At 56.0% G+C, this 288,358-nt stretch overlaps 1 protein-coding gene across 1 annotated transcript; it reads right to left on the bottom strand.

Moving 5' to 3' along the window:
- Nucleotides 1-36,356: 36,356 nt before the first annotated feature.
- On the bottom strand, nucleotides 36,357-235,379 carry LOC140398878 (neural cell adhesion molecule L1-like). The gene is made up of 13 exons (XM_072487822.1): nucleotides 235,263-235,379; nucleotides 234,106-234,303; nucleotides 232,112-232,182; nucleotides 212,215-212,437; nucleotides 168,359-168,474; nucleotides 138,223-138,406; nucleotides 136,604-136,726; nucleotides 125,236-125,409; nucleotides 116,765-116,884; nucleotides 108,190-108,351; nucleotides 72,881-73,012; nucleotides 69,948-70,020; nucleotides 36,357-37,153 (listed from the first exon to the last, which is right to left on the bottom strand). The coding sequence occupies exons 1-13, from the start codon at nucleotides 235,315-235,317 to the stop codon at nucleotides 36,913-36,915; spliced, it is 1,872 nt and encodes a 623-aa protein (XP_072343923.1). The 5' UTR covers nucleotides 235,318-235,379; the 3' UTR covers nucleotides 36,357-36,912.
- Between the last annotated feature and the right edge of the window lie 52,979 nt (nucleotides 235,380-288,358).

Below are 288,358 nucleotides of genomic sequence, written 5' to 3' on the forward strand. Positions count from 1 at the left end.
CTGCCCTGTCCCCAGTGTCACACTGAGGGAGTGCTGCACTGTCACACTGAGGGAGTGCTGCCCTGTCCCCAGTGTCACACTGAGGGAGTGCTGCACTGTCTCCCACACCAGTGTCACACTGAGGGAGTACTGCACTGTCTCCAGTGTCACACTGAGGGAGTGCTGCACTGTCCCCAGTGTCACACTGAGGGAGTGCTGCACTGTCTCCAGTGTCACACTGAGGGAGTGCTGCCCTGTCCCCAGTGTCACACTGAGGGAGTGCTGCACTGTCTCCCACACCAGTGTCACACTGAGGGAGTGCTGCCCTGTCCCCAGTGTCACACTGAGGGAGTGCTGCACTGTCTCCAGTGTCACACTGAGGGAGTGCTGCACTGTCTCCAGTGTCACACTGAGGGAGAGCTGCCCTGTCCCCAGTGTCACACTGAGGGAGTGCTGCCCTGTCCCCAGTGTCACACTGAGGGAGTGCTGCCCTGTCCCCAGTGTCACACTGAGGGAGTGCTGCACTGTCACCAGTGTCACACTGAGGGAGTGCTGCCCTGTCCCCAGTGTCACACTGAGGGAGTGCTGCCCTGTCCCCAGTGTCACACTGAGGGAGTGCTGCCCTGTCCCCAGTGTCACACTGAGGGAGTGCTGCCCTGTCCCCAGTGTCACACTGAGGGAGTGCTGCCCTGTCCCCAATGTCACACTGAGGGAGTGCTGCCCTGTCCCCAATGTCACACTGAGGGAGAGCTGCCCTGTCCCCAGTGTCACACTGAGGGAGTGCTGCACTGTCTGCAGTGTCACTCTGAGGGAGTGCTGCTCTGTCTCCCACACCAGTGTCACACTGAGGGAGTACTGCCCTGTCTCCAGTGTCACACTGAGGGAGTGCTGCACTATCTCCCACACCAGTGTCACACTGAGGGAGTGCTGCACTGTCTCCCACACCAGTGTCACACTGAGGGAGTACTGCACTGTCTCCAGTGTCACACTGAGGGAGTGCTGCCCTGTCCCCAATGTCACACTGAGGGAGAGCTGCCCTGTCCCCAGTGTCACACTGAGGGAGTGCTGCCCTGTCCCCAGTGTCACACTGAGGGAGTGCTGCACTGTCTGCAGTGTCACTCTGAGGGAGTGCTGCCCTGTCCCCAGTGTCACACTGAGGGAGTGCTGCACTGTCTCCCACACCAGTGTCACACTGAGGGAGTGCTGCTCTGTCTCCCACACCAGTGTCACACTGAGGGAGTACTGCCCTGTCTCCAGTGTCACACTGAGGGAGTGCTGCCCTGTCCCCAGTGTCACACTGAGGGAGTGCTGCCCTGTCCCCAGTGTCACACTGAGGGAGTGCTGCCCTGTCCCCAGTGTCACACTGAGGGAGTGCTGCCCTGTCCCCAGTGTCACTCTGAGGGAGTGCTGCCCTGTCCCCAGTGTCACACTGAGGGAGTGCTGCCCTGTCCCCAGTGTCACACTGAGGGAGTGCTGCCCTGTCCCCAATGTCACACTGAGGGAGTGCTGCCCTGTCCCCAGTGTCACACTGAGGGAGTGCTGCACTGTCTCCAGTGTCACTCTGAGGGAGTGCTGCACTGTCCCCAGTGTCACACTGAGGGAGTGCTGCCCTGTCCCCAATGTCACACTGAGGGAGTGCTGCACTGTCTGCAGTGTCACACTGAGGGAGTGCTGCCCTGTCCCCAGTGTCACACTGAGGGAGTGCTGCACTGTCTCCCACACCAGTGTCACACTGAGGGAGTGCTGCACTGTCACCAGTGTCACACTGAGGGAGTGCTGCACTGTCTCCCACACCAGTGTCACACTGAGGGAGTGCTGCACTGTCACCAGTGTCACACTGAGGGAGTGCTGCCCTGTCCCCAATGTCACACTGAGGGAGTGCTGCACTGTCTGCAGTGTCACACTGAGGGAGTGCTGCCCTGTCCCCAGTGTCACACTGAGGGAGTGCTGCACTGTCTCCCACACCAGTGTCACACTGAGGGAGTGCTGCACTGTCACCAGTGTCACACTGAGGGAGTGCTGCCCTGTCCCCAATGTCACACTGAGGGAGTTCTGCACTGTCTCCAGTGTCACACTGAGGGAGTGCTGCACTGTCCCCAGTGTCACACTGAGGGAGTGCTGCACTGTCTCCAGTGTCACTCTGAGGGAGTGCTGCACTGTCTCCAGTGTCACACTGAGGGAGTGCTGCCCTGTCTCCAGTGTCACTCTGAGGGAGTGCTGCCCTGTCCCCAGTGTCACACTGAGGGAGTGCTGCCCTGTCCCCAGTGTCACACTGAGGGAGTGCTGCCCTGTCCCCAGTGTCACACTGAGGGAGTGCTGCCCTGTCCCCAGTGTCACACTGAGGGAGTGCTGCACTGTCTGCAGTGTCACACTGAGGGAGTGCTGCACTGTCCCCAGTGTCACACTGAGGGAGTGCTGCACTGTCTGCAGTGTCACACTGAGGGAGTGCTGCACTGTCCCCAGTGTCACACTGAGGGAGTGCTGCCCTGTCCCCAGTGTCACTCTGAGGGAGTGCTGCCCTGTTCCCAGTGTCACACTGAGGGAGTGCTGCCCTGTTCCCAGTGTCACACTGAGGGAGTGCTGCCCTGTCTCCAGTGTCACAATGAGGGAGTGCTGCACTGTCTGCAGTGTCACACTGAGGGAGTGCTGCCCTGTCCCCAGTGTCACACTGAGGGAGTGCTGCCCTGTCCCTAGTGTCACACTGAGGGAGTGCTGCCCTGTCTGCAGTGTCACACTGAGGGAGTGCTGCCCTGTCCCCAGTGTCACACTGAGGGAGTGCTGCACTGTCCCCAGTGTCACACTGAGGGAGTGCTGCCCTGTCCCCAATGTCACACTGAGGGAGTGCTGCACTGTCTCCCACACCAGTGTCTCACTGAGGGAGTGCTGCCCTGTCCCCAATGTCACACTGAGGGAGTGCTGCCCTGTCCCCAATGTCACACTGAGGGAGTGCTGCACTGTCTCCCACACCAGTGTCACACTGAGGGAGTGCTGCACTGTCCCCAGTGTCACACTGAGGGAGTGCTGCACTGTCTCCAGTGTCACACTGAGGGAGTGCTGCCCTGTCTCCAGTGTCACACTGAGGGAGTGCTGCCCTGTCTCCAGTGTCACACTGAGGGAGTGCTGCCCTGTCCCCAATGTCACACTGAGGGAGTGCTGCACTGTCTCCAGTGTCACACTGAGGGAGTGCTGCACTGTCTCCAGTGTCACACTGAGGGAGTGCTGCACTGTCTCCAGTGTCACACTGAGGGAGTGCTGCCCTGTCCCCAGTGTCACACTGAGGGAGTGCTGCACTGTCTGCAGTGTCACAGTGAGGGAGTGCTGCCCTGTCCCCAGTGTCACACTGAGGGAGTGCTGCCCTCTCCCCAGTGTCACACTGAGGGAGTGCTGCACTGTCTCCAGTGTCACACTGAGGGAGTGCTGCCCTGTCCCCAGTGTCACACTGAGGGAGTGCTGCACTGTCTCCAGTGTCACACTGAGGGAGTGCTGCCCTGTCCCCAGTGTCACACTGAGGGAGTGCTGCACTGTCTCCAGTGTCACACTGAGGGAGTGCTGCATTGTCTCCCACACCAGTGTCACACTGAGGGAGTGCTGCACTGTCTCCAGTGTCACACTGAGGGAGTGCTGCCCTGTCCCCAGTGTCACACTGAGGGAGTGCTGCACTGTCCCCAGTGTCACACTGAGGGAGTGCTGCCCTGTCCCCAGTGTCACACTGAGGGAGTGCTGCACTGTCCCCAGTGTCACACTGAGGGAGTACTGCACTGTCTCCAGTGTCACACTGAGGGAGTGCTGCCCTGTCCCCAGTGTCACACTGAGGGAGTGCTGCACTGTCTGCAGTGTCACACTGAGGGAGTGCTGCCCTGTCCCCAGTGTCACACTGAGGGAGTGCTGCACTGTCTGCAGTGTCACGGTGAGGGAGTGCTGCACTGTCTCCCACACCAGTGTCACACTGAGGGAGTGCTGCACTGTCTCCAGTGTCACACTGAGGGAGTGCTGCCCTGTCCCCAGTGTCACACTGAGGGAGTGCTGCACTGTCTCCAGTGTCACACTGAGGGAGTGCTGCCCTGTCCCCAGTGTCACACTGAGGGAGTGCTGCACTGTCCCCAGTGTCACACTGAGGGAGTGCTGCACTGTCCCCAGTGTCACACTGAGGGAGTGCTGCACTATCTCCAGTGTCACACTGAGGGAGTGCTGCACTGTCTCCAGTGTCACACTGAGGGAGTGCTGCCCTGTCCCCAGTGTCACACTGAGGGAGTGCTGCCCTGTCCCCAGTGTCACACTGAGGGAGTGCTGCACTGTCACACTGAGGGAGTGCTGCCCTGTCCCCAGTGTCACACTGAGGGAGTGCTGCACTGTCTCCCACACCAGTGTCACACTGAGGGAGTACTGCACTGTCTCCAGTGTCACACTGAGGGAGTGCTGCACTGTCCCCAGTGTCACACTGAGGGAGTGCTGCACTGTCTCCAGTGTCACACTGAGGGAGTGCTGCCCTGTCCCCAGTGTCACACTGAGGGAGTGCTGCACTGTCTCCCACACCAGTGTCACACTGAGGGAGTGCTGCCCTGTCCCCAGTGTCACACTGAGGGAGTGCTGCACTGTCTCCAGTGTCACACTGAGGGAGTGCTGCACTGTCTCCAGTGTCACACTGAGGGAGAGCTGCCCTGTCCCCAGTGTCACACTGAGGGAGTGCTGCCCTGTCCCCAGTGTCACACTGAGGGAGTGCTGCCCTGTCCCCAGTGTCACACTGAGGGAGTGCTGCACTGTCACCAGTGTCACACTGAGGGAGTGCTGCCCTGTCCCCAGTGTCACACTGAGGGAGTGCTGCCCTGTCCCCAGTGTCACACTGAGGGAGTGCTGCCCTGTCCCCAGTGTCACACTGAGGGAGTGCTGCCCTGTCCCCAGTGTCACACTGAGGGAGTGCTGCCCTGTCCCCAGTGTCACACTGAGGGAGTGCTGCCCTGTCCCCAATGTCACACTGAGGGAGTGCTGCCCTGTCCCCAATGTCACACTGAGGGAGAGCTGCCCTGTCCCCAGTGTCACACTGAGGGAGTGCTGCACTGTCTGCAGTGTCACTCTGAGGGAGTGCTGCTCTGTCTCCCACACCAGTGTCACACTGAGGGAGTACTGCCCTGTCTCCAGTGTCACACTGAGGGAGTGCTGCACTATCTCCCACACCAGTGTCACACTGAGGGAGTGCTGCACTGTCTCCCACACCAGTGTCACACTGAGGGAGTACTGCACTGTCTCCAGTGTCACACTGAGGGAGTGCTGCCCTGTCCCCAATGTCACACTGAGGGAGTGCTGCCCTGTCCCCAGTGTCACACTGAGGGAGTGCTGCACTATCTCCCACACCAGTGTCACACTGAGGGAGTGCTGCACTGTCTCCCACACCAGTGTCACACTGAGGGAGTACTGCACTGTCTCCAGTGTCACACTGAGGGAGTGCTGCCCTGTCCCCAATGTCACACTGAGGGAGAGCTGCCCTGTCCCCAGTGTCACACTGAGGGAGTGCTGCCCTGTCCCCAGTGTCACACTGAGGGAGTGCTGCACTGTCTGCAGTGTCACTCTGAGGGAGTGCTGCCCTGTCCCCAGTGTCACACTGAGGGAGTGCTGCACTGTCTCCCACACCAGTGTCACACTGAGGGAGTGCTGCTCTGTCTCCCACACCAGTGTCACACTGAGGGAGTACTGCCCTGTCTCCAGTGTCACACTGAGGGAGTGCTGCCCTGTCCCCAGTGTCACACTGAGGGAGTGCTGCCCTGTCCCCAGTGTCACACTGAGGGAGTGCTGCCCTGTCCCCAGTGTCACACTGAGGGAGTGCTGCCCTGTCCCCAGTGTCACTCTGAGGGAGTGCTGCCCTGTCCCCAGTGTCACACTGAGGGAGTGCTGCCCTGTCCCCAGTGTCACACTGAGGGAGTGCTGCCCTGTCCCCAATGTCACACTGAGGGAGTGCTGCCCTGTCCCCAGTGTCACACTGAGGGAGTGCTGCACTGTCTCCAGTGTCACTCTGAGGGAGTGCTGCACTGTCCCCAGTGTCACACTGAGGGAGTGCTGCCCTGTCCCCAATGTCACACTGAGGGAGTGCTGCACTGTCTGCAGTGTCACACTGAGGGAGTGCTGCCCTGTCCCCAGTGTCACACTGAGGGAGTGCTGCACTGTCTCCCACACCAGTGTCACACTGAGGGAGTGCTGCACTGTCACCAGTGTCACACTGAGGGAGTGCTGCACTGTCTCCCACACCAGTGTCACACTGAGGGAGTGCTGCACTGTCACCAGTGTCACACTGAGGGAGTGCTGCCCTGTCCCCAATGTCACACTGAGGGAGTGCTGCACTGTCTGCAGTGTCACACTGAGGGAGTGCTGCCCTGTCCCCAGTGTCACACTGAGGGAGTGCTGCACTGTCTCCCACACCAGTGTCACACTGAGGGAGTGCTGCACTGTCACCAGTGTCACACTGAGGGAGTGCTGCCCTGTCCCCAATGTCACACTGAGGGAGTTCTGCACTGTCTCCAGTGTCACACTGAGGGAGTGCTGCACTGTCTCCAGTGTCACACTGAGGGAGTGCTGCACTGTCCCCAGTGTCACTCTGAGGGAGTGCTGCACTGTCTCCAGTGTCACACTGAGGGAGTGCTGCCCTGTCTCCAGTGTCACTCTGAGGGAGTGCTGCCCTGTCCCCAGTGTCACACTGAGGGAGTGCTGCCCTGTCCCCAGTGTCACACTGAGGGAGTGCTGCCCTGTCCCCAGTGTCACACTGAGGGAGTGCTGCCCTGTCCCCAGTGTCACACTGAGGGAGTGCTGCACTGTCTGCAGTGTCACACTGAGGGAGTGCTGCACTGTCCCCAGTGTCACACTGAGGGAGTGCTGCACTGTCTGCAGTGTCACACTGAGGGAGTGCTGCACTGTCCCCAGTGTCACACTGAGGGAGTGCTGCCCTGTCCCCAGTGTCACTCTGAGGGAGTGCTGCCCTGTTCCCAGTGTCACACTGAGGGAGTGCTGCCCTGTTCCCAGTGTCACACTGAGGGAGTGCTGCCCTGTCTCCAGTGTCACAATGAGGGAGTGCTGCACTGTCTGCAGTGTCACACTGAGGGAGTGCTGCCCTGTCCCCAGTGTCACACTGAGGGAGTGCTGCCCTGTCCCTAGTGTCACACTGAGGGAGTGCTGCCCTGTCTGCAGTGTCACACTGAGGGAGTGCTGCCCTGTCCCCAGTGTCACACTGAGGGAGTGCTGCACTGTCCCCAGTGTCACACTGAGGGAGTGCTGCCCTGTCCCCAATGTCACACTGAGGGAGTGCTGCACTGTCTCCCACACCAGTGTCTCACTGAGGGAGTGCTGCCCTGTCCCCAATGTCACACTGAGGGAGTGCTGCCCTGTCCCCAATGTCACACTGAGGGAGTGCTGCACTGTCTCCCACACCAGTGTCACACTGAGGGAGTGCTGCACTGTCCCCAGTGTCACACTGAGGGAGTGCTGCACTGTCTCCAGTGTCACACTGAGGGAGTGCTGCCCTGTCTCCAGTGTCACACTGAGGGAGTGCTGCCCTGTCTCCAGTGTCACACTGAGGGAGTGCTGCCCTGTCCCCAATGTCACACTGAGGGAGTGCTGCCCTGTCCCCAATGTCACACTGAGGGAGTGCTGCCCTGTTCCCAGTGTCACACTGAGGGAGTGCTGCCCTGTCCCCAGTGTCACACTGAGGGAGTGCTGCCCTGTCCCCAGTGTCACACTGAGGGAGTGCTGCCCTGTCCCCAGTGTCACACTGAGGGAGTGCTGCACTGTCTCCCACACCAGTGTCTCACTGAGGGAGTGCTGCCCTGTCCCCAATGTCACACTGAGGGAGTGCTGCCCTGTCCCCAATGTCACACTGAGGGAGTGCTGCCCTGTCCCCAGTGTCACACTGAGGGAGTGCTGCCCTGTCCCCAGTGTCACACTGAGGGAGTGCTGCCCTGTCCCCAGTGTCACACTGAGGGAGTGCTGCCCTGTTCCCAGTGTCACACTGAGGGAGTGCTGCCCTGTCCCCAGTGTCACACTGAGGGAGTGCTGCACTGTCCCCAATGTCACACTTAGGGAGTGCTGCCCTGTCCCCAGTGTCACACTGAGGGAGTGCTGCCCTTTCCCCAGTGTCACACTGAGGGAGTGCTGCACTGTCACACTGAGGGAGTGCTGCCCTGTCCCCAGTGTCACACTGAGGGAGTGCTGCCCTGTCCCCAGTGTCACACTGAGGGAGTGCTGCACTGTCTCCCACACCAGTGTCACACTGAGGGAGTACTGCACTGTCTCCAGTGTCACACTGAGGGAGTGCTGCACTGTCCCCAGTGTCACACTGAGGGAGTGCTGCACTGTCTCCAGTGTCACACTGAGCGAGTGCTGCCCTGTCTCCAGTGTCACACTGAGGGAGTGCTGCCCTGTCCCCAGTGTCACACTGAGGGAGTACTGCACTGTCTCCAGTGTCACACTGAGGGAGTGCTGCACTGTCCCCAGTGTCACACTGAGGGAGTGCTGCACTGTCTCCAGTGTCACACTGAGGGAGTGCTGCACTGTCTCCAGTGTCACACTGAGGGAGTGCTGCCCTGTCTCCAGTGTCACACTGAGGGAGTGCTGCACTGTCTCCCACACCAGTGTCACACTGAGGGAGTGCTGCACTGTCCCCAGTGTCACACTGAGGGAGTGCTGCACTGTCTCCAGTGTCACACTGAGCGAGTGCTGCCCTGTCTCCAGTGTCACACTGAGGGAGTGCTGCCCTGTCCCCAGTGTCACACTGAGGGAGTACTGCACTGTCTCCAGTGTCACACTGAGGGAGTGCTGCACTGTCCCCAGTGTCACACTGAGGGAGTGCTGCACTGTCTCCAGTGTCACACTGAGGGAGTGCTGCACTGTCTCCAGTGTCACACTGAGGGAGTGCTGCCCTGTCTCCAGTGTCACACTGAGGGAGTGCTGCACTGTCTCCCACACCAGTGTCACACTGAGGGAGTGCTGCACTGTCTCCAGTGTCACACTGAGGGAGTGCTGCACTGTCCCCAGTGTCACACTGAGGGAGTGCTGCCCTGTCCCCAATGTCACACTGAGGGAGTGCTGCCCTGTCCCCAGTGTTACACTGAGGGAGTTCTCCACTGTCACACTGAGGGAGTGCTGCACTGTCTCCAGTGTCACACTGAGGGAGTACTGCACTGTCTGCAGTGTCACACTGAGGGAGTGCTGCACTGTCTCCAGTGTCACACTGAGGGAGTGCTGCACTGTCCCCAGTGTCACACTGAGGGAGTGCTGCACTGTCTCCAGTGTCACACTGAGGGAGTGCTGCACTGTCTCCAGTGTCACACTGAGGGAGTGCTGCACTGTCCCCAGTGTCACACTGAGGGAGTGCTGCACTGTCTCCAGTGTCACACTGAGGGAGTGCTGCCCTGTCTCCAGTGTCACACTGAGGGAGTGCTGCACTGTCCCCAGTGTCACACTGAGGGAGTGCTGGCCTGTCCCCAGTGTCACACTGAGGGAGTGCTGCACTGTCTCCAGTGTCACACTGAGGGAGTGCTGCCCTGTCCCCAGTGTCACACTGAGGGAGTGCTGCACTGTCCCCAGTGTCACACTGAGGGAGTGCTGCACTGTCTCCCACACCAGTGTCACACTGAGGGAGTACTGCACTGTCTCCAGTGTCACACTGAGGGAGTGCTGCACTGTCCCCAGTGTCACACTGAGGGAGTGCTGCACTGTCTCCAGTGTCACACTGAGGGAGTGCTGCCCTGTCTCCAGTGTCACACTGAGGGAGTGCTGCCCTGTCCCCAGTGTCACACTGAGGGAGTGCTGCACTGTCCCCAGTGTCACACTGAGGGAGTGCTGCACTGTCTCCAGTGTCACACTGAGGGAGTGCTGCACTGTCTCCAGTGTCACACTGAGGGAGTGCTGCACTGTCCCCAGTGTCACACTGAGGGAGTGCTGCACTGTCTCCAGTGTCACACTGAGGGAGTGCTGCCCTGTCTCCAGTGTCACACTGAGGGAGTGCTGCCCTGTCCCCAGTGTCACACTGAGGGAGTGCTGCACTGTCTCCAGTGTCACACTGAGGGAGTGCTGCACTGTCCCCAGTGTCACACTGAGGGAGTGCTGCCCTTTCCCCAGTGTCACACTGAGGGAGTGCTGCCCTTTCCCCAGTGTCACACTGAGGGAGTGCTGCACTGTCTCCCACACCAGTGTCACACTGAGGGAGAGCTGCCCTGTCCCCAGTGACACACTGAGGGAGTGCTGCCCTGTCCCCAGTGTCACACTGAGGGAGTGCTGCCCTGTCCCCAGTGTCACACTGAGGGAGTGCTGCACTGTCTCCAGTGTCACACTGAGGGAGTGCTGCACTGTCCCCAGTGTCACACTGAGGGAGTGCTGCACTGTCTCCAGTGTCACACTGAGGGAGTGCTGCACTGTCTGCAGTGTCACACTGAGGGAGTGCTGCCCTGTCCCCAGTGTCACACTGAGGGAGTGCTGCCCTGTCCCTAGTGTCACACTGAGGGAGTGCTGCCCTGTCTGCAGTGTCACACTGAGGGAGTGCTGCCCTGTCCCCAGTGTCACACTGAGGGAGTGCTGCACTGTCCCCAGTGTCACACTGAGGGAGTGCTGCCCTGTCCCCAATGTCACACTGAGGGAGTGCTGCACTGTCTCCCACACCAGTGTCTCACTGAGGGAGTGCTGCCCTGTCCCCAATGTCACACTGAGGGAGTGCTGCCCTGTCCCCAATGTCACACTGAGGGAGTGCTGCACTGTCTCCCACACCAGTGTCACACTGAGGGAGTGCTGCACTGTCCCCAGTGTCACACTGAGGGAGTGCTGCACTGTCTCCAGTGTCACACTGAGGGAGTGCTGCCCTGTCTCCAGTGTCACACTGAGGGAGTGCTGCCCTGTCTCCAGTGTCACACTGAGGGAGTGCTGCCCTGTCCCCAATGTCACACTGAGGGAGTGCTGCACTGTCTCCAGTGTCACACTGAGGGAGTGCTGCACTGTCTCCAGTGTCACACTGAGGGAGTGCTGCACTGTCTCCAGTGTCACACTGAGGGAGTGCTGCCCTGTCCCCAGTGTCACACTGAGGGAGTGCTGCACTGTCTGCAGTGTCACAGTGAGGGAGTGCTGCCCTGTCCCCAGTGTCACACTGAGGGAGTGCTGCCCTCTCCCCAGTGTCACACTGAGGGAGTGCTGCACTGTCTCCAGTGTCACACTGAGGGAGTGCTGCCCTGTCCCCAGTGTCACACTGAGGGAGTGCTGCACTGTCTCCAGTGTCACACTGAGGGAGTGCTGCCCTGTCCCCAGTGTCACACTGAGGGAGTGCTGCACTGTCTCCAGTGTCACACTGAGGGAGTGCTGCATTGTCTCCCACACCAGTGTCACACTGAGGGAGTGCTGCACTGTCTCCAGTGTCACACTGAGGGAGTGCTGCCCTGTCCCCAGTGTCACACTGAGGGAGTGCTGCACTGTCCCCAGTGTCACACTGAGGGAGTGCTGCCCTGTCCCCAGTGTCACACTGAGGGAGTGCTGCACTGTCCCCAGTGTCACACTGAGGGAGTACTGCACTGTCTCCAGTGTCACACTGAGGGAGTGCTGCCCTGTCCCCAGTGTCACACTGAGGGAGTGCTGCACTGTCTGCAGTGTCACACTGAGGGAGTGCTGCCCTGTCCCCAGTGTCACACTGAGGGAGTGCTGCACTGCCTGCAGTGTCACGGTGAGGGAGTGCTGCACTGTCTCCCACACCAGTGTCACACTGAGGGAGTGCTGCACTGTCTCCAGTGTCACACTGAGGGAGTGCTGCCCTGTCCCCAGTGTCACACTGAGGGAGTGCTGCACTGTCTCCAGTGTCACACTGAGGGAGTGCTGCCCTGTCCCCAGTGTCACACTGAGGGAGTGCTGCACTGTCCCCAGTGTCACACTGAGGGAGTGCTGCACTGTCCCCAGTGTCACACTGAGGGAGTGCTGCACTATCTCCAGTGTCACACTGAGGGAGTGCTGCACTGTCTCCAGTGTCACACTGAGGGAGTGCTGCCCTGTCCCCAGTGTCACACTGAGGGAGTGCTGCCCTGTCCCCAGTGTCACACTGAGGGAGTGCTGCACTGTCACACTGAGGGAGTGCTGCCCTGTCCCCAGTGTCACACTGAGGGAGTGCTGCACTGTCTCCCACACCAGTGTCACACTGAGGGAGTACTGCACTGTCTCCAGTGTCACACTGAGGGAGTGCTGCACTGTCCCCAGTGTCACACTGAGGGAGTGCTGCACTGTCTCCAGTGTCACACTGAGGGAGTGCTGCCCTGTCCCCAGTGTCACACTGAGGGAGTGCTGCACTGTCTCCCACACCAGTGTCACACTGAGGGAGTGCTGCCCTGTCCCCAGTGTCACACTGAGGGAGTGCTGCACTGTCTCCAGTGTCACACTGAGGGAGTGCTGCACTGTCTCCAGTGTCACACTGAGGGAGAGCTGCCCTGTCCCCAGTGTCACACTGAGGGAGTGCTGCCCTGTCCCCAGTGTCACACTGAGGGAGTGCTGCCCTGTCCCCAGTGTCACACTGAGGGAGTGCTGCACTGTCACCAGTGTCACACTGAGGGAGTGCTGCCCTGTCCCCAGTGTCACACTGAGGGAGTGCTGCCCTGTCCCCAGTGTCACACTGAGGGAGTGCTGCCCTGTCCCCAGTGTCACACTGAGGGAGTGCTGCCCTGTCCCCAGTGTCACACTGAGGGAGTGCTGCCCTGTCCCCAGTGTCACACTGAGGGAGTGCTGCCCTGTCCCCAATGTCACACTGAGGGAGTGCTGCCCTGTCCCCAATGTCACACTGAGGGAGAGCTGCCCTGTCCCCAGTGTCACACTGAGGGAGTGCTGCACTGTCTGCAGTGTCACTCTGAGGGAGTGCTGCTCTGTCTCCCACACCAGTGTCACACTGAGGGAGTACTGCCCTGTCTCCAGTGTCACACTGAGGGAGTGCTGCACTATCTCCCACACCAGTGTCACACTGAGGGAGTGCTGCACTGTCTCCCACACCAGTGTCACACTGAGGGAGTACTGCACTGTCTCCAGTGTCACACTGAGGGAGTGCTGCCCTGTCCCCAATGTCACACTGAGGGAGAGCTGCCCTGTCCCCAGTGTCACACTGAGGGAGTGCTGCCCTGTCCCCAGTGTCACACTGAGGGAGTGCTGCACTGTCTGCAGTGTCACTCTGAGGGAGTGCTGCCCTGTCCCCAGTGTCACACTGAGGGAGTGCTGCACTGTCTCCCACACCAGTGTCACACTGAGGGAGTGCTGCTCTGTCTCCCACACCAGTGTCACACTGAGGGAGTACTGCCCTGTCTCCAGTGTCACACTGAGGGAGTGCTGCCCTGTCCCCAGTGTCACACTGAGGGAGTGCTGCCCTGTCCCCAGTGTCACACTGAGGGAGTGCTGCCCTGTCCCCAGTGTCACACTGAGGGAGTGCTGCCCTGTCCCCAGTGTCACTCTGAGGGAGTGCTGCCCTGTCCCCAGTGTCACACTGAGGGAGTGCTGCCCTGTCCCCAGTGTCACACTGAGGGAGTGCTGCCCTGTCCCCAATGTCACACTGAGGGAGTGCTGCCCTGTCCCCAGTGTCACACTGAGGGAGTGCTGCACTGTCTCCAGTGTCACTCTGAGGGAGTGCTGCACTGTCCCCAGTGTCACACTGAGGGAGTGCTGCCCTGTCCCCAATGTCACACTGAGGGAGTGCTGCACTGTCTGCAGTGTCACACTGAGGGAGTGCTGCCCTGTCCCCAGTGTCACACTGAGGGAGTGCTGCACTGTCTCCCACACCAGTGTCACACTGAGGGAGTGCTGCACTGTCACCAGTGTCACACTGAGGGAGTGCTGCACTGTCTCCCACACCAGTGTCACACTGAGGGAGTGCTGCACTGTCACCAGTGTCACACTGAGGGAGTGCTGCCCTGTCCCCAATGTCACACTGAGGGAGTGCTGCACTGTCTGCAGTGTCACACTGAGGGAGTGCTGCCCTGTCCCCAGTGTCACACTGAGGGAGTGCTGCACTGTCTCCCACACCAGTGTCACACTGAGGGAGTGCTGCACTGTCACCAGTGTCACACTGAGGGAGTGCTGCCCTGTCCCCAATGTCACACTGAGGGAGTTCTGCACTGTCTCCAGTGTCACACTGAGGGAGTGCTGCACTGTCCCCAGTGTCACACTGAGGGAGTGCTGCCCTGTCCCCAGTGTCACACTGAGGGAGTTCTGCACTGTCTCCAGTGTCACACTGAGGGAGTGCTGCACTGTCCCCAGTGTCACACTGAGGGAGTGCTGCACTGTCTCCAGTGTCACTCTGAGGGAGTGCTGCACTGTCTCCAGTGTCACACTGAGGGAGTGCTGCCCTGTCTCCAGTGTCACTCTGAGGGAGTGCTGCCCTGTCCCCAGTGTCTCACTGAGGGAGTGCTGCCCTGTCCCCAGTGTCACACTGAGGGAGTGCTGCCCTGTCCCCAGTGTCACACTGAGGGAGTGCTGCCCTGTCCCCAGTGTCACACTGAGGGAGTGCTGCACTGTCTGCAGTGTCACACTGAGGGAGTGCTGCACTGTCCCCAGTGTCACACTGAGGGAGTGCTGCACTGTCTGCAGTGTCACACTGAGGGAGTGCTGCACTGTCCCCAGTGTCACACTGAGGGAGTGCTGCCCTGTCCCCAGTGTCACTCTGAGGGAGTGCTGCCCTGTTCCCAGTGTCACACTGAGGGAGTGCTGCCCTGTTCCCAGTGTCACACTGAGGGAGTGCTGCCCTGTCTCCAGTGTCACAATGAGGGAGTGCTGCACTGTCTGCAGTGTCACACTGAGGGAGTGCTGCCCTGTCCCCAGTGTCACACTGAGGGAGTGCTGCCCTGTCCCTAGTGTCACACTGAGGGAGTGCTGCCCTGTCTGCAGTGTCACACTGAGGGAGTGCTGCCCTGTCCCCAGTGTCACACTGAGGGAGTGCTGCACTGTCCCCAGTGTCACACTGAGGGAGTGCTGCCCTGTCCCCAATGTCACACTGAGGGAGTGCTGCACTGTCTCCCACACCAGTGTCTCACTGAGGGAGTGCTGCCCTGTCCCCAATGTCACACTGAGGGAGTGCTGCCCTGTCCCCAATGTCACACTGAGGGAGTGCTGCACTGTCTCCCACACCAGTGTCACACTGAGGGAGTGCTGCACTGTCCCCAGTGTCACACTGAGGGAGTGCTGCACTGTCTCCAGTGTCACACTGAGGGAGTGCTGCCCTGTCTCCAGTGTCACACTGAGGGAGTGCTGCCCTGTCTCCAGTGTCACACTGAGGGAGTGCTGCCCTGTCCCCAATGTCACACTGAGGGAGTGCTGCCCTGTCCCCAATGTCACACTGAGGGAGTGCTGCCCTGTTCCCAGTGTCACACTGAGGGAGTGCTGCCCTGTCCCCAGTGTCACACTGAGGGAGTGCTGCCCTGTCCCCAGTGTCACACTGAGGGAGTGCTGCCCTGTCCCCAGTGTCACACTGAGGGAGTGCTGCACTGTCTCCCACACCAGTGTCTCACTGAGGGAGTGCTGCCCTGTCCCCAATGTCACACTGAGGGAGTGCTGCCCTGTCCCCAATGTCACACTGAGGGAGTGCTGCCCTGTCCCCAGTGTCACACTGAGGGAGTGCTGCCCTGTCCCCAGTGTCACACTGAGGGAGTGCTGCCCTGTCCCCAGTGTCACACTGAGGGAGTGCTGCCCTGTTCCCAGTGTCACACTGAGGGAGTGCTGCCCTGTCCCCAGTGTCACACTGAGGGAGTGCTGCACTGTCCCCAATGTCACACTTAGGGAGTGCTGCCCTGTCCCCAGTGTCACACTGAGGGAGTGCTGCCCTTTCCCCAGTGTCACACTGAGGGAGTGCTGCACTGTCACACTGAGGGAGTGCTGCCCTGTCCCCAGTGTCACACTGAGGGAGTGCTGCCCTGTCCCCAGTGTCACACTGAGGGAGTGCTGCACTGTCTCCCACACCAGTGTCACACTGAGGGAGTACTGCACTGTCTCCAGTGTCACACTGAGGGAGTGCTGCACTGTCCCCAGTGTCACACTGAGGGAGTGCTGCACTGTCTCCAGTGTCACACTGAGCGAGTGCTGCCCTGTCTCCAGTGTCACACTGAGGGAGTGCTGCCCTGTCCCCAGTGTCACACTGAGGGAGTACTGCACTGTCTCCAGTGTCACACTGAGGGAGTGCTGCACTGTCCCCAGTGTCACACTGAGGGAGTGCTGCACTGTCTCCAGTGTCACACTGAGGGAGTGCTGCACTGTCTCCAGTGTCACACTGAGGGAGTGCTGCCCTGTCTCCAGTGTCACACTGAGGGAGTGCTGCACTGTCTCCCACACCAGTGTCACACTGAGGGAGTGCTGCACTGTCCCCAGTGTCACACTGAGGGAGTGCTGCACTGTCTCCAGTGTCACACTGAGCGAGTGCTGCCCTGTCTCCAGTGTCACACTGAGGGAGTGCTGCCCTGTCCCCAGTGTCACACTGAGGGAGTACTGCACTGTCTCCAGTGTCACACTGAGGGAGTGCTGCACTGTCCCCAGTGTCACACTGAGGGAGTGCTGCACTGTCTCCAGTGTCACACTGAGGGAGTGCTGCACTGTCTCCAGTGTCACACTGAGGGAGTGCTGCCCTGTCTCCAGTGTCACACTGAGGGAGTGCTGCACTGTCTCCCACACCAGTGTCACACTGAGGGAGTGCTGCACTGTCTCCAGTGTCACACTGAGGGAGTGCTGCACTGTCCCCAGTGTCACACTGAGGGAGTGCTGCCCTGTCCCCAATGTCACACTGAGGGAGTGCTGCCCTGTCCCCAGTGTTACACTGAGGGAGTTCTCCACTGTCACACTGAGGGAGTGCTGCACTGTCTCCAGTGTCACACTGAGGGAGTACTGCACTGTCTGCAGTGTCACACTGAGGGAGTGCTGCACTGTCTCCAGTGTCACACTGAGGGAGTGCTGCACTGTCCCCAGTGTCACACTGAGGGAGTGCTGCACTGTCTCCAGTGTCACACTGAGGGAGTGCTGCACTGTCTCCAGTGTCACACTGAGGGAGTGCTGCACTGTCCCCAGTGTCACACTGAGGGAGTGCTGCACTGTCTCCAGTGTCACACTGAGGGAGTGCTGCCCTGTCTCCAGTGTCACACTGAGGGAGTGCTGCACTGTCCCCAGTGTCACACTGAGGGAGTGCTGGCCTGTCCCCAGTGTCACACTGAGGGAGTGCTGCACTGTCTCCAGTGTCACACTGAGGGAGTGCTGCCCTGTCCCCAGTGTCACACTGAGGGAGTGCTGCACTGTCCCCAGTGTCACACTGAGGGAGTGCTGCACTGTCTCCCACACCAGTGTCACACTGAGGGAGTACTGCACTGTCTCCAGTGTCACACTGAGGGAGTGCTGCACTGTCCCCAGTGTCACACTGAGGGAGTGCTGCACTGTCTCCAGTGTCACACTGAGGGAGTGCTGCCCTGTCTCCAGTGTCACACTGAGGGAGTGCTGCCCTGTCCCCAGTGTCACACTGAGGGAGTGCTGCACTGTCCCCAGTGTCACACTGAGGGAGTGCTGCACTGTCTCCAGTGTCACACTGAGGGAGTGCTGCACTGTCTCCAGTGTCACACTGAGGGAGTGCTGCACTGTCCCCAGTGTCACACTGAGGGAGTGCTGCACTGTCTCCAGTGTCACACTGAGGGAGTGCTGCCCTGTCTCCAGTGTCACACTGAGGGAGTGCTGCCCTGTCCCCAGTGTCACACTGAGGGAGTGCTGCACTGTCTCCAGTGTCACACTGAGGGAGTGCTGCACTGTCCCCAGTGTCACACTGAGGGAGTGCTGCCCTTTCCCCAGTGTCACACTGAGGGAGTGCTGCCCTTTCCCCAGTGTCACACTGAGGGAGTGCTGCACTGTCTCCCACACCAGTGTCACACTGAGGGAGAGCTGCCCTGTCCCCAGTGACACACTGAGGGAGTGCTGCCCTGTCCCCAGTGTCACACTGAGGGAGTGCTGCCCTGTCCCCAGTGTCACACTGAGGGAGTGCTGCCCTGTCCCCAGTGTCACACTGAGGGAGTGCTGCACTGTCTCCAGTGTCACACTGAGGGAGTGCTGCACTGTCCCCAGTGTCACACTGAGGGAGTGCTGCACTGTCTCCAGTGTCACACTGAGGGAGTGCTGCCCTGTCTCCAGTGTCACACTGAGGGAGTGCTGCACTGTCCCCAGTGTCACACTGAGGGAGTGCTGCACTGTCTCCCAGTGTCACACTGAGGGAGTGCTGCCCTGTCCCCAGTGTCACACTGAGGGAGTGCTGCACTGTCTCCAGTGTCACACTGAGGGAGTGCTGCACTGTCCCCAGTGTCACACTGAGGGAGTGCTGCCCTGTCCCCAGTGTCACACTGAGGGAGTGCTGCACTGTCTCCAGTGTCACACTGAGGGAGTGCTGCCCTGTCTCCAGTGTCACACTGAGGGAGTGCTGCCCTGTCCCCAGTGTCACACTGAGGGAGTGCTGCACTGTCTGCACTGTCACACTGAGGGAGTGCTGCCCTGTCCCCAGTGTCACACTGAGGGAGTGCTGCACTGTCTCCAGTGTCACACTGAGGGAGTGCTGCACTGTCTCCAGTGTCACACTGAGGGAGTGCTGCACTGTCCCCAGTGTCACACTGAGGGAGTGCTGCACTGTCTCCAGTGTCACACTGAGGGAGTGCTGCCCTGTCTCCAGTGTCACACTGAGGGAGTGCTGCCCTGTCCCCAGTGTCACACTGAGGGAGTGCTGCACTGTCTCCAGTGTCACACTGAGGGAGTGCTGCACTGTCCCCAGTGTCACACTGAGGGAGTGCTGCCCTTTCCCCAGTGTCACACTGAGGGAGTGCTGCCCTTTCCCCAGTGTCACACTGAGGGAGTGCTGCACTGTCTCCCACACCAGTGTCACACTGAGGGAGAGCTGCCCTGTCCCCAGTGACACACTGAGGGAGTGCTGCCCTGTCCCCAGTGTCACACTGAGGGAGTGCTGCCCTGTCCCCAGTGTCACACTGAGGGAATGCTGCCCTGTCCCCAGTGTCACACTGAGGGAGTGCTGCCCTGTCACACTGAGGGAGTGCTGCCCTGTCCCCAGTGTCACACTGAGGGAGTGCTGCCCTGTCACACTGAGGGAGTGCTGCCCTGTCCCCAGTGTCACACTGAGGGAGTGCTGCCCTGTCCCCAGTGTCACACTGAGGGAGTGCTGCCCTGTCCCCAGTGTCACACTGAGGGAGTGCTGCACTGTCCCCAGTGTCACACTGAGGGAGTGCTGCCCTGTCCCCAGCGTCACACTGAGGGAGTGCTGCATTGTCACCAGTGTCACACTGAGGGAGTGCTGCCCTGTCCCCAGTGTCACACTGAGGGAGTGCTGCCCTGTCCCCAGTGTCACACTGAGGGAGAGCTGCACTGTCTCCAGTGTCACACTGAGGGAGTGCTGCACTGTCTCCAGTGTCACACTGAGGGAGTGCTGCCCTGTCCCCAGTGTCACACTGAGGGAGTGCTGCCCTGTCCCCAGTGTCACACTGAGGGAGTGCTGCCCTGTCCCCAGTGTCACACTGAGGGAGTGCTGCACTGTCTGCAGTGTCACACTGAGGGAGTGCTGCACTGTCTCCCACACCAGTGTCACACTGAGGGAGTGCTGCCCTGTCCCCAGTGTCACACTGAGGGAGTGCTGCCCTGTCCCCAGTGTCACACTGAGGGAGTGCTGCACTGTCTCCAGTGTCACACTGAGGGAGTGCTGCCCTGTCCCCAGTGTCACACTGAGGGAGTGCTGCACTGTCTCCCACACCAGTGTCACACTGAGGGAGTGCTGCCCTGTCCCCAGTGTCACACTGAGGGAGTGCTGCACTGTCTGCAGTGTCACACTGAGGGAGTGCTGCACTGTCTCCCACACCAGTGTCACACTGAGGGAGTGCTGCCCTGTCCCCAGTGTCACACTGAGGGAGTGCTGCACTGTCTCCCACACCAGTGTCACACTGAGGGAGTGCTGCCCTGTCCCCAGTGTCACACTGAGGGAGTGCTGCACTGTCTCCCACACCAGTGTCACACTGAGGGAGTGCTGCCCTGTCCCCAGTGTCACACTGAGGGAGTGCTGCACTGTCTGCAGTGTCACACTGAGGGAGTGCTGCCCTGTCCCCAGTGTCACACTGAGTGAGTGCAACACTGTCTCCCTCACCAGTGTCACACTGAGGGAGTGCTGCCCTGTCCCCAGTGTCACACTGAGGGAGTGCTGCCCTGTCCCCAGTGTCACACTGAGGGAGTGCTGCACTGTCTCCAGTGTCACACTGAGGGAGTGCTGCACTGTCACCAGTGTCACACTGAGGGAGTGCTGCCCTGTCCCCAGTGTCACACTGAGGGAGTGCTGCACTGTCCCCAGTGTCACTCTGAGGGAGTGCTGCCCTGTCCCCAGTGTCACACTGAGGGAGTGCTGCCCTGTCTCCAGTGTCACACTGAGGGAGTGCTGCCCTGTCCCCAGTGTCTCACTGAGGGAGTGCTGCACTGTCTCCAGTGTCACACTGAGGGAGTGCTGCACTGTCACCAGTGTCACAGTGAGGGAGTGCTGCACTGTCCCCAGTGTCACACTGAGGGAGTGCTGCCCTGTCCCCAGTGTCTCACTGAGGGAGTGCTGCACTGTCTCCAGTGTCACACTGAGGGAGTGCTGCACTGTCACCAGTGTCACACTGAGGGAGTGCTGCCCTGTCCCCAGTGTCACACTGAGGGAGTGCTGCACTGTCTGCAGTGTCACACTGAGGGAGTGCTGCCCTGTCCCCAGTGTCACACTGAGGGAGTGCTGCCCTGTCTGCAGTGTCACACTGAGGGAGTGCTGCCCTGTCCCCAGTGTCACACTGAGTGAGTGCAACACTGTCTCCCTCACCAGTGTCACACTGAGGGAGTGCTGCCCTGTCCCCAGTGTCACACTGAGGGAGTGCTGCCCTGTCCCCAGTGTCACACTGAGGGAGTGCTGCACTGTCCCCAGTGTCACACTGAGGGAGAGCTGCCCTGTCCCCAGTGTCACACTGAGGGAGTGCTGCACTGTCTGCAGTGTCACACTGAGGGAGTGCTGCCCTGTCCCCAGTGTCACACTGAGGGAGTGCTGCACTGTCCCCAGTGTCACACTGAGTGAGTGCTGCCCTGTCCCCAGTGTCACACTGAGGGAGTGCTGCACTGTCTGCAGTGTCACACTGAGGGAGTGCTGCACTGTCTCCCACACCAGTGTCACACTGAGGGAGTGCTGCACTGTCTGCAGTGTCACACTGAGGGAGTGCTGCCCTGTCCCCAGTGTCACACTGAGGGAGGGCTGCACTGTCTGCAGTGTCACACTGAGGGAGTGCTGCCCTGTCCCCAGTGTCACACTGAGGGAGAGCTGCCCTGTCCCCAGTGTCACACTGAGGGAGTGCTGCACTGTCTGCAGTGTCACACTGAGGGAGTGCTGCACTGTCTCCAGTGTCACACTGAGGGAGTGCTGCACTGTCTGCAGTGTCACACTGAGGGAGTGCTGCCCTGTCCCCAGTGTCACACTGAGGGAGTGCTGCACTGTCTCCAGTGTCACACTGAGGGAGTGCTGCACTGTCTCCAGTGTCACACTGAGGGAGTGCTGCCCTGTCCCTAGTGTCACACTGAGGGAGTGCTGCCCTGTCCCCAGTGTCACACTGAGGGAGTGCTGCCCTGTCCCCAGTGTCACACTGAGGGAGTGCTGCACTGTCTCAACAGTTGCTCTCCCGGTGTTTCCTTGTCAAGTCTCTCGTGCATCCACTGAGTTGCCATCACTGCAGCATCGGTGCCTGTGCCTTCGGCTGCCTGGGTCCCGACTTCCTGATCCGCTCCCTAAATCTCTCCGCACATTTCCCGACCTTGATAATCCTTTTTTAACTCCTGTTCTTTCACCCAGTCTGTGCCTCCTGTCTTGTTATGTTGTGGGTGTAACAAAAGCGGCTTCCTTGTGGCGCTCTGTACAAAGGAAGGTTCAGACGTGGAGATAACTTCAACACATTTATTAAACTATTTACACTTCTATTACTCGGGTTCGACACTACTACTAATCCTACTATAGCTGCCCAGGCTGACTAACCAGTTGCTGCAATCCACGTGGTGGGTGTAATATTGAACCAACCCTGTGTCTGTTCTCACTGACTGTCTCCACTGGAAAGAGGCAGATCATGTGTGTGGTGTCCTTTATATATGGGTTGGTGTAATGCCCCCCTGTGGTCGTGTCACCTCTGTGTGTATCGCGAATGTCTATTGGTCGTGTCCTATCTACCTGATCTATTGGTTGAGTGTGTGTGTGATGTTTCTGGTCCTCCCTCTAGTGTCTAGCTAGCCTACATGCATTTACATTAACCCCCCGTGTACCCACAGTGATGCACATCACCACATCCCCCACTTTTTTTCCAAGTTACATATTTTCTGTGCACTTAAAGAAAATTGAACAAAAAACAGGTAGATAAGTTATGGTATTGTCATGTGAAGAATCTGCGGATTCTGGGCCTCCCGGAGGGGCCGGACGTGGGGGCCTATGTGGTCACCATGTTGAACTCGCTGATGGGAGCGAGGTCCTTCCAGGGGCCCCTGGAGCTGAAGGGGCCCCATAGAGTGTTGGCGAGGAGGCCCAAGGCTAACGAGTCTCCGCGGGCGGTGCTGGTGCGGTTTCATCGGTTCGTCGATCGGGAGTGTGTGCTCAGGTGGGCCAAGAAGGAGAGGAGCAGCAGGTGGGAGAACGCGGAGGTACGGATATATCAGGACTGGAGTGCGGAGGTGGCGAAGAGGAGGGCCGGGTACAATCGAGCGAAGGCGGTGCTGCACAGGAAGGGGGTGAAGTTTGGCATGTTGCAGCCGGCGCGACTGTGGGTCACCTACAAGGACCGGCACCATTATTCTGAGTCTCCGGAGGAGGCGTGGGCCTTTGTTCAGGCCGAGAAGCTGGACACAGACTGAGGGTCGGGATGGGCGATTGGGGACTGCGGTGGATATGTTATGCCTATTTTTGGTTCGGGTGGGGGGGGGCCTTTGCATTGTTTTGGGTTTCTTTTTCTCTGTGTTTTTTCTCTTTCGGGTTGGGGAGGGTGGATGGGGCGGGTTGGGCATTGTTTTGGTTGGTGGCGGGGCCTGGTAGGTGGAGAGCGCAGGATTTTTTCCCACGCCGAAGACTGGGGGGGGGGGGGGGGGGCGGGACCGGGGCGGAGAAGCGAGGATTGTTTCCCGCGCTTAGAACGGAGGGGGGGAGGGGGAGAGCCTGTGAATGGGGAGCGGGAGAGGAGGGTGTGTCACACAATGGGAGGAGTCGAAGGGGAGGCGGGAGTGGCCGGGGTCAGCAGGAGTCAGCTGACTCGCGGAAGTGCAATGGGGGGAGAAAAGCAGCTAGGAGGGGTCCTAGCCGGGGCCGGGGGGGGGGGGGGGGGGGGGGGGGGAATCGAGTTGCTGCTGCTAAGATCAAGGAGCAGCTGGAGCGAGTGGGGCGGGTTGAGACGGGGGTTTGCCGCTGTGGGGAACGGGCCAGGTGTGGGGTGCGGGCGCGTGGCTGGCCGAGGAGGGGTCATGGCTAGTCGGCGGGGAGGGGGGCGGGTAGCCCCCTGATCCGGCTGACAACCTGGAATGTAAGGGGACTGAATGGGCCGGTTAAGCGGGCCCGAGTGTTCGCGCACCTGAAGGGGCTCAAGGCGGATGTGGTTATGCTCCAGGAGACACACCTGAAGGTGGCAGACCAGGTAAGACTGAGGAAAGGGTGGGTAGGTCAGGTGTTTCACTCGGGGCTAGATGCCAAAAACCGAGGGGTGGCGATCTTGGTGGGAAAGAAGGTGTTATTCGAGGCGTCGAGCATTGTGGCAGATAATGTCGGGAGGTACGTAATGGTAAGTGGTAAGTTGCAGGGAGAGAGGGTGGTACTGGTCAATGTGTATGCTCCGAACTGGGACGATGCGGGTTTTATGCGGCGTGTGTTGGGTCGGATCCCAGACTTGGAAGTGGGGGCCTGATAATGGGGGGAGACTTTAACACGGTGCTGGATCCGGCACTGGATCGCTCCAGCTCTAGGACGGGTAGGAAGCCGGCGGAGGCTAGAGTGCTGAGGGGATTTATGGACCAGATGGGAGGGGTGGATCCTTGGAGATTTGGGGCTAGGGAATTTTCATTCTTCTCACATGTCCATAAGGCTTATTCTCGAATCGACTTTTTCATTTTGAGCAGGGCACTGATAGCGAGAGTAGAGGATACCGAGTATTCGGCAATAGCCATTTCGGAACACGCCCCGCATTGGGTGGTCTTGGAGATGGGGGAGGAGAGGGACCAGCGCCCGCTGTGGCGCTTGGAGGTGGGGCTGTTGGCGGACAAGGGGGTGAGTGAGCGGGTCCGAGGAAGTATAGAGAGATACTTGGAGACCAACGACAACAGGGAGGTCCGAGTGGGGATGGTGTGGGAGGCGCTGAAGGCGGTGGTGAGGGGAGAGCTGATCTCCATTAGGGCCCACAAGGAGCGGAGGGAGCGGGGGGAGAGGCTGGTGGGGGAGATGGTGAGGGTAGACAGGAGGTATGCGGAGGTGCCCGAGGAAGGATTGTTGAGGAAGAGGCGCAGCCTCCAGGCCGAATTCGACCTGGTGACCACCAGGAAGGCGGAGGTGCAGTGGAGGAAGGCCCAGGGGGCGGTCTACGAGTATGGGGGAGAAGCAAGCCGGATGCTGACGCATCAGCTTTGGAAGCGGGACGCAGCTAGGGAGATCGGGGGAGTTACGGACAGGGGAGGGAGTGTGGTGCAGAGTGGGGTTGGCATCAATGGGGTCTTCAGGGACTTCTACGAGGAATTGTACCGATCCGAGCCCCCATGGGAGGAGGGAGGGATGGGCCGCTTCCTGGACCAATTGATGTTTCCAAAGGTGGAAGAGGGACTGGTGGCAGGATTGGGGGCCCCGATTGGGCTGGAGGAGCTGATCAAAGGGATCGGGAGCATGCAGGCGGGGAAGGCACCGGGGCCGGACGGTTTCCCGGTCGAGTTCTATAAAAAATATATGGACCTGTTGGGCCCGTTGCTGGTTAGGACCTTTAATGAGGCAAGGGAGGGGGGGGCTTTGCCCCCGATGATGTCCCGGGGCACTGATTTCGCCTTGATCCTGAAGCGGGACAAGGATCCCTGCAATGTGGGTCTTACAGACCAATTTCCTTGCTACATGTAGATGCCAAGGTGCTGGCGAAGGTCTTAGCCACGAGGATTGAGGATTGTGTGCTGCAGATCATCCACGAAGACCAGACGGGGTTTGTGAAGGGAGATGTTTGAATGCGAATGTGCGGAGGCTTTTGAACGTTATCATGATGCCGGCGAGGGAGGGGGAGGCGGAGATAGTGGTGGCGATGGACGCTGAGAAAGACTTCGATAGGGTAGAGTGGGGGTACCTGTGGGAGGTGCTGAAGAGGTTCGGGTTTGTGGAGGGGTTGTCAGGTGGGTTAGGCTGTTGTATGAGGTCCCGATGGCGAGTGTGGCCACAAATAGGAGGAGGTCCGAGTACTTTTGGTTGCACCGAGGGACGAGACATGGGTGTCCCCTGTCCCCCTGCTCTTCGCACTGGCGATTGAACTCTGGCTATGGCACTGAGAGAGTCAAGAACTGGAGGGGGTTGGTGCGCGGTGGGGAGGAGCATAGGGTGTCACTTTATGCGGACAACCTGCTGCTGTATGTGGCGCACCCGGTGGGAGGAATGCCAGAGGTAATGAGGATCCTTAGGGAATTCGGGGACTTTTCGGGGTACACGCTCAATATGGGGAAGAGCGAGCTGTTCGTAGTTCATCCAGGGGACCAGGAGAGGGGGATTGGCGAGCTCCCACTAAAAAGGGCGGAGAGGAGCTTCAGGTATCTGGGAGTCCAGGTGGCCAGGAGCTGGGGGGGCCCTGCATAGGCTTAACTTTACAAGGCTGGTAGAGCAAATGGTGGAGGAGTTCAAGAGGTGGACGCGTTGCCGCTGTCCCTGGCGGGTAGGGTGCAGTCAATCAAAATGACGGTGCTCCCAAGGTTTTTGTTCCTGTTCCAGTGCTCCCGTGTTTATCCCGAAGGCTTTTTTCAGGCGGGTTAACAGGAGTATAATGGGGTTTGTGTGGGCGCGAGGGACCTCCGAGGGTGAGAAGGGTGTTCCTGGAGCGGAGTAGAGATAGGGGGGGGCTGGCACTGCCAACCTCTGTGGGTACTACTGGGCCGCCAATGCGACAATGGTGCGCACGTGGGTGATGGAGGGGCTGCATGGAAGAGGCTGGAGACGGCGTCCTGTGTGGGTACGAGTCTGGGGGCGCTGGCAACGGCGCCGCTGCTGCTCCCTCCAAGGAGGTATACCACGAGCCCGGTGGCGGGTGGCGGCCCTCAAAATTTGGGGCAGTGGAGGTGGCATAGGGGCGAAGTTGGGTGCCTCGGCGTGGACCCCATTACGGGGGAACCACCGGTTCGCCCCAGGAAGAACAGGTGGAGGTTTTTCGGGGTGGCACAGGGCAGGGATACGAAAGTTGGGGGACCTGTTTGTGGACGGGAAGTTCGCGAGCTTGGGTGAGCTGGAGGAGAAGTACGGGCGCCCCCGGGAAACACCTTCAGGTACTTACAGGTAAGGGTGTTTGCCAGACGGAAGGTGGTGGAATTCCCGCGGCTACGGCCACACACAGTACAGGACAGGGTGCTCTCAGGGGGGTGGGTGGGAGTGGGGAAGATCTCGGAAACTTACCGGGTGATGCAGGAGGAGGAGGAGGCCTCGGTGGTAGAGTTGAAAGGTAAGTGGGAGGAGTTGGGAGAGGAGATCGAAGAGGGGACGTGGGCAGATGGCCCTAGGGAGGGTGAACTCTTCCTCTTCGTGCGCAAGGCTCAGCCTCATACAGTTTAAGGTGCTGCACAGGGCACACATGACCGGGACAAGGATGAGCCGGTTCTTTGGGGGTGAGGACAGGTGTGTTAGGTGCTCAGGGAGCCCAGCAAATCACACCCATATGTTCTGGCATGCCCAGCGCTGGAGGAATTTTGGAAGGGCGTAGCGAGGACGGTGTCGAGGGTGGTAGGATCCAGGGTCAGACCGGGCTGGGGGCTCGCAATATTTGGGGTAGCAGAGGAGCCCGGGAGTGCAGGAGGAGAAAGAGGCCGGAATTCTGGCCTTTGCGTCCCTGGTAGCCCGGCGAAGGATCTCCTTCAGTGGAAGAACGCGAGGCCCCCAAGCGTGGAATCCTGGATCAACGATGTGGTGGGGTTCATTAAATTGGAGAGGGTGAAATTCGCCTTGAGAGGGTCGGTACAAGGGTTCTTTAGGCGGTGGCAACCGTTCTTAGACTTCCTGGCGGAACGATAGACATTGGTCAGCGGCAGCAGCAGCTCGGTGGGGGAAGGGGGGGTTTACTTTATTTTGTTTATGTTATTTACACTGGAGGGTCTGAGGGGGTGTATACACCTGTTGTCTTAAGTCGGGGTGTTAATGTTAATTTATTATTTAGGTACGGGGGGGGAGGGGTTTGGGGGGTTGATTTTTTCGATTGTGTTTGTACTTACCCCTGTTGGGTTCTTTTTTCTTTCTCATTTTGTTATATTTTATGAAAACCTTTAATAAAAATTTTTACATTTTTTAAATGGTATTGTCATGTGAGAGTGCCTTAAGAAATGGATGTGTAAGCAATGTACCTTTAAGAAAACAGTGATGTCAGAGAGTGGGTGGAGCTCAGCTCAGGTCAGCCATTTTGGCAGGTTTTTAGTTTCAGTTTAAAAAGCAGTGTGGTGTGTTCCCAGAGAGCTGCAAGTTTTGCAGTGAGCTCGAGTTCATAGAATCATCATAGAATTTACAGTGCAGAAGGAGGCCATTCGGCCCATCGAGTCTGCACCGGCTCTTGGAAAGAGCACTCGACCCAAGGCCCACACCGCCACCCTATCCCACAACCCAGTAACCCCACCCAACACTAAGGGCAATTTTGGACACTATGGGCAATTTTAGCATGGCCAATCCACCTAACCCGCACATCTTTGGACTGTGGGAGGAAACCGGAGCACCCGGAGGAAACCCACGCAGACACGGGGAGGATGTGCAGACTCCGCACAGACAGTGACCCAAGCCGGAATCGAACCTGGACCCTGGAGCTGTGAAGCATTTGTGCTATCCACAATGCTACCGTGCTGCCCCTGAGTTGCTGTGATGTCTGCCATAAAAGACTATCTCTGGATCATTTGGGTGATTTAAAATAAAACCTTTAACCTGGTGTATTTTGTTTAAAGGTGTTAAGTCTCTTGGAAGTTTGAAGGAACATTTTGAGGAATTATTTACTGTTGCAATATTTTTCTGAGTTATCTTTGAAGTAAGGGGTGTTAAGAGATCCAATGTTTATTGAAGATGTTAAGTTGAGTTCATGGAATAAACATTGTTTTGTGTTTAAAAATCCACATATCCATAATTGTAATCCCACACCTGGGGAACAAGCCGTGTGCTCGGAAAAGCAACAAATACATTAAAGGGGTTACATTTTGGGGTTCTGAAAACACTTCGCCCATAACAGTATGTGCAAGTCACGAGAACAGTGATTAAACAATCAGTTCAAATCAAACGTGCGAGTCCAAAACCCTTCAATCATCATGGTCGAATGTCTCTCTTGGTGGGGTGGTGAGTTTGATGGCGGCATGTCCTTGTGAACGCCATCGGTGTCCCTGTGCCACAGGAACCAAGAAGCGGTCGAATCACTTTGCTGTCTGATTTGGAGTCCCTTTCTTTTTTCGATGTTTTGTGATGGGTGCTGTCGGATGGCAATCTTGTAGCTGATGAGGTGTTGATGTTGAAGAGTGCCATCAACAGTATCATTCGAGGTCATGGATGTGCCATATGGTGAAGTTGGATAATACTGTGCATACTGGTTCTGGCCACGTGCTGTGCTGGAAGGGTGATCCTGCTGAGAAGCGTTGAAGCTTGTCCAATTGGAAACAGAAATTGCTGCTCGCAATTGCTGGTGTCAGGCCGCAGCATCACCCCGCACTCACGGGTCGGGATGTCGTATCTGCCGGGCTGAAGATCCTCAACTCCGAAGAACGAATCCTCGTCTGCGTCGGATTCAACACGGGGGTCGCCATTTCGAATGAAAATACCTTTGTCCGAGTCGTAGTCTTCTAGGACCATATCATCACTGTTTGTGCCGGAGCTGGCATTGGGCTCGCGAGGTCCAGAGAAAAAGTAGAGGTCGGTGTCGTAGTATCAAGGTCGGTGTCATCGCTTTGGGCGGTGCTAACTGCTTGTTGCAGGGTTTTGCGGAGGTTACCGTCAGTTCCTGATTGAATTTGAGGCATTGTCATTCCAGGTGAAAGAGCTTGTTTTGTGGCTTTAAGAGATTTTTTTCGTGATTTGAGGACATTTCCCCTTTAAATGGGCGTGGTCGGGGCCTCTGACATCATGATGCATGTGACATCATACGTAGGAAGCATTTGCGCCTTCCTGTTCTGCGCGCTTCTCGCCCCAACTGCGCAAGCGCAGTCCCTTTAGAAAGATGGCCGCCGATCAAAATTGTTCTGTGCTCCGGGATCTCGGCCTCGAGGTGAGTACTGGCGCTTCTCTTACCTTTTCTTGCTGGTTGGAGTGTGTTTTCCTCACAGTATTTGCCGAATTTGTCCAGGATTGCCTGGAAGTCGCTCCTGTTTTGCGTTTTGGAGAAGTTGAATTTTTTAAAGATTTCTCCGGCTCCGGCACCGGCGATGGTGAGGGGAAGCTCTGTCTTTTCAGCATCGACCACGTCTTCTAGTTCGGCTGCTACCAGGAAGATTTCAGACCTTTGCCGGAATACCCGCCAGCCCTCGCGGAGATCGCCGTGGCACTGGAACTGCTGCGGAACCCGGATCTCGAACACCTTGCCTGGGTATCGTTGCTGGTTGTCACCGTACGCTGAGGTATGGCTATCTGGATTGAAACAGTTCAGTCCTGGTACCATGTCTTGTTATGTTATGGGTGTAACATAAGCGGCTTCCTTGTGGCGCACTTCACAAAGGAAGGTTCAGACGTGGAGATAACTTCAACACGTTTATTAAACTATTTACACTTCTATTACTCAGGTTCGACACTACTGCTAATCCTACTATAGCTACCCAGACTGACTAACCAGTTGCTGCAATCCACGTGGTGGGTGTAATATTGAATCAACCCTGTGTCTGTACTCACTGACTGTCCCCACTGGAAAGAGGCAGATCATGTGTGTGGTGCCCTTTATATATGGGTTGGTGTAATGCCCCCCTGTGGTCGTGTCACCTCTGTGTGTATCGCGAATGTCCATTGGTCGTGTCCTATCTAACCGATCTATTGGTTGTGTGTGTGTGTGTGTGTGTGTGTGATGTCACTGGTGCTCCCTCTAGTGTCTAGCTAGACTACATGCATTTACATTAACCCCTTGTGTCTTTACAGTGATGCACATCACCACACCTCCCAGGGTTAGGCCTTGTCCAGAAGCACTCTTGCCAGCCGCAATGGGTTCTCTGACTCTGCGAGTCGTGCGGTTAGGGTGATGTAAGTGATTGCCATTGGCTCTGCTGTCTGATCCTGCACTGCGGCAGATTACCCTGACTGGGCCTACACGGAGTCGGTCCGCCTCCTTTCCAGTAACCCATGTCCGGACAGTCCGCGGACTGACCCCTGCGCCACATCCTGTCGCGAAAGGGAGAGAGAGAAAGAAATAGATAGAGACGGAGTAATCTTTCAGTTTAATTGTGACCGTGTATATTATTTAACATTCCTGGAATTTACATTGTCTGTAAACCAGTTTACACGATGGGGTAAAAAACGCATCGGGAATCAAACAAAGACTGGAGGTACAGCTTGGGACAGAGTTTGCCATGCAGTCACTCCCACCGACAGGCTCTACCGGCTACACATCGCGCCTCTCGGTGAGCGGCTCACCATCGACAAAACATCAGCCAGACTTCCCTGTCTGGATCTGACTGAACCCCGTGTCTCGCCTCAGCCCACTGTGGCCCCAGGCCCGACGCAGCGGCCAGTCGCAAAACACCACAGGACTCACCGAGGGGACGGGGTGTGCTTGGACTGTGGGACCCCAACCCACCTCACAGTGATGGGACGGGGGTCTGTGATTCCCCCACACGGTGACGGGACGGGGGTCTGTGTCTGTGATTCCCCCACACGGTGATGGGACGGGGGTCTGCGACTCCCCCACACGGTGATGGGACGGGGGTCTGTGATTCCCCCACACGGTGACGGGACGGGGGTCTGTGTCTGTGATTCCCCCACACGGTGATGGGACGGGGGTCTGTGATTCCCCCACACGGTGACGGGACGGGGGTCTGTGATTCCCCCACACGGTGATGGGACGGGGGTCTGTGAATCCCCCACACGGTGATGGGACGGGGGTCTGTGATTCCCCCACACGGTGAGGGGGTCTGTGATTCCCCCACACGGTGATGGGACGGGGGTCTGTGATTCCCCCACACGGTGATGGGACGGGGGTCTGTGATTCCCCCACACGGTGATGGGACGGGGGTCTGTGTCTGTGATTCCCCCACACGGTGATGGGACGGGGGGTCTGTGTCTGTGATTCCCCCACACAGTGATGGGACGGGGGTCTGTGATTCCCCCACACGGTGACGGGATGGGGGTCTGTGATTCCCCCACACGGTGATGGGACGGGGGTCTGTGATTCCCCACACGGTGATGGGACGGGGGTCTGTGATTCCCCACACGGTGATGGGACGGGGGTCTGTGATTCCCCCACACGGTGACAGGTCGGGGGTCTGTGATTCCCCCACACGGTGATGGGTCGGGGGTCTGTGATTCCCCCACACGGTGATGGGACGGGGTCTGTGATTGCCCCACACGGTGATGGGACAGGGGTCTGTGATTCCCCAACACGGTGATGGGACGGGGGTCTGTGATTCCCCCACACGGTGACGGGACGGGGGTCCGTGTCTGAAACTGCTGCGGATTCCGTTACCCCATATGGGAAATGCCTGTGTGGCTGGGCCTAGCGTTTGGGATTGGTTAGAGGCTGGTGTGTAGACCCAGCTCAGGCACCACATGTCCTTGTTGGAGTTTCCGAATTCCTTGAAGGTCGGTTTTTCTCTGTAATCCATCGCCTGGCTCCGCGATACAGCTGCAGTTTGCCACAGGATACTGAAGGAGGCTAGCTTGCTAACACTTTTAAAACAGGGACACAAGATCTAGACTAACTGCTGTCCACAACACGGAGTCTCTAAGGCAGAGGGTAAACAATCCAGTAGACAAAATGCACAGAGTATTTACAGGTATAACTGTACACTGCAGTATAGCTCCACACAAACAAGAGACCAACAATAATAGAGATCAGACATCAGTTGTGTTCGATATGTACATTGGAGCATTTAACACATGCGCAAAGACACAGAGAATCCTGACGCATGCACCCCCCCCCCACCCCAACACCCCCCCCCCCACCACCACCCCCCCCCAGACCCCCCAGCCCACCCCCCCCAGCCCCCCCCCCCCCCACCACCACCACATCCAGGCCCCTCAATCCTCAGCCCCGAGTTACATCACATTCTGATAACATTTTGTGTCAGTCAAGAGGCACTGGAGATTCGTCGCTGACCCCATCAAACACTCCCAGGACAGGTACAGCACGGGGTTAGATACAGAGTAAAGCTCCCTCTACACTGTCCCCATCAAACACTCCCGGGACAGGTACAGCACGGGGTTAGATACAGAGTAAAGCTCCCTCTGCACTGTCCCCATCAAACACTCCCAGGACAGGTACAGCACGGGGTTAGATACAGAGTAAAGCTCCCTCTACACTGTCCCCATCCAACACTCCCAGGACAGGTACAGCACGGGGTTAGATACAGAGTAAAGCTCCCTCTACACTGTCCACATCAAACACTCCCAGGACAGGCACAGCACGGGGTTAGATACAGAGTAAAGCTCCCTCTACACTGTCCCCATCAAACACTCCCAGGACAGGTACAGCACGGGGTTAGATACAGAGTAAAGCTCCCTCCACACTGTCCGCATCAAACACTCCCAGGACAGGTATAGCACGGGGTTAGATACAGAGTAAAGCTCCCTCTACACTGTCCCCATCAAACACTCCCAGGACAGGTACAGCACGGGGTTAGATACAGAGTAAAGCTCCCTCTACACTGTCCCCATCAAACACTCCCAGGGCAGGTACAGCACGGGGTTAGATACAGAGTAAAGCTCCCTCTACACTGTCCCCATCCAACACTCCCAGGACAGGTACAGCACGGGGTCAGATACAGAGTAAAGCTCCCTCTACACTGTCCGCATCAAACACTCCCAGGACAGGTACAGCACGGGGTTAGATACAGAGTAAAGCTCCCTCTACACTGTCCCCATCAAACAATCCGAGGACAGGTACAGCACGGGGTTAGATACAGAGTAAAGCTTCCTCTACACTGTCCCCATCAAACACTCCCAGGACAGGTCCAGCACGGGGTTAGATACAGAGTAAAGCTCCCTCTACACTGTCCCCATCAAACACTCCCAGGACAGGTACAGCACGGGGTTAGATACAGAGTAAAGCTCCCCCTACACTGTCCCCATCAAACACTCCCAGGACTGGTATAGCACGGGGTTAGATACAGAGTAAAGCTCCCTCTACACTGTCCCCATCAAACACTCCCAGGACAGGTACAGCACGGGGTTAGATACAGAGTAAAGCTCCCTCTGCACTGTCCCCATCAAACACTCCCAGGACAGGTACAGCACGGGGTTAGATACAGAGTAAAGCTCCCTCTACACTGTCCCCATCAAACACTCCCAGGACAGGTACAGCACGGGGTCAGATACAGAGTAAAGCTCCCTCCACACTGTCCGCATCAAACACTCCCAGGACAGGTATAGCACGGGGTTAGATACAGAGTAAAGCTCTCTCTACACTGTTCCCATCAAACACTCCCAGGACAGGTAATTCACGGAGTTTGATACAGAGTAAAGCTCCCTCTACACTGTCCCCATCAAACACTCCCAGGGCAGGTACAGCACGGGGTTAGATACAGAGTAAAGCTCCCTCTACACTGTCCCCATCCAACACTCCCAGGACAGGTACAGCACGGGGTCAGATACAGAGTAAAGCTCCCTCTACACTGTCCGCATCAAACACTCCCAGGACAGGTACAGCACGGGGTTAGATACAGAGTAAAGCTCCCTCTACACTGTCCCCATCAAACAATCCGAGGACAGGTACAGCACGGGGTTAGATACAGAGTAAAGCTCCATCTACACTGTCCCCATCAAACACTCCCAGGACAGGTACAGCACGGGGTTAGATACAGAGTAAAGCTCCCTCTACACTGTCCGCATCAAACACTCCCAGGACAGGTACAGCACGGGGTGAGATACAGATGAAAGCTTCCTCTACACTGTCCCCATCAAACACTCCCAGGACAGGTCCAGCACGGGGTTAGATACAGAGTAAAGCTCCCTCTACACTGTCCCCATCAAACACTCCCAGGACAGGTACAGCACGGGGTTAGATACAGAGTAAAGCTCCCCCTACACTGTCCCCATCAAACACTCCCAGGACTGGTATAGCACGGGGTTAGATACAGAGTAAAGCTCCCTCTACACTGTCCCCATCAAACACTCCCAGGACAGGTACAGCACGGGGTTAGATACAGAGTAAAGCTCCCTCTGCACTGTCCCCATCAAACACTCCCAGGACAGGTACAGCACGGGGTTAGATACAGAGTAAAGCTCCCTCTACACTGTCCCCATCAAACACTCCCAGGACAGGTACAGCACGGGGTTAGATACAGAGTAAAGCTCCCGCTACACTGTCCCCATCAAACACTCCCAGGACAGGTACAGCACGGGGTTAGATACAGAGTAAAGCTCCCTCTACACTGTCCCCATCAAACACTCCCAGGACAGGTACAGCACGGGGTTAGGTACAGAGTAAAGCTCCCTCTACACTGTCCCCATCAAACACTCCCAGGACAGGTACAGCACGGGGTTAGATACAGAGTAAAGCTCCCTCTGCACTGTCCCCATCAAACACTCCCAGGACAGGTACAGCACGGGGTTAGATACAGAGTAAAGCTCCCTCTACACTGTCCCCATCAAACACTCCCAGGACAGGTACAGCACGGGGTTAGATACAGAGTAAAGCTCCCTCTACACTGTCCCCATCAAACACTCCCAGGACAGGTACAGCACGGGGTTAGATACAGAGTAAAGCTCCCTCTACACTGTCCCCATCCAACACTCCCAGGACAGGTACAGCACGGGGTCAGATACAGAGTAAAGCTCCCTCCACACTGTCCGCATCAAACACTCCCAGGACAGGTATAGCACGGGGTTAGATACAGAGTAAAGCTCTCTCTACACTGTTCCCATCAAACACTCCCAGGACAGGTACATCACGGAGTTTGATACAGAGTAAAGCTCCCTCTACACTGTCCCCATCAAACACTCCCAGGGCAGGTACAGCACGGGGTTAGATACAGAGTAAAGCTCCCTCTACACTGTCCCCATCCAACACTCCCAGGACAGGTACAGCACGGGGTCAGATACAGAGTAAAGCTCCCTCTACACTGTCCCCATCAAACACTCCCAGGACAGGTACAGCACGGGGTCAGATACAGAGTAAAGCTCCCTCTACACTGTCCGCATCAAACACTCCCAGGACAGGTACAGCACGGGGTTAGATACAGAGTAAAGCTCCCTCTACACTGTCCCCATCAAACAATCCGAGGACAGGTACAGCACGGGGTTAGATACAGAGTAAAGCTCCCTCTACACTGTCCGCATCAAACACTCCCAGGACAGGTACAGCACGGGGTGAGATACAGATGAAAGCTTCCTCTACACTGTCCCCATCAAACACTCCCAGGACAGGTCCAGCACGGGGTTAGATACAGAGTAAAGCTCCCTCTACACTGTCCCCATCAAACACTCCCAGGACAGGTACAACACGGGGTTAGATACAGAGTAAAGCTCCCTCTACACTGTCCCCATCAAACACTCCCAGGACAGGTACAGCACGGGGTTAGATACAGAGTAAAGCTCCCCCTACACTGTCACCATCAAACACTCCCAGGACTGGTATAGCACGGGGTTAGATACAGAGTAAAGCTCCCTCTACACTGTCCCCATCAAACACTCCCAGGACAGGTACAGCACGGGGTTAGATACAGAGTAAAGCTCCCTCTGCACTGTCCCCATCAAACACTCCCAGGACAGGTACAGCACGGGGTTAGATACAGAGTAAAGCTCCCTCTACACTGTCCCCATCAAACACTCCCAGGACAGGTACAGCACGGGGTTAGATACAGAGTAAAGCTCCCTCTACACTGTCCCCATCAAACACTCCCAGGACAGGTACAGCACGGGGTTAGATACAGAGTAAAGCTCCCTCTACACTGTCCCCATCAAACACTCCCAGGACAGGTACAGCACGGGGTTAGATACAGAGTAAAGCTCCCTCTACACTGTCCCCATCAAACACTCCCAGGACAGGTACAGCACGGGGTTAGATACAGAGTAAAGCTCCCTCTACACTGTCCCCATCAAACACTCCCAGGACAGGTACAGCACGGGGTTAGATACAGAGTAAAGCTCCCGCTACACTGTCCCCATCAAACACTCCCAGGACAGGTACAGCACGGGGTTAGATACAGAGTAAAGCTCCCTCTACACTGTCCCCATCAAACACTCCCAGGACAGGTACAGGTACACTGCACTGATTAAATGCGTGAGTAGTGTGTGGTGGGCGGGTTGAGGGAGGGACGGGTCTGTCCCCCGCAGGTTGACTGACTGTACCATGGGCTGGTGAATGTTTCTGCACCGTTCACTGACAGCCGTTATCGCTGGTTGGTTTTGCTTTGAACATTTGTAACCGCGTCCCAGTTTCCTTGCATTGAAAAAAGCGACAGATGAGATTCGAAGGTGAGGAAGTTGGGAACAAGACTACGAAAAGAAAATTTGGCAAATACATATTTATAGATAGCACCCAGAGAGATTGGCGTGGACTGCGTTGGAGTGTTTGGCGCCAGCCACGCAGGCCCACCCCTCTAATCCAAAGTGATGTCCACGTTGACGGGTGAGTTTGCCCCCGAGCTGCCATTGGCTCCTCCGGCCTCCTTGCCCTCCTTCTTGCCGCTGTACTGCCCGATGAATGAGCCGTCCTCGTTGAACTGCACATCCACGCTGCCCCCATACTCCACCAGACTGTCATCGCTGCCCAGGGGCTTGATCGGCTGGCCCAGCGAAGGCTGGCTGCCCTCGAACGGCTTCTCCTCCTGGTCGTTGTCACTGTAGAGGAACGTCGGGAATGTTAGCGAGCAGGAGAGGGTGAGATTCGACAAACCCGCCCCGAACACCCACCCCTTACACAGCACCAGGCCCATTCGGCCCCTCTCCAGCCTGTTACACAGGAAGAGGAGGAGGCCCATTCGGCCCCTCTCCAGCCTGTTACACAGGAACAGGAGCCCATTCAGCCCCTCTCCAGCCTGTTACCCAGGAACAGGAGGAGGCCCATTCAGCCCCTCTCCAGCCTGTTACACAGGAACAGGGGGTGGCCCATTCAGCCCCTCTCCAGCCTGTTACACAGGAACAGGAGGAGGCCCATTCAGCCCCTCTCCAGCCTGTTACACAGGAACAGGAGGAGGCCCATTCGGCCCCTCTCCAGCCTGTTACACAGGAACAGGAGCCCATTCAGCCCCTCTCCAGCCTGTTACCCAGGAACAGGAGGAGGCCCATTCAGCCCCTCTCCAGCCTGTTACACAGGAACAGGAGGAGGCCCATTCAGCCCCTCTCCAGCCTGTTACACAGGAACAGGAGGAGGCCCATTCAGCCCCTCTCCAGCCTGTTACACTGGAACAGGAGGTGCCCATTCAGCCCCTCTCCAGCCTGTTACACTGGAACAGGAGGAGGCCCATTCAGCCCCTCTCCAGCCTGTTACACAGGAACAGGAGGAGGCTCATTCAGCCCCTCTCCAGCCTGTTACACAGGAACAGGAGGAGGCCCATTCAGCCCCTCTCCAGCCTGTTACACTGGAACAGGAGGTGCCCATTCAGCCCCTCTCCAGCCTGTTACACTGGAACAGGAGGAGGCCCATTCAGCCCCTCTCCAGCCTGTTACACAGGAACAGGAGGTGCCCATTCAGCCCCTCTCCAGCCTGTTACACTGGAACAGGAGGAGGCCCATTCAGTCCCTCTCCAGCCTGTTACACAGGAACAGGAGGTGCCCATTCAGCCCCTCTCCAGCCTGTTACACAGGAACAGGAGGAGGCTCATTCAGCCCCTCTTCAGCCTGTTACACAGGAACAGGAGGAGGCCCATTCAGCCCCTCTCCAGCCTGTTACACAGGAACAGGAGGAGGCCCATTCGGCCCCTCTCTAGCCTGTTACACAGGAAAAGAAGGCCCATTCAGCCCCTCTCCAGCCTGTTACACAGGAACAGGAGGAGGCCCATTCAGCCCCTCTCCAGTCTGTTACACAGGAACAGGAGGAGGCCCATTCAGCCCCTCTCCAGCCTGTTACACAGGAACAGGAGGAGGCCCATTCAGCCCCTCTCCAGCCTGTTACACAGGAACAGGAGGAGGCCCATTCGGCCCCTCTCCAGCCTGTTACACAGGAACAGGAGGAAGCCCATTCAGCCCCTCTACAGCCTGTTACCCAGGAACAGGAGGGGGCCCATTCAGCCCCTCTCCAGCCTGTTACACAGGAGCAGGAGGAGGCCCATTCAGCCCCTCTCCAGCCTGTTACACAGGAACAGGAGGAGGCCCATTCAGCCCCTCTCCAGTCTGTTACACAGGAACAGGAGGAGGCCCATTCAGCCCCTCTCCAGTCTGTTACACAGGAACAGGAGGAGGCCCATTCAGCCCCTCTCCAACATGTTACACAGGAACAGGAGGGGGCCCATTCAGCCCCTCTCCAGCCTGTTACACAGGAACAGGAGGCCCATTCAGCCCCTCTCCAGCCTGTTACACAGGAACAGGAGGAGGCCCATTCGGCCCCTCTCCAGCCTGTTACACAGGAACAGGAGGTGCCCATTCAGCCTCTCTCCAGCCTGTTACCCAGGAACAGGAGGGGGCCCATTCGGCCCCTCTCCAGCCTGTTACACAGGAACAGGAGGAAGCCCATTCAGCCCCTCTACAGCCTGTTACCCAGGAACAGGAGGGGGCCCATTCGGCCCCTCTCCAGCCTGTTACACAGGAACAGGAGGAAGCCCATTCAGCCCCTCTACAGCCTGTTACCCAGGAACAGGAGGGGGCCCATTCAGCCCCTCTCCAGCCTGTTACACAGGAACAGGAGGAGGCCCATTCAGCCCCTCTCCAGCGTGTTACACAGGAACAGGAGGAGGGCCATTCAGCCCCTCTCCAGCCTGTTACACAGGAACAGGAGGGGGGGCATTCAGCCCCTCTCCAGCCTGTTACACAGGAACAGGAGGAGCCCATTCAGCCCCTCTCCAGCCTGTTACACAGGAACAGGAGGAGGCCCAATCAGCCCCTCTCCAGCCTGTTACACAGGAACAGGAGGAGGCCCCATTCAGCCCCTCTCCAGCCTGTTACACAGGAACAGGAGGAGGCCCATTCAGCCCCCCTCCAGCCTGTTACACAGGAACAGGAGGGAGCCCATTCAGCCCCTCTCCAACCTGTTACCCAGGAACAGGAGGAGGCCCATTCAGCCCCTCTCCAGCCTGTTACACAGTAATAGGAGGAGGCCCATTCAGCACCTCTCCAGCCTGTTACACAGGAACAGGAGGAGGTCCATTCAGCCCCTCTCCAGCCTGTTACACAGGAACAGGAGGAGGCCCATTCAGCCCCTCTCCAGCCTGTTACACAGGAACAGGAGGAGGCCCATTCGGCCCCTCTCCAGCCTGTTACACAGGAACAGGAGGAAGCCCATTCAGCCCCTCTACAGCCTGTTACCCAGGAACAGGAGGGGGCCCATTCAGCCCCTCTCCAGCCTGTTACACAGGAACAGGAGGAGGCCCATTCAGCCCCTCTCCAGCCTGTTACACAGCAACAGGAGGAGGGCCATTCAGCCCCTCTCCAGCCTGTTACACAGGAACAGGAGGGGGCCCATTCAGCCCCTCTCCAGCCTGTTACACAGGAACAGGAGGAGCCCATTCAGCCCCTCTCCAGCCTGTTACACAGGAACAGGAGGAGGCCCATTCAGCCCCTCTCCAGCCTGTTACACAGGAACAGGAGGAGCCCATTCAGCCCCTCTCCAGCCTGTTTCACAGGAACAGGGGGAGCCCATTCAGCCCCACTCCAGCCTGTTACACAGGAACAGGAGGAGGCCCATTCAGCCCCTCTCCAGCCTGTTACACAGGAACAGGAGGAGGCCCATTCAGCCCCTCTCCAGCCTGTTACACAGGAACAGGAGGAGGCCCATTCAGCCCCTCTCCAGCCTGTTACACAGGAACAGTAGGAGGCACATTCAGCCCCTCTCCAGCCTGTTACACAGGAACAGGAGGAGGCCCATTCAGCCCCTCTCCAGCCTGTTACACAGGAACAGGAGGAGGCACATTCAGCCCCTCTCCAGCCTGTTATACAGGAACAGGAGGAGGCCCATTCAGCCCCTCTCCAGCCTGTTACACAGGAACAGTAGGAGGCACATTCAGCCCCTCTCCAGCCTGTTACACAGGAACAGGAGGAGGCCCATTCAGCCCCTCTCCAGCCTGTTACACAGGAACAGGAGGAGGCCCATTCAGCCCCTCTCCAGCCTGTTTCACAGGAACAGGAGGAGCCCATTCAGCCCCACTCCAGCCTGTTACACAGGAACAGGAGGAGGCTCATTCAGCCCCTCTCCAGCCTGTTACACAGGAACAGGAGGAGGCCCATTCAGCCCCTCTCCAGCCTGTTACACAGGAACAGGAGGAGGCCCATTCAGCCCCTCTCCAGCCTGTTACACAGGAACAGTAGGAGGCACATTCAGCCCCTCTCCAACCTGTTACACAGGAACAGGAGGAGGCCCATTCAGCCCCTCTCCAGCCTGTTACACAGGAACAGGAGGAGGCCCATTCAGCCCCTCTCCAGCCTGTTACACAGGAACAGGAGGAGGCCCATTCAGCCCCTCTCCAGCCTGTTACACAGGAACAGGAGGAGGCCCATTCAGCCCTCTCCAGCCTGTTACACAGGAACAGTAGGAGGCACATTCAGCCCCTCTCCAGCCTGTGACACAGGAACAGGAGGAGGCCCATTCAGCCCCTCTCCAACCTGTTACACAGGAACAGGAGGAGGCCCATTCAGCCCCTCTCCAGCCTGTTACACAGGAACAGGAGGAGGCCCATTCAGCCCCTCTCCAGCCTGTTACACAGGAACAGGAGGAGGCCCATTCAGCCCTCTCCAGCCTGTTACACAGGAACAGTAGGAGGCACATTCAGCCCCTCTCCAGCCTGTGACACAGGAACAGGAGGAGGCCCATTCAGCCCCTCTCCAGCCTGTTACACAGGAACAGGAGGAGGCCCATTCAGCCCCTCTCCAGCCTGTTACACAGGAACAGTAGGAGGCACATTCAGCCCCTCTGCAGCCTGTTACACGGGAACAGGAGGAGGCCCATTCAGCCCCTCTCCAGCCTGTTACACAGGAACAGGAGGAGGCCCATTCAGCCCCTCTCCAGCCTGTTACACAGGAACAGGAGGAGGCCCATTCAGCCCCTCTCCAGCCTGTTACACAGGAACAGGAGGAGGCCCATTCAGCCCCTCCGTCTAGGGTGAAGCATTGGGTAATTTGATGCTAGCGCGAGGCTGCAGAAGGAAAGGTCAGGCACTCCCCAGACATTCCACCATCACAAAAAAATCTCAAAGTGCATCGTAATCAATGAAGTAAAATATCGAAGTCTTGTGAGTTAATAAAACAGCGAACGAGACAGTCAATGACAGGGTAACAGTCTCCCGGCAACAACATTGTCACAACAAGCAGACCATCCAATCAGAGACATCGTAGCTGGGACATAAATACTGACCCCAGGACAACGGGAGAATCCCCCCCCCCACCCCACCCTACCCCTCCCACCCCACCCTACCCCCTCCCCACCCCACCCTACCCCCCCCACCCCACCCTACCCCCCGCCTCGCCCCCCCTTTCCCCCGCCCCCTTCCTCGCCCCTCCGCCCTTTCCCCTGCCCCCTTCCTATCTCCCCCCCCCCCCACGCCCTACCCCCCTACCCCTCCATTCTTTCAATTGTGGCCACTGCTGTTTTTTACATGCAAATCACATTGTACATCCAACAGTGCAGCACTCCCTCAGTACTGACCCTCTGACAGTGCGGTGCTCCCTCAGTACTGACCCTCTGACAGTGCGACACTCCCTCAGTACTGACCCTCTGACAGTGCGGCGCTCCCTCAGTACTGACCCTCTGACAGTGCGGCACTCCCTCAGTACTGACCCTCTGACAGTGCGGCACTCCCTCAGTACTGACCCTCTGACAGTGCGACACTCCCTCAGTACTGACCCTCTGACAGTGCGACACTCCCTCAGTACTGACCCTCTGACAGTGCGGCGCTCCCTCAGTACTGACCCTCTGAGTGTGCGGCACTCCCTCAGTACTGACCCTCTGACAGTGCGGCGCTCCCTCAGTACTGACCCTCTGACAGTGCAGCGCTCCCTCAGTACTGACCCTCTGACAGTGCGGCACTCCCTCAGTACTGACCCTCTGAGTGTGCGGCACTCCCTCAGTACTGACCCTCTGACAGTGCGGCACTCCCTCAGTACTGACCCTCTGACAGTGCGGCACTCCCTCAGTACTGACCCTCTGAGTGTGCGGCACTCCCTCAGTACTGACCCTCTGACAGTGCGGCACTCCCTCAGTACTGACCCTCTGACAGTGCAGCACTCCCTCAGCACTGACCCTCTGACAGTGCGGCACTCCCTCAGTACTGACCCTCTGACAGTGCGGCACTCCCTCAGTACTGACCCTCTGACAGTGCTGCACTCCCTCAGTACTGACCCTCTGACAGTGCGGCGCTCCCTCAGTACTGACCCACTGACTGTGCGACAGTCCCTCAGTACTGACCCTCTGACAGTGCAGCACTCCCTCAGTACTGACCCTCTGACAGTGCGGCACTCCCTCAGCGCTGACCCTCTGACAGCGCAGCACTCCCTCAGTACTGACCCTCTGACAGTGCAGCACTCCCTCAGTACTGACCCTCTGACAGTGCAGCACTCCCTCAGTACTGACCCTCTTACAGTGCGGCACTCCCTCAGTACTGACCCTCTGACAGTGCAGCACTCCCTCAGCGCTGACCCTCTGACAGTGCGGCACTCCCTCAGTACTGACCCTCTGACAGTGCAGCACTCCCTCAGTACTGACCCTCTGACAGTGCAGCACTCCCTCAGTACTGACCCTCTGACAGTGCGGCACTCCCTCAGCGCTGACCCTCTGACAGTGCAGCTCCCTCAGTACTGACCCACTGACAGTGCGGCACTCCCTCAGTACTGACCCTCTGACAGTGCAGCACTCCCTCAGTACTGACCCTCTGACAGTGCGGCACTCCCTCAGTACTGACCCTCTGACAGTGCGGCGCTCCCTCAGTACTGACCCTCTGACAGTGCGGCACTCCCTCAGTACTGACCCTCTGACAGTGCGGCACTCCCTCAGTACTGACTCTCCGACAGTGCAGCACTCCCTCAGTACTGACCCTCTGACAGTGCGGCACTCCCTCAGTACTGACCCTCTGACAGTGCGGCGCTCCCTCAGTACTGACCCTCTGACAGTGCAGCACTCCCTCAGTACTGACCCTCTGACAGGGCGGCACTCCCTCAGCACTGACCCTCTGACAGTGCAGCACTCCCTCAGTACTGACCCTCTGACAGTGCGGCACTCCCTCAGTACTGACCCTCTGACAGTGCGGCACTCCCTCAGTACTGACCCTCTGACAGTGCAGCACTCCCTCAGTACTGACCCTCTGACAGGGCGGCACTCCCTCAGCACTGACCCTCTGACAGTGCAGCACTCACTCAGTACTGACCCTCTGACAGTGCGGCACTCCCTCAGCACTGACACTCTGACAGTGCAGCACTCCCTCAGCACTGACCCTCTGACAGTGCAGCACTCCCTCAGTACTGACCCTCTGACAGTGCGGCACTCCCTCAGTACTGACCCTGTGAGAGCAGCACGGTGGCGCAGTGGTTAGCATTGTTGCCTCATGGCACCGAGGTCCCAAGTTCGATCCCGGCTCTGGGTCACTGCCCGTGCGGAGTTTGCACATTCTCCCCGTGCTTGCGTGGGTTTCACCCCCACAACCCGAGCTAGGTGGTTAAGATGTGTCTGAGAGTGTGTGTGTGCCTGAGTGTGTGTGACACTCTCAGACACACACACACACACTGGCAGACACACGCGCACACACTCAGGCGCGCACACTCTCAGGCGCGCACACTCTCAGGCGCGCACACTCTCAGGCGCGCACACTCTCAGGCGCGCACACTCTCAGGCGCGCACACTCTCAGGCGCGCACACTCTCAGGCGCGCACACTCTCAGGCGCGCACACTCTCAGGCGCGCACACTCTCAGGCGCGCACACTCTCAGGCGCGCACACTCTCAGGCGCGCACACTCTCAGGCGCGCACACTCTCAGACGCGCACACTCTCAGACGCGCACACTCTCAGACGCGCACACTCTCAGACGCGCACACTCTCAGACGCGCACACTCTCAGACGCGCACACTCTCAGGCGCGCACACTCTCAGGCGCGCACACTCTCAGGCGCGCACACTCTCAGACGCGCACACTCTCAGACGCGCACACTCTCAGACGCGCACACTCTCAGACGCGCACACTCTCAGACGCGCACACTCTCAGGCGCGCACACTCTCAGGCGCGCACACTCTCAGGCGCGCACACTCTCAGGCGCGCACACTCTCAGGCGCGCACACTCTCAGGCGCGCACACTCTCAGGCGCGCACACTCTCAGACGCGCACACTCTCAGACGTACACACAGACACACAAACTGGCTGACACACACACTAATTCATACATTGTCTTACCTCTCCAGTGATCTGATTGCAGCAGGAATGCATGAGAAAGGAAACAGAAAGAAACAGTAACTTACTGACCCTCTGACAGTGCGGCACTCCCTCAGTACTGACCCTCTGACAGTGCAGCACTCCCTCAGTACTGAGCCTCTGACAGTGCGGCGCTCCCTCAGTCCTGACCCTCTGACAGTGCAGCACTCCCTCAGTACTGACCCTCTGACAGTGCGGCGCTCCCTCAGTACTGACCCTCTGACAGTGCGGCACTCCCTCAGTACTGACCCTCTGACAATGCGGCGCTCCCTCAGTCCTGACCCTCTGACAGTGCAACACTCCCTCAGTACTGACCCTCTGACAGTGCGGCACTCCCTCAGTACTGACCCTCTGACAGTGCGGCACTCCCTCAGTACTGACCCACTGACAGTGCGGCACTCCCTCAGTGCTGACCCTCTGACAGTGCAGCACTCCCTCAGTACTGACCCTCTGACAGTGCGGCGCTCCCTCAGTACTGACCCTCTGACAGTGCGGCACTCCCTCAGTACTGACCCTCTGACAATGCGGCGCTCCCTCAGTCCTGACCCTCTGACAGTGCGGCACTCCCTCAGTACTGACCCTCTGACAGTGCGGCACTCCCTCAGTACTGACCCTCTGACAGTGCGGCACTCCCTCAGTACTGACCCTCTGACAGTGCGGCACTCCCTCAGTACTGACCCACTGACAGTGCGGCACTCCCTCAGTGCTGACCCTCTGACAGTGCAGCACTCCCTCAGTACTGACCCTCTGACAGTGCGGCACTCCCTCAGTACTGACCCTCTGACAGTGCGGCACTCCCTCAGTACTGACCCTCTGACAGTGCAGCACTCCCTCAGTACTGACCCTCTGACAGTGCGGCGCTCCCTCAGTACTGACTCTCTGACAGTGCAACACTCCCTCAGTACTGACCCTCTGACAGTGCGGCACTCCCTCAGTACTGACCCTCTGACAGTGCGGCACACCCTCAGTACTGACCCACTGACAGTGCGGCACTCCCTCAGTACTGACCCTCTGACAGTGCGGCACTCCCTCAGTACTGACCCTCTGACAGTGCGGCACTCCCTCAGTACTGACCCTCTGACAGTGCGGCACTCCCTCAGTACTGACCCTCTGACAGTGCGGCACTCCCTCAGTACTGACCTTCTAACAGTGCAGCACTCCCTCAGTACTGACCCTCTGACAGTGCGGCACTCCCTCAGTACTGACCCACTGACAGTGCGGCACTCCCTCAGTACTGACCCTCTGACAGTGCGGCACTCCCTCAGTACTGACCCTCTGACAGTGCAGCACTCCCTCAGTACTGACCCTCTGACAGTGCAGCACTCCCTCAGTACTGACCCTCTGACAGTGCAGCACTCCCTCAGTACTGACCCTCTGACAGTGCAGCGCTCCCTCAATACTGACCCTCTGACAGTACGGCACTCCCTCAGTACTGACCCTCTGACAGTGCAGCACTCCCTCAGTACTGACCCTCTGACAGTGCAGCACTCCCTCAGTACTGACCCTCTGACAGTCCAGCACTCCCTCAGTACTGACCCTTTGACAGTGCGGCGCTCCCTCAGTACTGACCCTCTGACAGTGCGGCACTCCCTCAGTACTGACCCTCTGACAGTGCAGCACTCCCTCAGTACTGACCCTCTGACAGTGCGGCGCTCCCTCAGTACTGACCCTCTGACAGTGCGGCACTCCCTCAGTACTGCCCTCTGACAGTGCAGCGCTCCCTCAGTACTGACCCTCTGACAGTACGGCACTCCCTCAGTACTGACCCTCTGACAGTGCGGCACTCCCTCAGTACTGACCCTCTGACAGTGCGGCACTCCCTCAGCACTGACCCTCTGACAGTACGGCACTCCCTCAGTACTGACCCTCTGACAGTGCAGCGCTCCCTCAGTACTGACCCACTGACAGTGCGGCACTCCCTCAGTACTGACCCTCTGACAGTGCGGCAGTCCCTCAGTACTGACCCTCTGACAGTGCGGTACTCCCTCAGTACTGACCCTCTGACAGTGCGGCACTCCCTCAGTACTGACCTTCTAACAGTGCAGCACTCCTTCAGTACTGACCCTCTGACAGTGCAGCACTCCCTCAGTACTGACAGTGCGGCACTCCCTCAGTACTGACCCACTGACAGTGCGGCACTCCCTCAGTTCTGACCCTCTGACAGTGCGGCACTCCCTCAGTACTGACCCTCTGACATTGCGGCACTCCCTCAGTACTGACCTTCTAACAGTGCAGCACTCCCTCAGTACTGACCCTCTGACAGTGCAGCACTCCCTCAGTACTGACCCTTTAACAGTGCGGCACTCCCTCAGTACTGACCCACTGACAGTGCGGCACTCCCTCAGTACTGACCCTCTGACAGTGCGGCACTCCCTCAGTACTGACCCTCTGACAGTGCGGCACTCCCTCAGTACTGACCCTCTGACAGTGCAGCACTCCCTCAGTACTGACCCTCTGACAGTGCGGCACTCCCTCAGTACTGACCCTCTGACAGTGCAGCACTCCCTCAGTACTGACCCTCTGACAGTGCGGCACTCCCTCAGTACTGATCCTCTGACAGTGCGGCACTCCCTCAGTACTGACCCTCTGACAGTGCGGCAGTCCCTCAGTACTGACCCTCTGACAGTGCCGCACTCCCTCAGCACTGACCCTCTGACAGTGCGGCACTCCCTCAGTACTGACCCTCTGACAGTGCGGCACTCCCTCAGCACTGACCCTCTGACAGTGCGGCACTCCCTCAGTACTGACCCTCTGACAGTGCAACACTCCCTCAGCACTGACCCTCTGACAGTGCGGCACTCCCTCAGTACTGACCCTCTGACAGTGCGGCGCTCCCTCAGTACTGACCCTCTGACAGTGCGGCACTCCCTCAGTACTGACCCTCTGACAGTGCGGCACTCCCTCAGTACTGACCCTCTGACAGTGCGGCACTCCCTCAGTACTGACCCTCTGACAGTGCGGCACTCCCTCAGTACTGCCCCTCTGACAGTGCGGCACTCCCTCAGTACTGACCCTCTGACAGTGCGGCACTCCCTCAGGACTGACCCTCTGACAGTGCAGCACTCCCTCAGTACTGACCCTCTGACAGTGCAGCACTCCCTCAGTACTGACCCTCTGACAGTGCGGCTCTCCCTCAGTACTGACCCTCTGACAGTGCGGCACTCCCTCAGTACTGACCCTCAGACAGTGCGGCACTCCCTCAGCACTGACCCTCTGACAGTGTGGCACTCCCTCAGTACCGTCCCTCTGACAGTGTAGCACTCCCTCAGTACTGACCCTCTGACAGTGCGGCACTCCCTCAGTACTGACCCTCTGACAGTGCAGCACTCCCTCAGTACTGACTCTCTGACAGTGCAGCACTCCCTCAGTACTGAGCCTCTGACAGTGCGGCACTCCCTCAGTACTGACCCTCTGACAGTGCGGCACTCCCTCAGGACTGACCCTCTGACAGTGCAGCACTCCCTCAGTACTGACCCTCTGACAGTGCGGCACTCCCTCAGTACTGACCCTCTGACAGTGCGGCACTCCATTAGTACTGACTCTCTGACAGTGCGACACTCCCTCAGTACTGACCCTCTGACAGTGCGGCACTCCCTCAGTACTGACCCTCTGACAGTGCGGCTCTCCCTCAGTACTGACCCTCTGACAGTGCGGCACTCCCTCAGTACTGACCCTCTGACAGTGCGGCGCTCCCTCAGTACTGACCCTCTGACAGTGCAGCACTCCCTCAGTACTGACCCTCTGACAGTGCGGCTCTCCCTCAGTACTGACCCTCTGACAGTGCGGCACTCCCTCAGTACTGACCCTCTGACAGTGCGGCACTCCCTCAGCACTGACCCTCTGACAGTGCGGCACTCCCTCAGTACCGACCCTCTGACAGTGTAGCACTCCCTCAGTACTGACCCTCTGACAGTGCGGCACTCCCTCAGTACTGACCCTCTGACAGTGCAGCACTCCCTCAGTACTTACCCTCTGACAGTGCGGCACTCCCTCAGTACTGACCCTCTGACAGTGCGGCACTCCCTCAGTACTGACCCTCTGACAGTGCAACACTCCCTCAGTACTGACCCTCTGACAGTGCGGCACTCCCTCAGTACTGACCCTCTGACAGTGCGGCACTCCCTCAGTACTGACCCTCTGACAGTGCGGCTCTCCCTCAGTACTGACCCTCTGACAGTGCGGCACTCCCTCAGTACTGACCTTCTAACAGTGCAGCACTCCCTCAGTACTGACCCTCTGACAGTGCAGCAATCCCTCAGTACTGACCCTCTGACAGTGCGGCACTCCCTCAGTACTGACCCACTGACAGTGCGGCACTCCCTCAGTACTGACCCTCTGACAGTGCGGCACTCCCTCAGTACTGACCCTCTGACAGTGCAGCACTCCCTCAGTACTGACCTTCTGACAGTGCGGCACTCCCTCAGTACTGACCCTCTGACTGTGCGGCACTCCCTCAGTACTGACCCTCTGACTGTGCGGCACTCCCTCAGTACTGCCTCTCTGACAGTGCAGCACTCCCTCAGTACTGACCCTCTGACAGTGCGGCACTCCCTCAGTACTGACCCTCTGACAGTTCCGTGCTCCCTCAGTACTGACCCTCTGACAGTGCGACACTCCCTCAGTACTGACCCTCTGACAGTGCGGCACTCCCTCAGTACTGACCCTCTGACAGTGCGGCACTCCCTCAGTACTGACCCTCTGACAGTGCGGCACTCCCTCAGTACTGACCCTCTGACAGTGCGGCACTCCCTCAGTACTGACCCTCTGACAGTGCGGCACTCCCTCAGTACTGACCCTCTGACAGTGCGACACTCCCTCAGTACTGACCCTCTGACAGTGCGGCACTCCCTCAGTACTGACCCTCTGACAGTGCGGCACTCCCTCAGTACTGACCCTCTGACAGTGCGGCACTCCCTCAGTACTGACCCTCTGACAGTGCGGCGCTCCCTCAGTACTGGCCCTCTGACAGTGCAGCACTCCCTCAGTACTGACCCTCTGACAGTGCGGCTCTCACTCAGTACTGACCCTCTGACAGTGCGGCACGCCCTCAGTACTGACCCTCTGACAGTGCGGCACTCCCTCAGCACTGACCCTCTGACAGTGCGGCACACCCTCAGTACCGACCCTCTCACAGTGCGGCACTCCCTCAGTACTGACCCTCTGACAGTGCGGCACTCCCTCAGTACTGACCCTCTGACAGTGCAGCACTCCCTCAGTACTGACCCTCTGACAGTGCGGCACTCCCTCAGTACTGACCCTCTGACAGTGCAGCACTCCCTCAGTACTGACCCTCTGACAGTGCGGCACTCCCTCAGTACTGATCCTCTGACAGTGCGGCACTCCCTCAGTACTGACCCTCTGACAGTGCGGCAGTCCCTCAGTACTGACCCTCTGACAGTGCCGCACTCCCTCAGCACTGACCCTCTGACAGTGCGGCACTCCCTCAGTACTGACCCTCTGACAGTGCGGCACTCCCTCAGCACTGACCCTCTGACAGTGCGGCACTCCCTCAGTACTGACCCTCTGACAGTGCAACACTCCCTCAGCACTGACCCTCTGACAGTGCGGCACTCCCTCAGTACTGACCCTCTGACAGTGCGGCGCTCCCTCAGTACTGACCCTCTGACAGTGCGGCACTCCCTCAGTACTGACCCTCTGACAGTGCGGCACTCCCTCAGTACTGACCCTCTGACAGTGCGGCACTCCCTCAGTACTGACCCTCTGACAGTGCGGCACTCCCTCAGTACTGCCCCTCTGACAGTGCGGCACTCCCTCAGTACTGACCCTCTGACAGTGCGGCACTCCCTCAGGACTGACCCTCTGACAGTGCAGCACTCCCTCAGTACTGACCCTCTGACAGTGCAGCACTCCCTCAGTACTGACCCTCTGACAGTGCGGCTCTCCCTCAGTACTGACCCTCTGACAGTGCGGCACTCCCTCAGTACTGACCCTCAGACAGTGCGGCACTCCCTCAGCACTGACCCTCTGACAGTGTGGCACTCCCTCAGTACCGTCCCTCTGACAGTGTAGCACTCCCTCAGTACTGACCCTCTGACAGTGCGGCACTCCCTCAGTACTGACCCTCTGACAGTGCAGCACTCCCTCAGTACTGACTCTCTGACAGTGCAGCACTCCCTCAGTACTGAGCCTCTGACAGTGCGGCACTCCCTCAGTACTGACCCTCTGACAGTGCGGCACTCCCTCAGGACTGACCCTCTGACAGTGCAGCACTCCCTCAGTACTGACCCTCTGACAGTGCGGCACTCCCTCAGTACTGACCCTCTGACAGTGCGGCACTCCATTAGTACTGACTCTCTGACAGTGCGACACTCCCTCAGTACTGACCCTCTGACAGTGCGGCACTCCCTCAGTACTGACCCTCTGACAGTGCGGCTCTCCCTCAGTACTGACCCTCTGACAGTGCGGCACTCCCTCAGTACTGACCCTCTGACAGTGCGGCGCTCCCTCAGTACTGACCCTCTGACAGTGCAGCACTCCCTCAGTACTGACCCTCTGACAGTGCGGCTCTCCCTCAGTACTGACCCTCTGACAGTGCGGCACTCCCTCAGTACTGACCCTCTGACAGTGCGGCACTCCCTCAGCACTGACCCTCTGACAGTGCGGCACTCCCTCAGTACCGACCCTCTGACAGTGTAGCACTCCCTCAGTACTGACCCTCTGACAGTGCGGCACTCCCTCAGTACTGACCCTCTGACAGTGCAGCACTCCCTCAGTACTTACCCTCTGACAGTGCGGCACTCCCTCAGTACTGACCCTCTGACAGTGCGGCACTCCCTCAGTACTGACCCTCTGACAGTGCAACACTCCCTCAGTACTGACCCTCTGACAGTGCGGCACTCCCTCAGTACTGACCCTCTGACAGTGCGGCACTCCCTCAGTACTGACCCTCTGACAGTGCGGCTCTCCCTCAGTACTGACCCTCTGACAGTGCGGCACTCCCTCAGTACTGACCTTCTAACAGTGCAGCACTCCCTCAGTACTGACCCTCTGACAGTGCAGCAATCCCTCAGTACTGACCCTCTGACAGTGCGGCACTCCCTCAGTACTGACCCACTGACAGTGCGGCACTCCCTCAGTACTGACCCTCTGACAGTGCGGCACTCCCTCAGTACTGACCCTCTGACAGTGCAGCACTCCCTCAGTACTGACCTTCTGACAGTGCGGCACTCCCTCAGTACTGACCCTCTGACTGTGCGGCACTCCCTCAGTACTGACCCTCTGACTGTGCGGCACTCCCTCAGTACTGCCTCTCTGACAGTGCAGCACTCCCTCAGTACTGACCCTCTGACAGTGCGGCACTCCCTCAGTACTGACCCTCTGACAGTTCCGTGCTCCCTCAGTACTGACCCTCTGACAGTGCGACACTCCCTCAGTACTGACCCTCTGACAGTGCGGCACTCCCTCAGTACTGACCCTCTGACAGTGCGGCACTCCCTCAGTACTGACCCTCTGACAGTGCGGCACTCCCTCAGTACTGACCCTCTGACAGTGCGGCACTCCCTCAGTACTGACCCTCTGACAGTGCGGCACTCCCTCAGTACTGACCCTCTGACAGTGCGACACTCCCTCAGTACTGACCCTCTGACAGTGCGGCACTCCCTCAGTACTGACCCTCTGACAGTGCGGCACTCCCTCAGTACTGACCCTCTGACAGTGCGGCACTCCCTCAGTACTGACCCTCTGACAGTGCGGCGCTCCCTCAGTACTGGCCCTCTGACAGTGCAGCACTCCCTCAGTACTGACCCTCTGACAGTGCGGCTCTCACTCAGTACTGACCCTCTGACAGTGCGGCACGCCCTCAGTACTGACCCTCTGACAGTGCGGCACTCCCTCAGCACTGACCCTCTGACAGTGCGGCACACCCTCAGTACCGACCCTCTCACAGTGTAGCACTCCCTCAGTACTGACCCTCTGACAGTGCGGCACTCCCTCAGTACTGGCACTCTGACAGTGCAGCACTCCCTCAGTACTGACTCTCTGACAATGCGGCACTCCCTCAGTACTGACCCTCTGACAGTGCCGTGCTCCCTCAGTACTGACCCTCTGACAGTGCGACACTCCCTCAGTACTGACCCTCTGACAGTGCGGCACTCCCTCAGTACTGACCCTCTGACAGTGCGACACTCCCTCAGTACTGACCCTCTGACAGTGCGGCGCTCCCTCAGTACTGACACTCTGACAGTGCAGCACTCCCTCAGTACTGAACCTCTGACAGTGTAGCGCTCCCTCAGTACTGACCCTCTGACAGTACGGCACTCCCTCAGTACTGACCCTCTGACAGTGCAGCAATCCCTCAGTACTGACCCTCTGACAGTGCAGCACTCCCTCAGTACTGACCCTCTGACAGTGCAGCGCTCCCTCAGTACTGACCCTCTGACAGTGCGGCACTCCCTCAGTACTGACCCTCTGACAGTGCAGCACTCCCTCAGTACTGACCCTCTGACAGTGCGACACTCCCTCAGTACTGACCCTCTGACAGTGCAGCACTCCCTCAGTACTGACCCTCTGACAGTCCAGCACTCCCTCAGTCCTGACCCTCTGACAGTCCAGCACTCCCTCAGTACTGACCCTCTGACAGTGCGGCACTCCCTCAGTACTGACCATCTGACAGTACGGCACTCCCTCAGTACTGACCCTCTGACAGTGCAGCACTCCCTCAGTACTGATCCTCTGACAGTGCAGCACTCCCTCAGTACTGACCCTCTGACAGACCAGCACTCCCTCAGTACTGACCCTCTGAAGTCCAGCACTCCCTCAGTACTGACTCTCTGACAGTGCAGCACTCCCTCAGTACTGACCCTCTGACAGTGCGGCACTCCCTCAGCACTGACCCTGTGACAGTGCGGCACTCCCTCAGTACTGACCCTCTGACAGTGCGGCACTCCCTCAGTACTGACCCTCTGACAGTGCGGCACTCCCTCAGTACTGACCCTCTGACAGTGCGGCACTCCCTCAGTACTGACCCTCTGACAGTGCGGCACTCCCTCAGGACTGACCCTCTGACAGTGCAGCACTCCCTCAGTACTGACCCTCTGACAGTGCAGCACTCCCTCAGTACTGACCCTCTGACAGTGCGGCTCTCCCTCAGTACTGACCCTCTGACAGTGCGGCACTCCCTCAGTACTGACCCTCAGACAGTGCGGCACTCCCTCAGCACTGACCCTCTGACTGTGCGGCACTCCCTCAGTACTGACCCTCTGACAGTGCGGCACTCCCTCAGTACTGACCCTCTGACAGTGCGGCACTCTATTAGTACTGACTCTCTGACAGTGCGACACTCCCTCAGTACTGACCCTCTGACAGTGCGGCACTCCCTCAGTACTGACCCTCTGACAGTGCGACACTCCCTCAGTACTGACCCTCTGACAGTGCGGCACTCCCTCAGTACTGACCCTCTGACAGTGCGGCACTCCCTCAGTACTGACCCTCTGACAGTGCGGCACTCCCTCAGTACTGACCCTCTGACAGTGCGGCACTCCCTCAGTACTGACCCTCTGACAGTGCGGCACTCCCTCAGTACTGACCCTCTGACAGTGCGACACTCCCTCAGTACTGACCCTCTGACAGTGCGGCACTCCCTCAGTACTGACCCTCTGACAGTGCGGCACTCCCTCAGTACTGACCCTCTGACAGTGCGGCACTCCCTCAGTACTGACCCTCTGACAGTGCGGCGCTCCCTCAGTACTGGCCCTCTGACAGTGCAGCACTCCCTCAGTACTGACCCTCTGACAGTGCGGCTCTCCCTCAGTACTGACCCTCTGACAGTGCGGCACGCCCTCAGTACTGACCCTCTGACAGTGCGGCACTCCCTCAGCACTGACCCTCTGACAGTGCGGCACTCCCTCAGTACCGACCCTCTGACAGTGTAGCACTCCCTCAGTACTGACCCTCTGACAGTGCGGCACTCCCTCAGTACTGACCCTCTGACAGTGCGGCACTCCCTCAGTACTGACCCTCTGACAGTGCGGCACTCCCTCAGTACTGACCCTCTGACAGTGCAACACTCACTCAGTACTGACCCTCTGACAGTGCAACACTCCCTCAGTACTGACCCTCTGACAGTGCGGCACTCCCTCAATACTGACCCTCTGACAGTGCGGCACTCCCTCAGTACTGACCTTCTAACAGTGCAGCACTCCCTCAGTACTGACCCTCTGACAGTGCAGCAATCCCTCAGTACTGACCCTCTGACAGTGCGGCACTCCCTCAATACTGACCCACTGACAGTGCGGCACTCCCTCAGTACTGACCCTCTGACAGTGCGGCACTCCCTCAGTACTGACCCTCTGACAGTGCGGCACTCCCTCAGTACTGACCCTCTGACAGTGCGGCACTCCCTCAGTACTGACCCTCTGACAGTGCAGCACTCCCTCAGTACTGACCCTCTGACAGTGCGGCACTCCCTCAGTACTGACCCTCTGACTGTGCGGCACTCCCTCAGTACTGACCCTCTGACTGTGCGGCACTCCCTCAGTACTGCCTCTCTGACAGTGCAGCACTCCCTCAGCACTGACCCTCTGACAGTGCGGCACTCCCTCAGTACTGACCCTCTGACAGTGCCGTGCTCCCTCAGTACTGACCCTCTGACAGTGCGGCACTCCCTCAGTACTGACCCTCTGACAGTGCGGCACTCCCTCAGTACTGACCCTCTGACAGTGCGGCACTCCCTCAGTACTGACCCTCTGACAGTGCGGCACTCCCTCAGTACTGACCCTCTGACAGTGCGGCACTCCCTCAGTACTGACCCTCTGACAGTGCGACACTCCCTCAGTACTGACCCTCTGACAGTGCGGCACTCCCTCAGTACTGACCCTCTGACAGTGCGGCACTCCCTCAGTACTGACCCTCTGACAGTCCGGCACTCCCTCAGCACTGACCCTCTGACAGTGCGGCACTCCCTCAGTACCGACCCTCTGACAGTGTAGCACTCCCTCAGTACTGACCCTCTGACAGTGCGGCACTCCCTCAGTACTGACACTCTGACAGTGCAGCACTCTCTCAGTACTGACTCTCTGACAGTGCAGCACTCCCTCAGTACTGACCCTCTGACAATGCGGCACTCCCTCAGTACTGACCCTCTGACAGTGCCGTGCTCCCTCAGTACTGACCCTCTGACAGTGCGACACTCCCTCAGTACTGACCCTCTGACAGTGCGGCACTCCCTCAGTACTGACCCTCTGACAGTGCGACACTCCCTCAGTACTGACCCTCTGACAGTGCGGCGCTCCCTCAGTACTGACCCTCTGACAGTGCGGCACTCCCTCAGTACTGACCCTCTGACAGTGCAGCACTCCCTCAGTACTGACCCTCTGACAGTGCAGCGCTCCCTCAGTACTGACACTCTGACAGTACGGCACTCCCTCAGTACTGACCCTCTGACAGTGCAGCACTCCCTCAGTACTGACCCTCTGACAGTGCAGCACTCCCTCAGTACTGACCCTCTGACAGTCCAGCACTCCCTCAGTCCTGACCCTCTGACAGTCCAGCACTCCCTCAGTACTGACCCTCTGACAGTGCGGCACTCCCTCAGTACTGACCCTCTGACAGTACGGCACTCCCTCAGTACTGACCCTCTGTCAGTGCAGCACTCCCTCAGTACTGATCCTCTGACAGTGCAGCACTCCCTCAGTACTGACCCTCTGACAGTACGGCACTCCCTCAGTACTGACCCTCTGACAGTGCAGCGCTCCCTCAGTACTGACCCTCTGACAGTGCGGCACTCCCTCAGTACTGACCCTCTGACAGTGCGGTGCTCCCTCAGTACTGACCCTCTGACAGTGCGGCACTCCCTCAGTACTGAGCCTCTGACAGTGCGGCACTCCCTCAGTACTGACCCTCTGACAGTGCGGCACTCCCTCAGTACTGACCCTCTGACAGTGCAGCACTCCCTCAGTACTGACCCTCTGACAGTGCGGCACTCCCTCAGTACTGACCCTCTGACAGTGCGGCACTCCCTCAGCACTGACCCTCTGACAGTGCAGCACTCCCTCAGTACTGACCCTCTGACAGTGCGGCGCTCCCTCAGTACTGACCCTCTGACAGTGCAGCGCTCCCTCAGTACTGACCCTCTGACAGTGCGGCACTCCCTCAGTACTGACCCTCTGACAGTGCGGCGCTCCCTCAGTACTGACCCTCTGACAGTGCGGCACTCCCTCAGTACTGAGCCTCTGACAGTGCGGCACTCCCTCAGTACTGACCCTCTGACAGTGCGGCACTCCCTCAGTACTGACCCTCTGACAGTGCAGCACTCCCTCAGTACTGACCCTCTGACAGTGCGGCGCTCCCTCAGCACTGACCCTCTGACAGTGCGGCACTCCCCCAGTACTGACCCTCTGACAGTGCGGCACTCCCTCAGTACTGACCCTCTGACAGTGCGGCACTCCCTCAGTACTGACCCTCTGACAGTGCGGTACTCCCTCAGTACTGACACTCTGACAGTGCGGCACTCCCTCAGTACTGACCCTCTGACAGTGCGGCACTCCCTCAGTACTGACCCTCTGACAGTGCGGTGCTCCCTCAGTACTGGAAGGGTAAAATGCTGAAAATTTCAAACCCGCCTGTCATAATACACACCAGTATATCATGGTGCACACACCCACACACTGATGGACATGCAGTAGGACCAATCAGCATACACAACACCGCAGCCAATCACCAGTGAGAGCACACGCACTATAAAACTGGGGACAGGAGAGTTCCCGCTCATTCTAGTAGCAGCCAGCTCGGAGCACAGAGCTCACAGCCTGCAACACAGACATTCACCATGTGCTGAGTGCCTCACCTAGATAGTGATAGGAACGGGTCCACAGTTAAGCTGGTATTGCTTCTACCCACGTTTACAGTATGTTAACATAGTTGAACAGTTAATAAAATAGCGTTACACCACTTCCAGCATTGCTGGACCAGAACATCCAACACGACATGGTACAAGGAGTGGCCGCAATCTAGCTCTTGTGAGACCCACCTGCGACTTCTCAGCATTCCGGCATCCTACAGCATGGAGAACATCAACCCGCCACCACCGCTCCGCATCGCCGGCAATCTCGGGGTAAATTGGAAGATATTTAAACAGCGCTTCCAGCTCTTCCTCGAGGCCACGGACAGGGAGAAGGCCTCGGACACCAGGAAGATAGCTCTGCTCCTCTCCACGGCCGGGCAACACGCCATCCACATCTTCAACTCCCTCACATTCGCGGACGACGAGGACAAGACAAAGTACAAGACGGTTCTCCTCAAATTCGACACACACTTCAGCGTCAAAGTTAACGAAGGTTTCGCGAGGTACCTGTTCCAGCCGCGCTTGCAGGGTAAGGACGAGCCTTTCCAATCCTATTTAACGCACCTCCGCATCCTCGCGCAGTCCTGCGGCTACGGGCCCACCTCCGACTCCATGATACGCGACCTGATTGTTTTTGGGGTCATGTCGGACACCCTGCGTCAGCAGCTCCTTAAAGTTAAGCAACAACCCTAGCGACTGCCAACCGGTACTCCCACATACAGGCAGCGGCAAGGTCCCCACGAGGCGGAACGGGTCCAAACGATCGGACACCCCCCGGACCGCAGTCTGGAGGAGGGCGGCCATTTCGCGCAACGAACGCACTGACGCCACGACGTGTGGCAACTGTGGCTCCGTCCACTTAAAGCGGCAATGTCCTGCAAAATGGCGACAGTGCCTACGCTGTGGCAGGCTTGGCCACGATGCTGCCTGCTGTCGAGCAGCTCAGCCTGCCAACTCACAACGGTTTAACCAGCCTCGCAGGAATGTTCGGGCAATTCAACCCACCTCCACCGAGTCCGATTCGGACTTCATTCAGGCCAGTGACACCGAGGACCCGAGGGAGCCTTTTCCAGTCGCTGTCATAACCAAGAACAATCTGTCCCCGGGTCGAATGCACCAGCCGCCGTCGGTGCACAGCACTGATCCGGACAACGAGTGGTCTGCCACCCTGACGGTCAACCGACCCCAGATCACATTCCGCCTGGACACTGGTGCTTCCGCCAATCTCCTCGCATGGTCAGCATTTCAAACCCCGAGGGTCAAACCAACAATTCTTCCATCCAATTGCCAACTGGTCGACTATAATTGGATTGGATTGGATTTGTTTATTGTCACGTGTACCGAGGTACAGTGAAAAGTACTTTTCTGCGAGTAGCTCAACAGATCATTAAGTACATGGGAAGAAAAGGAAATAAAAGAAAATACGTAATAGGGCAACACAACATATCCAATGTAACTACATAAACACCGGCATCGGATGAAGCATACAGGGTGTAGTGTTAATGAGGTCAGTCCATAAGAGGGTCATTTAGGAGTCTGGTGACAGAGGGGAAGAAGCTGTTTTTGAGTCTGTCCGTGCGTGTTCTCAGACTTCTGTATCTCCTGCCCGATGGAAGAAGTTGGAAGAGTGAGTAAGCCGGGTGTGAGGGGTCTTTGATTATGCTGCCCGCTTTCCCCAGGCAGCGGGAGGTGTAGATGGAGTCAATGGATGGGAGGCAGGTTTGTGTGATGGACTCGGCTGTGTTCACGACTCTCTGAAGTTTCTTGCGGTCCTGGGCCGAGCAGTTGCCATACCAGGCTGTGATGCAGCCCGATAGGATGCTTTCTATGGTGCATCTGTAAAAGTTGGTAAGAGTTAATGTGGACATGCCGAATTTCCTTAGTTTCCTGAGGAAGTATAGGCGCTGTTGTGCTTTCTTGGTGGTAGCGTCGACGTGGGTGGACCAGGACAGAATTTTGGAGATGTGCACCCCTAGGAATTTGAAACTGCTAACCATCTCCACCTCAGCCCCGTTGATGCTGACAGGGGTGTGTACAGTACTTTGCTTCCTGAAGTCAGTGACCAGCTCTTTAGTTTTGCTGGCATTGAGGGAGAGATTGTTGTCGCTACACCACTCCACTAGGTTCTCTATCTCCCGCCTGTATTCGGACTCGTCGTTATTCGAGATCCGCCCACTATGGTCGTAGCGTCAGCAAACTTGTAGATGGAGTTGGAACCAAGTTTTGCCACGCAGTCATGTGTGTACAGGGAGTAGAGTAGGGGGCTAAGTACGCAGCCTTGCGGGGCGCCGGTGTTGAGGACTATTGTGGAGGAGGTGTTGTTGTTCATTCTTACTGATTGTGGTCTGTTGGTCAGAAAATCGAGGATCCAGTTGCAGAGGGAGGAGCCAAGTCCTAGGTTTTGGAGCTTTGATATGAGCTTGGCTGGGATTATGGTGTTGAAGGCGGAGCTGTAGTCAATAAATAGGAGTCTAATGTAGGAGTCCTTGTTTTCGAGATGCTCTCGGGATGAGTGTAGGGCCAGGGAAATGGTGTCTGATGTGGACCGGTTGCAGCGGTATGCGAAGTGCAGTGGATCGAGGCGTTCTGGGAGTATGAAGGTGATGCGCTTCATGATCAACCTCTCGAAGCACTTCATTACGACTGAAGTCAGGGCCACTGGTCGGTAGTCATTGAGGCACGTTGCCTGGTTCTTCTTTGGCACCGGTATGATGGTGGTCTTCTTGAAGCAGGTGGGGACCTCGGAGTGGAGTAGGGACAGGTTAAAGATGTCCGTGAATACCTCTGCCAGCTGATCCGCGCAGGCTCTCAGTGCACGACCAGGGATCCCGTCTGGGCCCGTCGCCTTCCGAGGGTTCACTTTCAGGAAGGCCAATTTGTGATGGTGGGTGTGGGTGAATTCTGGGCTGCTGGGGCACTCGACAGCGGATTGTTGGTTACCTGCTCGGACCGAGCATAGAATGCACTGAGTTCATCGGGGAGGGGTGCGCTGCTGCCAGAGATACAGTTCGGCTTCGCTGTGTAGCCCGTTATGTTGTTTAGTCCTTGCCACAACCGCCGAGAGTCTGTCTGGTAACGTCATCCCCGCCACCGGGTCATGCCAACTTGAGGTGACGCACAACTCGCGAAAAGTCACCCTACCCTTCGAGATCGTGGGCTCCTCAAAGGACTCCCTGCTAGGCGCACAGGCGTGCAAGCTCCTCAACCTCGTGCAGCGTGTACATTCCCTCTCTCCAGAGGACACGTCTGACTTCCAAGATGCGGACCTCAGGGCGCAACTAAGTGCCATCATCACTCAACACCGAGATGTCTTCGAAAGCTTGGCACACTTCCCAACACATACAAAACCCTGCTCAAACAGGACGCCACGTTTGTGGTGCACGCCCCTCGCAGAGTCCCGGCACCCCTCAAGGACGCCTCAAGCAGCAGCTGCAGGACCTCCAGGACCAAGGAGTGCTTTCCAGAGTGACGGAACCAACCGACTGGGTCAGTTCCATGGTGTGCGTCAAGAAGCCTTCCGGCGACTTCCGGGTGCGGCGATGACCAGCTAAGTCGCACGTTTCGGCACCTCCCGTTGAAACGGACTTTTGGGCTCCTATTAAGAGCCCCAACGGCAATTTTTAACGGCCAAAATCATTGTGTGGTGAAATAGGAGGGAATCCCCCCGGATAAATATGGATAAAGGAGAGGATAGCGGCCGGATTGCGGAGGATCCACTGGAGCAGCGGCAAGGAAGGGAAGCTCAAAGCAAGATGGCGTCGGAAGGTGGCCGTTTGTTATGGGGCCCGGAGCAACAAGAGTTCCTGCGGCGCTGTGTGGAAGAGCTGAAGAAGGTGGTGTTGGCCCCGATGCTACAGGCGATTAAAGGGCTAAAGGAGGCGCAGAGGACCCAGGAGTTGGAGCTTCGGGTCGTGAAGGCAAAGGCTGCGGAGAATGAGGATGAAATACAGGGCCTGGTGGTAAGGACAGAGACGCACGAGGCACAGCACAAAAAGTGTGTGGAGAGGTTGGAAGCCCTGGAGAATAACTCGAGGAGGAAGAATTTAAGAGTCTTGGGTCTTCCCGAAGGCACAGCGGGGGCGGACGTCGGGGCATATGTGAGCACGATGCTTCACTCGCTAATGGGATCGGAGGCCCCGACGGGCCCTTTGGAGGTGGAGGGAGCTTACCGAGTTCTGGCGCGAAGACCAAAGGCTGGAGAAATACCTCGAGCTATAGTGGTGAGGTTTCTCCGCTACAATGACAGAGAGACGGTCCTCAGATGGACGAAGAAACCTCGGAGCTGTAGGTGGGAGAACGCGGTGATCCGCGTATACCAGGATTGGAGTGTGGAGGTGGCGAGAAGGAGGGCAAGTTTCAACCGGGCCAAGGCGGTGCTTCACAAAAAGAAGGTTCAATTTGGAATGTTGCAACCGGCGAGACTGTGGGTCACACACCAAGGGAAGCACCACTACTTTGAGACGGCAGAAGAGGCGTGGACATTCATTGTGGACGAGAAGCTGGAATAGTCTGGCGAGAGAAAGCGCTTCTGTAATAAAGTGGTGGGGTGATTATGTGGGACGAGGAAGGGGAAGGGGGGGGGGGGGAATTTTTTCAATTTTGTAACTTTTCTCTTTTCCCCTCATGGGGGGGGGGGGGGGGGGGAGGAGTATGGGGAACTGTGGGCGCCGGTGGGAAGGAGAAGGGAAATGCGGCATCAGGGGCGGGGCCGAGTGGGAAACGCGGGCTTTGCTCCCGCACTATGGGAATTATGGCAGGAACAGGGACGCAGGAAGGAGGGGGCCTCGCACAGTGGGGGCCGAGGGCAAGGGGGGGAAGCCGAGGTCAGCCAGAGTTCGCTGACTTCTGGTAGCAACACGGGGGGTGCAACTACGCTAGAGGGGGCGGAGGGGGGGGGGTTAACTGGGTTGCTGCTGCTAAGGAGAAGGGGGAGCTGTTATGGGGTGGGGTGGTCGGGGCGGGAGGGCGTCGTCGGGGGGATATATGGGTACGTGGGAAGCGGGTGAGGAGCTGGGTTAAAAAAGGGGATGGTTAGTCGACAAGGGGGGGGGGGGTAAAGAGCCCCCCCAATCCGGCTGATCACGTGGAACGTGAGAGGGCTGAACGGGCCGATTAAAAGGGCACGGGTACTCGCACGCCTAAAGAAATTAAAGGCAGATGTGGTTTTGTTGCAGGAGACGCATCTGAAACTGATAGACCAGGTCAGACTACGTAAAGGATGGGTGGGGCAGGTGTTCCATTCGGGTTTAGATGCGAAGAACAGGGGGGTGGCTATTTTGGTGGGGAAACGGGTACTGTTTGAGGCAAAGACCATAGTGGCGGATAGTGGGGGTAGATATGTGATGGTGAGTGGCAGATTGCAAGGGGAGGCGGTGGTTCTGGTGAACGTATACGCCCCGGACTGGGATGATGCAAACTTTATGAGGCGTATGTTGGGACGTATCCCGGACCTGGAGGCGGGAAAGTTGGTAATGGGGGGAGACTTCAATACGGTGCTTGATCCAGGGCTGGACCAGTCGAGGTCCAGGACCGGGAGGAGGCCGGCAGCGGCCAGGGTGCTCAAGGACTTCATGGAGCAGATGGGAGGAGTAGACCCCTGGAGATTTATTAGGCCTAGGAGTAAGGAGTTTTCAATTTTCTCCCATGTTCACAAGGTGTATTCACGGATAGACTTTTTTGTTCTGGGAAGGGCACTGATTCCGAAGGTGACAGGGACGGAGTACATGGCCATAGCCATTTCGGACCACGCTCCACATTGGGTAGATCTGGAGGTAGGAGAGGAAAAGGAGCAGCACCCACTCTGGAGATTGGATATGGGGTTGTTGGCGGATGAGGGGGTATGTTTAAGGGTGAGGGGGTGCATCGAAAGGTACCTGGAGCTTAATGATAACGGAGAGGTCCAGGTGGGAGTGGTCTGGGAGGCGCTGAAGGCGGTGGTCAGAGGGGAACTGATATCCATAAGGGCCCATAAAGGGAAGCAAGAGAGCAAAGAAAGGGAGCGACTGTTGAGAGAACTTCTGAGGGTGGACAGGCAATATGCGGAGGCACCGGAGGAGGGACTGTACAGGGAAAGACCAAGGCTGCATGTGGAATTTGACCTGCTGACCACGGGTAAGGCAGAGGCACAGTGGAGGAGGGCACAGGGTGTACAGTATGAGTATGGAGAGAAGGCGAGTCGGTTACTGGCCCAACAATTGAGGAAGAGGGGAGCGGCGAGGGAGATAGGTGGGGTGAGGGATGAGGAAGGTGAGATGGAACGGGGAGCGGAGAGGGTGAACGGGGTGTTTAAGGCATTCTACGAGAGGCTGTATAAGGCTCAGCCCCTGGAAGGGAAGGAGGGAATGATGCATTTCCTAGATCGGCTGGAATTCCCGAAGGTGGAGGAGCAGGAGAGGGCGGGACTGGGAGCACGGATTGAGGTGGAGGAGGTGGTAAAGGGGATTGGGAGCATGCAGGCGGGGAAGGCCCCGGGACCGGATGGGTTCCCGGTGGAATTTTATAGGAAATACATGGACCTACTGGCCCCGCTTTTGACGAGAACCTTTAATGAGGCCAGGGAAAGGGGGCAAATCGGAGGCGACGATATCGTTACTCTTAAAGAAGGAAAAAGACCCGCTGCAGTGTGGGTCCTACAGGCCCATTTCCCTTTTAAACGTAGATGCTAAGCTCCTGGCCAAGGTGATGGCGACGAGGATAGAGGACTGTGTCCCGGGGGTGGTCCACGAGGATCAAACTGGGTTCGTTAAGGGGAGACAGCTGAACACGAACATACGGAGGTTGCTAGGGGTGATGATGATGCCCCCACCAGAGGGGGAGGCGGAGATAGTGGTGGCGATGGACGCCGAGAAAGCATTCGACAGAGTGGAGTGGGATTATCTGTGGGAGGTGCTGAGGAGATTTGGTTTTGGAGAAGGGTATATTGGATGGGTACAGCTGCTGTATAGGGCCCCGGTGGCGAGCGTGGTCACGAACAGACAGAGGTCTGATTACTTCCGTCTTCATAGAGGGACGAGGCAGGGGTGTCCCCTGTCTCCGTTACGGTTTGCATTGGCGATCGAGCCCCTGACCATAGCACTGAGGGGCTCCAGGAAGTGGAGGGGAGTACTCGGGGGAGGAGAAGAACACCGGGTATCATTGTATGCAGATGATTTATTGCTGTATGTTGCGGAGCCAGTGGAGGGGATGCCTGAGATAATGCAGACACTCAGGGAGTTTGGGGAATTTTCGGGGTACAAATTGAATATGGGGAAGAGTGAGCTGTTTGTGGTGCATCCGGAGGAGCAGAGCAGGGGAATAGATGACTTACCGCTGAGGAAGGTAACAAGAGATTTCCGGTACTTAGGGATTCAGATAGCCAGGAACTGGGAACCTTACACCGGCTTAATTTAACAAGATTGGTGGAACAGATGGAGGAGGATTTTACGAGATGGGACATGGTGTCCCTGTCACTGGTGGGGAGGGTGTAGGCGGTCAAAATGGTAGTCCTCCCGAGATTCCTCTTTGTGTTTCAGTGCCTTCCGGTGATGGTCACGAAGGCTTTTTTCAAGAGAATTGAGAAAAGTGTCATGAGTTTTGTGTGGGCCGGGAAGACCCCGCGAGTGAGGAGGGGGTTCTTGCAGCGTAGCAGGGAGAGGGGGGGGACTGGCACTACCGAGCTTAAGCGAGTACTACTGGGCCGCCAATATCTCAATGGTGTGTAAGTGGATGGGAGAAGGGGAGGAAGCGGCGTGGAAGAGATTGGAGATGGTGTCCTGCAAAGGAACCAGCCTACAAGCACTGGCGACGGCGCCGTTGCCGTTCTCCCCGAAGAAATACACCACAAGTCCAGTGGTGGTGGCAACACTGAAAATTTGGGGGCAGTGGAGATGGCATAGGGGAAGGACGGGAGCCTCGGTGCGGTCCCCGATAAGAAATAACCATAGGTTTGTCCCGGGGAGAATAGATGGGGGATTTAGAACATGGCAGAGAGCAGGGATTGTGCAACTGAGGGATCTGTTCCTAGACGGGACGTTTGCGAGTCTGGGAGCGCTGACGGAAAAATACGGGTTGCCCCAGGGGAATGCATTTCGGTACATGCAACTGAGGGCTTTTGCGAGGCAACAGGTGAGGGAATTCCCGCAGCTCCCGACGCAGGAGATTCAGGATAGAGTGATCTCAGGGACATGGGTGGGGGATGGTAGGGTGTCGGATATATACAGGGAAATGAGGGACGAGGGGGAGATCATGGTGGATGAGCTGAAGGGAAAATGGGAAGAAGAGCTGGGGGAAGAGATTGAAGAGGGGCTGTGGGCAGATGCCCTACGTAGGGTAAACTCTTCGTCCTCGTGCGCCAGGCTTAGCCTGATACAATTCAAGGTTTTACACAGGGCGCACATGACCGGAGCAAGGCTCAGTAAATTCTTCGGGGTAGAGGATAGGTGTGGGAGGTGCTCGAGAAGCCCAGCGAACCACACCCACATGTTTTGGTCATGCTCGACACTGCATGGGCTCTGGGTGGGGGTGGCAAATGTGCTTTCGAAGGTGGTGGGGGTCCGGGTCGAGCCAAGCTGGGGGTTGGCTATATTCGGGGTTGCAGAAGAGCCGGGAGTGCAGGAGGCGAAAGAGGCTGATGTCTTGGCCTTTGCGTCCCTAGTAGCCCGGCGAAGGATATTGTTAATGTGGAAGGAAGCTAAACCCCCGGGCGTGGAGGCCTGGATAAACGACATGGCAGGGTTTATAAAGCTGGAACGGATAAAGTTCGCACTAAGGGGTTCGGCTCAGGGGTTCACCAGGCGGTGGCAACCGTTCACTGACTGTCTCGCAGAGCGATAAGGGAACTGGGAAAGTAGCAGCAGCAACCCAGGGGGAAGGGCCGGGCGGGTCCTCAGGGGTGTTTTGGTCTGGATATTTTTACTTGGATATATATATTGGATTGTTTGATTTTATTATTTGGGAGAGTTAATATTTTGTTATGGCAGTTGCCATTTAGTTTATATATTACTTATTTATTTGTTAAAAAACGGTCACTATTATTTATATTGTTTGATTGTTGTAAAAAGGGAAACATTTTTGTGCTGTTTTGTTTGGCCGAAAAAACTTTGAATAAAAAATATATTTTTTTTAAAAAGAAGCCTTCCGGCGAGCTCCGGATCTGTATCGACCCGAAGGATTTAAATGGTAACATCATGCGGGAGCGTTACCCTATCCCCAAGCGTGAGGAGATCACGTGCGAGATGGCTCGAGCCAACATATTCACCAAGCTGGATGCATCAAAGGGCTTCTGGCTGATTCACTTGGACAAGTCCAGCAGGAAGCTGTGCACCTTCAACACCCCATTCGGCAGGTTCTGCTACAACAGGATGCCATTTGGAATCACATCAGCCTCTGAAGTGTTCCACCGCATCATGGAGCAGATGGTGGAGGGCATTGAGGGTGTGCGCGTCTATGTGGACGACATCATCATCTGGTCCACCACCCCGCAGGAGCATATCAGTCGCCTCCAGCGCGTTTTTAAGCGAATACGGGAGCAGGGCCTTCGCCTCAACAGGGCCAAATGTTCCTTCGGCCAGACCGAACTCAAGTTCCTCGGGGACCACATCTCCCGGTTGGGTGTGCGGCCGGATGCGGACAAGGTGGCAGCTATCACGGCCACGCAGAAGCCGGCGGATAAGAAGGCGGTGCTCCGGTTCTTAGGAATGGTCAACTTCCCAGGAAAGTTCATCCCGAACCTCGCTTCCCACACCACGGCTCTCCGCAACCTAGTCAGGAAGACGACGGACTTCCAGCGGCTTCCCGCCCACCAGCGTGAATGGGAGGAGCTCAAGGTCAAGCTGACCACCGCCCCGGTGTTGGCGTTTCCCGATCCTGCAAGGGAGACGAAAATATCAACGGACGCCAGCCAGTCTGGCATAGGGGCGGTGCTCCTGCAACGAGATGTCGCCTCGTCATGGGCCCCTGTTGCCTCTCCCCCACAGAGCAGCGCTATGCGCAAATCGAGAAGGAGTGCCTAGGCCTGTTGACCAGTGTCGACAAGTTCCATGACTATGTGTATGGCCTTCCCCAGTTCACTGTGGAGACCGACCATCGCCCGCTGGTCAGCATCATCCAAAAAAACCTCAATGACATGACCCCTCGCCTACAACGCATTCTGCTCAAGCTCCGGAGATACGATTTCCAGCTCGTGTACACACCGGGTAAGGACCTGATCATAGCCGACGCTCTGTCCAGGGCAGTCAACACCCCGTGTGATCCAGAGGGGTTCGTTTGCCAAGTCGACGCCCATGTGGCCTTTACGGCCTCCAATCTGCCGGCCACGGATGAACGCCTAACCCACATTCGCCGTGAGACTGCGGCTGACCCCCTGCTACAACGTGTGATGCGCCACATGACTGACGGATGGCTCAAGGGACAATGCCCACAGTTCTATAATATTCAAGACGATCTGGCAGTCGTCGATGGTGTCCTCCTGAAGCTGGACCGCATCGTGATCCCGCACAGCATGCGCCAGCTCGTTTTGGAACAGCTGCACGAAGGCCATCTCGGCGTAGAGAAGTGTCGACGGAGGGCCCGAGAGGCTGTGTACTGGCCCGGCATCAATGAGGACATCGCCAACACAGTGCTCAACTGCCCCACCTGTCAGGGGTTCCATTCGGCCCAACCACGTGAGACCCTACAGCCCCATGAATTGGTCACGTCCCCTTGGTCTAAGGTAGGCGTTGACCTGTTTCATGCGCTCGGCAGGGACTATGTTCTGATTGTAGACTATTTTTCGAACTACCCGGAGGCCGTACGCCTGCTCGACATCACATCATCGGCGGTCATCCGTGCCTGCGAGGAGACCTTTGCTCGTCACGGCATCCCACTCACTGTGATGTCGGACAATGGCCCCTGCTTCGCGAGCCAGGAATGGTCCAACTTTGCCAGGAGGTACAACTTTGTGCATGTGACATCCAGTCCCCTGTACCCCCAATCCAATGGCAAAGTGGAAAAGGGCGCCCACATCGTCAAACGGCTCCTCTGCAAGGCTGCCGATGCAGGATCCGACTTCTACCTCGCCCTGCTGGCCTATCGTTCGACCCCACTCTCCACGGGCCTGTCGCCAGCCCAGCTGCTCATGGGTCGCACCCTCAGGACCACGGTGCCGTCCATTCACGTCCCAGACCTCGACCACGTTCCGGTCCTTCAGCGGATGGAACAGTCTCGTGCACAACACAAGGCGGCGCATGGCGCTCGGGCGACTGATCTCCCTGCTCTGGCGCCGATGACAACGTCGGCATCCATCTTCCGGAGGGTGGCTGGTCTGTGACTGCTGAGATTCTTCGGCTGGTGTCTCCCCGCTCGTTCCTGGTACGTCTGCCAGATGGCTCCATTCGCCGCCGCAATCGGCGTGCCCTTCGTCTCGTTCCACGCTCGCTACGTGATCCTCCACCGGTGCCACGCCCTCCTGTTGTCCCCAACCTGGACTATGCGGAGATTCCGAATACTCTGCATCCTCCTCACTCTGCCGTGGCCCAGCCCGATCCTCAGCCGGTGGCTCCTGACCCACCCTTGAGGCGGTCAACCAGAATTCGTCGCCCACCTAATAGACTTGACTTATGAGCCTTACAATGTTGGACTCAATGCTTTGTTCTTTCGCCCTGTTTCAGCATTTCATTAGTTTGTTTAGAGCATTCGTTATTAGTTTTGTTGTTGGTGTAACACCTTGTTTTCTTTTCTCTGCACCAGGCACCTTCCCGTGTATACAGACTAGCCTCATGTACATAGTTATGTAAATACTGCACACACATGGTCAGATACACTCATTACACATTATTTATTCCCACATAGGCACAGGTTCTTTGTAAAAAAAAGGGGGGGATGTCATAACATACACCAGTATATCATGGTGCAGACACACACACACACACTGATGGACATGCAGTGGGACCAATCAGCATACACAACACCGCAGCCAATCACCAGTGCGAGCACACGCACTATAAAGTCAGGGGACAGGAGAGTTCCCGCTCATTGTAGTAGCAGCCAGCTCGGAGCACAGAGCTCACAGCCTGCAACACAGACATTTACCATGTACTGAGTGCCTCACCATAGCTAGTGATAGGACAGGGTCCCCAGTTAAGCTGGTAATGCTATACCCACGTTTACATAGTTGAACAGTTAATAAAATAGCATTACACCACTTCCAGCATTGCTGGACCAGAACCCCCAACACGACACAGCCCATCGAGCTCACTGAGTTCGTTATTGTTCCTGGTCTCCAAGACGGGAAGTGAAAACATTTGGTGATGTTCCCAGTCCAGCATCTTTCATTTGCTCACCTGTATTCGCCAAAGGTTTCATCCTTCATGGGCCTGGCTTCCGAATCCACGTGGGAATCTTCCTTGTCCTTCACTGAGGACAAGAAATCGGAAAATAAACAAAGGCAGCAAAGTACACAGCCCATCAGAGAGCAGGAGGGAGAGCGGGGGGAGAGCGGGGGAGGGGAGAGGGAGGGAGGGGAGGGAGAGCGGGGGGAGAGAGCGGGGGGAGAGGGGAGAGAGAGCGGGAGGGAGGAGGGGAGAGCGGGGGAGGAGGGGAGAGTGAGCGGGAGGGAGGAGGGGAGAGCGGGGCAGGGGAGAGAAAGCGGGGGAGGGGAGAGAGAGCGGGAGGGAGGAGGGGAGAGCGGGGGGGAGAGGGGAGAGAGAGCGGGAGGGAGGAGGGGAGAGCGGGGTGGGGAGGGGAGAGAGAGTGGGGGGGGGGAGGGGAGAGAGAGCGGGAGGGAGGAGGGGAGAGCGGGGGGAGGGGAGAGAGAGCGGGAGGGAGGAGGGGGGGAGCGGGGGGGAGGGGAGAGAGAGAGGGAGGAGTAGAGAGCGGGGCAGGGGAGAGAGAGTGGGGGAGGGGACAGAGAGCGGGAGGGAGGAGGGGAGAGCAGGGGGGAAGGGAGAGAGAGCGGGAGGGAGGAGGGGAGAGCAGGGGGAGGGGAGAGAGAGCGGGAGGGAGGAGGGGAGAGTGGGGGGGGAGAGAGAGTGGGGTAGGGGAAAGAGAGCGGGGAGGGGAGAGAGAGCGGGGACGGGAGAGAGAGCGGGGGAGGGGAGAGAGGGCGGGGGAGGGGAAAGAGAGCGGGGTAGGGGGAGAGAGCGGGGAGGGGAGAGAGAGCGGGGGTAGGGGAGAGAGAGCGGGGTAGGGGAGAGAGAGCGGGGGAGGGGAGAGAGAGCGGGGGAGGGGAGAGAGAGCGGGGGAGGGGAGAGAGAGCGGGGGAGGGGAGAGAGAGCGGGGTAGGGGAGGGAGGGAGGGGAGAGAGAGGGAGGGAAGAGAGAGGGTGGGAGGGATCAGGGTGCAGGGTGCTGGGTGCTGGGTGCCGGGTGCAGGGTGTTGGGTGCAGGGTGCAGGGTGCTGGGTGCAGGGTGCTGGGTGCTGGGTGCAGGGTGCTGGGTGCTGGGTGCTGGGTGCTGGGTGCAGGGTGCTGGGTGCTGGGTGCAGGGTGCTGGGTGCAGGGTGCTGGGTGCTGGGTGCTGGGTGCAGGGTGCTGGGTGCAGGGTGCTGGGTGCAGGGTGCTGGGTGCTGGGTGCAGGGTGTTGGGTGCCGGGTGCAGGGTGTTGGGAGCCGGGTGCAGGGTGCTGGGTGCTGGGTGCAGGGTGCAGGGTGGTGGGTGCTGGGTGCAGGGTGCTGGGTGCTGGGTGCAGGGTGCTGGGTGCAGGGTGCTGGGTGCAGGGTGCTGGGTGCAGGGTGCTGGGTGCAGGGTGCTGGGTGCAGGGTGCTGAGTGTAGGGTGCTGAGTGCAGGGTGCTGAGTGCAGGGTGCTGAGTGCAGGGTGCTGAGTGCAGGGTGCAGGGTGCTGGGTGCTGGGTGCAGGGTGCTGGGTGGTGGGTGGTGGGTGCAGGGTGCTGGGTGTTGGGTGCAGGGTGCTGGATACTGGATGGTGGGTGCAGGCTGCTGGATGTTGGGTGCAGGGTGCTGGATGCTGGGTGCAGGGTGCTGGGTGCTGGGTACAGGGTGCTGGGTGCAGTGTGCTGGGTGCAGGATGGTGGGTGCAGGATGGTGGGTGCTGGGTGCATGGTGCTGGGTGCAGGGTGCTGGGTGCAGGGTGCTGGGTGCAGGGTGCTGGGTGCTGGGTGCAGGGTGCCGGGTGCAGGGTGGTGGGTGCAGGGTGCTGGGTGGTGGGTGCAGGGTGCTTGGTGCAGGGTGGTGGGTGCTGGGTGCAGGTTGCTGGGTGCAGTGTGCTGGGTGCAGGGTGGTGGGTGCAGGGTGCTGGGTGCTGGGTGCTGGGTGCAGGGTGCTGGGTGCAGGGTGCTGGGTGCTGGGTGGTGGGTGCAGGGTGCTTGGTGCAGGGTGGTGGGTGCTGGGTGCAGGTTGCTGGGTGCTGGGTGCAGTGTGCTGGGTGCAGGGTGGTGGGTGCAGGGTGCTGGGTGCTGGGTGCTGGGTGCAGGGTGCCGGGTGCTGGGTGCCGGGTGCAGGGTGCTTGGTGCAGGGTGCTTGGTGCAGGGTGCTGGGTGCAGGGTGCCGGGTGCTGGGTGCTTGGTGCAGGGTGCTGGGTGCAGGTTGCTGGGTGCAGGGTGTTTGGTGCAGGGTGCTGGGTGCAGGGTGCTGGGTGCAGGGTGCTGGGTGCAGGGTGCTGGGTGCAGGGTGCTGGGTGGTGGGTGCAGGGTGCTGTGTGCTGGGTGCAGGGTGCCGGGTGCTGGGTGGTGGGTGCAGGGTGGTGGGTGCTGGGTGCAGGGTGTTGGGTGTAGGGTGGTGGGTGCAGGGTGGTGTGTGCTGGGTGCAGGGTGTTGGGTGTAGGGTGGTGGGTGCTGGGTGCAGGGTGCTGAGTGCTGGGTGCAGGGTGCTGGGTGCAGGGTGCAGGGTGCAGGGTGCAGGGTGCTGGGTGCAGGGTGCTGGGTGCTGGGTGCAGGGTGCTGGGTGCAGGGTGCAGGTTGCAGGGTGCAGGGTGCTGGGTGCAGGGTGCAGGGTGCTGGGTGCAGGGTGGTGGGTGCAGGGTGCAGGGTGCTGGGTGCAGGGTGGTGGGTGCTGGGTGCAGCATGGTGGGTGGTGGGTGCAGGGTGCAGGGTGGTGGGTGCAGGGTGGTGGGTGCAGGGTGTTGGGTGTAGGGTGGTGGGTGCTGGGTGCAGGGTGCTGAGTGCTGGGTGCAGGGTGCTGGGTGGTGGGTGGTGGGTGCAGGGTGCTGGGTGCAGGGTGCTGGGTGCTGGGTGCAGGGTGCAGGGTGCAGGGTGCTGGGTGCTGGGTGCTGGGTGCAGGGTGCTGGGTGCTGGGTGGTGGGTGCTGGGTGAGCTCCGTACCTGAGTACTTGCCTCCTTTGTTCCTCTTGATGAAGCACGCGATGAGGAGGATGAGAATCAGGAGGACGATCGCGCTGATCAGTCCGATGAACCATCCCCGGGTGGCGATTCCGTTGTTGATCTCGGTGAAGGCTGTCCGGGAAAGCAACGGGAACACAAACATATTCATCCACGGCCTCGTAAAACCTGTCCCACAGGGAGCTCTGTCCCCCCCTCACCCCTCACTCTGTCCCGCCCTCACTCTGTGTCCCCCTCACCCCTCACTCTGTGTCCCCCTCACCCCTCACTCTGTCCCCCCCTCACTCTGTCCCCCCCACACCCCTCACTCTGTCCCCCCCTCACCCCTCACTCTGTCCCCCCCCACACCCCTGACTCTGTGTCCCCCTCACCCCTGACTCTGTGTCCCCCTCACCCCTCACTCTGTGTCCCCCTCACCCCTCACTCTGTCCCCCCTCACCCTGTGTCCCCCTCACCCCTCACTCTGTCCCACCCCTCACTCTGTGTCCCCCACACCCCTAACTCTGTCCCCCCCACCCCTCACTCTGTCCCCCCCACACCCCTCACTCTGTATCCCCCACACCCCTCACTCTATGTCCCCCTCACCCCTCACTCTGTCCCCCCCACACCCCTCACTCTGTATCCCCCACACCCCTCACTCTGTGTCCCCCTCACCCCTCACTCTGTGTCCCCCACACCCCTCACTCTGTGTCCGCCTCACCCCTCACTCTGTCCCCCCCACACCCCTCACTCTGTGTCCCCCTCACCCCTCACTCTGTGTCCCCCACACCCCTCACTCTGTGTCCCCCACACCCCTCACTCTGTCCCCCCCACACCCCTCACTCTGTCCCTCCCACACCCCTCACTCTGTGTCCCCCCACACCCCTCAATCTGTGTCGCCTTCACCCCTCACTCTGTGTCCCCCTTACCCTCACACTGTGTCCCCCCCATGCCCCTCACTCTGTCCCCCCTCACCCCTCGCTCTGTCCCCCCCCTCACCCCTCACTCTGTCCCCCCCTCACCCCTCACTCTGTCCCCCCCTCACCCCTCACTCTGTCCCCCACACCCCTCACTCTGTGCCCCCACACCCCTCACTGTCCCGCCCACACCCTCACTCTGTCCCTCCCTCACCCCTCACTCTGTCCCCCCCTCACCCCTCACTCTGTCCCCCCCTCACCCCTCACTCTGTCCGCCCCACACCCCTCACTCTGTGTCCCCCCCCACCCCTCACTCTGTGTCCCCCTCACCCCTCACTCTGTCCCCCCCCACACCCCTCACTCTGTCCCCCCCTCACCCCTCACTCTGTCCCCCCCACACCCCTCACTCTGTGTCCCCCTCACTCCTCACTCTGTCCCCCCCACACCCCTCACTCTGTGTCCCCCTCACCCCTCACTCTGTGCCCCCCACACCCCTCACTCTGTCTCCCCCTCACCCCTCACTCTGTCTCCCCCTCACCCCTCACTCTGTGCCCCCTCACCCCTCACTCTGTCCGCCCCACACCCCTCACTCTGTCTCCCCCTCACCCCTCACTCTGTCCCCCCCACACCCCTCACTCTGTCTCCCCCTCACCCCTCACTCTGTCTCCCCCTCACCCCTCACTCTGTCTCCACCACACCCCTCACTCTGTCCTCCCCTCACCCCTCACTCTGTCCCCCCCACACCCCTCACTCTGTCCCCCCCACACCCCTCACTCTGTCCCCCCCTCACCCCTCACTCTGTCCCCCCCACACCCCTCACTCTGTCCCCCCCCCTCACCCCTCACTCTGTTCCCCCCACACCCCTCACTCTGTCCCCCCCACACCCCTCACTGTGTCCCCCTCACCCCTCACTCTGTCCCCCCCACACCCCTCACTCTGTGTCCCCCTCACACCTCACTCTGTCCCCCCCTCACACCTCACTCTGTGTCCCCCACACCCCTCACTCTGTGTCCCCCACACCCCTCACTCTGTCCCCCCCTCACCCCTCACTCTGTCCCCCCCACACCCCTCACTCTGTGTCCCCCTCACCCCTTACTCTGTCCCCCCCACACCCCTCACTCTGTCCCCCCCACACCCCTCACTCTGTCCCCCCCACACCCCTCACTCTGTGTCCCCCTCACCCATCACTCTGTGTCACCCTCACCCCTCACTCTGTCCCCCCTCACCCCTCACTCTGTGTCCCCCTCACCCCTCACTCTGTCCCCCCCACACCCCTCACTCTGTCCCCCCCACACCCCTCACTCTGTGTCCCCCTCACCCCTCACTCTGTGTCCCCCTCACCCCTCTCTGTCCCCCCCACACCCCTCACTCTGTCCCCCCCTCACCCCTCACTCTGTCCCCCCCCCCACACCCCTCACTGTGTCCCCCACACCCCTCACTCTGTGTCCCCCACACCCCTCACTCTGTGTACCCCCCTCACCCCTCACTCGGTCCCCCCCACACCCCTCACTCTGTGTCCCCCACTCCCCTCACTCGGTCCCCCCCACACCCCTCACTCTGTGTCCCCCACTCCCCTCACTCTGTCCCCCCCCACACCCCCTCACTCTGTGTCCCCCTCACCCCTCACTCTGTCCCCCCCACACCCCTCACTCTGTCCCCCCCCCTCACCCCTCACTCTCTGCCCCCCACACCCCTCACTCTGTCCCACCCTCACCCCTCACTCTGTTCCCCCCACACCCCTCACTCTGTCCCCCCCACACCCCTCACTGTGTCCCCCTCACCCCTCACTCTGTCCCCCCCACACCCCTCACTCTGTGTCCCCCTCACACCTCACTCTGTCCCCCCCTCACACCTCACTCTGTCCCCCCTCCCCCTCACTCTGTGTCCCCCACACCCCTCACTGTGTCCCCCTCACCCCTCACTCTGTCCCACCCACACCCCTTACTCTGTGTCCCCCTCACACCTCACTCGGTCCCCCCCTCACACCTCACTCTGTCCCCCCTCCCCCTCACTCTGTGTCCCCCACACCCCTCACTCTGTCCCCCCCTCACCCCTCACTCTGTCCCCCCCACACCCCTCACTCTGTGTCCCCACTCACCCCTCACTCTGTCCCCCCCACACCCCTCACTCTGTCCCCCCACATCCCTCACTCTGTCCCCCCCACAGCCCTCACTCTGTGTCCCCCTCACCCCTCTCTCTGTCCCCCCGACACCCCTCACTCTGTCCCCCCTACACACCTCACTCTGTCCCCCCACACCCCTCACTCTGTGTCCCCCTCACCCCTCACTCTGTCCCCCCCCTCACTCTGTGTCCCCCTCACCCCTCACTCTGTCCCCCCCACACCCCTCAATCTGTCCCCCCCTCACCCCTCACTCTGTGTCCCCCTCACCCCTCACTCTGTGCCCCCCACATCCCTCACTCTGTCCCCCCCTCACCCCTCACTCTGTCCCCCCCCTCACCCCTCACTCTGTCCCCCCCCACACCCCTCACTCTGTGTCCCCCTCACCCCTCACTCTGTGTCCCCCACACCCTTCACTCTGTCCCCCCCTCACCCCTCACTCTGTCCCCCCCACACCCCTCACTCTGTGTCCCCCTCACCCCTCACTCTGTCCCCCCCCTCACCCCTCACTCTGTCCCCCCCCACACCCCCTCACTCTGTGTCCCCCTCACCCCTCACTCTGTCCCCCCCTCACCCCTCACTCTGTCCCCCCCCACACCCCTCACTCTGTCCCCCCCCTCACCCCTCACTCTGTCCACTCTGTCCCCCCCTCACCCCTCACTCTGTCCCCCCCCTCACCCCTCACTCTGTCCCAAGTAACACGCTGAGAGTTGTCCCAGAGGAGATCTCTGGAAACGTTGTCCCAGGGGGGGGGAAATCTCTTGGAGCGTTATACCAGGGGAATCTCTGGGAGCCTTGTCCCAGGGGGGGGGGGGGGGGGGGCGGTATCAGGGAGGGTTGACCCAGAGGAGATCTCTGGGAGCGTTGTCCGAGGGGGGGATCTCTGGGAGCGTTGTCCCAGGGTGCTGTACCTGTCCTGGGAGTGTTTGATGGGGACAGTGTAGAGGGAGCTTTACTCTGTATCTAACCCCGTGCTGTACCTGTCCTGGGAGTGTTTGATGGGGACAGTGTAGAGGGAGCTTTACTCTGTATCTAACCCCGTGCTGTACCTGTCCTGGGAGTGTTTGATGGGGGACAGTGTAGAGGGAGCTTTACTCTGTATCTAACCCCGCGCTGTACCTGTCCTGGGAGTGTTTGATGGGGACAGTGTAGAGGGAGATTTACTCTGTATCTAACCCCGTGCTGTACCTGTCCTGGGAGTGTTTGATGGGGACAGTGTAGAGGGAGCTTTACTCTGTATCTAACCCCGTGCTGTACCTGTCCTGGGAGTGTTTGATGGGGACAGTGTAGAGGGAGCTTTACTCTGTATCTAACCCCGTGCTGTACCTGTCCTGGGAGTGTTTGATGGGGACAGTGTAGAGGGAGCTTTACTCTGTATCTAACCCCGTGCTGTACCTGTCCTGGGAGTGTTTGATGGGGACAGTGTAGAGGGAGCTTTACTCTGTATCTAACCCCGTGCTGTACCTGTCCTGGGAGTGTTTGATGGGGACAGTGCAGAGGGAGCTGTACTCTGTATCTAACACTGTGCTGTGCCGGTCCTGGGAGTGTTTGATGGGGAAAGTGTAGAGGGAGTTTCACTCTGCATCTAACCCCGTGCTGTACCTGTCCTGGGAGTGTTTGATGGGGACAGTGCAGAGGGAGCTTTACTCTGTTTCTAACCCCGTGCTGTACCTGTCCTGGGAGTGTTTGATGGGGACAGTGTAGAGGGAGCTTTACTCTGTATCTAACCCCGTGCTGTACCTGTCCTGGGAGTGTTTGATGGGGACAGTGTAGAGGGAGCTTTACTCTGTATCTAACCCCGTGCTGTACCTGTCCTGGGAGTGTTTGATGGGGACAGTGTAGAGGGAGCTTTACTCTGTATCTAACCCCGTGCTGTACCTGTCCTGGGAGTGTTTGATGGGGACAGTGTAGAGGGAGCTTTACTCTGTATCTAACCCCGTGCTGTACCTGTCCTGGGAGTGTTTGATGGGGACAGTGTAGAGGGAGCTTTACTCTGTATCTTACCCCGTGCTGTACCTGTCCTGGGAGTGTTTGATGGGGACAGTGTAGAGGGAGCTTTACTCTGTATCTAACCCCGTGCTGTACCTGTCCTGGGAGTGTTTGATGGGGACAGTGTAGAGAGAGCTATACTCTGTATCTTACCCCGTGCTGTACCTGTCCTGGGAGTGTTTGATGGGGACAGTGTAGAGGGAGCTTTACTCTGTTTCTAACCCCGTGCTGTACCTGTCCTGTGAGTGTTTGATGGGGACAGTGTAGAGGGAGCTTTACTCTGAATCTTACCCCGTGCTGTACCTGTCCTGGGAGTGTTTGATGGGGACAGTGTAGAGGGAGCTTTCCTCTGTATCTAACCCCGTGCTGTACCTGTCCTGGGAGTGTTTGATGGGGACAGTGTAGAGGGAGCTTTACTCTGTATCTAACGCCGTGCTGTACCTGTCCTGGGTGTGTTTGATGGGGACAGTGTAGAGGGAGCTTTACTCTGTATCTAACCCCGTGCTGTACCTGTCCTGGGAGTGTTTGATGGGGACAGTGTAGAGGGAGCTTTACTCTGTATCTAACCCCGTGCTGTACCTGTCCTGGGAGTGTTTGATGGGGACAGTGTAGAGGGAGCTTTACTCTGTATCTAACCCCGTGCTGTACCTGTCCTGGGAGTGTTGGATGGGGACAGTGTAGAGTGAGCTTTACTCTGTATCTAACCCCGTGCTGTACCTGTCCTGGGAGTGTTTGATGGGGACAGTGTAGAGGGAGCTTTACTCTCTATCTAACCCCGTGCTGTACCTGTCCTGGGAGTGTTTGATGGGGACAGTGTAGAGGGAGCTTTACTCTGTATCTATCCCCGTGCTGTACCTGTCCTGGGAGTGTTTGATGGGGACAGTGTGGAGGGAGCTTTACTCTGTATCTAACCCCGTGCTGTACCTGTCCTGGGAGTGTTTGATGGGAACAGTGTAGAGGGAGCTTTACTCTGTATCTAACCCCGTGCTGTACCTGTCCTGGGAGTGTTGGATGGGGACAGTGTGGAGGGAGCTTTACTCTGTATCTAACCCCGTGCTGTACCTGTCCTGGGAGTGTTTGGTGGGGAGTGTGTAGAGGGAGCTTTACTCTGTATCTAACCCCGTGCTGTACCTGTCCTGGGAGTGTTTGATGGGGACAGTGTAGAGGGAGCTTTACTCTGTATCTAACCCCGTGCTGTACCTGTCCTGGGAGTGTTTGATGGGGACAGTGTAGAGGGAGCTTTACTCTGTATCTAACCCCGTGCTGTACCTGTCCTGGGAGTGTTTGATGGGGACAGTGTAGAGGGAGCTTTACTCTGTATCTAACCCCGTGCTGTACCTGTCCTGGGAGTGTTGGATGGGGACAGTGTAGAGTGAGCTTTCCTCTGTATCTAACGCCGTGCTGTACCTGTCCTGGGAGTGTTTGATGGGGACAGTGTAGAGGGAGCTTTACTCTCTATCTAACCCCGTGCTGTACCTGTCCTGGGAGTGTTTGATGGGGACAGTGTAGAGGGAGCTTTACTCTGTATCTATCCCCGTGCTGTACCTGTCCTGGGAGTGTTTGATGGGGACAGTGTGGAGAGAGCTTTACTCTGTATCTAACCCCGTGCTGTACCTGTCCTGGGAGTGTTTGATGGGGACAGTGTAGAGGGAGCTTTACTCTGTATCTAACCCCGTGCTGTACCTGTCCTGGGAGTGTTGGATGGGGACAGTGTGGAGGGAGCTTTACTCTGTATCTAACCCCGTGCTGTACCTGTCCTGGGAGTGTTTGGTGGGGAGTGTGTAGAGGGAGCTTTACTCTGTATCTAACCCCGTGCTGTACCTGTCCTGGGAGTGTTTGATGGGGACAGTGTAGAGGGAGCTTTACTCTGTATCTAACCCCGTGCTGTACCTGTCCTGGGAGTGTTTGATGGGGACAGTGTAGAGGGAGCTTTACTCTGTATCTAACCCCGTGCTGTACCTGTCCTGGGAGTGTTTGATGGGGACAGTGTAGAGGGAGCTTTACTCTGTATCTAACCCCGTGCTGTACCTGTCCTGGGAGTGTTGGATGGGGACAGTGTAGAGTGAGCTTTCCTCTGTATCTAACCCCGTGCTGTACCTGTCCTGGGAGTGTTTGATGGGGAAAGTGTAGAGGGAGCTTTACTCTGTATCTAACCCCGTGCTGTACCTGTCCTGGGAGTGTTTGATGGGGACAGTGTAGAGGGAGCTTTACTCTGTATCTAACCCCGTGCTGTACCTGTCCTGGGAGTGTTGGATGGGGACAGTGTAGAGGGAGCTTTACTGTGTATCTAACCCCGTGCTGTACCTGTCCTGGGAGTGTTGGATGGGGACAGTGTAGAGTGAGCTTTACTCTGTATCTAACCCCGTGCTGTACCTGTCCTGGGAGTGTTTGATGGGGACAGTGTAGATGGAGCTTTACTCTGTATCTAACCCCGTGCTGTACCTGTCCTGGGAGTGTTTGATGGGGACAGTGTAGAGGGAGCTTTACTCTGTATCTAACCGCGTGCTGTACCTGTCCTGGGAGTGTTGGATGGGGACAGTGTAGAGTGAGCTTTACTCTGTATCTAACCCCGTGCTGTACCTGTCCTGGGAGTGTTTGATGGGGACAGTGTAGAGGGAGCTTTACTCTCTATCTAACCCCGTGCTGTACCTGTCCTGGGAGTGTTTGATGGGGACAGTGTAGAGGGAGCTTTACTCTGTATCTATCCCCGTGCTGTACCTGTCCTGGGAGTGTTTGATGGGGACAGTGTGGAGGGAGCTTTACTCTGTATCTAACCCCGTGCTGTACCTGTCCTGGGAGTGTTTGGTGGCGAGTGTGTAGAGGGAGCTTTACTCTGTATCTAACCCCGTGCTGTACCTGTCCTGGGAGTGTTTGATGGGGACAGTGTAGAGGGAGCTTTACTCTGTATCTAACCCCGTGCTGTACCTGTCCTGGGAGTGTTTGATGGGGACAGTGTAGAGGGAGATTTACTCTGTATCTAACCCCGTGCTGTACCTGTCCTGGGAGTGTTTGATGGGGACAGTGTAGAGGGAGCTTTACTCTGTATCTAACCCCGTGCTGTACCTGTCCTGGGAGTGTTGGATGGGGACAGTGTAGAGTGAGCTTTCCTCTGTATCTAACGCCGTGCTGTACCTGTCCTGGGAGTGTTTGATGGGGACAGTGTAGAGGGAGCTTTACTCTGTATCTAACCCCGTGCTGTACCTGTCCTGGGAGTGTTTGATGGGGACAGTGTAGAGGGAGCGTTACTCTGTATCTAACCCCGTGCTGTACCTGACCTGGGAGTGTTGGATGGGGACAGTGTAGAGTGAGCTTTACTCTGTATCTAACCCCGTGCTGTACCTGTCCTGGGAGTGTTTGATGGGGACAGTGTAGAGGGAGCTTTACTCTCTATCTAACCCCGGGCTGTACCTGTCCTGGGAGTGTTTGATGGGGACAGTGTAGAGGGAGCTTTACTCTGTATCTATCCCCGTGCTGTACCTGTCCTGGGCGTGTTTGATGGGGACAGTGTGGAGGGAGCTTTACTCTGTATCTAACCCCGTGCTGTACCTGTCCTGGGAGTGTTTGATGGGGACAGTGTAGAGGGAGCTTTACTCTGTATCTAACCCCGTGCTGTACCTGTCCTGGGAGTGTTTGATGGGGACAGTGTAGAGGGAGCTTTACTCTGTATCTAACCCCGTGCTGTACCTGTCCTGGGAGTGTTTGATGGGGAGAGTGAAGAGGGAGCTTTACTCTGTATCTAACCCCGTGCTGTACCTGTCCTGGGAGTGTTTGATGGGGACAGTGTAGAGGGAGCTTTACTCTGTATCTAACCCCGTGCTGTACCTGTCCTGGGAGTGTTTGAAGGGGACAGTGTAGAGGGAGCTTTACTCTGTATCTAACCCCGTGCTGTACCTGTCCTGGGAGTGTTTGATGGGGACAGTGTAGAGGGAGCTTTACTCTGTATCTAACCCCGTGCTGTACCTGTCCTGGGAGTGTTTGATGGGGACAGTGTAGAGGGAGCTTTACTCTGTATCTAACCCCGTGCTGTACCTGTCCTGGGAGTGTTTGAAGGGGACAGTGTAGAGGGAGCTTTACTCTGTATCTAACCCCGTGCTGTACGTGTCCTGGGAGTGTTTGATGGGGACAGTGTAGAGGGAGCTTTACTCTGTATCTAACCCCGTGCTGTCCCTGTCCTGGGAGTGTTTGATGGGGACAGTGTAGAGGGAGCTTTACTCTGTATCTAACCCCGTGCTGTACCTGTCCTGGGAGTGTTGGATGGGGACAGTGTAGAGGGAGCTTTACTCTGTATCTAACCCCGTGCTGTACCTGTCCTGGGAGTGTTGGGTGGGGAGTGTGTAGAGGGAGCTTTACTCTGTATCTAACCCCGTGCTGTACCTGTCCTGGGAGTGTTTGATGGGGACAGTGTAGAGGGAGCTTTACTCTGTATCAAACCCCGTGCTGTACCTGTCCTGGGAGTGTTTGATGGGGACAGTGTAGAGGGAGCTTTACTCTGTATCTAACCCCGTGCTGTACCTGTCCTGGGAGTGTTTGATGGGGACAGTGTAGAGGGAGCTTTACTCTGTATCTAACCCCGTGCTGTACCTGTCCTGGGAGTGTTTGATGGGGACAATGTAGAGGGAGCTTTACTCTGTATCTAACCCCGTGCTGTACCTGTCCTGGGAGTGTTTGAAGGGGACAGTGTAGAGGGAGCTTTACTCTGTATCTAACCCCGTGCTGTACCTGTCCTGGGAGTGTTTGAAGGGGACAGTGTAGAGGGAGCTTTACTCTGTATCTAACCCCGTGCTGTACGTGTCCTGGGAGTGTTTGTTGGGGACAGTGTAGAGGGAGCTTTACTCTGTATCTAACCCCGTGCTGTACCTGTCCTGGCAATGGTTGATGGGGAGAGTGTAGAGGGAGCTTTACTCTGTATCTAACCCCGTGCTGTACCTGTCCTGGGATTGTTTGATCAGGTCAGTGTAGAGGGAGCTTTACTCTGTATCTAACCCCGTGCTGTGCCTGTCCTGGGAGTGTTTGATGGGGACAGTGTAGAGGGAGCTTTACTCTGTATCTAACCTCGTGATGTACCTGTCCTGGGAGTGTTTGATGCGGACAGTGTAGAGGGAGCTTTACTCTGTATCTAACCCCGTGCTGTGCCTGTCCTGGGAATGTTTGATGGGGACAGTGTAGAGGGATCTTTACTCTGTATCTAACTCCGTGCTGTACCTGTCCTGGGAGTGTTTGATGAGGACAGTGTAGAGGGAGCTTTACTCTGTATCTAACCCCGTGCTGTACCTGTCCTGGGAGTGTTTGATGGGGACAGTGTAGAGGGAGCTTTACTCTGTATCTAACTCCGTGCTGTACCTGTCCTGGGAGTGTTTGATGGGGACAGTGTAGAGGGAGCTTTACTCTGTATCTAACCCCGTGCTGTACCTGTCCTGGGAGTGTTTGATGGGGACAGTGTAGAGGGAGCTTTACTCTGTATCTAACCCCGTGCTGTACCTGTCCTGGCAATGGTTGATGGGGAGAGTGTAGAGGGAGCTTTACTCTGTATCTAACCACGTGCTGTACCTGTCCTGGGAGAGCTGATGAGGACAGTGTAGAGGGAGCTTTACTCTGTATCGAACCCCGTGCTGTGCCTGTCCTGGGAGTGTTTGATGGGGACAGTGTAGAGGGAGCTTTACTCTGTATCTAACCCCGTGCTGTACCTGTCCTGGGAGTGTTTGGTGAGGACAGTGTAGAGGGAGCTTTACTCTGTATCTAACCCCGTGCTGTCCCTGTCCTGGGAGTGTTTGATGGGGACAGTGTGCAGGGAGCTTTACTCTGTATCTAACCCCGTGCTGTACCTGTCCTGGGAATGTTTGATGGGGACAGTGTAGAGGGAGCTTTACTCTGTATCTAACCCCGTGCTGTACCTGTCCCGGGAGTGTTTGATGGGGACAGTGTAGAGGGAGCTTTACTCTGTATCTAACCCCGTGCTGTACCTGTCCTGGGAGTGTTTGGTGAGGACAGTGTAGAGGGAGCTTTACTCTGTATCTAACCCCGTGCTGTCCCTGTCCTGGGAGTGTTTGATGGGGACAGTGTGCAGGGAGCTTTACTCTGTATCTAACCCGTGCTGTACCTGTCCTGGGAGTGTTTGATGGGGACAGTGTAGAGGGAGCTTTACTCTGTATCTAACCCCGTGCTGTACCTGTCCTGGGAGTGTTTGATGGGGACAGTGTAGAGGGAGCTTTACTCTGTATCTAACCCCGTGCTGTACCTGTCCTGGGAGTGTTTGAAGGGGACAGTGTAGAGGGAGCTTTACTCTGTATCTAACCCCGTGCTGTACGTGTCCTAGGAGTGTTTGTTGGAGACAGTGTAGAGGGAGCTTTACTCTGTATCTAACCCCGTGCTGTACCTGTCCTGGGAGTGTTTGCTGGGGAGAGTGTAGAGGGAGCTTTACTCTGTATCTAACCCCGTGCTGTACCTGTCCTGGGAGTGTTTGATGGGGAGAGTGTAGAGGGAGCTTTACTCTGTATCTAACCCCGTGCTGTACCTGTCCTGGGAGTGTTTGAAGGGGACAGTGTAGAGGGAGCTTTACTCTGTATCTAACCCCGTGCTGTACCTGTCCTGGGAGTATTTGATGCGGACAGTGTAGAGGGAGCTTTACTCTGTATCTAACCCCGTGCTGTGCCTGTCCTGGGAATGTTTGATGGGGACAGTGTAGAGGGATCTTTACTCTGTATCTAACTCCGTGCTGTACCTGTCCTGGGAGTGTTTGATGAGGACAGTGTAGAGGGAGCTTTACTCTGTATCTAACCCCGTGCTGTACCTGTCCTGGGAGTGTTTGATGGGGACAGTGTAGAGGGAGCTTTACTCTGTATCTAACTCCGTGCTGTACCTGTCCTGGGAGTGTTTGATGGGGACAGTGTAGAGGGAGCTTTACTCTGTATCTAACCCCGTGCTGTACCTGTCCTGGGAGTGTTTGATGGGGACAGTGTAGAGGGAGCTTTACTCTGTATCTAATCCCGTGCTGTACCTCTCCTGGGAGAGCTGATGAGGACAGTGTAGAGGGAGCTTTACTCTGTATCTAACCCCGTGCTGTACCTGTCCTGGGAGTGTTTGATGGGGACAGTGTAGAGGGAGCTTTACTCTGTATCTAACCCCGTGCTGTACCTGTCCTGGGAGTGTTTGGTGAGGACAGTGTAGAGGGAGCTTTACTCTGTATCTAACCCCGTGCTGTACCTGTCCTGGGAGTGTTTGATGGGGACAGTGTAGAGGGAGCTTTACTCTGTATCTAACCCCGTGCTGTCCCTGTCCTGGGAGTGTTTGATGGGGACAGTGTAGAGGGAGCTTTACTCTGTATCTAACCCAGTGCTGTACCTGTCCTGGGAGTGTTTGATGGGGACAGTGTAGAGGGAGCTTTACTCTGTATCTAACCCCGTGCTGTACCTGTGCTGGGAGTGTTTGATGGGGACAGTGTAGAGGGAGCTTTACTCTGTATCTAACCCCGTGCTGTACCTGTCCTGGGAGTGTTTGGTGAGGACAGTGTAGAGGGAGCTTTACTCTTTATCTAACCCAGTGCTGTACCTGTCCTGGGAGTGTTTGGTGAGGACAGTGTAGTGGGAGCTTTACTCTGTATCTAACCCCATGCTGTACCTGTCCTGGGAGTGTTTGATGGGGACAGTGTAGAGGGAGCTTTACTCTGTATCTAACCCCGTGCTGTACCTGTCCTGGGAGTGTTTGATGGGGACAATGTAGAGGGAGCTTTACTCTGTATCTAACCCCGTGCTGTACCTGTCCTGGGAGTGTTTGAAGGGGACAGTGTAGAGGGAGCTTTACTCTGTATCTAACCCCGTGCTGTACCTGTCCTGGGAGTGTTTGGTGAGGACAGTGTAGAGGGAGCTTTACTCTTTATCTAACCCCGTGCTGTACCTGTCCTGGGAGTGTTTGGTGAGGACAGTGTAGTGGGAGCTTTACTCTGTATCTAACCCCGTGCTGTACGTGTCCTGGGAGTGTTTGTTGGGGACAGTGTAGAGGGAGCTTTACTCTGTATCTAACCCCGTGCTGTACCTGTCCTGGCAATGGTTGATGGGGAGAGTGTAGAGGGAGCTTTACTCTGTATCTAACCCCGTGCTGTGCCTGTCCTGGGAGTGTTTGATGGGGACAGTGTAGAGGGAGCTTTACTCTGTATCTAACCTCGTGCTGTACCTGTCCTGGGAGTGTTTGATGCGGACAGTGTAGAGGGAGCTTTACTCTGTATCTAACCCCGTGCTGTACCTGTCCTGGGAGTGTTTGATGGGGACAGTGTAGAGGGAGCGTTACTCTGTATCTAACCCCGTGCTGTACCTGTCCTGGCAATGGTTGATGGGGAGAGTTTAGAGGGAGCTTTACTCTGTATCTAACCACGTGCTGTACCTGTCCTTGGAGTGTTTGATGCGGACAGTGTAGAGGGAGCTTTACTCTGTATCTAACCCCGTGCTGTGCCTGTCCTGGGAATGTTTGATGGGGACAGTGTAGAGGGATCTTTACTCTGTATCTAACTCCGTGCTGTACCTGTCCTGGGAGTGTTTGATGAGGACAGTGTAGAGGGAGCTTTACTCTGTATCTAACCCCGTGCTGTACCTGTCCTGGGAGTGTTTGATGGGGACAGTGTAGAGGGAGCTTTACTCTGTATCTAACCCCGTGCTGTGCCTGCCCTGGGAGTGTTTGATGGGGACAGTGTAGAGGTAGCTTGACTCTGTATCTAACCCCGTGCTGTGCCTGCCCTGGGAGTGTTTGATGGGGACAGCGTAGAGGGAGCTTTACTCTGTATCTAACCCCGTGCTGTACCTGTCCTGGGAGTGTTTGGTGAGGACAGTGTAGAGGGAGCTTTACTCTGTATCTAACCCCGTGCTGTCCCTGTCCTGGGAGTGTTTGATGGGGACAGTGTAGAGGGAGCTTTACTCTGTATCTAACCCTGTGCTGTACCTGTCCTGGGAGTGTTTGATGGGGACAGTGTAGAGGGAGCTTTACTCTGTATCTAACCCCGAGCTGTCCCTGTCCTGGGAGTGTTTGATGGGGACAGTGTAGAGGGAGCTTTACTCTGTATCTAACCCCGTGCTGTACGTGTCCTGGGAGTGTTTGTTGGGGACAGTGTAGAGGGAGCTTTACTCTGTATCTAACCCCGTGCTGTACCTGTCCTGGCAATGGTTGATGGGGAGAGTGTAGAGGGAGCTTTACTCTGTATCTAACCCCGTGCTGTACCTGTCCTGGGATTGTTTGATCAGGTCAGTGTAGAGGGAGCTTTACTCTGTATCTAACCCCGTGCTGTGCCTGTCCTGGGAGTGTTTGATGGGGACAGTGTAGAGGGAGCTTTACTCTGTATCTAACCTCGTGATGTACCTGTCCTGGGAGTGTTTGATGCGGACAGTGTAGAGGGAGCTTTACTCTGTATCTAACCCCGTGCTGTGCCTGTCCTGGGAATGTTTGATGGGGACAGTGTAGAGGGATCTTTACTCTGTATCTAACTCCGTGCTGTACCTGTCCTGGGAGTGTTTGATGAGGACAGTGTAGAGGGAGCTTTACTCTGTATCTAACCCCGTGCTGTACCTGTCCTGGGAGTGTTTGATGGGGACAGTGTAGAGGGAGCTTTACTCTGTATCTAACTCCGTGCTGTACCTGTCCTGGGAGTGTTTGATGGGGACAGTGTAGAGGGAGCTTTACTCTGTATCTAACCCCGTGCTGTACCTGTCCTGGGAGTGTTTGATGGGGACAGTGTAGAGGGAGCTTTACTCTGTATCTAACCCCGTGCTGTACCTGTCCTGGCAATGGTTGATGGGGAGAGTGTAGAGGGAGCTTTACTCTGTATCTAACCACGTGCTGTACCTGTCCTGGGAGAGCTGATGAGGACAGTGTAGAGGGAGCTTTACTCTGTATCGAACCCCGTGCTGTGCCTGTCCTGGGAGTGTTTGATGGGGACAGTGTAGAGGGAGCTTTACTCTGTATCTAACCCCGTGCTGTACCTGTCCTGGGAGTGTTTGGTGAGGACAGTGTAGAGGGAGCTTTACTCTGTATCTAACCCCGTGCTGTCCCTGTCCTGGGAGTGTTTGATGGGGACAGTGTGCAGGGAGCTTTACTCTGTATCTAACCCCGTGCTGTACCTGTCCTGGGAATGTTTGATGGGGACAGTGTAGAGGGAGCTTTACTCTGTATCTAACCCCGTGCTGTACCTGTCCCGGGAGTGTTTGATGGGGACAGTGTAGAGGGAGCTTTACTCTGTATCTAACCCCGTGCTGTACCTGTCCTGGGAGTGTTTGGTGAGGACAGTGTAGAGGGAGCTTTACTCTGTATCTAACCCCGTGCTGTCCCTGTCCTGGGAGTGTTTGATGGGGACAGTGTGCAGGGAGCTTTACTCTGTATCTAACCCGTGCTGTACCTGTCCTGGGAGTGTTTGATGGGGACAGTGTAGAGGGAGCTTTACTCTGTATCTAACCCCGTGCTGTACCTGTCCTGGGAGTGTTTGATGGGGACAGTGTAGAGGGAGCTTTACTCTGTATCTAACCCCGTGCTGTACCTGTCCTGGGAGTGTTTGAAGGGGACAGTGTAGAGGGAGCTTTACTCTGTATCTAACCCCGTGCTGTACGTGTCCTAGGAGTGTTTGTTGGAGACAGTGTAGAGGGAGCTTTACTCTGTATCTAACCCCGTGCTGTACCTGTCCTGGGAGTGTTTGCTGGGGAGAGTGTAGAGGGAGCTTTACTCTGTATCTAACCCCGTGCTGTACCTGTCCTGGGAGTGTTTGATGGGGAGAGTGTAGAGGGAGCTTTACTCTGTATCTAACCCCGTGCTGTACCTGTCCTGGGAGTGTTTGAAGGGGACAGTGTAGAGGGAGCTTTACTCTGTATCTAACCCCGTGCTGTACCTGTCCTGGGAGTATTTGATGCGGACAGTGTAGAGGGAGCTTTACTCTGTATCTAACCCCGTGCTGTGCCTGTCCTGGGAATGTTTGATGGGGACAGTGTAGAGGGATCTTTACTCTGTATCTAACTCCGTGCTGTACCTGTCCTGGGAGTGTTTGATGAGGACAGTGTAGAGGGAGCTTTACTCTGTATCTAACCCCGTGCTGTACCTGTCCTGGGAGTGTTTGATGGGGACAGTGTAGAGGGAGCTTTACTCTGTATCTAACTCCGTGCTGTACCTGTCCTGGGAGTGTTTGATGGGGACAGTGTAGAGGGAGCTTTACTCTGTATCTAACCCCGTGCTGTACCTGTCCTGGGAGTGTTTGATGGGGACAGTGTAGAGGGAGCTTTACTCTGTATCTAATCCCGTGCTGTACCTCTCCTGGGAGAGCTGATGAGGACAGTGTAGAGGGAGCTTTACTCTGTATCTAACCCCGTGCTGTACCTGTCCTGGGAGTGTTTGATGGGGACAGTGTAGAGGGAGCTTTACTCTGTATCTAACCCCGTGCTGTACCTGTCCTGGGAGTGTTTGGTGAGGACAGTGTAGAGGGAGCTTTACTCTGTATCTAACCCCGTGCTGTACCTGTCCTGGGAGTGTTTGATGGGGACAGTGTAGAGGGAGCTTTACTCTGTATCTAACCCCGTGCTGTCCCTGTCCTGGGAGTGTTTGATGGGGACAGTGTAGAGGGAGCTTTACTCTGTATCTAACCCAGTGCTGTACCTGTCCTGGGAGTGTTTGATGGGGACAGTGTAGAGGGAGCTTTACTCTGTATCTAACCCCGTGCTGTACCTGTGCTGGGAGTGTTTGATGGGGACAGTGTAGAGGGAGCTTTACTCTGTATCTAACCCCGTGCTGTACCTGTCCTGGGAGTGTTTGGTGAGGACAGTGTAGAGGGAGCTTTACTCTTTATCTAACCCAGTGCTGTACCTGTCCTGGGAGTGTTTGGTGAGGACAGTGTAGTGGGAGCTTTACTCTGTATCTAACCCCATGCTGTACCTGTCCTGGGAGTGTTTGATGGGGACAGTGTAGAGGGAGCTTTACTCTGTATCTAACCCCGTGCTGTACCTGTCCTGGGAGTGTTTGATGGGGACAATGTAGAGGGAGCTTTACTCTGTATCTAACCCCGTGCTGTACCTGTCCTGGGAGTGTTTGAAGGGGACAGTGTAGAGGGAGCTTTACTCTGTATCTAACCCCGTGCTGTACCTGTCCTGGGAGTGTTTGGTGAGGACAGTGTAGAGGGAGCTTTACTCTTTATCTAACCCCGTGCTGTACCTGTCCTGGGAGTGTTTGGTGAGGACAGTGTAGTGGGAGCTTTACTCTGTATCTAACCCCGTGCTGTACGTGTCCTGGGAGTGTTTGTTGGGGACAGTGTAGAGGGAGCTTTACTCTGTATCTAACCCCGTGCTGTACCTGTCCTGGCAATGGTTGATGGGGAGAGTGTAGAGGGAGCTTTACTCTGTATCTAACCCCGTGCTGTGCCTGTCCTGGGAGTGTTTGATGGGGACAGTGTAGAGGGAGCTTTACTCTGTATCTAACCTCGTGCTGTACCTGTCCTGGGAGTGTTTGATGCGGACAGTGTAGAGGGAGCTTTACTCTGTATCTAACCCCGTGCTGTACCTGTCCTGGGAGTGTTTGATGGGGACAGTGTAGAGGGAGCGTTACTCTGTATCTAACCCCGTGCTGTACCTGTCCTGGCAATGGTTGATGGGGAGAGTTTAGAGGGAGCTTTACTCTGTATCTAACCACGTGCTGTACCTGTCCTTGGAGTGTTTGATGCGGACAGTGTAGAGGGAGCTTTACTCTGTATCTAACCCCGTGCTGTGCCTGTCCTGGGAATGTTTGATGGGGACAGTGTAGAGGGATCTTTACTCTGTATCTAACTCCGTGCTGTACCTGTCCTGGGAGTGTTTGATGAGGACAGTGTAGAGGGAGCTTTACTCTGTATCTAACCCCGTGCTGTACCTGTCCTGGGAGTGTTTGATGGGGACAGTGTAGAGGGAGCTTTACTCTGTATCTAACCCCGTGCTGTGCCTGCCCTGGGAGTGTTTGATGGGGACAGTGTAGAGGTAGCTTGACTCTGTATCTAACCCCGTGCTGTGCCTGCCCTGGGAGTGTTTGATGGGGACAGCGTAGAGGGAGCTTTACTCTGTATCTAACCCCGTGCTGTACCTGTCCTGGGAGTGTTTGGTGAGGACAGTGTAGAGGGAGCTTTACTCTGTATCTAACCCCGTGCTGTCCCTGTCCTGGGAGTGTTTGATGGGGACAGTGTAGAGGGAGCTTTACTCTGTATCTAACCCTGTGCTGTACCTGTCCTGGGAGTGTTTGATGGGGACAGTGTAGAGGGAGCTTTACTCTGTATCTAACCCCGAGCTGTCCCTGTCCTGGGAGTGTTTGATGGGGACAGTGTAGAGGAAGCTTTACTCTGTATCTAACCCCGTGCTGTACCTGTCCTGGGAGTGTTTAATGGGGACAGTGTAGAGGGAGCTTTACTCTGTATCTAACCCCGTGCTGTCCCTGTCCTGGGAGTGTTTGATGGGGACAGTGTAGAGGGAGCTTTACTCTGTATCTAACCCCGTGCTGTGCCTGTCCTGGGAGTGTTTGATGGGGACAGTGTAGAGGAAGCTTTACTCTGTGTCTAACCCCGTGCTGTACCTGTCCTGGGAGTGTTTGATGGGGACAGTGTGGAGGGAGCTTTACTCTGTACCTAACCCTGTGCTGTACCTGTCCTGGGAGTGTTTGATGGGGACAGTGTAGAGGGAGCTTTACTCTGTATCTAACCCCGTGCTGTACCTGTCCTGGGAGTGTTTGATGGGGACAGTGTAGAGGGAGCTTTACTCTGTATCTAACCCCGTGCTGTCCCTGTCCTGGGAGTGTTTGATGGGGACAGTCCAGAGGGAGCTTTTCTCTGTATCTAACCCCGTGCTGTACCTGTCCTGGGAGTGTTTGATGGGGACAGTGTAGAGGGAGCTTTACTCTGTATCTAACCCCGTGCTGTACCTGTCCTGGGACTGTTGGATGGGGACAGTGTAGAGGGAGCTTTACTCTGTATCTAACCCCGTGCTGTACCTGTCCTGGGAGTGTTTGGTGGGGAGTGTGTAGAGGGAGCTTTACTCTGTATCTAACCCCGTGCTGTACCTGTCCTGGGAGTGTTTGATGGGGGCAGTGTAGAGGGAGCTTTACTCTGTATCTAACCCCGTGCTGTACCTGTCCTGGGAGTGTTTGATGGGGACAATGTAGAGGGAGCTTTACTCTGTATCTAACCCCGTGCTGTACCTGTCCTGGGAGTGTTTGAAGGGGACAGTGTAGAGGGAGCTTTACTCTGTATCTAACCCCGTGCTGTACGTGTCCTGGGAGTGTTTGTTGGGGACAGTGTAGAGGGAGCTTTACTCTGTATCTAACCCCGTGCTGTACCTGTCCTGGCAATGGTTGATGGGGAGAGTGTAGAGGGAGCTTTACTCTGTATCTAACCCCGTGCTGTACCTGTCCTGGGAGTGTTTGATGAGGTCAGTGTAGAGGGAGCTTTACTCTGTATCTAACCCCGTGCTGTGCCTGTCCTGGGAGTGTTTGATGGGGACAGTGTAGAGGGAGCTTTACTCTGTATCTAACCTCGTGATGTACCTGTCCTGGGAGTGTTTGATGCGGACAGTGTAGAGGGATCTTTACTCTGTATCTAACCCCGTGCTGTGCCTGTCCTGGGAATGTTTGATGGGGACAGTGTAGAGGGATCTTTACTCTGTATCTAACTCCGTGCTGTACCTGTCCTGGGAGTGTTTGATGAGGACAGTGTAGAGGGAGCTTTACTCTGTATCTAACCCCGTGCTGTACCTGTCCTGGGAGTGTTTGATGGGGACAGTGTAGAGGGAGCTTTACTCTGTATCTAACTCCGTGCTGTACCTGTCCTGGGAGTGTTTGATGGGGACAGTGTAGAGGGAGCTTTACTCTGTATCTAACCCCGTGCTGTACCTGTCCTGGGAGTGTTTGATGGGGACAGTGTAGAGGGAGCTTTACTCTGTATCTAACCCCGTGCTGTACCTGTCCTGGCAATGGTTGATGGGGAGAGTGTAGAGGGAGCTTTACTCTGTATCTAACCACGTGCTGTACCTGTCCTGGGAGAGCTGATGAGGACAGTGTAGAGGGAGCTTTACTCTGTATCTAACCCCGTGCTGTGCCTGTCCTGGGAGTGTTTGATGGGGACAGTGTAGAGGGAGCTTTACTCTGTATCTAACCCCGTGCTGTACCTGTCCTGGGAGTGTTTGGTGAGGACAGTGTAGAGGGAGCTTTACTCTGTATCTAACCCCGTGCTGTCCCTGTCCTGGGAGTGTTTGATGGGGACAGTGTGCAGGGAGCTTTACTCTGTATCTAACCCCGTGCTGTACCTGTCCTGGGAGTGTTTGATGGGGACAGTGTAGAGGGAGCTTTACTCTGTATCTAACCCCGTGCTGTGCCTGCCCTGGGAGTGTTTGATGGGGACAGTGTAGAGGTAGCTTTACTCTGTATCTAACCCCGTGCTGTGCCTGCCCTGGGAGTGTTTGATGGGGACAGTGTAGAGGGAGCTTTACTCTGTATCTAACCCCGTGCTGTACCTGTCCTGGGAGTGTTTGGTGAGGACAGTGTAGAGGGAGCTTTACTCTGTATCTAACCCCGTGCTGTCCCTGTCCTGGGAGTGTTTGATGGGGACAGTGTAGAGGGAGCTTTACTCTGTATCTAACCCTGTGCTGTACCTGTCCTGGGAGTGTTTGATGGGGACAGTGTAGAGGGAGCTTTACTCTGTATCTAACCCCGAGCTGTCCCTGTCCTGGGAGTGTTTGATGGGGACAGTGTAGAGGAAGCTTTACTCTGTATCTAACCCCGTGCTGTACCTGTCCTGGGAGTGTTTAATGGGGACAGTGTAGAGGGAGCTTTACTCTGTATCTAACCCCGTGCTGTCCCTGTCCTGGGAGTGTTTGATGGGGACAGTGTAGAGGGAGCTTTACTCTGTATCTAACCCCGTGCTGTGCCTGTCCTGGGAGTGTTTGATGGGGACAGTGTAGAGGAAGCTTTACTCTGTATCTAACCCCGTGCTGTACCTGTCCTGGGAGTGTTTGATGGGGACAGTGTGGAGGGAGCTTTACTCCGTACCTAACCCCGTGCTGTACCTGTCCTGGGAGTGTTTGATGGGGACAGTGTAGAGGGAGCTTTACTCTGTATCTAACCCCGTGCTGTACCTGTCCTGGGAGTGTTTGATGGGGACAGTGTAGAGGGAGCTTTACTCTGTATCTAACCCCGTGCTGTCCCTGTCCTGGGAGTGTTTGATGGGGACAGTCCAGAGGGAGCTTTTCTCTGTATCTAACCCCGTGCTGTACCTGTCCTGGGAGTGTTTGATGGGGACAGTGTAGAGGGAGCTTTACTCTGTATCTAACCCCGTGCTGTACCTGTCCTGGGAGTGTTGGATGGGGACAGTGTAGAGGGAGCTTTACTCTGTATCTAACCCCGTGCTGTACCTGTCCTGGGAGTGTTTGATGGGGACAGTGTAGAGGGAGCTTTACTCTGTATCTAACCCCGTGCTGTACCTGTCCTGGGAGTGTTTGATGGGGACAATGTAGAGGGAGCTTTACTCTGTATCTAACCCCGTGCTGTACCTGTCCTGGGAGTGTTTGAAGGGGACAGTGTAGAGGGAGCTTTACTCTGTATCTAACCCCGTGCTGTACGTGTCCTGGGAGTGTTTGTTGGGGACAGTGTAGAGGGAGCTTTACTCTGTATCTAACCCCGTGCTGTACCTGTCCTGGCAATGGTTGATGGGGAGAGTGTAGAGGGAGCTTTACTCTGTATCTAACCCCGTGCTGTACCTGTCCTGGGAGTGTTTGATGAGGTCAGTGTAGAGGGAGCTTTACTCTGTATCTAACCCCGTGCTGTGCCTGTCCTGGGAGTGTTTGATGGGGACAGTGTAGAGGGAGCTTTACTCTGTATCTAACCTCGTGATGTACCTGTCCTGGGAGTGTTTGATGCGGACAGTGTAGAGGGAGCTTTACTCTGTATCTAACCCCATGCTGTGCCTGTCCTGGGAATGTTTGATGGGGACAGTGTAGAGGGATCTTTACTCTGTATCTAACTCCGTGCTGTACCTGTCCTGGGAGTGTTTGATGAGGACAGTGTAGAGGGAGCTTTACTCTGTATCTAACCCCGTTCTGTGCCTGTCCTGGGAGTGTTTGATGGGGACAGTGTAGAGGGAGCTTTACTCTGTATCTAACCCCGTGCAGTACCTGTCCTGGGAGTGTTTGGTGAGGACAGTGTAGAGGGAGCTTTACTCTGTATCTAACCCCGTGCTGTCCCTGTCCTGGGAGTGTTTGATGGGGACAGTGTGCAGGGAGCTTTACTCTGTATCTAACCCCGTGCTGTACCTGTCCTGGGAATGTTTGATGGGGACAGTGTAGAGGGAGCTTTACTCTGTATCTAACCCCGTGCTGTACCTGTCCCGGGAGTGTTTGATGGGGACAGTGTAGAGGGAGCTTTACTCTGTATCTAACCCCGTGCTGTACCTGTCCTGGGAGTGTTTGGTGAGGACAGTGTAGAGGGAGCTTTACTCTGTATCTAACCCCGTGCTGTCCCTGTCCTGGGAGTGTTTGATGGGGACAGTGTGCAGGGAGCTTTACTCTGTATCTAACCCGTGCTGTACCTGTCCTGGGAGTGTTTGATGGGGACAGTGTAGAGGGAGCTTTACTCTGTATCTAACCCCGTGCTGTACCTGTCCTGGGAGTGTTTGATGGGGACAGTGTAGAGGGAGCTTTACTCTGTATCTAACCCCGTGCTGTACCTGTCCTGGGAGTGTTTGAAGGGGACAGTGTAGAGGGAGCTTTACTCTGTATCTAACCCCTTGCTGTACGTGTCCTAGGAGTGTTTGTTGGAGACAGTGTAGAGGGAGCTTTACTCTGTATCTAACCCCGTGCTGTACCTGTCCTGGCAATGGTTGATGGGGAGAGTGTAGAGGGAGCTTTACTCTGTATCTAACCCCGTGCTGTACCTGTCCTGGGAGTGTTTGATGAGGTCAGTGTAGAGGGAGCTTTACTCTGTATCTAACCCCGTGCTGTGCCTGTCCTGGGAGTGTTTGATGGGGACAGTGTAGAGGGAGCTTTACTCTGTATCTAACCTCGTGCTGTACCTGTCCTGGGAGTGTTTGATGCGGACAGTGTAGAGGGAGCTTTACTCTGTATCTAACCCCGTGCTGTGCCTGTCCTGGGAATGTTTGATGGGGACAGTGTAGACGGATCTTTACTCTGTATCTAACTCCGTGCTGTACCTGTCCTGGGAGTGTTTGATGAGGACAGTGTAGAGGGAGCTTTACTCTGTACCTAACCCCGTGCTGTACCTGTCCTGGGAGTGTTTGATGGGGACAGTGTAGAGGGAGCTTTACTCTGTATCTAACTCCGTGCTGTACCTGTCCTGGGAGTGTTTGATGGGGACAGTGTAGAGGGAGCTTTACTCTGTATCTAACCCCGTGCTGTACCTGTCCTGGGAGTGTTTGATGGGGACAGTGTAGAGGGAGCTTTACTCTGTATCTAATCCCGTGCTGTACCTGTCCTGGCAATGGTTGATGGGGAGAGTGTAGAGGGAGCTTTACTCTGTATCTAACCACGTGCTGTACCTGTCCTGGGAGTGTTTGATGGGGACAGTGTAGAGGGAGCTTTACTCTGTATCTAACCCCGTGCTGTACCTGTCCTGGGAGTGTTTGATGGGGACAGTGTAGAGGGAGCTTTACTCTGTATCTAACCCCGTGCTGTGCCTGTCCTGGGAGTGTTTGATGGGGACAGTGTAGAGGTAGCTTTACTCTGTATCTAACCCCGTGCTGTACCTGTCCTGGGAGTGTTTGATGGGGACAATGTAGAGGGAGCTTTACTCTGTATCTAACCCCGTGCTGTACCTGTCCTGGGAGTGTTTGAAGGGGACAGTGTAGAGGGAGCTTTACTCTGTATCTAACCCCGTGCTGTACGTGTCCTGGGAGTGTTTGATGGGGACAGTGTAGAGGGAGCTTTACTCTGTATCTAACCCCGTGCTGTCCCTGTCCTGGGAGTGTTTGATGGGGACAGTGTAGAGGGAGCTTTACTCTGTATCTAACCCCGTGCTGTACCTGTCCTGGGAGTGTTTGATGGGGACAGTGTAGAGGGAGCTTTACTCTGTATCTAACCCCGTGCTGTACCTGTCCTGGGAGTGTTGGATGGGGACAGTGTAGAGGGAGCTTTACTCTGTATCTAACCCCGTGCTGTACCTGTCCTGGGAGTGTTTGGTGGGGAGTGTGTAGAGGGAGCTTTACTCTGTATCTAACCCCGTGCTGTACCTGTCCTGGGAGTGTTTGATGGGGACAGTGTAGAGGGAGCTTTACTCTGTATCTAACCCCGTGCTGTACCTGTCCTGGGAGTGTTTGATGGGGACAGTGTAGAGGGAGCTTTACTCTGTATCTAACCCCGTGCTGTACCTGTCCTGGGAGTGTTTGATGGGGACAGTGTAGAGGGAGCTTTACTCTGTATCTAACCCCGTGCTGTACCTGTCCTGGGAGTGTTTGATGGGGACAATGTAGAGGGAGCTTTACTCTGTATCTAACCCCGTGCTGTACCTGTCCTGGGAGTGTTTGAAGGGGACAGTGTAGAGGGAGCTTTACTCTGTATCTAACCCCGTGCTGTACGTGTCCTGGGAGTGTTTGATGGGGACAGTGTAGAGGGAGCTTTACTCTGTATCTAACCCCGTGCTGTACCTGTCCTGGGAGTGTTTGATGGGGACAGTGTAGAGGGAGCTTTACTCTGTATCTAACCCCGTGCTGTACCTGTCCTGGGAGTGTTTGATGCGGACAGTGTAGAGGGAGCTTTACTCTGTATCTAACCCCGTGCTGTGCCTGTCCTGGGAATGTTTGATGGGGACAGTGTAGAGGGATCTTTACTCTGTATCTAACTCTGTGCTGTACCTGTCCTGGGAGTGTTTGATGAGGACAGTGTAGAGGGAGCTTTACTCTGTATCTAACCCCGTGCTGTACCTGTCCTGGGAGTGTTTGATGGGGACAGTGTAGAGGGAGCTTTACTCTGTATCTAACTCCGTGCTGTACCTGTCCTGGGAGTGTTTGATGGGGACAGTGTAGAGGGAGCTTTACTCTGTATCTAACCCCGTGCTGTACCTGTCCTGGGAGTGTTTGATGGGGACAGTGTAGAGGGAGCTTTACTCTGTATCTAACCCCGTGCTGTACCTGTCCTGGCAATGGTTGATGGGGAGAGTGTAGAGGGAGCTTTACTCTGTATCTAACCACGTGCTGTACCTCTCCTGGGAGAGCTGATGAGGACAGTGTAGAGGGAGCTTTACTCTGTATCTAACCCCGTGCTGTGCCTGTCCTGGGAGTGTTTGATGGGGACAGTGTAGAGGGAGCTTTACTCTGTATCTAACCCCGTGCTGTACCTGTCCTGGGAGTGTTTGGTGAGGACAGTGTAGAGGGAGCTTTACTCTGTATCTAACCCCGTGCTGTACGTGTCCTGGGAGTGTTTGTTGGGGACAGTGTAGAGGGAGCTTTACTCTGTATCTAACCCCGTGCTGTGCCTGTCCTGGGAGTGTTTGATGGGGACAGTGTAGAGGGAGCTTTACTCTGTATCTAACCTCGTGCTGTACCTGTCCTGGGAGTGTTTGATGCGGACAGTGTAGAGGGAGCTTTACTCTGTATCTAACCCCGTGCTGTGCCTGTCCTGGGAATGTTTGATGGGGACAGTGTCGAGGGATCTTTACTCTGTATCTAACTCCTTGCTGTACCTGTCCTGGGAGTGTTTGATGAGGACAGTGTAGAGGGAGCTTTACTCTGTATCTAACCCCGTGCTGTACCTGTCCTGGGAGTGTTTGATGGGGACAGTGTAGAGGGAGCTTTACTCTGTGTCTAACCCCGTGCTGTACCTGTCCTGGGAGTGTTTGATGGGGACAGTGTAGAGGGAGCTTTACTCTGTATCTAACCCCGTGCTGTACCTGTCCTGGCAATGGTTGATGGGGAGAGTGTAGAGGGAGCTTTACTCTGTATCTAACCACGTGCTGTACCTGTCCTGGGAGTGTTTGATGCGGACAGTGTAGAGGGAGCTTTACTCTGTATCTAACCCCGTGCTGTGCCTGTCCTGGGAATGTTTGATGGGGACAGTGTAGAGGGATCTTTACTCTGTATCTAACTCCGTGCTGTACCTGTCCTGGGAGTGTTTGATGAGGACAGTGTAGAGGGAGCTTTACTCTGTATCTAACCCCGTGCTGTACCTGTCCTGGGAGTGTTTGATGGGGACAGTGTAGAGGGAGCTTTACTCTGTATCTAACCCCGTGCTGTGCCTGCCCTGGGAGTGTTTGATGGGGACAGTGTAGAGGTAGCTTTACTCTGTATCTAACCCCGTGCTGTGCCTGCCCTGGGAGTGTTTGATGGGGACAGTGTAGAGGGAGCTTTACTCTGTATCTAACCCCGTGCTGTACCTGTCCTGGGAGTGTTTGGTGAGGACAGTGTAGAGGGAGCTTTACTCTGTATCTAACCCCGTGCTGTCCCTGTCCTGGGAGTGTTTGATGGGGACAGTGTAGAGGGAGCTTTACTCTGTATCTAACCCTGTGCTGTACCTGTCCTGGGAGTGTTTGATGGGGACAGTGTAGAGGGAGCTTTACTCTGTATCTAACCCCGAGCTGTCCCTGTCCTGGGAGTGTTTGATGGGGACAGTGTAGAGGAAGCTTTACTCTGTATCTAACCCCGTGCTGTACCTGTCCTGGGAGTGTTTAATGGGGACAGTGTAGAGGGAGCTTTACTCTGTATCTAACCCCGTGCTGTCCCTGTCCTGGGAGTGTTTGATGGGGACAGTGTAGAGGGAGCTTTACTCTGTATCTAACCCCGTGCTGTGCCTGTCCTGGGAGTGTTTGATGGGGACAGTGTAGAGGAAGCTTTACTCTGTATCTAACCCCGTGCTGTACCTGTCCTGGGAGTGTTTGATGGGGACAGTGTGGAGGGAGCTTTACTCTGTACCTAACCCCGTGCTGTACCTGTCCTGGGAGTGTTTGATGGGGACAGTGTAGAGGGAGCTTTACTCTGTATCTAACCCCGTGCTGTACCTGTCCTGGGAGTGTTTGATGGGGACAGTGTAGAGGGAGCTTTACTCTGTATCTAACCCCGTGCTGTCCCTGTCCTGGGAGTGTTTGATGGGGACAGTCCAGAGGGAGCTTTTCTCTGTATCTAACCCCGTGCTGTACCTGTCCTGGGAGTGTTTGATGGGGACAGTGTAGAGGGAGCTTTACTCTGTATCTAACCCCGTGCTGTACCTGTCCTGGGAGTGTTGGATGGGGACAGTGTAGAGGGAGCTTTACTCTGTATCTAACCCCGTGCTGTACCTGTCCTGGGAGTGTTTGGTGGGGAGTGTGTAGAGGGAGCTTTACTCTGTATCTAACCCCGTGCTGTACCTGTCCTGGGAGTGTTTGATGGGGACAGTGTAGAGGGAGCTTTACTCTGTATCTAACCCCGTGCTGTACCTGTCCTGGGAGTGTTTGATGGGGACAGTGTAGAGGGAGCTTTACTCTGTATCTAACCCCGTGCTGTACCTGTCCTGGGAGTGTTTGATGGGGACAATGTAGAGGGAGCTTTACTCTGTATCTAACCCCGTGCTGTACCTGTCCTGGGAGTGTTTGAAGGGGACAGTGTAGAGGGAGCTTTACTCTGTATCTAACCCCGTGCTGTACGTGTCCTGGGAGTGTTTGATGGGGACAGTGTAGAGGGAGCTTTACTCTGTATCTAACCCCGTGCTGTACCTGTCCTGGGAGTGTTTGATGGGGACAGTGTAGAGGGAGCTTTACTCTGTATCTAACCCCGTGCTGTACCTGTCCTGGGAGTGTTTGATGGGGACAATGTAGAGGGAGCTTTACTCTGTATCTAACCCCGTGCTGTACCTGTCCTGGGAGTGTTTGAAGGGGACAGTGTAGAGGGAGCTTTACTCTGTATCTAGCCCCGTGCTGTACGTGTCCTGGGAGTGTTTGTTGGGGACAGTGTAGAGGGAGCTTTACTCTGTATCTAACCCCGTGCTGTACCTGTCCTGGCAATGGTTGATGGGGAGAGTGTAGAGGGAGCTTTACTCTGTATCTAACCCCGTGCTGTACCTGTCCTGGGAGTGTTTGATGAGGTCAGTGTAGAGGGAGCTTTACTCTGTATCTAACCCCGTGCTGTGCCTGTCCTGGGAGTGTTTGATGGGGACAGTGTAGAGGGAGCTTTACTCTGTATCTAACCTCGTGCTGTACCTGTCCTGGGAGTGTTTGATGCGGACAGTGTAGAGGGAGCTTTACTCTGTATCTAACCCCGTGCTGTGCCTGTCCTGGGAATGTTTGATGGGGCCAGTGTAGAGGGATCTTTACTCTGTATCTAACTCCGTGCTGTACCTGTCCTGGGAGTGTTTGATGAGGACAGTGTAGAGGGAGCTTTACTCTGTATCTAACCCCGTGCTGTACCTGTCCTGGGAGTGTTTGATGGGGACAGTGTAGAGGGAGCTTTACTCTGTATCTAACTCCGTGCTGTACCTGTCCTGGGAGTGTTTGATGGGGACAGTGTAGAGGGAGCTTTACTCTGTATCTAACCCCGTGCTGTACCTGTCCTGGGAGTGTTTGATGGGGACAGTGTAGAGGGAGCTTTACTCTGTATCTAACCCCGTGCTGTACCTGTCCTGGCAATGGTTGATGGGGAGAGTGTAGAGGGAGCTTTACTCTGTATCTAACCACGTGCTGTACCTCTCCTGGGAGAGCTGATGAGGACAGTGTAGAGGGAGCTTTACTCTGTAACTAACCCCGCGCTGTACTTGTCCTGGGAGTGTTTGATGGGGACAGTGTAGAGGGAGCTTCACTCTGTATCTAACCCCGTGCTGTACCTGTCCCGGGAGTGTTTGATGGGGACAGTGTAGAGGGAGCTTTACTCTGTATCTAACCCCGTGCTGTACCTGTCCTGGGAGTGTTTGGTGAGGACAGTGTAGAGGGAGCTTTACTCTGTATCTAACCCCGTGCTGTACCTGTCCTGGGAGTGTTTGGTGAGGACAGTGTAGTGGGAGCTTTACTCTGTATCTAACCCCATGCTGTACCTGTCCTGGGAGTGTTTGATGGGGACAGTGTAGAGGGAGCTTTACTCTGTATCTAACCCCGTGCTGTACCTGTCCTGGGAGTGTTTGATGGGGACAATGTAGAGGGAGCTTTACTCTGTATCTAACCCCGTGCTGTACCTGTCCTGGGAGTGTTTGAAGGGGACAGTGTAGAGGGAGCTTTACTCTGTATCTAACCCCGTGCTGTACGTGTCCTGGGAGTGTTTGTTGGGGACAGTGTAGAGGGAGCTTTACTCTGTATCTAACCCCGTGCTGTACCTGTCCTGGCAATGGTTGATGGGGAGAGTGTAGAGGGAGCTTTACTCTGTATCTAACCCCGTGCTGTGCCTGTCCTGGGAGTGTTTGATGGGGACAGTGTAGAGGGAGCTTTTCTCTGTATCTAACCTCGTGCTGTACCTGTCCTGGGAGTGTTTGATGCGGACAGTGTAGAGGGAGCTTTACTCTGTATCTAACCCCGAGCTGTGCCTGTCCTGGGAATGTTTGATGGGGACAGTGTAGAGGGATCTTTACTCTGTATCTAACTCCGTGCTGTACCTGTCCTGGGAGTGTTTGATGAGGACAGTGTAGAGGGAGCTTTACTCTGTATCTAACCCCGTGCTGTACCTGTCCTGGGAGTGTTTGATGGGGACAGTGTAGAGGGAGCTTTACTCTGTATCTAACTCCGTGCTGTACCTGTCCTGGGAGTGTTTGATGGGGACAGTGTAGAGGGAGCTTTACTCTGTATCTAACCCTGTGCTGTACCTGTCCTGGGAGTGTTTGATGGGGACAGTGTAGAGGGAGCTTTACTCTGTATCTAACCCCGTGCTGTACCTGTCCTGGCAATGGTTGATGGGGAGAGTGTAGAGGGAGCTTTACTCTGTATCTAACCACGTGCTGTACCTGTCCTGGGAGTGTTTGATGCGGACAGTGTAGAGGGAGCTTTACTCTGTATCTAACCCCGTGCTGTGCCTGTCCTGGGAATGTTTGATGGGGACAGTGTAGAGGGATCTTTACTCTGTATCTAACTCCGTGCTGTACCTGTCCTGGGAGTGTTTGATGAGGACAGTGTAGAGGGAGCTTTACTCTGTATCTAACCCCGTGCTGTAGCTGTCCTGGGAGTGTTTGATGGGGACAGTGTAGAGGGAGCTTTACTCTGTATCTAACCCCGTGCTGTACCTGTCCTGGGAGTGTTTGGTGAGGACAGTGTAGAGGGAGCTTTACTCTGTATCTAACCTCGTGCTGTACCTGTCCTGGGAGTGTTTGATGCGGACAGTGTAGAGGGAGCTTTACTCTGTATCTAACCCCGTGCTGTGCCTGTCCTGGGAATGTTTGATGGGGACAGTGTCGAGGGATCTTTACTCTGTATCTAACTCCTTGCTGTACCTGTCCTGGGAGTGTTTGATGAGGACAGTGTAGAGGGAGCTTTACTCTGTATCTAACCCCGTGCTGTACCTGTCCTGGGAGTGTTTGATGGGGACAGTGTAGAGGGAGCTTTACTCTGTGTCTAACCCCGTGCTGTACCTGTCCTGGGAGTGTTTGATGGGGACAGTGTAGAGGGAGCTTTACTCTGTATCTAACCCCGTGCTGTACCTGTCCTGGCAATGGTTGATGGGGAGAGTGTAGAGGGAGCTTTACTCTGTATCTAACCACGTGCTGTACCTGTCCTGGGAGTGTTTGATGCGGACAGTGTAGAGGGAGCTTTACTCTGTATCTAACCCCGTGCTGTGCCTGTCCTGGGAATGTTTGATGGGGACAGTGTAGAGGGATCTTTACTCTGTATCTAACTCCGTGCTGTACCTGTCCTGGGAGTGTTTGATGAGGACAGTGTAGAGGGAGCTTTACTCTGTATCTAACCCCGTGCTGTACCTGTCCTGGGAGTGTTTGATGGGGACAGTGTAGAGGGAGCTTTACTCTGTATCTAACCCCGTGCTGTGCCTGCCCTGGGAGTGTTTGATGGGGACAGTGTAGAGGTAGCTTTACTCTGTATCTAACCCCGTGCTGTGCCTGCCCTGGGAGTGTTTGATGGGGACAGTGTAGAGGGAGCTTTACTCTGTATCTAACCCCGTGCTGTACCTGTCCTGGGAGTGTTTGGTGAGGACAGTGTAGAGGGAGCTTTACTCTGTATCTAACCCCGTGCTGTCCCTGTCCTGGGAGTGTTTGATGGGGACAGTGTAGAGGGAGCTTTACTCTGTATCTAACCCTGTGCTGTACCTGTCCTGGGAGTGTTTGATGGGGACAGTGTAGAGGGAGCTTTACTCTGTATCTAACCCCGAGCTGTCCCTGTCCTGGGAGTGTTTGATGGGGACAGTGTAGAGGAAGCTTTACTCTGTATCTAACCCCGTGCTGTACCTGTCCTGGGAGTGTTTAATGGGGACAGTGTAGAGGGAGCTTTACTCTGTATCTAACCCCGTGCTGTCCCTGTCCTGGGAGTGTTTGATGGGGACAGTGTAGAGGGAGCTTTACTCTGTATCTAACCCCGTGCTGTGCCTGTCCTGGGAGTGTTTGATGGGGACAGTGTAGAGGAAGCTTTACTCTGTATCTAACCCCGTGCTGTACCTGTCCTGGGAGTGTTTGATGGGGACAGTGTGGAGGGAGCTTTACTCTGTACCTAACCCCGTGCTGTACCTGTCCTGGGAGTGTTTGATGGGGACAGTGTAGAGGGAGCTTTACTCTGTATCTAACCCCGTGCTGTACCTGTCCTGGGAGTGTTTGATGGGGACAGTGTAGAGGGAGCTTTACTCTGTATCTAACCCCGTGCTGTCCCTGTCCTGGGAGTGTTTGATGGGGACAGTCCAGAGGGAGCTTTTCTCTGTATCTAACCCCGTGCTGTACCTGTCCTGGGAGTGTTTGATGGGGACAGTGTAGAGGGAGCTTTACTCTGTATCTAACCCCGTGCTGTACCTGTCCTGGGAGTGTTGGATGGGGACAGTGTAGAGGGAGCTTTACTCTGTATCTAACCCCGTGCTGTACCTGTCCTGGGAGTGTTTGGTGGGGAGTGTGTAGAGGGAGCTTTACTCTGTATCTAACCCCGTGCTGTACCTGTCCTGGGAGTGTTTGATGGGGACAGTGTAGAGGGAGCTTTACTCTGTATCTAACCCCGTGCTGTACCTGTCCTGGGAGTGTTTGATGGGGACAGTGTAGAGGGAGCTTTACTCTGTATCTAACCCCGTGCTGTACCTGTCCTGGGAGTGTTTGATGGGGACAATGTAGAGGGAGCTTTACTCTGTATCTAACCCCGTGCTGTACCTGTCCTGGGAGTGTTTGAAGGGGACAGTGTAGAGGGAGCTTTACTCTGTATCTAACCCCGTGCTGTACGTGTCCTGGGAGTGTTTGATGGGGACAGTGTAGAGGGAGCTTTACTCTGTATCTAACCCCGTGCTGTACCTGTCCTGGGAGTGTTTGATGGGGACAGTGTAGAGGGAGCTTTACTCTGTATCTAACCCCGTGCTGTACCTGTCCTGGGAGTGTTTGATGGGGACAATGTAGAGGGAGCTTTACTCTGTATCTAACCCCGTGCTGTACCTGTCCTGGGAGTGTTTGAAGGGGACAGTGTAGAGGGAGCTTTACTCTGTATCTAGCCCCGTGCTGTACGTGTCCTGGGAGTGTTTGTTGGGGACAGTGTAGAGGGAGCTTTACTCTGTATCTAACCCCGTGCTGTACCTGTCCTGGCAATGGTTGATGGGGAGAGTGTAGAGGGAGCTTTACTCTGTATCTAACCCCGTGCTGTACCTGTCCTGGGAGTGTTTGATGAGGTCAGTGTAGAGGGAGCTTTACTCTGTATCTAACCCCGTGCTGTGCCTGTCCTGGGAGTGTTTGATGGGGACAGTGTAGAGGGAGCTTTACTCTGTATCTAACCTCGTGCTGTACCTGTCCTGGGAGTGTTTGATGCGGACAGTGTAGAGGGAGCTTTACTCTGTATCTAACCCCGTGCTGTGCCTGTCCTGGGAATGTTTGATGGGGCCAGTGTAGAGGGATCTTTACTCTGTATCTAACTCCGTGCTGTACCTGTCCTGGGAGTGTTTGATGAGGACAGTGTAGAGGGAGCTTTACTCTGTATCTAACCCCGTGCTGTACCTGTCCTGGGAGTGTTTGATGGGGACAGTGTAGAGGGAGCTTTACTCTGTATCTAACTCCGTGCTGTACCTGTCCTGGGAGTGTTTGATGGGGACAGTGTAGAGGGAGCTTTACTCTGTATCTAACCCCGTGCTGTACCTGTCCTGGGAGTGTTTGATGGGGACAGTGTAGAGGGAGCTTTACTCTGTATCTAACCCCGTGCTGTACCTGTCCTGGCAATGGTTGATGGGGAGAGTGTAGAGGGAGCTTTACTCTGTATCTAACCACGTGCTGTACCTCTCCTGGGAGAGCTGATGAGGACAGTGTAGAGGGAGCTTTACTCTGTAACTAACCCCGCGCTGTACTTGTCCTGGGAGTGTTTGATGGGGACAGTGTAGAGGGAGCTTCACTCTGTATCTAACCCCGTGCTGTACCTGTCCCGGGAGTGTTTGATGGGGACAGTGTAGAGGGAGCTTTACTCTGTATCTAACCCCGTGCTGTACCTGTCCTGGGAGTGTTTGGTGAGGACAGTGTAGAGGGAGCTTTACTCTGTATCTAACCCCGTGCTGTACCTGTCCTGGGAGTGTTTGGTGAGGACAGTGTAGTGGGAGCTTTACTCTGTATCTAACCCCATGCTGTACCTGTCCTGGGAGTGTTTGATGGGGACAGTGTAGAGGGAGCTTTACTCTGTATCTAACCCCGTGCTGTACCTGTCCTGGGAGTGTTTGATGGGGACAATGTAGAGGGAGCTTTACTCTGTATCTAACCCCGTGCTGTACCTGTCCTGGGAGTGTTTGAAGGGGACAGTGTAGAGGGAGCTTTACTCTGTATCTAACCCCGTGCTGTACGTGTCCTGGGAGTGTTTGTTGGGGACAGTGTAGAGGGAGCTTTACTCTGTATCTAACCCCGTGCTGTACCTGTCCTGGCAATGGTTGATGGGGAGAGTGTAGAGGGAGCTTTACTCTGTATCTAACCCCGTGCTGTGCCTGTCCTGGGAGTGTTTGATGGGGACAGTGTAGAGGGAGCTTTTCTCTGTATCTAACCTCGTGCTGTACCTGTCCTGGGAGTGTTTGATGCGGACAGTGTAGAGGGAGCTTTACTCTGTATCTAACCCCGAGCTGTGCCTGTCCTGGGAATGTTTGATGGGGACAGTGTAGAGGGATCTTTACTCTGTATCTAACTCCGTGCTGTACCTGTCCTGGGAGTGTTTGATGAGGACAGTGTAGAGGGAGCTTTACTCTGTATCTAACCCCGTGCTGTACCTGTCCTGGGAGTGTTTGATGGGGACAGTGTAGAGGGAGCTTTACTCTGTATCTAACTCCGTGCTGTACCTGTCCTGGGAGTGTTTGATGGGGACAGTGTAGAGGGAGCTTTACTCTGTATCTAACCCTGTGCTGTACCTGTCCTGGGAGTGTTTGATGGGGACAGTGTAGAGGGAGCTTTACTCTGTATCTAACCCCGTGCTGTACCTGTCCTGGCAATGGTTGATGGGGAGAGTGTAGAGGGAGCTTTACTCTGTATCTAACCACGTGCTGTACCTGTCCTGGGAGTGTTTGATGCGGACAGTGTAGAGGGAGCTTTACTCTGTATCTAACCCCGTGCTGTGCCTGTCCTGGGAATGTTTGATGGGGACAGTGTAGAGGGATCTTTACTCTGTATCTAACTCCGTGCTGTACCTGTCCTGGGAGTGTTTGATGAGGACAGTGTAGAGGGAGCTTTACTCTGTATCTAACCCCGTGCTGTAGCTGTCCTGGGAGTGTTTGATGGGGACAGTGTAGAGGGAGCTTTACTCTGTATCTAACCCCGTGCTGTACCTGTCCTGGGAGTGTTTGGTGAGGACAGTGTAGAGGGAGCTTTACTCTGTATCTAACCCCGTGCTGTCCCTGTCCTGGGAGTGTTTGATGGGGACAGTGTAGAGGGAGCTTTACTCTGTATCTAACCCTGTGCTGTACCTGTCCTGGGAGTGTTTGATGGGGACAGTGTAGAGGGAGCTTTACTCTGTATCTAACCCCGTGCTCTACCTGTCCTGGGAGTGTTTGATGGGGACAGTGTAGAGGGAGCTTTACTCTGTATCTAACCCCGTGCTGTACCTGTCCTGGGAGTGTTTGATGGGGACAGTGTAGAGGGAGCTTTACTCTGTATCTAACCCCGTGCTGTACCTGTCCTGGGAGTGTTTGATGGGGACAGTGTAGAGGGAGCTTTACTCTGTATCTAACCCCGTGCTGTACCTGTCCTGGGAGTGTTTGATTAGTACAAAGACCAGCAGCTAAGACTGACCTGGTCCGATTGTCTCCACTTCCTTCTCCCAAACGGTGATGTTTTTGAATCGTCCGAGCTGCCACAGTATGATCCGGTACGGGGTTCCGGGCTGCAGCCCGTCCAGCATGAAGAAGTTCTGGCTGGAGTTCACCGGCTTCGAATCTTTCCAATCACCAGCACCTGGAAACAATATAGTCCTTGTGAACACATCTCTGACAGTGCGGCACTCCCTCAGTACTGACCCTCTGACAGTGCGGCACTCCCTCAGTACTGACCCTCTGACAGTGCGGCGCTCCCTCAGTACTGACCCTCTGACAGTGCAGCACTCCCTCAGTACTGACCCTCTGACAGTGCGGCACTCCCTCAGTACTGACCCTCTGACAGTGCGGCACTCCCTCAGTACTGACCATCTGACAGTGCGGCACTCCCTCAGTACTGACCCTCTGACAGTGCAGCACTCCCTCAGTACTGACTCTCTGACAGTGCAGCACTCCCTCAGTACTGACCCTCTGACAGTGCAGCACTCCCTCAGTACTGACCCTCTGACAGTGCGGCACTCCCTCAGTACTGACTCTCTGACAGTGCAGCACTCCCTCAGTACTGACCCTCTGACAGTGCGGCACTCCCTCAGTACTGACCCTCTGACAGTGCGGCACTCCCTCAGTACTGACCCTCTGACAGTGCGGCACTCCCTCAGTACTGACCCTCTGACAGTGCAGCACTCCCTCAGTACTGACCCTCCGACAGTGCGGCGCTCCCTCAGTACTGACCCTCTGACAGTGCAGCACTCCCTCAGTACTGACCCTCTGACAGTGCGGCACTCCCTCAGTACTGACCCTCTGACAGTGCGGCACTCCCCCAGTACTGACCCTCTGACAGTGCGGCACTCCCTCAGTACTGACCCTCTGACAGTGCGGCACTCCCTCAGTACTGACCCTCTGACAGTGCAGCACTCCCTCAGTACTGACCTTCTGACAATGCGGCGCTCCCTCAGTACTGACCCTCTGACAGTGCGGCACTCCCTCAGTACTGACCATCTGACAGTGCAGCACTCCCTCAGTACTGACCCTCTGACAATGCGGCGCTCCCTCAGTACTGACCCTCTGACAGTGCAGCACTCCCTCAGTGCTGACCCCCTGACAGTGCAGCACTCCCTCAGTACTGACCCTCTGACAATGCGGCGCGCCCTCAGTACTGACCCTCTGACAGTGCAGCACTCCCTCAGTACTGACCCTCTGACAGTGTGGCACTCCCTCAGTACTGACTCTCTGACAATGCGGCGCGCCCTCAGTACTGACCCTCTGACAGTGCGGCACTCCCTCAGTACTGACCCTCTGACAGTGCGGCACTCCCTCAGTACTGACCCTCTGACAGTGCAGCACTCACTCAGCACTGACCCTCTGACAGTGCGGCGCTCCCTCAGTACTGACCCTCTGACAGTGCGGCACTCCCTCAGTACTGCCCCTCTGACAGTGCGGCACTCCCTCAGTACTGACCCTCTGACAGTGCGGCACTCCCTCAGTACTGACCCTCTGACAGTGCGGCGCTCCCTCAGTACTGACCCTCTGACAGTGCGGCACTCCCTCAGTACTGACCCTCTGACAGTGCGGCACTCCCTCAGTACTGACCCTCTGACAGTGCGGCACTCCCTCAGTACTGACCCTCTGACAGTGCGGCACTCCCTCAGTACTGACCCTCTGACAGTGCGGCGCTCCCTCAGTACTGACCCTCTGACAGTGCGGCACTCCCTCAGTACTGACCCTCTGACAGTGCGGCACTCCCTCAGTACTGACCCTCTGACAGTGCGGCACTCCCTCAGCACTGACCCTCTGACAGTGCAACACTCCCTCAGTACTGACCCTCTGACAGTGCGGCACTCCCTCAGTACTGACCCTCTGACAGTGCGGCACTCCCTCAGTACTGACCCTCTGACAGTGCAGCACTCCCTCAGCACTGACCCTCTGACAGTGCAACACTCCCTCAGTACTGACCCTCTGACAGTGCGGCACTCCCTCAGTACTGACCATCTGACAGTGCGGCACTCCCTCAGCACTGACCCTCTGACAGTGCAGCACTCCCTCAGTACTGACCCTCTGACAGTGCGGCACTCCCTCAGTACTGACCCTCTGACAGTGCGGCACTCCCTCAGTACTGACCCTCTGACAGTGCTGTACTCCCTCAGTACTGACCCTCTGACAGTGCGGCACTGCCTCAGTACTGACCCTCTGACAGTGCGGCACTCCCTCAGTGCTGACCCTCTGACAGTGCGGCGCTCCCTCAGTGCTGACCCTCTGACAGTGTGGCACTCCCTCAGTACTGACCCTCTGACAGTACAGCACTCCCTCAGTACTGACCCTCTGACAGTGCGGCACTCCCTCAGTACTGACCCTCTGACAGTGCAGCACTCCCTCAGTACTGACCCTCTGACAGTGCGGCACTCCCTCAGTACTGACCCTCTGACAGTGCAGCACTCCCTCAGTACTGACCCTCTGACAGTGCGGCACTCCCTCAGTACTGACCCTCTGTCAGTGCAGCACTCGCTCAGTACTGACCCTCTGACAGTGCGGCTATCCCTCAGTACTGACCCTCTGACAGTACAGCACTCCCTCAGTACTGACCCTCTGGCACTGCGGCACTCCCTCAGTACTGACCCTCTGACAGTGCGGCACTCCCTCAGTACTGACCCTCTGAGAGTGCGGCCCTCCCTCAGCAGTGACCCTCTGACAGTGCGGCACTCCCTCAGCACTGACCCTCTGACAGTGCGGCACTCCCTCAGTACTGACCCTCCGACAGTGCGGCACTCCCTCAGTACTGACCCTCTGACAGTGCGGCTCTCCCTCAGTAGTGACCCTCCGACAGTGCGGCACTCCCTCAGTACTGACCCTCTGACAGTGCGGCTCTCCCTCAGTACTGACCCTCCGACAGTGCGGCACTCCCTCAGTACTGACCCTCTGACAGTGCGGCAGTCCCTCAGTACTGACCCTCCGACAGTGCGGCACTCCCTCAGTACTGACCCTCTGACAGTGCGGCACTCCCTCAGTACTGACCCTCTGAGAGTGCGTACTCCCTCAGCAGTGACCCTCTGACAGTGCGGCACTCCCTCAGTACTGACCCTCTGACAGTGCGGCTCTCCCTCAGTACTGACCCTCTGACAGTGCGGCACTCCCTCAGTACTGACCCTCTGACAGTGCGGCGCTCCCTCAGTACTGACCCTCTGACAGTGCAGCACTCCCTCAGTACTGACCCTCTGACAGTGCGGCACTCCCTCAGTACCGACCCTCTGACAGTGCAGCACTCCCTCAGTACTGACCCTCTGACAGTGCGGCACTCCCTCAGTACTGCCCTCTGACAGTGCGGCACTCCCTCAGTACTGACCCTCTGACAGTGCGGCACTCCCTCAGCACTGACCCTCTGACAGTGCAGCTCTCCCTCAGTACTGACCCTCTGACAGTACAGCACTCCCTCAGTACTGACCCTCTGACAGTGCGGCACTCCCTCAGTACTGACCCTCTGACAGTGCAGCACTCCCTCAGTACTGACCCTCTGACAGTGCGGCACTCCCTCAGTACTGACCCTCTGACAGTGCGGCACTCCCTCAGTACTGACCCTCTGACAGTGCGGCACTCCCTCAGTACTGATCCTCTGACAGTGCAGCTATCCCTCAGTACTGACCCTCTGACAGTACAGCACTCCCTCAGTACTGACCCTCTGGCACTGCGGCACTCCCTCAGTACTGACCCTCTGACAGTGCGGCACTCCCTCAGTACTGACCCTCTGACAGTACAGCACTCCCTCAGTACTGACCCTCTGGCACTGCGGCACTCCCTCAGTACTGACCCTCCGACAGTGCGGCCCTCCCTCAGCAGTGACCCTCTGACAGTGCGGCACTCCCTCAGCACTGACCCTCTGACAGTGCGGCACTCCCTCAGTACTGACCCTCCGACAGTGCGGCACTCCCTCAGTACTGACCCTCTGACAGTGCGGCTCTCCCTCAGTAGTGACCCTCCGACAGTGCGGCACTCCCTCAGTACTGACCCTCTGACAGTGCGGCTCTCCCTCAGTACTGACCCTCCGACAGTGCGGCACTCCCTCAGTACTGACCCTCTGACAGTGCGGCAGTCCCTCAGTACTGACCCTCCGACAGTGCGGCACTCCCTCAGTACTGACCCTCTGACAGTGCGGCACTCCCTCAGTACTGACCCTCTGAGAGTGCGTACTCCCTCAGCAGTGACCCTCTGACAGTGCGGCACTCCCTCAGTACTGACCCTCTGACAGTGCGGCTCTCCCTCAGTACTGACCCTCTGACAGTGCGGCACTCCCTCAGTACTGACCCTCTGACAGTGCGGCGCTCCCTCAGTACTGACCCTCTGACAGTGCGGCACTCCCTCAGTACTGACCCTCTGACAGTGCGGCACTCCCTCAGCACTGACCCTCTGACAGTGCAGCACTCCCTCAGTACTGACCCTCTGACAGTGCGGCACTCCCTCAGTACTGACCCTCTGACAGTGCGGCACTCCCTCAGTACTGACCCTCTGACAGTGCGGCACTCCCTCAGTACTGACCCTCTGACAGTGCGGCACTCCCTCAGTACTGACCCTCTGACAGTGCGGCACTCCCTCAGTACTGACCCTCTGACAGTGCAGCACTCCCTCAGTACTGACCCTCTGACAGTGCGGCACTCCCTCAGTACTGACCCACTGACAGTGCGGCACTCCCTCAGTACTGACCCACTGACAGTGCGGCACTCCCTCAGTACTGACTCTCTGACAGTGCGGCACTCCCTCAGTACTGACCCTCTGACAGTGCGGCACTCCCTCAGTACTGACCCACTGACAGTGCGGCACTCCCTCAGTACTGACTCTCTGACAGTGCGGCACTCCCTCAGTACTGACCCTCTGACAGTGGGAGTGCTGGCCTCGTGTGACTGTACTGTGCTGGAATCCACATTCTCCACACACAACAGTCCGAGAGAGTCCGACCAGGGAACGCAATTGTGGTTTCCCCGGCCCGTACACAGGGAGCGCTAAGCAGAGTTGGTTTGCAACAAGCAAGTTGCGCGTCAAGCGAGGAGCGGGCCACGTGACGAGCGGCCACGCGTGAAGTGCCCCATGCGATGAGCGCACCGTATGACGAGAGCGCCGGGCGATGAGCCCGTCGTGTGACGAGAGCGCCATGTGACCCATGTGACAAATGCTCCATGTGACGTGCGCGCCATAAGAACATAAGAACTAGGAGCAGGAGTAGGCCATCTGGCCCCTCGAGCCTGCTCCACCATTCAATGAGATCATGGCTGATCTTTTGTGGACTCAGCTCCACTTTCCGGCCCGAACACCATAACCCTTAATCCCATTATTCTTCAAAAAACTATCTATCTTTATCTTAAAAACATTTAATGAAGGAGCCTCAGCTGCTTCACTGGGCAAGGAATTCCATAGATTCACAACCCTTTGGGTGAAGAAGTTCCTCCTAAACTCAGTCCTAAATCTACTTCCCCTTATTTTGAGGCTATGCCCCCTCGTTCGGCTTTCACCCGCCAGTGGAAACAACCTGCCCGCATCTATCCTATCTATTCCCTTCATAATCTTATATGTTTCTATCAGATCCCCCCTCATCCTTCTAAATTCCAACGAGTACAGTCCCAGTCTACTCAACCTCTCCTCGTAATCCAACCCCTTCAACTCTGGGATTAACCTAGTGAATCTCCTCTGCACACCCTCCAGTGCCAGTACGTCCATTCTCGGGTATGGAGACCAAAACTGAACACAATACTCCAGGTGTGGCCTCACTAACACCTTATACAATTGCAGCATAACCTCCCGAGTCTTAAACTCCATCGCTCTAGCAATGAAGTACAAAATTCCATTTGCCTTCTGAATCACCTGTTGCACCTGTAAACCAACTTTTTGCGACTCATGCACTAGCACACCCAGGTCTCTCTGCACAGCAGCATGTTTTAATATTTTATCATTTAAATAATAATCCCTTTTGCTGTTATTCCTACCAAAATGGATAACCTCACATTTATCAATATTGTATTCCATCTGCCAGACCCTAGCCCATTCACTTAGCCTATCCAAATCCCTCTGCAGACTTCCAGTATCCTCTGCACTTTTTGCTTTACCACTTATCTTAGTGTCGTCTGCAAACTTGGACACATTGCCCTTGGTCCCCAACTCCAAATCATCGATGTAAATTGTGAACAGTTGTGGGCCCAACACAGATCCCTGAGGGACACCACTAGCTACTGATTGCCAACCAGAGAAATACACTTAAATCCCCACTCTTTGCTTTCTATTAATTAACCAATCCTCTATCCATGCTATTACTTTCCCCTTAATGCCATGCATCTTTATCTTATGCAACAACCTTTTGTGTGGCACCTTGTCAAAGGCTTTCTGGAAATCCAGATATACCACATCCATTGGCTCCCCGTTATCTACCGCACTGTTAATGTCCTCAAAAAATTCCACTAAATTAGTTCGGCACGACCTGCCCTTTATGAACCCATGCTGCGTCTGCCCAATGGGACAATTTCCATCCAGATGCCTCGTTATTTCTTCCTTGATGATAGATTCCAGCATCTTCCCTACTTTCGAAGTTAAGCTCACTGGCCTATAATTACCCGCTTTCTGCCTACCTCCTTTTTTAAACAGTGGTGTCACGTTTGCTAATTTCCAATCCGCCGGGACCACCCCAGAGTCTAGTGAATTTTGGTAAATTATCACTAGTGCATTTGCAATTTCCCTAGCCATCTCTTTTAGCACTCTGGGATGCATTCCATCAGGGCCAGGAGACTTGTCTACCTTTAGCCCCATTAGCTTGTCCATCACTACCTCCTTGGTGATAACAATCCTCTCAAGGTCCTCACCTGTCATAGCCTCATTTCCATCAGTCATTGGCATGTTATTTGTGTCTTCCACTGTGAAGACCGACCCAAAAAACCTGTTCAGTTCCTCAGCCATTTCCTCATCTCCCATTATTAAATCTCCCTTCTCATCCTCTAAAGGACCAATATTTACCTGAGCCACTCTTTTTTGTTTTATGTATTTGTAGAAACTTTTACTATCTGTTTTTATATTCTGAGCAAGTTTACTCTCATAATCTATCTTACTCTTCTTTATAGCTTTTTTAGTAGCTTTCTGTTGCCCCTAAAGACTTCCCAGTCCTCTAGCCTCCCACTAATCTTTGCTACTTTGTATGTTTTTTCCTTCAATTTGATACTTCCCTTATTTCCTTAGATATCCACGGTCGATTTTCCCTCTTTTAACCGTCCTTCCTTTTTGTTGGTATAAACCTTTGCTGAGCGCTGTGAAAAATCACTTGGAAGGTTCTCCACTGTTCCTCAACTGTTTCACCATAAAGTCTTTGCTCCCAATCTACCTTAGCTAGTTCTTCTCTCATCCCATTGTAATCTCCTTTGTTTAAGCACAAAACATAGTGCTTGATTTTACCTTCTCACCCTCCATCTGTATTTTAAATTCCACCACATTGTGATCGCTCCTTCCGAGAGGATCCCTAACTATGAGATCCTGAATCAATCCTGTCTCATTACACAGGACCAGATCTAGGACCGCTTGTTCCCTCGTAGGTTCCATTACATACTGTTCTAGGAAACTATCGCGGATACATTCTATAAACTCCTCCTCAAGGCTGCCTTGACCGACCTGGTTAAACCAATCAACATGTAGATTAAAATCACCCATGGTAACTGCTGTACCATTTCTACATGCATCTGTTATTTCTTTGTTTATTGCCTGCCCCACCATAATGTTACTATTTGGTGGCCTATAGACTACTCCTATCAGTGACTTTTTCGCCTTACTATTCCTGATTTCCACCCAAATGGATTCAACCTTATCCTCCATAGCACCGATGTCATCCCTTACTGTTGCCCGGATGTCATCCTTAAATAACAGAGCTACACCACCTCCCTTACCATCCACTCTGTCCTTCCGAAAAGTTTGATACCCTCGGATATTTAACTCCCAGTCGTGACCATCCTTTAACCATGTTTCAGAAATGGCCACTAAATCATAGTCATTCACGATGATTTGCGCCATCAACCCATTTACCTTATTCCGAATACTACGAGCATTCAGGTAAAGTACACTTAGGTTGGCTTTTTTACCTCTGTTTTGAATCTTAACACCTCGATCAGTAACCTCTCCTAAGTTATATTTCCTCTTAACCTTTCTCCTAATTTTCCTTGTCGTCGAACCCATATCTTCCTGTCACAACCTGCCGCGTCGCTTACCATTAATGTTTTCACTTCCCGTTTTATTTCTTTTAGTATTCCTGGTCCTATTCACTGAGCTCCCCTCAGTCTCTGTACCTTGTACTGTCGCCCTTTTTGATTTTTGACAATGGCTTCTCTGCCTTACACTTTCCCCCTTACTGCCTTTTGTTTCTGTCCCTGTTTTACTACCTTCCAACTTCCTGCATCGGTTCCCATCCCCCTGCCACATTAGTTTAAATTCTCCCCAACAGCTCTAGCAAACACCCCATGCAACGGCTGCACTATTGGAGGAATGCACCATGCGACGAACTTGCCGTGATGCCGAGCTGCCCGGGGGTGTGGTGTCAATGAACTCACCGTCTTTGTTCATGTACTGGACATGTAGTTCTGTGACTCTGTGACCCTCCAGTCCGATCCAGCTGATGTTGGTGTGTGTGTCACCCACTGTGTAACTGATGTTCTTCAGGACCCGGGGCTCTAGACAAACACAGAGCAGACTTTTAATGTTTGGCTCCACTGGGCAGGATTTGGGAGGAGGAATTCAGAAAACGCAGCATGTGACTGCCGGACTGAGGGAGTGCTGCACTGTCAGTGGGTCAGTACTGAGGGAGTGCTGCACTGTCAGAGGGTCAGTACTGAGGGAGTGCCGCACTGTCAGAGGGTCAGTACTGAGGGAGTGCCGCACTGTCAGAGGGTCAGTACTGAGGGAGTGCCGCACTGTCAGAGGGTCAGTACTGAGGGAGTGCTGCACTGTCAGATGGTCAGTACTGAGGGAGTGTTGCACTGTCAGAGGGTCAGTACTGAGGGAGTGCCGCACTGTCAGAGGGTCAGTACTGAGGGAGAGCCGCACTGTCAGAGGGTCAGTACTGAGGGAGCGCCGCACTGTCAGTGGGTCAGTACTGAGGGAGTGCTGCACTGTCAGAGGGTCAGTACTGAGGGAATGCCGCACTGTCAGTGGGTCAGTACTGAGGGAGAGCTGCACTGTCAGAGGGTCAGTACTGAGGGAGTGCTGCACTGTCAGAGGGTCAGTACTGAGGGAGTGCCGCACTGTCAGAGGGTCAGTACTGAGGGAGCGCCGCACTGTCAGAGGGTCAGTACTGAGGGAGTGCCGCACTGTCAGAGGGGCAGTACTGAGGGAGTGCCGCACTGTCAGAGGGTCAGTACTGAGGGAGCGCCGCACTGTCAGAGGGTCAGTACTGAGGGAGTGCCGCACTGTCAGAGGGTCAGTACTGAGGGAGCGCCGCACTGTCAGAGGGTCAGTACTGAGGGAGTGCCGCACTGTCAGAGGGTCAGTACTGAGGGAGTGCCGCACTGTCAGTGGGTCAGTACTGAGGGAGTGCTGCACTGTCAGAGGGTCAGTACTGAGGGAATGCCGCACTGTCAGTGGGTCAGTACTGAGGGAGAGCTGCACTGTCAGAGGGTCAGTACTGAGGGAGTGCTGCACTGTCAGAGGGTCAGTACTGAGGGAGTGCCGCACTGTCAGAGGGTCAGTACTGAGGGAGCGCCGCACTGTCAGAGGGTCAGTACTGAGGGAGTGCCGCACTGTCAGAGGGGCAGTACTGAGGGAGTGCCGCACTGTCAGAGGGTCAGTACTGAGGGAGTGCCGCACTGTCAGAGGGTCAGTACTGAGGGAGTGACGCACTGTCAGAGGGTCAGTACTGAGGGAGCGCCGCACTGTCAGAGGGTCAGTACTGAGGGAGTGCCGCACTGTCAGTGGGTCAGTACTGAGGGAGTGCTGCACTGTCAGAGGGTCAGTACTGAGGGAGTGCCGCACTGTCAGAGGGTCAGTGCTGAGGGAGCGCCGCACTGTCAGAGGGTCAGTACTGAGGGAGTGCTGCACTGTCAGAGGGTCAGTACTGAGGGAGCGCCGCACTGTCAGAGGGTCAGTACTGAGGGAGTGCCGCACAGTCAGAGGGTCAGTACTGAGGGAGTGCCGCACTGTCAGAGGGTCAGTGCTGAGGGAGCAACACACTGTCAGAGGGTCAGTACTGAGGGAGTGCCGCACTGTCAGAGGGTCAGTGCTGAGGGAGCAACACACTGTCAGAGGGTCAGTACTGAGGGAGTGCCGCACTGTTGGACATCGGCCATTAGAGGGAAAATCACTGGGAGATCTCTCCATGTTCTCTTGGGACCAACATCTATCCCTCAACCCAAATCATTAAATCCCGATCCAGGAGTGAACATTGCCTTCTCGGTGGGTGCTGCTGTGCCGAAAATGGCTTCCGCAATGCCTCTGTCCGCCCACTGAGCAGGCGTGTAAGGGAGAGCTGGGACAAGCAGAGGTGTGCGAGAGGCTGGGGAAGTCTGGGGAGTACCTCACCGTGTACTCACTCAGCTTCGAGGCAATGACAGTGTCCTGTGAGTGAAGGGAGCCACGTTTTAGTGAGATCTCCACTCTGACTGGACATTCTCGATGTAACGTCTGCAGTGAATCAGACAACTGCCAGAGGGCAGCGGCCACCTCACTCACTGCCAATCATCTCCAAACACACAGAAATAAACCTGCTCATTCATCCAGATGGATGTCAGCACATCGGATCACAGCCTCCTGGCTGCCATCGCACTGCCCAAACGCTGCTGTCCCAGTGACCGGGTCCCCCATTACCCCCCCGTGCTCGGTGACCCGCACACGTACCCCCATTACCCCCCCGTGCTCGGTGACCCGCACCCTAACCCCCATTAACCCCCCCGTGCTCGGTGACTCGCACACGTACCCCCATTACCCCCCCCCCCCGTGCTCTCTGACCCGCACACGCACCCCCATTACCCCCCGTGCTCTCTGACCCGCACCCAAACCCCCATTAACCCCCCCGTGCTCTCTGACCCGCACACGTACCCCCATTACCCCCCCGTGCTCTCTGACCCGCACACGTACCCCCATTACCCCCCCGTGCTCTCTGACCCGCACACGTACCCCCATTACCCCCCCGTGCTCTCTGACCCGCACACGTACCCCCATTACCCCCCCGTGCTCCCTGACCCGCACACGTACCCCCATTACCCCCCCGTGCTCTCTGACCCGCACACGTACCCCCATTACCCCCCCGTGCTCGGTGACCCGCACCCTAACCCCCATTAACCCCCCCATGCTCTCTGACCCGCACACGTACCCCCATTACCCCCCCGTGCTCTCTGACCCGCACACGTACCCCCATTACCCCCCCGTGCTCTCTGACCCGCGCACGTACCCCCATTAACCCCCCGTGCACTCTGACCCGCACACGTACCCCCATTACCCCCCCCGTGCTCTCTGACCCGCACACGTACCCCCATTACCCCCCCCCCGTGCTCTCTGACCCGCACCCTAACCCCCATTACCCCCCCGTGCTCTCTGACCCGCACACGTACCCCCATTAGCCCCCCCGTGCTCTCTGACCCGCACACGTACCCCCATTACCCCCCCGTGCTCTCTGACCCGCACACGTACCCCCATTACCCCCCCCCCCCGTGCTCTCTGACCCGCACCCTAACCCCCATTACCCCCCCCGTGCTCTCTGACCCGCACACGTACACCCATTACCCCCCTGTGCTCTCTGACCTGCACCCTAACCCCCATTAACCCCCCTCGTGCTCTCTGACCCGCACACGTACCCCCATTACCCCCCCGTGCTCCCTGACCCGCACACGTTCCCCCATTACCCCCCCGTGCTCTCTGACCCGCACACGTACCCCCATTACCCCCCCCGTGCTCTCTGACCCGCACACGTACCCTCATTACCCCCCCGTGCTCTCTGACCCGCACACGTACCCCCATTACCCCCCCGTGCTCTCTGACCCGCACACGTACCCCCATTACCCCCCCGTGCTCGGTGACCCGCACACGTACCCCCATTACCCCCCCGTGCTCTCTGACCCGCACCCTAACCCCCATTAGCCCCCCCGTGCTCTCTGACCCGCACACGTACCCCCATTACCCCCCCGTGCTCTCTGACCCGCACACGTACCCCCATTACCCCCTGTGCTCTCTGACCCGCACACGTACCCCCATTACCCCCCCGTGCTCCCTGACCCGCACACGTACCCCCATTACCCCCCCGTGCTCTCTGACCCGCACACGTACCCCCATTACCCCCCGTGCACTCTGACCCGCACACGTACCCCCATTACCCCCCCCCGTGCTCTCTGACCCGCACACGTACCCCCATTACCCCCCGTGCTCTCTGACCCGCACACGTACCCCCATTACACCCCCCGTGCTCGGTGACCCGCACACGTAACCCCCATTACCCCCCCCGTGCTCTCTGACCCGCACACGTACCCCCATTACCCTCCCCGTGCTCTCTGACCCGCACACGTAACCCCATTACCCCCCCGTGCTCTCTGACCCGCACACGTACCCCCATTACCCCCCCCCGTGCTCTCTGACCCGCACCCTAACCCCCATTACCCCCCCGTGCTCTCTGACCCGCACACGTACCCCCATTAACCCACCCGTGCTCTCTGACCCGCACACGTACCCCCATTACCCCCCCCCGTGCTCTCTTCCCGCACAAGTACCTCCATTACCCCCCCCTCCCCCGTGCTCGGTGACCCACACCCTAATCCCCGACACCCCTCCCTATCCCTGTAACCTCCTCCAGCCCCTACACCCCTCCCTTTCTCTGTAACCTCCTCCAGCCCCGACACCCTCCCTATCTCTGTAACTTCCTCCAGCCCCTACAACCCCTCCCTATCTCTGTAACCTCCTCCAGCCCCTACACCCCTCCCTATCTCTGTAACCTCCTCCAGCCCCTACACCCTCCCTATCTCTGTAACCTCCTCCAGCCCTGACACTCCTCCCTATCTCTGTAACCTCCTCCAGCCCCTATACCCCTCCCTATCTCTGTAACCTCCTCCAGCCCCTACACCCCTCCCTATCTCTGTAACTTCCTCCAGCCCCTACACCCCTCCCTATCTCTGTAACCTCCTCCAGCTCCTACACCCACCCGATCTCTGTAACCTCCTCCTGCCCCAACACCCCTCCCTATCCCTGTAACCTCCTCCAGCCCCTACACCCCTCCCTATCTCTGTAACCTCCTCCAGCCCCGACATCTTCCCTATCTCTGTAACTTCCTCCAGCCCCTACACCCCTCCCTATCTCTGTAACCTCCTCCAGCTCCTACACCCACCCGATCTCTGTAACCTCGTCCTGCCCCTACACACCTCCCTATCTCTGTAACATCCTCCAACCCCTCCAACCCTCCCCATCTCTGTAACCTTCTCCAGCACCTATACCCCTCCCAATCTCTGTAACCTCCTCCAGCCTCTCCACTCCCTCCCTATCTCTGTAACCTCCTCCAGCCCCTACACCCCTCCCTATCTCTGCCGCCTCCTCCAGCCCCGACACCCCTCCCTATCTCTGTAACCTCCTCCATCCCCCTACAACCTCCCTATCTCTGTAACCTCCTCCAGCCCCTACACCCCTCCTTATCTCTGTAACCTCCTCCAGCCCCTACACCCCTCCCTATCTCTGTAACCTCCTCCTGCCCCTACACCCTCCCTATCTCTGTAACCTCCTCCAGCCCCTACACCCCTCCCTATCTCTGTAACCTCCTCCATCCCCCTACAACCTCCCTATCTCTGTAACCTCCTCCAGCCCCTACACCCCTCCTTATCTCTGTAACCTCCTCCAGCCCCTACATCCACTCCCGATCTCTGTAACCTCCTACAGCCCCCTACAACCTCCCTATCTCTGTAACCTCCTCCAGCCCCTACACCCCCTCCCTATCTCTGTAACCTCCTCCAGCCCCTACACCCCTCCCTATCTCTGTAACCTCCTCCAGCTCCTACACCCACCCGATCTCTGTAACCTCCTCCTGCCCCTACACCCCCCCTATGTCTGTAACCTCCTCCAACCCCTACAACCCTGCCTATCTCTGTAACCTCCTCCAGCCCCTACACCCCTCCCTATGTCTGTAACCTCCTCCAGCCCCTACACCCCTCCCTATCCCTGTAACCTCCTCCAGCCCCTACACCCCTCCCTATCTCTGTAACCTCCTCCAGCCCCGACACCCTCCCTATCTCTGTAATCTCCTCCAGCTCCGACACCCTTCCCTATGTCTGTAACCTCCTCCAGCTCCGACACCCTTCCCTATGTCTGTAACCTCCTCCAGCACCGACACCCCTCCCGATCTATGTATCCTCCTCCAGCCCCGACACCCCTCCCTATCTCTGTAACCTCCTCCAGCCCCTACACCCCTCCCTATCCCTGTAACCTCCTCCAGCCCCTACACCCCTCCCTATCCCTGTAACCTCCTCCAGCCCCTACACCCCTCCCTATCTCTGTAACCTCCTCCAGCCCCTACACCCCTCCCTATCTCTGTAACCTCCTCCAGCCCCTACACCCCTCCCTATCTCTGTAACCTCCTCCAGCCCCTACACCCCTCCCTATCTCTGTAACCTCCTCCAGCCCCGACACCATCCCTATCTCTGGAACCTCCTCCAGCCCCTACACCCCTCCTTATCTCTGTAACCTTCTTCAGCCCCTACACCCCTCCTTATCTCAGTAACCTCCTCCAGTCCCTACACCCCTCCCTATCTCTGTAACCTCCTCCAGCCCCGACACCCTCCCTATCTCTGTAACCTCCTCCAGCCCCTAGACCCCTCCCTATCTCTGTAACCTGCTCCAGCTCCGACACCCCTCCCTATCTCTGTAACCTCCTCCAGCCCCTACACCCCTCCCTATCTCTGTAACCTCCTCCAGCTCCGACACCCCTCCCTATCTCTGTAACCTCCTCCAGCCACTACACCCCTCCCTATCTCTGTAACCTCCTCCAGCCCCTACACCCCTCCCTATCTCTGTAACCTCCTCCAGCCCCTACACCCCTCCCTATCTCTGTAACCTCCTCCAGCCCCTACACCCCTCCCTATCTCTGTAACCTCCTCCAGCCCCTACATCCCTCCCTATCTCTGTAACCTTCTCCAGTCCCTACACCCCTCCCTATCTCTGTAACCTCCTCCAGCCCCTACACCCCTCCCTATCTCTGTAACCTCCTCCAGCCCCTACACCCCTCCCTATCTCTGTAACCTCCTCCAGCCCCTACACCCCTCCCTGTCTCTGTAACCTCCTCCAGCCCCTACACCCCTCACTATCTCTGTAACCTCCTCCAGCCCCCTACACCCTCCCTAACTCTGTAATCTCCTCCAGCTCCGACACCCTTCCCTATGTCTGTAACCTCCTCCAGCTCCGACACCCTTCCCTATGTCTGTAACCTCCTCCAGCACCGACACCCCTCCCGATCTCTGTATCCTCCTCCAGCCCCGACACCCCTCCCTATCTCTGTAACCTCCTCCAGCCCCTACACCCCTCCCTATCCCTGTAACCTCCTCCAGCCCCTACACCCCTCCCTATCCCTGTAACCTCCTCCAGCCCCTACACCCCTCCCTATCTCTGTAACCTCCTCCAGCCCCTACACCCCTCCCTATCTCTGTAACCTACTCCAGCCCCTACACCCCTCCCTATCTCTGTAACCTCCTCTAGCCCCTGCACCCCTCCCTATCTCTGTAACCTCCTCCAGCCCCTACATCCCTCCCTGTCTCTGTAACCTCCTCTAGCCCCTGCACCCCTCCCTATCTCTGTAACCTTCTTCAGCCCCTACACCCCTCCTTATCTCAGTAACCTCCTCCAGTCCCTACACCCCTCCCTATCTCTGTAACCTCCTCCAGCGCCGACACCCTCCCTATCTCTGTAACCTCCTCCAGCCCCTAGACCCCTCCCTATCTCTGTAACCTCCTCCAGCTCTGACACCCCTCCCTATCTCTGTAACCTCCTCCAGCCCCTACACCCCTCCCTATCTCTGTAACCTCCTCCAGCTCCGACACCCCTCCCTATCTCTGTAACCTCCTCCAGCCACTACACCCCTCCCTATCTCTGTAACCTCCTCCAGCCCCTACACCCCTCCCTATCTCTGTAACCTCCTCCAGCCCCTACACCCCTCCCTATCTCTGTAACCTCCTCCAGCCCCTACACCCCTCCCTATCTCTGTAACCTCCTCCAGCCCCTACACCCCTCCCTATCTCTGTAACCTTCTCCAGTCCCTACACCCCTCCCTATCTCTGTAACCTCCTCCAGCCCCTACACCCCTCCCTATCTCTGTAACCTCCTCCAGCCCCTACACCCCTCCCTATCTCTGTAACCTCCACCAGCCCCTACACCCCTCCCTATCTCTGTAACCTCCTCCAGCCCCTACACCCCTCCCTATCTCTGTAACCTTCTTCAGCCCCTACACCCCTCCCTATCTCTGTAACCTCCTCCAGCCCCTACACCCCTCCCTATCTCTGTAACCTCCACCAGCCCCTACACCCCTCCCTATCTCTGTAACCTCCTCCAGCCCCTACACCCCTCCCTATCTCTGTAGCCTCCTCCAGCCCCTACACCCCTCCCTATCTCTGTAACCTCCTCCAGCCCCTACACCCCTCCCTATCTCTGTAACCTCCACCAGCCCCTACACCCCTCCCTATCTCTGTAACCTCCTCCAGCCCCTACACCCCTCCCTATCTCTGTAACCTCCTCCAGCTCCTACACCCCTCCCTATCTCTGTAACCTCCTCCAGTCCCTACACCCCTCCCTATCTCTGTAACCTCCTCCAGTCCCTACACCCCTCCCTATCTCTGTAACCTCCTCCAGCCCCTACAACGCTCCCTATCTCTGTAACCTCCTCCAGCCCCCTACACCCCTCCCTATCCCTGTAACCTCCTCCAGCCCCGACACCCCTCCCTATCTCTGTAACCTCCTGCATAAAGTGTTGGGCTATTTTCCGATGTGAAAGGCACGTTATGAATGAGGGGCCCGCGGACGGGAATGGGAGTGTTTCCCTCGACCGCCTCGCCCTCACTACCTGCCCACTCACCTCCCTCGCGACTGGTGTAGATCTCCTTGCTGGCGGCTCTGCCCCGTCCCGCCGATGTGAGCGCAGCGACGAAGAACTTGTAGACGGACTGGGGCTGGAGCCCGTGCACGGTGTAGGATCTGGAGGCTGACGATATGTTCTGCTCTGTCAGCGAGCCGCCTTCCGTTCCGTTAACTGTCCAGACAAAAGGGACACATCACACACGGAACATCGCCCCATCCCAAACTCACAGAGCACAGGAGGAGGCCGTTCCGCAGCTCTCACCTCTGCTGGCCCTTTGGAAAATCCATCACATTCCCGGGGGGGTTTCCTCCGCGTGCCCCGGTTACCTCCCACAGTCCAAAGTGGGCCGGGGAAGGGGGCTCTGTCACTGGGTCCATACAAATTTGAGGGGCCGAATTGCCTCCTTCTGCACTGCAGGAATTCTCTACTTCTATAGAGTAATGGACGCTGATTTGTGACTCTGTCCCCATCAAACTCTCCCAGGACAGGTACAGCACAGGGTTAGATACAGAGTAAAGCCCCCTCTACACTGTCCCCATCAAACACTCTCAGGACAGGTACAGCACGGGGTTAGATACAGAGTAAAGCTCCCTCTACACTGTCCCCATCAAACACTCCCAGGACAGGTACAGCACGGGGTTAGATACAGAGTAAAGCTCCCTCTACACAGTCCCCATCAAACACTCCCAGGACAGGTACAGCACAGGGTTAGATACAGAGTAAAGCTCCCTCTACACTGTCCCCATCAAACACTCTCAGGACAGGTACAGCACGGGGTTAGATACAGAGTAAAGCTCCCTCTACACTGTCCCCATCAAACACTCCCAGGACAGGTACAGCACGGGGTTAGATACAGAGTAAAGCTCCCTCTACACAGTCCCCATCAAACACTCCCAGGACAGGTACAGCACAGGGTTAGATACAGAGTAAAGCTCCCTCTACACTGTCCCCATCAAACACTCCCAGGACAGGTACAGCACGGGGTTAGATACAGAGTAAAGCTCCCTCTACACTGTCCCCATCAAACACTCCCAGGACAGGTACAGCACGGGGTTAGATACAGAGTAAAGCTCCCTCTACACTGTCCCCATCAAACACTCCCAGGACAGGTACAGCACGGGGTTAGATACAGAGTAAAGCTCCCTCTCCACTGTCCCCATCAAACACTCCCAGGACAGGTATAGCACGGGGTTAGATACAGAGTAAAGCTCCCTCTACACTGTCCCCATCAAACACTCCCAGGACAGGTACAGCACGGGGTTAGATACAGAGTAAAGCTCCCTCTACACTGTCCCCATCAAACACTCCCAGGACAGGTACAGCACGGGGTTAGATACAGAGTAAAGTTCCCTCTACACTGTCCCCATCAAACACACCCAGGATAGGTACAGCACGGGGTTAGATACGGAGTAAAGCTCCCTCTACACTGTCCCCATCAAACACTCCCAGGACAGGTACAGCACGGGGTTAGATACAGAGCAAAGCTCACTCTACACTGTCCCCATCAAACACTCCCAGGACAGGCACAGCACGGGGTTAGATACAGAGTAAAGCTCCCTCTACACTGTCCCCTTCAAACACTCCCGGGACAGGTACAGCACGGGGTTAGATACAGAGTAAAGCTCCCTCTACACTGTCCCCATCAAACACTCCCAGGACAGGTACAGCACAGGGTTAGATACAGAGTAAAGCTCCCTCTACACTGTCCCCATCAAACACTCCCAGGACAGGTACAGCACGGGGTTAGATACAGAGTAAAGCTCCCTCTACACTGTCCCCATCAAACACTCACAGGACAGGTACAGCACAGGGTTAGATACGTAGTAAAGTTCCCTCTACACTGTCCCCATCAAACACTCCCAGGACAGGTACAGCACGGGGTTAGATACAGAGTAAAGCTCCCTCTACACTGTCCCCATCAAACACTCCCAGGACAGGTACAGCACGGGGTTAGATACAGAGTAAAGCCCCCTCTACACTGTCCCAATCAAACACTCCCAGGACAGGTACAGCACGGGGTTAGATACAGGTAAAGCTCCATCTACACTCTCCCCGTCAAACACTCCCAGGACAGGTACAGCACGCGGTTAGATACAGAGTAAAGCTCCCTCTCCACTGTCCCCATCAAACACTCCCAGGACAGGTACAGCACGGGGTTAGATACAGAGTAAAGCCCCCTCTACACTGTCCCAATCAAACACTCCTAGGACAGGTACAGCACGGGGTTAGATACAGAGTAAAGCTCCCTCTACACTCTCCCCGTCAAACACTCCCAGGACAGGTACAGCACGGGGTTAGATACAGAGTAAAGCTCCCTCTACACTGTCCCCATCAAACACTCCCAGGACAGGTACAGCACGGGGTTAGATACAGAGTAAAGCTCCCTCTACACTGTCCCCATCAAACTCCCCCGAACAGGGACAGCACGGGGTTAGATACAGAGTAAAGCTCCCTCTACACTGTCCCCATCAAACACTCCCAGGACAGGTACAGCACGGGGTTAGATACAGAGTAAAGCTCCCTCTACACTGTCCCCATCAAACACTCCCAGGACAGGTACAGCACGGGGTTAGATACAGAGTAAAGCTCCCTCTACACTGTCCCCATCAAACACTCCCAGGACAGGTACAGCACGGGATTAGATACAGAGTAAAGCTCCCTCTACACTGTCCCCATCAAACACTCCCAGGACAGGTACAGCACGGGGTTAGATACAGAGTAAAGCTCCCTCTACACTGTCCCCATCAAACACTCCCAGGACAGGTACAGCACGGGGTTAGATACAGAGTAAAGCTCCCTCTCCACTGTCCCCATCAAACACTCCCAGGACAGGTACAGCACGGGGTTAGATACAGAGTAAAGCCCCCTCTACACTGTCCCAATCAAACACTCCCAGGACAGGTACAGCACGGGGTTAGATACAGAGTAAAGCTCCATCTACACTCTCCCCGTCAAACACTCCCAGGACAGGTACAGCACGCGGTTAGATACAGAGTAAAGCTCCCTCTCCACTGTCCCCATCAAACACTCCCAGGACAGGTACAGCACGGGGTTAGATACAGAGTAAAGCCCCCTCTACACTGTCCCAATCAAACACTCCCAGGACAGGTACAGCACGGGGTTAGATACAGAGTAAAGCTCCCTCTACACTCTCCCCGTCAAACACTCCCAGGACAGGTACAGCACGGGGTTAGATACAGAGTAAAGCTCCCTCTACACTGTCCCCATCAAACACTCCCAGGACAGGTACAGCACGGGGTTAGATACAGAGTAAAGCTCCCTCTACACTGTCCCCATCAAACTCTCCCAGGACAGGGACAGCACGGGGTTAGATACAGAGTAAAGCTCCCTCTACACTGTCCCCATCAAACACTCCCAGGACAGGTACAGCACGGGGTTAGATACAGAGTAAAGCTCCCTCTACACTGTCCCCATCAAACACTCCCAGGACAGGTACAGCACGGGGTTAGATACAGAGTAAAGCTCCCTCTACACTGTCCCCATCAAACACTCCCAGGACAGGTACAGCACGGGATTAGATACAGAGTAAAGCTCCCTCTACACTGTCCCCATCAAACACTCCCGGGACAGGTACAGCACGGGGTTAGATACAGAGTAAAGCTCCCTCTACACTGTCCCCATCAAACACTCCCAGGACAGGTACAGCACGGGGTTAGATACAGAGTAAAGCTCCCTCTACACTGTCCCCATCAAACACTCCCAGGACAGGTACAGGACAGGGTTAGATACAGAGTAAAGCTCCCTCTACACTGACCCCATCAAACACTCCCAGGACAGGTACAGCACGGGGTTAGATACAGAGTAAAGCTCCCTCTACACTGTCCCCATCAAACACTCCCAGGACAGGTACAGCACGGGATTAGATACAGAGTAAAGCTCCCTCTACACTGTCCCCATCAAACACTCCCGGGACAGGTACAGCACGGGGTTAGATACAGAGTAAAGCTCCCTCTACACTGTCCCCATCAAACACTCCCAGGACAGGTACAGCACGGGGTTAGATACAGAGTAAAGCTCCCTCTACACTGTCCCCATCAAACACTCCCAGGACAGGTACAGCACGGGGTTAGATACAGAGTAAAGCTCCCTCTACACTGTCCCCATCAAACACTCCCAGGACAGGTACAGCACGGGGTTAGATACAGAGTAAAGCTCCCTCTACACTGTCCCCATCAAACACTCCCAGGACAGGTACAGCACGGGGTTAGATACAGAGTAAAGCTCCCTCTACACTGTCCCCATCAAACACTCCCAGGACAGGTACAGCACGGGGTTAGATACAGAGTAAAGCTCCCTCTACACTGTCCCCATCAAACACTCCTGGGACAGGTACAGCACGGGGTTAGATACAGAGTAAAGCTCCCTCTACACTGTCCCCATCAAACACTCCCAGGACAGGTACAGCACGGGGTTAGATACAGAGTAAAGCTCCCTCGACACTGTCCCCATCAAACACTCCCAGGACAGGTACAGCACGGGGTTAGATACAGAGTAAAGCTCCCTCTACACTGTCCCCATCAAACACTCCCAGGACAGGTACAGCACGGGGTTAGATACAGAGTAAAGCTCCCTCTACACTGTCCCCATCAAACACTCCCGGGACAGGTACAGCACGGGGTTAGATACAGAGTAAAGCTCCCTCTACACTGTCCCCATCAAACACTCCCAGGACAGGTACAGCACGGGGTTAGATACAGAGTGAAGCTCCCTCTACACTGTCCCCATCAAACACTCCCAGGACAGGTACAGCACGGGGTTAGATACAGAGTAAAGCTCCCTCTACACTGTCCCCATCAAACACTCCCAGGACAGGTACAGCACGGGGTTAGATACAGAGTAAAGCTCCCTCTGCACTGTCCCCATCAAACACTCCCAGGACAGGTACAGCACGGGGTTAGATACAGAGTAAAGCTCCCTCTACACTGTCCCCATCAAACACTCCCAGGACAGGTACAGCACGGGGTTAGATACAGAGTAAAGCTCCCTCTGCACTGTCCCCATCAAACACTCCCAGGACAGGTACAGCACGGGGTTAGATACAGAGTAAAGCTCCCTCTACACTGTCCCCATCAAACACACCCAGGACAGGTACAGCACGGGGTTAGATACAGAGTAAAGCTCCCTCTACACTGTCCCCATCAAACACTCCCAGGACAGGTACAGCACGGGGTTAGATACAGAGTAAAGCTCCCTCTACACTGTCCCCATCAAACACTCCCAGGACAGTTACAGTACGGGGTTAGATACAGAGTAAAGCTCCCTCTACACTGTCCCCATCAAACACTCCCGGGACAGGTACAGCACGGGGTTAGATACAGAGTAAAGCTCCCTCTACACTGTCCCCATCAAACACTCCCAGGACAGGTACAGCACCGGGTTAGATACAGAGTAAAGCTCCCTCTACACTGTCCCCATCAAACACTCCCAGGACAGGTACAGCACGGGGTTAGATACAGAGTAAAGCTCTCTCTACACTGTCCCCATCAAACACTCCCAGGACAGGTACAGCACGGGGTTAGATACAGAGTAAAGCTCCCTCTACACTGTCCCCATCAAACACTCCCAGGACAGGTACAGCACGGGGTTAGATACAGAGTAAAGCCCCCTCTACACTCAGGTTGAAAATAGATAAGTCCCCGGGGCCTGATGGGATTTATCCTAGGATTCTCTGAGAAGCCAGGGAAGAGATTGCTGAGCCTTTGGCTTTGATTTTTATGTCATCATTGGCTACAGGAATAGTGCCAGAGGACTGGAGGATAGCAAATGTGGTCCCTTTGTTCAAGGAGGGGAGTAGAGACAACCCCGGAAACTACAGACCGGTGAGCCTCACGTCTGTTGTGGGTAAAGTCTTGGAGGGGATTATAAGAGACAAGATTTGTAATCATCTAGATAGGAATAATATGATCAGGGATAGTCAGCATGGCTTTGTGAAGGGTAGGTCATGCCTCACAAACCTTATCGAGTTCTTTGAGAAGGTGACTGAACAGGTAGACGAGGGTAGAGCAGTTGATGTGGTGTATATGGATTTCAGTAAAGCGTTTGATAAGGTTCCCCACGGTAGGCTATTGCAGAAAATGCGGAGGCTGGGGATTGAGGGTGATTTAGAGATGTGGATCAGAAATTGGCTAGCTGAAAGAAGACAGAGGGTGGTGGTTGATGGGAAATGTTCAGAATGGAGTTCAGTTACAAGTGGCGTACCATAAGGATCTGTTCTGGGGCCGTTGCTGTTTGTCATTTTTATAAATGACCTAGTGGAGGGCACAGAAGGATGGGTGAGTAAATTTGCAGACGACACTAAAGTCGGTGGTGTTGTCGACAGTGCGGAAGGATGTAGCAGGTTACAGAGGGACATAGATAAGCTGCAGTGCTGGGCTGAGAGGTGGCAAATGGAGTTTAATGTAGAGAAGTGTGAGGTGATTCACTTTGGAAGGAATAACAGGAATGCGGAATATTTGGCTAATGGCAAAATTCTTGGAAGTGTGGATGAGCAGAGGGATCTCGGTGTCCATGTACATAGATCCCTGAAAGTTGCCACCCAGGTTGATAGGGTTGTGAAGAAGGCCTATGGAGTGTTGGCCTTTATTGGTAGAGGGATTGAGTTCCGGAGTCGGGAGGTCATGTTGCAGCTGTACAGAACTCTGGTACGGCCGCATTTGGAGTATTGCGTACAGTTCTGGTCACCGCATTATAGGAAGGACGTGGAGGCTTTGGAGCGGGTGCAGAGGAGATTTACCAGGATGTTGCCTGGTATGGAGGGAAAATCTTATGAGGAAAGTCTGATGGACTTGAGGTTGTTTTCGTTGGAGAGAAGAAGGTTAAGAGGAGACTTAATAGAGGCATACAAAATGATCAGGGGGTTAGATAGGGTGGACAGTGAGAGCCTTCTCCCGCGGATGGATATGGCTGGCACGAGGGGACATAGCTTTAAACTGAGGGGTAATAGATATAGGACAGAGGTCAGAGGTAGGTTCTTTACGCAAAGAGTAGTGAGGCCGTGGAATGCCCTACCTGGAACAGTAGTGAACTCGCCAACATTGAGGGCATTTAAAGGTTTATTGGATAAACATATGGATGATAATGGCATAGTGTAGGTTAGATGGCTTTTGTTTTTTGACTTCCCATGTCGGAGCAACATCGTGGGCCGAAGGGACTGTACTGCGTGTATCGTTCTATGTTCTATGTTCTAAGACAGGTATAGCACGGGGTTAGATACAAAGTAAAACTCCCTCTACACTGTCCCCACCAAACACTCCCAGGACAGGTACAGCACGGGGTTAGATACAGAGTAAAGCTCCCTCTACACTGTCCCCATCAAACACTCCCAGGACAGGTACAGCACGGGGTTAGATACAGAGTAAAGCTCCCTCTACACTGTCCCCATCAAACACTCCCAGGACAGGTACAGCACGTGGTTAGATACAGAGTAAAGCTCCCCCTACACTGTCCCCATCAAACACTCCCAGGACAGGTACAGCACGGGGTTAGATACAGAGTAAAGCTCCCTCTACACTGTCCCCATCAAACACTCCCAGGACAGGTACAGCACGGGGTTAGATACAGAGTAAAGCTCCCTCTACACTGTCCCCATCAAACACTCCCAGGACAGGTACAGCACGGGGTTAGATTCAGAGTAAAGCTCCCTCTACACTGTCCCCATCAAACACTCCCAGGACAGGTACAGCACGGGGTTAGATACAGAGTAAAGCTCCCTCTACACTGTCCCCATCAAACACTCCCAGGACAGGTACAGCACGGGGTTAGATACAGAGTAAAGCTCCCTCTACACAGTCCCCATCAAACATTCCCAGGACAGGTACAGCACGGGGTTAGATACAGAGTAAAGCTTCCTCTACACTGTCCCCATCAAACACTCCCAGGACAGGTACAGCATGGGGTTAGATACAGAGTAAAGCTCCCTCTACACTGTCCCCATCAAACATTCCCAGGACAGGTACAGCACGGGGTTAGATACAGAGTAAAGCTCCCTCTAAACTGTCCCCATCAAACACTCCCAGGACAGGTACATCACGGGGTTAGATACAGAGTAAAGCTCCCTCTACACTGTCCCCATCAATCACTCCCAGGACAAGTACAGCACGGGGTTAGAAACAGAGTAAAGCTCCCTCTACACTGTCCCCATCAATCACTCCCAGGACAGGTACAGCACAGTGTTAGATACAGAGTAAAGCTCCCTCTACACTGTCCCCATCAAACACTCCCATGACAGGTACAGCACGGGGTTAGAAACAGAGGAAAGCTCCCTCTACACTGTCCCCATCAAACACTCCCAGGACAGATACAGCACGGGGTTAGATACAGAGTAAAGCTCCCTCTACACTGTCCCCAACAAACACTCCCAGGACAGGTACAGCACGGGGTTAGAAACAGAGGAAAGCTCCCTCTACACTGTCCCCATCAAACACTCCCAGGACAGATACAGCACGGGGTTAGATACAGAGTAAAGCTCCCTCTACACTGTCCCCAACAAACACTCCCAGGACAGGTACAGCACGGGGTTAGAAACAGAGGAAAACTCCCTCTACACTGTCCCCATCAAACACTCCCAGGACAGGTACAGCACGGGGTTAGATACAGAGTAAAGCTCCCTCTACACTGTCCCCATCAAACACTCCCAGGACAGGTACAGCACGGGGTTAGATACAGAGTAAAGCTCCCTCTACACTGTCCCCATCAAACACTCCCAGGACAGGTACAGCACGGGGTTAGATACAGAGTAAAGCTCCCTCTACACTGTCCCCATCAAACACTCCCAGGACAGGTACAGCACGGGGTTAGATACAGAGTAAAGCTCCCTCTACACTGTCCCCATCAAACACTCCCAGGACAGGTACAGCACGGGGTTAGATACAGAGTAAAGCCCCCTCTACCCTAAGGCTGAAAATAGATAAGTCCCCGGGGCCTGATGGGATTTATCCTAGGATTCTCTGAGAAGCCAGGGAAGAGATTGCTGAGCCTTTGGCTTTGATTTTTATGTCATCATTGGCTACAGGAATAGTGCCAGAGGACTGGAGGATAGCAAATGTGGTCCCTTTGTTCAAGAAGGGGAGTAGAGACAACCCCGGAAACTATAGACCGGTGAGCCTCACGTCTGTTGTGGGTAAAGTCTTGGAGGGGATTATAAGAGACAAGATTTGTAATCATCTCGATAGGAATAATATGATCAGGGATAGTCAGCATGGCTTTGTGAAGGGTAGGTCATGCCTCACAAACCTTATCGAGTTCTTTGAGAAGGTGACTGAACAGGTAGACGAGGGTAGAGCAGTTGATGTGGTGTATATGGATTTCAGTAAAGCGTTTGATAAGGTTCCCCACGGTAGGCTGTTGCAGAAAATACGGAGGCTGGGGATTGAGGGTGATTTAGAGATGTGGATCAGAAATTGGCGAGCTGAAAGAAGACAGAGGGTGGTGGTTGATGGGAAATGTTCAGAATGGAGTTCAGTTACAAGTGGCATACCACAAGGATCTGTTCTGGGGCCGTTGCTGTTTGTCATTTTTATAAATGACCTAGAGGAGGGCGCAGAAGGATGGGTGAGTAAAATTGCAGACGACACTAAAGTCGGTGGTGTTGTCGACAGTGTGGAAGGATGTAGCAGGTTACAGAGGGACATAGATAAGCTGCAGAGCTGGGCTGAGAGGTGGCAAATGGAGTTCAATGTAGAGAAGTGTGAGGTAATTCACTTTGGAAGGAATAACAGGAATGCGGAATATTTGGCTAATGGCAAAATTCTTGGAAGTGTGGATGAGCAGCGGGATCTCGGTGTCCATGTACATAGATCCCTGAAAGTTGCCACCCAGGTTGATAGGGTTGTGAAGAAGGCCTATGGTGTGTTGGCCTTTATTGGTAGAGGGATTGAGTTCCAGAGTCATGAGGTCATGTTGCAGCTGTACAAAACTCTGGTACGGCTGCATTTGGAGTATTGCGTACAGTTCTGGTCACCGCATTATAGGAAGGACGTGGAGGCTTTGGAGCGGGTGCAGAGGAGATTTACCAGGATGTTGCCTGGTACGGAGGGAAAATCTTATGAGGAAAGGCTGAGGGACTTGAGGCTGTTTTCGTTGGAGAGAAGAAGGTTAAGAGGAGACTTAATAGAGGCATACAAAATGATCAGGGGGTTAGATAGGGTGGACAGTGAGAGCCTTCTCCCGCGGATGGAAATGGCTGGCACGAGGGGACATAGCCTTAAACTGAGGGGTAATAGATATAGGACAGAGGTCAGAGGTAGGTTCTTTACGCAAAGAGTAGTGAGGCCGTGGAATGCCCTACCTGCTACAGTAGTGAACTCACCAACATTGAGGGCATTTAAAGGTTAATTGGATAAACATATGGATGATAATGGCATAGTGTAGGTTAGATGGCTTTTGTTTCGGTGCAACATCGTGGGCCGAAGGGCCTGTACTGCGCTGTGTTCGAAGACAGGTACAGCACGGGGTTAGATACAAAGTAAAGCTCCCTATACACTGTCCCCATCAAACACTCCCAGGACAGGTACAGCACGGGGATAGATACAGAGTAAAGCTCCCTCTACCCTGTCCCCATCAAACACTCCCAGGACAGGTACAGCACGGCGTTAGATACAGAGTAAAGCTCCCTCTACACTGTCCCGACCAAACACTCCCAGTACAGGTACAGCACGAGTTAGATACAGAGTAAAGCTCCCTCTACACTGTCCCCATCAAACACTCACAGGACAGGGACAGCACGGGATAAGATACAGAGCAAAGCTCCCTCTACACTGTCCCCATCAAACACTCCCAGGACAGGTACAGCACGGGGTTAGATACAGAGTAAAGCTCCCTCGACACTGTCCCCATCTGTCCCCACTCCCAGGACAGGTACAGCATGGGGTTAGATACAGAGTAAAGCTCCCTCTACACTGTCCCCATCAAACACTCCCAGGACAGGTACAGCACGGGGTTAGATACAGAGTAAAGCTCCCTCGACACAGTCCCCATCAAACACTCCCAGGACAGGGATAGCACGGGGTTAGATACAGAGTAAAGCTCCCTCTCCACTGTCCCCATCAAACACTCCCAGGACAGGTACAACACGGGGTTCGATACAGAGTAAAGCTCCCTCTACACTGTCCCCATCAAACACTCCCAGGACAGGTACAACACGGGGTTCGATACAGAGTAAAGCTCCCTCTACACTGTCCCCATCAAACACTCCCAGGACAGGTACAGCACGTGGTTAGATACAGAGTAAAGCTCCCTCTACACTGTGCCCATCAAACACTCCCAGGACAGGTACAGCACGGGGTTAGATACAGAGTAAAGCTTCCTCTACACTGTCCCCATCAAACACTCCCAGGACAGGACTCACTGTGCTGATACTGCAACACGTAACCGGTCAGGATGCCATTGGGCTGATGAGGAAGATCCCAAGAGGTCGTGACCTCCGTGTCCTTTCGCATCTCAAGGCGCAGCATCACAGGCTGGCTGGGAACTAGAGGAGAAATAGAACGAGAGAGTGAGTGAGAGTGACAGAAAGAGAGAGAGAGAGAGACAGAGGCAGAGTAAGAGAGAGAGATATGTTAAGGAATGGGTTAAGAGACATTCCAATTAAATGTCTCATTTATGTTAAGTATCCATTAATTGACACTGATATGTAAAGAAGCTGCAGGTGGCCTTTGAGTGGTGGTGGATGGGAAGTATTCCGCCTGGAGGTCGGTGACCAGTGGTGTCCCGCAAGGATCTGTTCTGGGACCTCTGCTCTTTGTGGTTTTTATAAATGACTTGGATGAGGAAGTGGAAGGGTGGGTTAGTAAGTTTGCCGATGACACGAAGGTTGGGGGAGTTGTAGATAGTGTTGAGGGTTGCTGTAGGTTACAACAGGACATTGACAGGATGCAGAGCTGGGCTGAGAAGTGGCAGATGGAGTTCAATCTTGATAAATGTGAAGTGATTCATTTTGGAAGGTCGAATTTGAATGCTGAATACAGGGTTAAAGGCAGGATTCTTGGAAGTGTGGAGGAACAGAGAGATCTTGGGGTCCACGTACATGGATCCCTCAAAGTTACCACCCAGGTTGATAGGGTTGTTAAGAAGGTGTATGGTGTGCTGGCTTTCATTAACAGGGGGATTGAGTTACAGAGCCGCGAGGTTTTGCTGCAGCTTTATAAAACCCTGGTTAGACCACACTTGGAATATTGTGTCCAGTTCTGGTCACCTCATTATAGGAAGGATGTGGATGCTTTGGAGAGGGTGCAGAGGAGATTTACCAGGATGCTGCCTGGACTGGGGGGCAGGTCTTATGAAGAAAGGTTGAGGGAGCTAGGGCTTTTCTCACTGGAGTGAAGAAGGAAGAGAGGTGACTTGATAGAGGTGTACAAGGTGATGAGAGGCATGGATAGAGTGGGTAGCCAGAGACCTTTCCCCAGGGTGGAAATGGCTGTCACGAGGGGACATAATTTTAAGGTGATTGGAGGAAGGTATAGGGGAGATGTCAGAGGTTCTTTACACAGAGAGTGGTGGGTGTGTGGAATGCACGGCCAGCGGAGGTGGTGGAGTCAGAGTCATTCGGGACATTTAAGCGACTCTTAGACAGGCACATGGACAGCAGTAAATTGAAGGGGTGGAGGTTAGGCTGATCTTAGATTAAGATAAATGGTCGGCACAACATCGTGGGCCGAAGGGCCTGGACTGTGCTGTGCTGGTCTATTTGTGTCCGGTGATTTGATGATAGAGTTTTGTACAGAGTTGTGTTAAAGGAAAATAAAGGTGTTTGTGAGAAGGAGCAGAACTTCTGACTCTTGAGAGAGAGAGAGAGAGAGAGAGAGGTGACAGAGAGAGAGAGACAGAGAGAGAGTATTTGGAATGATGAGATACGATTGAAACAGTGAATGGTGATTACAAAGAGCACAGACTGCAGTCGGAGATAACTGAACCTGAGCTGGACACCGATTGTCCTGAGTAAGATTGGACAGAGCTGATTCTCCGTACCTCCTTCCAGCGTGGTGAATTGATGCGGAGGCACGGTGACGTCTGACTGTCCCTTGCCGTTAAACACCGTCACCTCCAGGTTGTAGCTTGTGTAGGGTTTGACATTCCTCAGCAGTGCGTGAGTGCGATTCTCACGCACAATCAGGTGGTGTCGGTCCGAACTTCGCTCTTTCCAGTAACTGATCTGTGGCACGGCCAAGAGACAGAGGGAGGGGGAGAGGGATGAGTGTTTGATCACTAAGGGTAACAGGTACACTGGGGACCTGGTCAGCCCGGAAAGACAGCTACAAACAGGAACCCCTCCGTCATCGTACTAGTTCCCCATCCCAGATCACCAGCCGCTTACTCATTGCCCTCAGCCCAGGCAACGAGAGGCTCCGGATATCTGGGCCCGAGCTCCGGATATCTGGGCCCGAGCTCCGGATATCTGGGCCGCAGCTCCGGATATCTGGGCCGCAGCTCCGGATATCTGGGCCGCAGCTCCGGATATCTGGGCCGCAGCTCCGGATATCTGGGCCGCAGCTCCGGATATCTGGGCCGCAGCTCCGGATATCTGGGCCCGAGCTCCGGATATCTGGGCCGCAGCTCCGGATATCTGGGCCGCAGCTCCGGATATCTGGGCCCGAGCTCCGGATATCTGGGCCGCAGCTCCGGATATCTGGGCCCGAGCTCCGGATATCTGGGCCGCAGCTCCGGATATCTGGGCCGCATCTCCGGATATCTGGGCCGCAGCTCCGGTTTTCTGGGCCGCAGCTCCGGGTATCTGGGCCCGAGCTCCGGATATCTGGGCCGCAGCTCCGGATATCTGGGCCCGAGCTCCGGTTTTCTGGGCCGCAGCTCCGGGTATCTGGGGCCGAAGTCCGGATATCTGGGCCGCAGCTCCGGATATCTGGGCCCGAGCTCCGGATATCTGGGCCCGAGCTCCGGATATCTGGGCCCGAGCTCCGGATAACTGGGCCCGAGCTCCGGATATCTGGGCCCGAGCTCCGGATATCTGGGCCGGAGCTCCGGATATCTGGGCCCGAGCTCCGGATAACTGGGCCCGAGCTCCGGAAATCTGGGCCCGAGCTCCGGATAACTGGGCCCGAGCTCCGGATATCTGGGCCCGAGCTCCGGATATCAGGGCCCGAGCTCCGGATAACTGGGCCCAAGCTCCGGATAACTGGGCCCGAGCTCCGGAAATCTGGGCCCGAGCTCCGGATAACTGGGCCCGAGCTCCGGATATCAGGGCCCGAGCTCCGGATAACTGGGCCCGAGCTCCGGATAACTGGGCCCGAGCTCCGGATAACTGGGCCCGAGATCCCAACACACAGTGACACACTGAGAGAGAGACACACAGTGAGAGAGAGACACACAGTGAGAGAGACACACACAGTGAGAGAGACACACAGTGAGAGAGAGACACACAGTGAGAGAGACACACACAGTGAGAGAGACACAGTGAGAGAGAGACACAGTGAGAGAGAGACACACACAGTGAGAGAGAGACACACACAGTGAGAGAGAGACACACAGTGAGAGAGAGACTCAGTGAGAGACACACAGTGAGAGAGAGACACACAGTGAGAGAGACACACACAGTGAGAGAGACACACACACTGAGAGAGAGACTCAGTGAGAGACACACAGTGAGAGAGGCACACAGTGAGAGAGACACACACACTGAGAGAGAGACACAGTGAGAGAGACACACAGTGAGAGAGAGACACACAGTGAGAGAGAGACACACAGTGAGAGACACACACAGTGAGAGACACACAGTGAGAGAGGGACACAGTGAGAGAGGGACACACAGTGAGAGACACACAGTGAGAGAGACACACACATTGTGAGAGACACACACAGTGAGAGAGACACAGTGAGAGAGAGACACACAGTGAGAGAGAGACACACAGTGAGAGAGAGACACACACAGTGAGAGAGAGACACACAGTGAGAGAGAGACTCAGTGAGAGACACACAGTGAGAGAGAGACACACAGTGAGAGAGACACACACAGTGAGAGAGACACACACAGTGAGAGAGAGACACACAGTGAGAGAGAGACACACACAGTGAGAGAGACACACAGTGAGAGAGAGAGACACAGAGAGACAAACAATGAGAGAGAGACACACAGTGAGAGAGAGACACACAGTGAGAGAGACACAGTGAGAGAGACACACACAGTGAGAGAGAGACACACAGTGAGAGTGACACACAGTGAGAGAGAGACACACAGTGAGAGAGACACACAGTGAGAGACACACACAGTGAGAGAGAGACACAGTGAGAGAGACACACACAGTGAGAGAGAGAGACACACAGTGAGAGAGGCACACACTGAGAGACACACACACAGTGAGAGACACACACAGTGAGAGAGGGACACGGTGAGAGAGAGACACACAGTGAGAGACACACAGTGAGAGAGACACAGTGAGAGAGAGACACACAGTGAGAGAGAGACACAGTGAGAGAGAGACACAGTGAGAGAGACACACAGTGAGAGAGAGACACACAGTGAGAGAGACACACAGTGACAGAGAGAGACACACAGTAAGAGAGACACACACAGTGAGAGAGACAGTGAGAGAGACACACACAGTGAGTGAGAGACACACAGTGAGAGAGACACACAGTGAGAGAGACGCACAGTGAGAGAGACACACAGTGAGAGAGAGACACAGTGAGAGAGACACACAGTGAGAGAGACACACACAGTGAGAGACACACACAGTGAGAGACACACACAGTGAGAGAGAGACACACAGTGAAAGAGACACACAGTGAGAGAGACACAGTGAGAGAGACACACGGTGAGAGAGACACACAGTGAGAGAGACACACACAGTGAGAGAGACACACAGTGAGAGACACACACAGTGAGAGAGAGACACTCAGTGAGAGAGAGACACACGGTGAGAGAGACACACAGTGAGAGAGACACACAGTGAGAGAGAGACAGTGAGAGAGAGACAGTGAGAGAGACACACAGTGAGAGAGACACACAGTGAGAGAGAGTCACACAGAGAGACACACACACACAGTGAGAGACACGAAGTGAGAGAGAGACACAGTGAGAGAGACACACAGTGAGAGAGAGACACACAGTGAGAGAGATACACAGTGAGAGAGACACACACAGTGAGAGAGACACACAGTGAGAGAGACACACAGTGAGAGAGACACAGACAGTGAGAGAGACACAGACAGTGAGAGAGAGACACACAGTGAGAGAGACACAGTGAGAGAGACACACACAGTGAGAGAGACACACACAGTGAGAGAGAGACACACAGTGATAGTGACACACAGTGAGAGAGAGACACACAGTGAGAGAGACACACAGTGAGAGAGAGACACACAATGAGAGAGACACACACAGTGAGAGAGAGACACAGACAGTGAGAGAGACACACAGTGAGAGAGAGACACACAGTGAGAGAGAGACACAGTGAGAGTCACACACAGTGAGAGACACACACACAGAGTGAAGAGACACAGTGAGAGAGACATACAGTGAGAGAGACACACACAGTGAGAGACACAGTGAGAGAGAGACACAGTGAGAGACACACACACAGTGAGAGAGAGACAGTGAGAGAGACACACAGTGAGAGAGACACACAGTGAGAGAGACACACACAGTGAAAGACACACACACAGTGAGAGAGACACAGTGAGAGAGACACACAGTGAGAGACACACACAGTGAGAGACACAGTGAGAGAGAGACAGTGAGAGAGACACACAGTGAGAGACACACACAGTGAGAGAGACACACAGTGAGAGAGACACACAGTGAGAGAGACACACACAGTGAAAGACACACACACAGTGAGAGAGACACAGTGAGAGAGACACACAGTGAGAGACACACACAGTGAGAGAGAGACACACAGTGAGAGAGACACACAGTGAGAGAGAGACACACAGTGAGAGACACACAGTGAGAGACACACAGTGAGAGAGAGAGAGAGACAGACACATAGTGAGAGAAACACACAGTGAGAGAGAGACACAGTGAGAGAGAGACACACAGTGAGAGACACACACAGTGAGAGAGACACACAGTGAGAGAGAGACACACAGTGAGAGAGAGACACACAGTGAGAGACACACAGTGAGAGACACACAGTGAGAGAGGCAGACACACAGTGAGAGAGAGACACACAGTGAGAGAGACACAGTGAACGAGACACACCGTGAGAGACACACACAGTGAGAGACACACACAGTGAAAGACACAGTGAGAGAGACACACACAGTGAGAGAGAGACACACACAGTGAGAGAGACACACACAGTGAGAGAGACACACAGTGAGAGAGAGACATACAGTGAGAGAGACACACAGTGAGAGAGACACACTCAGTGAGAGAGAGACACACAGTGAGAGAGACACAGAGTGAGAGAGAGACACACAGTGAGAGAGACACACACAGTGAGAGAGACACACAGTGAGAGAGACACACAGTGAGAGAGACACACAGTGAGAGAGAGACAGTGAGAGAGACACACAGTGAGAGAGACACACAGTGAGAGAGACACACAGTGAGAGAGAGACACACAGAGAGACACACACACACAGTGAGAGACACGAAGTGAGAGAGAGACACAGTGAGAGAGACACACAGTGAGAGAGAGACACACAGTGAGAGAGATACACAGTGAGAGAGACACACACAGTGAGAGAGACACACAGTGAGAGAGACACAGTGAGAGAGAGACACACAGTGAGAGAGACATAGTGAGAGAGAGACACAGTGAGAGAGACACACACAGTGAGAGAGACACACAGTGAGAGAGAGACACACAGCGAGAGACACACGTGAGAGAGAGACACAAGTGAGAGAGACACAGTGAGAGAGAGACACACAGTGAGAGAGACACACAGTGAGAGAGACACACAGTGAGAGACACACAGTGAGAGACACACAGTGAGAGACACACAGTGAGAGACACAAACAGTGAGAGAGAGACACACAGTGAGAGAGACACTCAGTGAGAGAGACACACACAGTGAGAGACACACACAGTGAGAGACACACAGTGAGAGAGACACAGTGAGAGAGACACAGTGAGAGAGAGACACACAGTGAGAGAGACATAGTGAGAGAGAGACACAGTGAGAGAGACACACACAGTGAGAGAGACACACAGTGAGAGAGAGACACACAGCGAGAGACACACGTGAGAGAGAGACACAAGTGAGAGAGACACAGTGAGAGAGACACAGTGAGAGAGAGACACACAGTGAGAGAGACACACAGTGAGAGACACACAGTGAGAGACACACAGTGAGAGACACACAGTGAGAGACACACACAGTGAGAGAGAGACACACAGTGAGAGAGACACTCAGTGAGAGAGACACACACAGTGAGAGACACACACAGTGAGAGACACACAGTGAGAGAGACACAGTGAGAGAGAGACACAGTGAGAGAGACACGCAGTGAGAGAGACACACACACAGTGAGAGAGACACACACAGTGAGAGAGACATACAGTGAGAGAGACACTCAGTGAGAGACACACACAGTGAGAGAGACACAGTGAGAGAGAGACACAGTGAGAGAGAGACACAGTGAGAGAGACACACACTGTGAGTGACAGACACAGTGAGAGAGAGACACAGTGAGAGAGAGACACACAGTGAGAGAGACACACACAGTGAGAGAGAGACACACAGTGAGAGAGAGACACACAGTGAGAGAGAGACACACACGGTGAGAGAGACACACACGGTGAGAGAGACACACACGGTGAGAGAGAAACACAGTGAGAGAGAGACACAGTGAGAGAGAGACACATAGTGAGAGAGAGACACACAGTGAAAGAGAGACACAGTGAGAGAGAGACACACAGTGAGAGAGAGACACACAGTGAGAGAGAGAGACACAGTGAGAGAGACACACAGTGAGAGAGAGACACACGGTGAGAGAGACACACACAGTGTAAGAGAAAAACACAGTGAGAGAGACACACCGTGAGAGACACACACAGTGAGAGAGACACAGTGAGAGAGACACACACAGTGAGAGAGACACTCAGTGAGAGAGAGACACACAGTGAGAGAGAGAGACACCGTGAGAGAGAGACACACAGTGAGAGAGACACACACAGTGAGAGAGAGAGAGACACACAGTGAGAGAGAGAGACACACAGTGAGAGAGACACACTCAGTGAGAGAGAGGCACACAGTGAGAGAGAGACACACCGTGAGAGAGAGACACACAGTGAGAGAGACACACAGTGAGAGAGACACACACAGTGAGAGAGAGACACAGTGAGAGAGAGAGACACACAGTGAGAGAGAGAGACACACAGTGAGAGACACACAGTGAGAGAGACACACACAGTGAGAGAGAGACACAGTGAGAGAGAGAGACACACAGTGAGAGACACACAGTGAGAGACACACAGTGAGAGAGACACACACAGTGAGAGAGACACTCAGTGAGAGACACACACAGTGAGAGAGACACAGTGAGAGAGAGACACACAGTGAGAGAGGCACACACAGTGAGAGAGAGACATACAGTGAGAGAGAGACACACAGTGAGAGAGACATAGTGAGAGAGAGACACACAGTGAGAGGGACACACAGTGAGAGACACACACAGTGAGAGACACACACAGTGAGAGAGACACACACAGTGAGATACACACACAGTGAGAGACACACACAGTGAGAGACACAGTGAGAGAGACACACAGTGAGAGAGACACACAGTGAGAGAGAGACACACAGCGAGAGACACAGCGAGAGACACACAGTGAGAGACACACAGTGAGAGAGACACACACAGTGAGAGACACACACAGTGAGAGAGACACACAGTGAGAGAGAGACACAGCGAGAGACACACAGAGTGAGAGAGACACACAGTGAGAGACACAGTGAGAGACACACACAGTGAGAGAGACACACACAGTGAGATACACACACAGTGAGAGACACACACAGTGAGAGACACAGTGAGAGAGACACACAGTGAGAGAGACACACAGTGAGAGAGAGACACACAGCGAGAGACACAGTGAGAGACACACAGTGAGAGACACACAGTGAGAGAGACACACAGTGAGAGAGACACACACAGTGAGAGACACACACAGTGAGAGAGAGACACAGCGAGAGACACACAGAGTGAGAGAGACACACAGTGAGAGACACATTGAGAGAGGCACACAGTGAGAGAGAGACACAGTGAGAGAGACACACACAGTGAGAGAGAGACACACAGTGATAGTGACACACAGTGAGAGAGACACACACAGTGAGAGAGGCACACACAGTGAGAGAGACACTCAGTGAGAGAGAGACACAGTGAGAGAGAGAGACACAGTGAGAGAGACACAGTGAGAGAGACAGAGACACACACAGTGAGAGAGACACACAGTGAGAGAGAGACACAGTGAGAGAGAGACACAGTGAGAGAGAGACACACAGTGAGAGACACACACAGTGAGAGAGACACACACAGTGAGAGAGAGACACACAGTGAGAGAGAGACACACACAGTGAGAGAGACACACAGTGAGAGACACACAGTGAGAGAGAGAGACACACAGTGAGAGAGACACAGTGAGAGAGACACACAGAGTGAGAGAGAGACACACAGTGAGAGACACACAGTGAGAGAGACACAGTGAGAGAGACACACAGTGAGAGAGACACACAGTGAGAGAGACACACACAGTGAGAGAGACACACAGTGAGAGAGAGACACACACCGTGAGAGAGACACAGTGAGAGACACACAGTGAGAAAGACACACACAGTGAGAGAGACACACAGTGAGAGAGAGAGACACACAGTGAGAGAGACACAGTGAGAGAGACACACAGAGAGAGAGACACACAGTGAGAGAGACACACAGTGAGAGAGACACACAGTGAGAGAGAGAGACAGACAGTGAGAGACACACAGTGAGAAAGACACACACAGTGAGAGAGACACACAGTGAGAGAGAGAGACACAGTGAGAGAGACACAGAGAGAGAGAGACACACAGTGAGAGAGAGACACACACCGTGAGAGAGACACACAGTGAGAGAGACACAGTGAGAGACACACACCGTGAGAGAGACACACACAGTGAGAGACACACAGTGAGAAAGACACACACAGTGAGAGAGACACAGTGAGAGAGACACACAGAGAGAGAGACACACAGTGAGAGAGAGACACACAGTGAGAGAGACACACACAGTGAGAGAGACACACACACAGTGAGAGAGACACACACAGTGAGAGAGACACACAGTGAGAGAGACACAGTGAGAGAGACACAGTGAGAGACACACAGTGAGAGAGACACACACAGTGAGAGAGAGACACACAGTGAGAGAGAGACACAGTGAGAGAGAGACACAGTGAGAGAGACACAGTGAGAGAGACACAGTGAGAGAGACACTCAGTGAGAGAGAGACACACAGTGAGAGAGAGACACACAGTGAGAGACACACACAGTGAGAGAGACACACAGTGAGAGAGACACACAGAGTGAGAGAGAGACACTCAGTGAGAGAGACATAGTGAGAGAGAGACACACAGTGAGAGAGAGACACACACTGAGAGAGACATAGTGAGAGACACACAGTGAGAGAGAGACACACAGTGAGAGAGAGACACACAGTGAGAGACACACACAGTGAGAGACACACACAGTGAGAGAGACACACAGTGAGAGAGAGACACACAGTGAGAGAGAGACAAACAGTGAGAGAGAGACACACAGTGAGAGACACACACAGTGAGAGAGATACACAGTGAGAGAGACACACAGAGTGAGAGAGAGACACTCAGTGAGAGAACATAGTGAGAGAGAGACACACAGTGAGAGAGAGACACACAGTGAGAGAGACATAGTGAGAGAGAGACACACAGTGAGAGGGACACACAGTGAGAGACACACACAGTGAGAGACACACACAGTGAGAGAGACACACACAGTGAGATACACACACAGTGAGAGACACACACAGTGAGAGAGACACACAGTGAGAGAGAGACACACAGTGAGAGAGACACACACAGTGAGAGAGACACAGTGAGAGAGAGACACAGTGAGAGAGAGACACACACAGTGAGAGAGAGACACACACAGTGAGAGAGAGACACACAGTGAGAGAGAGACTCAGTGAGAGACACACAGTGAGAGAGAGACACACAGTGAGAGAGACACACACAGTGAGAGAGACACACACACTGAGAGAGAGACTCAGTGAGAGACACACAGTGAGAGAGGCACACAGTGAGAGAGACACACACACTGAGAGAGAGACACAGTGAGAGAGACACACAGTGAGAGAGAGACACACAGTGAGAGAGAGACACACAGTGAGAGACACACACAGTGAGAGACACACAGTGAGAGAGGGACACAGTGAGAGAGGGACACACAGTGAGAGACACACAGTGAGAGAGACACACACATTGTGAGAGACACACACAGTGAGAGAGACACAGTGAGAGAGAGACACACAGTGAGAGAGAGACACACAGTGAGAGAGAGACACACACAGTGAGAGAGAGACACACAGTGAGAGAGAGACTCAGTGAGAGACACACAGTGAGAGAGAGACACACAGTGAGAGAGACACACACAGTGAGAGAGACACACACAGTGAGAGAGAGACACACAGTGAGAGAGAGACACACACAGTGAGAGAGACACACAGTGAGAGAGAGAGACACAGAGAGACAAACAATGAGAGAGAGACACACAGTGAGAGAGAGACACACAGTGAGAGAGACACAGTGAGAGAGACACACACAGTGAGAGAGAGACACACAGTGAGAGTGACACACAGTGAGAGAGAGACACACAGTGAGAGAGACACACAGTGAGAGACACACACAGTGAGAGAGAGACACAGTGAGAGAGACACACACAGTGAGAGAGAGAGACACACAGTGAGAGAGGCACACACTGAGAGACACACACACAGTGAGAGACACACACAGTGAGAGAGGGACACGGTGAGAGAGAGACACACAGTGAGAGACACACAGTGAGAGAGACACAGTGAGAGAGAGACACACAGTGAGAGAGAGACACAGTGAGAGAGAGACACAGTGAGAGAGACACACAGTGAGAGAGAGACACACAGTGAGAGAGACACACAGTGACAGAGAGAGACACACAGTAAGAGAGACACACACAGTGAGAGAGACAGTGAGAGAGACACACACAGTGAGTGAGAGACACACAGTGAGAGAGACACACAGTGAGAGAGACGCACAGTGAGAGAGACACACAGTGAGAGAGAGACACAGTGAGAGAGACACACAGTGAGAGAGACACACACAGTGAGAGACACACACAGTGAGAGACACACACAGTGAGAGAGAGACACACAGTGAAAGAGACACACAGTGAGAGAGACACAGTGAGAGAGACACACGGTGAGAGAGACACACAGTGAGAGAGACACACACAGTGAGAGAGACACACAGTGAGAGACACACACAGTGAGAGAGAGACACTCAGTGAGAGAGAGACACACGGTGAGAGAGACACACAGTGAGAGAGACACACAGTGAGAGAGAGACAGTGAGAGAGAGACAGTGAGAGAGACACACAGTGAGAGAGACACACAGTGAGAGAGAGACACACAGAGAGACACACACACACAGTGAGAGACACGAAGTGAGAGAGAGACACAGTGAGAGAGACACACAGTGAGAGAGAGACACACAGTGAGAGAGATACACAGTGAGAGAGACACACACAGTGAGAGAGACACACAGTGAGAGAGACACAGACAGTGAGAGAGACACAGACAGTGAGAGAGAGACACACAGTGAGAGAGAGACACACAGTGAGAGAGACACAGTGAGAGAGACACACACAGTGAGAGAGACACACACAGTGAGAGAGAGACACACAGTGATAGTGACACACAGTGAGAGAGAGACACACAGTGAGAGAGACACACAGTGAGAGAGAGACACACAATGAGAGAGACACACACAGTGAGAGAGAGACACAGACAGTGAGAGAGACACACAGTGAGAGAGAGACACACAGTGAGAGAGAGACACAGTGAGAGTCACACACAGTGAGAGACACACACACAGAGTGAAGAGACACAGTGAGAGAGACATACAGTGAGAGAGACACACACAGTGAGAGACACAGTGAGAGAGAGACACAGTGAGAGACACACACACAGTGAGAGAGAGACAGTGAGAGAGACACACAGTGAGAGAGACACACAGTGAGAGAGACACACACAGTGAAAGACACACACACAGTGAGAGAGACACAGTGAGAGAGACACACAGTGAGAGACACACACAGTGAGAGACACAGTGAGAGAGAGACAGTGAGAGAGACACACAGTGAGAGACACACACAGTGAGAGAGACACACAGTGAGAGAGACACACAGTGAGAGAGACACACACAGTGAAAGACACACACACAGTGAGAGAGACACAGTGAGAGAGACACACAGTGAGAGACACACACAGTGAGAGAGAGACACACAGTGAGAGAGACACACAGTGAGAGAGAGACACACAGTGAGAGACACACAGTGAGAGACACACAGTGAGAGAGAGAGAGAGACAGACACATAGTGAGAGAAACACACAGTGAGAGAGAGACACAGTGAGAGAGAGACACACAGTGAGAGACACACACAGTGAGAGAGACACACAGTGAGAGAGAGACACACAGTGAGAGAGAGACACACAGTGAGAGACACACAGTGAGAGACACACAGTGAGAGAGGCAGACACACAGTGAGAGAGAGACACACAGTGAGAGAGACACAGTGAACGAGACACACCGTGAGAGACACACACAGTGAGAGACACACACAGTGAAAGACACAGTGAGAGAGACACACACAGTGAGAGAGAGACACACACAGTGAGAGAGACACACACAGTGAGAGAGACACACAGTGAGAGAGAGACATACAGTGAGAGAGACACACAGTGAGAGAGACACACTCAGTGAGAGAGAGACACACAGTGAGAGAGACACAGAGTGAGAGAGAGACACACAGTGAGAGAGACACACACAGTGAGAGAGACACACAGTGAGAGAGACACACAGTGAGAGAGAGACAGTGAGAGAGACACACAGTGAGAGAGACACACAGTGAGAGAGACACACAGTGAGAGAGAGACACACAGAGAGACACACACACACAGTGAGAGACACGAAGTGAGAGAGAGACACAGTGAGAGAGACACACAGTGAGAGAGAGACACACAGTGAGAGAGATACACAGTGAGAGAGACACACACAGTGAGAGAGACACACAGTGAGAGAGACACACAGTGAGAGAGACACAGTGAGAGAGAGACACACAGTGAGAGAGACATAGTGAGAGAGAGACACAGTGAGAGAGACACACACAGTGAGAGAGACACACAGTGAGAGAGAGACACACAGCGAGAGACACACGTGAGAGAGAGACACAAGTGAGAGAGACACAGTGAGAGAGAGACACACAGTGAGAGAGACACACAGTGAGAGAGACACACAGTGAGAGACACACAGTGAGAGACACACAGTGAGAGACACACAGTGAGAGACACAAACAGTGAGAGAGAGACACACAGTGAGAGAGACACTCAGTGAGAGAGACACACACAGTGAGAGACACACACAGTGAGAGACACACAGTGAGAGAGACACAGTGAGAGAGACACAGTGAGAGAGAGACACACAGTGAGAGAGACATAGTGAGAGAGAGACACAGTGAGAGAGACACACACAGTGAGAGAGACACACAGTGAGAGAGAGACACACAGCGAGAGACACACGTGAGAGAGAGACACAAGTGAGAGAGACACAGTGAGAGAGACACAGTGAGAGAGAGACACACAGTGAGAGAGACACACAGTGAGAGACACACAGTGAGAGACACACAGTGAGAGACACACAGTGAGAGAGAGACACACAGTGAGAGAGACACTCAGTGAGAGAGACACACACAGTGAGAGACACACACAGTGAGAGACACACAGTGAGAGAGACACAGTGAGAGAGAGACACAGTGAGAGAGACACGCAGTGAGAGAGACACACACACAGTGAGAGAGACACACACAGTGAGAGAGACATACAGTGAGAGAGACACTCAGTGAGAGACACACACAGTGAGAGAGACACAGTGAGAGAGAGACACAGTGAGAGAGAGACACACTGTGAGTGACAGACACAGTGAGAGAGAGACACAGTGAGAGAGAGACACACAGTGAGAGAGACACACACAGTGAGAGAGAGACACACAGTGAGAGAGAGACACACACGGTGAGAGAGACACACACGGTGAGAGAGACACACACGGTGAGAGAGAAACACAGTGAGAGAGAGACACAGTGAGAGAGAGACACATAGTGAGAGAGAGACACACAGTGAAAGAGAGACACAGTGAGAGAGAGACACACAGTGAGAGAGAGACACACAGTGAGAGAGGGAGACACAGTGAGAGAGACACACAGTGAGAGAGAGACACACGGTGAGAGAGACACACACAGTGTAAGAGAAAAACACAGTGAGAGAGACACACCGTGAGAGACACACACAGTGAGAGAGACACAGTGAGAGAGACACACAGTGAGAGAGAGAGACACACAGTGAGAGAGACACACTCAGTGAGAGAGAGGCACACAGTGAGAGAGAGACACACCGTGAGAGAGAGACACACAGTGAGAGAGACACACAGTGAGAGAGACACACACAGTGAGAGAGAGACACAGTGAGAGAGAGAGACACACAGTGAGAGAGAGAGACACACAGTGAGAGACACACAGTGAGAGAGACACACACAGTGAGAGAGAGACACAGTGAGAGAGAGAGACACACAGTGAGAGACACACAGTGAGAGACACACAGTGAGAGAGACACACACAGTGAGAGAGACACTCAGTGAGAGACACACACAGTGAGAGAGACACAGTGAGAGAGAGACACACAGTGAGAGAGGCACACACAGTGAGAGAGAGACATACAGTGAGAGAGAGACACACAGTGAGAGAGACATAGTGAGAGAGAGACACACAGTGAGAGGGACACACAGTGAGAGACACACACAGTGAGAGACACACACAGTGAGAGAGACACACACAGTGAGATACACACACAGTGAGAGACACACACAGTGAGAGACACAGTGAGAGAGACACACAGTGAGAGAGACACACAGTGAGAGAGAGACACACAGCGAGAGACACAGCGAGAGACACACAGTGAGAGACACACAGTGAGAGAGACACACACAGTGAGAGACACACACAGTGAGAGAGACACACAGTGAGAGAGAGACACAGCGAGAGACACACAGAGTGAGAGAGACACACAGTGAGAGACACAGTGAGAGACACACACAGTGAGAGAGACACACACAGTGAGATACACACACAGTGAGAGACACACACAGTGAGAGACACAGTGAGAGAGACACACAGTGAGAGAGACACACAGTGAGAGAGAGACACACAGCGAGAGACACAGTGAGAGACACACAGTGAGAGACACACAGTGAGAGAGACACACAGTGAGAGAGACACACACAGTGAGAGACACACACAGTGAGAGAGAGACACAGCGAGAGACACACAGAGTGAGAGAGACACACAGTGAGAGACACATTGAGAGAGGCACACAGTGAGAGAGAGACACAGTGAGAGAGACACACACAGTGAGAGAGAGACACACAGTGATAGTGACACACAGTGAGAGAGACACACACAGTGAGAGAGGCACACACAGTGAGAGAGACACTCAGTGAGAGAGAGACACAGTGAGAGAGAGAGACACAGTGAGAGAGACACAGTGAGAGAGACAGAGACACACACAGTGAGAGAGACACACAGTGAGAGAGAGACACAGTGAGAGAGAGACACAGTGAGAGAGAGACACACAGTGAGAGACACACACAGTGAGAGAGACACACACAGTGAGAGAGAGACACACAGTGAGAGAGAGACACACACAGTGAGAGAGACACACAGTGAGAGACACACAGTGAGAGAGAGAGACACACAGTGAGAGAGACACAGTGAGAGAGACACACAGAGTGAGAGAGAGACACACAGTGAGAGACACACAGTGAGAGAGACACAGTGAGAGAGACACACAGTGAGAGAGACACACAGTGAGAGAGACACACACAGTGAGAGAGACACACAGTGAGAGAGAGACACACACCGTGAGAGAGACACAGTGAGAGACACACAGTGAGAAAGACACACACAGTGAGAGAGACACACAGTGAGAGAGAGAGACACACAGTGAGAGAGACACAGTGAGAGAGACACACAGAGAGAGAGACACACAGTGAGAGAGAGACACACAGTGAGAGAGAGACACACAGTGAGAGAGACACACAGTGAGAGAGACACACAGTGAGAGAGAGAGACAGACAGTGAGAGACACACAGTGAGAAAGACACACACAGTGAGAGAGACACACAGTGAGAGAGAGAGACACAGTGAGAGAGACACAGAGAGAGAGAGACACACAGTGAGAGAGAGACACACACCGTGAGAGAGACACACAGTGAGAGAGACACAGTGAGAGACACACACCGTGAGAGAGACACACACAGTGAGAGACACACAGTGAGAAAGACACACACAGTGAGAGAGACACAGTGAGAGAGACACACAGAGAGAGAGACACACAGTGAGAGAGAGACACACAGTGAGAGAGACACACACAGTGAGAGAGACACACACACAGTGAGAGAGACACACACAGTGAGAGAGACACACAGTGAGAGAGACACAGTGAGAGAGACACAGTGAGAGACACACAGTGAGAGAGACACACACAGTGAGAGAGAGACACACAGTGAGAGAGAGACACAGTGAGAGAGAGACACAGTGAGAGAGACACAGTGAGAGAGACACAGTGAGAGAGACACTCAGTGAGAGAGAGACACACAGTGAGAGACACACACAGTGAGAGAGACACACAGTGAGAGAGACACACAGAGTGAGAGAGAGACACTCAGTGAGAGAGACATAGTGAGAGAGAGACACACAGTGAGAGAGAGACACACACTGAGAGAGACATAGTGAGAGACACACAGTGAGAGAGAGACACACAGTGAGAGACACACACAGTGAGAGACACACACAGTGAGAGAGACACACAGTGAGAGAGAGACACACAGTGAGAGAGAGACAAACAGTGAGAGAGAGACACACAGTGAGAGACACACACAGTGAGAGAGATACACAGTGAGAGAGACACACAGAGTGAGAGAGAGACACTCAGTGAGAGAGACATAGTGAGAGAGAGACACACAGTGAGAGAGAGACACACAGTGAGAGAGACATAGTGAGAGAGAGACACACAGTGAGAGGGACACACAGTGAGAGACACACACAGTGAGAGACACACACAGTGAGAGAGACACACACAGTGAGATACACACACAGTGAGAGACACACACAGTGAGAGAGAGACACAGTGAGAGAGAGACACACAGTGAGAGAGACATAGTGAGAGAGAGACACACAGTGAGAGAGACACACAGAGTGAGAGAGAGACACACAGTGAGAGAGAGACACACAGTGAGAGAGACATAGTGAGAGAGAGACACACAGTGAGAGGGACACACAGTGAGAGACACACACAGTGAGAGAGACACACACAGTGAGATACACACACAGTGAGAGAGACACACAGTGAGAGACACACAGTGAGAGAGACACACACAGTGAGAGAGAGAGACACAGTGAGAGAGAGACACAGTGAGAGAGACACACAGTGAGAGAGAGACACACAGTGAGAGAGACACACACCGTGAGAGAGACACACAGTGAGAAAGACACACACAGTGAGAGAGACACACAGTGAGAGAGAGAGACACACAGTGAGAGAGACACAGTGAGAGAGACACACAGTGAGAGAGAGACACACAGTGAGAGAGAGAGACACAGTGAGAGAGACACAGTGAGAGACACACAGTGAGAGAGACACAGTGAGAGAGACACACAGTGAGAGAGCCACACACAGTGAGAGAGACACACAGTGAGAGAGAGACACACACCGTGAGAGAGACACACACCGTGAGAGAGACACACAGTGAGAGACACTCAGTGAGAAAGACACACACAGTGAGAGAGACACACACAGTGAGAGAGACACACAGTGAGAGAGAGAGACACACAGTGAGAGAGACACAGTGAGAGAGACACACAGAGAGAGAGACACACAGTGAGAGAGAGACACACAGTGAGAGAGAGAGACACCGTGAGAGAGAGACACACAGTGAGAGAGAGACACACAGTGAGAGAGACACACAGTGAGAGAGAGAGACAGACAGTGAGAGACACACAGTGAGAAAGACACACACAGTGAGAGAGACACACAGTGAGAGAGAGAGACACACAGTGAGAGACACAGTGAGAGAGACACAGAGAGAGAGACACACAGTGAGAGAGAGACACACAGTGAGAGAGACACACACCGTGAGAGAGAGACACACAGTGAGAGAGACACACAGTGAGAGACACACACACAGTGAGAGAGACACAGTGAGAGAGACACACAGAGAGAGAGACACACAGAGAGAGAGACACACAGTGAGAGAGAGACACACAGTGAGAGAGACACACACACAGTGAGAGAGACACACACAGTGAGAGAGACACAGTGAGAGAGACACAGTGAGAGACACACAGTGAGAGAGACACACACAGTGAGAGAGAGACACACAGTGAGAGAGAGACACAGTGAGAGAGACACAGTGAGAGACACACAGTGAGAGAGACACACACAGTGAGAGAGACACTCAGTGAGAGAGAGACACACAGTGAGAGAGAGACACACAGTGAGAGAGACACACAGTGAGAGAGACACACAGAGTGAGAGAGAGACACTCAGTGAGAGAGACATAGTGAGAGAGAGACACACAGTGAGAGAGACACACAGAGTGAGAGAGAGACACACAGTGAGAGAGAGACACACAGTGAGAGAGACATAGTGAGAGAGAGACACACAGTGAGAGAGACACACAGAGTGAGAGAGAGACACACAGTGAGAGAGACACACAGTGAGAGAGACACACAGAGTGAGAGAGAGACACTCAGTGAGAGAGACATAGTGAGAGAGAGACACACAGTGAGAGAGACACACAGAGTGAGAGAGAGACACACAGTGAGAGAGAGACACACAGTGAGAGAGACATAGTGAGAGAGAGACACACAGTGAGAGGGACACACAGTGAGAGACACACACAGTGAGAGACACACACAGTGAGAGAGACACACACAGTGAGATACACACACAGTGAGAGACACACACAGTGAGAGAGAGACACAGTGAGAGAGAGACACACAGTGAGAGAGACATAGTGAGAGAGAGACACACAGTGAGAGAGACACACAGTGAGAGAGACATAGTGAGAGAGAGACACACAGTGAGAGAGACACACAGAGAGAGAGACACAGTGAGAGAGAGACACACAGTGAGAGAGACATAGTGAGAGAGAGACACACAGTGAGAGAGACACACAGAGTGAGAGAGAGACACACAGTGAGAGAGAGACACACAGTGAGAGAGACATAGTGAGAGAGAGACACACAGTGAGAGGGACACACAGTGAGAGACACACACAGTGAGAGAGACACACACAGTGAGATACACACACAGTGAGAGACACACACAGTGAGAGACACAGTGAGAGAGACACACAGTGAGAGAGACACACAGTGAGAGACACACAGTGAGAGAGACACAGTGAGAGAGACACACACAGTGAGAGAGAGACACACAGTGAGAGAGAGACACAGTGAGAGAGAGACACAGTGAGAGAGAGACACACAGTGAGAGAGACACACACCGTGAGAGAGACACACAGTGAGAAAGACACACACAGTGAGAGAGACACACAGTGAGAGAGAGAGACACACAGTGAGAGAGACACAGTGAGAGAGACACACAGTGAGAGAGAGACACACAGTGAGAGAGAGACACACAGTGAGAGAGACACAGTGAGAGACACACAGTGAGAGAGACACACACAGTGAGAGAGAGACACAGTGAGAGAGACACAGTGAGAGAGACACAGTGAGAGAGACACAGTGAGAGACACACACAGTGAGAGAGAGACACAGTGAGAGAGAGACACAGTGAGAGAGAGACACAGTGAGAGACACACAGTGAGAGAGACACACAGAGTGAGAGAGAGACACACAGTGAGAGAGACACACAGTGAGAGAGAGAGACACAGTGAGAGAGACACACAGTGAGAGAGAGACATACAGTGAGAGAGACACACAGCGAGAGAGAGACACACGGTGAGTGAGACACTCAGTGAGAGAGAGACATACAGTGAGAGAGACACACAGTGAGAGAGAGACACACGGTGAGAGAGACACACAGAGTGAGAGAGAGACACACAGTGAGAGAGAGACACACAGTGAGAGAGACACAGTGAGAGAGAGACACACAGTGAGAGAGAGAGACACAGTGAGAGAGACACACAGTGAGAGAGAGACATACAGTGAGAGAGACACACAGTGAGAGAGAGACACACGGTGAGAGAGACACACAGAGTGAGAGAGAGACACACAGTGAGAGAGAGACACACAGTGAGAGAGACACACAGAGAGAGAGACACACAGAGAGAGAGACACACGGTGAGAGAGAGACACACAGTGAGAGAGAGACACACAGTGAGAGAGAGACACACAGTGAGAGAGACATAGTGAGAGAGACACACAGTGAGAGAGACACACAGTGAGAGAGACACACAGAGTGAGAGAGAGACACACAGTGAGAGAGAGACACACAGTGAGAGAGAGACGCAGTGAGAGAGACACAGTGAGAGAGACACAGTGAGAGACACACAGTGAGAGAGACACACACAGTGAGAGAGAGACACACAGTGAGAGAGAGACACAGTGAGAGAGAGACACAGTGAGAGAGACACAGTGAGAGAGACACAGTGAGAGAGACACTCAGTGAGAGAGAGACACACAGTGAGAGAGAGACACACAGTGAGAGACACACACAGTGAGAGAGACACACAGTGAGAGAGACACACAGAGTGAGAGAGAGACACTCAGTGAGAGAGACATAGTGAGAGAGAGACACACAGTGAGAGAGAGACACACACTGAGAGAGACATAGTGAGAGACACACAGTGAGAGAGAGACACACAGTGAGAGAGAGACACACAGTGAGAGACACACACAGTGAGAGACACACACAGTGAGAGAGAGACACACAGTGAGAGAGAGACAAACAGTGAGAGAGAGACACACAGTGAGAGACACACACAGTGAGAGAGATACACAGTGAGAGAGACACACAGAGTGAGAGAGAGACACTCAGTGAGAGAGACATAGTGAGAGAGAGACACACAGTGAGAGAGAGACACACAGTGAGAGAGACATAGTGAGAGAGAGACACACAGTGAGAGGGACACACAGTGAGAGACACACACAGTGAGAGACACACACAGTGAGAGAGACACACACAGTGAGATACACACACAGTGAGAGACACACACAGTGAGAGAGAGACACAGTGAGAGAGAGACACACAGTGAGAGAGACATAGTGAGAGAGAGACACACAGTGAGAGAGACACACAGAGTGAGAGAGAGACACACAGTGAGAGAGAGACACACAGTGAGAGAGACATAGTGAGAGAGAGACACACAGTGAGAGGGACACACAGTGAGAGACACACACAGTGAGAGAGACACACACAGTGAGATACACACACAGTGAGAGAGACACACAGTGAGAGACACACAGTGAGAGAGACACACACAGTGAGAGAGAGAGACACAGTGAGAGAGACACACAGTGAGAGAGAGACACACAGTGAGAGAGAGACACACAGTGAGAGAGACACACACCGTGAGAGAGACACACAGTGAGAAAGACACACACAGTGAGAGAGACACACAGTGAGAGAGAGAGACACACAGTGAGAGAGACACAGTGAGAGAGACACACAGTGAGAGAGAGACACACAGTGAGAGAGAGAGACACAGTGAGAGAGACACAGTGAGAGACACACAGTGAGAGAGACACAGTGAGAGAGACACACAGTGAGAGAGCCACACACAGTGAGAGAGACACACAGTGAGAGAGAGACACACACCGTGAGAGAGACACACACCGTGAGAGAGACACACAGTGAGAGACACTCAGTGAGAAAGACACACACAGTGAGAGAGACACACACAGTGAGAGAGACACACAGTGAGAGAGAGAGACACACAGTGAGAGAGACACAGTGAGAGAGACACACAGAGAGAGAGACACACAGTGAGAGAGAGACACACAGTGAGAGAGAGAGACACCGTGAGAGAGAGACACACAGTGAGAGAGAGACACACAGTGAGAGAGACACACAGTGAGAGAGAGAGACAGACAGTGAGAGACACACAGTGAGAAAGACACACACAGTGAGAGAGACACACAGTGAGAGAGAGAGACACACAGTGAGAGACACAGTGAGAGAGACACAGAGAGAGAGACACACAGTGAGAGAGAGACACACAGTGAGAGAGACACACACCGTGAGAGAGAGACACACAGTGAGAGAGACACACAGTGAGAGACACACACACAGTGAGAGAGACACAGTGAGAGAGACACACAGAGAGAGAGACACACAGAGAGAGAGACACACAGTGAGAGAGAGACACACAGTGAGAGAGACACACACACAGTGAGAGAGACACACACAGTGAGAGAGACACAGTGAGAGAGACACAGTGAGAGACACACAGTGAGAGAGACACACACAGTGAGAGAGAGACACACAGTGAGAGAGAGACACAGTGAGAGAGACACAGTGAGAGACACACAGTGAGAGAGACACTCAGTGAGAGAGAGACACACAGTGAGAGAGAGACACACAGTGAGAGAGACACACAGTGAGAGAGACACACAGAGTGAGAGAGAGACACTCAGTGAGAGAGACATAGTGAGAGAGAGACACACAGTGAGAGAGACACACAGAGTGAGAGAGAGACACACAGTGAGAGAGAGACACACAGTGAGAGAGACATAGTGAGAGAGAGACACACAGTGAGAGAGACACACAGAGTGAGAGAGAGACACACAGTGAGAGAGACACACAGTGAGAGAGACACACAGAGTGAGAGAGAGACACTCAGTGAGAGAGACATAGTGAGAGAGAGACACACAGTGAGAGAGACACACAGAGTGAGAGAGAGACACACAGTGAGAGAGAGACACACAGTGAGAGAGACATAGTGAGAGAGAGACACACAGTGAGAGGGACACACAGTGAGAGACACACACAGTGAGAGACACACACAGTGAGAGAGACACACACAGTGAGATACACACACAGTGAGAGACACACACAGTGAGAGAGAGACACAGTGAGAGAGAGACACACAGTGAGAGAGACATAGTGAGAGAGAGACACACAGTGAGAGAGACACACAGTGAGAGAGACATAGTGAGAGAGAGACACACAGTGAGAGAGACACACAGAGAGAGAGACACAGTGAGAGAGAGACACACAGTGAGAGAGACATAGTGAGAGAGAGACACACAGTGAGAGAGACACACAGAGTGAGAGAGAGACACACAGTGAGAGAGAGACACACAGTGAGAGAGACATAGTGAGAGAGAGACACACAGTGAGAGGGACACACAGTGAGAGACACACACAGTGAGAGAGACACACACAGTGAGATACACACACAGTGAGAGACACACACAGTGAGAGACACAGTGAGAGAGACACACAGTGAGAGAGACACACAGTGAGAGACACACAGTGAGAGAGACACACACAGTGAGAGAGAGACACACAGTGAGAGAGAGACACAGTGAGAGAGAGACACAGTGAGAGAGAGACACACAGTGAGAGAGACACACACCGTGAGAGAGACACACAGTGAGAAAGACACACACAGTGAGAGAGACACACAGTGAGAGAGAGAGACACACAGTGAGAGAGACACAGTGAGAGAGACACACAGTGAGAGAGAGACACACAGTGAGAGAGAGACACACAGTGAGAGAGACACAGTGAGAGACACACAGTGAGAGAGACACACACAGTGAGAGAGAGACACAGTGAGAGAGACACAGTGAGAGAGACACAGTGAGAGAGACACAGTGAGAGACACACACAGTGAGAGAGAGACACAGTGAGAGAGAGACACAGTGAGAGACACACAGTGAGAGAGACACACAGAGTGAGAGAGAGACACACAGTGAGAGAGACACACAGTGAGAGAGAGAGACACAGTGAGAGAGACACACAGTGAGAGAGAGACATACAGTGAGAGAGACACACAGCGAGAGAGAGACACACGGTGAGTGAGACACTCAGTGAGAGAGAGACATACAGTGAGAGAGACACACAGTGAGAGAGAGACACACGGTGAGAGAGACACACAGAGTGAGAGAGAGACACACAGTGAGAGAGAGACACACAGTGAGAGAGACACAGTGAGAGAGAGACACACAGTGAGAGAGAGAGACACAGGGAGAGAGACACACAGTGAGAGAGAGACATACAGTGAGAGAGACACACAGTGAGAGAGAGACACACGGTGAGAGAGACACACAGAGTGAGAGAGAGACACACAGTGAGAGAGAGACACACAGTGAGAGAGACACACAGAGAGAGAGACACACAGAGAGAGAGACACACGGTGAGAGAGAGACACACAGTGAGAGAGAGACACACAGTGAGAGAGAGACACACAGTGAGAGAGACATAGTGAGAGAGACACACAGTGAGAGAGACACACAGTGAGAGAGACACACAGAGTGAGAGAGAGACACACAGTGAGAGAGAGACACACAGTGAGAGAGAGACGCAGTGAGAGAGAGACACACAGTGAGAGAGAGACACACAGTGAGAGAGAGACACACGGTGAGAGACACACAGTGAGAGAGACACACAGTGAGAGAGACACACACACAGTGAGAGACACACAGTGAGACACACACAGTGAGACACACACAGTGAGAGAGACACACAGTGAGAGAGAGACACAGTGAGAGACACACACAGTGAGAGACACACAGTGAGAGAGACACACAGTGAGAGAGACACACAGTGAGAGAGAGACACACAGTGAGAGAGAGACACAGTGAGAGAGACACACAGTGAGAGAGAGACACACAGTGAGAGACAAACACAGTGAGAGACACACAGTGAGAGAGACACACAGTGAGAGAGACACACAGTGAGAGAGAGACACACAGTGAGAGAGAGACACAGTGAGAGAGACACACAGTGAGAGAGAGACACACCGTGAGAGAGACACACACAGTGAGAGACACACAGTGAGAGAGACACAGTGAGAGAGAGACACACAGTGAGAGAGAGACACACACAGTGAGAGAGACACACAGTGAGAGAGACACACAGTGAGAGAGACACACACAGACAAAGACACACAGTGAGAGACACACACAGTGAGAGAGAGACACACAGTGAGAGAGAGACACAGTGAGAGAGACACACAGTGAGAGAGAGACACACAGTGAGAGAGAGACACACAGTGAGAGAGACACACACAGTGAGAGACACACAGTGAGAGAGACACAGTGAGAGAGAGACACACAGTGAGAGAGAGACACACACAGTGAGAGAGACACACAGTGAGAGAGAGACACACAGTGAGAGAGAGACACACACAGTGAGAGAGACACACAGTGAGAGAGACACACGGAGTGAGAGAGAGACACTCAGTGAGAGAGACATAGTGAGAGAGAGACACACAGTGAAAGAGACACACAGAGTGAGAGAGAGACACACAGTGAGAGAGAGACACACAGTGAGAGAGACATAGTGAGAGAGACACACAGTGAGAGGGACACACAGTGAGAGACACACACAGTGAGAGAGACACACACAGTGAGATACACACACAGTGAGAGACACACACAGTGAGAGAGAGACACAGTGAGAGAGAGACATAGTGAGAGAGACACACAGTGAGAGACACACACAGTGAGAGAGACACACACAGTGAGATACACACACAGTGAGAGACACACACAGTGAGAGAGAGACACAGTGAGAGAGAGACACAGTGAGAGAGAGACACACAGTGAGAGAGACATAGTGAGAGAGAGACACACAGTGAGAGAGACACACAGAGTGAGAGAGAGACACACAGTGAGAGAGAGACACACAGTGAGAGAGACATAGTGAGAGAGGGACACACAGTGAGAGACACACACAGTGAGAGACACACACAGTGAGAGACACAGTGAGAGAGACACACAGTGAGAGAGACACACAGTGAGAGAGACACACACAGTGAGAGAGAGACACAGTGAGAGAGAGACACACAGTGAGAGAGAGACACACAGTGAGAGAGACACACAGTGAGAGAGACACACACAGTGAGAGAGACACACAGTGAGAGAGAGAGACACACAGTGAGAGAGACACAGTGAGAGAGACACACAGTGAGAGAGAGACACACAGTGAGAGAGAGACACACAGTGAGAGAGACACAGTGAGAGACACACAGTGAGAGAGACACACACAGTGAGAGAGAGACACAGTGAGAGAGAGACACAGTGAGAGAGAGACACAGTGAGAGAGACACAGTGAGAGACACACAGTGAGAGAGAGACACACAGTGAGAGAGACACACACAGTGAGAGACACACAGTGAGAGAGACACACAGAGTGAGAGAGACACACAGTGAGAGAGACACACAGTGAGAGAGAGAGACACAGTGAGAGAGACACACAGTGAGAGAGAGACATACAGTGAGAGAGACACACAGCGAGAGAGAGACACACGGTGAGAGAGACACTCAGTGAGAGAGAGACATACAGTGAGAGAGACACACAGTGAGAGAGAGACACACGGTGAGAGAGACACACAGAGTGAGAGACACACAGTGAGAGAGAGACACACAGTGAGAGAGACACAGTGAGAGAGAGACACACAGTGAGAGAGAGAGACACAGTGAGAGAGACACACAGTGAGAGAGAGACACACAGTGAGAGAGAGACACACGGTGAGAGAGAGACACACAGTGAGAGAGAGACACACAGTGAGAGAGACACACAGAGTGAGAGAGAGACACACAGTGAGAGAGAGACACACGGTGAGAGAGACACACAGTGAGAGAGAGACACACAGTGAGAGAGACATAGTGAGAGAGACACACACAGTGAGAGAGACACACAGTGAGAGAGACACACAGAGTGAGAGAGAGACACACAGTGAGAGAGAGACACACAGTGAGAGAGAGACGCAGTGAGAGAGAGACACACAGTGAGAGAGAGACACACGGTGAGAGAGACACACGGTGAGAGACACACAGTGAGAGAGACACACAGTGAGAGAGACACACACACACAGTGAGAGACACACAGTGAGACACACACAGTGAGACACACACAGTGAGAGAGACACACAGTGAGAGAGACACACAGTGAGAGAGAGACACAGTGAGAGACACACACAGTGAGAGACACACACAGTGAGAGACACACACAGTGAGAGACACACAGTGAGAGAGACACACAGTGAGAGAGAGACACACAGTGAGAGAGAGACACAGTGAGAGAGACACACAGTGAGAGAGAGACACACATTGAGAGACAAACACAGTGAGAGACACACAGTGAGAGAGACACACAGTGAGAGAGACACACAGTGAGAGAGAGACACAGTGAGAGAGACACACAGTGAGAGAGACACACACAGTGAGAGACACACAGTGAGAGAGACACAGTGAGAGAGAGACACACACAGTGAGAGAGACACACAGTGAGAGAGACACACAGTGAGAGAGACACACACAGACAGAGACACACAGTGAGAGACACACACAGTGAGAGAGAGACACACAGTGAGAGAGAGACACAGTGAGAGAGACACACAGTGAGAGAGAGACACACAGTGAGAGACACACAGTGAGAGAGAGACACACAGTGAGAGAGAGACACAGTGAGAGAGACACACAGTGAGAGAGAGACACACAGTGAGAGAGACACACACAGTGAGAGACACACAGTGAGAGAGCCACAGTGAGAGAGAGACACACAGTGAGAGAGAGACACACACAGTGAGAGAGACTCACACAGTGAGAGAGACACACAGTGAGAGAGACACACACAGACAGAGACACACAGTGAGAGACACACACAGTGAGAGAGAGACACACACAGTGAGAGAGACTCACACAGTGAGAGAGACACACACAGTGAGAGACACAGTGAGTGGGGGTCCAAGCCCGGGGTGGGGGGAGACAGTGCTCGGGTTGTGGGGAGACAGAGCTCAGGGTCTCCCCCGAGCCCGGGCTGGGGGAGATCCGGGAGGGGTGAGGGGGTCCGAGCTGGGCTGGGGGAGATCCGGGAGGGGTGAGGGGGTCTGAGCTGATGTGGGGTAGATTCGGGAGGGGCGAGGGGGTCCGAGCTGGGCTGGGGGAGATTCGGGAGGGGTGAGGGGGTCTGAGCTGGGCTGTGGGAGATTCGGGAGGGGTGAGGGTGTCCGAGCTGGGCTGTGGGAGATTCTGGAGGGGTGAGGGGGTCCGAGCTGGGCTGGGGTAGATTCTGGAGGGGTGAGGGGGTCCGAGCTGTGCTGTGGGAGATTCGGGAGTGGTGAGGGGGTCCGAGCTGGGCTGGGGGAGAGTCGGGAGGGGTGAGGGGGTCCGAGCTGGGCTGGGGGAGAGTCGGGTGGGGTGAGGGGGTCCGAGTTGGGCTGGGGGAGAGTCGGGAGGGGTGAGGGGGTCCGAGCTGGTGTGGGGTAGATTCGGGAGGGGTGAGGGGGTCCGAGCTGGTGTGGGGTAGATTCGGGAGGGGTGAGGGGGTCCGAGCTGAGCTGGAGGAGATTCTGGAGGGGTGAGGGGGTCCGAGCTGGGCTGGGGTAGATTCGGGAGGGGTGAGGGGGTCCGAGCTGGGCTGGGGGACATTCGGGAGGGGTGAGGGGGTCCGAGCTGGGCTGGGGGAGATTCGGGAGGGGTGAGGGCGTCCGAGCTGGGCTGGGGGAGATTCGGGAGGGGCAAGGGGGTCCGAGCTGGGCTGTGGGAGATTCGGGAGGGGTGAGGGTGTCCGAGCTGGGCTGTGGGAGATTCGGGAGGGGTGAGGGGGACCGAGCTGGGCTGTGGGAGATTCGGGAGGGGTGAGGGGGACCGAGCTGGGCTGTGGGAGATTCGGGTGGAGTGAGGGGTCCGAGCTGGGCTGTGGGAGATTCGGGTGGAGTGAGGGGCCCGAGCTGGTGTGGGGTAGATTCGGGAGGGGCGAGGGGGTCCGAGCTGGGCTGTGGGAGATTCGGGAGGGGTGAGGGGGTCCGAGCTGGGCTGTGGGAGATTCGTGAGGGGTGAGGGGGTCCGAGCTGGTGTGGGGTAGATTCGGGAGGGGTGAGGGGGTCCGAGCTGGGCCGTGGGAGATTCAGGAGGGGTGAGGGGGTCCGAGCTGGGCTGTGGGAGATTCGGGAGGGGTGAGGGGGTCCGAGCTGGTGTGGGGGAGAGTCGGGAGGGGTGAGGGGGTCCGAGCTGGGCTGGGGGAGATTCGGGAGGGGTGAGGGGGTCCGAGCTGGGCTGGGGGAGAGTCGGGAGGGGTGAGGGGGTCCGAGCTGGGCTGGGGGAGATTCGGGAGGGTGAGGGGGTCCGAGCTGGGCTGGGTGAGATTCGGGAGGGGTGAGGGGGTCCGAGCTGGGCTGTGGAAGATTCGGGAGGGGTGAGGGGGTCCGAGCTGGGCTGTGGGAGATTCGGGAGGGGTGAGGGGGTCCGAGCTGGGCTGTGGGAGATTCGGGAGGGGTGAGGGGGCCCGGGCTGGTGTGGGGTAGATTCGGGAGGGGTGAGGGGGTCCGAGCTGGGCTGGGGGAGATTCGAGAGGGGTGAGGGGGTCCGAGCTGGGCTGGGGGAGATTCGGGAGGGGTGATGGGGTCCGAGCTGGGCTGGGGGAGATTCGGGAGGGGTGAGGGGGTCCGAGCTGGGCTGGGGGAGATTCGGGAGGGGTGAGGGGGTCCGAGCTGGGCTGTGGGAGATTCGGGAGGGGTTAGGGGGTCCGAGCTGGGCTGTGGGAGATTCGGGAGGGGTGATGGGGTCCGAGCTGGGCTGGGGGAGATTCGGGAGGGGTGAGGGGGTCCGAGCTGGGCTGGGGAGATTCGGGAGGGGTGAGGGGGTCCGAGCTGGGCTGGGGGAGATTCGGGAGGGGTGAGGGGGTCCGAGCTGGGCTGTGGGAGATTCGGGACGTGTGAGAGGTTCCGAGCTGGGCTGGGGGAGATTCGGGAGGGGTGAGGGGGTCCGAGCTGGGCTGGGGGAGATTCGGGAGGGGTGAGGGGGTCCGAGCTGGGCTGGGGGAGATTCGGGAGGGGTGAGGGGGTCCGAGCTGGGCTGTGGGAGATTCGGGACGGGTGAGAGGGTCCGAGCTGGGCTGGGGGAGATTCGGGAGGGGTGAGGGGGTCCGAGCTGGGCTGGGGGAGATTCGGGAGGGGTGAGGGGGTCCGAGCTGGGCTGGGGGAGATTCGGGAGGGGTGAGGGGGTCCGAGCTGGGCTGGGGGAGATTCGCGAGGGGTGAGGGGGTCCGAGCTGGGCTGGGGGAGATTCGCGAGGGGTGAGGGGTCCGAGCTGGGCTGGGGGAGATTCGGGAGGGGTGAGGGGGTCCGAGCTGGGCTGTGGGAGATTCGGGAGGGGTGAGGGGGTCCGAGCTGGGCTGGGGGAGATTCGGGAGGGGTGAGGGGACCGGGCTGGGCTGTGGGAGATTCGGGAGGGGTGAGGGGGTCCGAGCTGGGCTGTGTGAGATTCGGGAGGGGTGAGGGGGTCCGAGCTGGGCTGGGGGAGATTCGCGAGGGGTGAGGGGTCCGAGCTGGGCTGGGGGAGATTCGGGAGGGGTGAGGGGGTCCGAGCTGGGCTGTGGGAGATTCGGGAGGGGTGAGGGGGTCCGAGCTGGGCTGGGGGAGATTCGCGAGGGGTGAGGGGGTCCGAGCTGGGCTGGGGGAGATTCGCGAGGGGTGAGGGGGTCCGGGCTGGGCTGTGGGAGATTCGGGAGGGGTGAGGGGGTCCGAGCTGGGCTGTGGGAGATTCGGGAGGGGTGAGGGGGTCCGAGCTGGGCTGGGGGAGATTCGCGAGGGGTGAGGGGTCTGAGCTGGGCTGGGGGAGATTCGCGAGGGGTGAGAGGGTCCGAGCTGGGCTGGGGGAGATTCGGGAGGGGTGAGGGGGCGCTGATACCTACGTTGTAGCCTCCAAGGTGACCGCGGAGTGATTCTGAGCTGACGGGTGCCCACGTTACTCTGACTGAGGTGCTGTCGACATTCACCACGTTCACCATCTCCGGGCTCGACAACGGATCTGAAAAGGAAGTGAATCTTAAACAAATGAGCAGCCAATGGCCCCCGGCCCGGAAACCCCTCCCGTGTTCCCAAGGGCACGCCCACGTTCCCAAGGAGCACGCCCGACTTCCATAGGAGCACGCTTACGTTCCCAAGGAGCACGCTCGCGTTCCCAAGGAGCACGCTCGCGTTCCCAAGGAGCACGCTTACGTTCCCAAGGAGCACGCTCGCGTTCCCAAGGAGCACGCTTACGTTCCCAAGGAGCACGCTCGCGTTCCCAAGGAGCACGCTTACGTTCCCAAGGAGCACGCTCGCGTTCCCAAGGAGCACGCTTACGTTCCCAAGGAGCACGCTCGCGTTCCCAAGGAGCACGCTTACGTTCCCAAGGAGCACGCTTACGTTCCCAAGGAGCACGCTTACATTCCCAAGGAGCACGCCCACGTTCCCAAGGAGCACGCTTACGTTCCCAAGGAGTACGCCCGCGTTCCCAAGCAGCACTCCCGCGTTCCCAAGCAGCACACCCGCGTTCCCAAGGGCACGCCCGTGTTCCCAAGGAGCACGCCCGTGTTCCCAAGGAGGACGCCCACGTTCCCAACGAGCAGGCCCGCGTTCCCAACGAGCAGGCCCGCGTTCCCAACGAGCAGGCCCGCGTTCCCAAGGAGCACCCCGCGTTCCCAAGGAGCATGCCCGTGTTCCCAAGGAGCACGCCCGACTTCCCAAGGAGCACGCCCGAGTTCCCAAGGAGCACGCCCGCGTTCTCAAGGAGCGCGCCCGCGTTCGCAAGCAGCACGCCCACGTTCCCAAGGAGCACGCCCGTGTTCCCAAGCAGCACGCCTGCGTTCTCAAGGAGCACACCTGCGTTCCCAACGAGCAGGCCCGCGTTCCCAACGAGCAGGCCCGCGTTCCCAAGGAGCACCCTGCGTTCCCAAGGAGCATGCCCACGTTCCCAAGCAGGACGCCCACATTATAAAGCAGCACGCCCGCATTCCAAAGCAGCACGCCTGCGTTCCTAAGGAGCACACCCGCGTTCTCAAGCAGCCTGCCCACGTTCCCAAGCAGCACGCCCGCGTTCCCAACGAGCATGCCCACATTCCCAAGCAGCACACCCGCGTTCCCAAGGAGCACACCCGCGTTCCCAACGAGCATGCCCACGTTCCCAAGCAGCACGCCCGCATTCCCAAGCAGCACGCCCGCGTTCCCAACGAGCATGCCCACATTCCCAAGCAGCACACCCGCGTTCCCAAGGAGCACGCCCGCGTTCCCAACGAGCATGCCCACATTCCCAAGCAGCACACCCGCGTTCCCAAGGAGCACACCCGCGTTCCCAAGGAGCACGCCCGCGTTCCCAACGAGCATGCCCACGTTCCCAAGCAGCACGCCCGCGTTCCCAAGGAGCACGCCCGCGTTCCCAAGGAGCACACCCGCGTTCCCAAGCAGCACGCCCGGGATCCCAACGAGCACGCCCACATCCCAAGCCGCATGCCCGCCTTCCCAAGCAGCACGCCCGTGTTCCCAAGCAGCATGCCCGTATTCCCAACGAGCCCGCCCACGTCCTAAGAAGCTCACCCGCGTTTCCAAGCAGCACGCCCGCGTGTCCAAGCAGCACGCCCACGTTCCCAGGCAGCACGCCCGGGTTCCCAAGCAGCACGCCCGCGTTCCAAAGGAGCACGCCCGCATTCCCAACGAACATGCCAACGTTCTCAAGGAGCACGCCCGCGTTCCCAACAAACATGCCAACGTTCCCAAGCAGCACGCCCGAGTATCCAAGCAGCACGCCCGCGTTCCCAAGCAGCACGCCCGCGTTCCCAAGCAGCACGCCCGCATTCCCAAGGAGCACACCCGAGTATCCAAGCAGCACGCCCGCGTTCCCAACGAGAACGCCGGCGTTCCCAAGCAGCACGCCGACGTTCCCAAGCAGCACGCCCACGTTCCAAAGCAGCACGACAGCGTTCCCAAGCAGCACGCCCGCGTTCCCAAGCAGCACGACCACGTTCCCAAGCAGCACGCCCACGTTCCCAAGCAGCACGCCGACGTTCCCAAGCAGCACGCCCACGTTCCAAAGCAGCACGACAGCGTTCCCAAGCAGCACGCCCGCGTTCCCAAGCAGCACGCCCACGTTCCCAAGCAGCACGCCCGCGTTCCCAAGGAGCACGCCCACGTTCCCAAGCAGCACGCCCGCGTTCCCAAGCAGCACGCCCGCGTTCCCAAGCAGCACGCCCGCGTTCCCAAGGAGCACGACCACGTTCCCAAGCAGCACGCCCGCGTTCCCAAGGAGCACGACCACGTTCCCAAGCAGCACGCCCGCGTTCCCAAGCAGCACGCCCACGTTCCCAAGCAGCACGCCCGCGTTCCCAAGCAGCACGCCCGCGTTCCCAAGGAGCACGCCCACGTTCCCAAGCAGCACGACAGCGTTCCCAAGGAGCACGACCACGTTCCCAAGGAGCACGCCCGCGTTCCCAAGCAGCACGCCCACGTTCCCAAGCAGCACGCCCGCGTTCCCAAGGAGCACGACCACGTTCCCAAGGAGCACGCCCGCGTTCCCAAGCAGCACGCCCACGTTCCCAAGCAGCACGCCCGCGTTCCCAAGTAGCACGCCCGGGTTCCCAAGCAGCACGCCCACGTTCCCAAGCAGCACGACAGCGTTCCCAAGCAGCACGCCCACGTTCCCAAGGAGCACGCCCACGTTCCCAAGGAGCACGCCCGCGTTCCCAAGCAGCACGCCCGCGTTCCCAAGCAGCACGACCACGTTCCCAAGCAGCACGACCACGTTCCCAAGGAGCACGCCCGCGTTCCCAAGCAGCACGCCCGCGTTCCCAAGCAGCACGCCCGGGTTCCCAAGCAGCACGCCCGCGTTCCCAAGGAGCACGACCACGTTCCCAAGGAGCACGCCCGCGTTCCCAAGCAGCACGCCCGCGTTCCCAAGCAGCACGCCCGCGTTCCCAAGCAGCACGCCCACGTTCCCAAGCAGCACGCCCACGTTCCCAAGCAGCACGCCCGCGTTCCCAAGCAGCACGCCCGCGTTCCCAAGCAGCACGCCCACGTTCCCAAGCAGCACGCCCGCGTTCCCAAGCAGCACGCCCGGGTTCCCAAGCAGCACGCCCACGTTCCCAAGCAGCACGACAGCGTTCCCAAGCAGCACGACAGCGTTCCGAAGCAGCACGCCCACGTTCCCAAGGAGCACGCCCACGTTCCCAAGGAGCACGCCCGCGTTCCCAAGCAGCACGCCCGCGTTCCCAAGCAGCACGACCACGTTTCCAAGCAGCACGACCACGTTTCCAAGCAGCACGCCCACGTTCCCAAGCAGCACGCCCGGGTTCCCAAGCAGCACGACCACGTTCCCAAGGAGCACGCCCGCGTTCCCAAGCAGCACGCCCGCGTTCCCAAGCAGCACGCCCGGGTTCCCAAGCAGCACGCCCGCGTTCCCAAGGAGCACGACCACGTTCCCAAGGAGCACGCCCGCATTCCCAAGCAGCACGCCCGCGTTCCCAAGCAGCACGCCCACGTTCCCAAGCAGCACGCCCACGTTCCCAAGCAGCACGCCCGCGTTTCCAAGCAGCACGACAGCGTTCCCAAGCAGCACGCCCGCGTTCCCAAGCAGCACGCCCGCGTTCCCAAGCAGCACGACCACGTTCCCAAGCAGCACGCCCGAGTTCCCAAGGAGCACGACCACGTTCCCAAGCAGCACGCCCACGTTCCCAAGCAGCACGCCCGCGTTCCCAAGCAGCACGCCCGCGTTTCCAAGCAGCACGCCCGGGTTCCCAAGCAGCACGCCCGCGTTTCCAAGCAGCACGACCACGTTCCCAAGCAGCACGCCCACGTTCCCAAGCAGCACGACCACGTTCCCAAGCAGCACGCCCACGTTCCCAAGCAGCACGCCCGCGTTCCCAAGCAGCACGACCACGTTCCCAAGCAGCACGCCCGCGTTCCCAAGCAGCACGACCACGTTCCCAAGCAGCACAACCACGTTCCCAAGCAGCACGCCCACGTTCCCAAGCAGCACGCCCGGGTTCCCAAGCAGCACGCCCGGGTTCCCAAGCAGCACGCCCACGTTCCCAAGCAGCACGCCCACGTTCCCAAGCAGCACGCCCACGTTCCCAAGCAGCACGCCCGGGTTCCCAAGCAGCACGCCCACGTTCCCAAGCAGCACGCCCACGTTCCCAAGCAGCACGCCCGCGTTCCCAAGCAGCACGACAGCGTTCCCAAGCAGCACGCCCACGTTCCCAAGCAGCACGCCCGCGTTCCCAAGCAGCACGCCCACGTTCCCAAGCAGCACGACAGCGTTCCCAAGCAGCACGCCCACGTTCCCAAGCAGCACGACAGCGTTCCCAAGCAGCACGCCCACGTTCCCAAGCAGCACGCCCACGTTCCCAAGCAGCACGCCCACGTTCCCAAGCAGCACGACCACGTTCCCAAGCAGCACGCCCACGTTCCCAAGCAGCACGACAGCGTTCCCAAGCAGCACGCCCGCGTTCCCAAGCAGCACGCCCGCGTTCCCAAGCAGCACGCCCACGTTCCCAAGCAGCACGACAGCGTTCCCAAGCAGCACGCCCGCGTTCCCAAGCAGCACGCCCACGTTCCCAAGCAGCACAACAGCGTTCCCAAGCAGCACGCCCACGTTCCCAAGCAGCACGACAGCGTTCCCAAGCAGCACGCCCACGTTCCCAAGCAGCACGACAGCGTTCCCAAGCAGCACGACCACGTTCCCAAGCAGCACGCCCGCGTTCCCAAGCAGCACGCCCACGTTCCCAAGCAGCACGACCACGTTCCCAAGCAGCACGACAGCGTTCCCAAGCAGCACGCCCACGTTCCCAAGGAGCACGACCACGTTCCCAAGCAGCACGACAGCGTTCCCAACGAGAACGCCCGCGTTCCCAAGCAGCACGCCCACGTTCCCAAGCAGCACGCCCGCGTTCCCAAGCAGCACGCCCACGTTCCCAAGCAGCACGCCCACGTTCCCAAGCAGCACGACCACGTTCCCAAGCAGCACGCCCGCGTTCCCAAGCAGCACGCCCGCGTTCCCAAGCAGCACGCCCACGTTCCCAAGCAGCACGCCCGGGTTCCCAAGCAGCACGCCCGCGTTCCCAAGCAGCACGCCCGCGTTCCCAAGCAGCACGCCCGCGTTCCCAAGCAGCACGCCCGCGTTCCCAAGCAGCACGACAGCGTTCCCAAGCAGCACGCCCGCGTTCCCAAGCAGCACGCCCGCGTTCCCAAGCAGCACGCCCGCGTTCCCAAGCAGCACGCCCGCGTTCCCAAGCAGCACGCCCGCGTTCCCAAGCAGCACACCCACGTTCCCAAGCAGCACGCCCACGTTCCCAAGCAGCACGACAGCGTTCCCAAGCAGCACGCCCGCGTTCCCAAGCAGCACGCCCGCGTTCCCAAGCAGCACGCCCGCGTTCCCAAGCAGCACGCCCGCGTTCCCAAGCAGCACGCCCACGTTCCCAAGCAGCACGCCCGCGTTCCCAAGCAGCACGCCCACGTTCCCAAGCAGCACGCCCACGTTCCCAAGCAGCACGCCCACGTTCCCAAGCAGCACGCCCACGTTCCCAAGCAGCACGACAGCGTTCCCAAGCAGCACGCCCGCGTTCCCAAGCAGCACGACAGCGTTCCCAAGCAGCACGCCCACGTTCCCAAGCAGCACGCCCGCGTTCCCAAGCAGCACGCCCGCGTTCCCAAGCAGCACGCCCGCGTTCCCAAGCAGCACGCCCGCGTTCCCAAGCAGCACGCCCGCGTTCCCAAGCAGCACGCCCACGTTCCCAAGCAGCACGACAGCGTTCCCAAGCAGCACGACAGCGTTCCCAAGCAGCACGCCCGCGTTCCCAAGCAGCACGACAGCGTTCCCAAGCAGCACGCCCACGTTCCCAAGCAGCACGCCCGCGTTCCCAAGCAGCACGCCCGCGTTCCCAAGCAGCACGCCCGCGTTCCCAAGCAGCACGCCCGCGTTCCCAAGCAGCACGCCCGCGTTCCCAAGCAGCACGCCCACGTTCCCAAGCAGCACGACAGCGTTCCCAAGCAGCACGCCCGCGTTCCCAAGCAGCACGACAGCGTTCCCAAGCAGCACGACCACGTTCCCAAGCAGCACGACAGCGTTCCCAAGCAGCACGACCACGTTCCCAAGCAGCACGCCCACGTTCCCAAGCAGCACGCCCACGTTCCCAAGCAGCACGCCAGCGTTCCCAAGCAGCACGCCCGCGTTCCCAAGCAGCACGCCCGCGTTCCCAAGCAGCACGCCCGCGTTCCCAAGCAGCACGCCCGCGTTCCCAAGCAGCACGACAGCGTTCCCAAGCAGCACGCCCGCGTTCCCAAGCAGCACGCCCGCGTTCCCAAGCAGCACGCCCGCGTTCCCAAGCAGCACGCCCGCGTTCCCAAGCAGCACGCCCGCGTTCCCAAGCAGCACACCCACGTTCCCAAGCAGCACGCCCACGTTCCCAAGCAGCACGACAGCGTTCCCAAGCAGCACGCCCGCGTTCCCAAGCAGCACGCCCGCGTTCCCAAGCAGCACGCCCGCGTTCCCAAGCAGCACGCCCGCGTTCCCAAGCAGCACGCCCGCGTTCCCAAGCAGCACGCCCACGTTCCCAAGCAGCACGCCCGCGTTCCCAAGCAGCACGCCCACGTTCCCAAGCAGCACGCCCACGTTCCCAAGCAGCACGCCCACGTTCCCAAGCAGCACGCCCACGTTCCCAAGCAGCACGACAGCGTTCCCAAGCAGCACGCCCGCGTTCCCAAGCAGCACGACAGCGTTCCCAAGCAGCACGCCCACGTTCCCAAGCAGCACGCCCGCGTTCCCAAGCAGCACGCCCGCGTTCCCAAGCAGCACGCCCGCGTTCCCAAGCAGCACGCCCGCGTTCCCAAGCAGCACGCCCGCGTTCCCAAGCAGCACGCCCACGTTCCCAAGCAGCACGACAGCGTTCCCAAGCAGCACGACAGCGTTCCCAAGCAGCACGCCCGCGTTCCCAAGCAGCACGACAGCGTTCCCAAGCAGCACGCCCACGTTCCCAAGCAGCACGCCCGCGTTCCCAAGCAGCACGCCCGCGTTCCCAAGCAGCACGCCCGCGTTCCCAAGCAGCACGCCCGCGTTCCCAAGCAGCACGCCCGCGTTCCCAAGCAGCACGCCCACGTTCCCAAGCAGCACGACAGCGTTCCCAAGCAGCACGCCCGCGTTCCCAAGCAGCACGACAGCGTTCCCAAGCAGCACGACCACGTTCCCAAGCAGCACGACAGCGTTCCCAAGCAGCACGACCACGTTCCCAAGCAGCACGCCCACGTTCCCAAGCAGCACGCCCACGTTCCCAAGCAGCACGCCAGCGTTCCCAAGCAGCACGCCCGCGTTCCCAAGCAGCACGCCCGCGTTCCCAAGCAGCACGCCCGCGTTCCCAAGCAGCACGCCCGCGTTCCCAAGCAGCACGCCCGCGTTCCCAAGCAGCATCCCCACGTTCCCAAGCAGCACGCCCACGTTCCCAAGCAGCACGCCCACGTTCCCAAGCAGCACGACAGCGTTCCCAAGCAGCACGCCCACGTTCCCAACGAGTACGCCCGCGTTCCCAAGCAGCACGCCCGCGTTCCCAAGGAGCACGCACACGTTCCCAAGCAGCACGACCACGTTCCCAAGCAGCACGCCCGCGTTCCCAAGCAGCACGACAGCGTTCCCAAGCAGCACGCCCACGTTCCCAAGCAGCACGCCCACGTTCCCAAGCAGCACGCCCGCGTTCCCAAGCAGCACGACAGCGTTCCCAAGCAGCACGCCCACGTTCCCAAGCAGCACGCCCGCGTTCCCAAGCAGCACGCCCACGTTCCCAAGCAGCACGACAGCGTTCCCAAGCAGCACGCCCACGTTCCCAAGCAGCACGACAGCGTTCCCAAGCAGCACGCCCACGTTCCCAAGCAGCACGCCCACGTTCCCAAGCAGCACGCCCACGTTCCCAAGCAGCACGACCACGTTCCCAAGCAGCACGCCCACGTTCCCAAGCAGCACGACAGCGTTCCCAAGCAGCACGCCCGCGTTCCCAAGCAGCACGCCCGCGTTCCCAAGCAGCACGCCCACGTTCCCAAGCAGCACGACAGCGTTCCCAAGCAGCACGCCCGCGTTCCCAAGCAGCACGCCCACGTTCCCAAGCAGCACAACAGCGTTCCCAAGCAGCACGCCCACGTTCCCAAGCAGCACGACAGCGTTCCCAAGCAGCACGCCCACGTTCCCAAGCAGCACGACAGCGTTCCCAAGCAGCACGACCACGTTCCCAAGCAGCACGCCCGCGTTCCCAAGCAGCACGCCCACGTTCCCAAGCAGCACGACCACGTTCCCAAGCAGCACGACAGCGTTCCCAAGCAGCACGCCCACGTTCCCAAGGAGCACGACCACGTTCCCAAGCAGCACGACAGCGTTCCCAACGAGAACGCCCGCGTTCCCAAGCAGCACGCCCACGTTCCCAAGCAGCACGCCCGCGTTCCCAAGCAGCACGCCCACGTTCCCAAGCAGCACGCCCACGTTCCCAAGCAGCACGACCACGTTCCCAAGCAGCACGCCCGCGTTCCCAAGCAGCACGCCCGCGTTCCCAAGCAGCACGCCCACGTTCCCAAGCAGCACGCCCGGGTTCCCAAGCAGCACGCCCGCGTTCCCAAGCAGCACGCCCGCGTTCCCAAGCAGCACGCCCGCGTTCCCAAGCAGCACGCCCGCGTTCCCAAGCAGCACGACAGCGTTCCCAAGCAGCACGCCCGCGTTCCCAAGCAGCACGCCCGCGTTCCCAAGCAGCACGCCCGCGTTCCCAAGCAGCACGCCCGCGTTCCCAAGCAGCACGCCCGCGTTCCCAAGCAGCACACCCACGTTCCCAAGCAGCACGCCCACGTTCCCAAGCAGCACGACAGCGTTCCCAAGCAGCACGCCCGCGTTCCCAAGCAGCACGCCCGCGTTCCCAAGCAGCACGCCCGCGTTCCCAAGCAGCACGCCCGCGTTCCCAAGCAGCACGCCCACGTTCCCAAGCAGCACGCCCGCGTTCCCAAGCAGCACGCCCACGTTCCCAAGCAGCACGCCCACGTTCCCAAGCAGCACGCCCACGTTCCCAAGCAGCACGCCCACGTTCCCAAGCAGCACGACAGCGTTCCCAAGCAGCACGCCCGCGTTCCCAAGCAGCACGACAGCGTTCCCAAGCAGCACGCCCACGTTCCCAAGCAGCACGCCCGCGTTCCCAAGCAGCACGCCCGCGTTCCCAAGCAGCACGCCCGCGTTCCCAAGCAGCACGCCCGCGTTCCCAAGCAGCACGCCCGCGTTCCCAAGCAGCACGCCCACGTTCCCAAGCAGCACGACAGCGTTCCCAAGCAGCACGACAGCGTTCCCAAGCAGCACGCCCGCGTTCCCAAGCAGCACGACAGCGTTCCCAAGCAGCACGCCCACGTTCCCAAGCAGCACGCCCGCGTTCCCAAGCAGCACGCCCGCGTTCCCAAGCAGCACGCCCGCGTTCCCAAGCAGCACGCCCGCGTTCCCAAGCAGCACGCCCGCGTTCCCAAGCAGCACGCCCACGTTCCCAAGCAGCACGACAGCGTTCCCAAGCAGCACGCCCGCGTTCCCAAGCAGCACGACAGCGTTCCCAAGCAGCACGACCACGTTCCCAAGCAGCACGACAGCGTTCCCAAGCAGCACGACCACGTTCCCAAGCAGCACGCCCACGTTCCCAAGCAGCACGCCCACGTTCCCAAGCAGCACGCCAGCGTTCCCAAGCAGCACGCCCGCGTTCCCAAGCAGCACGCCCGCGTTCCCAAGCAGCACGCCCGCGTTCCCAAGCAGCACGCCCGCGTTCCCAAGCAGCACGACAGCGTTCCCAAGCAGCACGCCCGCGTTCCCAAGCAGCACGCCCGCGTTCCCAAGCAGCACGCCCGCGTTCCCAAGCAGCACGCCCGCGTTCCCAAGCAGCACGCCCGCGTTCCCAAGCAGCACACCCACGTTCCCAAGCAGCACGCCCACGTTCCCAAGCAGCACGACAGCGTTCCCAAGCAGCACGCCCGCGTTCCCAAGCAGCACGCCCGCGTTCCCAAGCAGCACGCCCGCGTTCCCAAGCAGCACGCCCGCGTTCCCAAGCAGCACGCCCACGTTCCCAAGCAGCACGCCCGCGTTCCCAAGCAGCACGCCCACGTTCCCAAGCAGCACGCCCACGTTCCCAAGCAGCACGCCCACGTTCCCAAGCAGCACGCCCACGTTCCCAAGCAGCACGACAGCGTTCCCAAGCAGCACGCCCGCGTTCCCAAGCAGCACGACAGCGTTCCCAAGCAGCACGCCCACGTTCCCAAGCAGCACGCCCGCGTTCCCAAGCAGCACGCCCGCGTTCCCAAGCAGCACGCCCGCGTTCCCAAGCAGCACGCCCGCGTTCCCAAGCAGCACGCCCGCGTTCCCAAGCAGCACGCCCACGTTCCCAAGCAGCACGACAGCGTTCCCAAGCAGCACGACAGCGTTCCCAAGCAGCACGCCCGCGTTCCCAAGCAGCACGACAGCGTTCCCAAGCAGCACGCCCACGTTCCCAAGCAGCACGCCCGCGTTCCCAAGCAGCACGCCCGCGTTCCCAAGCAGCACGCCCGCGTTCCCAAGCAGCACGCCCGCGTTCCCAAGCAGCACGCCCGCGTTCCCAAGCAGCACGCCCACGTTCCCAAGCAGCACGACAGCGTTCCCAAGCAGCACGCCCGCGTTCCCAAGCAGCACGACAGCGTTCCCAAGCAGCACGACCACGTTCCCAAGCAGCACGACAGCGTTCCCAAGCAGCACGACCACGTTCCCAAGCAGCACGCCCACGTTCCCAAGCAGCACGCCCACGTTCCCAAGCAGCACGCCAGCGTTCCCAAGCAGCACGCCCGCGTTCCCAAGCAGCACGCCCGCGTTCCCAAGCAGCACGCCCGCGTTCCCAAGCAGCACGCCCGCGTTCCCAAGCAGCACGCCCGCGTTCCCAAGCAGCATCCCCACGTTCCCAAGCAGCACGCCCACGTTCCCAAGCAGCACGCCCACGTTCCCAAGCAGCACGACAGCGTTCCCAAGCAGCACGCCCACGTTCCCAACGAGTACGCCCGCGTTCCCAAGCAGCACGCCCGCGTTCCCAAGGAGCACGCACACGTTCCCAAGCAGCACGACCACGTTCCCAAGCAGCACGCCCGCGTTCCCAAGCAGCACGACAGCGTTCCCAAGCAGCACGCACACGTTCCCAAGCAGCACGACAGCGTTCCCAAGCAGCACGCCCACGTTCCCAAGGAGCACGACCACGTTCCCAAGCAGCACGCCCACGTTCCCAAGGAGCACGCCCACGTTCCCAAGCAGCACGCCCGCGTTCCCAAGCAGCACGACAGCGTTCCCAAGCAGCACGCCCACGTTCCCAAGGAGCACGACCACGTTCCCAAGCAGCACGCCCACGTTCCCAAGGAGCACGCCCACGTTCCCAAGCAGCACGCCCGCGTTCCCAAGCAGCACGACAGCGTTCCCAAGCAGCACGCCCACGTTCCCAAGGAGCACGACCACGTTCCCAAGCAGCACGCCCACGTTCCCAAGGAGCACGACCACGTTCCCAAGCAGCACGACCACGTTCCCAAGCAGCACGCCCGCGTTCCCAAGCAGCACGCCCGCGTTCCCAAGCAGCACGCCCACGTTCCCAAGCAGCACGCCCGCGTTCCCAAGCAGCACGCCCGCGTTCCCAAGCAGCACGCCCGCGTTCCCAAGCAGCACGCCCGCGTTCCCAAGCAGCACGCCCGGGTTCCCAAGCAGCACGACAGCGTTCCCAAGCAGCACGACCACGTTCCCAAGCAGCACGCCCACGTTTCCAAGCAGCACGACCACGTTCCCAAGCAGCACGCCCACGTTCCCAAGCAGCACGACCACGTTCCCAAGCAGCACGCCCACGTTCCCAAGCAGCACGACCACGTTCCCAAGCAGCACGACCACGTTCCCAAGCAGCACGCCCACGTTCCCAAGCAGCACGACCACGTTCCCAAGCAGCACGCCCGCGTTCCCAAGCAGCACGCCCGCGTTCCCAAGCAGCACGACAGCGTTCCCAAGCAGCACGCCCGCGTTCCCAAGCAGCACGCCCACGTTTCCAAGCAGCACGCCCACGTTCCCAAGCAGCACGACCGCGTTCCCAAGCAGCACGACCACGTTCCCAAGCAGCACGCCCACGTTCCCAAGCAGCACGCCCGCGTTCCCAAGCAGCACGCCCACGTTCCCAAGCAGCACGCCCGCGTTCCCAAGCAGCACGCCCACGTTCCCAAGCAGCACGCCCACGTTCCCAAGCAGCACGACAGCGTTCCCAAGCAGCACGCCCACGTTCCCAAGCAGCACGCCCACGTTCCCAAGCAGCACGCCCGCGTTCCCAAGCAGCACGCCCACGTTCCCAAGCAGCACGCCCACGTTCCCAAGCAGCACGCCCGCGTTCCCAAGCAGCACGCCCGCGTTCCCAAGCAGCACGCCCACGTTCCCAAGCAGCACGACAGCGTTCCCAAGCAGCACGCCCACGTTCCCAAGCAGCACGCCCACGTTCCCAAGCAGCACGCCCGCGTTCCCAAGCAGCACGCCCACGTTCCCAAGCAGCACGCCCACGTTCCCAAGCAGCACGCCCGCGTTCCCAAGCAGCACGCCCGCGTTCCCAAGCAGCACGCCCACGTTCCCAAGCAGCACGACCACGTTCCCAAGCAGCACGCCCACGTTTCCAAGCAGCACGCCCGGGTTCCCAAGCAGCACGCCCGCGTTCCCAAGCAGCACGCCCGCGTTCCCAAGCAGCACGACCACGTTCCCAAGCAGCACGCCCACGTTCCCAAGCAGCACGACCGCGTTCCCAAGCAGCACGCCCGCGTTCCCAAGCAGCACGCCCACGTTTCCAAGCAGCACGCCCACGTTCCCAAGCAGCACGACAGCGTTCCCAAGCAGCACGACAGCGTTCCCAAGCAGCACGACAGCGTTCCCAAGCAGCACGACCACGTTCCCAAGCAGCACGACCACGTTCCCAAGCAGCACGCCCGCGTTCCCAAGCAGCACGCCCGCGTTCCCAAGCAGCACGACCACGTTCCCAAGCAGCACGCCCGCGTTTCCAAGCAGCACGCCCAAGTTTCCAAGCAGCACGCCCGGTTTCCCAAGCAGCACGACCACGTTCCCAAGCAGCACGCCCGCGTTTCCAAGCAGCACGCCCGCGTTCCCAAGCAGCACGCCCGGGTTCCCAAGCAGCACGCCCGCGTTCCCAAGCAGCACGCCCGGGTTCCCAAGCAGCACGCCCGGGTTCCCAAGCAGCACGACCACGTTCCCAAGCAGCACGCCCAAGTTTCCAAGCAGCACGCCCAAGTTTCCAAGCAGCACGCCCGGGTTCCCAAGCAGCACGACAGCGTTCCCAAGCAGCACGCCCGGGTTCCCAAGCAGCACGCCCGCGTTCCCAAGCAGCACGCCCAAGTTTCCAAGCAGCACGCCCGCGTTCCCAAGCAGCACGACAGCGTTCCCAAGCAGCACGCCCGCGTTCCCAAGCAGCACGCCCGCGTTCCCAAGCAGCACGACCACGTTCCCAAGCAGCACGCCCGCGTTCCCAAGCAGCACGACAGCGTTCCCAAGCAGCACGCCCGCGTTCCCAAGCAGCACGCCCGCGTTCCCAAGCAGCACGCCCGCGTTCCCAAGCAGCACGACAGCGTTCCCAAGCAGCACGCCCGCGTTCCCAAGCAGCACGCCCGCGTTCCCAAGCAGCACGCCCGCGTTCCCAAGCAGCACGCCCGCGTTCCCAAGCAGCACGCCCGCGTTCCCAAGCAGCACGCCCGCGTTCCCAAGCAGCACGCCCAAGTTTCCAAGCAGCACGCCCGCGTTCCCAAGCAGCACGCCCGCGTTCCCAAGCAGCACGCCCGCGTTCCCAAGCAGCACGCCCACGTTCCCAAGCAGCACGACCACGTTCCCAAGCAGAACGCGCACGTTTCCAAGCAGCACGCCCGGGTTCCCAAGGAGCACGCCCGCGTTCCCAAGCAGCACGCCCACGTTCCCAAGCAGCACGCCCAAGTTTCCAAGCAGCACGCCCGCGTTCCCAAGCAGCACGCCCGGGTTCCCAAGCAGCACGACCGCGTTCCCAAGCAGCACGCCCGCGTTCCCAAGCAGCACGACCGCGTTCCCAAGCAGCACGCCCACGTTCCCAAGCAGCACAACCACGTTCCCAAGCAGCACGCCCAAGTTTCCAAGCAGCACGACCACGTTTCCAAGCAGCACGCCCGGGTTCCCAAGGAGCACGCCCGCGTTCCCAAGCAGCACGCCCGGGTTCCCAAGGAGCACGCCCGCGTTCCCAAGCAGCACAACCACGTTTCCAAGCAGCACAACCACGTTTCCAAGGAGCACGCCCGGGTTCCCAAGCAGCACGCCCGCGTTCCCAAGCAGCACGCCCGCGTTCCCAAGCAGCACGACAGCGTTCCCAAGCAGCACGCCCACGTTCCCAAGCAGCACGCCCAAGTTTCCAAGCAGCACGCCCAAGTTTCCAAGCAGCACGCCCGCGTTCCCAAGCAGCACGCCCGGGTTCCCAAGCAGCACGACAGCGTTCCCAAGCAGCACGCCCGGGTTCCCAAGCAGCACGCCCGCGTTCCCAAGCAGCACGCCCGCGTTCCCAAGCAGCACGCCCGCGTTCCCAAGCAGCACGCCCGGGTTCCCAAGCAGCACGCCCACGTTCCCAAGCAGCACGCCCACGTTCCCAAGCAGCACGACCACGTTCCCAAGCAGCACGACAGCGTTCCCAAGCAGCACGACCACGTTCCCAAGCAGCACGCCCAAGTTTCCAAGCAGCACGCCCAAGTTTCCAAGCAGCACGACCACGTTTCCAAGCAGCACGACAGCGTTCCCAAGCAGCACGCCCGGGTTCCCAAGCAGCACGCCCGGGTTCCCAAGCAGCACGCCCAAGTTCCCAAGCAGCACGACAGCGTTCCCAAGCAGCACGCCCGCGTTCCCAAGCAGCACGCCCACGTTTCCAAGCAGCACGCCCGGGTTCCCAAGCAGCACGCCCAAGTTCCCAAGCAGCACGCCCACGTTCCCAAGCAGCACGCCCGCGTTCCCAAGCAGCACGCCCACGTTCCCAAGCAGCACGCCCGCGTTCCCAAGCAGCACGACAGCGTTCCCAAGCAGCACGACCACATTCCCAAGCAGCACGCCCAAGTTTCCAAGCAGCACGCCCAAGTTTCCAAGCAGCACGACCACGTTCCCAAGCAGCACGCCCACGTTCCCAAGCAGCACGACCACGTTCCCAAGCAGCACGACAGCGTTCCCAAGCAGCACGCCCGGGTTCCCAAGCAGCACGCCCGGGTTCCCAAGCAGCACGCCCAAGTTCCCAAGCAGCACGACAGCGTTCCCAAGCAGCACGCCCGCGTTCCCAAGCAGCACGCCCACGTTTCCAAGCAGCACGCCCGGGTTCCCAAGCAGCACGCCCAAGTTCCCAAGCAGCACGCCCACGTTCCCAAGCAGCACGCCCGCGTTCCCAAGCAGCACGCCCACGTTCCCAAGCAGCACGCCCGCGTTCCCAAGCAGCACGACAGCGTTCCCAAGCAGCACGACCACGTTCCCAAGCAGCACGCCCAAGTTTCCAAGCAGCACGCCCAAGTTTCCAAGCAGCACGACCACGTTCCCAAGCAGCACGCCCACGTTCCCAAGCAGCACGACCACGTTCCCAAGCAGCACGACCGCGTTCCCAAGCAGCACGCCCGCGTTCCCAAGCAGCACGACCACGTTCCCAAGCAGCACGCCCGCGTTCCCAAGCAGCACGACCACGTTCCCAAGCAGCACGCCCACGTTCCCAAGCAGCACGCCCACGTTCCCAAGCAGCACGCCCGCGTTCCCAAGCAGCACGCCCACGTTCCCAAGCAGCACGACCACGTTCCCAAGCAGCACGACAGCGTTCCCAAGCAGCACGCCCACGTTCCCAAGCAGCACGACCACGTTCCCAAGCAGCACGACAGCGTTCCCAAGCAGCACGCCCAAGTTTCCAAGCAGCACGCCCGCGTTCCCAAGCAGCACGCCCGGGTTCCCAAGGAGCACGACAGCGTTCCCAAGCAGCACGCCCGCGTTCCCAAGCAGCACGCCCGCGTTCCCAAGCAGCACGCCCACGTTCCCAAGCAGCACGCCCGGGTTCCCAAGCAGCACGCCCAAGTTTCCAAGCAGCACGACCACGTTTCCAAGGAGCACGACAGCGTTCCCAACGAGAACGCCCGCGTTCCCAAGCAGCACAACCACGTTCCCAAGCAGCACGCCCGGGTTCCCAAGGAGCACGACAGCGTTCCCAAGCAGCACGCCCACGTTCCCAACGAGAACGCCCGCGTTCCCAAGCAGCACGCCCAAGTTTCCAAGCAGCACGACCACGTTTCCAAGCAGCACGCCCGGGTTCCCAAGCAGCACGCCCGCGTTCCCAAGCAGCACGCCCGCGTTCCCAAGCAGCACGCCCACGTTCCCAAGCAGCACGCCCAAGTTTCCAAGCAGCACGACCACGTTTCCAAGGAGCACGACAGCGTTCCCAAGCAGCACGCCCACGTTCCCAAGCAGCATGCCCGCGTTCCCAAGCAGCACGCCCTCGTTCCCAAGCAGCACGCCCGCGTTCCCAAGCAGCACGCCCACGTTCCCAAGCAGCACGACAGCGTTCCCAAGCAGCACGACAGCGTTCCCAAGCAGCACGACCACGTTCCCAAGCAGCACGCCCGGGTTCCCAAGCAGCACGCCCGCGTTCCCAAGCAGCACGCCCACGTTCCCAAGCAGCACGCCCAAGTTTCCAAGCAGCACGACCACGTTTCCAAGGAGCACGACAGCGTTCCCAACGAGAACGCCCGCGTTCCCAAGCAGCACAACCACGTTCCCAAGCAGCACGCCCGGGTTCCCAAGGAGCACGACAGCGTTCCCAACGAGAACGCCCACGTTCCCAAGCAGCACGCCCACGTTCCCAAGCAGCACGACAGCGTTCCCAAGCAGCACGCCCGGGTTCCCAAGGAGCACGACAGCGTTCCCAACGAGAACGCCCACGTTCCCAAGCAGCACGCCCACGTTTCCAAGCAGCACGACCACGTTCCCAAGCAGCACGCCCGCGTTCCCAAGCAGCACGACAGCGTTCCCAAGCAGCACGCCCACGTTTCCAAGCAGCACGACAGCGTTCCCAAGCAGCACGCCCACGTTCCCAAGCAGCACGACCAAGTTCCCAAGCAGCACGACCACGTTCCCAAGCAGCACGACCACGTTCCCAAGCAGCACGCCCGCGTTCCCAAGCAGCACGACAGCGTTCCCAAGCAGCACGCCCACGTTCCCAAGCAGCACGACCACGTTCCCAAGCAGCACGACCACGTTTCCAAGCAGCACGCCCGCGTTCCCAAGCAGCACGCCCACGTTTCCAAGCAGCACGACCACGTTTCCAAGCAGCACGCCCGGGTTCCCAAGCAGCACGCCCGCGTTCCCAAGCAGCACGCCCACGTTCCCAAGCAGCACGACCACGTTTCCAAGCAGCACGACAGCGTTCCCAAGCAGCACGACCACGTTCCCAAGGAGCACGACCACGTTCCCAAGCAGCACGCCCACGTTCCCAAGCAGCACGCCCAAGTTTCCAAGCAGCACGCCCGTGTTCCCAAGCAGCACGCCCACGTTCCCAAGCAGCACGCCCACGTTCCCAAGCAGCACGCCCACGTTCCCAAGCAGCACGACCACGTTCCCAAGCAGCACGCCCACGTTCCCAAGCAGCACGACCACGTTCCCAAGCAGCACGACCACGTTCCCAAGCAGCACGCCCACGTTCCCAAGCAGCACGCCCGCGTTCCCAAGCAGCACGACCGGGTTCCCAAGCAGCACGCCCGGCTTCCCAAGCAGCACGCCCGGGTTCCCAAGGAGCACGCCCGGGTTCCCAAGCAGCACGCCCGCGTTCCCAAGCAGCACGCCCGGGTTCCCAAGCAGCACGCCCGAGTTCCCAAGCAGCACGCCCGCGTTCCCAAGCAGCACGCCCGGCTTCCCAAGCAGCACGCCCGGGTTCCCAAGGAGCACGCCCGGGTTCCCAAGCAGCACGCCCGCGTTCCCAAGCAGCACGCCCAAGTTTCCAAGCAGCACGCCCGGGTTCCCAAGCAGCACGCCCACGTTCCCAAGCAGCACGACCACGTTTCCAAGCAGCACGCCCACGTTCCCAAGCAGCACGACAGCGTTCCCAACGAGAACGCCCGCGTTCCCAAGCAGCACGCCCGCGTTCCCAAGCAGCACGACCACGTTTCCAAGCAGCACGACCATGTTCCCAAGCAGCACGCCCAAGTTTCCAAGGAGCACGCCCACGTTCCCAAGCAGCACGACCACGTTTCCAAGGAGCACGACAGCGTTCCCAACGAGAACGCCCGCATTCCCAAGCAGCACAACCACGTTCCCAAGCAGCACGCCCGGGTTCCCAAGGAGCACGACAGCGTTCCCAACGAGAACGCCCGCGTTCCCAAGCAGCACAACCACGTTCCCAAGCAGCACGCCCACGTTCCCAAGCAGCATGCCCGCGTTCCCAAGCAGCACGACAGCGTTCCCAACGAGAACGCCCGCGTTCCCAAGCAGCATGCCCACGTTCCCAAGCAGCACGACAGCGTTCCCAACGAGAACGCCCGCGTTCCCAAGCAGCACAACCACGTTCCCAAGCAGCACGCCCGGGTTCCCAAGCAGCACGACAGCGTTCCCAACGAGAACGCCCGCGTTCCCAAGCAGCACGCCCACGTTCCCAAGCAGCACGACAGCGTTCCCAACGAGAACGCCCGCGTTCCCAAGGAGCACGCCCGCGTTCCCAAGCAGCACGACAGCGTTCCCAACGAGAACGCCCACGTTCCCAAGCAGCACGACAGCGTTCCCAAGCAGCACGCCCAAGTTTCCAAGCAGCACGCCCACGTTCCCAAGCAGCACGACAGCGTTCCCAACGAGAACGCCCGCGTTCCCAAGCAGCACAACCACATTCCCAAGCAGCACGCCCACGTTCCCAAGCAGCACGACAGCGTTCCCAACGAGAACGCCCGCGTTCCCAAGCAGCATGCCCGCGTTCCCAAGCAGCACGCCCGCGTTCCCAAGCAGCACGACCACGTTCCCAAGCAGCACGCCCGCGTTTCCAAGCAGCACAACAGCGTTCCCAACGAGAACGCCCGCGTTCCCAAGCAGCACGACCACGTTCCCAAGCAGCACGACCACGTTCCCAAGCAGCACGCCCGGGTTCCCAAGGAGCACGCCCGGGTTCCCAAGCAGCACGCCCGCGTTCCCAAGCAGCACGCCCGCGTTCCCAAGCAGAACGCGCACGTTTCCAAGCAGCACGACAGCGTTCCCAACGAGAACGCCCGCGTTCCCAAGCAGCACGCCCACGTTCCCAAGCAGCACGACAGCGTTCCCAACGAGAACGCCCGCGTTCCCAAACAGCACGACCATGTTCCCAAGCAGCACGACAGCGTTCCCAACGAGAACGCCCGCGTTCCCAAGCAGCACGCCCACATTTCCAAGCAGCACGACAGCGTTCCCAACGAGAACGCCCGCGTTCCCAAGCAGCACGCCCGCGTTTCCAAGCAGCACGCCCGCGTTTCCAAGCAGCACGACAGCGTTCCCAACGAGAACGCCCGCGTTCCCAAGCAGCACGCCCACGTTTCCAAGCAGCACAACCATGTTCCCAACGAGAACGCCCGCGTTCCCAAGCAGCACGACAGCGTTCCCAATGATAACGCCCGCGTTCCCAAGGAGCACGCCCGCGTTCCCAAGCAGCACGACCACGTTCCCAAGCAGCACGACAGCGTTCCCAATGATAACGCCCGCGTTCCCAAGGAGCACGCCCGCGTTCCCAAGCAGCACGACCACGTTCCCAAGCAGCTCGACAGCGTTCCCAACGAGAACGCCCACGTTCCCAAGCAGCACGCCCACGTTTCCAAGCAGCACGACAGCGTTCCCAACGATAATGCCCGCGTTCCCAAGCAGCACGCCCGGGTTCCCAAGCAGCACGCCCGGGTTCCCAAGGAGCACGCCCGCGTTCCCAAGCAGCACGCCCGGGTTCCCAAGGAGCACGCCCGCGTTCCCAAGCAGCACAACCACGTTTCCAAGCAGCACGCCCGGGTTCCCAAGGAGCACGCCCGGGTTCCCAAGCAGCACGCCCGCGTTCCCAAGCAGCACGCCCGGGTTCCCAAGCAGCACGCCCAAGTTTCCAAGCAGCACGCCCGCGTTCCCAAGCAGCACGACAGCGTTCCCAAGCAGCACGCCCACGTTCCCAAGCAGCACGCCCACGTTCCCAAGCAGCACGCCCACGTTCCCAAGCAGCACGCCCACGTTCCCAAGCAGCACGCCCGCGTTCCCAAGCAGCACGCCCACGTTCCCAAGCAGCACGCCCGCGTTCCCAAGCAGCACGACAGCGTTCCCAAGCAGCACGCCCAAGTTTCCAAGCAGCACGCCCAAGTTTCCAAGCAGCACGACCACGTTTCCAAGCAGCACGCCCGGGTTCCCAAGGAGCACGCCCGCGTTCCCAAGCAGCACGACCACGTTCCCAAGCAGCACGCCCACGTTCCCAAGCAGCACGCCCACGTTCCCAAGCAGCACGCCCACGTTCCCAAGCAGCACGCCCACGTTCCCAAGCAGCACGACCACGTTCCCAAGCAGCACGACAGCGTTCCCAAGCAGCACGCCCACGTTCCCAAGCAGCACGCCCACGTTCCCAAGCAGCACGACCACGTTCCCAAGCAGCACGACAGCGTTCCCAAGCAGCACGCCCAAGTTTCCAAGCAGCACGCCCGCGTTCCCAAGCAGCACGCCCGGGTTCCCAAGCAGCACGACCACGTTTCCAAGCAGCACGCCCGCGTTCCCAAGCAGCACGCCCGCGTTCCCAAGCAGCACGCCCACGTTCCCAAGCAGCACGCCCGGGTTTCCAAGCAGCACGACCACGTTTCCAAGGAGCACGACAGCGTTCCCAACGAGAACGCCCGCGTTCCCAAGCAGCACGCCCGGGTTCCCAAGCAGCACGCCCGGGTTCCCAAGGAGCACGACAGCGTTCCCAACGAGAACGCCCGCGTTCCCAAGCAGCACGCCCGCGTTCCCAAGCAGCACGCCCGGGTTCCCAAGGAGCACGACAGCGTTCCCAACGAGAACGCCCGCGTTCCCAAGCAGCACGACAGCGTTCCCAAGCAGCACGCCCAAGTTTCCAAGCAGCACGACCGCGTTTCCAAGCAGCACGCCCGGGTTCCCAAGCAGCACGCCCGCGTTCCCAAGCAGCACGCCCGCGTTCCCAAGCAGCACGCCCACGTTCCCAAGCAGCACGCCCAAGTTTCCAAGCAGCACGACCACGTTTCCAAGGAGCACGACAGCGTTCCCAAGCAGCACGACAGCGTTCCCAAGCAGCACGCCCGCGTTCCCAAGCAGCACGCCCGCGTTCCCAAGCAGCACGCCCAAGTTTCCAAGCAGCACGACCACGTTTCCAAGGAGCACGACAGCGTTCCCAACGAGAACGCCCGCGTTCCCAAGCAGCACAACCACGTTCCCAAGCAGCACGCCCGGGTTCCCAAGGAGCACGACAGCGTTCCCAACGAGAACGCCCGCGTTCCCAAGCAGCACAACCACGTTCCCAAGCAGCACGCCCGCGTTTCCAAGCAGCACAACAGCGTTCCCAACGAGAACGCCCGCGTTCCCAAGCAGCACGACCACGTTCCCAAGCAGCACGACCACGTTCCCAAGCAGCACGCCCGGGTTCCCAAGGAGCACGCCCGGGTTCCCAAGCAGCACGCCCGCGTTCCCAAGCAGCACGCCCGCGTTCCCAAGCAGCACGCGCACGTTTCCAAGCAGCACGACAGCGTTCCCAACGAGAACGCCCGCGTTCCCAAGCAGCACGCCCACGTTCCCAAGCAGCACGACAGCGTTCCCAACGAGAACGCCCGCGTTCCCAAACAGCACGACCATGTTCCCAAGCAGCACGACAGCGTTCCCAACGAGAACGCCCGCGTTCCCAAGCAGCACGCCCACATTTCCAAGCAGCACGACAGCGTTCCCAACGAGAACGCCCGCGTTCCCAAGCAGCACGCCCGCGTTTCCAAGCAGCACGCCCGCGTTTCCAAGCAGCACGACAGCGTTCCCAACGAGAACGCCCGCGTTCCCAAGCAGCACGCCCACGTTTCCAAGCAGCACAACCATGTTCCCAACGAGAACGCCCGCGTTCCCAAGCAGCACGACAGCGTTCCCAATGATAACGCCCGCGTTCCCAAGGAGCACGCCCGCGTTCCCAAGCAGCACGACCACGTTCCCAAGCAGCACGACAGCGTTCCCAATGATAACGCCCGCGTTCCCAAGGAGCACGCCCGCGTTCCCAAGCAGCACGACCACGTTCCCAAGCAGCTCGACAGCGTTCCCAACGAGAACGCCCACGTTCCCAAGCAGCACGCCCACGTTCCCAAGCAGCACGACAGCGTTCCCAACGATAATGCCCGCGTTCCCAAGCAGCACGCCCGGGTTCCCAAGCAGCACGCCCGGGTTCCCAAGGAGCACGCCCGCGTTCCCAAGCAGCACGCCCGGGTTCCCAAGGAGCACGCCCGCGTTCCCAAGCAGCACAACCACGTTTCCAAGCAGCACGCCCGGGTTCCCAAGGAGCACGCCCGGGTTCCCAAGCAGCACGCCCGCGTTCCCAAGCAGCACGCCCGGGTTCCCAAGCAGCACGCCCAAGTTTCCAAGCAGCACGCCCGCGTTCCCAAGCAGCACGACAGCGTTCCCAAGCAGCACGCCCACGTTCCCAAGCAGCACGCCCACGTTCCCAAGCAGCACGCCCAAGTTTCCAAGCAGCACGCCCAAGTTTCCAAGCAGCACGCCCAAGTTTCCAAGCAGCACGACCACGTTTCCAAGCAGCACGCCCGGGTTCCCAAGGAGCACGCCCGCGTTCCCAAGCAGCACGACCACGTTCCCAAGCAGCACGCCCACGTTCCCAAGCAGCACGCCCGCGTTCCCAAGCAGCACGACAGCGTTCCCAAGCAGCACGCCCGCGTTCCCAAGCAGCACGCCCACGTTCCCAAGCAGCACGCCCACGTTCCCAAGCAGCACGACAGCGTTCCCAACGAGAACGCCCACGTTCCCAAGCAGCACGCCCGCGTTCCCAAGCAGCACGACAGCGTTCCCAACGAGAACGCCCGCGTTCCCAAGCAGCATGCCCGCGTTCCCAAGGAGCACGCCCACGTTCCCAAGCAGCACGCCCACGTTCCCAAGCAGCACGCCCAAGTTTCCAAGCAGCACGCCCACGTTCCCAAGCAGCACGCCCGCGTTCCCAAGCAGCACGCCCACGTTCCCAAGCAGCACGACAGCGTTCCCAAGCAGCACAACCACGTTCCCAAGCAGCACGCCCACGTTCCCAAGCAGCACGCCCACGTTCCCAAGCAGCACAACCACGTTCCCAAGCAGCACGCCCACGTTCCCAAGCAGCACGACCACGTTCCCAAGCAGCACGACAGCGTTCCCAAGCAGCACGCCCACGTTCCCAAGCAGCACGCCCACGTTCCCAAGCAGCACGACCACGTTCCCAAGCAGCACGACAGCGTTCCCAAGCAGCACGCCCAAGTTTCCAAGCAGCACGCCCGCGTTCCCAAGCAGCACGCCCGGGTTCCCAAGCAGCACGACCACGTTTCCAAGCAGCACGCCCGCGTTCCCAAGCAGCACGCCCGCGTTCCCAAGCAGCACGCCCACGTTCCCAAGCAGCACGCCCGGGTTCCCAAGCAGCACGCCCAAGTTTCCAAGCAGCACGACCACGTTTCCAAGGAGCACGACAGCGTTCCCAACGAGAACGCCCGCGTTCCCAAGCAGCACGCCCGGGTTCCCAAGCAGCACGCCCGGGTTCCCAAGGAGCACGACAGCGTTCCCAACGAGAACGCCCGCGTTCCCAAGCAGCACGCCCGCGTTCCCAAGCAGCACGCCCGGGTTCCCAAGGAGCACGACAGCGTTCCCAACGAGAACGCCCGCGTTCCCAAGCAGCACGCCCAAGTTTCCAAGCAGCACGACCGCGTTTCCAAGCAGCACGCCCGGGTTCCCAAGCAGCACGCCCGCGTTCCCAAGCAGCACGCCCGCGTTCCCAAGCAGCACGCCCACGTTCCCAAGCAGCACGCCCAAGTTTCCAAGCAGCACGACCACGTTTCCAAGGAGCACGACAGCGTTCCCAAGCAGCACGCCCAAGTTTCCAAGCAGCACGACCACGTTTCCAAGGAGCACGACAGCGTTCCCAACGAGAACGCCCGCGTTCCCAAGCAGCACAACCACGTTCCCAAGCAGCACGCCCGGGTTCCCAAGGAGCACGACAGCGTTCCCAACGAGAACGCCCGCGTTCCCAAGCAGCACAACCACGTTCCCAAGCAGCACGCCCGGGTTCCCAAGCAGCACGCCCACGTTCCCAAGCAGCACGACAGCGTTCCCAACGAGAACGCCCGCGTTCCCAAGCAGCATGCCCACGTTCCCAAGCAGCACGACAGCGTTCCCAACGAGAACGCCCGCGTTCCCAAGCAGCACAACCACGTTCCCAAGCAGCACGCCCGGGTTCCCAAGCAGCACGACAGCGTTCCCAACGAGAACGCCCGCGTTCCCAAGCAGCACGCCCACGTTCCCAAGCAGCACGACAGCGTTCCCAACGAGAACGCCCGCGTTCCCAAGGAGCACGCCCGCGTTCCCAAGCAGCACGACAGCGTTCCCAACGAGAACGCCCACGTTCCCAAGCAGCACGACAGCGTTCCCAACGAGAACGCCCGCGTTCCCAAGCAGCACGCCCAAGTTTCCAAGCAGCACGCCCACGTTCCCAAGCAGCACGACAGCGTTCCCAACGAGAACGCCCGCGTTCCCAAGGAGCACGCCCGCGTTCCCAAGCAGCACGACAGCGTTCCCAACGAGAACGCCCACGTTCCCAAGCAGCATGCCCGCGTTCCCAAGCAGCACGCCCGCGTTCCCAAGCAGCACGACCACGTTCCCAAGCAGCACGCCCGCGTTTCCAAGCAGCACAATAGCGTTCCCAACGAGAACGCCCGCGTTCCCAAGCAGCACGACCACGTTCCCAAGCAGCACGCCCGGGTTCCCAAGGAGCACGCCCGGGTTCCCAAGCAGCACGCCCGCGTTCCCAAGCAGCACGCCCGCGTTCCCAAGCAGCACGCGCACGTTTCCAAGCAGCACGACAGCGTTCCCAACGAGAACGCCCGCGTTCCCAAGCAGCACGCCCACGTTCCCAAGCAGCACGACAGCGTTCCCAACGAGAACGCCCGCGTTCCCAAACAGCACGACCATGTTCCCAAGCAGCACGACAGCGTTCCCAACGAGAACGCCCGCGTTCCCAAGCAGCACGCCCACATTTCCAAGCAGCACGACAGCGTTCCCAGCGAGAACGCCCGCGTTCCCAAGCAGCACGCCCGCGTTTCCAAGCAGCACGCCCGCGTTTCCAAGCAGCACGACAGCGTTCCCAACGAGAACGCCCGCGTTCCCAAGCAGCACGCCCACGTTTCCAAGCAGCACAACCATGTTCCCAACGAGAACGCCCGCGTTCCCAAGCAGCACGACCACGTTCCCAAGCAGCACGCCCACGTTCCCAATGATAACGCCCGCGTTCCCAAGGAGCACGCCCGCGTTCCCAAGCAGCACGACCACGTTCCCAAGCAGCACGACAGCGTTCCCAACGAGAACGCACACGTTCCCAAGCAGCACGCCCACGTTCCCAAGCAGCACGACAGCGTTCCCAACGAGAACGCCCACGTTCCCAAGCAGCACGCCCGGGTTCCCAAGCAGCACGACAGCGTTCCCAACGAGAACGCCCACGTTCCCAAGCAGCACGCCCACGTTCCCAAGCAGCACGACAGCGTTCCCAACGAGAACGCCCACGTTCCCAAGCAGCACGCCCACGTTCCCAAGCAGCACGACAGCGTTCCCAACGAGAACGCCCACGTTCCCAAGCAGCACGCCCACGTTCCCAAGCAGCACGCCCACGTTCCCAAGCAGCACGACAGCGTTCCCAACGAGAACGCCCACGTTCCCAAGCAGCACGCCCACGTTCCCAAGCAGCACGTCCGCGTTCCCAAGCAGCACGCCCACGTTCCCAAGCAGCACGACAGCGTTCCCAAGCAGCACGACCACGTTCCCAAGCAGCACGACCACGTTCCCAAGCAGCACGACCACGTTCCCAAGCAGCACGCCCGCGTTCCCAAGCAGCACGACCGCGTTCCCAAGGAGCACGACCACGTTCCCAAGCAGCACGCCCACGTTCCCAAGCAGCACGCCCGCGTTCCCAAGCAGCACGACCGCGTTCCCAAGGAGCACGACCACGTTCCCAAGCAGCACGCCCACGTTTCCAAGCAGCACGCCCACGTTCCCAAGCAGCACGCCCACGTTCCCAAGCAGCACGCCCGCGTTCCCAAGCAGCACGCCCACGTTTCCAAGCAGCACGCCCGCGTTCCCAAGCAGCACGCCCACGTTCCCAAGCAGCACGCCCGCGTTCCCAAGCAGCACGACCACGTTCCCAAGCAGCACGCCCGCGTTCCCAAGCAGCACGACCACGTTCCCAAGCAGCACGCCCGCGTTCCCAAGCAGCACGCCCACGTTTCCAAGCAGCACGCCCGCGTTCCCAAGCAGCACGCCCACGTTCCCAAGCAGCACGCCCGGGTTTCCAAGCAGCACGACAGCGTTCCCAAGCAGCACGCCCACGTTCCCAAGGAGCACGACCACGTTCCCAAGGAGCACGCCCACGTTCCCAAGGAGCACGCCCACGTTCCCAAGCAGCACGCCCGCGTTCCCAAGCAGCACGCCCGCGTTCCCAAGCAGCACGACAGCGTTCCCAAGCAGCACGCCCACGTTTCCAAGCAGCACGCCCGGGTTTCCAAGCAGCACGCCCACGTTCCCAAGCAGCACGCCCGCGTTCCCAAGCAGCACGCCCGCGTTCCCAAGCAGCACGCCCGCGTTCCCAAGCAGCACGCCCGCGTTCCCAAGCAGCACGCCCGCGTTCCCAAGCAGCACGACCGGGTTCCCAAGCAGCACGACAGCGTTCCCAAGCAGCACGCCCACGTTCCCAAGCAGCACGCCCGCGTTCCCAAGGAGCACGACAGCGTTCCCAAGCAGCACGCCCACGTTTCCAAGCAGCACGACCACGTTTCCAAGCAGCACGCCCGGGTTCCCAAGGAGCACGACAGCGTTCCCAAGCAGCACGCCCGGGTTCCCAAGCAGCACGACCACGTTCCCAAGCAGCACGCCCGGGTTCCCAAGGAGCATGACCACGTTCCCAAGGAGCACGACCACGTTCCCAAGGAGCACGCCCACGTTCCCAAGGAGCACGACCACGTTCCCAAGGAGCACGCCCACGTTCCCAAGCAGCACGCCCGGGTTCCCAAGCAGCACGCCCACGTTTCCAAGCAGCACGACCACGTTTCCAAGCAGCACGCCCGCGTTCCCAAGGAGCACGACCACGTTCCCAAGGAGCACGCCCACGTTCCCAAGCAGCACGCCCGGGTTCCCAAGCAGCACGACCACGTTCCCAAGCAGCACGCCCGGGTTCCCAAGCAGCACGCCCGCGTTCCCAAGCAGCACGCCCGGGTTCCCAAGCAGCACGCCCGCGTTCCCAAGCAGCACGCCCGCGTTCCCAAGCAGCACGCCCGGGTTCCCAAGCAGCACGCCCGCGTTCCCAAGCAGCACGCCCAAGTTTCCAAGCAGCACGACCACGTTTCCAAGCAGCACGCCCGGGTTCCCAAGCAGCACGACCACGTTCCCAAGCAGCACGCCCGGGTTCCCAAGCAGCACGCCCGCGTTCCCAAGCAGCACGCCCGGGTTCCCAAGCAGCACGCCCGCGTTCCCAAGCAGCACGCCCAAGTTTCCAAGCAGCACGCCCGGGTTCCCAAGCAGCACGCCCGGGTTCCCAAGCAGCACGCCCGCGTTCCCAAGCAGCACGACCACGTTCCCAAGCAGCACGACCACGTTCCCAAGCAGCACGCCCACGTTTCCAAGCAGCACGACAGCGTTTCCAAGCAGCACGCCCGGGTTTCCAAGCAGCACGCCCGGGTTCCCAAGCAGCACGACCACGTTCCCAAGCAGCACGCCCACGTTCCCAAGCAGCACGCCCACGTTCCCAACGAGAACGCCCGCGTTCCCAAGCAGCACGACAGCGTTCCCAACGAGAACGCCCACGTTCCCAAGCAGCACGACAGCGTTCCCAAGCAGCACGCCCACGTTTCCAAGCAGCACGCCCACGTTTCCAAGCAGCACGCCCGCGTTCCCAAGCAGCACGACCACGTTCCCAAGCAGCACGACCACGTTTCCAAGCAGCACGACCACGTTCCCAAGCAGCACGACCACGTTTCCAAGCAGCACGCCCGCGTTCCCAAGCAGCACGACCACGTTTCCAAGCAGCACGACCACGTTCCCAAGCAGCACGCCCGGGTTCCCAAGCAGCACGCCCACGTTTCCAAGCAGCACGCCCGCGTTCCCAAGCAGCACGCCCACGTTCCCAAGCAGCACGCCCGCGTTCCCAAGCAGCACGCCCACGTTTCCAAGCAGCACGCCCGGGTTTCCAAGCAGCACGCCCGGGTTCCCAAGCAGCACGACCACGTTCCCAAGCAGCACGCCCACGTTCCCAAGCAGCACGCCCACGTTCCCAAGCAGCACGACCACGTTCCCAAGCAGCACGCCCGGGTTCCCAAGGAGCACGCCCGCGTTCCCAAGCAGCACGCCCAAGTTTCCAAGCAGCACGCCCGGGTTCCCAAGCAGCACGCCCGCGTTCCCAAGCAGCACGACCACGTTTCCAAGCAGCACGCCCACGTTCCCAAGCAGCACGACAGCGTTCCCAACGAGAACGCCCACGTTCCCAAGCAGCACGCCCACGTTCCCAAGCAGCACGACAGCGTTCCCAACGAGAACGCCCACGTTCCCAAGCAGCACGACAGCGTTCCCAAGCAGCACGCCCACGTTCCCAAGCAGCACGACCACGTTCCCAAGCAGCACGACCACGTTTCCAAGCAGCACGACCACGTTCCCAAGCAGCACGACCACGTTCCCAAGCAGCACGCCCACGTTCCCAAGCAGCACGCCCGCGTTCCCAAGCAGCACGACCACGTTTCCAAGCAGCACGACCACGTTCCCAAGCAGCACGCCCGCGTTCCCAAGCAGCACGCCCACGTTCCCAAGCAGCACGACCACGTTTCCAAGCAGCACGACCACGTTCCCAAGCAGCACGCCCGCGTTCCCAAGCAGCACGCCCACGTTTCCAAGCAGCACGCCCGGGTTTCCAAGCAGCACGCCCGGGTTCCCAAGCAGCACGACCACGTTCCCAAGCAGCACGCCCACGTTCCCAAGCAGCACGCCCACGTTCCCAAGCAGCACGACCACGTTTCCAAGCAGCACGCCCGGGTTCCCAAGGAGCACGACAGCGTTCCCAAGCAGCACGCCCGGGTTCCCAAGCAGCACGACCACGTTTCCAAGCAGCACGCCCGTGTTCCCAAGCAGCACGCCCGAGTTCCCAAGCAGCACGCCCGCGTTCCCAAGCAGCACGCCCGGGTTCCCAAGCAGCACGCCCGGGTTCCCAAGGAGCACGCCCGCGTTCCCAAGCAGCACGCCCAAGTTTCCAAGCAGCACGCCCGGGTTCCCAAGCAGCACGCCCGCGTTCCCAAGCAGCACGACCACGTTTCCAAGCAGCACGCCCACGTTCCCAAGCAGCACGACAGCGTTCCCAACGAGAACGCCCACGTTCCCAAGCAGCACGCCCACGTTCCCAAGCAGCACGACAGCGTTCCCAACGAGAACGCCCACGTTCCCAAGCAGCACGCCCACGTTCCCAAGCAGCACGCCCGCGTTCCCAAGCAGCACGCCCACGTTCCCAAGCAGCACGACAGCGTTCCCAACGAGAACGCCCGCATTCCCAAGCAGCACGCCCGCGTTCCCAAGCAGCACGACCACGTTCCCAAGCAGCACGCCCACGTTCCCAAGCAGCACGCCCAAGTTTCCAAGCAGCACGACCACGTTCCCAAGCAGCACGCCCAAGTTTCCAAGGAGCACGACAGCGTTCCCAACGAGAACGCCCGCGTTCCCAAGCAGCACAACCACGTTCCCAAGCAGCACGCCCGGGTTCCCAAGCAGCACAACCACGTTCCCAAGCAGCACGCCCGGGTTCCCAAGGAGCACGACAGCGTTCCCAACGAGAACGCCCGCGTTCCCAAGCAGCACAACCACGTTCCCAAGCAGCACGCCCACGTTCCCAAGCAGCATGCCCGCGTTCCCAAGCAGCACGACAGCGTTCCCAACGAGAACGCCCGCGTTCCCAAGCAGCATGCCCACGTTCCCAAGCAGCACGACAGCGTTCCCAACGAGAACGCCCGCGTTCCCAAGCAGCACAACCACGTTCCCAAGCAGCACGCCCGGGTTCCCAAGCAGCACGACAGCGTTCCCAACGAGAACGCCCGCGTTCCCAAGCAGCACGCCCACGTTCCCAAGCAGCACGACAGCGTTCCCAACGAGAACGCCCGCGTTCCCAAGGAGCACGCCCGCGTTCCCAAGCAGCACGACAGCGTTCCCAACGAGAACGCCCACGTTCCCAAGCAGCACGACAGCGTTCCCAACGAGAACGCCCGCGTTCCCAAGCAGCACGCCCAAGTTTCCAAGCAGCACGCCCACGTTCCCAAGCAGCACGACAGCGTTCCCAACGAGAACGCCCGCGTTCCCAAGCAGCACAACCACGTTCCCAAGCAGCACGCCCACGTTCCCAAGCAGCACGCCCACGTTCCCAAGCAGCACGACAGCGTTCCCAACGAGAACGCCCGCGTTCCCAAGGAGCACGCCCGCGTTCCCAAGCAGCACGACAGCGTTCCCAACGAGAACGCCCACGTTCCCAAGCAGCACGACCACGTTCCCAAGCAGCATGCCCGCGTTCCCAAGCAGCACGCCCGCGTTCCCAAGCAGCACGACCACGTTCCCAAGCAGCACGACCACGTTCCCAAGCAGCACGCCCACATTTCCAAGCAGCACGACAGCGTTCCCAACGAGAACGCCCGCGTTCCCAAGCAGCACGCCCGCGTTTCCAAGCAGCACGCCCGCGTTTCCAAGCAGCACGACAGCGTTCCCAACGAGAACGCCCGCGTTCCCAAGCAGCACGCCCACGTTTCCAAGCAGCACAACCATGTTCCCAACGAGAACGCCCGCGTTCCCAAGCAGCACGACAGCGTTCCCAATGATAACGCCCGCGTTCCCAAGGAGCACGCCCGCGTTCCCAAGCAGCACGACCACGTTCCCAAGCAGCACGACAGCGTTCCCAACGAGAACGCCCACGTTCCCAAGCAGCACGCCCACGTTCCCAAGCAGCACAACCACGTTCCCAAGCAGCACGCCCACGTTCCCAAGGAGCACGCCCGCGTTCCCAAGCAGCACGACCACGTTCCCAAGCAGCACGACAGCGTTCCCAACGATAACGCCCGCGTTCCCAAGCAGCACGACCATGTTCCCAAGCAGCACGACAGCGTTCCCAACGATAATGCCCGCGTTCCCAAGCAGCACGCCCGGGTTCCCAAGCAGCACGCCCGGGTTCCCAAGCAGCACGCCCGCGTTCCCAAGCAGCACGCCCGCGTTCCCAAGCAGCACGCCCGGGTTCCCAAGGAGCACGACAGCGTTCCCAACGAGAACGCCCGCGTTCCCAAGCAGCACGACAGCGTTCCCAAGCAGCACGCCCAAGTTTCCAAGCAGCACGACCGCGTTTCCAAGCAGCACGCCCGGGTTCCCAAGCAGCACGCCCGCGTTCCCAAGCAGCACGCCCGCGTTCCCAAGCAGCACGCCCACGTTCCCAAGCAGCACGCCCAAGTTTCCAAGCAGCACGACCACGTTTCCAAGGAGCACGACAGCGTTCCCAAGCAGCACGACAGCGTTCCCAAGCAGCACGCCCGCGTTCCCAAGCAGCACGCCCGCGTTCCCAAGCAGCACGCCCAAGTTTCCAAGCAGCACGACCACGTTTCCAAGGAGCACGACAGCGTTCCCAACGAGAACGCCCGCGTTCCCAAGCAGCACAACCACGTTCCCAAGCAGCACGCCCGGGTTCCCAAGGAGCACGACAGCGTTCCCAACGAGAACGCCCGCGTTCCCAAGCAGCACAACCACGTTCCCAAGCAGCACGCCCGCGTTTCCAAGCAGCACAACAGCGTTCCCAACGAGAACGCCCGCGTTCCCAAGCAGCACGACCACGTTCCCAAGCAGCACGACCACGTTCCCAAGCAGCACGCCCGGGTTCCCAAGGAGCACGCCCGGGTTCCCAAGCAGCACGCCCGCGTTCCCAAGCAGCACGCCCGCGTTCCCAAGCAGCACGCGCACGTTTCCAAGCAGCACGACAGCGTTCCCAACGAGAACGCCCGCGTTCCCAAGCAGCACGCCCACGTTCCCAAGCAGCACGACAGCGTTCCCAACGAGAACGCCCGCGTTCCCAAACAGCACGACCATGTTCCCAAGCAGCACGACAGCGTTCCCAACGAGAACGCCCGCGTTCCCAAGCAGCACGCCCACATTTCCAAGCAGCACGACAGCGTTCCCAACGAGAACGCCCGCGTTCCCAAGCAGCACGCCCGCGTTTCCAAGCAGCACGCCCGCGTTTCCAAGCAGCACGACAGCGTTCCCAACGAGAACGCCCGCGTTCCCAAGCAGCACGCCCACGTTTCCAAGCAGCACAACCATGTTCCCAACGAGAACGCCCGCGTTCCCAAGCAGCACGACAGCGTTCCCAATGATAACGCCCGCGTTCCCAAGGAGCACGCCCGCGTTCCCAAGCAGCACGACCACGTTCCCAAGCAGCACGACAGCGTTCCCAATGATAACGCCCGCGTTCCCAAGGAGCACGCCCGCGTTCCCAAGCAGCACGACCACGTTCCCAAGCAGCTCGACAGCGTTCCCAACGAGAACGCCCACGTTCCCAAGCAGCACGCCCACGTTCCCAAGCAGCACGACAGCGTTCCCAACGATAATGCCCGCGTTCCCAAGCAGCACGCCCGGGTTCCCAAGCAGCACGCCCGGGTTCCCAAGGAGCACGCCCGCGTTCCCAAGCAGCACGCCCGGGTTCCCAAGGAGCACGCCCGCGTTCCCAAGCAGCACAACCACGTTTCCAAGCAGCACGCCCGGGTTCCCAAGGAGCACGCCCGGGTTCCCAAGCAGCACGCCCGCGTTCCCAAGCAGCACGCCCGGGTTCCCAAGCAGCACGCCCAAGTTTCCAAGCAGCACGCCCGCGTTCCCAAGCAGCACGACAGCGTTCCCAAGCAGCACGCCCACGTTCCCAAGCAGCACGCCCACGTTCCCAAGCAGCACGCCCAAGTTTCCAAGCAGCACGCCCAAGTTTCCAAGCAGCACGCCCAAGTTTCCAAGCAGCACGACCACGTTTCCAAGCAGCACGCCCGGGTTCCCAAGGAGCACGCCCGCGTTCCCAAGCAGCACGACCACGTTCCCAAGCAGCACGCCCACGTTCCCAAGCAGCACGCCCGCGTTCCCAAGCAGCACGACAGCGTTCCCAAGCAGCACGCCCGCGTTCCCAAGCAGCACGCCCACGTTCCCAAGCAGCACGCCCACGTTCCCAAGCAGCACGACAGCGTTCCCAACGAGAACGCCCACGTTCCCAAGCAGCACGCCCGCGTTCCCAAGCAGCACGACAGCGTTCCCAACGAGAACGCCCGCGTTCCCAAGCAGAATGCCCGCGTTCCCAAGGAGCACGCCCACGTTCCCAAGCAGCACGCCCACGTTCCCAAGCAGCACGCCCAAGTTTCCAAGCAGCACGCCCACGTTCCCAAGCAGCACGCCCGCGTTCCCAAGCAGCACGCCCACGTTCCCAAGCAGCACGACAGCGTTCCCAAGCAGCACAACCACGTTCCCAAGCAGCACGCCCACGTTCCCAAGCAGCACGCCCACGTTCCCAAGCAGCACAACCACGTTCCCAAGCAGCACGCCCACGTTCCCAAGCAGCACGACCACGTTCCCAAGCAGCACGACAGCGTTCCCAAGCAGCACGCCCACGTTCCCAAGCAGCACGCCCACGTTCCCAAGCAGCACGACCACGTTCCCAAGCAGCACGACAGCGTTCCCAAGCAGCACGCCCAAGTTTCCAAGCAGCACGCCCGCGTTCCCAAGCAGCACGCCCGGGTTCCCAAGCAGCACGACCACGTTTCCAAGCAGCACGCCCGCGTTCCCAAGCAGCACGCCCGCGTTCCCAAGCAGCACGCCCACGTTCCCAAGCAGCACGCCCGGGTTCCCAAGCAGCACGCCCAAGTTTCCAAGCAGCACGACCACGTTTCCAAGGAGCACGACAGCGTTCCCAACGAGAACGCCCGCGTTCCCAAGCAGCACGCCCGGGTTCCCAAGCAGCACGCCCGGGTTCCCAAGCAGCACGCCCGGGTTCCCAAGGAGCACGACAGCGTTCCCAACGAGAACGCCCGCGTTCCCAAGCAGCACGCCCGCGTTCCCAAGCAGCACGCCCGGGTTCCCAAGGAGCACGACAGCGTTCCCAACGAGAACGCCCGCGTTCCCAAGCAGCACGCCCAAGTTTCCAAGCAGCACGACCGCGTTTCCAAGCAGCACGCCCGGGTTCCCAAGCAGCACGCCCGCGTTCCCAAGCAGCACGCCCGCGTTCCCAAGCAGCACGCCCACGTTCCCAAGCAGCACGCCCAAGTTTCCAAGCAGCACGACCACGTTTCCAAGGAGCACGACAGCGTTCCCAAGCAGCACGCCCAAGTTTCCAAGCAGCACGACCACGTTTCCAAGGAGCACGACAGCGTTCCCAACGAGAACGCCCGCGTTCCCAAGCAGCACAACCACGTTCCCAAGCAGCACGCCCGGGTTCCCAAGGAGCACGACAGCGTTCCCAACGAGAACGCCCGCGTTCCCAAGCAGCACAACCACGTTCCCAAGCAGCACGCCCGGGTTCCCAAGCAGCACGCCCACGTTCCCAAGCAGCACGACAGCGTTCCCAACGAGAACGCCCGCGTTCCCAAGCAGCATGCCCACGTTCCCAAGCAGCACGACAGCGTTCCCAACGAGAACGCCCGCGTTCCCAAGCAGCACAACCACGTTCCCAAGCAGCACGCCCGGGTTCCCAAGCAGCACGACAGCGTTCCCAACGAGAACGCCCGCGTTCCCAAGCAGCACGCCCACGTTCCCAAGCAGCACGACAGCGTTCCCAACGAGAACGCCCGCGTTCCCAAGGAGCACGCCCGCGTTCCCAAGCAGCACGACAGCGTTCCCAACGAGAACGCCCACGTTCCCAAGCAGCACGACAGCGTTCCCAACGAGAACGCCCGCGTTCCCAAGCAGCACGCCCAAGTTTCCAAGCAGCACGCCCACGTTCCCAAGCAGCACGACAGCGTTCCCAACGAGAACGCCCGCGTTCCCAAGGAGCACGCCCGCGTTCCCAAGCAGCACGACAGCGTTCCCAACGAGAACGCCCACGTTCCCAAGCAGCATGCCCGCGTTCCCAAGCAGCACGCCCGCGTTCCCAAGCAGCACGACCACGTTCCCAAGCAGCACGCCCGCGTTTCCAAGCAGCACAATAGCGTTCCCAACGAGAACGCCCGCGTTCCCAAGCAGCACGACCACGTTCCCAAGCAGCACGCCCGGGTTCCCAAGGAGCACGCCCGGGTTCCCAAGCAGCACGCCCGCGTTCCCAAGCAGCACGCCCGCGTTCCCAAGCAGCACGCGCACGTTTCCAAGCAGCACGACAGCGTTCCCAACGAGAACGCCCGCGTTCCCAAGCAGCACGCCCACGTTCCCAAGCAGCACGACAGCGTTCCCAACGAGAACGCCCGCGTTCCCAAACAGCACGACCATGTTCCCAAGCAGCACGACAGCGTTCCCAACGAGAACGCCCGCGTTCCCAAGCAGCACGCCCACATTTCCAAGCAGCACGACAGCGTTCCCAACGAGAACGCCCGCGTTCCCAAGCAGCACGCCCGCGTTTCCAAGCAGCACGCCCGCGTTTCCAAGCAGCACGACAGCGTTCCCAACGAGAACGCCCGCGTTCCCAAGCAGCACGCCCACGTTTCCAAGCAGCACAACCATGTTCCCAACGAGAACGCCCGCGTTCCCAAGCAGCACGACCACGTTCCCAAGCAGCACGCCCACGTTCCCAATGATAACGCCCGCGTTCCCAAGGAGCACGCCCGCGTTCCCAAGCAGCACGACCACGTTCCCAAGCAGCACGACAGCGTTCCCAACGAGAACGCACACGTTCCCAAGCAGCACGCCCACGTTCCCAAGCAGCACGACAGCGTTCCCAACGAGAACGCCCACGTTCCCAAGCAGCACGCCCGGGTTCCCAAGCAGCACGACAGCGTTCCCAACGAGAACGCCCACGTTCCCAAGCAGCACGCCCACGTTCCCAAGCAGCACGACAGCGTTCCCAACGAGAACGCCCACGTTCCCAAGCAGCACGCCCACGTTCCCAAGCAGCACGACAGCGTTCCCAACGAGAACGCCCACGTTCCCAAGCAGCACGCCCACGTTCCCAAGCAGCACGCCCACGTTCCCAAGCAGCACGACAGCGTTCCCAACGAGAACGCCCACGTTCCCAAGCAGCACGCCCACGTTCCCAAGCAGCACGTCCGCGTTCCCAAGCAGCACGCCCACGTTCCCAAGCAGCACGACAGCGTTCCCAAGCAGCACGACCACGTTCCCAAGCAGCACGACCACGTTCCCAAGCAGCACGACCACGTTCCCAAGCAGCACGCCCGCGTTCCCAAGCAGCACGACCGCGTTCCCAAGGAGCACGACCACGTTCCCAAGCAGCACGCCCACGTTCCCAAGCAGCACGCCCGCGTTCCCAAGCAGCACGACCGCGTTCCCAAGGAGCACGACCACGTTCCCAAGCAGCACGCCCACGTTTCCAAGCAGCACGCCCACGTTCCCAAGCAGCACGCCCACGTTCCCAAGCAGCACGCCCGCGTTCCCAAGCAGCACGCCCACGTTTCCAAGCAGCACGCCCGCGTTCCCAAGCAGCACGCCCACGTTCCCAAGCAGCACGCCCGCGTTCCCAAGCAGCACGACCACGTTCCCAAGCAGCACGCCCGCGTTCCCAAGCAGCACGACCACGTTCCCAAGCAGCACGCCCGCGTTCCCAAGCAGCACGCCCACGTTTCCAAGCAGCACGCCCGCGTTCCCAAGCAGCACGCCCACGTTCCCAAGCAGCACGCCCGGGTTTCCAAGCAGCACGACAGCGTTCCCAAGCAGCACGCCCACGTTCCCAAGGAGCACGACCACGTTCCCAAGGAGCACGCCCACGTTCCCAAGGAGCACGCCCACGTTCCCAAGCAGCACGCCCGCGTTCCCAAGCAGCACGCCCGCGTTCCCAAGCAGCACGACAGCGTTCCCAAGCAGCACGCCCACGTTTCCAAGCAGCACGCCCGGGTTTCCAAGCAGCACGCCCACGTTCCCAAGCAGCACGCCCGCGTTCCCAAGCAGCACGCCCGCGTTCCCAAGCAGCACGCCCGCGTTCCCAAGCAGCACGCCCGCGTTCCCAAGCAGCACGACCGGGTTCCCAAGCAGCACGACAGCGTTCCCAAGCAGCACGCCCACGTTCCCAAGCAGCACGCCCGCGTTCCCAAGGAGCACGACAGCGTTCCCAAGCAGCACGCCCACGTTTCCAAGCAGCACGACCACGTTTCCAAGCAGCACGCCCGGGTTCCCAAGGAGCACGACAGCGTTCCCAAGCAGCACGCCCGGGTTCCCAAGCAGCACGACCACGTTCCCAAGCAGCACGCCCGGGTTCCCAAGGAGCATGACCACGTTCCCAAGGAGCACGACCACGTTCCCAAGGAGCACGCCCACGTTCCCAAGGAGCACGACCACGTTCCCAAGGAGCACGCCCACGTTCCCAAGCAGCACGCCCGGGTTCCCAAGCAGCACGCCCACGTTTCCAAGCAGCACGACCACGTTTCCAAGCAGCACGCCCGCGTTCCCAAGGAGCACGACCACGTTCCCAAGGAGCACGCCCACGTTCCCAAGCAGCACGCCCGGGTTCCCAAGCAGCACGACCACGTTCCCAAGCAGCACGCCCGGGTTCCCAAGCAGCACGCCCGCGTTCCCAAGCAGCACGCCCGGGTTCCCAAGCAGCACGCCCGCGTTCCCAAGCAGCACGCCCGCGTTCCCAAGCAGCACGCCCGGGTTCCCAAGCAGCACGCCCGCGTTCCCAAGCAGCACGCCCAAGTTTCCAAGCAGCACGACCACGTTTCCAAGCAGCACGCCCGGGTTCCCAAGCAGCACGACCACGTTCCCAAGCAGCACGCCCGGGTTCCCAAGCAGCACGCCCGCGTTCCCAAGCAGCACGCCCGGGTTCCCAAGCAGCACGCCCGCGTTCCCAAGCAGCACGCCCAAGTTTCCAAGCAGCACGCCCGGGTTCCCAAGCAGCACGCCCGGGTTCCCAAGCAGCACGCCCGCGTTCCCAAGCAGCACGACCACGTTCCCAAGCAGCACGACCACGTTCCCAAGCAGCACGCCCACGTTTCCAAGCAGCACGACAGCGTTTCCAAGCAGCACGCCCGGGTTTCCAAGCAGCACGCCCGGGTTCCCAAGCAGCACGACCACGTTCCCAAGCAGCACGCCCACGTTCCCAAGCAGCACGCCCACGTTCCCAACGAGAACGCCCGCGTTCCCAAGCAGCACGACAGCGTTCCCAACGAGAACGCCCACGTTCCCAAGCAGCACGACAGCGTTCCCAAGCAGCACGCCCACGTTTCCAAGCAGCACGCCCACGTTTCCAAGCAGCACGCCCGCGTTCCCAAGCAGCACGACCACGTTCCCAAGCAGCACGACCACGTTTCCAAGCAGCACGACCACGTTCCCAAGCAGCACGACCACGTTTCCAAGCAGCACGCCCGCGTTCCCAAGCAGCACGACCACGTTTCCAAGCAGCACGACCACGTTCCCAAGCAGCACGCCCGGGTTCCCAAGCAGCACGCCCACGTTTCCAAGCAGCACGCCCGCGTTCCCAAGCAGCACGCCCACGTTCCCAAGCAGCACGCCCGCGTTCCCAAGCAGCACGCCCACGTTTCCAAGCAGCACGCCCGGGTTTCCAAGCAGCACGCCCGGGTTCCCAAGCAGCACGACCACGTTCCCAAGCAGCACGCCCACGTTCCCAAGCAGCACGCCCACGTTCCCAAGCAGCACGACCACGTTCCCAAGCAGCACGCCCGGGTTCCCAAGGAGCACGCCCGCGTTCCCAAGCAGCACGCCCAAGTTTCCAAGCAGCACGCCCGGGTTCCCAAGCAGCACGCCCGCGTTCCCAAGCAGCACGACCACGTTTCCAAGCAGCACGCCCACGTTCCCAAGCAGCACGACAGCGTTCCCAACGAGAACGCCCACGTTCCCAAGCAGCACGCCCACGTTCCCAAGCAGCACGACAGCGTTCCCAACGAGAACGCCCACGTTCCCAAGCAGCACGACAGCGTTCCCAAGCAGCACGCCCACGTTCCCAAGCAGCACGACCACGTTCCCAAGCAGCACGACCACGTTTCCAAGCAGCACGACCACGTTCCCAAGCAGCACGACCACGTTCCCAAGCAGCACGCCCACGTTCCCAAGCAGCACGCCCGCGTTCCCAAGCAGCACGACCACGTTTCCAAGCAGCACGACCACGTTCCCAAGCAGCACGCCCGCGTTCCCAAGCAGCACGCCCACGTTCCCAAGCAGCACGACCACGTTTCCAAGCAGCACGACCACGTTCCCAAGCAGCACGCCCGCGTTCCCAAGCAGCACGCCCACGTTTCCAAGCAGCACGCCCGGGTTTCCAAGCAGCACGCCCGGGTTCCCAAGCAGCACGACCACGTTCCCAAGCAGCACGCCCACGTTCCCAAGCAGCACGCCCACGTTCCCAAGCAGCACGACCACGTTTCCAAGCAGCACGCCCGGGTTCCCAAGGAGCACGACAGCGTTCCCAAGCAGCACGCCCGGGTTCCCAAGCAGCACGACCACGTTTCCAAGCAGCACGCCCGTGTTCCCAAGCAGCACGCCCGAGTTCCCAAGCAGCACGCCCGCGTTCCCAAGCAGCACGCCCGGGTTCCCAAGCAGCACGCCCGGGTTCCCAAGGAGCACGCCCGCGTTCCCAAGCAGCACGCCCAAGTTTCCAAGCAGCACGCCCGGGTTCCCAAGCAGCACGCCCGCGTTCCCAAGCAGCACGACCACGTTTCCAAGCAGCACGCCCACGTTCCCAAGCAGCACGACAGCGTTCCCAACGAGAACGCCCACGTTCCCAAGCAGCACGCCCACGTTCCCAAGCAGCACGACAGCGTTCCCAACGAGAACGCCCACGTTCCCAAGCAGCACGCCCACGTTCCCAAGCAGCACGCCCGCGTTCCCAAGCAGCACGCCCACGTTCCCAAGCAGCACGACAGCGTTCCCAACGAGAACGCCCGCATTCCCAAGCAGCACGCCCGCGTTCCCAAGCAGCACGACCACGTTCCCAAGCAGCACGCCCACGTTCCCAAGCAGCACGCCCAAGTTTCCAAGCAGCACGACCACGTTCCCAAGCAGCACGCCCAAGTTTCCAAGGAGCACGACAGCGTTCCCAACGAGAACGCCCGCGTTCCCAAGCAGCACAACCACGTTCCCAAGCAGCACGCCCGGGTTCCCAAGCAGCACAACCACGTTCCCAAGCAGCACGCCCGGGTTCCCAAGGAGCACGACAGCGTTCCCAACGAGAACGCCCGCGTTCCCAAGCAGCACAACCACGTTCCCAAGCAGCACGCCCACGTTCCCAAGCAGCATGCCCGCGTTCCCAAGCAGCACGACAGCGTTCCCAACGAGAACGCCCGCGTTCCCAAGCAGCATGCCCACGTTCCCAAGCAGCACGACAGCGTTCCCAACGAGAACGCCCGCGTTCCCAAGCAGCACAACCACGTTCCCAAGCAGCACGCCCGGGTTCCCAAGCAGCACGACAGCGTTCCCAACGAGAACGCCCGCGTTCCCAAGCAGCACGCCCACGTTCCCAAGCAGCACGACAGCGTTCCCAACGAGAACGCCCGCGTTCCCAAGGAGCACGCCCGCGTTCCCAAGCAGCACGACAGCGTTCCCAACGAGAACGCCCACGTTCCCAAGCAGCACGACAGCGTTCCCAACGAGAACGCCCGCGTTCCCAAGCAGCACGCCCAAGTTTCCAAGCAGCACGCCCACGTTCCCAAGCAGCACGACAGCGTTCCCAACGAGAACGCCCGCGTTCCCAAGCAGCACAACCACGTTCCCAAGCAGCACGCCCACGTTCCCAAGCAGCACGCCCACGTTCCCAAGCAGCACGACAGCGTTCCCAACGAGAACGCCCGCGTTCCCAAGGAGCACGCCCGCGTTCCCAAGCAGCACGACAGCGTTCCCAACGAGAACGCCCACGTTCCCAAGCAGCACGACCACGTTCCCAAGCAGCATGCCCGCGTTCCCAAGCAGCACGCCCGCGTTCCCAAGCAGCACGACCACGTTCCCAAGCAGCACGACCACGTTCCCAAGCAGCACGCCCACATTTCCAAGCAGCACGACAGCGTTCCCAACGAGAACGCCCGCGTTCCCAAGCAGCACGCCCGCGTTTCCAAGCAGCACGCCCGCGTTTCCAAGCAGCACGACAGCGTTCCCAACGAGAACGCCCGCGTTCCCAAGCAGCACGCCCACGTTTCCAAGCAGCACAACCATGTTCCCAACGAGAACGCCCGCGTTCCCAAGCAGCACGACAGCGTTCCCAATGATAACGCCCGCGTTCCCAAGGAGCACGCCCGCGTTCCCAAGCAGCACGACCACGTTCCCAAGCAGCACGACAGCGTTCCCAACGAGAACGCCCACGTTCCCAAGCAGCACGCCCACGTTCCCAAGCAGCACAACCACGTTCCCAAGCAGCACGCCCACGTTCCCAAGGAGCACGCCCGCGTTCCCAAGCAGCACGACCACGTTCCCAAGCAGCACGACAGCGTTCCCAACGATAACGCCCGCGTTCCCAAGCAGCACGACCATGTTCCCAAGCAGCACGACAGCGTTCCCAACGATAATGCCCGCGTTCCCAAGCAGCACGCCCGGGTTCCCAAGCAGCACGCCCGGGTTCCCAAGCAGCACGCCCGCGTTCCCAAGCAGCACGCCCGGGTTCCCAAGCAGCACGACAGCGTTCCCAACGAGAACGCCCGCGTTCCCAAGCAGCACGCCCGCGTTCCCAAGCAGCACGCCCACGTTTCCAAGCAGCACGACAGCGTTCCCAACGAGAACGCCAGCGTTCCCAAGCAGCACGCCCACGTTTCCAAGCAGCACGACAGCGTTCCCAACGAGAACGCCCGCTTTCCCAAGCAGCACGCCCGCGTTCCCAAGCAGCACGACAGCGTTCTCAACGAGAACGCCCGCGTTCCCAAGCAGCACGCCCGCGTTCCCAAGCAGCACGACAGCGTTCCCAACGAGAACGCCCGCGTTCCCAAGCAGCACGCCCACGTTCCCAAGCAGCACGACAGCGTTCCCAATGAGAACGCCCGCGTTCCCAAGCAGCACGCCCGCGTTCCCAAGCAGCACGACAGCGTTCCCAACGAGAACGCCCGCGTTCCCAAGCAGCACGCCTGCGTTCCCAAGCAGCACGACAGCGTTCCCAAGCAGCACGACCATGTTCCCAAGCAGCACGCCCGCGTTCCCAAGCAGCACGACCACGTTCCCAAGCAGCACGCCCGGGTTCCCAAGCAGCACGACCATGTTCCCAAGCAGCACGCCTGCGTTCCCAAGCAGCACGACCATGTTCCCAAGCAGCACGCCCGCGTTCCCAAGCAGCACGCCCGCGTTCCCAAGCAGCACGACAGCGTTCCCAACGATAATGCCCGCGTTCCCAAGCAGCACGACCATGTTCCCAAGCAGCACGCCCGCGTTCCCAAGCAGCACGCCCGCGTTCCCAAGCAGCACGACAGCGTTCCCAACGATAATGCCCGCGTTCCCAAGCAGCACGACCATGTTCCCAAGCAGCACGCCCGCGTTCCCAAGCAGCACGACCACGTTCCCAAGCAGCACGATAGCGTTCCCAAGCAGCACGACCACGTTCCCAAGCAGCACGCCTGCGTTCCCAAGCAGCACGACCACGTTCCCAAGCAGCACGACAGCGTTCCCAAGGAGCACGACCACGTTCCCAAGCAGCACGACCATGTTCCCAAGCAGCACGCCCGCGTTCCCAAGCAGCACGCCCGCGTTCCCAAGCAGCACGACAGCGTTCCCAAGCAGCACGCCCGCGTTCCCAAGCAGCACGCCCGCGTTCCCAAGCAGCACGACCATGTTCCCAAGCAGCACGCCTGCGTTCCCAACGATAATGCCCGCGTTCCCAAGCAGCACGACCATGTTCCCAAGCAGCACGACAGCGTTCCCAACGATAATGCCCGCGTTCCCAAGCAGCACGACCATGTTCCCAAGCAGCACGCCCGCGTTCCCAAGCAGCACGACAGCGTTCCCAACGATAATGCCCGCGTTCCCAAGCAGCACGACCATGTTCCCAAGCAGCACGCCCGCGTTCCCAAGCAGCACGCCCGCGTTCCCAAGCAGCACGACAGCGTTCCCAAGCAGCACGACCATGTTCCCAAGCAGCACGCCTGCGTTCCCAAGCAGCACGACCATGTTCCCAAGCAGCACGCCCGCGTTCCCAAGCAGCACGACAGCGTTCCCAACGATAATGCCCGCGTTCCCAAGCAGCACGCCCGGGTTCCCAAGCAGCACGCCCGCGTTCCCAAGCAGCACGCCCGCGTTCCCAAGGAGCCCACCCACGTTCCCAAGCAGCACGACAGCGTTCCCAAGCAGCACGCCCGCGTTCCCAAGGAGCCCACCCACGTTCCCAAGCAGCACTCCCGCTTTCCCGAGCACACCCACGTTCCCAATGCCGTTTATACTCACAGTCCTCTCCTGAGAAGCCAATGACGGTCCTGGGCTCAGGGGCTGAACCCTCCTGGTTGAAGGCCTGAACCTGGATCTGGTAGGGGACGAAGGTGGGGGTGGAGTTGACGAGGTAGGGAGGGCTCTCCAGAACCAGCTCCTTCCACTCACTCCCCTCACTCAGCTGCCTCCACTTCACTACATACTGCAGGTTGGGAGCATTCCAATCGAGTGGCTTCAGCACCTGGGATAGACACACAAGGCCGGGATCTTAGTGCGGGATAAATTGTCACATTGACAACTTTGTACTCTGTTTCGCTGCCAGTCTCACTCTGAGTCACAAGATTTGGAGTGGGGTTAAGCTCCACGCCTCAGGCTGAGGGAGCGCTGCACTGTCAGAGGGTCAGTACTGAGGGAGTGCCGCACTGTCAGAGGGTCAGTACTGAGGGAGTGCTGCACTGTCAGAGGGTCAGTACTGAGGGAGTGCCGCACTGTCAGAGGGTCAGTACTGAGGGAGCGCCGCACTGTCAGAGGGTCAGTACTGAGGGAGTGCCGCACTGTCAGAGGGTCAGTACTGAGGGAGTGCCGCACTGTCAGAGGGTCAGTGCTGAGGGAGTGCCGCACTGTCAGAGGGTCAGTACTGAGGGAGTGCCGCACTGTCAGAGGGTCAGTGCTGAGGGAGTGCCGCACTATCAGAGGGTAAGTAATGAGGGAGCGCCGCACTGTCAGAGGGTCAGTACTGAGGGAGTGCTGCACTGTCAGAGGGTCAGTACTGAGGGAGTGCCGCACTGTCAGAGGGTCAGTACTGAGGGAGTGCCGCACTGTCAGAGGGTCAGTACTGAGGGAGTGCTGCACTGTCAGAGGGTCAGTGCTGAGGGAGTGCCGCACTGTTAAAGGGTCAGTACTGAGGGAGTGCCGCACTGTCAGAGGGTCAGTACTGAGGGAGAGCTGCGCTGTCAGAGGGTCAGTACTGAGGGAGTGCCGCACTGTCAGAGGGTCTGTACTGAGGGAGTGCCGCACTGTCAGACGGTCAGTACTGAGGGAGTGCCGCACTGTCAGAGGGTCAGTACTGAGGGACTGCACTGTGAGAGAGTCAGTACTGAGGGAGCGCCGCACTGTCAGAGGGTCAGTACTGAGGGAGTGCTGCACTGTCAGAGGGTCAGTACTGAGGGAGTGCTGCACTGTCAGAGGGTCAGTACTGAGGGAGTACTGCACTGTCAGAGGGTCAGTACTGAGGGAGTGCCGCACTGTCAGTGGGTCAGTACTGAGGGAGTTTCGCACTGTCAGAGGGTCAATACTGAGAGAGCACCGCACTGTCAGAGGGTCAGTACTGAGGGGGCACCGCACTGTCAGAGGGTCAGTGCTGAGGGAGTGCCGCACTGTCAGAGGGTCAGTGCTGAGGGAGTGCTGCACTGTCAGAGGGCCAGTACTGAGGGAGCGCCGCACTGTCAGAGGGTCAGTACTGAGGGAGTGCCGCACTATCAGAGGGTCAGTACTGAGGGAGTGCTGCACTGTCAGAGGGTCAGTACAGAGAGAGTGCCGCACTGTCAGAGGGTCAGTACTGAGGAAGTGCTGCGCTGTCAGAGGGTCATAGAACATAGAACATAGAACGATACAGCGCAGTACAGGCCCTTCGGCCCACGATGTTGCACCGAAACAAAAGCCATCTAACCTACACGATGCCATTATCATCCATATGTTTATCCAATAAACTTTTAAATGCCCTCAATGTTGGCGAGTTCACTACTGTAGCAGGTAGGGCATTCCACGGCCTCACTACTCTTTGCGTAAAGAACCTACCTCTGACCTCTGTCCTATATCTATTACCCCTCAGTTTAAAGTTATGTCCCCTCGTGCCAGCCATATCCATCCGCGGGAGAAGGCTCTCACTGTCCTAACCCTATCCAACCCGCTGATCATTTTGTATGCCTCTATTAAGTCTCCTCTTAACCTTCTTCTCTCCAACGAAAACAACCTCAAGTCCATCAGCCTTTCCTCATGAGATTTTCCCACCATACCAGGCAGCACCCTGGTAAATCTCCTCTGCACCCGCTCCAAAGCCTCCACGTCCTTCCTATAATGCGGTGACCAGAACTGTACACAATACTCCAAATGCGGCCGTACCAGAGTTCTGTACAGCTGCAACATGACCTCCCGACTCCGGAACTCAATCCCTCTACCAATAAAGGCCAACACTCCATAGGCCTTCTTCACAACCCTATCAACCTGGGTGGCAACTTTCAGGGATCTATGTACATGGACACCGAGATCCCTCTGCTCATCCACACTTTCAAGAACTTTACCATTAGCCAAATATTCCGCATTCCTGTTATTCCTTCCAAAGTGAATCACCTCACACTTCTCTACATTAAACTCCATTTGCCACCTCTCAGCCCAGCTCTGCAGCTTATCTATATCCCTCTGGAACCTGCTACATCCTTCCACACTATCGACAACACCACCGACTTTAGTATCGTCTGCAAATTTACTCACCCACCCTTCTGCGCCTTCCTCTAGGTCATTGATAAAAATGACAAACAGCAACGGCCCCAGAACAGATCCTTGTGGTACTCCACTTGTGACTGTACTCCATTCTGAACATTTCCCATCAACCACCACCCTCTGTCTTCTTTCAGCTAGCCAATTTCTGATCCACATCTCTAAATCACCCTCAATCCCCAGCCTCCGTATTTTTTGCAATAGCCTACCGTGGGGAACCTTATCAAACACTTTGCTGAAATCCATATACACCACATCAACTGCTCTACCCTCGTCTACCTGTTCAGTCACCTTCTCAAACAACTCAGTAAGGTTTGTGAGGCATGACCTACCCTTCACAAAGCCATGCTGACTATCCCTGATCATATTATTCCTATCTAGATGATTATAAATCTTGTCTCTTATAATCCCCTCCAAGACTTTACCCACTACAGACGTGAGGCTCACCGGTCTATAGTTGCCGGGGTTGTCTCTGCTCCCCTTTTTGAACAAAGGGACCACATTTGCTGTCCTCCAGTCCTCTGGCACTATTCCTGTAGCCAATGATGACATAAAAATCAAAGCCAAAGGTCCAGCAATCTCTTCCCTGGTCTCCCATAGAATCCTAGGATAAATCCCATCAGGTCCCGGGGACTTATCTATTTTCAGCCTGTCCAGAATTGCCAACACCTCTTCCCTACGTACCTCAATGCCATCTATTCTATTAGACTGGGGTTCAGCATTCTCCTCCACAACATTATCTTTTTCCTGAATGAATACTGACGAAAAATATTCATTTAGTATCTCGCCTATCTCTTCAGACTCCACACCTTCAGACTCCACACACAATTTCCCATCCCTGTCCTTGACTGGTCCTACTCTTTCCCTAGTCATTCGCTTATTCCTGACATACCTATAGAAAGCTTTTGGGTTTTCCTTGATCCTTCCTGCCAAATACTTCTCATGTCCCCTCCTTGCTCGTCTTAGCTCTCTCTTTAGATACTTCCTCGCTACCTTGTAACTATCCATCGCCCCAACTGAAACTTCACACCTCATCTTCACATAGGCCTCCTTCTTCCTCTTAACAAGAGATTCCACTTCCTTGGTAAACCACGGTTCCCTCGCTCGACGCCTTCCTCCCTGTCTGACCGGTACGTACTTATCAAGAACACGCAGTAGCTGATCCTTGAAAAAGCCCCACTTATCCAGTGTGCCCAACACTTGCAGCCTACTTCTCCACCTTATCCCCCTCAAGTCACGTCTAATGGCATCATAATTGCCCTTCCCCCAGCTATAACTCTTGCCCTGCGGTGTATACTTATCCCTTTCCATCATTAACGTAAACGTCACCGAATTGTGGTCACTGTCCCCAAAGTGCTCTCCTACCTCCAAATCCAACACCTGGCCTGGTTCATTACCCAAAACCAAATCCAACGTGGCCTCGCCTCTTGTTGGCCTGTCAACATATTGTTTCAGGAAACCCTCCTGCACACACTGTACAAAAAACGACCCATCTATTGTACTCGAATTATATCTTTTCCAGTCAATATTTGGAAAGTTAAAGTCTCCCATAATAACTACCCTGTTACTTTCGCACATATCCAGAATCATCTTCGCCATCCTTTCCTCTACAGGGTCAGTACTGAGGGAGTGCAGCACTGTCAGAGGGTCAGTACTGAGGGAGTGCTGCACTGTCAGAGGGTCAGTACTGAGGGAGTGCTGCACTGTCAGAGGGTCAGTACTGAGGGAGTGCTGCACTGTCAGAGGTTCAGTACTGAGGGAGTGCCGCACTGTCAGAGGGTCAGTACTGAGGGAGTGCCGCACTGTCAGAGGGTCAGTACTGAGGGAGTGCCGCACTGTCAGAGGGTCAGTACTGAGGGAGCGCCGCACTGTCAGAGCGTCAGTACTGAGGGAGTGCCGCACTGTCAGAGGCTCAGTACTGAGGGAGTGCCGCACTGTCAGAGGGTCAGTACTGAGGGAACAATAAACCAGCAATAATTACTGGATCGCAGTATTAATCACGCAGTTGGATAGATGATGAGAGTGATTGATTTAGCTTTTAAATCCCATCACTGCGCAAAGCAGCTCCTCCACATCCAGCTCAGATCAGACACCGACCCAGCCCACCAGCCCACACCCCCACCAGCCCCCTCCCCCAGCCCGACCCCCCCAGCCCAAAACTCCCCCAGCCCGAAATCCCCCAACCCGAAACCCTCCCCAGCCCAAACCCCCCCATCCCGAAACCCCCACTGCCCAAACCCCCCAGCCCGAACCCCCCATCCCCCCCAGCCCGACCCCCCCAGCCCGAAACCCACCCAGCCCAAAATCCCCCAACACGAAACCCTCCCCAGCCCGAACCCCCCCATCCCGAAACCCCCACTGCCCAAACCCCCCATCCCGAAACCCCCAGCCCGAACCCCCCATCCCCCCAGCCCGACCCCCCCAGCCCGAAACCCACCCAGCCAGAAATCCCCCAACACGAAACCCTCCCCAGCCCAAAGTCCCCCAACCCAAAACCCTCCCCAGCCCGAACCCCCCCAGCCCGGAACCCCCCCAGCCCAAACCCCCCCATCCCGAAACCCCCACTGCCCAAACCCCCCAGCCCGAACCCCCCATCCCCCCAGCCCGACCACCCCAGCCCGAAACCCACCCAGCCCGAAATCCCCCAACACGAAACCCTCCCCAGCCCAAAGTCCCCCAACCCAAAACCCTCCCCAGCCCGAACCCCCCAGCCCGAACCCCCCATCCCCCTCCCCCAGCCCGCCCCCCCAGCCCGAAACCCCCCCAGCCCCAAACCCCCCAACCCCCTCCCCCAGCCCACCCTCCCCCCAGCCCGCCCCCCCCAGCCGGAAACCCCCCCAGCCCGAAACCCCCTCATCCCCTCCCCCCAGCCCGCCCCCCCACCCGAAACGCCCCAGCCCGAAACGCCCCCAGCCCGACCCCCCAGCCCCCTCCCCCAGCCCGACCCCCCCAGCCCGAAACCCCCCCAGCCCGAAATCCCCCAACCCGAACCCTCCCCAGCCCGAAATCCCCCAACCCGAACCCTCCCCAGCCCGAACCCCCCCATCCCGAAACCCCCACTTCCCAAACCCCCCCTGCCCGAAATCCCCCAACCCGAACCCCCCATCCCGAAACCCCCACAGCCCGAACCCCCCATCCCCCCAGCCCCCTCCCCCAGCCCGACCCCCCCAGCCCAAAACCCCCCCAGCCCGAACCCCCCATCCCCTCAGCCCCCTCCCCCAGCCCGACCCCCCCCAGCCCAAAACCCCCCCAGCCCGAACCCCCCAGCCCCCTCCCCCAGCCCGACCCCCCCAGCCCAAAACCCCCCCAGCCCGAAATCTCCCAACCCGAACCCTCCCCAGCCCGAACCCCCCCAGCCCAAACCCCCCATCCCCCCAGCCCCCTCCCCGCCCCCCCAGCCCGAAACCCCCCCAGCCCGAACACCCCCCCTGGCCGAACCCCCCCAGCCCGAACCCTCCCATCCCGAAACCCCCACTGCCCGAAACCCCCCAGCCCGAAGCCCCCCAGCCTGAACCCCCCCCCCCCGAACCTAACCCCCCAGTCCGCCCCCCAGCCCAAAACCCCCCCCAGCTCGAACCACCCCCCGGCCCGAACCCCCCCAGCCCGAAATCCCCCAACCCCCAGCCCTTCCCCCAGCCCGCCCCCCCCCAGCCCGAACCACCCCCAGCCCTTCCCCCAGCCCGCCCCCCCCAGCCCGAACCACCCCCAGCCCTAAACCCCCAACTCGAACACCCCCATCCCCCCAGCCCGAAACCCCCCCAGCCCGAACCCCCCCAGCTCGCGCCCCCAGCCCCCTCCTGTAGCCATGTAAAATGGCTGCGTTCCGATTAATCTGGCCAAAACCCAGTTTGAAATGGCTAACCCGAAAGACTGCTGGGAAAAGCAGCCAAGAAGACACAAGCAGGCAGCTGCAGACAGGTTTGCAGCTTCAGCTCGGGGAACGTAGCCCAGATCGATACTCAGGGCTATCAACAGTCCTTCAACCCAGGTATCCGCAGTTGCATTCAGGACTGTTTACACCTAATCTACTCAGACATCCAGTTAAATCGGCTATCCCCGGGAACAATTGCAACATATTAGCAATTGAACACCGGGCCAGACCTGTCGGCGCCTGCAGTGGCCGAAACAAAGACAGGTGAGCGACCACCCCCCGATCGAGGAATCGCCTCACCATTGGACACATCGACCCCAGAGACTGGGGACAGAATCCAATCACTTGGGACTCAGGGTCAAGGGCCGCCCCGGGAGGCGAGAAGCCCCTGGGCCCTATAAAAGTGAGGGGCCAAGTTCAGATCTCTCTCTCTCTCTCCTCTTCGCCTGCTCGAGACCTTCGCAAGACCAGCCACCGGCAGCAGTAAGTTTGAATCCAACGATCGCTATCCGGTAGAGACACCTAGCCACCGACCTGTAGCAGCCTTTTGAATCCCGCGGGCCAGATCTGATTGGACAAGCCATTCATTTCCAGGACCTGGTGGGCTCTTCCTAAGTTAAGTATTGGCCAGTAGTGATAGGTTTATTATATAAATAGTAATATTAGGGTATTAATATTGCTTGTTGTATATAATAAATAATCGTTGTTTTAATCCTTACTAAGCGGTGTGCTGTGTTATGAATCATAACCTGAACTTGAACCACGTGGTGGTATCATAAAGATACCTGGCGACTCATGAGCAAAGGTGACCTAAACAGAGCAAAAAGACTAAAGCTAGAAAGAGCAACATAATTGGCGACTCTGCCGGGACCCGACATAGAAGTGGAAAACCACTCCGGGAGAACCCCAACATTTTGAATTAGAATCCAATCGGAAACAACAACAAAAAAAACCACAAGTGTTCAAGCGGTTCTGGTTAATAATTCACAATTCGGAAGTGTGTGTATGCATGCGTAACTAACAGGGTTATAAGGCAAAACCGATAGATTTTTTGTTGCGTCAAAACTATCGGCCGTTGGTATTTTGGAAATTAGCGCAAGCCGTACCCGCATCTACCACACCACCTTAGCCCCCTGTTCCAAATTCGAACGTAACGAGCAGATAAGAGAGAGCCATGCAGGCAATGCAAGCGATGCAGCACCTCATGAACCCGGAAGATTTTGCTGTCGCACCAGTCAGCAGCGTAGGAGCGGGCCAGTGTCCCGTTTGGGAAGTGGAAATCCACAAAATTCTGCAGGGCAAAGGATGGCCCGTGTGGAAGGATTTCTGCAATAACGACGACTCAGGTCCCGGAAGTATAGGGCATACTTGGTGGGAGAACCTGAGTGAGATTCACAGAAAGAGTTTAGCAAAAGCGCGCAAGCCGATGGCAATTGTGTCCTGTCTGGCACAATTGCGAGGCACAGAGGAGGTCGTCAGGACGCTCCGCAAGGAAATAGAAGGCATACATCGGATAAGTAAAACCGATATATGTGAAATTGAGAAAGAGAACCAGGAATTGAAAGGAAAATTAGCAGCAAAGGACGAAGAGGTGGCTGACGCCAAACGGGGTCACCAATCTTGTCTGGCGCACTTGAGTAGTTTCCAGTCCCAGTATGAAAAGGCTTATCAGGACCTGCAGCGTGCAGTCCTGGTAAAGAAAGAAACAGAAAACCAGTTAGAGACGCTCCAGAAACAATGCAGTGATCTCAAGGCAGCCTTGAGAGCGCGCCACGCCACAACCACGGAACAAAGGCAGAGTACTTTGGACCATGCAAAGTGCCGAAAGCAGGTTGCAGACTTGAAAGCACTGCTTTCTGTCCAAAAGGGATTTCAAGAAACCTTTGGGGAAAGTCTAGACCAGGAAGACGGCCCTGATTGGGAAGAATTGCAAGAGACAGCGCAGAGATATGTTCAGGGAGCATGTGCGCAGGGAAAACCCCAAAGGAGGAGAGCACCCCCACCCCCCACACAGCAGATAATACAGGCTCCCATGAACCCTGTAACAACCCACCGCACCGCCACAGCAGACGAGGCGGAAGTCTTATATTCCACCCCCCTCACAGTGACCCAATTACGGGACGCGTGTGCCAAAATCACACCGTTCCTCCCCGCTTCAGACCCACACCATTTCTTTGCCACCGTCAAACACCAGGCGACCTTGTACGGCCTGGATGAGAAAGAGCAGGTAAAGCTCACGGTCCTCAGCTTAGACCCATCGGTCGCAGCAGCCCTTCCCGACCCACAGAATGTAGGGGGAGGCACCCTTGCAGAAATGCAGGCCGCCATCCTGGATGCGATCGGGTACAACCGGGGCGACCCCGTAGACGGTCTGAATAAATGCAGACAGAAAAGGTCTGAACACCCCATAGCGTTCGCAGGACGCTTGTGGATTCACTTTGAAGCCGTTTTCGTGCCCATTTGTCCCCAGACAATATGGCCAAGTGGACCCGCACCCTTATCTCCCATGCCACAGAAGCAGGACAGAAAGCCTGTAGCAATTATGACCCCTCGGAGGAGGCTCATAATGAGAAGTGGGTGGTCAAGAGATTGTCCCGCGTTTGGGAACAAGCGGCTCACGGTAAACCCGCAGCTAGAACCCCTGAGGAAAACCAAGCCGCCGCAGACGTGCAGGCAGTAAGAACCACTCTCCACAACCCCGCCTGGGTAAACGAAGGAAAGAACAGCCCCCCAGCCAAACCGCAAGAGTGCTACAATTGCGGCCAATTGGGACATTTTGCCCAAGAATGCAAAGGCCCTAAGAAACCACAGAGTGCCCAACCGACAGGCACTCTCGATAAGAAAAAGGCAGAGCCCGTAGCGGCCGAGAACTGAGGTGTCCACATGATGATATAAAGGAGACACTTGGTGAAAAGTGTTGTCCTTTCTGATGGAACCTGCAGAATGTTTATGTTGTCTGTCCGTTTGTTAAATGTTGTTCGTCCTACAGGAGAATTTTCTCACTGCCCCACACCCATTCATCTGAACTTTTTAACTTTTCCCACTGACACCCACCACCGCCACACGCCCATTCTGCCAATACCTCTGAGGACTTGCCTCAGAGGCCCACCGAGACCAGACGCCCGATCGTAGCTACTCTTCTGATTGGATGGTAGAATCAGAACAGTAACCCCACCATGGTGACTACATTTTTGTCCGTTCTTTGGTCGCTCAGGCAGTGGAGAAACGGCGTGAGACCCGCCCTGCCTGGGGACCCCCCCATTGGTCAAAAACGCTCGGGTAGGGAAGATACGGTATTGGTCGCCATCCTACCCGGGGACTCCACCCAAATCGTACCCGTCGCGGCCCACACGCACCCCATTCGAACTTTTCTTTCAAAAACAGTTTTATTTATTTCGGCAACGTTTGGGTTGCTGCCAAATGCTATTTACATCCTAGAACATTTGGATGATAAACCTAGCACTGGTCCACCATTGGGAAGTGTGCCGTGTCCAAACATTTGTTTTGAAAAAAAAAATGGGGGGAGAGTCACAGACTGTGACCAATTATAAGGGTTTAATTGGCCCCAAGAAGGACAGACACACTAACACACCAGGTATTAAACCGAAGTATTTACGCACACTACGCTTGTCTTACAGAACTCCAGGAGCTGCAAGTCCGGAGAAAACCAGCAAACACAGGAAGAGGAAAGAAAGAAGACAGCCATGAGGACTCCCTTCTTCGTGCTCAACATAATTATTCTGGACTTTTGGTTGCGCGGGAAAGCGGACCCCATTACTCCAAACCTCCCTGCCGTTAACGCTTCACTGCCCCATAGTACCGAGAGCCCAATCACCAACCACGCTGCATTATCCTGGCGTGCCAAGTTCATAACGTGGTACTCCCTATCGTACATCATTGAGGCGCTGTTAGCATTGGCCATACTCTGCTGTCCAGTACAGACCATGTGCCTCCGCAAGTGGAAAAGGAGAGCGTACCGCGCTCGAACCCCGGTCTATCGGATCCGATCCCCGATATTCAGCTATGACCAGACCCCAGACCCCCGCGACATATGAATAATAAAACATGCACTGGCGGTTTGTTTGTTTTTCCTGTAAATAAGAAGAGAATGTGTGGAAATGTATAATCCTGAGCTTGACTGCCAAGCCAGGGAAGAATATATTGAATGTTGTAATTGTTATTGTTTAGACAGATAAGATTGTATAATACTTGAAGAATTGTTAAGGTAAAATTAGAGGTTCCCAGTTTATTCTTTTCCAGACACATGCCCCTGCCTGACATAGCGCCCTCAAGAATTGTTTAGGTAAATTTTTGTGCATAGCTAGGGTCAGAGTAGTGGCCATGTGGGAGGTGCCCCCCCCAGTCGGGAAACAAAGAGGACAAAATTTATGTGATCCTTCACGCTTCGCGTTAGGATCACAAGGCGGGTATGTAGCCATGTAAAATGGCTGCGTTCCGATTAATCTGGCCAAAACCCAGTTTAAAACGGCTAACCCGAAAGACTGCTGGGAAAAGCAGCCAAGAAGACACAAGCAGGCAGCTGCAGACAGGTTTGCAGCTTCAGCTCGGGGAACGTAGACCAGATCGATACTCAGGGCTATCAACAGCCCATCAACCCAGGTATCCGCAGTTTCATTCAGGACTGTTTACACCTAATCATCTCAGACATCCACAGTTAAATTGGCTATCCCCGGGAATAATTGCAGCATATTAGCAATTGAACACCGGGCCAGACCTGTCGGCGCCTGCAGTGGCCGAAACAAAGACAGGTGAGCGACCACCCCCCAATCGAGGAATCGCCTCACCATTGGACACATCGACCCCAGAGATTGGGGACAGAATCCAATCACTTGGGACTCAGGGTCAAGGGCCGCCCCGGGAGGCGAGAAGCCCCTGGGCCCTATAAAAGTGAAGGTCCAAGTTCAGATCTCTCTCTCTCTCATCTTCGTCTGCTCGAGACTTTCGCAAGACCAGCCACCGTGTATCGTAAGTTTGAGTGCAGCGATCGCTATCCGGTAGAGACACCGAGCCATCGACCTGTAGCAGCCTTTTGAATCCCGCGGGCCAGATTTGATTGGATAAGCCATTCGTTTCCCTGACCTGGTGGGCTCTTCCTAAGTTAAGTATTGGCCAGTAGTGATAGGTTTGTTATATAGAAAGTAGTATTAGGGTATTAATATTGCTTGTTGTATATAATAAATGACCGTTGTTTTAATCCTTACTAAGCGGTGTGCTGTGTTATTAATCATAACCTGAACTTGAACCACGTGGTGGTATCATAAAGATACCTGGCGACTCAGGAGCAAAGGTGACCTAAACAGAGCAAATAGACTAAAGCTAGAAACAGCAACACTCCCCCCAGCCCGTACCCCCCCAGCCCCCTCCCCCCAGCCCGAAACCCCCCAGCCCGAACCCCCAACCCCCTCCCCCCAGCCCGAACCCCCCCATCCACCCAGCCCCCTCCCCCCAGCCCGTACCCCCCCAGCCCCCACCCCCCAGCCCGAAACCCCCCAGCCCGAACCCCCAACCCCCTCCCCCCAGCCCGAACCCCCCCATCCACCCAGCCCCCTCCCCCCAGCCCGAACCCCCCAGCCCGAACACCCCCAGCCCGAACCCCCATTCCCCTCCCCCAGCCCGAACCCCCCCCGCCTGAACCACCCCAGCCCAAACTCCCCCATCCCCCCAGCCCAAAACCCCCCACCCCGAACCCCCCAGCCCGAACCCCCCCCACCTGAACCACCCCAGCCCAAACTCCCCCCAGCCCAAAACCCCTCACCCCGAAACCCCCAGCCCGAACCCCCCCATCCCCCCAGCCCGAACCCCCCATTCCCCTAGCCCCCTCCCCAACTCGAAACCCCCCAGCCCGAACACCCCAGCCCGAACCCCCCCATCCCCCAGCCCGAACCCCACCAGCCCAAACCCTCCAGCCCGAACCCCCCATTCCCCCTACCCCCCTCCCCAGCTCGAACCCCCCAGCCCGAACCCCCCATTTCCCCAGCCCCCTCACCAGCTCGAACCCCCCCAGCCCGAACCCCCCCCCAGCCTGAACCCCCCATTACCCCAGCCCCCTCCCCCCAGCCCGAACATCCCCCAGCCCAAACCCCCCCAGCCAGAAACCCTCACCCCTCCCATCCCCTCAGCCCACCTCCCCAACCCGAACCCCCCCCAGCCCAGCCACCCTACCCCCCCCCAGCACACCAGCCCGCCCCCTCCAGCCCCACATTCTCCCCTCCCTCCCACCCCACCCCCAATCCCCCCCGTCTCAACCCCCACACACACACCGTCACAAACGTGTAGGGACTGGAGGAGATACAGAGATAGGGAGGGGTGTAGGGGCTGGAGGAGGTTACAGAGAAAGGGAGGGGTGTAGGGGCCGGAGGAGGTTACAGAGATAGGGAGGGGTGTAGGGGCCGGAGGAGGTTACAGAGATAGGGAGGGGTGTAGGGGCTGGAGGAGGTTACAGAGATAGGGAGGGGTGTAGGGGCTGGAGGAAGTTAGAGATAGGGAGGGGTGTAGGGGCTGGAGAAGGTTACAGAGATAGGGAGGGGTGTAGGGGCTGGAGGAGGTTACAGAGATAGGGAGGGGTGTAGGGGCTGGAGTAGGTTACACAGATAGGGAGGGTGTAGGGGCTGGAGGAGGTTAGAGATAGGGAGGGTATAGGGGCTGGAGGAGTTTACAGAGATAGGGAGGGGTGTAGGGGCTGGAGGAGGTTACAGAGATAGGGAGGGGTGTAGGGACTGGAGGAGGTTACAGAGATAGGGAGGGGTGTAGGGGCTGGAGGAGGTTACAGAGATAGGGAGGGGTGTAGGGGCTGGAGGAGGTTACAGAGATAGGGAGGGGTGTAGGGGCTGGAGGAGGTTACAGAGATAGGGAGGGTGTCGGGGCTGGAGGTGGTTACAGAGATAGGGAGGGATGTAGGGGCTGGAGGAGGTTACAGAGATAGGGAGGGTGTAGGGACTGGAGGAGGTTACAGAGATAGGGAGGGGTGTAGGGGCTGGAGGAGGTTACAGAGATAGTGAGGGGTGTAGGGGCTACAGGAGGTTACAGAGATAGGGAGGGGTGTAGGGGCTACAGGAGGTTACAGAGATAGGGAGGGTTGTAGGGGCTGGAGGAGGTTACAGAGATAGGGAGGGTGTAGGGGCTGGAGGAGGTTACAGAGATAGGGAGGGTGTAGGGGCTACAGGAGGTTACAGAGATAGGGAGGGGTGTAGGGGCTGGAGGAGGTTACAGAGATAGGGAGGGGTGTAGGGGCTGGAGGAGGTTACAGAGATAGGGAGGGGGTGTAGGGGCTGGAGGAGGTTACAGAGATAGGGAGGGGTGTAGGGGCTGGAGGAGGTTACAGAGATAGGGAGGGGTGTAGGGATTGGAGGAGGTTACAGAGATAGGGAGCGGTGTAGAGGCTACAGGAGGTTACAGAGATAGGGAGGGGTGTAGGGGCTGGAGGAGGTTACAGAGATAGGGAGGGGTGTAGGGGCTGGAGGAGGTTACAGAGATAGGGAGGGGTGTAGGGATTGGAGGAGGTTACAGAGATAGGGAGCAGTGTAGGGGCTACAGGAGGTTACAGAGATAGGGAGGGTTGTAGGGGCTAGAGGAGGTTACAGAGATAGGGAGGGGTGTAGGGGCTACAGGAGGTTACAGAGATAGGGAGGGGTGTAGGGATTGGAGGAGGTTACAGAGATAGGGAGCAGTGTAGGGGCTACAGGAGGTTACAGAGATAGGGAGGGTTGTAGGGGCTGGAGGAGGTTACAGAGATAGGGAGGGGTGTAGGGGCTGCAGGAGGTTACAGAGATAGGGAGCGGTGCAGAGGCTGGAGGAGGTTACAGAGATAGGGAGGGGGTGTAGGGGCTGGAGGAGATACAGAGATAGGGAGGGTGTAGGGGCTACAGGAGGTTACAGAGATAGGGAGGGTTGTAGGGGCTGGAGGAGGTTACAGATATAGGGAGGGGTCTAGGGGCTACAGGAGGTTACAGAGATAGGGAGGGTTGTAGGGGCTGGAGGAGGTTACAGAGATAGGGAGGGGTGTAGGGGCTGGAGGAGGTTACCGAGATAGGGAGGGTGTAGGGGCTACAGGAGGTTACAGAGATAGGGAGGGGTGTAGGGGCTGGAGGAGGTTACAGAGATAGGGAGGGGTGTAGGGGCTGGAGGAGGTTACAGAGATAGGGAGGGGTTGTAGGGGCTGGAGGAGGTTACAGAGATAGGGAGGGGTGTAGGGGCTGGAGGAGGTTACAGAGATAGGGAGGGGTGTAGGGTTTGGAGGAGGTTACAGAGATAGGGAGCTGTGTAGGGGCTACAGGAGGTTACAGAGATAGGGAGGGTTGTAGGGGCTGGAGGAGGTTACAGAGATAGGGAGGGGTGTAGGGGCTGGAGGAGGTTACAGAGATAGTGAGGGGTGTAGGGATTGGAGGAGGTGACAGAGATAGGGAGCGGTGTAGGGGCTGGAGGAGGTTACAGAGATAGGGAGGGGTGTAGGGGCTGGAGGAGGTTACAGAGATAGGGAGGGGTGTAGGGATTGGAGGAGGTTACAGAGATAGGGAGCGGTGTAGGGGCTACAGGAGGTTACAGAGATAGGGAGGGTTGTAGGGGCTGGAGGAGGTTACAGAGATAGGGAGGGGTGTAGGGGCTACAGGAGGTTACAGAGATAGGGAGGGGTGTAGGGGCTGGAGGAGGTTACAGAGATAGGGAGGGGTGCAGGGACTGGAGGAGGTTACAGAGATAGGGAGGGTGTAGGGGCTGGAGGATGGTTACAGAGATAGGGAGGGTGTAGGGGCTGGAGAAGGTTACAGAGATAGGGAGGGGTGTCGGGACTGGAGGAGGTTGCAGAGATAGGGAGGGTGTAGGGGCTGGAGGATGGTTACAGAGATAGGGAGGGGTGTAGGGACTGGAGGAGGTTACAGAGATAAGGAGGGTTGTAGTGGCTGGAGGAGGTTACAGAGATAGGGTGGGTGTAGGGGCTGGAGGATGGTTACAGAGATAGGGAGGGTTGTAGGGGCTGGAGGAGGTTACAGAGACAGGGAGGGTTGTAGGGACTGGAGGAGGTTACAGAGATAGGGAGGATGTAGGGGCTGGAGGAGGTTACAGAGATAGGGAGGGTTTCGGGGCTGGAGGAGGTTACAGAGATAGGGAGGGTTTCGGGGCTGGAGGAGGTTACAGAGATAGGGAGGGTTGTAGGGACTGGAGAAGGTTACAGAGATAGGGAGGGGTGTAGGGGCTGGAGGAGGTTACAGAGATAGGGATGGGTGTAGGGGCTGGAGGAGGTTACAGAGATAGGGAGGGGTGTAGTGGCTGGAGGAGGTTACAGAGATAGGGAGGGGTGTAGGGGCTGGAGGAGGTTACAGAGATAGGGAGGGGTGTAGGGGCTGGAGGAGGTTACAGAGACAGGGAGGGGTGTAGGGGCTGGAGGAGGTTACAGAGATAGGGAGGGTGTAGGGGCTGGAGGAGGTTACAGAGATAGGGAGTGGGTGTAGGGGCTGGAGGAGGTTACAGAGATAGGGAGGGTGTAGGGGCTGGAGGAGGTTACAGAGATAGGGAGGGGGTGTAGGGGCTGGAGGAGGTTACAGAGATAGTGAGGGGTGTAGGGGCTGGAGGAGGTTGCAGAGATAGGGAGGGGTGTAGGGGCTGGAGGAGGTTACAGAGATAGGGAGGGGTGTAGGGGCTGGAGGAGGTTACAGAGATAGGGAGGGGTGTAGGGGCTGGAGGAGGTTACAGAGATAGGGATGGGTGTAGGGGCTACAGGAGGTTACAGAGATAGGGAGGGTTGTAGGGGCTGGAGGAGGTTACAGAGATAGGGAGGGGTGTAGGGGCTGGAGGAGGTGACAGAGATAGGGAGGGGTGTAGGGGCTGGAGGAGGTTACATAGATAGGGAGGGTGTGTAGGGCTGGAGGAGGTTACAGAGATAGGGAGGGGTGTAGGGGCTACAGGAGGTTACAGAGATAGGGAGGGTTGTAGGGGCTGGAGGAGGTTACAGAGATAGGGAGGGGTGTAAGGGCTGGAGGAGGTTACAGAGATAGGGATGGGTGTAGGGGCTGGAGGAGGTTACAGAGATGGGGAGGGGTGTAGGGACTGTAGGAGGTTACAGAGATAGGGAGGGGTGCAGGGACTGGAGGAGGTTACAGAGATAGGGAGGGTGTAAGGGCTGGAGGAGGTTACAGAGATAGGGAGGGTGTAGGGGCTGGAGGATGGTTACAGAGATAGGGAGTGGTGTAGGGACTGGAGGATGGTTGCAGAGATAGGGAGGGGTGTAGGGACTGGAGGAGGTTACAGAGATAAGGAGGGTTGTAGGGGCTGGAGGAGGTTACAGAGATAGGGAGGGTGTAGGGGCTGGAGGATGGTTACAGAGATGGGGAGGGTTGTAGGGGCTGGAGGAGGTTACAGAGATAGGGAGGGTTGTAGGGGCTGGAGGAGGTTACAGAGACAGGGAGGGTTGTAGGGACTGGAGGAGGTTACAGAGATAGGGAGGGTGTAGGGGCTGGAGGCGGTTACAGAGATAGGGAGGGTTGTAGGGACTGGAGGAGGTTACAGAGAAAGGGAGGGTGTAGAGGTTGGAGGAGGTTACAGAGATCGGGATGGGTGTCGGGGCTGGAGGAGGTTACAGAGATAGGGAGGGGTGTAGGGGCTGGAGGAGGTTACAGAGATAGGGAGGGTTGTAGGGGCTGGAGGAGGTTACAGAGATAGGGAGGGTTGTAGGGGCTGGAGTAGGTTACAGAGATAGGGAGGGTTGTAGGGGCTGGAGGAGGTTACAGAGATAGGGAGGGGTGTAGGGGCTGGAGGAGGTTACAGAGATAGGGAGGGTTGTAGGGGCAGGAGGAGGTTACAGAGATAGGGAGGGGTGTCGGGGCTGGAGGAGGTTACAGAGATAGGGAGGGTGTAGGGGCTGGAGGAGGTTACAGAGATAGGGAGGCGTGGAGGGGCTGGAGGAGGTTACAGAGATAGGGATGGGTGTAGGGGCTGGAGGAGGTTACAGAGATAGGGACGGGTGTAGTGGCTGGAGGAGGTTACAAAGATAGGGAGGGGTGTAGGGGCTGGAGGAGGTTACAGAGATAGGGAGGGTGTAGGGGCTGGAGGAGTTTACAGAGATACTGAGGGTTGTAGGGGCTGGAGGAGGTTACAGAGATAGGGAGGGGTGTCGGGCTGGAGGAGGTTACAGAGATAGGGAGGGGGTGTAGGGGCTGGAGGAGGTTACAGAGATAGGGATGGGTGTAGGGGCTGCAGGAGGTTACAGAGATAGGGAGGGGTGTCAGGCTGGAGGAGGTTACAGAGATAGGGAGGGGTATCGGGGCTGGAGGAGGTTACAGAGATAGGGAGGGGTGTCGGGGCTGGAGGAGGTTACAGAGATAGGGAGGGGGTGTAGGGGCTGGAGGAGGTTACAGAGATAGGGATGGGTGTTCGGGCTGGAGGAGGTTTTCGGGATAGGGAGGGGTGTAGGGGCTGGAGGAGGTTACAGAGATAGGAGGGTGTAGGGGCTGGAGGAGCTTACAGAGATAGGGAGGGGGTGTACGGACTGGAGGAGGTTACAGAGATAGGGAGGGTTGTAGGGGCTGGAGGAGGTTACAGAGATAGGGAGGGTTGTAGGGGCTGGAGGAGGTTACAGAGATAGGGAGGGGTGTCGGGGGCTGGAGGAGGTTTACAGAGATAGGGAGGGGTGTAGGGGCTGGAGGAGGTTACAGAGATAGGGAGGGGGTGTAGGGGCTGGAGGAGGATACAGAAATAGGGCGGGGTGTAGGGGCTGGAGGAGGTTACAGAGATAGGGAGCGGTGTAGGGGCTGGAGGAGGTTACAGAGATAGGGAGGGTTGTAGGGGCTGGAGGAGGTTACAGAGATGTGGGAGGGGTGTAGGGGCTGGAGGAGGTTACAGAGATAGGGAGGGTTGTAGGGGCTGGAGGAGGTTACAGAGATGTGGAGGGGGTGTAGGGGCTGGAGGAGTTTACAGAGATAGGGAGGGGTGTAGGGGCTGGAGGAGGTTACAGAGATAGGGAGGGTGTCGGGGCTGGAGGACGTTACAGGGATAGGGAGGGGTGTAGGGGCTGGAGGAGGTTACAGAGATAGGGAGGGTTGTAGGGGCTGGAGGAGGTTACAGAGATAGGGAGGGGTGTAGGGGCTGGAGGAGGTTACAGAGATAGGGAGGGTTGTAGGGGCTGGAGGAGGTTACAGAGATAGGGGTGTCAGGCTGGAGGAGGTTACAGAGATAGGGAGGGGGTGTTCGGGCTGGAGGAGGTTTTCGGGATAGGGAGGGGTGTAGGGGCTGGAGGAGGTTACAGAGATAGGGAGGGTTGTAGGGGCTGGAGGAGGTTACAGAGATAGGGAGGGGTGGAGGGGCTGGAGGAGGTGACAGAGATAGGGAGGGGTGTAGGGACTGGAGGAGGTTACAGAGATAGGGAGGGGTGTAGGGGCTGGAGGAGGTTACAGAGATAGGGAGGGGTGTAGGGGCTGGAGGAGGTTACAGAGATAGGGAGGGGTGTAGGGACTGGAGGAGGTTACAGAGATAGGGAGGGGTGTCGGGGCTGGAGGGAGGGTGTCGGGGCTGGAGGGAGGGTGTCGGGGCTGGAGGGAGGGTGTAGCGGCTGGAGGAGGTTACAGAGATAGGGAGGGGTGGAGGGGCTGGAGGAGGTGACAGAGATAGGGAGGGGTGTAGGGACTGGAGGAGGTTACAGAGATAGGGAGGGGTGTAGGGGCTGGAGGAGGTTACAGAGATAGGGAGGGGTGTAGGGGCTGGAGGAGGTTACAGAGATAGGGAGGGGTGTAGGGACTGTTACAGAGATAGGGAGGGTGTAGGGACTGGAGGAGGTTACAGAGATAGGGAGGGGTGTAGGGCTGGAGGAGGTTACAGAGATAGGGAGGGGTGTAGGGGCTGGAGGAGGTTACAGAGATAGGGAGGGGTGTAGGGGCTGGAGGAGGTTACAGAGATAGGGAGGGTGTAGGGGCTGGAGGAGGTTACAGAGATAGGGAGGGTGTAGGGGCTGGAGGAGGTTACAGAGATAGGGAGGGGTGTAGGGGCTGGAGGAGGTTACAGAGATAGGGAGGGGTGTAGGGGCTGGAGGATGTTACAGAGATAGGGAGGGTGTAGGGACTGGAGGAGGTTACAGAGATAGGGAGGGGTGTAGGGCTGGAGGAGGTTACAGAGATAGGGAGGGTGTCGGGGCTGGAGGAGGTTACAGAGATAGGGAGGGGTGTAGGGACTGGAGGAGGTTACAGAGATAGGGAGGGGTGTAGGGGCTGGAGGAGGTTACAGAGATAGGGAGGGTGTACGGGCTGGAGGAGGTTACAGAGATAGGGAGGGTGTCGGGACTGGAGGAGGTTACAGAGATAGGGAGGGATGTAGGGGCTGGAGGGAGGGGTGTACGGGCTGGAGGGAGGCGGCGCCGGTTTTAAACTCTTTAAAGGCCACGCCCTGCGGTAAATCTCCCTGGAGACTGAGCGGGGGGGGGGGGGGGGGGGGGGGATATGGCGACGGGGGGGGGGGGGGGGGGGGGGGGGGATATGGCGACGGGGGGGGGGGGGGTGGGTATGGCGACGGGGGGGGGGGGGGGGGGGGGGGTATGGCGACGGGGTTTACCTGCCAGGTGATGAGCATGTTGTTGGGCTGCGACCCTTCACCCTTTACTCCTTCTGGATTCTTCTCCGGAGCTGCGTGTGGAGGGAAATGAAAGTCGGATGTCAAAGCTGCGGGAAGCAGAGGGTGACTGCCCTCTCCCCTCCGTTTACAACTCACCTTCCGCCCAGGGCACCCGGCCCCCTGATTCCCCCATCTCGCCCCTTGGGCTTCCCGCCTGGCCCTGCCCGCTGTACCCCCGGTGCCCTGCCTGGGGATGGGGGGGGGGGGGGGTCCCTCACAGCCGGCACCCCCGCCGAACTCAGAGCCACCCTCATCGTATCCTCTCCAATCCCAGAAGAGGAGATAGGAGCAGGAGGAGGCCATGAACTCCCCTCGAGCCTGCTCCCCCGTCTCTGGTTTCCCGCATGTCCCCCAGAATCCCAGAGAGAACGGAAATCCGACTGTCCCGCAGCCTGACATCTCCTCGACGATGGCCCCCGTCGAGCTGAGACATTTCTCCCTGTATAAGTCCAACAGCGAGATACCCCCCCATTCTCCCGATCCTACACCCAGATACCTCCCCACCTCCCCATTCTCCCGATCCTATACCCAGATACCTCCCCATTCTCCCGATCCTACACCCAGATACCCCCCCATTCTCCCGATCCCACACCCAGATACCTCCCCATTCTCCCGATCCTACACCCAGATACCTCCCCATTCTCCCGATCCTACATCCAGATATCTCCCCATTCTCCCGAGCCTACACCCAGATATCTCCCCATTCTCCCGATCCTACACCCAGATACCTCCCCATTCTCCCGAGCCTACACCCAGATACCTCCCCACTCTCCCGATCCCACACCCAGATATCTCCCCATTCTCCCGAGCCTACACCCAGATATCTCCCCATTCTCCCGAGCCTACACCCAGATACCTCCCCATTCTCCCGATCCTACACCCAGATACCTCCCCATTCTCCCGAGCCTACACCCAGATATCTCCCCATTCTCCCGAGCCTACACCCAGATACCTCCCCATTCTCCTGATCCTACACCCAGATATCTCCCCATTCTCCCGATACCACACCCAGATACATCCCCATTCTCCCGAACCTACACCCAGGTACCTCCCCATGTTCCTGATCCTACACCCAGATACCTCCCCATTCTCCCGAGCCTACACCCAGATACCTCCCCATTCTCCCGAGCCTACACCCAGATACCTCCCCACTCTCCCGATCCTACACCCAGATACCTCCCCATTCTCCCGAGCCTACACCCAGATACCTCCCCATTCTCCCGAGCCTACACCCAGATACCTCCCCACTCTCCCGATCCTACACCCAGATACCTCCCCATTCTCCCGAGCCTACACCCAGATATCTCCCCATTCTCCCGAGCCTACACCCAGATACCTCCCCATTCTCCCGATCCTACACCCAGATACCTCCCCACTCTCCCGATCCTACACCCAGATACCTCCCCACTCTCCCGATCCTACACCCAGATACCTCCCCATTCTCCCGAGCCTACACCAAGATACCTCCCCATTCTCCCGATCCTACACCCAGATACCTCCCCATTCTCCCGAGCCTACACCCAGATACCTCCCCACTCTCCCGATCCTACACCCAGATACCTCCCCATTCTCCCGAGCCTACACCCAGATATCTCCCCATTCTCCCGAGCCTACACCCAGATACCTCCCCATTCTCCCGATCCTACACCCAGATACCTCCCCATTCTCCCGAGCCTACACCCAGATATCTCCCCATTCTCCCGAGCCTACACCCAGATACCTCCCCACTCTCCCGATCCTACACCCAGATACCTCCCCATTCTCCCGAGCCGACACCCAGATACCTCCCCACTCTCCCGATCCTACACCCAGATACCTCCCCATTCTCCCGATCCTACACCCAGATATCTCCCCACTCTCCCGATCCTACACCCAGATAGCTCCGCACTCTCCTGACCCAAACGCCTCTGCAGACGCTTGCCAGCAGCACATACCTGACCAGGGGGTGACGTAGCGCTCTGTGCCCTCGCTGGGGGCACTGTCCCCGAAGCGGTTGACGGCAGTGACCCGGAAACTGTAGCTGACGTAGGGCGAGAGCTCGAGCTTCACCTCCTCCTGGTCGCCATCCACCTGCTCCATTACCTGCCAGCTCCCGGGTTCAAAGATATTCTCCTCAAACTCAACGATGAAATCTAAACGCAGAGGGAAACGCAACAGGTTAAAAACAGCAACCTGAGAACCGGAGTAACCCGAGGATTACAACCGAGCACCCAGTGACCCCACCCAGTGACCCAGCCCAGTGACCCCACCCAGTGACCCAGCCCAGTGACCCCACCCAGTGACCCAGTGACCCCACCCAGTGACCCCGCCCAGTGACCCCACCCAGTGATCCTGTGACCCCGCCCAGTGACCTCACCCAGTGACCCCGCCCAGTGACCCCACCCAGTGACCCAGTGACCCCGCCCAGTGACCCCACCCAGTGACCCCGCCCAGTGACCCCACCCAGTGATCCAGTGACCCCACCCAGTGACCCAGTGACCCCGCCCAGTGACCCAGCCCAGTGACCCAGTGACACCGCCCAGTGATCCAGTGACCCCGCCCAGTGAGCCCACCCAGTGACCAGTGACCCCGCCCAGAGACACCACCCAGTTACCCTGCCCAGTGACCCCACCCAGTGACCCCGCCCAGTGACCCCACCCAGTGATCCAGTGACCCCGCCCAGTGACCCCACCCAGTGACCCCACCCAGTGACCCAGTGACCCCGCCCAGTGACCCCACCCAGTGACCCCGCACAGTGACCACATCCAGTGATCCAGTGACCCCACCCAGTGACCCCGCCCAGTGACCCCACCCAGTGATCCAGTGACCCCGCCTAGTGACCCCACACAGTTACCCTGCCCAGTGACCCCACCCAGTGACCCCACCCAGTGACCCCGCCCAGTTACCCCAACCAGTGACCCTGCCAAGTGACCCCACCCAGTGACCCCACCCAGTGACCCCACCCAGCACCGAGTGACCCCGCCCAGTGTGGATTACATGCCCCTCAGCACCCAGGGAGGTGGCAACCCGCCCAGCACCCAATGAGCATGAGACCCCACCCAGCACTCAGTGTTGGGGACATCCCACCCAATTATGATTAGGCAGTACGTACGATCGATGGGGCTGTTGTGGTCGCTTCCAGGAGTCCAGGACAGCATCACCTCCATGTCCTCAATCCGCTTGCATTGTAAATCAAAAGGGGGTTCCGGGCGATCTGCGCACAAAACAACAAAACACTGAGACATATACCCGGATATACCCCACACCCCTCACTGTAACACTGATATACCCCACACCCCTCACTGTAACACTGATATACCCCACACCCCTCACTGTAACACTCTGATATACCCACACCCCTCACTGTAACACTGATATACCCCACACCCCTCACTGTAACACTCTGATATACCCACACCCCTCACTGTAACACTGACATACCCCACACCGCTCACTGTAACACTCTGATATACCCCACACCCCTCACTGTAACACTCTGATATACCCCACACACCTCACTGTAACACTGATATACCCCACACCCCTCAGTGTCACACTCTGATATACCCCACACCCCTCACTGTAACACTCTGATATATCCCACACCCCTCACTGTAACACTGATATACCCCACACCCCTCACTGTAACACTGATATACCCCACACCCCTCACTGTAACACTGATATACCCCACATCCCTCACTGTAACACTGATATACCCCACACCCCTCACTGTAACACTGATATACCCCACACCCCTCACTGTAACACTGATATACCCCACACCCCTCAGTGTCACACTCTGATATACCCCACACCCCTCACTGTAACACTGATATACCCCACACCCCTCACTGTAACACTCTGATATACCCCACACCCCTCACTGTAACACTGATATACCCCACACCACTCACTGTAACACTGATATACCCCACACCCCTCACTGTAACACTGATATATCCCACACCCCTCACTGTAACACTGATATATCCCACACCCCTCACTGTAACACTCTGATATATCCCACACCCCTCACTGTAACACTGATATACCCCACACACCTCACTGTAACACTGATATACCCCACACCCCTCACTGTAACACTGATATACCCCACACCCCTCACTGTAACACTGATATATCCCACACCCCTCACTGTAACACTGATATACCCCACACCCCTCACTGTAACACTGATATACCCCACACCCCTCACTGTAACACTGATATACCCCACACCCCTCACTGTAACACTGATATACCCCACACCCCTCACTGTAACACTGATATACCACACACCCCTCACTGTAACACTGATATACCACACACCCCTCACTGTAACACTGATATACCCCACACCCCTCACTGTAACACTCTGATATACCCCACACCCGTCACTGTAACACTCTGATATACCCCACACCCCTCACTGTAACACTGACATACCCCACACCCCTCACTGTAACACTCTGATATACCCACACCCCGCACTGTAACACTGACCTACCCCACACCCCTCACTGTAACACTGATATACCCCACACACCTCACTGTAACACTGATATACCCCACACCCCTCACTGTAACACTGATATACCCCACACCCGTCACTGTAACACTCTGATATACCCACACCCCTCACTGTAACACTGACATACCCCACACCCCTCACTGTAACACTGATATACCCCACACCCGTCACTGTAACACTCTGAAATACCCACACCCCTCACTGTAACACTGACATACCCCACACCCCTCACTGTAACACTGATATACCCCACACCCGTCACTGTAACACTCTGATATACCCACACCCCTCACTGTAACACTGACATACCCCACACCCCTCACTGTAACACTGATATACCCCACACCCGTCACTGTAACACTCTGATATACCCACACCCCTCACTGTAACACTGACATACCCCACACCCCTCACTGTAACACTCTGATATACCCCACACCCCTCACTGTAACACTGATATACCCCACACCCCTCACTGTAACACTGATATACCCCACACCCCTCACTGTAACTCTGATATACCCCACACCCCTCACTGTAACACTGATATACTCCACACACCTCACTGTAACACTGATATACCCCACACCCCTCACTGTAACACTGATATACCCCACACCCCTCACTGTAACACTGATATATCCCACACCCCTCACTGTAACACACTGATATACCCCACACCCCTCACTGTAACACTGATATACCCCACATCCCTCACTGTAACACTGATATATCCCACACCCCTCACTGTAACACTGATATACCCCACACCCCTCACTGTAACACTGATATAGCCCACACCCCTCACTGTAACACTGGTATACCCCACACCCCTCACTGTAACACTCTGATATACCCCACACCCCTCACTGTAACACTGATATACCCCACACCCCTCACTGTAACACTCTGATATACCCCACACCCCTCACTGTAACACTCTGATATACCCCACACCCTTCACTGTAACACTGATATACCCCACACCCCTCACTGTAACACTGATATACCCCACACCCCTCACTGTAACACTCTGATATACCCCACACCCCTCACTGTAACACTGATATATCCCACACCCCTCACTGTGACACTGATATACCCCACACCCCTCACTGTAACACTGATATACCCCACACCCCTCACTGTAACACTGATATACCCCACACCCCTCACTGTTACACTCTGATATACCCCACACCCCTCACTGTAACACTGATATACCCCACACCCCTCACTGTGACACTGATATACCCCACACCCCTCACTGTAACACTGATATATCCCACACCCCTCACTGTAACACTCTGATATACCCCACACCCCTCACTGTAACACTGATATACCCCACACCCCTCACTGTAACACTGATATACCCCACACCCCTCACTGTAACACTGATATACCCCACACCCCTCACTGTAACACTGATATACCCCACACCCCTCACTGTAACACTCTGATATACCCCACACCCCTCACTGTGACACTGATATACCCCACACCCCTCACTGTGACACTGATATACCCCACACCCCTCACTGTAACACTGATATACCCCACACCCCTCACTGTAACACTGATATACCCCACACCCCTCACTGTAACTCTCTGATATACCCCACACCCCTCACTGTAACACTCTGATATACCCCACACCCCTCACTGTAACACTGATATACCCCACACCCCTCACTGTAACACTGATATACCCCACACCCCTCGCTGTAACACTGATATATCCCACACCCCTCACTGTAACACTGATATACCCCACACCCCTCACTGTAACACTGATATACCCCACACCCCTCACTGTAACACTGATATACCCCACACACCTCACTGTAACACTGATATACCCCACACCCCTCACTGTAACACTGATATACCCCACACCCCTCACTGTAACACTGATATACCCCACACCCCTCACTGCAACACTCTGATATACCCCACACCCCTCACTGCAACACTGATATACCCCACACCCCTCACTGTAACACTGATATACCCCACACCCCTCACTGTAACACTGATATACCCCACACCCCTCACTGTAACACTGATACACCCCACACCCCTCACTGTAACACTGATATACCCCACACCCCTCACTGTAACACTGATATACCCCACACCCCTCACTGTAACACTCTGATATATCCCACACCCCTCACTGTAACACTGATATACCCCACACCCCTCACTGTAACACTGATATACCCCACACCCCTCACTGTAACACTCTGATATACCCCACACCCCTCACTGTAACACTGATATACCCCACACCCCTCACTGTAACACTGATATACCCCACACCCCTCACTGTAACACTCTGATATACCTCACACCCCTCACTGCAACACTGATATACACCACACCCCTCACTGTAACACTGATATACCTCACACCCCTCACAGTAACACTGATATACACCACACCCCTCACTGTAACACTCTGATATACCTCACACCCCTCACTGTAACACTGATATACACCACACCCCTCACTGTAACACTGATATATCCCACACCCCTCACTGTAACACTGATATACACCACACCCCTCACTGTAACACTCTGATATACCTCACACCCCTCACTGTAACACTGATATACACCACACCCCTCACTGTAACACTGATATACCCCACACCCCTCACTGTAACACTGATATACCTCACACCCCTCACTGTAACACTGATATACCCCACACCCCTCACTGTAACACTCTGATATACCCCACACCCCTCACTGTAACACTCTGATATACCTCACACCCCTCACTGTAACACTGATATACCCCACACCCCTCACTGTAACACTGATATACCTCACACCCCTCACTGTAACACTGATATACCCCACACCCCTCAGTGTAACACTGATATACCCCACACCCCTCACTGTAACACTGATATACCTCACACCCCTCACTGTAAGACTGATATACCCCACACCCCTCACTGTAACACTGATATACCCCACACCCCTCAGTGTAACACTGATATACCCACACCCCTCACTGTAACACTGATATACCCCACACCCCTCACTGTAACACTGATATACCCCACACCCCTCACTGTAACACTGATATATCCCACACCCCTCACTGTAACACTCTAATATACCCCACACCCCTCACTGTAACACTCTGATATACCCCACACCCCTCACTGTAACACTGATATACCCCACACCCCTCACTGTAACACTGATATACCCCACACCCCTCACTGTAACACTGATATACCCCACACCCCTCACTGTTACACTCTGATATACCCCACACCCTTCACTGTAACACTGATATACCCCACACCCCTCACTGTAACACTATGATATACCCCACACCCCTCACTGTAACACTGATATACCCCACACCCCTCACTGTAACACTGATATACCCCACACCCCTCACTGTAACACTCTGATATACCACACACCCCTCACTGTAACACTCTGATATACCCCACACTCCTCACTATAACACTGATATATCCCACACCCCTCACTGTAACACTGATATACCCCACACCCCTCACTGTAACACTGATATACCCCACACCCCTCACTGTAACACTGATATACCTCACACCCCACACTGTAACACTGATATACCTCACACCCCTCACTGTAACACTGATATATCCCACACCCCTCACTGTAACTCTGATATACCCCACACCCCTCACTGTAACACTGATATACCCCACACCCCTCACTGTAACACTGATATACCCCACACCCCTCACTGTAACACTGATATACCCCACACCCCTCACTGTTACACTCTGATATACCCCACACCCCTCACTGTAACACTGATATACCCCACACCCCTCACTGTAACACTGATATACCCCACACCCCTCACTGTAACACTGATATACCCCACACCCCTCACTGTAACACTGATATACCCCACACCCCTCACTGTAACACTGATACACCCCACACCCCTCACTGTAACACTGATATACCCCACACCCCTCACTGTAACACTGATATACCCCACACCCCTCACTGTAACACTGATATACCCCACACCCCTCACTGTAACACTCTGATAAACCCCACACCCCTCACTGTAACACTGATATACCCCACACCCCTCACTGTAACACTGATATACCCCACACCCCTCACTGTAACACTGATATACCCCACACCCCTCACTGTAACACTGATATACCCCACACCCCTCACTGTAACACTGATATACCCCACACCCCTCACTGTTACACTCTGATATACCCCACACCCCTCACTGTAACACTGATATACCCCACACCCCTCACTGTAACACTGATATACCCCACACCCCTCACTGTAACACTGATATACCCCACACCCCTCACTGTAACACTGATATACACCACACCCCTCACTGTAACACTGATACACCCCACACCCCTCACTGTAACACTCTGATAAACCCCACACCCCTCACTGTAACACTGATATACCCCACACCCCTCACTGTAACACTGATACACCCCACACCCCTCACTGTAACACTCTGATATACTCCACACCCCTCACTGTAACACTGATATACCCCACACCCCTCACTGTAACACTCTGATAAACCCCACACCCCTCACTGTAACACTGATATACCCCACACCCCTCACTGTAACACTGATATACCCCACACCCCTCACTGTAACACTGATATACCCCACACCCCTCACTGTAACACTGATATACCCCACACCCCTCACTGTAACACTGATACACCCCACACCCCTCACTGTAACACTGATATACCCCACACCCCTCACTGTAACACTGATATACCCCACACCCCTCACTGTAACACTCTGATATATCCCACACCCCTCACTGTAACACTGATATACCCCACACCCCTCACTGTAACACTGATATACCCCACACCCCTCACTGTAACACTCTGATATACCCCACACCCCTCACTGTAACACTGATATACCCCACACCCCTCACTGTAACACTGATATACCCCACACCCCTCACTGTAACACTCTGATATACCTCACACCCCTCACTGCAACACTGATATACACCACACCCCTCACTGTAACACTGATATACCTCACACCCCTCACAGTAACACTGATATACACCACACCCCTCACTGTAACACTCTGATATACCTCACACCCCTCACTGTAACACTGATATACACCACACCCCTCACTGTAACACTGATATATCCCACACCCCTCACTGTAACACTGATATACACCACACCCCTCACTGTAACACTCTGATATACCTCACACCCCTCACTGTAACACTGATATACACCACACCCCTCACTGTAACACTGATATACCCCACACCCCTCACTGTAACACTGATATACCTCACACCCCTCACTGTAACACTGATATACCCCACACCCCTCACTGTAACACTCTGATATACCCCACACCCCTCACTGTAACACTCTGATATACCTCACACCCCTCACTGTAACACTGATATACCCCACACCCCTCACTGTAACACTGATATACCTCACACCCCTCACTGTAACACTGATATACCCCACACCCCTCAGTGTAACACTGATATACCCCACACCCCTCACTGTAACACTGATATACCTCACACCCCTCACTGTAAGACTGATATACCCCACACCCCTCACTGTAACACTGATATACCCCACACCCCTCAGTGTAACACTGATATACCCACACCCCTCACTGTAACACTGATATACCCCACACCCCTCACTGTAACACTGATATACCCCACACCCCTCACTGTAACACTGATATATCCCACACCCCTCACTGTAACACTCTAATATACCCCACACCCCTCACTGTAACACTCTGATATACCCCACACCCCTCACTGTAACACTGATATACCCCACACCCCTCACTGTAACACTGATATACCCCACACCCCTCACTGTAACACTGATATACCCCACACCCCTCACTGTTACACTCTGATATACCCCACACCCTTCACTGTAACACTGATATACCCCACACCCCTCACTGTAACACTATGATATACCCCACACCCCTCACTGTAACACTGATATACCCCACACCCCTCACTGTAACACTGATATACCCCACACCCCTCACTGTAACACTCTGATATACCACACACCCCTCACTGTAACACTCTGATATACCCCACACTCCTCACTATAACACTGATATATCCCACACCCCTCACTGTAACACTGATATACCCCACACCCCTCACTGTAACACTGATATACCCCACACCCCTCACTGTAACACTGATATACCTCACACCCCACACTGTAACACTGATATACCTCACACCCCTCACTGTAACACTGATATATCCCACACCCCTCACTGTAACTCTGATATACCCCACACCCCTCACTGTAACACTGATATACCCCACACCCCTCACTGTAACACTGATATACCCCACACCCCTCACTGTAACACTGATATACCCCACACCCCTCACTGTTACACTCTGATATACCCCACACCCCTCACTGTAACACTGATATACCCCACACCCCTCACTGTAACACTGATATACCCCACACCCCTCACTGTAACACTGATATACCCCACACCCCTCACTGTAACACTGATATACCCCACACCCCTCACTGTAACACTGATACACCCCACACCCCTCACTGTAACACTGATATACCCCACACCCCTCACTGTAACACTGATATACCCCACACCCCTCACTGTAACACTGATATACCCCACACCCCTCACTGTAACACTCTGATAAACCCCACACCCCTCACTGTAACACTGATATACCCCACACCCCTCACTGTAACACTGATATACCCCACACCCCTCACTGTAACACTGATATACCCCACACCCCTCACTGTAACACTGATATACCCCACACCCCTCACTGTAACACTGATATACCCCACACCCCTCACTGTTACACTCTGATATACCCCACACCCCTCACTGTAACACTGATATACCCCACACCCCTCACTGTAACACTGATATACCCCACACCCCTCACTGTAACACTGATATACCCCACACCCCTCACTGTAACACTGATATACACCACACCCCTCACTGTAACACTGATACACCCCACACCCCTCACTGTAACACTCTGATAAACCCCACACCCCTCACTGTAACACTGATATACCCCACACCCCTCACTGTAACACTGATACACCCCACACCCCTCACTGTAACACTCTGATATACTCCACACCCCTCACTGTAACACTGATATACCCCACACCCCTCACTGTAACACTCTGATAAACCCCACACCCCTCACTGTAACACTGATATACCCCACACCCCTCACTGTAACACTGATATACCCCACACCCCTCACTGTAACACTGATATACCCCACACCCCTCACTGTAACACTGATATACCCCACACCCCTCACTGTTACACTCTGATATACCCCACACCCCTCACTGTAACACTGATATACCCCACACCCCTCACTGTAACACTGATACACCCCACACCCCTCACTGTAACACTCTGATAAACCCCACACCCCTCACTGTAACACTGATATACCCCACACCCCTCACTGTAACACTGATATACCCCACACTCCTCACTGTAACACTCTGATATACCCCACACACCTCACTGTAACACTGATATACCCCACACCCCTCACTGTAACACTGATATACCCCACACCCCTCACTGTAACACTGATATACCCCACACCCCTCACTGTAACACTGATATACCCCACACCCCTCACTGTAACACTGATATACCCCACACTCCTCACTGTAACACTGATATACCCCACACCCCTCACTGTAACACTGATATACCCCACACTGTAACACTGATATACCCCACACACCTCACTGTAACATTGATATACCCCACACCCCTCACTGTAACACTGATATACCCCACACCCCTCACTGTAACACTGATACACCCCACACCCCTCACTGTAACACTGATATACCCCACACCCCTCACTGTAACACTGATACACCCCACACCCCTCACTGTAACACTGATATACCCCACACCCCTCACTGTAACACTGATACACCCCACACTCCTCACTGTAACACTGATATACCCCACACCCCTCACTGTAACACTGATATACCCCACACTGTAACACTGATATACCCCACACACCTCACTGTAACACTGATATACCCCACACCCCTCACTGTAACACTGATATACCCCACACCCCTCACTGTAACACTGATACACCCCACACCCCTCACTGTAACACTGATATACCCCACACCCCTCACTGTAACACTGATACACCCCACACCCCTCACTGTAACACTGATATACCCCACACCCCTCACTGTAACACTGATATACCCCACACCCCTCACTGTAACACTGATATACCCCACACCCCTCACTGTAACACTGATATACCCCACACCCCTCACTGTAACACTGATATACCCCACACCCCTCACTGTAACACTGATATACCCCACACCCCTCACTGTAACACTGATATACCCCACACCCCTCACTGTAACACTGATATACCCCACACCCCTCACTGTAACACTGATATACCCCACACCCCTCACTGTTACACTCTGATATACCCCACACCCCTCACTGTAACACTGATATACCCCACACCCCTCACTGTAACACTGATATACCCCACACCCCTCACTGTAACACTGATATACCCCACACCCCTCACTGTAACACTGATACACCCCACACCCCTCACTGTAACACTCTGATAAACCCCACACCCCTCACTGTAACACTGATATACCCCACACCCCTCACTGTAACACTGATATACCCCACACCCCTCACTGTAACACTGATATACCCCACACCCCTCACTGTTACACTCTGATATACCCCACACCCTTCACTGTAACACTGATATACCCCACACCCCTCACTGTAACACTGATATACCCACACCCCTCACTGTAACACTGATATACCCCACACCCCTCACTGTAACACTGATATACCCCACACCCCTCACTGTAACACTGATATACCCCACACCCCTCACTGTAACACTGATATACCCCACACCCCTGACTGTAACACTGATATACCCCTCACTGTAAACTGATATACCCCACACCTCTCACTGTAACACTGATATACCCCACACCCCTCACTGTAACACTGATACACCCCACACCCCTCACTGTAACACTCTGATAAACCCCACACCCCTCACTGTAACACTGATATACCCCACACCCCTCACTGTAACACTGATACACCCCACACCCCTCACTGTAACACTCTGATATACTCCACACCCCTCACTGTAACACTGATATACCCCACACTGTAACACTGATATACCCCACACCCCTCACTGTAACACTGATATACCCCACACCCCTCACTGTAACACTGATATACCCCACACCCCTCACTGTAACACTGATATACCCCACACCCCTCACTGTAACACTGATACACCCCACACCCCTCACTGTAACACTCTCATAAACCCCACACCCCTCACTGTAACACTGATATACCCCACACCCCTCACTGTAACACTGATATACCCCACACCCCTCACTGTAACACTGATATACCCCACACCCCTCACTGTAACACTGATACACCCCACACCCCTCACTGTAACACTGATACACCCCACACCCCTCACTGTAACACTCTGATAAACCCCACACCCCTCACTGTAACACTGATATACCCCACACCCCTCACTGTAACACTGATATACCCCACACCCCTCACTGTAACACTGATATACCCCACACCCCTCACTGTAACACTGATATACCCCACACCCCTCACTGTAACACTGATATACCCCACACCCCTCACTGTAACACTGATATACCCCACACCCCTCACTGTAACACTGATATACCCCACACCCCTCACTGTAACACTGATATACCCCACACCCCTCACTGTTACACTCTGATATACCCCACACCCCTCACTGTAACACTGATATACCCCTCACTGTAACACTGATATACCCCACACCCCTCACTGTAACACTGATATACCCCACACCCCTCACTGTAACACTGATATACCCCACACCCCTCACTGTAACACTGATATACCCCACACCCCTCACTGTAACACTGATATACCCCACACCCCTCACTGTAACACTGATATACCCCACACCCCTCACTGTAACACTGATATACCCCACACCCCTCACTGTAACACTGATATACCCCACACCCCTCACTGTGACCCTCTGATATACCCCACACCCCTCACTGTAACACACTGATATACCCCACACCCCTCACTGTAACACTGATATACCCCAGACCCCTCACTGTAACACTGATATACCCCACACCCCTCACTGTAACACTGATATATCCCACACCCCTCACTGTAACACTGATATACCCCACACCCCTCACTGTAACACTGATATACCCCACACCCCTCACTGTAACACTGATATACCCCACACCCCTCACTGTTACACTCTGATATACCCCACACCCCTCACTGTAACACTGATATACCCCACACCCCTCACTCTAACACTCTGATATACCCCACACCCCTCACTGTAACACTGATATACCCCACACCCCTCACTGTAACACTGATATACCCCACACCCCTCACTGTTACACTCTGATATACCCCACACCCCTCACTGTAACACTGATATATCCCACACCCATCACTGTAACACTGATATACCCCACACCCCTCACTGTAACGCTGATATACCCCACACCCCTCACTGTGACACTCTGATATACCCCACACCCCTCACTGTAACACTGATATACCCCATACCCCTCACTGTAACACTGATATACCCCACACCCCTCACTGTAACACTGATATACCCCACACACCTCACTGTAACACTGATATACCCCACACCCCTCACTGTAACACACTGATATATCCCACACCCCTCACTGTAACACTGATACACCCCACACCCCTCACTGTAACACTGATATACCCCACACCCCTCACTGTAACACACTGATATACCCCACACCCCTCACTGTAACACACTGATATATCCCACACCCCTCACTGTAACACTGATACACCCCACACCCCTCACTGTAACACTGACATACCCCACACCCCTCACTGTAACACTGATACACCCCACACCCCTCACTGTAACACTGACATACCCCACACCCCTCACTGTAACACTGATATACCCCACACCCCTCACTGTAACACTGATACACCCCACACCCCTCACTGTAACACTGACATACCCCACACCCCTCACTGTAACACTGATATACCCCACACCCCTCACTGTAACACTGATACACCCCACACCCCTCACTGTAACACTGACATACCCCACACCCCTCACTGTAACACTGATATACCCCACACCCCTCACTGTAACACTGCTATACCCCACACCCCTCACTGTAACACACTGATATACCCCACACCCCTCACTGTAACACACTGATATATCCCACACCCCTCACTGTAACACTGATATACCCCACACCCCTCACTGTAACACTGATATACCCCACACCCCTCACTGTAACACTGATATACCCCACACCCCTCACTGTCACACTGATATACCCCACACCCCTCACTGTAACACACTGATATACCCCACACCCCTCACTGTAACACACTGATATACCCCACACCCCTCACTGTAACACACTGATATATCCCACACCCCTCACTGTAACACTGATATACCCCACACCCCTCACTGTAACACTGATATACCCCACACCCCTCACTGGAACACTGATATACCCCACACCCCTCACTGTAACACTGATATACCCCACACCCCTCACTGCAACACTCTGATATACCCCACACCCCTCACTGTAACACTGATATACCCCACACCCCTCACTGTAACACTGATATACCTCACACCCCTCACTGTAACACTGATATACCCCACACCCCTCACTGTAACACTGATATACCCCACACCCCTCACTGTAACACACTGATATACACCACACCCCTCACTGTAACACACTGATATATCCCACACCCCTCACTGTAACACTAATATACCCCACACCCCTCACTGTAACACTGATATACCCCACACCCCTCACTGTAACACTGATATACCCCACACCCCTCACTGTAACACTGATATACCCCACACCCCTCACTGTTACACTCTGATATACCCCACACCCCTCACTGTAACACTGATATACCCCACACCCCTGACTGTAACACTGATATACCCCACACCCCTCACTGTGACACTCTGATATACCCCACACCCCTCACTGTAACACTGATATACCCCACACCCCTCACTGTAACACGGATATACCCCACACCCCTCACTGTAACACTGATATACCCCACACCCCTCACTGTTACACTCTGATATACCCCACACCCCTCACTGTAACACTGATATACCCCACACCCCTCACTGTAACACTGATATACCCCACACCCCTCACTGTGACACTCTGATATACCCCACACCCCTCACTGTAACACACTGATATATCCCACACCCCTCACTGTAACACTGATACACCCCACACCCCTCACTGTAACACTGACATACCCCACACCCCTCACTGTAACACTGATACACCCCACACCCCTCACTGTAACACTGATATACCCCACACCCCTCACTGTAACACTGATATACCCCACACCCCTCACTGTAACACACTGATATACCCCACACCCCTCACTGTAACACACTGATATATCCCACACCCCTCACTGTAACACTGATACACCCCACACCCCTCACTGTAACACTGACATACCCGACACCCCTCACTGTAACACTGATACACCCCACACCCCTCACTGTAACACTGACATACCCCACACCCCTCACTGTAACACTGATATACCCCACACCCCTCACTGTAACACTGATACACCCCACACCCCTCACTGTAACACTGACATACCACACACCCCTCACTGTAACACTGATATACCCCACATCCCTCACTGTAACACTGATACACCCCACACCCCTCACTGTAACACTGACATACCCCACACCCCTCACTGTAACACTGATATACCCCACACCCCTCACTGTAACACTGCTATACCCCACACCCCTCACTGTAACACACTGATATACCCCACACCCCTCACTGTAACACACTGATATATCCCACACCCCTCACTGTAACACTGATATACCCCACACCCCTCACTGTAACACGGATATACCCCACACCCCTCACTGTAACACTGATATACCCCACACCCCTCACTGTCACACTGATATACCCCACACCCCTCACTGTAACACACTGATATACCCCACACCCCTCACTGTAACACACTGATATACCCCACACCCCTCACTGTAACACACTGATATATCCCACACCCCTCACTGTAACACTGATATACCCCACACCCCTCACTGTAACACTGATATACCCCACACCCCTCACTGTAACACTGATATACCCCACACCCCTCACTGTAACACTGATATACCCCACACCCCTCACTGCAACACTCTGATATACCCGACACCCCTCACTGTAACACTGATATACCCCACACCCCTCACTGTAACACTGATATACCCCACACCCCTCACTGTAACACTGATATACCCCACACCCCTCACTGTAACACTGATATACCCCACACCCCTCACTGTAACACTGATATACCCCACACCCCTCACTGTAACACACTGATATACACCACACCCCTCACTGTAACACACTGATATATCCCACACCCCTCACTGTAACACTAATATACCCCACACCCCTCACTGTAACACTGATATACCCCACACCCCTCACTGCAACACTCTGATATACCCCACACCCCTCACTGTAACACTGATATACCCCACACCCCTCACTGTAACACTCTGATATACCCCACACCCCTCACTGTAACACTGATATACCTCACACCCCTCACTGTAACACTGATATACCCCACACCCCTCACTGTAACACTCTGATATACCCCACACCCCTCACTGTAACACTGATATACCTCACACCCCTCACTGTAACACTGATATACCCCACACCCCTCACTGTAACACTGATATACCCCACACCCCTCACTGTAACACTGATATACCCCACACCCCTCACTGTAACACTGATATACCCCACACCCCTCACTGTAACACTGATATACCCCACACCCCTCACTGTAACACTGATATACCCCACACCCCTCACTGTAACACTGATATACCCACACCCCTCACTGTAACACTGATATACCCCACACCCCTCACTGTAACACTCTGATATACCCCACACCCCTCACTGTAACACACTGATATACCCCACACCCCTCACTGTAACACTCTGATATACCCCACACCCCTCACTGTAACACACTGATATATCCCACACCCCTCACTGTAACACTGATATACCCTAAACCACTCAGTGCAACACTGATATACCCCACACCCCTCACTGTAACACTGATATACCCCACACCCCTCACTGTAACACACTGATATACCCGATACCCCTCACTGTAACACTCTGATATATCCCACACCCCTCACTGTAACACTGATATATCCCACACCCCTCACTGTAACACTGATATACCCCACACCCCTCACTGTAACACTGATATACCTCACACCCCTCACTGTAACACTCTGATATACCCCACACCCCTCACTGTAACACTCTGATATATCCCACACCCCTCACTGTAACACACTGATATACGCCACACCCCTCACTGTAACACTGATATACCCCACACCCCTCACTGTAACACTCTGATATATCCCACACCCCTCACTGTAACACACTGATATACCCCATACCACTCACTGTAACACTCTGATATATCCCACACCCCTCACTGTAACACACTGATATATCCCACACCCCTCACTGTAACACTGATATACCCTAAACCCCTCACTGCAACACTGATATACCCCACACCCCTCACTGTAACACTGATATACCCCACACCCCTCACTGTAACACACTGATATACCCCATACCCCTCACTGTAACACTCTGATATATCCCACACCCCTCACTGTAACACTGATATATCCCACACCCCTCACTGTAACACTGATATACCCCACACCCCTCACTGTAACACTGATATACCTCACACCCCTCACTGTAACACTCTGATATACCCCACACCCCTCACTGTAACACTCTGATATATCCCACACCCCTCACTGTAACACACTGATATACGCCACACCCCTCACTGTAACACTGATATACCCCACACCCCTCACTGTAACACTCTGATATATCCCACACCCCTCACTGTAACACACTGATATACCCCATACCACTCACTGTAACATTCTGATATATCCCACACCCCTCACTGTAACACACTGATATATCCCACACCCCTCACTGTAACACTGATATACCCTAAACCCCTCACTGCAACACTGATATACCCCACACCCCTCACTGTAACACTGATATACCCCACACCCCTCACTGTAACACACTGATGTACCCCATACCCCTCACTGTAACACTGATATACCCACACCCCTCACAGCAACACTGATATACCCCACACACCTCACTGTAACACTGATATACCCAACACCCCTCACTGTAACACTGATATACCCCACACCCCTCACTGTAACACTCTGATATACCCCATACCCCTCACTGTAACACTGATATACCCCACACCCCTCACTGTAACACTGATATACCCACACCCCTCACTGCAACACTGATATACCCCACACCCCTCACTGTAACACTGATATACCCCACACCCCTCACTGTAACACACTGATATACCCCATACCCCTCACTGTAACACTCTGATATATCCCACTCCCCTCACTGTAACACTGATATACCCCACACCCCTCACTGTAACACTGATATACCCCACACACCTCACTGTAACACTCTGATATACCCCACACCCCTCACTGTAACACTGATATACCCCACACCCCTCACTGTAACACTGATATACCCCTCATCCCTCACTGTAACACTGATATATCCCACACCCCTCACTATAACTCTGATATATCCCACACCCCTCACTGTAACACTGATATACCCCACACCCCTCACTGTAACACTGATACACCCCACACCCCTCACTGTAACACTGACATACCCCACACCCCTCACTGTAACACTGATATACCCCACACCCCTCACTGTAACACTGCTATACCCCACACCCCTCACTGTAACACACTGATATACCCCACACCCCTCACTGTAACACTCTGATATACCCCACACCCCTCACTGTAACACTCTGATATATCCCACACCCCTCACTGTAACACACTGATATACGCCACACCCCTCACTCTAACACTGATATACCCCACACCCCTCACTGTAACACTCTGATATATCCCACACCCCTCACTGTAACACACTGATATACCCCATACCACTCACTGTAACTCTCTGATATATCCCACACCCCTCACTGTAACACACTGATATATCCCACACCCCTCACTGTAACACTGATATACCCTAAACCCCTCACTGCAACACTGATATACCCCACACCCCTCACTGTAACACTGATATACCCCACACCCCTCACTGTAACACACTGATATACCCCATACCCCTCACTGTAACACTCTGATATATCCCACACCCCTCACTGTAACACTGATATATCCCACACCCCTCACTGTAACACTGATATACCCCACACCCCTCACTGTAACACTGATATACCTCACACCCCTCACTGTAACACTCTGATATACCCCACACCCCTCACTGTAACACTCTGATATATCCCACACCCCTCACTGTAACACACTGATATACGCCACACCCCTCACTGTAACACTGATATACCCCACACCCCTCACTGTAACACTCTGATATATCCCACACCCCTCACTGTAACACACTGATATACCCCATACCACTCACTGTAACATTCTGATATATCCCACACCCCTCACTGTAACACACTGATATATCCCACACCCCTCACTGTAACACTGATATACCCTAAACCCCTCACTGCAACACTGATATACCCCACACCCCTCACTGTAACACTGATATACCCCACACCCCTCACTGTAACACACTGATGTACCCCATACCCCTCACTGTAACACTGATATACCCACACCCCTCACTGCAACACTGATATACCCCACACACCTCACTGTAACACTGATATACCCCACACCCCTCACTGTAACACTGATATACCCCACACCCCTCACTGTAACACTCTGATATACCCCATACCCCTCACTGTAACACTGATATACCCCACACCCCTCACTGTAACACTGATATACCCACACCCCTCACTGCAACACTGATATACCCCACACCCCTCACTGTAACACTGATATACCCCACACCCCTCACTGTAACACACTGATATACCCCATACCCCTCACTGTAACACTCTGATATATCCCACACCCCTCACTGTAACACTGATATACCCCACACCCCTCACTGTAACACTGATATACCCCACACACCTCACTGTAACACTCTGATATACCCCACACCCCTCACTGTAACACTGATATACCCCACACCCCTCACTGTAACACACTGATATACCCCATACCCCTCACTGTAACACTCTGATATATCCCACCCCCCTCACTGTAACACTGATATATCCCACACCCCTCACTGTAACACTGATATACCCCACACCCCTCACTGTAACACTGATATACCTCACACCCCTCACTGTAACACTCTGATATACCCCACACCCCTCACTGTAACACTCTGATATATCCCACACCCCTCACTGTAACACACTGATATACGCCACACCCCTCACTGTAACACTGATATACCCCACACCCCTCACTGTAACACTCTGATATATCCCACACCCCTCACTGTAACACACTGATATACCCCATACCACTCACTGTAACATTCTGATATATCCCACACCCCTCACTGTAACACACTGATATATCCCACACCCCTCACTGTAACACTGATATACCCTAAACCCCTCACTGCAACACTGATATACCCCACACCCCTCACTGTAACACTGATATACCCCACACCCCTCACTGTAACACACTGATGTACCCCATACCCCTCACTGTAACACTGATATACCCACACCCCTCACAGCAACACTGATATACCCCACACACCTCACTGTAACACTGATATACCCAACACCCCTCACTGTAACACTGATATACCCCACACCCCTCACTGTAACACTCTGATATACCCCATACCCCTCACTGTAACACTGATATACCCCACACCCCTCACTGTAACACTGATATACCCACACCCCTCACTGCAACACTGATATACCCCACACCCCTCACTGTAACACTGATATACCCCACACCCCTCACTGTAACACACTGATATACCCCATACCCCTCACTGTAACACTCTGATATATCCCACTCCCCTCACTGTAACACTGATATACCCCACACCCCTCACTGTAACACTGATATACCCCACACACCTCACTGTAACACTCTGATATACCCCACACCCCTCACTGTAACACTGATATACCCCACACCCCTCACTGTAACACTGATATACCCCTCATCCCTCACTGTAACACTGATATATCCCACACCCCTCACTATAACTCTGATATATCCCACACCCCTCACTGTAACACTGATATACCCCACACCCCTCACTGTAACACTGATACACCCCACACCCCTCACTGTAACACTGACATACCCCACACCCCTCACTGTAACACTGATATACCCCACACCCCTCACTGTAACACTGCTATACCCCACACCCCTCACTGTAACACACTGATATACCCCACACCCCTCACTGTAACACTCTGATATACCCCACACCCCTCACTGTAACACTCTGATATATCCCACACCCCTCACTGTAACACACTGATATACGCCACACCCCTCACTCTAACACTGATATACCCCACACCCCTCACTGTAACACTCTGATATATCCCACACCCCTCACTGTAACACACTGATATACCCCATACCACTCACTGTAACTCTCTGATATATCCCACACCCCTCACTGTAACACACTGATATATCCCACACCCCTCACTGTAACACTGATATACCCTAAACCCCTCACTGCAACACTGATATACCCCACACCCCTCACTGTAACACTGATATACCCCACACCCCTCACTGTAACACACTGATATACCCCATACCCCTCACTGTAACACTCTGATATATCCCACACCCCTCACTGTAACACTGATATATCCCACACCCCTCACTGTAACACTGATATACCCCACACCCCTCACTGTAACACTGATATACCTCACACCCCTCACTGTAACACTCTGATATACCCCACACCCCTCACTGTAACACTCTGATATATCCCACACCCCTCACTGTAACACACTGATATACGCCACACCCCTCACTGTAACACTGATATACCCCACACCCCTCACTGTAACACTCTGATATATCCCACACCCCTCACTGTAACACACTGATATACCCCATACCACTCACTGTAACATTCTGATATATCCCACACCCCTCACTGTAACACACTGATATATCCCACACCCCTCACTGTAACACTGATATACCCTAAACCCCTCACTGCAACACTGATATACCCCACACCCCTCACTGTAACACTGATATACCCCACACCCCTCACTGTAACACACTGATGTACCCCATACCCCTCACTGTAACACTGATATACCCACACCCCTCACTGCAACACTGATATACCCCACACACCTCACTGTAACACTGATATACCCCACACCCCTCACTGTAACACTGATATACCCCACACCCCTCACTGTAACACTCTGATATACCCCATACCCCTCACTGTAACACTGATATACCCCACACCCCTCACTGTAACACTGATATACCCACACCCCTCACTGCAACACTGATATACCCCACACCCCTCACTGTAACACTGATATACCCCACACCCCTCACTGTAACACACTGATATACCCCATACCCCTCACTGTAACACTCTGATATATCCCACACCCCTCACTGTAACACTGATATACCCCACACCCCTCACTGTAACACTGATATACCCCACACACCTCACTGTAACACTCTGATATACCCCACACCCCTCACTGTAACACTGATATACCCCACACCCCTCACTGTAACACTGATATACCCCTCATCCCTCACTGTAACACTGATATATCCCACACCCCTCACTGTAACTCTGATATATCCCACACCCCTCACTGTAACACTGATATACCCCACACCCCTCACTGTAACACTGATACACCCCACACCCCTCACTGTAACACTGACATACCCCACACCCCTCACTGTAACACTGATATACCCCACACCCCTCACTGTAACACTGCTATACCCCACACCCCTCACTGTAACACACTGATATACCCCACACCCCTCACTGTAACACACTGATATATCCCACACCCCTCACTGTAACACTGATATACCCCACACCCCTCACTGTAACACTGATATACCCCACACCCCTCACTGTAACACTGATATACCCCACACCCCTCACTGTCACACTGATATACCCCACACCCCTCACTGTAACACACTGATATACCCCACACCCCTCACTGTAACACACTGATATACCCCACACCCCTCACTGTAACACACTGATATATCCCACACCCCTCACTGTAACACTGATATACCCCACACCCCTCACTGTAACACTGATATACCCCACACCCCTCACTGTAACACTGATATACCCCACACCCCTCACTGTAACACTGATATACCCCACACCCCTCACTGCAACACTCTGATATACCCGACACCCCTCACTGTAACACTGATATACCCCACACCCCTCACTGTAACACTGATATACCCCACACCCCTCACTGTAACACTGATATACCCCACACCCCTCACTGTAACACTGATATACCCCACACCCCTCACTGTAACACTGATATACCCCACACCCCTCACTGTAACACACTGATATACACCACACCCCTCACTGTAACACACTGATATATCCCACACCCCTCACTGTAACACTAATATACCCCACACCCCTCACTGTAACACTGATATACCCCACACCCCTCACTGCAACACTCTGATATACCCCACACCCCTCACTGTAACACTGATATACCCCACACCCCTCACTGTAACACTCTGATATACCCCACACCCCTCACTGTAACACTGATATACCTCACACCCCTCACTGTAACACTGATATACCCCACACCCCTCACTGTAACACTCTGATATACCCCACACCCCTCACTGTAACACTGATATACCTCACACCCCTCACTGTAACACTGATATACCCCACACCCCTCACTGTAACACTGATATACCCCACACCCCTCACTGTAACACTGATATACCCCACACCCCTCACTGTAACACTGATATACCCCACACCCCTCACTGTAACACTGATATACCCCACACCCCTCACTGTAACACTGATATACCCCACACCCCTCACTGTAACACTGATATACCCACACCCCTCACTGTAACTCTGATATACCCCACACCCCTCACTGTAACACTCTGATATACCCCACACCCCTCACTGTAACACACTGATATACCCCACACCCCTCACTGTAACACTCTGATATACCCCACACCCCTCACTGTAACACACTGATATATCCCACACCCCTCACTGTAACACTGATATACCCTAAACCCCTCAGTGCAACACTGATATACCCCACACCCCTCACTGTAACACTGATATACCCCACACCCCTCACTGTAACACACTGATATACCCCATACCCCTCACTGTAACACTCTGATATATCCCACACCCCTCACTGTAACACTGATATATCCCACACCCCTCACTGTAACACTGATATACCCCACACCCCTCACTGTAACACTGATATACCTCACACCCCTCACTGTAACACTCTGATATACCCCACACCCCTCACTGTAACACTCTGATATATCCCACACCCCTCACTGTAACACACTGATATACGCCACACCCCTCACTGTAACACTGATATACCCCACACCCCTCACTGTAACACTCTGATATATCCCACACCCCTCACTGTAACACACTGATATACCCCATACCACTCACTGTAACACTCTGATATATCCCACACCCCTCACTGTAACACACTGATATATCCCACACCCCTCACTGTAACACTGATATACCCTAAACCCCTCACTGCAACACTGATATACCCCACACCCCTCACTGTAACACTGATATACCCCACACCCCTCACTGTAACACACTGATATACCCCATACCCCTCACTGTAACACTCTGATATATCCCACACCCCTCACTGTAACACTGATATATCCCACACCCCTCACTGTAACACTGATATACCCCACACCCCTCACTGTAACACTGATATACCTCACACCCCTCACTGTAACACTCTGATATACCCCACACCCCTCACTGTAACACTCTGATATATCCCACACCCCTCACTGTAACACACTGATATACGCCACACCCCTCACTGTAACACTGATATACCCCACACCCCTCACTGTAACACTCTGATATATCCCACACCCCTCACTGTAACACACTGATATACCCCATACCACTCACTGTAACATTCTGATATATCCCACACCCCTCACTGTAACACACTGATATATCCCACACCCCTCACTGTAACACTGATATACCCTAAACCCCTCACTGCAACACTGATATACCCCACACCCCTCACTGTAACACTGATATACCCCACACCCCTCACTGTAACACACTGATGTACCCCATACCCCTCACTGTAACACTGATATACCCACACCCCTCACTGCAACACTGATATACCCCACACACCTCACTGTAACACTGATATACCCCACACCCCTCACTGTAACACTGATATACCCCACACCCCTCACTGTAACACTCTGATATACCCCATACCCCTCACTGTAACACTGATATACCCCACACCCCTCACTGTAACACTGATATACCCACACCCCTCACTGCAACACTGATATACCCCACACCCCTCACTGTAACACTGATATACCCCACACCCCTCACTGTAACACACTGATATACCCCATACCCCTCACTGTAACACTCTGATATATCCCACACCCCTCACTGTAACACTGATATACCCCACACCCCTCACTGTAACACTGATATACCCCACACACCTCACTGTAACACTCTGATATACCCCACACCCCTCACTGTAACACTGATATACCCCACACCCCTCACTGTAACAATGATATACCCCTCATCCCTCACTGTAACACTGATATACCCCACACCCCTCACTGTAACACTCTGATATACCCCACACCCCTCACTGTAACACTGATATATCCCACACCCCTCACTGTAACTCTGATATATCCCACACCCCTCACTGTAACACTGATATACCCCACACCCCTCACTGTAACACTGATATACCCCACACCCCTGTGTCACACTCTGATATACCCCACACCCCTCACTGTAACACTGATATAGCCCACACCCCTCACTGTAACACTGATATACCCTACACACCTCACTATAACACTGATATACCCCACACCCCTCACTGTGACACTGATATACCCCACACACCTCACTGTAACACTGATATACCCCACACCCCTCACTGTAACAGTGATATACCCCACACCCCTCACTGTAACTCTGATATACCGCAAACCCCTCACTGTGACACTGATATAACCCACATCCCTCACTGTAACACTGATATACCCCACACCCCTCACTGTAACACTGATATACCCCACACCCCGCAATGTAACACGGATATATCCCACACCCCTCACTGTAACACTGATATACCCACACCCCTCACTGTAACACTGATATACCCCACACCCCTCACTGTAACACTGATATACCCCACACCCCTCACTGTAACACTGATATACCCCACTCCCCTCACTGTAACACTCTGATATACCCCACCCCCCTCACTGTAACACTGATATACCCCACACCCCTCACTGTAACACTGATATATCCCACACCCCTCACTGTAACACTGATATATCCCACACCCCTCACTGTAACACTCTGATATATCCCACACCCCTCACTGTAACACTCTGATATACCCCACACCCCTCACTGTAACACTGATATACCCCACACCCCTCACTGTAACACTGATATACCCCACACCCCTCACTGTAACACTGATATACCCCACACCCCTCACTGTAACACTGATATACCCCACACCCCTCACTGTAACACTCTGATATACCCCACACCCCTCACTGTAACACTGATATATCCCACACCCCTCACTGTAACACTGATATATCCCACACCCCTCACTGTAACACTGATATACCCCACACCCCTCACTGTAACACTGATATACCCCACACCCCTCACTTTAACTCTGATATACCCCACACCCCTCACTGTAACACTGATATACCACACACCCCTCACTGTAACACTCTGAAATTCCCCACACCCCTCACTGTGACACTGATATACCCCACACCCCTCACTGTAACACTCTGATAAACCCCACACCCCTCACTGTAACACTGATATACCCCACACCCCTCACTGTAACACTGATATACCCCACACCCCTCACTGTAACACTCTGATATACCCTACACCCCTCACTGTAACACTTATATACCCCACACCCCTCACTGTAACACTCTGATATCCCCTACACCCCTCACTGTAACACTGATATACCCCACACCCCTCACTGTAACTCTGATATACCCCACACCCCTCACTGTAACACTGACATACCCCACACCCCTCACTGTAACTCTGATATAGCCCACACCCCTCACTGTAACACTCTGATATACCCCACACCCCTCACTGTAACACTGATATACCCCACACCCCTCACTGTATCACTGATATACCCCACACCCCTCACTGTAACACTCATATACCCCACACCCCTCACTGCAACACTGATATACCCCACACCCCTCACTGTAACTCTGATATACCCCACACCCCTCACTGTAACACTGATATAACCCACACCACTGTAACTCTGATATACCCCACACCCCTCACTGTAACACTCTGATATACCCCACACCCCTCACTGTAACACTGATATACCCCACACCCCTCACTGTAACACTGATATACCCCACACCCCTCACTGTAACACTCTGATATACCCCACACCCCTCACTGTAACACTGATATACCCCACACCCCTCACTGTAACACTGACATACCCCACACCCCTCACTGTAACACTGATATACCCCACACCCCTCACTGTAACACTGATATACCCCACACCCCTCACTGTAACACTCTGATATACCCCACACCCCTCACTGTAACACTGATATACCCCACACCCCTCACTGTAACTCTGATATACCCCACACCCCTCACTGTAACACTCTGATATACCCCACACCCCTCACTGTAACACTGATATACCCCACACCCCTCACTGTAACACTGATATACCCCACACCCCTCACTGTAACACTCATATACCCCACACCCCTCACTGTAACACTGATATACCCCACACCCCTCACTGTAACTCTGATATACCCCACACCCCTCACTGTAACACTGATATAACCCACACCCCTCACTGTAACTCTGATATACCCCACACCCCTCACTGTAACACTCTGATATACCCCACACCCCTCACTGTAACACTGATATACCCCACACCCCTCACTGTAACACTGATATACCCCACACCCCACAATGTAACACTCTGATATACCCCACACCCCTCACTGTAACTCTGATATACCCCACACCCCTCACTGTAACACTGATATACCCCACACCCCTCACTGTAACACTCTGATATACCCCACACCCCTCACTGTAACACTGATATACCCCACACCCCTCACTGTAACACTGATATACCCCACACCCCTCACTGTAACACTGATATACCCCACACCCCTCACTGTAACACTCTGATATACCCCACACCCCTCACTGTAACACTGATATATCCCACACCCCTCACTGTAACACTGATATATCCCACACCCCTCACTGTAACACTGATATACCCCACACCCCTCACTGTAACACTGATATACCCCACACCCCTCACTGTAACTCTGATATACCCCACACCCCTCACTGTAACACTGATATACCACACACCCCTCACTGTAACACTCTGAAATTCCCCACACCCCTCACTGTGACACTGATATACCCCACACCCCTCACTGTAACACTCTGATAAACCCCACACCCCTCACTGTAACACTGATATACCCCACACCCCTCACTGTAACACTGATATACCCCACACCCCTCACTGTAACACTCTGATATACCCTACACCCCTCACTGTAACACTTATATACCCCACACCCCTCACTGTAACACTCTGATATCCCCTACACCCCTCACTGTAACACTGATATACCCCACACCCCTCACTGTAACTCTGATATACCCCACACCCCTCACTGTAACACTGATATACCCCACACCCCTCACTGTAACTCTGATCTTCCCCACACCCCTCACTGTAACACTCCGATATTCCCCACACCCCTCACTGTAACACTGATATACCCCACACCCCTCACTGTAACTCTGATATACCCCACACCCCTCACTGTAACACTGATATACCCCACACCCCTCACTGCAACACTGATATACCCCACACCCCTCACTGTAACTCTGATGTACCCCACACCCCTCACTGTAACACTGATATAACCCACACCACTGTAACTCTGATATACCCCACACCCCTCACTGTAACACTCTGATATACCCCACACCCCTCACTGTAACACTGATATACCCCACACCCCTCACTGTAACACTGATATACCCCACACCCCTCACTGTAACACTCTGATATACCCCACACCCCTCACTGTAACACTGATATACCCCACACCCCTCACTGTAACACTGACATACCCCACACCCCTCACTGTAACACTGATATACCCCACACCCCTCACTGTAACACTGATATACCCCACACCCCTCACTGTAACACTCTGATATACCCCACACCCCTCACTGTAACACTGATATACCCCACACCCCTCACTGTAACTCTGATATACCCCACACCCCTCACTGTAACACTCTGATATACCCCACACCCCTCACTGTAACACTGATATACCCCACACCCCTCACTGTAACACTGATATACCCCACACCCCTCACTGTAACACTCATATACCCCACACCCCTCACTGTAACACTGATATACCCCACACCCCTCACTGTAACTCTGATATACCCCACACCCCTCACTGTAACACTGATATAACCCACACCCCTCACTGTAACTCTGATATACCCCACACCCCTCACTGTAACACTCTGATATACCCCACACCCCTCACTGTAACACTGATATACCCCACACCCCTCACTGTAACACTGATATACCCCACACCCCACAATGTAACACTCTGATATACCCCACACCCCTCACTGTAACTCTGATATACCCCACACCCATCACTGTAACACTGATATACCCCACACCCCTCACTGTAACACTGATATACCCCACACCCCTCACTGTAACTCGGATATACCCCACACCCCTCACTGTAACACTGATATACCCCACACCCCTCACTGTAACACTCTGATATACCCCACACCCCTCACTGTAACACTGATATACCCCACACCCCTCACTGTAACACTGATATACCCCACACCCCTCACTGTAACACTGATATACCCCACACCCCTCACTGTAACACTCTGATATACCCCACACCCCTCACTGTAACACTGATATATCCCACACCCCTCACTGTAACACTGATATATCCCACACCCCTCACTGTAACACTGATATACCCCACACCCCTCACTGTAACACTGATATACCCCACACCCCTCACTGTAACTCTGATATACCCCACACCCCTCACTGTAACACTGATATACCACACACCCCTCACTGTAACACTCTGAAATTCCCCACACCCCTCACTGTGACACTGATATACCCCACACCCCTCACTGTAACACTCTGATAAACCCCACACCCCTCACTGTAACACTGATATACCCCACACCCCTCACTGTAACACTGATATACCCCACACCCCTCACTGTAACACTCTGATATACCCTACACCCCTCACTGTAACACTTATATACCCCACACCCCTCACTGTAACACTCTGATATCCCCTACACCCCTCACTGTAACACTGATATACCCCACACCCCTCACTGTAACTCTGATATACCCCACACCCCTCACTGTAACACTGATATACCCCACACCCCTCACTGTAACTCTGATATACCCCACACCCCTCACTGTAACATTCCGATATACCCCACACCCCTCACTGTAACACTGATATACCCCACACCCCTCACTGTAACACTGATATACCCACACCCCTCACTGCAACACTGATATACCCCACACCCCTCACTGTAGCACTGACATACCCCACACCCCTCACTGTAACTCTGATATACCCCACACCCCTCACTGTAACACTCTGATATACCCCACACCCCTCACTGTAACACTGATATACCCCACACCCCTCACTGTAACACTGATATACCCCACACCCCTCACTGTAACACTCTGATATACCCCACACCCCTCACTGTAACACTGATATACCCCACACCCCTCACTGTAACACTGACATACCCCACACCCCTCACTGTAACACTGATATACCCCACACCCCTCACTGTAACATTGATATACCCCACACCCCTCACAGTAACACTCTGATATACCCCACACCCCTCACTGTAACACTGATATACCCCACACCCCTCACTGTAACACTGACATACCCCACACCCCTCACTGTAACTCTGATATACCCCACACCCCTCACTGTAACACTGATATACCCCACACCCCTCACTGTAACACTGATATACCCCACACCCCTCACTGTAACACTCATATACCCCACACCCCTCACTGTAACACTGATATACCCCACACCCCTCACTGTAACTCTGATATACCCCACACCCCTCACTGTAACACTGATATAACCCACACCACTGTAACTCTGATATACCCCACACCCCTCACTGTAACACTCTGATATACCCCACACCCCTCACTGTAACACTGATATACCCCACACCCCTCACTGTAACACTGATATACCCCACACCCCTCACTGTAACACTCTGATATACCCCACACCCCTCACTGTAACACAGATATACCCCACACCCCTCACTGTAACACTGACATACCCCACACCCCTCACTGTAACACTGATATACCCCACACCCCTCACTGTAACACTCTGATATACCCCACACCCCTCACTGTAACACTGATATACCCCACACCCCTCACTGTAACTCTGATATACCCCACACCCCTCACTGTAACACTCTGATATACCCCACACCCCTCACTGTAACACTGATATACCCCACACCCCTCACTGTAACACTGATATACCCCACACCCCTCACTGTAACACTCATATACCCCACACCCCTCACTGTAACACTGATATACCCCACACCCCTCACTGTAACTCTGATATACCCCACACCCCTCACTGTAACACTGATATAACCCACACCCCTCACTGTAACTCTGATATACCCCACATCCCTCACTGTAACACTCTGATATACCCCACACCCCTCACTGTAACACTGATATACCCCACACCCCTCACTGATATACCCCACACCCCACAATGTAACACTCTGATATACCCCACACCCCTCACTGTAACTCTGATATACCCCACACCCATCACTGTAACACTGATATACCCCACACCCCTCACTGTAACACTGATATACCCCACACCCCTCACTGTAACTCTGATATACCCCACACCCCTCACTGTAACACTGATATACCCCACACCCCTCACTGTAACACTCTGATATACCCCACACCCCTCACTGTAACACTGATATACCCCACACCTCTCACTGTAACACTGATATACCCCACACCCCTCACTGTAACACTGATATACGCCACAACCCTCACTGTAACACTGATATACCCCACACCCCTCACTGTAACACTGATATACGCCACAACCCTCACTGTAACACTGATATACCCCACACCCCTCACTGTAACACTGATATACCCCACACCCCTCACTGTAACACTGATATACCCCACACCCCTCACTGTAACACTCTGATATACCCCACACCCCTCACTGTAACACTGATATACCCCACACCCCTCACTGTAACACTGACATACCCCACACCCCTCACTGTAACTCTGATATACCCCACACCCCTCACTGTAACACTCTGATATACCCCACACCCCTCACTGTAACACTGATATACCCCACACCCCTCACTGTAACACTGATATACCCCACACCCCTCACTGTAACACTGATATACCCCACACCTCTCACTGTAACACTGATATACCCCACACCCCTCACTGTAACTCTGATATACCCCACACCCCTCACTGTAACACTGATATAACCCACACCCCTCACTGTAACTCTGATATACCCCACACCCCTCACTGTAACACACTGATATATCCCACACCCCTCACTGTAACACTCTGATATACCCCACACCCCTCACTGTAACACTCTGATATACCCCACACCCCTCACTGTAACACTGATATACCCCACACCCCTCACTGTAACACTGATATACCCCACACCCCTCACTGTAACACTCTGATATACCCCACACCCCTCACTGTAACTCTGATATACCCCACACCCCTCACTGTAACACTGATATACCCCACACCCCTCACTGTAACACTGATATACCCCACACCCCTCACTGTAACTCTGATATACCCCACACCCCTCACTGTAACACTGATATACCCCACACCCCTCACTGTAACTCTGATATACCCCACACCCCTCACTGTAACACTCTGATATACCCCACACCCCTCACTGTAACACTGATATACCCCACACCCCTCACTGTAACACTGATATACCCCAAACCCCTCACTGTAACACTCTGATATACCCTACACCCCTCACTGTAACACTGATATACCGCACACCCCTCACTGTAACACTGATATATCCCACACCCCTCACTGTAACACTGAAATACCCCACAACCCTCACTGTAACACTCTGATATACCCCACAAACCTCACTGTAACACTGATATACCCCACACCCCTCACTGTAACACTGATAAACCCCACACCCCTCACTGTAACACTGATATACCCCACACCCCTCACTGTAACACTGATATGCCCCACACACCTCACTGTAACACTGATATACCCCACACCCCTCACTGTAACACTGATATACCCCACACCCCTCACTGTAACACTGATATACCCCACACCCCTCACTGTTACAAACTGATATACACCACACCCCTCACTGTAACACTCTGATATATCCCACACCCCTCACTGTAACACTGATATACCCCACACCCCTCACTGTAACACTGATATACACCACACCCCTCACTGTAACACTGATATACCCCACACCGCTCACTGTAACACTCTGATATATCCCACACCCCTCACTGTAACACTGATATACCCCACACCCCTCACTGTAACACTCTGATATACCCAACACCCATCACTGTAACACTGATATACCCCACACCCCTCATTGTAACACTGATATACCCCACACCCCTAACTGTAACACTCTGATATACCCCACACCCCTCACTGTAACACTCTGATATATCCAACACCCCTCACTGTAACACTGATATACCCTACACCCCTCACTGTAACACTCTGATATACCCCACACCCCTCACTGTAACACTCTGATATATCCCACACCCCTCACTGTAACACTGATATACCCCACACCCCTCACTGTTACACTCTGATATACCCCACAACCCTCACTGTAACACTCTGATATACCCCACAACCCTCACTGTAACACTGATATACCCCACACCCCTCACTGTAACACTCTGATATACCCCACACCCCTCACTGTAACACTGATATACCCCACACCCCTCACTGTAACACTGATATACCCCACACCCCTCACTGTAACACTCTGATATATCCCACACCCCTCACTGTAACACTGATATACCCCACACCCCTCACTGTAACACTGATATACCCCACACCCCTCACTGTAACACTGATATATCCCACACCCCTCACTGTAACACTGATATACCCCACACCCCTCACTGTTACAAACTGATATACACCACACCCCTCACTGTAACACTCTGATATATCCCACACCCCTCACTGTAACACTGATATACCCCACACCCCTCACTGTAACACTGATATACCCCACACCCCTCACTGTAACACTGATATACCCCACACCGCTCACTGTAACACTCTGATATATCCCACACCACTCACTGTAACACTGATATACCCCACACCCCTCACTGTAACACTCTGATATACCCCACACCCCTCACTGTAACACTCTGATATACCCAACACCCATCACTGTAACACTGATATACCCCACACACCTCATTGTAACACTGATATACCCCACACCCCTAACTGTAACACTCTGATATACCCCACACCCCTCACTGTAACACTCTGATATATCCAACACCCCTCACTGTAACACTGATATACCCTACACCCCTCACTGTAACACTCTGATATACCCCACACCCCTCACTGTAACACTCTGATATATCCCACACCCCTCACTGTAACACTGATATACCCCACACCCCTCACTGTTACACTCTGATATACCCCACAACCCTCACTGTAACACTCTGATATACCCCACAACCCTCACTGTAACACTGATATACCCCACACCCCTCACTGTAACACTCTGATATACCCCACACCCCTCACTGTAACACTGATATACCCCACACCCCTCACTGTAACACTGATATATCCCACACTCCTCACTGTAACACTGATATACCCCACACCCCTCACTGTAACACTCTGATATACCCCACACCCCTCACTGTAACACTCTGATATATCCCACACCCCTCACTGTAACACTGATATACCCCACACCCCTCACTGTTACACTCTGATATACCCCACAACCCTCACTGTAACACTCTGATATACCCCACAACCCTCACTGTAACACTGATATACCCCACACCCCTCACTGTAACACTCTGATATACCCCACACCCCTCACTGTAACACTGATATACCCCACACCCCTCACTGTAACACTCTGATATATCCCACACCACTCACTGTAACACTGATATACCCGACACCCCTCACTGTAACACTGATATACCCTACACCCCTCACTTTAACACTCTGATATACCCCACACCCCTCACTGTAACACTCTGATATACCCCACATCCCTCACTGTAACACTGATATACCCCACACCCCTCACTGTAACACTCTGATATACCCCACAACCCTCACTGTAACACTCTGATATACCCCACAACCCTCAGTGTAACACTGTTAAACCTCACACCCCTCGCTGTAACACTCTGATATACCCCACACCCCTCACTGTAACACTGATATATCCCACACCCCTCACTGTAACACTGATATACCCCACACCCCTCACTGTAACACTGATATACCCCACACACCTCACTGTAACACTGATATACCCCACACCCCTCACTGTAACACTCTGATATACCCCACACCCCTCACTGTAACACTCTGATATACCCCACACCCCTCACTGTAACACTCTGATATACCCCAGACCCCTCACTGTAACACTTATATACCCCACACCCCTCACCGTAACACTGATATACTCCACACCCCTCAGTGTAACACTGATTTACCCCACACCCCTCACTGTAACACTGATATACCCCACAGCCCTCACTGTAACACTGATATACCTCACACCCCTCACTGTAACACTCTGATATACCCCACACCCCTCACTGTAACACTGATATACCCCACAACCCTCACTGTAACACTGATATACCTCACACCCCTCACTGTAACACTCTGATATACCCCACACCCCTCACTGTAACACTGATATACCCCACACCCCTCACTGTAACACTGATATACCCACACCCCTCACTGTAACACTCTGATATACCCCACACCCATCACTGTAACACTGATATACCCCACACCCCTCACTGTAACACTGATATACCCCACACCCCTCACTGTAACACTCTGATATATCCCACACCCCTCACTGTAACACTGATCTACCGCACACTCCTCACTGTAACACTGATATACCCCACACCCCTCACTGAAACACTGATATACCCCGCACCCCTCACTGTAACACTGATATACCCCACACCCCTCACTGTAACACTCTGATATACCCCACACCCCTCACTGTAACACTGATATACCCCACACCCCTCACTGCAACACTGATATGTCCCACACCCCTCACTCAAACACTAATGTACCCCACACCCCTCACTGTAACACTGATATACCCCACACCCCTCACTGTAACACTGATATACCCCACACCCCTCACTGTAACACTGATATACCCCACACCTCTCACTTTAACACTCTGATATACCCCACACCCCTCACTGTAACACTGATATACCCCACACCCCTCACTGTAACACTGATATACCCCACACCCCTCACTGTAACACTGATATACCCCACACCCCTCACTGTAACACTGATATATCCCACGCCCCTCACTGTAACACTGATATACCCCACACCCCTCACTGTAACACTGATATACCCCACACCCCTCACTGTAACACTGATATATCCCACGCCCCTCACTGTAACACTGATATACCCCACACCCCTCAGTGTTACACTCTGATATACCCCACACCCCTCACTGTAACACTGATATACCCCACACCCCTCACTGTAACACTGATATATCCCACACCCCTCACTGTAACACTGATATACCCCACACCCCTCACTGTAACACTGATATACCCCACACCCCTCACTGTAACACTGATATACCCCACACCCCTCACTGTAACACTGATATACCCCACACCCCTCACTGTAACTCTGATATACGCCACACCCCTCACTGTAACACTGATATACCCCACACCCCTCACTGTAACTCTGATATACCCCACACCCCTCACTGTAACACTCTGATATACCCCACACCCCTCACTGTAACACTGATATACCCCACACCCCTCACTGTAACACTGATATACCCCACACCCCTCACTGTAACACTCTGATATACCCTACACCCCTCACTGTAACACTGATATACCCCACACCCCTCACTGTAACACTGATATATCCCACACCCCTCACTGTAACACTGAAATACCCCACAACCCTCACTGTAACACTCTGATATACCCCACAAACCTCACTGTAACACTGATATACCCCACACCCCTCACTGTAACACTGATAAACCCCACACCCCTCACTGTAACACTGATATACCCCACAACCCTCACTGTAACACTGATATACCCCACACCCCTCACTGTAACACTGATATACCCCACACCCCTCACTGTAACACTGATATACCCCACACCCCTCACTGTTACAAACTGATATACACCACACCCCTCACTGTAACACTGATATACACCACACCCCTCACTGTAACACTGATATACACCACACCCCTCACTGTAACACTCTGATATATCCCACACCCCTCACTGTAACACTGATATACCCCACACCCCTCACTGTAACACTGATATACCCCACACCCCTCACTGTAACACTGATATACCCCACACCGCTCACTGTAACACTCTGATATATCCCACACCCCTCACTGTAACACTGATATACCCCACACCCCTCACTGTAACACTCTGATATACCCCACACCCCTCACTGTAACACTCTGATATACCCAACACCCATCACTGTAACACTGATATACCCCACACCCCCATTGTAACACTGATATACCCCACACCCCTAACTGTAACACTCTGATATACCCCACACCCCTCACTGTAACACTCTGATATATCCCACACCCCTCACTGTAACACTGATATACCCTACACCCCTCACTGTAACACTCTGATATACCCCACACCCCTCACTGTAACACTATGATATATCCCACACCCCTCACTGTAAACTCTGATATACCCCACACCCCTCACTGTTACACTCTGATATACCCCACAACCCTCACTGTAACACTCTGATATACCCCACAACCCTCACTGTAACACTGATATACCCCACACCCCTCACTGTAACACTCTGATATACCCCACACCCCTCACTGTAACACTGATATACCCCACACCCCTCACTGTAACACTCTGATATATCCCACACCCCTCACTGTAACACTGATATACCCCACACCCCTCACTGTAACACTCTGATATACCCCACACCCCTCACTGTAACACTCTGATATATCCCACACCCCTCACTGTAACACTGATATACCCCACACCCCTCACTGTTACACTCTGATATACCCCACAACCCTCACTGTAACACTCTGATATACCCCACAACCCTCACTGTAACACTGATATACCCCACACCCCTCACTGTAACACTCTGATATACCCCACACCCCTCACTGTAACACTGATATACCCCACACCCCTCACTGTAACACTCTGATATATCCCACACCCCTCACTGTAACACTGATATACCCGACACCCCTCACTGTAACACTGATATACCCTACACCCCTCACTTTAACACTCTGATATACCCCACACCCCTCACTGTAACACTCTGATATACCCCACACCCCTCACTGTAACACTGATATACCCCACACCCCTCACTGTAACACTCTGATATACCCCACAACCCTCACTGTAACACTCTGATATACCCCACAACCCTCACTGTAACACTGATAAACCTCACACCCCTCACTGTAACACTCTGATATACCCCACACCCCTCACTGTAACACTGATATATCCCACACCCCTCACTGTAACACTGATATACCCCACACCCCTCACTGTAACACTGATATACCCCACACACCTCACTGTAACACTGATATACCCCACACCCCTCACTGTAACACTCTGATATACCCCACACCCCTCACTGTAACACTCTGATATACCCCACACCCCTCACTGTAACACTCTGATATACCCCAGACCCCTCACTGTAACACTTATATACCCCACACCCCTCACCGTAACACTGATATACCCCACACCCCTCAGTGTAACACTGATATACCCCACACCCCTCACTGTAACACTGATATACCCCACAGCCCTCACTGTAACACTGATATACCTCACACCCCTCACTGTAACACTCTGATATACCCCACACCCCTCACTGTAACACTGATATACCCCACAACCCTCACTGTAACACTGATATACCTCACACCCCTCACTGTAACACTCTGATATACCCCACACCCCTCACTGTAACACTGATATACCCCACACCCCTCACTGTAACACTGATATACCCACACCCCTCACTGTAACACTCTGATATACCCCACACCCCTCACTGTAACACTGATATACCCCACACCCATCACTGTAACACTGATATACCCCACACCCCTCACTGTAACACTGATATACCCCACACCCCTCACTGTAACACTCTGATATATCCCACACCCCTCACTGTAACACTGATATACCGCACACTCCTCACTGTAACACTGATATACCCCACACCCCTCACTGAAATACTGATATAACCCGCACCCCTCACTGTAACACTGATATACCCCACACCCCTCACAGTAACACTCTGATATACCCCACACCCCTCACTGTAACACTGATATACCCCACACCCCTCACTGCAACACTGATATATCCCACACCCCTCACTCTAACACTAATGTACCCCACACCCCTCACTGTAACACTGATATACCCCACACCCCTCACTGTAACACTGATATACCCCACACCCCTCACTGTAACACTGATATACCCCACACCTCTCACTTTAACACTCTGATATACCCCACACCCCTCACTGTAACACTGATATACCCCACACCCCTCACTGTAACACTGATATACCCCACACCCCTCACTGTAACACTGATATACCCCACACCCCTCACTGTAACACTGATATACCCCACACCCCTCACTGTAACACTGATATATCCCACACCCCTCACTGTAACACTGATATACCCCACACCCCTCACTGTAACACTGATATACCCCACACCCCTCACTGTAACACTGATATATCCCACGCCCCTCACTGTAACACTGATATACCCCACACCCCTCAGTGTTACACTCTGATATACCCCACACCCCTCACTGTAACACTGATATACCCCACACCCCTCACTGTAACACTGATATATCGCACACCCCTCACTGTAACACTGATATACCCCACACCCCTCACTGTAACACTGATATACCCCACACCCCTCACTGTAACACTGATATATCCCACGCCCCTCACTGTAACACTGATATACCCCACACCCCTCAGTGTTACACTCTGATATACCCCACGCCCCTCACTGTAACACTGATATACCCCACACCCCTCAGTGTTACACTCTGATATACCCCACACCCCTCACTGTAACACTCTGATATACCCCACACCCCTCACTGTAACACTGATATACCCCAGACTGTAACACTGATATACCCCACACCCCTCACTGTAACACTGATATACCCCACACCCCTCACTGTAACACTGATATACCCCACACCCCTCACTGTAACACTCTGATATACCCCACACCCCTCACTGTAACACTCTGATATACCCCACACCCCTCACTGTAACACTGATATACCCCAGACTGTAACACTGATATACCCCACACCACTCACTGCAACACTGATATATCCCACACCCCTCACTCTAACACTAATGTACCCCACACCCCTCACTGTAACACTGATATACCCCACACCCCTCACTGTAACACTGGTATACCCCACACCCCTTACTGTAACACTGACATACCCCACACCCCTCACTGTAACACTGATATACCCCACAACCACTCACTGTAACACTGATATACACCACACCCCCTCACTGTAACACTGATATACCCCACACCACTCACTGTAACACTGATATATCCCACACCCCTCACTGCAACACACTGATATACCCCACACCCCTCACTGTAACACTCTGATATACTCCACACCCCTCACTGTAACACTCTGATATACCCCACACTCCTCACTGTAACACTGATATACCCCACACCCCTCACTGTAACACTGATATACCCCACACCCCTCACTGTAACACTCTGATATATCCCACACCCCTCACTGTAACACTGATATACCCCACACACCTGACTGTAACACTGATATACCCCACACCCCTCACTGTAACACTGATATACCCTACACCCCTCACTGTAACTCTGATATATCCCACACCCCTCACTGTAACACTGATGTACCCCACACCCCTCACTGTAACACTGATATACCCCACACCCCTCACTGTGACACTCTGATATACCCCACACCCCTCACTGTAACACTCTGATATATCCCACACCCCTCACTGTAACACTGATATACCCCACACCCCTCACTGTAACACTGATATACCACACACCCCTCACTGTAACACAGATATACCCCACACCCCTCACTGTAACACTGATATATCCCACACCCCTCACTGTAACACTGAAATACCCCACACCCCTCACTGTGACACTCTGATATATCCCACACCCCTCACTGTAACATTCTGGTATACCCCACACCCCTCACTGTAACACTGATATATCCCACACCCCTCACTGTAACACTGCTTTACCCCACACCCCTCACTGTAACACTGATGTACCCCACACCCCTCACTGTAACACTGATATACCCCACACCCCTCACTGTAACAATTATATACCCTACACCCCTCACTGTAACACTGATATACCCCACACCCCTCACTGTAACACTGATATACCCCACACCCCTCACTGTAACACTGATATACCCCACACCCCTCACTGTAACACTGATATACCCCACACCCCTCAGTGTAACACTGATATACCCTACACCCCTCACTGTAACACTCTGATATACCCCACACCCCTCACTGTAACACTGATATATCCCACACCCCTCACTGTAACACTGATATACCCCACACCCCTCACTGTAACACTGATATACCCCACACCCCTCACTGTAACACTCTGATATATCCCACACCCCTCACTGTAACACTGATATACCCCACACACCTGACTGTAACACTGATATATCCCACACCCCTCACTGTAACACTGATATACCCCACACCCCTCACTGTAACACTGATATACCCTACACCCCTCACTGTAACTCTGATATATCCCACACCCCTCACTGTAACACTGATGTACCCAACACCCCTCACTGTAACACTGATATACCCCACACCCCTCACTGTGACACTCTGATATACCCCACACCCCTCACTGTAACACTCTGATATATCCCACACCCCTCACTGTAACACTGATATACCCCACACCCCTCACTGTAACACTGATATACCACACACCCCTCACTGTAACACAGATATACCCCACACCCCTCACTGTAACACTGATATATCCCACACCCCTCACTGTAACACTGAAATACCCCACACCCCTCACTGTGACACTCTGATATATCCCACACCCCTCACTGTAACATTCTGGTATACCCCACACCCCTCACTGTAACACTGATATATCCCACACCCCTCACTGTAACACTGCTTTACCCCACACCCCTCACTGTAACACTGATGTACCCCACACCCCTCACTGTAACACTGATATACCCCACACCCCTCACTGTAACAATTATATACCCTACACCCCTCACTGTAACACTGATATACCCCACACCCCTCACTGTAACACTGATATACCCCACACCCCTCACTGTAACACTGATATACCCCACACCCCTCACTGTAACACTGATATACCCCACACCCCTCACTGTAACACTGATATACCCTACACCCCTCACTGTAACACTCTGATATACCCCACACCCCTCACTGTAACACTCTGATATATCCCATACCCCTTACTGTAACACTGATATACCCCACACCCCTCACTGTAACAACGATATACCCCACACCCCTCACTGTAACACTGATATATCCCACACCCCTCACTGTAACACTGATATACCCCACACCCCTCACTGTAACACTGATATACCCCACACCCCTCACTGTAACACTGATATATCCCACACCCCTCACTGTAACACTGATATACCCTACACCCCTCACTGTAACACTGATATATCCCACACCCCTCACTGTAACACTGATATACCCCACACGCCTCACTGTAACACTCTGATATACCCCACACCCCTCACTGTAACACTGATATATCCCACACCCCTCACTGTGACACTGATATACCCCACACCCCTCACTGTAACACTCTGATATACCCCACACTCCTCACTGTAACACTGATATACTCCACACCCCTCGCTGTAACACTGATATACCCCACACCCCTCACTGTAACACTGATATACCCCACACCACTCACTGTAACACTGATATATCCCACACCCCTCACTGTAACACTGATATACCCCATGCCCCTCACTGTAACACTGATATACCCCAAACCCCTCACTGTAACACTCTGATATATCCCACACCCTTCACTGTAACACTGATATACCCCACACCCCTCACTGTAACACTGATATACCCCACACCCCTCACTGTAACACTGATATACCGCACACCCCTCACTGTAACACTGATATACCCCACACCCCTCACTGTAACACTGATATACCCTACACCCCTCACTGTAACACTGATATACACCACACCCCTCACTGTAACACTGATATACCCCACACCCCTCACTGTAACACTGATATACCCCACACCCCTCACTGTAACACTGATATATCCCACACCCCTCACTGTAACACACTGATATACCCCACAACCCTCACTGTAACACTGATATTCCCCACACCCCTCACTGTAACACTGATATACCCCACACCCCTCACTGTAACACTCTGATATATCCCACACCCCTCACTGTAACACTGATATACCCCACACACCTCACTGTAACACTGATATACCCCACACCCCTCACTGTAACACTGATATACCCTACACCCCTCACTGTAACTCTGATATATCCCACACCCCTCACTGTAACACTGACGTACCCCACACCCCTCACTGTAACACTGATATACCCCACACCCCTCACTGTGACACTCTGATATAACCCACACCCCTCACTGTAACACTCTGATATATCCCACACCCCTCACTGTAACACTGATATACACCGCACCCCTCACTGTAACACTGATATACCCCACACCCCTCACTTTAACACTGATATACCCCACACACCCCACTGTAACACTGATATACCCCACATCCCTCACTGTAACACTGATATACCCCACAACCCTCACTGTGACACTCTGATATATCCCACACCCCTCACTGTAACATTCTGATATACCCCACACCCCTCACTGTAACACTGATATACCCCACACCCCTCACTGTATCTCTGATATACTCCACACCCCTCACTGTAACACTGATATACCCCACACCCCTCACTGTAACACGGATATACCCCACACCCCTCACTGTAACACTGATATATCCCACACCCCTCACTGTAACACTGATATACCCCATACCCCTCACTGTAACACTGATATACCCCACACACCTCACTGTAACACTGATATACCCCACACCCCTCACTGTAACACTGATATACCCCACACCCCTCACTGTAACACTGATATACCCCACACCCCTCACTGTAACACTGATATACCCCACACCCCTCACTGTAACACTGATATATCCCACACCCCTCACTGTAACACTGATATACCCCACACCCCTCAGTGTAACACTGATATACCGCACACCCCTCACTGTAACACTGATATACCCCACACCCCTCACTGTACACTGATGTATCCCACACCCCTCACTGTAACACTGATATACCCCACACCCCTCACTGTAACACTGATATACCCCACACCCCTCACTGTAACACTGATATACCCACACCCCTCACTGTAACACTCTGATATACCCCACACCCCTCACTGTAACACTGATATACCCACACCCCTCACTGTAACACACTGATATACCCCACACCCCTCACTGTAACACTGATATACCGCACACCCCTCACTGTAACACTGATATATCCCACACCCCTCACTGTAACACTGATATACCCCACACCCCTCACTGTAACACTGATATACCCCACACCCCTCACTGTAACACTCTGATATATCCCACACCCCTCACTGTAACACTGATATACCCCACACACCTCACTGTAACACTTATATACCCCACACCCCTCACTGTAACACTGATATACCCTACACCCCTCACTGTAACTCTGATATATCCCACACCCCTCACTGTAACACTGACGTACCCCACACCCCTCACTGTAACACTGATATACCCCACACCCCTCACTGTGACACTCTGATATAACCCACACCCCTCACTGTAACACTCTGATATATCCCACACCCCTCACTGTAACACTGATATACACCACACCCCTCACTGTAACACTGATATACCCCACACCCCTCACTTTAACACTGATATACCCCACACACCCCACTGTAACACTGATATACCCCACATCCCTCACTGTAACACTGATATACCCCACAACCCTCACTGTGACACTCTGATATATCCCACACCCCTCACTGTAACATTCTGATATACCCCACACCCCTCACTGTAACACTGATATACCCCACACCCCTCACTGTATCTCTGATATACTCCACACCCCTCACTGTAACACTGATATACCCCACACCCCTCACTGTAACACGGATATACCCCACACCCCTCACTGTAACACTGATATATCCCACACCCCTCACTGTAACACTGATATACCCATACCCCTCACTGTAACACTGATATACCCCACACACCTCACTGTAACACTGATATACCCCACACCCCTCACTGTAACACTGATATACCCCACACCCCTCACTGTAACACTGATATACCCCACACCCCTCACTGTAACACTGATATACCCCACACCCCTCACTGTAACACTGATATATCCCACACCCCTCACTGTAACACTGATATACCCCACACCCCTCAGTGTAACACTGATATACCGCACACCCCTCACTGTAACACTGATATACCCCACACCCCTCACTGTACACTGATGTATCCCACACCCCTCACTGTAACACTGATATACCCCACACCCCTCACTGTAACACTGATATACCCCACACCCCTCACTGTAACACTGATATACCCACACCCCTCACTGTAACACTCTGATATACCCCACACCCCTCACTGTAACACTGATATACCCACACCCCTCACTGTAACACACTGATATACCCCACACCCCTCACTGTAACACTGATATACCGCACACCCCTCACTGTAACACTGATATACCCCACACCCCTCACTGTAACACTGATATACCCCACACTCCTCACTGTAACACTGATATACCCCACACCCCTCACTGTAACACTGATATACCGCACACCCCTCACTGTAACACTGATATATCCCACACCCCTCACTTTAACACTGATATACCCCACACCCCTCACTGTAACACACTGATATACCCCACACCCCTCACTGTAACACTGATATACCGCACACCCCTCACTGTAACACTGATATATCCCACACCCCTCACTGTAACACTGATATACCCCACACCCCTCACTGTAACACTGATATACCCCACACCCCTCACTGTGACACTCTGATATAACCCACACCCCTCACTGTAACACTCTGATATATCCCACACCCCTCACTGTAACACTGATATACACCACACCCCTCACTGTAACACTGATATACCCCACACCCCTCACTTTAACACTGATATACCCCACACACCCCACTGTAACACTGATATACCCCACATCCCTCACTGTAACACTGATATACCCCACAACCCTCACTGTGACACTCTGATATATCCCACACCCCTCACTGTAACATTCTGATATACCCCACACCCCTCACTGTAACACTGATATACCCCACACCCCTCACTGTATCTCTGATATACTCCACACCCCTCACTGTAACACTGATATACCCCACACCCCTCACTGTAACACGGATATACCCCACACCCCTCACTGTAACACTGATATATCCCACACCCCTCACTGTAACACTGATATACCCCATACCCCTCACTGTAACACTGATATACCCCACACACCTCACTGTAACACTGATATACCCCACACCCCTCACTGTAACACTGATATACCCCACACTCCTCACTGTAACACTGATATACCCCACACCCCTCACTGTAACACTGATATACCGCACACCCCTCACTGTAACACTGATATATCCCACACCCCTCACTTTAACACTGATATACCCCACACCCCTCACTGTAACACTGATATACCGCACACTCCTCACTGTAACACTGATATACCCCACACCCCTCACTGAAACACTGATATACCCCGCACCCCTCACTGTAACACTGATATACCCCACACCCCTCACAGTAACACTCTGATATACCCCACACCCCTCACTGTAACACTGATATACCCCACACCCCTCACTGCAACACTGATATATCCCACACCCCTCACTGTAACACTGATATACCCCACACCCCTCACTGTAACACTGATATACCCCACACCTCTCACTTTAACACTCTGATATACCCCACACCCCTCACTGTAACACTGATATACCCCACACCCCTCACTGTAACACTGATATACCCCACACCCCTCACTGTAACACTGATATACCCCACACCCCTCACTGTAACACTGATATACCCCACACCCCTCACTGTAACACTGATATATCCCACACCCCTCACTGTAACACTGATATACCCCACACCCCTCACTGTAACACTGATATACCCCACACCCCTCACTGTAACACTGATATATCCCACGCCCCTCACTGTAACACTGATATACCCCACACCCCTCAGTGTTACACTCTGATATACCCCACACCCCTCACTGTAACACTGATATACCCCACACCCCTCACTGTAACACTGATATATCCCACACCCCTCACTGTAACACTGATATACCCCACACCCCTCACTGTAACACTGATATACCCCACACCCCTCACTGTAACACTGATATATCCCACGCCCCTCACTGTAACACTGATATACCCCACACCCCTCAGTGTTACACTCTGATATACACCACGCCCCTCACTGTAACACTGATATACCCCACACCCCTCAGTGTTACACTCTGATATACCCCACACCCCTCACTGTAACACTCTGATATACCCCACACCCCTCACTGTAACACTGATATACCCCAGACTGTAACACTGATATACCCCACACCCCTCACTGTAACACTGATATACCCCACACCCCTCACTGTAACACTGATATACCCCACACCCCTCACTGTAACACTCTGATATACCCCACACCCCTCACTGTAACACTCTGATATACCCCACACCCCTCACTGTAACACTGATATACCCCAGACTGTAACACTGATATACCCCACACCCCTCACTGTAACACTCTGATATACCCCACACCCCTCACTGTAACACTGATATACCCCAGACTGTAACACTGATATACCCCACACCCCTCACTGTAACACTGATATACCCCACACCCCTCACTGTAACACTGGTATACCCCACACCCCTTACTGTAACACTGACATACCCCACACCCCTCACTGTAACACTGATATACCCCACAACCACTCACTGTAACACTGATATACACCACACCCCTCACTGTAACACTGATATACCCCACACCACTCACTGTAACACTGATATATCCCACACCCCTCACTGCAACACACTGATATACCCCACACCCCTCACTGTAACACTCTGATATACTCCACACCCCTCACTGTAACACTCTGATATACCCCACACTCCTCACTGTAACACTGATATACCCCACACCCCTCACTTTAACACTGATATACCCCACACACCCCACTGTAACACTGATATACCCCACACCCCTCACCGTAACACTGATATACCCCACAACCCTCACTGTGACACTCTGATATATCCCACACCCCTCACTGTAACATTCTGATATACCCCACACCCCTCACTGTAACACTGATATACCCCACACCCCTCACTGTATCTCTGATATACTCCACACCCCTCACTGTAACACTGATATACCCCACACCCCTCACTGTAACACGGATATACCCCACACCCCTCACTGTAACACTGATATATCCCACACCCCTCACTGTAACACTGATATACCCCATACCCCTCACTGTAACACTGATATACCCCACACACCTCACTGTAACACTGATATACCCCACACCCCTCACTGTAACACTGATATACCCCACACCCCTCACTGTAACACTGATATACCCCACACCCCTCACTGTAACACTGATATACCCCACACCCCTCACTGTAACACTGATATATCCCACACCCCTCACTGTAACACTGATATACCCCACACCCCTCAGTGTAACACTGATATACCGCACACCCCTCACTGTAACACTGATATACCCCACACCCCTCACTGTACACTGATGTATCCCACACCCCTCACTGTAACACTGATATACCCCACACCCCTCACTGTAACACTGATATACCCCACACCCCTCAGTGTAACACTGATATACCCTACACCCCTCACTGTAACACTCTGATATACCCCACACCCCTCACTGTAACACTGATATATCCCACACCCCTCACTGTAACACTGATATACCCCACACCCCTCACTGTAACACTGATATACCCCACACCCCTCACTGTAACACTCTGATATATCCCACACCCCTCACTGTAACACTGATATACCCCACACACCTGACTGTAACACTGATATATCCCACACCCCTCACTGTAACACTGATATACCCCACACCCCTCACTGTAACACTGATATACCCTACACCCCTCACTGTAACTCTGATATATCCCACACCCCTCACTGTAACACTGATGTACCCCACACCCCTCACTGTAACACTGATATACCCCACACCCCTCACTGTGACACTCTGATATACCCCACACGCCTCACTGTAACACTCTGATATATCCCACACCCCTCACTGTAACACTGATATACCCCACACCCCTCACTGTAACACAGATATACCCCACACCCCTCACTGTAACACTGATATATCCCACACCCCTCACTGTAACACTGAAATACCCCACACCCCTCACTGTGACACTCTGATATATCCCACACCCCTCACTGTAACATTCTGGTATACCCCACACCCCTCACTGTAACACTGATATATCCCACACCCCTCACTGTAACACTGCTTTACCCCACACCCCTCACTGTAACACTGATGTACCCCACACCCCTCACTGTAACACTGATATACCCCACACCCCTCACTGTAACAATTATATACCCTACACCCCTCACTGTAACACTGATATACCCCACACCCCTCACTGTAACACTGATATACCCCACACCCCTCACTGTAACACTGATATACCCCACACCCCTCACTGTAACACTGATATACCCCACACCCCTCACTGTAACACTGATATACCCTACACCCCTCACTGTAACACTCTGATATACCCCACACCCCTCACTGTAACACTGATATATCCCACACCCCTCACTGTAACACTGATATACCCTACACCCCTCACTGTAACACTGATATATCCCACACCCCTCACTGTAACACTGATATACCCCACACGCCTCACTGTAACACTCTGATATACCCCACACCCCTCACTGTAACACTGATATATCCCACACCCCTCACTGTGACACTGATATACCCCACACCCCTCACTGTAACACTCTGATATACCCCACACTCCTCACTGTAACACTGATATACTCCACACCCCTCGCTGTAACACTGATATACCCCACACCCCTTACTGTAACACTGATATACCCCACACCACTCACTGTAACACTGATATATCCCACACCCCTCACTGTAACACTGATATACCCCATGCCCCTCACTGTAACACTGATATACCCCACACCCCTCACTGTAACACTCTGATATATCCCACACCCTTCACTGTAACACTGATATACCCCACACCCCTCACTGTAACACTGATATACCCCACACCCCTCACTGTAACACTGATATACCCCACACCCCTCACTGTAACACTGATATACCCCACACCCCTCACTGTAACACTGATATACCCCACACCCCTCACTGTAACACTGATATATCCCACACCCCTCACTGTAACACTGATATACCCCACACCCCTCAGTGTAACACTGATATACCGCACACCCCTCACTGTAACACTGATATACCCCACACCCCTCACTGTACACTGATGTATCCCACACCCCTCACTGTAACACTGATATACCCCACACCCCTCACTGTAACACTGATATACCCCACACCCCGCACTGTAACACTGATATACCCACACCCCTCACTGTAACACTCTGATATACCCCACACCCCTCACTGTAACACTGATATACCCACACCCCTCACTGTAACACACTGATATACCCCACACCCCTCACTGTAACACTGATATACCGCACACCCCTCACTGTAACACTGATATATCCCACACCCCTCACTGTAACACTGATATACCCCACACCCCTCACTGTAACACTGATATACCCCACACCCCTCACTGTAACACTGATATACCCCACACTCCTCACTGTAACACTGATATACCCCACACCCCTCACTGTAACACTGATATACCGCACACCCCTCACTGTAACACTGATATATCCCACACCCCTCACTGTAACACTGATATACCCCACACCCCTCACTGTAACACTGATATACCCCACACCCCTCACTGTAACACTGATATACCCCACACTCCTCACTGTAACACTGATATACCACACACCCCTCACTGTAACACTGATATACCCCACACCCCTCACTGTAACACTGATATACCCCACACTCCTCACTGTAACACTGATATACCCCACACCCCTCACTGTAACACTGATATACCCCACACCCCTCACTGTAACTCTGATATACCCCACACCCCTCACTGCAACACTGATATACCCCACACCCCTCACTGTAACACTGATATACCTCACACCCCTCACTGTAACACTGATATACCTCACACCCCTCACTGTAACACTGATATACCCCACACCCCTCACTGTAACACTGATATACCCCACACCCCTCACTGTAACACTGATATACCCCACACCCCTCACTGTAACACTGATATACCCCACACCCCTCACTGTAACACTGATATACCCCACACTCCTCACTGTAACACTGATATACCACACACCCCTCACTGTAACACTGATATACCCCACACCCCTCACTGTAACACTGATATACCCCACACTCCTCACTGTAACACTGATATACCCCACACCCCTCACTGTAACACTGATATACCCACACCCCTCACTGTAACACTGATATACCCCACACCCCTCACTGTAACTCTGATATACCCCACACCCCTCACTATAACACTGATATACCCCACACCCCTCACTGTAACACTGATATACCCCACACCCCTCACTGTAACACTCTGATATACCCCACACCCCTCACTGTAACACTGATATACCCCACCCCCCTCACTGTAACACTCTGATATACCACACACCCCTCACTGTAACACTGATATACCCCACACCCCTCACTGTAACACTGATATACCCCACACTCCTCACTGTAACACTGATATACCCCACACCCCTCACTGTAACACTGATATACCCACACCCCTCACTGTAACACTGATATACCCCACACCCCTCACTGTAACTCTGATATACCCCACACCCCTCACTATAACACTGATATACCCCACACCCCTCACTGTAACACTGATATACCCCACACCCCTCACTGTAACACTCTGATATACCCCACACCCCTCACTGTAACTCTGATATACCCCACACCCCTCACTATAACACTGATATACCCCACACCCCCCACTGTAACACTGATATACCCCACACCCCTCACTGTAACACTCTGATATACCCCACACCCCTCACTGTAACACTCTGATATACCCCACACCCCTCACTGTAACACTGATATACCCCACACCCCTCACTGTAACACTGATATACCCCACACTCCTCACTGTAACACTGATATACCACACACCCCTCACTGTAACACTGATATACCCCACACCCCTCACTGTAACACTGATATACCTCACACCCCTCATTGTAACACTGATACACCCCACACCCCTCACTGTAACACTCTGATATACCCCACACCCCTCACTGTAACACTTATATACCGCACACCCCTCACTGTAACACTGATATACCCCACACCCCTCACTGTAACACTGATATACCCCACAACCCTCACTGTAACACTCTGATATACCCCACACCCCTCACTGTAACACTGATATACCCCATACCCCTCACTGTAACACTGATATACCCCACACACCTCACTGTAACACTGATATACCCCACACCCCTCACTGTAACACTGATATACCCCACACCCCTCACTGTAACACTGATATACCCCACACCCCTCACTGTAACACTGATATACCCCACACCCCTCACTGTAACACTGATATATCCCACACCCCTCACTGTAACACTGATATACCCCACACC

This window comes from Scyliorhinus torazame, chromosome 22, assembly GCF_047496885.1.
Source record: "Scyliorhinus torazame isolate Kashiwa2021f chromosome 22, sScyTor2.1, whole genome shotgun sequence".
Lineage (NCBI taxonomy): Eukaryota > Metazoa > Chordata > Chondrichthyes > Carcharhiniformes > Scyliorhinidae > Scyliorhinus > Scyliorhinus torazame.

Excerpts from the sequence above, each read along its gene's own strand:
- LOC140398878 (XM_072487822.1), bottom strand. The coding sequence starts at position 235,317 with ATGGAGGTGATGCTGTCCTGGACTCCTGGAAGCGACCACAACAGCCCC. Across the intron at positions 212,438-232,111 it reads ACATGCTCATCACCTGGCAG|GTGCTGAAGCCACTCGATTG; the intron begins GTAAACCCCGTC and ends TGTCTATCCCAG. Across the intron at positions 136,727-138,222 it reads ATTCACCACGCTGGAAGGAG|TTCCCAGCCAGCCTGTGATG; the intron begins GTACGGAGAATC and ends TTTCTCCTCTAG.